The 288,358-nt window shown below is 37.3% G+C and overlaps 1 protein-coding gene and 1 non-coding gene across 2 annotated transcripts; one reads left to right on the top strand and one right to left on the bottom strand.

The window, feature by feature from the left end:
- Nucleotides 1–88,357: 88,357 nt before the first annotated feature.
- Nucleotides 88,358–223,371, bottom strand: LOC149078298 (uncharacterized). Its single transcript, XM_089241937.1, has 6 exons — nt 222,909–223,371; nt 149,266–149,341; nt 103,235–103,706; nt 101,544–101,724; nt 95,950–98,020; nt 88,358–92,104 (listed from the first exon to the last, which is right to left on the bottom strand). Exons 3-6 carry the CDS (start codon nt 103,536–103,538, stop codon nt 91,388–91,390), a joined length of 3,273 nt encoding a protein of 1,090 aa, XP_089098063.1. The 5' UTR covers nt 103,539–103,706; nt 149,266–149,341; nt 222,909–223,371; the 3' UTR covers nt 88,358–91,387.
- A 1,398-nt stretch (nt 223,372–224,769) lies between these two features.
- On the top strand, nt 224,770–224,842 carry TRNAK-CUU (transfer RNA lysine (anticodon CUU)). The gene has a single exon. It is a non-coding gene; the product is annotated as a tRNA-Lys (tRNA).
- Nucleotides 224,843–288,358: the final 63,516 nt, after the last annotated feature.

Here is a 288,358-nt window from a genome sequence, read left to right as displayed (position 1 = left end):
TGTAAATTGTTATGTATATATACAATGCGATATTATACAATGTGTATAATGCGATATTATACAATGTGTATAATGCGATATTATACAATGTGTATAATATCGATATTATGCATATATATACAATATATATGTATAATATCGACGTATATATGTATAATATGTATAACTAGCTACAATACCCGGCGCTGCCCGGGTTTTCTTCAATGAGGCTTTTTGGATCATGCGATATCTCCCTCTTTCTTTGAGGGACATGCAAACCGTGTCTAAGTTAACCAATATGGCGACGTCCTGCGCGACTCATGAAAGAAACAAATCTAAATTTAAAGAAACGTAGAAATGAATAGTCCCCCCCCTTTTTTTTATGGGTGTTAGGTACTTCGATTCCCTCCCCCTGAACTTCAAGTTATCTATTTCTGCCTGTTTGTGCTTCCAAAAATGCTTAATTAAAGCTGTGGAATTTTTTCGATGCATTTTACGGGGCCCAAAACTAATTTTAAAAACATCCTAAACTATATGAATTTATGCAAATAAATATCAAAAGACAATACGGAGACATTAATTTTCATGCTTGAGAAGATATAAAAAGTTTGAATCAATGTTATTACATGGATATCCAACTCAAAAGTAGATCCGGCAAATTATTCATATTTTTAATTTTCTGGGCTTCGTATCTCCAAGTGAATTCAATATTTCAAAAATCGAGAATTCAATTTAATTTTTAAAATTATTGATGTGGCAGGAAATCCCCCCCCCCCACTAAATTTCCGTATTTATGCAGTTAAATCGGCAATTTTAATACTGATTTCTATGAGGATCACCCTTTTCCTGACCATCAAAGCGATGATGATGATTATAACGTCTATTCAAAAAGCCTCATTACTGAGAGTATTGAAAATGTGGCAAACCATTATAAAGGCATAAACTATTATACATAACTGGCAGCATTAAAGAAGTGACAAACCATTGTAAAGACATAAACACGTCTGAAACTCATCGCTAGGGAACCACGGTAATCAAAGTAAACGTTCGGAAAGTGATTGTTGAGGCCCAAAAACCATTGTTGCCGGACAGTTTTTCGCCCATTTGGGGCATTTGCCCTGGGCTGACGAAATTTTAAAGTAGCCTATCGTTCAAGTCGGGTCCCATTTGGTATATATGCAAAATTTGGCGACGATCGATCTAAAATTGTAGATTTGTATAGAGAACATACACACACACACACACAGAAAATCAATTTTATATATATAGATATCGACGTATATATGTATAATATGTATAATATCGACGTATATATGTATAGTATGTATAATATCGACGTATATATACACACACACAAAATTAATGAAACAAATTTAATCAAATCAGTTGTTTGAACCATGTTGGATTAAATTATGAGAAACGATTTCAATATTTTAGCAATACGACATTAAAACGTAGTGATTCTGTTGACATTAAAGTGATAAGTAGGTTTCGATGAAAAAATAAAATTTTTGAAGAATAAAATTGTTCACATTTTTCAGGCATTGCCATATTCAACATTGTCGTGCCAACGCAATATAACGTGCTTGAGATCCACATTGAATTCACACAACCTGATAAATGAAAAACAATTTCATAGATCTTCAATTTCCCAATTTTTGAATGATCCGTAATTTTTTCACTGGATAACATATTTTTCTTCTAAGTCATGCAAAAAAAGGGCAGTTAGTTCTTTATGACCTATTATCACATTTTAGAAATAAAATCAAATTTATCTAATAGATATTTGATAGTCCATACTGAATTTTTCAAACCGTTAAGAGATAAGTTTAAGAAAAATAAGTGCGTAAAATCGAATCGTTGAAGATTGAATATCCACGTCTTACAAGAAAACATTTATATTGATAGAAAGGAATAGAAGGGAAAAAAACGATTTTACTCAAGCTCTAATTCCTGGTAAATAAATTAACGGAATTCTTTTCAACACTTGCAAGGATTCGCTGAACGTCTTTAATTCCACTCCTAAGAAAACTTTCTTCGCAGGTGAGAAGTGGTCAAAACCAACCAAACACCCTCTCTTTTTCTTAAGAATCACTTCTCAGTGTCTAAATCCTTGCCGACGTAATCACTCTTCTATTCCTTAAAAAAAAAAAAAAATACGGAGAAAGAGAGAGAGAAAACGAGATGTGCCAGGGAAGAGAGGAGGTGAATGAAATTTTCACACATTATTGAGAATATCTCGACGTCAATCTGTTTTAATTACCTTAAGAAAAACTGACTTTACGAAGCTATCAAGAAACATTCATTAATTTGAAAGCTTCGAACTCAGTCCCATGAGAAGATGAATGAGTATAACGGCGGCTCTAGAAAACTCCTCTTTCTCCTTTTTTTTTTCTCTCCTCCTTCTCTCATCAAATTCAGAAAATCTATCCAAGTAATCAGTCTTTTTTTTTATTTATTTTAAGAATCCGAGAAGCCAAAGATAATCTTTTTCGAATTTGCCAGAAGACCATTAAAAAAACAAAAAAAGCGCCGCGAAAAAGAAGTAAAACGAGAAAGTTTTATTGCTTGGAAAACATTCCCACATTTTGATGAAACTCGATCTGATGTTTTGAACCTTTCATTTGAAATTCGATTCTGGACGTTTTCTTCTTTTTTTTCTTCTGATGTGGTTATTGATTATTTTGTTGAGTCATTATCAGAGATATTTGGAATTTAAAAGTGGCTAACTATCTTGGAATTTTGAAAATGTTGTTTCTTTTTTTCTTAACCTTATCGAAAAATCAATTGAGATATTTCAAGTCGGTAAATTATCGAATTCAAATGAAAGATCTTTACCGTATGAAATAAGAGTAATCAATTTAAGTATGAAAGTGATCATCATTATTGTTATTGCGAATTCTTTCTATCGTTAAATTTTTAAGTTTTCTATTTTTGTTTCATGTTTATGAATGTTTCAAGATTACTGTGAAAATGTTTCGTAGCATCAAAAGTAATTTTATATATTCAATAATAAAAGCTATTTTATGCACAAGATGGCTATGTCCTTCTGTACAATATAAGAAAGCTGCATTGAACACTATAGTGTATTTATGAAAATACACTGAACTTTTAAGAGGGGTTTAAGCACAATCTCAACATTGTGATTTCACACCAGCGCACACTACCACTTGACCGTAAAATGCAGGTCGTAAACCTTTCACTGGGAATTTCTATCAAATCGGAGTATGCAGGAACAAGTTGTGCATGTATATGCGTGACTCCAACGTAATTATGTTGCCAGAGTTATACACGTGCTGACATCGAGCTTACATATTCTGTGAAGTGCTAAAGATTAAATACATGGATTTTTGATGTTATGTAAGTATTGCGTTGAATGTCCGCCTGGTCTCTGTGAAGAGACACCAGTTCAGACTCTTCTCCGAGAAACCTTTCAAACGAAAGAAATCAGGCTATAGAGGTATGAAAACGTCTACAGACGCTACTGCTTTACCAAATACCACCTCTAGCCTATCGCTGTATTGCAATTTACTGCCATTAATGAGTTGGGTTTGAAACAAAGGCACCATCTATCGGTGGCCGCCTCAAATTCATTAGGAAAATATCTATATTCTCTCCTGTTTGAACCTGGGACCGTGACGGCAACCTTCACGGTGGAAGACGAGCATCTTACCACCACGCCACTCGGACTGTCTAAAGACGCTATGGCAAAGATCCTTTTAAGGCCATACGAAAGGTGAATAACTGCTTTGAGAGCAGTGTAAAAATTGTATAATAATTTATTTTATTATTATTTACCAAGGTTGAGTAAACCTATGACACGTTTTCTTATACGGTATGAAGGTTTCGAAATCTCAACTGCAATATAGCATTTCTCCAATGACATTGGACTTTGAAAGAACCCTGCGAAATTGGATCCGTTCCATTTGGACAAACGAACGAGCTGTTTTGGCGTCATACCATTCTGTCACGAAGTCTTTTAAGATTTCAGTACCTTGTATATGTTCAATTACCGAAGACGCCAAAACAGCACTAAAAACATTTAACGACAACTGAAATGCATAGTCACAGATAGAAGCGCTGATTAATTTTTTAAGACCGCTTTACCTAAAACCGTCTAACAGGGGTGTTACGATACGAGAGACAACTCCTGCGTATTCTGTCAGACACGAGATGCAAAATCGGAATATTATCCTATTAGAATGCACAAATACAACTGTCTCTACACTAGACATGTATAGACATTCTAGAGATACAGAGTGTCAAGAAGTTGAGCAACTAATAGCAGAAATGTTAGGAAAAACAAATCAATCCATTCAGAGTGTTGGTATCAAGAAATGCCCCTAAACATTTACATTTACAAATGGCTTCACATGTATTTAATTTTAAAAAACGAAGATACGTATTTATATCTTGAATTTATGCATTTGTACATTTTTTTAGAATATTGTTTTGATTCAAAATGCCAGAGTGGACTTCAGTTTCCATTGCAATTACAATCTCAAGATTATGATGTCTGGGATTATGGTTGCGATGACAGGCTCCGGTAATTCCGTGTTTCTTCGGTCGGAGCTGATACGATTTATGGATTACCTGAAACTGACGCGATCAAAATAGTCCAACATCACTTACGTAATTAACTTCAGTTTCGTTACAGAAGTCTTTCTACGGTGTTATATCTAGATCTCAGTTTCTAAGACTTGAGAATTCATGAATCAAAGTTGATAAAAATCAAAGACTTTCGAGCGTCTACTCTATCAGACGCGACCCACAATCGCATTGTTATTATGCCAGAATAAAATAAAAGACACTTTTGTCCTTTTCACTTATGATTCCCTATTCAAGTCTTGAAATAGCTTTTCCAGATGCCTTATTTAATAAATATGTAGAGGATAAATTACTGAAACGACCCTTTTCATATTCCGTACCACTTCATGAGCTTGTGAATCGCTTTGTATATCCCCTCTTCATCATCAATAGAATCATCGGAGGACGTCCTTTACAGAAGGAAACTCTCAATATACTTTCGACCCTTGAAGTACATAGTTTCCTCAAACGGAACAACCCCCCCCCCCGCGCCTCCTTATATGCGTTCGGTATTCATTGCCAATAGGAAGCGTCATTTGTGAATAAATATCAGCAATCTTCAAACTGGTTTACTTTTATGATTCAGTTTAGAATTTCAAGTGCTTGGGAACAGCTCCGAGAATATTATAATGTAGTGCGTTCTTATCTGTATAGATGGCGCGCCCTCCTCACGCTCCTGGTGATTGTAAAAAAAAAGAAAAATGCCAGTTGGAATTATACCACCGATTTGTATACACGTGTCATCCTCCTCGTTATGTTTCTTTCGTATATTAAATCGTTAAGTTTTCATTACGTTTTATGTCGTCACTACAAGCATCGGATCACTGGTGACCTATAGGACGCATCTGATTTTGGACATTGAAGTTAATTTCTCCATCGTTTAAATTTCGTTTTCGCGCCTTGTGCTTTCCGTTCGTACGCTCTTCAAAGATGAAACTTGTCTAATCTCCTAGTCTTTTGGATATACTATATATTTTTTTTTTTTTTCAAGCCAAGTCTACTCGTTTCTACCCAATATAGAGACGTTCCTGGAAATTCAAGGTGAGGAATAAACTTTCTACTCTTGATTTGCCGGTCTCCATACTTGCATTTGTCATGGCTCAACCTATTGCATCAGCTGAAGTTTCACGTGTTGCCTTTCGAGCCCCTCCGTTCTGGGAAGCAAATCCAGAGATTTTGTTTCTTCAAATTGAGTCACAATTCAAAACGGCAGGCATAACCGCCGATGAAACTAAATTTCACGCCGTTGTAGGAGCTCTTGATTGCAAAGTTTTGAACTATGTTTCTAATATCGTTCGCAATCCTCCCCAACAGCACATGTACGAGACTCTCAAAACTCGCGTGCTGGAGCAGTTTCAACAATCAGAATCTTCCAAATTGCGAATGTTACTCCAGGAGCTTCAACTAGGCGACAAACGCCCGTCCCAGCTTTTGCACGAAATGCAAACGTTAGCTGAGGGTAAAATGGAAAGTGCCATTTTGAGAAATCTCTGGATGCAGAGATTACCTTTGCACTCCCAACAAATATTACAAGCTTCTAGTGAACCGTTAATTGGGTTAGCGAAAATAGCCGACAAAATATGTGAGGTTTCTAATGTGTCATCTAATACTTCAGCTGTGTCTCACACTTCAGAGTTTGATGATTTGAAAAACGAAATTGCTTCGCTACGGCAATCATTTGAAAGGCTTTCGCGATCTCCTAGACCATCTCGCGGTTATCGCAAACGATCTCAATCTCGTAGCCGAAATAAATTCGGCGATGCTTTGAAAAACGGAAGGCTTTGCTGGTACCATGAGCAGTTTGGAGAAAAAGCTCATAAATGTATTCCTCCATGTCAGTTTCAGGAAAACTAGTGGGCTCGTCTGTTTCGGCGACAGCTGACGAAAGCCTTCTCCATAGTCGCTTATTTGTCATCGACGTTAATACGGGTTTCCGATTTCTAATTGACACTGGCGCATCAATCAGTTGTTTTCCGAAACGCCTGACTAACTTGACAAAACCTCACAAACTCTCACTGTATGCTGCAAATGGATCCGAAATCCAAACGTTTGGCAACAAAAATCTAGTTCTGAATCTTGGACTAAGGAGGGACTTTCCTTTCGTTTTCACTGTGGCAGATGTTTCACATCCCATTATTGGAGCCGACTTTTTGGAAAGATTTGGTTTGCTTATAGATGTTAAAAATTCTCGTTTGATCGATAATGAAACATCGCTATCAGTGAATGGTTTAGAATCCCAAAACGGCTCTTTTGGTTTAACGCCGATCTCTGGTGATTCTCCATACCACCGCATATTAGCCAAATTTCCTCAGCTTACCAGCTCAGTTCTAAATGCAGTTCCAAAGAAACACTCTGTCATGCACTTCATCGAGACTACGGGACCACCGGTTTTCGCAAAAGCTAGAAGATTGTCTTCTGAAAAACTTGCAGCTGTTAAAAAACAATTCAATGAACTGTTGCAACAAGGTATAATTCGGCCCTCAAAAAGCCCTTGGTCGAGTCCCATCCATCTTGTACCCAAAAAAAGCAACGAATGGAGAATTTGTGGGGACTTCCGCGGACTCAATGCAATAACCATCCCAGATAGATACCCGCTTCCAAATATACAGGATTTTTCCATCAACTTGAGTGGTAAAAAGATTTTTTCAAAAATCGATTTAATAAAAGCATATCACCAAATACCAATCAATCCTAAAGACATTCCCAAAACCGCCATAATTACGCCCATTGGGCTATACGAATATGTTTATATGTGCTTCGGCCTGAAAAATGCAGCTCAAACGTTTCAGCGTTTTATTGACGAAGCATTTCGTGACTTAGATTGTTGTTACGCATATCTCGATGATTTGTTAATCGCTTCCATTGACGAAAAATCTCATGAAGCTGACTTAAAACGTGTTTTTCAAAGACTAAATGACTATGGTATCGTGATCAATCCATCTAAATGTGTATTCGGTCAACGTCAAATTAATTTTCTGGGTTTTCTTGTTTCTCCCGATGGGATTGCACCTTTACCAGATCGAGTACAAACATTGCTCGATTATCCATTGCCATCAACAGTGACTGAATTGAAGCGTTTTTTGGCAATTGTAAATTTCTATCACAGATTCCTTAAAGATGCCGCCAGGGTGCAAGCTCCTTTGCATGAATTAGCAAAAAGCAAGATAAAAAAAGATAAAACTGAAATAGTTTGGTCTGAGGAGGCCAAGTCCGCTTTTTTGTCATGCAAGCAATCAATTGCCAACGCTGCACTTCTCGCCCATCCTGTTCCGAATGCAAAATTGTTTTTGACTGCTGATGCTTCCGACACTTCATTGGGTGCAGTCCTTCAACAGCAAATAGGAAACAAAACCCAACCATTGTCATTTTTTTCACGCAAGCTCAGTTCGACTGAAAAAAAGTACAGTACATATGACAGAGAGCTCTTAGCAATATATTCGGCTGTTAAGCATTTCAAGCACATTTTGGAGGGACGCAACTTCATAATTTTCAGTGATCATCGTCCTCTCACGTATGCCTTCAAACAACGTAACGATAAATGTTCTCCCCGGCAACTTAGACATCTTGAATATATTAGTCAGTTTTCGACAGATTTACGATATTTGCCTGGGGATAGTAACGTCATAGCTGATGCTTTCTCAAGAATTTGTGAAATCCACACTCCTTGTACAATCGATTATGCAGAATTGGCACGGGCGCAGGCAGATGATGATGAATTGCATACCTTGCTTCAAAGTGAAACTGGGCTTCAGCTAAAACGCTTCGATATCTCCGGTGTTAATATCTACTGCGATGTGTCTACTGACGATATACGCCCGTATGTACCCGTTTCAATGCGACGTCTAGCGTTCGACTCTGTGCATAATCTGTCCCATCCTGGGATAAAAGCCACTCTAGGTATGGTACGCAAACGATTTATTTGGAAATCGATTGCGAGAGACTGCAAAGATTGGTGTCGTACTTGCATCGCTTGCCAGAAGTCGAAGGTTATCAAACATACCAAGTCTCCTTTAGGCTCTTTCCAGGTTCCTGATTCTCGTTTTGCACACGTTCATCTGGACATTGTCGGACCCTTGCCTCCCTCTAAAGGATACACGTATCTCTTGACGTGCGTTGATCGGTACACACGGTGGCCCGAAGCGGTACCAATGTCTAACCAAACCGCTGAAACTACAGCTGAGACATTCTTTTCTACCTGGGTGTGTCGGTTTGGCGTTCCTGAAAAGTTGACCACAGATCAAGGTCGTCAGTTTGAGAGTGATCTATTTCGCTCTCTTGCACGGCTGTGCGGCATCGAAAAATCCCGCACCACTGCCTACAATCCAAAGTGTAACGGCCAGGTTGAGAGATTCCACCGCGATCTCAAAGCCTCTCTGATGTGTGTCCTCAAAGGTAACGAGCACTGGACAGAGGTTCTACCTACAGTCCTGTTGGGGTTACGTTCCAGCATCAAAGAAGACCTCCAAGTATCAACCGCTGAGTTGGTATACGGCACAGCCCTACGCCTTCCCGGTGAACTCTTTCGGCACTCGAATGAGCGAGACGTCCTACCTCGATATGACTTCTTGCAGAGACTGAGAGACCATTTCTCCCGTGTGAGACCAGTACCAACCTCTCATCACAATTCGTCTAAGCCCTTCGTCTCGACAGACTTGCTAACTTCTCCATCAGTATTCGTTCGACAAGACTGTGTACGCAAACCTCTACAACAACCATACACCGGACCATTTGAAGTTATTTCAAGAACTGATAAGTATTTTATGTTGAACATTAATGGCAATCATAAAAATGTATCCATAGATCGCCTTAAGCCATGTTTTATGTTAAATAATAATTTATGTGACACGTTCAAAAATCAGTACATTTCCAGGTCTGGCCGAAGAGTGCGATTTCGTATTGACCCTTCGAAATTAGCTATATGATTCGTAATTATGTATGGTGTATATATATATATATTGCAATTTTTTCTATTATTTGTATGATTATTATTCAAATTGTCTTCTCTTAAATGTTTCGTCTTCGACTGGAGGGGGAGTGCTGTAGTGCGTTCTTATCTGTATAGATGGCGCGCCCTCCTCACGCTCCTGGTGATTGTAAAAAAAAAGAAAAATGCCAGTTGGAATTATACCACCGATTTGTATACACGTGTCATCCTCCTCGTTATGTTTCTTTCGTATATTAAATCGTTAAGTTTTCATTACGTTTTATGTCGTCACTACAAGCATCGGATCAATAATAAATATCTGCCCTCAAAAGATTCAAGTGGTCGTCTGAAGAGCTTTTTTTTAAGCTCGTATATGAACGGACAGGCTCAATGGAATAGAACCGAATACCGACCACTTGAGAAGTCCTTATTTTTACTCGTTATAGATTTGTTTGTGAGGAATTCGGGCGGAAAAACGAATCATCGAATGATTACAGTTTCATGGAAATGAGGCGAAACCGGCAAGATTTTTCTTTTCAAATGTCCGTTCGATGTTTGAGAGTCTTATTGCTGCCAGGAAAGGCTCTCCAATCCTTTTCTCTCAACTCTGGAAGACTACTGTAGTGATGTAAAATAGAGGTACCCTTAGGAAAGTGGGGTGGAGACCTTATGATGACTAACCGAAAGCACTCACAAGAATGAATGGGGAAGGAAGAAGAGGTTTATTAAAAATGATGATTCAATTATTTTATTTATAAGCTGCCGCTACGAGTGAAATCTGTTTTTCTGGAATTGAATGGTACTCCTTTTTTTTGTACTTCCCATATTGTCTTCCGGGTACTCAGGGAAATAATAATCATACATAATTATCATCGAACAAAATGCTAGCTGGATGATGTAAAAATCACATTTTACTTAATGCTGCAGACTTGTATTAAGTGTATTTTTTTAAGGTAATGGTTCAAGATTTTACTTGAGGATATTTATGTATATACGTATATATATATATATATATTTTAAGATTCACAATAAATAATATTTGAAAATAATTGAAGGGGGATAGAAACTAACTTTGGATTTGAAGTATAGAATCCAAATATCCATGCTGCAGATGAATGATCTACTTCACCGCACGCCAACTTCGGTCATATGGTCTAAGTGAAGGAAGTGTGGGTGTGTGTGTGCGGGAGGGGTCCTGGTTGGCTTGTGGCTGTCTGGCCTGGTGCGGGTTGTTTGACGGTCTTGGATGTCGTTGGAGTTTTACGCCGCGGCTCACGTCTCCTGAGACGAACCAGCTTATATGCCCTAGGGGGCCAGAGCGGGAGTCATACGGCAATTTCTACCCAGTGGAGTTGAGTGGAAAATTAAGGCGCCATCTATCGGTAGGTCAAATGGGTAGGAAAAAATTTCTTTTTGATGTCCTTTCCCCGATAGTAATCAATGGACCTTGAGGGCAACATTTATGGTGGAAGACCAGCATGCACCAATCAGGAGCAAGATGAATGGTATGGTATCTCTGGGTAATGATTCTGGTATTCTCAATAGAAATCCACAATATTGATCGATCTCCTCTGAGTATTGCTCGAAAAGCACCTAAGAATCGAGATAGGACCACTTCCAAACTTCGTCTGAGTTCGATAGAGTTCTATTTCCACACTACAGCAAGTATATCCCCTTCTCAAGTTCACACGGGAGCAGCTGAAACACCAACCATATATCCTCCCAATCAGACAAATGAGTCAAACATTCACTTTGGTTTCCCGCTCATCATCTTGAAAATGCCGTTCCCCAACCCTATACTTTGCTACTTACTTAACTGCACATGTACCTCGTATAAACATTAGTCTGGGGTATTTCTAACGAACTCGTAGATGTCTGAACGTGTGTTGTGGTATGACTCTATGTATGACTCTAACGGAGTTATGTTGTCAGAGTTGTACGTGTTTCGTTTTCTAGATGTGCTGCCATCTGTCTCCCATATTTTGAACTGAAAAATGAAGATGCCCGAATTTCCGCGCTATGTAAGTATCGTATTTTAAAGGTCTGCATACTTCTTAACGAGAGACTTTTTGAAATGTCAAACAGCTCGCATTTTCACAGTTGGAAAACCGCAGAAAAACAATTTCAGCCGATCACAAACGACAACTGTACCGTCAACGGCGTTCGAAACTTGATCTTCGTGATGAGAATCCAGCACGCGCGGTACCAAAATTATCCAATAGCCAGCCGGGACACTAGGAAACTGCCGTGTATTTAGGACTTAAGATTACTTAATTAGCCAGACCTCGGACTGACCGTATACAAAATATTTTAATGGAGAGATTTTAAAATACAGTATTGTGGTTTCCTTGATTTGTATTCGGTGGATGAATTCGGTGAATGGGGTTTCATTTCAGCTGCTATTATTTGAATTTGAGGGGGTGCAGTGTGGTGTGTGTATAACGAGCGTTTTCATGGATAAGAACATCATTCGTGTTTTTTTTTGTATCGGCAGTGACCGTGGAATCAGCTTTGTTGAGAAAGCCATAGAAGACCTCGTGATAAAATATGGTAAATTCCTAAATCGAAATGGCATTCAAGTAGAAGCGTAGCGGAGTACACCTATAATTTGTTTGCAATCAGTTCATATATTCATTTCAATTTTACAATCCACTTACCCGAAAGTTGAAAAAAAAAGCCTAACCAATAGCTTTCCAAAAAAATAAGGATCTCGAAACTTACGACGCCTAGAAAGTTCGCATTTTCCTACACGCGAAAGGAGATTCCCCAAGCAGTCTCCGAGAACCAATAAAACACGCAGACATTTTCCAGAACAGAGATAAATAACGGATAGACCACAGTAGAATAAGTAGTATATACGCACGATACATAGAAATAAAAAAAAAAGCAACATATGGTGTCTGAAAAATCCAATTATAAGTGTAAACTTCCATAAACTGCAACCTCTTCATCATATTCGCGAACTGAAGACAAGAAAAGTTTCCCATCTTTTGCCTTTTTGCCTTCAAGTTCTTCGTTGCCTTATTAATATTAATGAGAGAAAAGCACTGCTACCCGATATGAATTCCGTTTATGTTTCTTTTTTTTGTATATATACATATTTTTTTCTTGCATATAACGTTTTTTTTTTATTTTTCATATTCTGCGTCCCTCCCGTGAGCTTCGAGTTTGACGTTTGTGCGTTTCGCTCTTTTCTGCATGCATAATGAAGGGCTAGAGGAATGCAAAAAAGAAGATATCATATATATATATATCTTTTCCTTGGGTATTAAATCTTGAAGAATAACGCCTTCCATCTTAAGCTTTTGCGGCAACAAGAAAAATTATAATAATAACAAGAAAAAAATATTTTAGATATGTATGTATATTTTTTTCCAGTTATCACTGGTTTTCTAGAAAATTCTACTTTTGGTCGCATATAAAATGTAAAAGAAAAAAAGAAGATTGAAGAAGATAACATTTATGTCTTTATAAATTCAACACTCGAATCTCTTGACAATACAATACATCTTTTGTGAAATGTTCTTCCTTTCTTTTTTTTTTTTTGGATGTTTCTCGAAGGAATGTCGAGTTTGTGATTTCCATTTTAAGAGATTGAGGAGTTGTCGGTTTATTTATACTGCCCATTAAGTCGATTTACAAGAGCGAGTATCAAAGGGAATAAAATACGTATCGACTTAGTTTTTTTAATGCAATTATACTCATGTTTTTAATGGAGGGTATCTCACCTTATATATTTCGAATTGCGAGAGAGAGAGAGAGAGAGAGAGTGAACGCTGTTATCTGATTCATAAACCAAAAGAAAACTATGCAAATAATTTCCGGTTTTTTCTTCTTTCGGATAGTAATCGGTAGAATACACAATATTCTAAATTCTTCGTAATATCCAATGCAATGATTACTGAGTTATGAAGTTTCGAAAAAAGAACTCGCTCTCTTGATCTTATCGTTAATTATTTATTTCGAATTGCTTATGATACGTGAAGAAATTTAAGCGATTAAGAAAATGAGGAAGATTTGATTTTAGTTTTCTTGTTGAGTCTTGAGTTCAAGATTTTTTGATCAGATGTATTTTTTTTTTTCAATTGGTAAAAATGAATGTGTATTTTGGCTTCTATTAGGCGATGCACTGGAGTGGTTGGTACTCTCAAGCGTTTCCTATATCGCAAGGCTGTGGTTGGAGACTGAAAGCTGGCAGCCGCGGATATTTTCGGCCTTGAATTGGTGGGAGCAGGAGCTGGTTTGGTGATGTGAAGTGAACCGAGCTCCTTGCTGGTGGTGCACATCAGTATGGGTCGCCTCCTCGGAGGAATATTTACGAGGAACATGCACGATTGAGTAGTAGCGTGGGACACTGCTCCTCTGTGGTCGTAGAGCATCGTGGTGGATTCGTATCTCTCGGACCCTGCTGGTAGCGCAGTGGTGATTACCTGAAGATTGTTTTCTGTGGTTTTCGAACTGTGAGACAGGAATGGAAGCTAGTTTCCCAATTTGCTAAAGTGTTTTTTGCATAGAAACAGGCAGAAGTTTCTAACCCCCCACCAGTGTCACAATGGTGGTCATCTGAAGCAGTTCTTCTGTGGTTTTATCTTTCAACTTTGAGAAGCGAATGCGAGCTGATCTCCCAGCTAAAAAGTCCCAACAGATACCCTTTACGTTAGAGGTTCCGTAAGGAATATTAACGTGGGTATCTGTCTGGTAGTTGAAGTTCAAGTTAAAAAGTCTCGTCACAGAGAGCTACAAGCCAACGCCTCCTATCCTCCTTGAACCTCCTAAGTTCACATTCGTCTCGTAGGCGTTGCTTGACTCGCAAATGAAATATTTCGTAACATCCATACAAATTGATTAGGAAGTTTAGCTTGCCACATAAGGACAATCCCAAGTTTGCAAAGTGCATGCATGATAAGTTGTAGCGAGATAGTGTGGATCGTCGTAGCTTCCAATTTTTTCAACTCCGTAGCAGTAATCTACTATACAGTCACAAACCGGTATTGAAACGGTGTTTTGATTCGAATGCTATGAGGAATGACGCACTTCTTACACTATATTTAAAGTGAACCAGCTAAAGTGAATCAGGATGTCTATCACCTACCTGCTAAGGATCATTGATTATTAAATATGGCCGCCATAAGCGAAGTTTATCATGAAGTATATCACGGACTCTCTTGAACAGCCCCATTTGGTCAAATTTCGCTCTAACTTATGGCATTCGTACTATGCTTTTCGAAACTCTGGCCATTAGTCTTTACCTGTCGGGCTGTTCCAAGTGTAACTGAAGGACAAGGATGGATTCAATTGAAATGATCATCTTTAATCATCGCTGTAAACATAACATTTCTGAGCAACGTGGAGCAATATGCAAGTACAAAATCAGAGGCCGCAACACGAATATTGCTCAACAAATTGGATAGGGAAAAAAATAGTGCGGTAAAAGAAAAGCAAAAAATAAGAAAAACATACATAAAAACAAAGAAATAAGAAAAATCTATATAATATTGGGAAAAGCCCAAAATTAGGTTGTCATAGTCTATACACAACAACCAAATAGCAATAAATTGAAAAAACAAAAATAAACTGCTTGTCATTCATTTACGTATGTGGGTAGGTTCTCGATTAATCCCACCCAGCTTATCATATTTCCTCTCGAACGTGTTTATCATGGGGAGAATTCACGACAACCAAAGGTAAGCTATTCCATGCGTTTACAACACTATTAGAAAAATATCTTAATGCGACACAACAACCTGGAATTATCCCTAATCAACCGAAACTGGTGCCTCCGAGTCGACGGTGTTGAATGACGGCGCAACAATATTTTATGATCCATCACATCGATTCCCACACTGAAAATCTTGAATACTTCGATCATATCTCCACGATGCGACGCCTACATTGTACCAAAGTAAACATTTTCAATAAATCAAGTCCTTGACCGCAGCAAAAAATTGCTACCGCAGGGAGTCCCCCCATCGAGAGGCTATCGCACCAACCTCTCGATGAGTATAAAAAAACAAGCCTGCCGTTCGGAATCGGCGATAAATTGTAGGTCCCGGTCTAATTAGCCCTCGCGTGCAGAAAATGACCGTGGTGCGACAAAAATGATCAAATGATCAAATAAATCAAGTCTCTCTTCATAACACAAACCATGCATATCCTCTTGTATTCTAGTGGCTCTTCTTCGCGCCACCTTCAACCAAGTATATATCTTTCTGTAGGTATAGTCTCCAAAATCGTACGACATTCTCTAGGCCAGGACGAACTAAGCCTCGAAAGAAAAGACGGTTGACTCTTGGAGAACGCGAAGACAACCTATAAAGAATCGAATCGAGCATTCTATTCGATTTTTTGACCCGTGGAACAATGTTCAGAAAACCTGAGCCGCTCGTGAATGTGAAAATTACAAAATCAGTGAGCTCAGATGCATTCGAAAAATAGTTGTACCATTCAGCTCGTAAAGCTCATATTGCTGATTAATTTTCCGGAGTGAAATGTTTCTGAAATATTCTACTTTGTCCGCTTCCGCTCAGTAAAAATTCAACCGGAAATATTTTTACAGAATGGCAAAACCGCTATTACCGCTGGAGGATATAAGGATTGTTACAGCATGACATAAATCTTCTCTCTGGTTATATTGAATATAACAAAATCGGAAGACGGGCGATAAGATCGTCTCGGGAAAAATCTCAGTTCGAACTATTGTATTTGCAGACGTCTACAGAAATATCGGTATAGTGAAAACATTCCCGTGTTTTGCTTGCGGCAAACTTCCCGCAAAAGAGAAGAGGAGGGAAAATAGCGCAAGATATCACGAATGATATTTTTCCTATAAGAACTCGGAAAGAAAAATTCTATATATATGGTCATTCTTTTGGATACATACATACTACTGTATATTGGAATGCGATTTTTTTTTTGTTATTTCTTTGTACAAAAATCTGTTCACAAAAAATGCAGGTATATTGCAGGGATTTTCGAACATTTTTCTTTAACGTCTGAATCAAGCTCCAAAAAATTTGCACACGCTTATCTTTTAAGATTCTCAAATCTACATGCGCTTTTTTTCTTGCGTTTTAAAAAGTTTCACCAACTTTCTCTACGCCTTCGATATATATTTTTTACGGGGCTCGTACATGCTTTCGAAGCTCCTGGTTCTATTTACAGTGAAGGACGCTCACCAAATGGGAGCGTAAAAACTTGCACGTGCCTAACGGGATTTCCCAAATCCTTAACGGTCCTTCTTTACCACAATTTTCCCGTGACTTCAAATTCTTCTGCCGTCAACTGGGGTGACTTCGCCCAGTTTTAAAATTGAAATTAGAAATTTCCTTCAACTTGGAAGTCGATAGTAAATTTTTTTTTTGGTTCATGGTTTGTAGATAATATTTCCGTAATTTTTATTGCATTGTGGTCACCCGATCCTTTTTTATTACAAAATAAAAACAAAATGGGCAAAGTCACCCGGTATATAATGGGGTGACACTCTGTAAATAACAAGGATCTGAGTAAATTCAAGTGGGGCACCGGACTGTTAGTACTTCCCCGCAGGACACATCTGTGTGCATTATTTTGTAAATTAATTAAACAAACGTAGATTAGTTTTGTGATTTAAAATTTATCATGAGCATTGTAATTAATATTATCTTTCGTTGTAAACCTTTTGAAATACCTCGCAGATTTCTGTATATGATTTTTTGAAGTAAAAACTTTTTGTCAAATTTTGCCCTTTTCCTTGCGTGCATGATTGCATGAGTAATATTCTACTTGGAATGCTAATTCTTATTTTGTTTTGCTTACTATAAATCCGTTATTGGAATGAACCTCAGGTTTCGCAAACAATTTTGAGGCAAAGGATGTTTTATTTCAAATTTAAAATTCTAAATTTTGAATTTTCACAGTATTTTCAAAATTTCAAATTTGCAACCGAATTCCAAGATTGAGGGTTCAACCCTGTTAGGTTAATAAGTGTGCAAAATTTCGTAAGGATTGGTTGAGCCAGATTTCAGAAATCATTGTTTATTTGTCAAAACACTTTATTTGAGCGAAATCGCCAATCAACTCTAGCGTTTGGCGATAAGTTGTCAATCAAAACACACGTTCAACGTCCAACACTGCAGCGTCAAAATTGAGGTACTAAAATGTTCATGATGATCTGTAATATTTCAAAAAAAAGAAAGAAGTTTTTTTATTCCATCAACAGTCCTGCGCACCCTTAAGGCAATGTAACCAACAACGGGGTGTTAAGAGAAATGACAAAAATACCATAAAAAACGCTAAATACACCAATGCAATGAAATTTTATCTTTAAACACGACTCTTTCTCCAAGTGGGTCCACGAAATATTACGACAAATCAGGAAAAACACACGTTCAAGTGAAAATTCGGTAAGTTATACACATTAAAAATTCATTTGCTATTATAATTTCTATGAAAAGTGAAATTCAAAATTGAATTTCGAGGAGAATTTACGGAAGGGAAAAAACACACACAACCGAACCATTGGTTTCACTGTAATATAAGCTAACACACACACAGGATACAACTTAACATAGTTTCAACAAACACAAGCTTCAAGCAAGTATTATCTTTAGAAAATACGTTAAATCTAATACTGAAAGAGTTGAAAAAAATAAATTCGGAATCGAAAGGAAAATACACGAGTTAAGACACTAAAACTTACAGGTCTCTCTCAGAAATTTCATGAGTTCACCCTGGAGCAAATGGTGAATAAAGTCAAGCTATTTTCTTTGTACATCTGTGAATCTTGTTTAAAATATACTTCTGTTGTTGTTGTTTTTTTTTTCAAGCTGTTGAATAGTTTCAATTCATTTATACGTTATGGGATATTTCATTCATTTACACTTCTTAAGTTTGTACTCCTGAGACAAAATGACAATTAGGAAGTGGGAAAAGTGACCCTGAATTTCCTATGAAACATGAGAGAGAGAGAGAGAGAGAGAGAGAGAGAGAGAGATGGCTCACTAAAATAAAAATCTTCCGGTGATGTACAAAACCAAAACTCTAATTGCTTTACAGTCTTCATTACATCTACAACTTCTAATAACAATAACTGACAAACTAACCTGGTTACCAAAAAGGCTGCACAAATGAAAGAAAAAACTTGCGAATGAATGAAACTGGAAAAATACAGTCATTAAAGCTCATAGGTTACATTCAAGTAATGTAACCCATAATCTTACTAATAGAATTTTTCAAATTTTATAAAATAATTTTTATAGTGTAATCTCTCAGCCTTACATGTAAAGTGAATGACTATATAAGTTTTACACCACCAGGAAATTTTTTTTTTAAACTGGGAAAAATCACCCTAGTTGACGGTGATCCAAAATCACTAACGTACTAACTCAGAATTTGCACATGAGAATTGCTGTTCTGCGAATTCCAAAATTTGCACGCGACCAGCTACTCTGCTAACCAAAACTTCACATGAATTGCCACCGCTGTTTAGATACGTATATCAAGTGCTAACGAACGCAAAGCCATCACGATAACTACACAACTGTACAGAGGCTAATGGTACCCGCGAGGGAATGACCAACATTCGCTTTCGTGAAACGGGTAAAAAATAACTGTTCGTCATACCATTAAACAAGGTAGTAAAACGGATAACAGGGGTCTGTGCTTTTAAGGAGTTCGAGAAGAAATACGATATATATATGGTAATAAAGTAATTTTTGAGCGACCGCCAAGCAAAGTTACGCCGATCTGAAAAGTAACAAGAGGAACGCACCCACATATTGGTCTGATACGAAAGCGAAAGTTATTTTATGTTGTCAACCGCAATTCTGTCGTTGATTGTTTTTGCCTTCCATTATAGTTATTGTTCGTTTATCGGATATACTTTGATAGGTTTTTCTTCATGTGAGAAAGGTAACGCTAACACTGATATTCTAACCACGGTCGCGTTCTGTCTTGGACAATCACCATAAAATTTGCTAGAAAACGATTATCTGCGTGTTCGGACCTCAGTCATAATATGATGCTCGTAGAATTCGGTCGCAGTAATGTTCTTTCTGTACACATTCCCTTATGAGACTTTTCCAATCACTTCTGCTATGAGAACGCATCAAGAAGCATGTACATATTAACGTAGATGGTGCGGATATTTCACCTAAAATAAATTTACTGGTACACCATCCAATCATGTATACTATTATCCACATGGGTGATCCATTTTTTTATCCGTTATACCACTGTCTTAACTTTGATCAGAATTTTGAGGATCCTGGGGTGGGATCATAATCTAGGGGGAAAGTAGAAAACCTGCTCTTAGAAAAAACTCGACTTTATCGGTTCAGGGCTTCTCGTACTAAGAATGAATAATGAAAATGTTTCAGCGAAATTTTAATTGACTTACGAACAGTTCCTAACTCGCGACCAAATAGATTTTCAGTCCTTTTCCAACTTCGAAATGCAACTGCAAGCCTGAATCTTGTTAAAATACGATCTTAGCAATTAAGTCTGAAACAGAAAATAAGTGTAAAAGCAGAAAGGCTTCCAAGAGCCCCCTGAAAGCTAAATAACTCTTCACGATGGTAACGTCAAAGTTGAATAATTTCCCCGAGGAACACATCAAGACTGAATTAATATTCGAGTACCATATAGAAGCTGAATAACTTTATGGAGGAGTTCATCTATATTATAGATATATAGATATAGATATATCTATAAATATATATATATATATATATATATATAGATATATCTATAAATATATATATATATATATATATATAGATAGATAGATAGAAATATAGATATAGAGATATATCTCTATATATATATTATATATTATAGATGAACCCCTTAGAGATTTTATAAAAAAGATACATATAAAATATGAACAACTTCTTGGAGAGTAGAGTGGAATCTGTGTAATTTCTTTTAGATCAGAGTGAAAACTCGATGACTTCTTCGAGAGCAGCGTAAAATCTGAATAAGTTCTTCGAGGTCGGTATGAAAGATGAACGCTTTTTTTAACAACTGAGTTACTTTTTTGAGGGTGAAAAAAAGTGTCACTTTATTAAAGTGAAATCAATTATGAGGGAAGCGTAAGAGCTGAATAACTTTTTTAAGGACCGTAGGAAGGGTATATAACGTTTATGGAACTCCAAACAAAAACGATATAAACCCTGATCAAATCAAAATCACAAATCAGTTGAGATTCAAGTCGGATTGATTTAGAGCATGCTCTAGATTGGTGGTGCGCAAACGTTTTTTGGAACGCGACTCCCCTTTTGACCAAAAAATTTTATCCTTAGATAGGCTGACCATATGGCCCGGAAGCACTTTTCGGAACGCTTGCTTCGATTTTAAATAGGCGATATTGACTTCCAAAGATATTCAATTTTTTTTTAATATCATATAAATATTTACTTTGATTTTGATGTCCTTGGGGGTCCCTTACGCAAGATGGAGGTGTAGCGAGGTGTATGGTCCTTGATTTTCGTATACAGGGTGATTAAGAAAGAATCATGCGATTTAGAAATGGCTCTACACTTGAAATCGAACCATTAACACAAATTGTCCATAAAACATTTTCCCCATTATATTCGCATATTACTACTGATAATTCTATATTATGTGTTTTTAATTTTTAAGAAACATACAATTTTGAAACGGGGGACTCTCTCTAAATCACCCTGTAAAAGTACTGACCGTCCGCCGCAAGCCAGAAGCCCGAATGTACAAATTTTCCTTTTCTTTTTTTAATCAGCTGTGTGGACACGTTGTATTGCTGTCTAAGTTGTGCCTGAAACGCGTATGTTTATCCTCCATTGAAACACACGTTACAAGACATTTTATAAAAATAACTTCCATAGAGTAAATGGGTAGAATAAACATTAAAACGTCATTTTCTACATTCTCGTTTTTTCTGCAAAGACTGCGCATTCGTGATTCCGGCATGACGGAGCCGATATAATGATTATTGTACAAGTAGAATTTGATAAAAATTACATTGTATGATACATGATAATTAGCTCAGCTGAATAAAGAAAGCTTTGACGCATTTTTAAATAAAAATGAATTTCTTATTTCGAAATTTTCATTTTGGAGAATCTCTCGTGACCCCCCCCCCCTCCCCCAACCAGTTCATTAACGTTACCCCCCAGGGAGTTGTGACCCATGGTTTTGTGCACCACTGCTCTAGATCAGTAATATGCAAATACAGCCCGCTTAGAGGTTGTATGCAGTGTGCCGCAGGTTTTGATATGATAGTATATAATAGTAATAAATAGAGTATTAATATCCATGAATATTAGGCCCACCAAAATTTTTTCTTCTCTTTTGGTCCGCTTCTAAAAAAGTCTGTCCATCACTGCTCCAGATGGTACAAGGATTCATTTACTTCAGACCTCATCTTTCCAAGGTCATTTCAAGAAACCATTTTATTTATGATAGATAGATGGATAGAACCGCTCACAACCCCGGACTGATGCAAAGCACCTTACTTCCGTTACCTCAAAAGAGGCAGAAGTGCGTCAGAAAGGTTAGCAAAGATTTATAGTGGTGGCTCCCCTTGTCCCGTGCTCGCAAGTATCGAATCACTCGCGTCGTTCTCCCCATGAAGACAGCCATCAATTCGATGCAACGTACAAGCCATTTGTTTAAAATGTATAGCTGAATCCAATGACTAGGGAGAAAAACTTGATTCATGAACTAGAAAAATGACACTACGTTCAAATAAACTTTATTTGTATTTTTTTTTCGTGATTTTGCGATAGACTCTCGATAACCCGGCCCACATTTCGCTAGTCCGGCTCGTTAAGTAAATCGACATTTTTTTTCCAGCCTCCCCTTAGCAGACAGACAGACAGACAGACATGACCGCTGACCGCCCAGAGAAACCATGCTTGCGTTCTTTACCAAAGAGATGGACGGTCTCGGAGAGCAAATCCCCCCATAGCAGAGGAAAACTTGTCACCGCATGTTTTTGCGTAGAATTTCACATCATTTAACATTTAAATGGACTTTTTCAACTAACTTCCAGTAATCCGATGATTTCAGTAATCTGGCACACTGTGGTCTAATATGTACCAGATTAGCGAGAGCATACTGTGTGTATTTACATTACGGCAAAAATACTCTATTAAGTTTTCTCAAGTCCACTTCTACATTGCATATATCACATAATTCTACCACAATTATTTCAGTCGTAGTATGTATATAAACGCAACAACAGCTGGAACAACCGTATACTTCATTAAAGCGTATGAATTTAGATCAATGAAGGCTCCCTCCAGAACAAACTGGACGCCACGCGCGGGAAAATTTTAATTCAATTTCCATACATTTGTGTGTATAAAATTATCAGTACGTGTCCTCGTCGTCGTTTGAGCGATGCGTGATCGTGTTCGGTCCATGGCCGTGATGAACCTCATCCGAGAGAGGGGAAGGAAATGTACTTGTATGTATACACACACACACAGACATAAGTTTGTGCAGTGGCGTCCGTCCATCGCCCGGGGAGATGAGGTGTTTGTAGCAAACGCTGACAGCCAATTTCTAATTGATCGCGAGGGAATAACTGTTTCCGGTGATCGAGAGATGGGGAGGAGAATGGGAAATGTGCCCCGAATATATCTCTAACGAGGCACGCAGTTTGAAATGTACAGCGGGGATAGGACAGGAGGATACCAAACTGATTCCGTGATCATCATCGACTGTGCCGAGTAACTTGCTGCCATGAATTCCTATCTATACAAATGCCGAAACCTTCACCCATACATATGTTGGTTAGATATTGAACATTTTATTCAATTTCTTGCATATATACGGCCATATCTCAATTATCATTTTCTATATATCCATTGGGAAATTTAATTTCCAAATTTTTAATCGTATTTAATTCAATTTCGTAAAATGACAGAGTTTTACCGAAACACTGAATGTAACTGCTCATGAGCGAGAGATTCCTGACTGTCCATAAATTAATGTTGCGAGATAGCTCCTAAAATGAAGCTAACATTGCCATTTCTAATAGATCCACAGGCGTATTAGATATTGCTATCTAGCATTATTATACTCTTTATTAATCCATACAAATATTTTTGTTGTACTGAACAGCAAAAACTGAGCCATTTATTTGCATATACGAGTGGCAGATAACCACACTTTTTACATCAAAGTTCATCCTTTTTACAGATGGGGGCCGGAAGGCCCAGATCCAGGACGATCTGTCTTGATAGGGCGAATTGTGTAACTTCTTTGAATCATCCCGTATTTTATGGGACAGACAAATTTTCTCTCATGTTATTCAGCTCTTGGAGAGGGCGATCATTCCGATCTCACTCCCACTGGTTCACACCTAACAGAAGGTAGACATCTTCAGCTAGAGATAAAGTGGAGGCAGGCGTTTTGTTCTGCGAATCAAATCTAGGTATATATATTTAGCTGAGAATGAGGCCTAGGCAGATATCTTCAGCTGCGAATGAAGTGCAGGCTGACATCTTCAGCAGCGAATGAAGTGCAGGCTGACATCTTCAGCTGCGAATGAAGTGCAGGCTGACATCTTCAGCTGCGAATGATGCCTAGACAGATACCTTCAGCTGTAAATGAAGCAGAGGCAGGGGAATCCAGGGCGTTGTGTTGGAGAACTGACTTATTGTTTAGGTACAGTGGATCATCCTGTATGTTACGGGACGAAAAATTTACCCTATATTATTTGCACTTCCCCTCCCCCCCGGACCTATGCTTGCGGGCTGATGAAGTAACAGAAAAATTTTTGCGATCTGGCGAAAACGAATAAATATGAGAACTAAATTGCGGAAATTCAAAAAATAAATAAAATAGGGAAATAATTTACGAACCGACAAAAAAAATGAGAATAATAATTTGAGGAACGTAAAAAATAAATAAATAGTAGAACTAATTTGCGGTCCGGTAAAAAAAACCAATCGAGGTAGAAGAAATAATTTAAGGGCTGGAAAAAAAAGTTCCGTAAATGCGAGAAATAATTAGTGGACAAGCTAAAAGAAAGGTAAATTGGAAACAATTATTCGCGAACCTGCTGACGACTGAGACAGAAATAAAAACACACATACTCAAAATATACAGGCGGTGTAGTATTTAAGTGGGTGTGAGTGTGTGTATACTTAACGGTCAGAGTGTGTTACATGAAGATTTTTAGTGCTGCCATGTATGTCAGGTGAGTGAAGAGGACTGGATTTCCACTAAAGAGAGAGATGAGCGTCGGTCGCTGGTTAACATTTATGTATTACACATAATTATATAAGATTATTATTATCCGCAACTATAGATTATTATTTGAACTGAAACGGAAAGCTTAAGAAATTTTAGACGGAGTTCGTACGGAGGTAATCCTTCTCCATTACAATACACAGCAAGACTCCCGCGTAACAGTCTTTCTTATCGCCTGTGGCACTTTTTCTTTTCTCTCTGAGCCCACGCATTTTTGCACAGGGCGCGTCTTCAGTTATCAATCAGTGGGCCGCCCAGTACCGTTGTAGGCCTGTTGCTCCCCGTGGCGAGACTTTTTAACGGGGAGGTCGACTCACAATCACGCCTTGAAGTCGCCAACCTGGCTTAGAGAACCAACTTCAGCCGACCACCCCTTGCGGCACAACCAGGTTCCTCACGACGTGAGTCCGTTACACAGACCCCTCGATGACCAGAGCGGCCGGTTGTAGAACACTGCTATAGATGATTCTTTGGAATTGCTGAAGATGGATGGTAAAGCACATGATGGTCAAGCCTTTTCTGTCTCATCGACCTCTTCTTCAGAAATTTTTTTTCTCCCATCACCCCCCAACGCAATCTTATTCATAGATTTCTATGTTATACAGTTAGCTTCTACCTCCCCCCTGAAACATTCGATCGCCCACGTTGAGATTCACTGGTCAAGCAGGTGATTTCACAAAACCATCATCTAAACAAATCACGCGTCACGGAATTAAATCCGAATAAGCACGTAGATGTGATTGGAATATCATCTATGTACGTAAGGATTAAATCCCGATGTAGAACATATACGGGGTTTATCCTTCAAGTAAATCCATTTGAAATGGCGACGCCGTCGCCTTTTAATGACTTCTCACACACACTTCATCTCTCCGATGGGAATGCTTTGAGAGTAGGATTGACTAAAAAATGAGAGAGAGAGATCTTCTACCATAATCTCCTTCACGGTGTAGCCAAATATTAAACTAGCTTATTTATAACCGAGGGAGTCTGGCATCTCGTCTAGACATTTTATTAGGAGATTCAAGTGGGGGAAGGATTAGTGTTTCTTTAGCGACGAGTTTTGATACAACGAGATTCCGTTTGTATGTCGGACCCGACGTAATTACGCTGAGTATGCTTATTTTTGTTGGGGACTTTTCAAACGAATATCCTTCAAGATATCTAGACATTTATGTTGCGAATGATTGAAATTTGTTGAAACCACCATCTTGAAAATGTTGTTAGTATATTTCCGATCAAGGAATTTTTGATGGAAATACTTTTCAATGAATACATTGAATACATATATATATTGTATTAAAGTAAAATAAAATGATTTTTTTTAAATGAAAGAGTAAATTCAATTATACACGTATGTATACGTGTTATTTGGTAAGTGAGAAATTTTTCCCATTTTATTTCAGGGTGATTTGATAATTCCCCTCGCCGTATTTTACTGGTGAACCGTAGATCATAGAGAGCCATACTTCCAAAAAAAAAAAAAAAAATCCAAATAACGTGTAAAATTCAGGTACGTCATTCATGTTGCAAGGGGTTGTATAGTTATTGAAATATAAAACAACAAAAAATTTTCTAATTGGACTTCTAATAACAGGTGTCCCTTTAAAGAGTAAATTTACATATTTTTAATAACTATACGCCTTTTTGCAACATGAATGACGTACTACATTGAAGAGTTAGCGCACCAACCTGCGGTAGAAATCTTTTTCTGTTGTCACGTCACCGTTTCTGTTGTACCGCTGTGTCAGGAAAGTTCCTTACAAAGACGAACCTGGTGTCGAACTTGCGACACCTCTAAACATCCTTTAGTACTTTAGGCGAGTACCTTATCGACTTGGGTTCCGCACTCTTTGTGCAGGAATAAGTTTTCGTTAAGACTAAACTGTCATTAAACCAGTTTTCTCCGAAATTGCCATCTGGAAAGGCATTGGAAATGCAGAGAGAGAGAGAGAGTCATATCTTAAATTATATTAACATTATAATATAATCTCATAATTTCAAGAACTTTAAAACATCTAATGGTGATTCAAATCTTCAAAATATGATACAGCAATCAGCTTCATACACTGTCTATAAGCAAAGAGCAGGGCAGCTGTAGGGCTGTGTTCCACGTCCGACCGCACGCAACTCCGCCATGGAAGGAATGCCTGTGGCTTTTGATACGCAAAGGATGGGACTTGAAAATCTGTGAATTTTCCGGGTTATTTTAAATATGTGGATTTTACACCGTAAGGGTGCCGAAAAGATGCCTCGCACCGGTGAAAATTTTGATTAGCTTATTAGGCACTACATTTGAATCGAAATCAATCACTAATGAGAACGAGAAGGTCATTATAAGTTCTACGTTATGTCTTGCGCTGAGTTTTGTGTTGTTTAGTTTGCTTATCATTTTTCAAGTATCTTCCAAAACTAACGATGTGAGAGAATAACGATGAATAAGCAAAAGGATCAACCCAATGAACTCGGCTCGCAATATTTTGAAAGCAGTGTGACGCTGCTGGATTGAAATTCCCTATCAAAGACGTAAAAGAAGTGTGAAGTCCCAAAACAGATGATTGCTTTGTCCATTATCACATTTATAATACTGTAGTATTAAAAATTTGGATTCTCTTATACGGGCATTATTGAGCTGGGCAATCGGAAAACGCCTCGCATATGAAGCTTTAAGCTCTTTTTTTTCAGAGCTCAATGCTTTTTCAAAACGCAAAAGACTCGTACTCAAGAAGACGTATACGTTCCGAAAGTTTTTGGCAAAAGGAAGGAGTAAAAAGAATCCCGGGGAATCTCCCATAAGAGGCAAAAGAATAACACAGCGATCAATCTCGGATTCTGAACTCGGTACAGCCGACTGTGCCTGATGCAGAGTCTCGTACTCTCTCGTATCCGTCCAACACTTTTTTCTTTATTTTGCTTTCCCCCCCCCCCAAAAACTAAACGTTTATGCGTAGGATAGACACACATACATACATACACACCACACACACATCGTGTGGGAATTTCAAAACTTTCTACTGAAATGACAGTTGAGGGTTTCGAATGTTTTATGTCAGAAAGCTGAACGTTAGCACTTTCTTTCGTCCACAGTATACACTTTTACGCGGCCTGCAGAAAAAGAATAATATGAAATAAAAAAAAAAAGGCTCGAACTCTCCCTTCTTTGCATAAAAGATGAGGCAATTTGGTTTTCTGGTATGTTTACTGCTCGGAATCCTGCATGATGTATGATGCAATAAAATATTTCTGTGTTTCTTCCTTCTACTTGCCGAAGAAAGGAAGGGGGTTAGTGAGCGGGGGCTTTGGCACCAAAACTGCATCAATTTCACTAAAGTACCTTCTTCAAGATGAAAATCCTAAGAAAAACGTAGAAAAGAAGAAGGAAATACTTCTCACTTCATTTTTAAAAGAACTTCATGATAGTCCCTGGATCGTAGTGTGATGTGTTATTGGTCTCATGAAGAATCTTGTAGAGCTGCGTAATCATTCTTCGGGACGTTCTCGTCAGATCTATTTGAAATCAACTCATATTTAATTCTTAGTCTGCGACTAGCGCTTCTCTATTTCAAAGATACAATCATTATTTCAGTGGGAGCGTGAGTAAAAGCTGCAGCTCACGTAAATGCAAACTTGAAAAGCATAAATGCTCAATCTTTTTTGTACAAGCGTGTTTTGAGTGTCTGTAGGAGAATTTGCGTAAGTATTATGATAGTAAAGTAGAAGCGGCGTGGGGATTAAATTAATTTTGATTTGTGGATTTCGATGGCGCATTGGTTGGTTGAGGGTCATGGTGAGTAAGTATCCATGACAAAAACCGGAAGGTGGGAAATTGAAAGAGATAACACTTTTCTCTCGAACCTGGCGTTTGATTCTGGGACTTGTCCCGTTTCGCCCTGCAAATTATTCGCGCTGAACTGGATGTTGCGTCAGATTCACTATTTAACCCATATAAGCTATGGGCTAATCCATGGGCCAAATGTGGCCCTCGGAGTCCATCTAATGTGGCTCGCGACAAATAACAAAACCACTCAAGTGGCCCACGAAAGATTATCAAATCACGCAAGTGGTTCGCGGCGCATTTCAAGATCATTTAAGCTGCCAACGGTGCATATGCAGATCACTTAAGGGACCCTAAGCACATTCCCAAATCATTTGAGTGTCCGCAGCACACCTCCAGTTCCCTGAAGTGGGACGTGGTACATTTGCAGATTGTTTGATTATCTGGCCGGCATATTTCCATATCACTTTGGGGCTCACAGCACACTTGCAATTCACTTAAGCGCATTTTTATAGATGACATACGTGGCTAGTGGTTCTTGTCACGTTACCAGGAATTTAAATTGCCCGCGGTATATTTCTAGATGACTTAAGAGGCCCGTAACACATTTTCATATAATCTGAGTTTCAGTCACTCATATATTATCTGATTATCAATTGCTTGTATAAGCAAAACTGAAGATGTTTACCATGCAAGTAGCTTGTTCAAGTCTTCTCTGTTTAGTGAGTTGTTGATATTTTTGTTTGGCATTTTTCCGTCTCAGTTGTTGGCGCTTTTCTTCCGTTCACAAGGCAAATGAATTCAAAATGAGTACGTCATCACCCAGCTCAATATATTTCAAGTATAAACAGGTTCCTGTGCAAGCATATTTATACCTTATGGTGTCGAAATGAAAATTGTACAAGCCTGATCAAAAAGATCGAATATGAATGCTTGTCAATTTTGCAGTTACGTATGTAGGCGACTTGACGTAATTTTTTTTGCATGAAAGGTGTCGTTGGGCTTTTTGATCCTAACGACCGCAAAGTGCCCGTCGGCTAGTGGCATTCTGTGATTTCTCAGCTTCGAAACGGTGAGTGCAAGCCAGATTCACGGTTGGAAAAAATATCTCCACATCATCATCCCCCGATACAAGTATCTTCCATGGAGACTAAGTGGATCATCCCCTGAGCAATACCAGAGCCTCGGCTGGCAACGGCTTCCAGATAGGCGTAATGGAGACTTTTGCCTGTTAATACATACATACATTAATACATATAAATCAAAACACGATGGGTGTATATTTTATACAGGCTCTGCGCCGTATAAGTCAGCATTCCCCACAATAAAACACCAATATGCATTCACAACAGCAGTCTGAATAAAAATGGCAGGTCGCATTAATTATATTCAATTAATTTATTAACATTTTTTACTCAAAGAATTGACTAAGAAATCCATATAACGGCTCACTGAAGATCCTGGACTAGACGTCCCGCTCAACGATGTGGGGGAAGGGGACCATATCATATTATGGGGTACCCCGAAATCATGCACCCAGCTTGCAACGACCTTTCAACAAGGTCTTCCACTGCGCACGACCCACGATTGCATTTAGGTTTGTTTACACATTATTATGCATATATAATACAGCACATGAATATAAAACATATTTTAAAAAAAAAAGGTATATACAGATTTCAAAAAAATTCCGATTATAAAAGTTTATGGCTCTGAGCTCTTATCATGTCTTTGTAGCTCTATTGAGTATTTTGTTGTTTTCTGCGGCCAGGCCCTGAACCACGCCTTCCCTCCTAGGCTTATTGGTACGGGTGAGTCCTCTTCGTTTTTCCTCCTAGGCTTGGTGCCGTGGCTAGGCCAGGTCCTGGACCACGTCTTTCTACCTAGGTTTGTTGGAGCGGGTGAGCCCTTCCTGTCACACTGGCAGCGCAAATGCTGGGTCATTTCCTTTCAGCATGGAGTCTTCGATTAGTACAGGAGCCCCGGTTTTGGTTGGGTACTTAAAATATAAGCACACATCCTACATATGAGTTCAATTTTTTCCAGTTTTTAAACGCAGATCTTGAATTTTGTTCCCGTAAATTTTGGCCTTTTATGGTGTCAGGTGAACACAAGGTGTCACCAACATATTGAACTTATTTAGTCACGCCACATTGCACTACTTCTCGTAAAATCGGCAGGATGATAATGGAGAGGGTTTAACCAGTAGTTAAACCCCCCGTTTCACTCGTTGGAACCTCAGTATTACTAATCAGAGGTTTCAGGTTTTCACCAAGTCTTTGATAAAATAAATAAAATATTTAGTAAAATATCGTAAATATTTTACTTCAAAATAATTCTTTTATAATAACGATAATAATAAATTTATGATAATAATCTAAAAAAAAAAAAATCGTTGAGAAATTTACCGACTTTTTCGTTTTAAGTGTATTTTCGATTTTCTTTTTATATATTGAACATATTTACTGATCTTTTTATCGACCAATAAAAATGGATGAAAAAAAAAATTCCTTCCCTTCAAAGAAGAATATCTTGAGTTTTAGGACCACATAAAAAACGTTTGATAACCACCTTTCGGCTAAACCAATAAAAACCAGAAGCTTCAAGAAATGATCACCCGTATATAAATAATACTTTTCGAAGTTCTCTTCAAATATATTATTTATATAATAAATATGTAGCGTACTGGTTAAATTTCCTATGTGAGCATTTCTTTTAAGAAAATGGTTTTTCCCTACTGATATTTTATTTATATCTTATTTAACAATGGATAGAATACACTTCAATTAATATTTATTTAGGTCATTTTATATCTGATTTGTTTTTCTTATATTATACTTTGTAATTTTTCCGAATAATTTAGTATACAGCAGGTGTTCACCCCTTCAGACATTGCGGGCCAAATTGGAACTTTACACGAATCCCGCGGGCCATCAACTTATATTAAATCCAAATGGGATTAACGTAATGCACGGTGGTATCTTAGTATAAGGGTGATGCCCCCCCCCCCCCAGGACTTTTGTGTATTCTGAAATTATTTTTCAATTTTTTTAAAATTTTGAATAATTCTTTAATTATTTCTTTCACCAACTGAAATAGTTTTTGATTAATTATTTCTCTTATTTATCCTGGAATTACTTTAAATGATTCTCAAATTATTTCTTTCGGTAAAATAAAATTATTTTAAAAGGGGGTTATTATTTAAAATTCTATCTCCTTATGATCCTATTCTTCTCAAATTATTTCTTTCATACATTTTGACATCATTTTTTCATGGATTACGAAATCATTTATTCATTGGTTGTCAATTATTGTTATTAATTATTAAATATGTTTTCATTTTTATTATTAATGCTTATCAATTCATAATAATTCTGAAACCATTCATTTCATCACTGAACTTTTTCATTTCTGCACATTATGAAAATATATGAACTTTTTTCTGATGTCGACATTTCAGGAGAGAAATGTCGACATCAGAAAATGAACCCTTTAAATCAGGGGCCTTCAAAAAGTGTTTGTCCCCCCCCCCATACTTATTGTGATATTGATTTAACAAACGTGCAACTGATAATCAGTAAAACACCTCACATAGAGCTTCATCTCGGATTATTTTTTATAATTTAATCGTCTGCCAACATTTTTGGCTATTTTCTGAAAATGATCCGTGGGCCACGGCAAAAAGTTCTAATGGCCACATATGGACCATCGACCATGCGTTGAAGACCGGTGGTAAACAAGATGGTCCTAAATTGGTGATGATCTCTTTCAGAGTATAAAAAGAACATAAAAACAAAACAAATAGCTTGCAATGTATGATGTGAATCATATTCACACAGATTTTTTTCTTGTATACCACACATTGTATTTCCTAATTTATCCTGTAATTATAAAAAAAAATTTCCGGATGATTTTAGAATGTATAGTGGGACACTGTCAAATTGTACCTTCGAAAAGTCTCCCATTTTTCTATGTTGTTTGCGAGACGCACTGATGTAATATTCTAAATGCATTTCTCTGATGAAAAATTAAATTACCGTGTTCCACTAAAGGTGAGTCAGGAAAATACCATTAGTACGATACTATACTCGTCATGTTCGGAGAAGATAGTGAAAGAGTTTGTAGTTTGTACAAGGGGAGTCAAAATTTGCATACGCGGTGATGCAGACCCACTTATAATCACTGCTTGAAATAATTGCCGAACATGCAAGGAAGAGGGTGGTTGGCAGTTCTCCGAAAAGTTGCAACACTTGAACACTAATTGGCAAAACGAATATACGATACGTTAATTGGATGTACACACTCAGACTTTGTACTAATTAGCTAAATTTACTAGCTTGCATTAGCTCGGATTTGGGACATAAACTAACGCTGTTTGTTGCATTTTTATTTCTTGTGTGTGTGTGTGTGTGTGTGGGTGTTTTTTTTTATTCCTGAGGTAACAGACATTATGGTGCAAAAGGTACATACAGTATAGCGTTAGGCCAAAAAGAATAGGCTATTTTCTCTCCTCGTAAAAAGTTTTTAATTAGCATCTTTTTATTTCCTTTCTTTCCACTTTTTATTTCACATGCGTGTATTGTGAAACATTGTGTAAGAAATCATATTTTTAGTTTTATTTGCATTGGTATTTCATGGCATTTAATTAGGGGTTTATATAGATTTGAAATTGGTATTGCACATGTTGTATTGTTATTTGTATTCTATAATTTAATTATTTTATTTTTCTACCGCTATGGGATCATTCGGGGGGGGGGGGGTTGAATAATGCTTACGTCATCAACCACCCTTTATAAAAACATGAAATATTAATAATGACATCCTGAACTGTGGTGTTTGCGGTCACCTGAACTATCAATCTACCTATTGATGAGTCTCCTAGAGAGTCACTTTAGTGATCTCTAAATGTTTCGTGGATCCTTCAAGTGATCTAGAAATGTGTTTGGTCCGCTCAAGTACTCTCCAACTGTGCCACGTATCATTCAAGTGATCCGTAGTTATGCCGCGGATAACTTAAGTGATCTAGGAATGTGCCGGGGGTAACTTGAGTGATGTAGAGCCGCACTGGGAGTCACTCTTTAGTGCTCTAAAACTGCCAACTGTCACTCAAGGGATTTCTAAATGTGCCCCGGATAGCTTAAGTGCTCTGTAACTGTGCCGCGGGTCACTTAAGTGATCTGTGAATGTGCCACAGGCCTATTTGTGTGATCTGAAAAATGTGCAACAGGCCTACTTGAGTGATCTGAAAATGTGCCACAGGCCGCCTAAATGTCCTGGAATTGTGCCATGGGTCACCTAAGCGATCTGTAAATGTACCGCTTAGTTCATTTTTACAAAATTAAGTTTGAGGGGACAGGTCACATCAGATAAACCCCGGATCACATTTGGTTCACGGGCTAAATATTTATCATCATATGGCTTAGAGGGTGGGTCACAATGAATTCCTTAAAAGGAAATTTTGAGTTCTTAGCCTTCGAATAGCATTAAAATTAACAGAAATTGAACTTTTATTAAAAAAAATATTTTTTGAGTTTAAATAGTTAGTTTTTTGCCAAAATGTGGCAAAAAAAGTTTGCCACATTTTGAAACACGGCATCCTATTTCGTTTCTTGTTATTTTAGCGTAGAATCTTCCTGGTTGGCTTACATATTCTGCATAGTGATTGGACGTGGGTCATAGAAATCGCCAATTCTGTGGCCCGATAATTTCTTTTCCTCACAACGATGATATTGGCACGAGCAGGGAATTTTTCCCCCCTGAATATTCTGAGGGAAAATGGACTACTTACTGATGTCACAAGCAGACTGTGGTGGCCTTCTATCTCTACTGGCACTGGTCTAAAACTGTAGATTTGTATAAAGAACAGACATACATACAGATATACTTTCACATTTATGTATAAGATTCTCGTTAAAAAGAAATTCGCGCTGCCCAAAATGATATTAAGCGAAGTAAAAATCCTAAAATGAATGGGTAAATATCAACAAAATATTGGTTTGTAAGTTATTTTGGTTAACCGCAAATCTTTAGGGAAAATAATCTTTGGTAGGAAAAGAAATTAAAAAAAAATCCAAAATAAATAAAACGGAACTACTTTCCCAAGATAGAAGCCGCTTGAAAGTAAATTCGTTCATTATCAATCAGTTCATATTTTTGTAACTTGGTTAACGTTACAGCACCGGTCGCAGCAATTTGAAGAATTATTAATGAAAATTTATATGTATGTGTGTTTAGAGGGGAAAAAAATAGTAATCATTTAATTAGATAAAACTTACGTTTCCCTGAAACAACTAATTCGCTGAAGTGAATCTTATTAAACATGTGAAAGCATAAGAAAAATGCGAAATAAAAAATATTAATAATAAGTAATTCAATTTTTTTTTCATGAAAGAAGCAAGATGAAAAAGAAAATAATAATTCGAAATTTTTCATCTTTTTACCTTGATAAATGAATTAACTTTCATTCTAATCAATATTCAGCCTCAGTAACTAAGCCAAATAATGCAAATGAAGCTGAAAAATCGGAAACTAAGAAATATACACATATTTTTAGGAAATTTATATATTTCCTTTGGTGACTAGATGAACGGAAATGGCATTAAATGCATTTTTTTTTTTTGCAATGTATGCTTGTAAAAAGCAATTCATGAAAAAAAATCTGGATAAATGGTCTGAAAAAAAACAAAACAAATCATAGTCATTGAAGAAATTTAAAGAGATTTAATTGTATCGTCCAATGTGATTGTAAAGGTGATATGGTAGTAGGCATGGTAGAGCATGTATGTGTTACGGAAAATCCTGGTGATAAATCCGGTTATTATACGTAATAAACCTGATGTTACGCATAATCATCGAGCATTTTGGTAAGTTTGTAACAAATTTCCTTAAATGTATCAGTTTTACCGGCGGCGATTATGCATAAGGGGTCATTCAAGTATTACGTCAGTATCTATGATGGGTTCCGATTTGCTGACTTTTGATGACAAGGGGGGGGGGTTTGGATGATGCTTACGCCATCAACAACCCTTTATGAAAATATGAAATATTCTTAATGGCATCTTACTCTTTGCGCCAAATGCGAGAAAAAAACCTTTCGATGGTTCGTGGGTAACTGAGCTAACATCCCCCCTATTGATACGTCCCCCACATAGCCACTTCAGTGATCTCTATACGTTTCGCACATCTAAGTGAACTCGAACCGCTTAAGTGCGCTGGAACTGCGTCACTCTTCATTCCGTAATTATGCCAAGGATCACGTAAATAATATGGGAATGGGCTGCGGGTAACTTGAGTGATGTAGAACCGCAGTAGGTGCCGCTTAAGTGCTCTAAAACTATGTCACATGTCACTCAAGGGATCAATGTGCCACGGATTGCTTAAATGTTCTGAACTGTGTCACGGGACACTTAAGTAATCTGTGAATGTGTCACGGGCCGCTTAAATGCTCTGGAATTGTGCGATGGGTAACTTAAGCGATCTGTAATTGTGCCGCTTAGTTAAGTTTCACAGAATTAGGTTAGAGGGAGCAGGCCACATCAGATAACCGTCAGGGCCGTATTTGGTCCGCGGGCCAAGGGTTTATCATATACGTAGGATATGAGAGGGTGGGTCGCAATGAATTTCGTGAAAATAAATTTTGAGCTCTTCAAATAACATTGAAATTAATTGAAAATTAATTTGAAATTATTTAATTTGAATAATTAATTGAAAATTAAATTTGACGCAGAAATTGATTATAATAGCATATAACGGTATTTTTCCGAAATTTTAATTAAAAAAATATTTTTGCATTAAAAAAATAAATTTTTGATTATCGGAGGGGGCTCATGCCCCCCCCCCACCCCCGCGTACGTCTCTCATCCCACAAATATGCGTTAGAAGGCAGGGGCCCATGGCGAAATTTTGCTGACACGAGGGGAGGGGGTCAGATGTTTGCTGACAAGGGGGCAGGTAGTCAAAATGGCTAAAAATTTGCTGACATAATACTTGAACCAGGCTTCTAATAATCAAACGTTGCGTTGCTTTTAAACACGATAAATTGTACCATATGATGTGCTTTACATGATAAACCATATATGTATTGCATCATTAAAATCGGAATACGATCGTAAAATTTGTTTTCGTTATATTGGAGGTCCGACTATATCCATCACACATATTGTACCAGATTCACTGGAATCACCAATTACAACAGCTAATTATGCATAATCACAGGTAAAGGCGATAAATTTCAAGTATTTATAAAATTCACCAACGACACTTCCTTATTATGCGTAATTGCCGGTAAAAGTGATAATGTTTTCAATATTTTTCAAATTTACTAAAGACGCTCTGGGGTGTTATGCATAATCACTGGTAAAAGTGGTATTTTTTAAATTATTATTTATCAAATTTTCCAACGAGTCACTTCGCTATTATTTATAATCGCCGCTGATAAATTTATCAAAATTACCAAAACGATTGGTTAGTATGCATAATAGTCAGTTATTATGTATAATAACTAATTTATCACATTTACCATAATATATGCAATAGACAGGACAGAGATGATAATCCGAGGTAATCGATACAGACTCAGATTAAGTGGAGATTTATGAGATACTTGCATGAGTGGTCGGAGAGAATTTGAAATCCCACATAAAATCGTTTCTGATAATAAATGGAATAGTATTGAAGAGTAATAAAATGGAAATTCTCTGAATTTTCGAAGAAGATAAACAATTTTTTTTTTTTAAATTCCAAGAACGAATTAGTTATATTATTTTTTAATGATAATAAGACTCGTATTTTATTATTGAAATGAATTCAGGGTAAAACTCATTATTAGAGAGATGCGCAATATTTCTATTCAATACACACAGCATGCATATATTATTCTCTTACTTCAATTAGCGAGCAAAAGATTTCTTCAGATAAATAAAAGAAATAACTTCGACAATTTATTTTCGATTAGATATTACACATTAGGAAACATGAATTCAATTTCTATTGTAATTATTCCTTCGTATATTAATCAGTAACCAAACAGGTATCATCTTGATGTGGAGCATTAAAAGAGAAACTAGTAATTGCAAAGAGATAAACATGTGCTTGCATTGTTAGGAAAATTATTATAACTATATTATACATTATATAGAAGTTACTGCTAAAGTCAAAAACTTATTGTTGGGTATTTTCTGATGATGTAATGACATTTTCTTTATAAGGCAGTTGAAAGATACCTCGGCAAACGGAATTAATTCGTTCTGGAATCACGTTCATTAGCCGAAACGTGATTTCCCATAGGTTTCTAAGCAAAATCGTTTAATTCGTTCCTGGCACTGCCCCCAAAACTTGAAGATAAGTTTGTTTTTGCATATAGAAATGTCCTCTCCATTCGTTAATACAAGATTCATTGAAAGACTGGTTATTTGTGAAGATGAGAAGATTAGAAGGAAGAAATGTCACTGCCCCCACGGGGACTCGAACGCCGCTTCCTCGCTTGGCGGACGAGTGCTCTACCATCTAAGCTATGGAAGCTACTGCCCGTAGGAGCAGTGATGAATTTTCTTCTTTGTAATCTTCATCTCCACAAATAACCAGTCAATGCTTCTTGTATTAACAAGTGGAGAGGACATGTCTATATGCATGTGGCCATCTGGTGGCGTATGTCATTCACGAGCTATTAGTTGATTGCTGCCACCGTCCATGTACGGAGCATTTCAACATATATATATACGCTCCAATGTTGAAATATTCTTTCTGCTTCCATTGCTTACATCAGTGTTTCCCCAAAGTGGGCAATATCGCCCCCTGGTGGGCGATGGAAGGGGCCAGGGGATCGATAGAAGTTACGGATTTAACATAGGATGCTATGAGTTCCGTTGAGTTGGGGGCGATGAGAAAAAAAAATTCTGAAGAAGGGGACGATGGAACGAAAAGTTTAGGAAACTATGGCTTAGATGGTAGAGCACTCATCCGGAAAGCGAGAGACCGGCGTTCGAGTCCCCGTTGGGACCAGTGGAGCGCTCTAGGAAAGACAAAAACTGACTTAAGACTAACATGAACAACTTCTAAATTCGATAAATGAAAATTTACAAAATTCAATTCCTATGATCTCTTCATCTCACGCTACGTACACAATTAAGTCTTTAGTCTAGTAAAGCTAGTGATAACACTGCCCAATCGAGTATGTAGATAACCCACACATTTGTGATTTGGTCAGCTCATTTCCGTGTCTGATGCATGCAGATGGAAAACACAAGCTTCTAGGATGTCCAGATCGTTCATTTTGATGCCAACAGTCTTGTACCAAAAGAACACATACTCTGAAATCGTAGGTTTAGGTTCCTTTCTTTTCTGTTAGCTGTTCATTTTACACGAAATGGTTCAAAAACATTCAGAAAGAGAAGTGGGTGTATATCTGCAAAAAAGATTCCGAGGGAAACATGAAGTAATTGAGCTCGAGGTGACAGTAATTCTGATTGTGATTGGTGTGAAAATTCTGCTCACGGCACTGCTATTTTATGGACCCATATCAACGTGCACCTATATCGACGTTCAGTCGAACCCTGATGTAATGTCACCATTTGTCTCGTAGGTTTCTGACGCTATAACGAGTTTGGCATTATATCGCATCGCAAATTAATGTATGTAATCCCTATTTATCGAAGATTTGTTTACTAAAAATTTTGGCGCTATTACAACGGTGTTTAACTGTAAATGTTCGTTAGGTGAATCCCGTGTTCGCTGGCCGAGACAGAAAAATCACGGAGAAAATGCCGAAGGCTGAGGTATCAAATACAAATACAACGCCACAACAGGCAAAATGCCCAACGAGGTGGCTGAGAAAAAGATGGCTTATCACTGCACATAAATAACCTCTCTTTGGAAATTATCATGTTGCGATAAAAATGATTAACCCTCTACACACGGGCAACGCGAATATCGCGTTTCACGTATTATATAAAATTTGCGAGATACGCTATTATCGCGTTATACATATATACACATATACTGTGTATGTATATATTCTGTATATAGTTGATAAAATACCCTTCGATTTTGTACAGAAAAATCCAAAAACCACTCGCGGCTGGAGGTTAAATTAAGGTGATTGGAAAATACCTATAGGAGACTCGTCTTGCATTTTATGTTCGAAAAACTAGTTTTCTGTTAAAAGTGACGTCCAACTGTTAAAACAAGAAAGAAGAAGAAAATTCACAGGGAACAGCTATTGGCTGTACCGATAATCTTGACGTCACATTTTGTACAAAGATGACGGATAAGTCAGACTGTGTGATTCCCACATCTACAGATTAAACGAATGTTAGAAGAAATAAATTTCTCTACTTGGAGAGAAATAAATTTCAACATAAAATTTCATTTGCTATAAATTAGTATCTGATGCGCTTTATTAATTATATAGAAATGCGTAAAAAGATCATTATTTTTTAGTTTTCGCTCTTTCGGAACAATTATTTATTAGAACCGCGGTTTTTTTAATTTTATGAAATATTTGTTATTCTTCAGTGTTCATTCAGATTAAGACATTGATTATTATTTTAGTTCCTACAGATAACGAGTGGTGGTTAATTTCTGAATTATATCATAAATACTATAACTTCAGCATCGAGAAGTGTATCTCTTATCTGGAAATCTTAAATCCTCTTGGCCTTGGAGTTTTATTGGAGTTTTATTACAGTTTTATTACAGTTAAAGGTCTCCAGAGCCCGTTTAAATGTGTTGGTGTTTCACATTTCCACGGAGTTTCTTTTTCTTTTCCCCGTCCACAATAACCACATGTTACAGAAAACGTCGGTTTCTTCTCCAGACAGAAGCAGCTTACGAACATTTCTTCGAAACGTTTTATGGTGAATAAAACGAACCAAAATTTTTGTCCTTCAGGAAAAGTTTTCTGATATGTCTGTTGAACTACATACTTGAAAATACACAGCACTAGATGCTGTACAAGAATTCTCACCAAGCTCGGAATAGACATTTGATCATTTTTGTCGTACCACGGGCATTTTCTGTACACTAGGACTGGTTAGTTAGGGACCTACAATTTACTGCCGTTTCCGGAGTGCAGCGTTTTTCTTTATACTCACCGAAAGGTGGATGCACTAACCCCTCGATGTAGGTTTCCCTACTTTTCTCTGTAGTCATGTGTCACCGTTATTGTACCTGTATGTTAAGAAAATTTCTAGCAATGACGAACAGGGTATGAAACTCACGACACCTCCAAACATCCTTTGGTACTTTAGACGAGTTTCTTATCGACCTGGGCTACCGCTTCCTCGGAATAGACAATAGGGGGAAAAAACAGCTTAAAATGCGGGTGAGACGGTTTTCTCGCATTGAGAGCTATGTGTGTGTTTCCCCCCTCTCCAACTTTCCTCCGTTTTTCGAATTTGAATGTCTCAGTGAATATTGCATTCAGAAACATGGAATGTTTTTGTTGGCATAAGGAGAGACAGTGCAACAATTTTCTAATTGGGTTTTGCGGCCCACGGGACTGTATAAAAAGTTGATTTTTTTATTTTGATAACTATACAACCCCTTGAAGCACGAATGGCATATCTGAGTACTACACGTTATTTGGAAACTGTTGCTAATTAGAAGTATACCTTTAGGATATACGGTTCGCCAGTAAAATGTCATACCCCTGTTTGCTTTGACACTGTATATATATATATATTTAAAAAAAAGAGGAAAAGTTGGGAGAAGTGGGGCGAACACACACAGTATAAACTAACGGAGTCCGCTTTTCCCTTCGTTTATGCTGTTCTTTCCCAGCTTTTCTCCATTTTTTGAATTGAAATATGTCAGCAAATATTGCACTTGAAACCATGGAATTTTTTTGTTGACCTCAGGAAAAATTGGGCAACAACTTTCTAATTGTACGTTAGAGGAATGAGGGGATCGTATAAAAATTTAAATTTTTTCACTTTATGACACTATATTTTCACTCTCGAAACTGGTACAAAGTGAATATTTGAACGAATTTTATTTGTTTATTTATTTATTAATTCAATACTGCTTGGCCGAGGCCTATACAAGGGAATGCGGTGGCGAAGTTTGACAGAGACGATTGATGTTACGAAGGAAATTATACAAATACAAATACAACGCCACAACAGGCAAATTGCCCAACGAGGTGGCTGACTAAGAACATCATGGATCCCCGAGCCCCTACCTAACCACACATGCACCTTCCCCCCCCCCCCCCGCGGAACCCCCCAACGAATCGGTACATGCGGGAATGTGCGTGTACGTGTAGTGCAACCTGACGTAAAGTTTGTTCCTGTGTAATGCTTGTTATGTGTAGTGCTGTCATCTGTCCCCAGTTTTACTAACTATGAGTGAAGTGTTATGGTTGAATGATTTACCGTTGTAGGACTGTTGCTCTCTGTGGCGAGACTTTTTAACGGGGAGATCGGCTCGCATTTGCGCCTTGAAGTTGGGAACCACAGAAAACCAACTTCAGCCGACCACCACTGTGGGGTTCGAACCCGGATCTTCGCATCACGAGTCCGGCACTATAACCACTCGACCACCACAGCGGCAGAAACTGTAGAAACTGTTGTACAATAAATAATGTTTGACTGGAGGTTGTTCCAATCGGTTATTGTTCGAGGGAAAGAAACTAAACTCGAAACAATCTGTGGATGCAAAGATGGGTTTCAATTTTTGTGAATGGTTAATTCTTTTTGAAAAGTATGAAGCTGGAGTTAGAAAATTCGAAGTGTCAATATGAAAATCACCATGAAAGATTTTGAAAAAGAAAGTTAATCGAGAGATATATCTACGGGTGAAAAGCGGTTGCATATTGAGTTGGCGCTTGAGCTCAGTGACAGAGGCAGAGGGTGAGCAACAGTTAAGAATGAAGCTGGCGGATTTATTTTGAATAGATTCTAATTTGTCTATATTGGAGAGAGTATAGGGGTCCCATATTTTGCAGGCATATGAGAGTAGAGGAAGGATGTAGGTTTGGAAGCAGAGATGTCTGAGGTGACGGGTGGAGTTTTTGAGGTTCCGACGAAGAAAAAAAGAGTTTTTGGAGACACTTATGAAATAAGTAATCAACATGGAGATTCCAACGGAGGTCGGCAGAAATAATTACACCCAGATATTTATAATTAGAAACATCGGTGATTAATTAGTTATTGATAGCGTGAGAAGAATCGAGGTGATAGCAACTGGTCTTTTGCGAGTAATTTTCATAAAAAACTGTTTTTGAAGAATTAAGGGGTAATTGCCAGGACGAGCACCATTCAGAGACAATGTTGAGGTTATTTTGGAGAGATGAGTGGTCAGATTGTGCACTGTTTGGTAGGTGACGCAATCATCTGCAAAGAGTCTAATAAATGACAATTGATGAAATTTGGGAGATTGTTAATATAAATCACAAACAATAATGGAGCGAGGACCGAACCCTGGGGCGTGCCAGACTTAACTTGGAGAAATAGGGAGTTCTGGCCCTTGAAGGAGACAAACTGACAACGGTTGGTAAGGAAGTCCTCCACCCATTTAAGCATTTGAACACATAGACCAAGGTTATGGAGTTTAAGTAGAAGTTTGCTCTGGGGCACCCTGTCAAAAGCTTCAGAGAAATCCAAGAAAATTACATCAGTTTGGACGTTTTTGTCGATAATGCTTGATAAATCGTGTATGAAAAGAGCTAATTGGGTAGTTACTGATAAAGATGGTGTCGAAAGCCGCGTTGATATGAGAAAAAGAAGTTTATTAAATCAAGGTGTGAGAGGATTTCCTTGGCACCTATGTGCTCAAAAAGCTTGCAGCAGGTAGAGGTGATAGCAACTGGTAAGGGGATTAGAAAGAGAACCTGATTTATGTAAATTGGGATGATCTTATTAATTTTCCAGTCAGATGGCAAGATTAATGAGTTTAACGAGATGTTGAAGATAATTAAAAGATAATTAGAAATGTCATCAGCGCAAAATATGAGAATATGATTTGGGATCCCATCGGGGCCAGTGGAGTGGGGTTTCAGTTTTTTAAAAGGTTCAGGAGTACTGAGAGGAAATGAGGTCAAAAGAGCAAACTGGCGAAAAAACCTGATTAAATTCTGTGGCGATAAAGAGGTGAGAAGTAAGCTCGATATTATCAATTTTAATGGAAAATGGGCTAGCTGATTTAGGGCGAAGGAAATTTCAAAATTTTGAGGGGTTAGTTCTAAGGAAGTGATTCCCAACGTGAGCGTTAACGCCCCCGGGAGGTGATTGAATGTTCCAGGGGGGCGGTAGAAGCTACGGGTATAACATAGGATCCTATGGGTTAGATTTCGTTGGGGGAGCCATAGGAAAAAAAAATTCTGAAGAAGGGGGCGATGGGACAAAATAGGTTGGGAAACTATGTTCTTAGGTATTGAGGAATTTAAATTAGAACCATGTTAGGAGCATTTCTAAATTGGAACCATACCTCTACGATTAACGGTTGATGAGATAAAGGTCAAATTATAACCTACAGGATACCCTGTTTAGAAGCTTCAGGCCTGAAAGTGGCAGAACTGCCGCGGACTGAAAATGTTGCGTACCTCCTCCTCAACGTCGAAATCACGCTTTGCAATCCTTTCTATCACGGCAAAAAGTTCAACTGTTTCACAGACGGCAATTTTATATACTTATTTTTCGTCCTTCAGCAGAATAAATATCCGAAGAGTTAAAAAAGCTGTATATTTCTCTTTCAAAAAGTAACCGAATTTGCTAAATGTCATTTCTGAATCGTAATAACTGATTGGAATCTAGAAAAATCTCCGTAAAGTAGGCATCTAAATGCAAATGAAAATTGTAAGAATATATTCCAAAAATCCGATCAAAGCTTTGAGATGAGAAAGGAAGGAAGAAAAATAGACAAAAATCCGGAAATTTATATTTTAGTGGATTTTTGATATTCTCATGTTGATACTAAACTCCTTTTTTTTTGCTTCGACAGCAGTTTCATCCTCGAAAGAGTTTGCAAAATAAACTCGCGTGGAGAAAAGTATGCCCTGTTGCTGTTCTTATTGGGTCAGCTGCTGATGCTGCTGCTGCGGATTTTTGGAATTCCCTGCAGCGAATTCACAAACAGAAAAAAAAAAGAGAATTCACCGAATGGCCTTTCTTATCATGTACATTTATTCAACTAGAAATTTCTCGGCACATAAATATGCTTCCGAATATATACGGTCTATAAGAAGCGCGAGGATGTAACGATACAAGATACATGCCGAGCTTAACGTTTAAATTTATATAATGAGGAATAAAAGTGCTTACTCATTTTTTAAATATGTTACATTTTTGAATGGTAATCAACTGAATGAATATGAAACCTGAATGTTATCAGATAATTTACTCGCAAGTTTTCGATAATTTTACTTTTAAATAAGGACGTTCACATATTCTAGAAAATTTGTAATTTTCTCTGCCGTCTTTGGGTAACTTTCTCCATACGTACTATTTAATTTTTTAGTTCCTGGCATGCACTCCATTTTTTAAAATTGTTGATTTTTCCATATTTTAATGAAAAAATTAGTATCTTAAAATGATGCATCTATTGATGACTATTTGAATACATTGCGTATATAAATATAAGGGGGCCATTCAAGTATTACGTAATCAGATTTTTAGCCATTTTTGACCCCCCCCCCCTCTTGTCAGCAAAATTTCGTCAGCAGCTTAGAATATTTAATATCTTTGAAAAGGATAGTTGATGACGTAGGCAACCTTCACACCCCCCCCCCTCGTCATCAAAAGTCAGCAAATCCGAACCCACCCCTCCCCCCCCCCGATGCTGACGTAATACTTGAATGGCTCCTAATCCCATGTCGAAAAAAACTCTATCATCATCTATTTATGTATAATACTTCATATGCAGCGTATTTTGAAATTAATGTTTGATTAATGATAGAAAACACCTTGACAAACATTTTGTGTCATAGAATTGTGTCCGATTGACACAAACGCAGTAGTAATGGTACATCAACGACACACAACAATTGTAATGGCACAGAACGATTCTAAATGACGCATAAATAGCACAGAACGATTTTAAATGACGCATAAATGATACAGACGATTGTAAATAACACAGACCGATTCTAAATGACACAGTGATTTTAATGATACATCAACGACGCAAAATGACTCTAATGACACCAACGAAACACAACAATTATAATTACACATCAACGACATACAGTGATCATAAGCGGATACAAGGCTCTTGAACGGGGGTGGGGTAAATCACCGAAAGCATGCAATAGTGAATGGGGTGAAGGGGGGGGGCGAATGTCTATCTCCGATCTTCTCCTACCTAGGTCAATAATACAATTTTTTTTCAATAAACGGAGGGGGGGGGGGCGATGCGATCACAATGCATCGCTCCCTCTCTGTACCTGCCTATCAAAGCATCAAAGCGATTCTAATGACACATCAACAACACACAATGATTCTAATGACCTTGACCAGAGAAGTTTCAATGTGAGTCAGTTCAACACCATCTTATGAGTATGGTGTTGGCCGTGTACACCACTGGTTCTTGGTGGTTCTACATACGTCCCCCCCCTCCCCCCCCCCCCCCGGTATTGATACATTTCATAGAGGCCGAGATTCGCTAGTAGGATTTTCGATTCAGTAATAAATAACTAACGTGCTACTTACAGTAGAATGAAGTTGAAAAGGCTCGGAATAGAACCAGGGCAAGAGGGAAGCGCACTAACAGCTCTCACTCAGGGGTGCTCGGAGACAGATCTTATCTATGGAACTCATTTTTTCCGTTATAAACGTATTTTGAAAAATTTCGAACGTGTAGAAAGGGTCTTACTCCTGGATGAAACTGGGGGACCCTCGACATGGTCTAAAGCCGGGATGGGGGTGGGCATGGGCGAAAAAACGAAAGAAACACTAATGTACACAATGCCCTTCAGGGTGGCCCAACAAAAAAAGATCGAAAGAAGACAGTTCCGAAGATTGGGGGGGGGGGGAAGTAAAGAATGCATGCGTTGGGTATTATGTGTCCCATCTATAGGAGCCGTTGATTATGGCAGATGGTCGTGTACAAAGATGGCAGCTCCAGCACAACACAGAACAAGAGCATAATTTCAACGACATAAATACGTTAGAGACACGCATATACTCAGAACACACAATCTTTCATGTACCGAGGCTCCACGTATTCGTTAGAAATTTCGCAGAAGAATGCGTATGATGTGCAGGTAAGGTGAAGTAAGTAGCATTAATTCTGTCAAAAAAACATAGTACTGTGTGTCCCTAGCGAAATATACAGTATATGATACAGATAGACACTTCTTGAGATAAAAATAAATATATTAATTCTAAAATACTTTTTATAATAGCCTATAATATCGACGCGATAACATCTGCACTCAAGAGTAATTCAAGTAAGAAACTATAAGATGAAACATATATCTCCTAATAGTTACTGTGCGTCGTCACGTAATAACACTCCGGTTTTAATTCCGGTTTTCGTGGGAAACTATACGCGTTTCTCCGTCTTGTATCGATTCATTCATAATGGATGACTGTATGGTATTCTGCGCGTCAGTCATTTTGAGATATGGAATGCGTTCGCTAATTTCTCATGGAGCAGCCAACTCTAATTGATCACTCGGGAATTCCTCTTCCCTTGCCCCTTCTCACTTCGTTTTCAACTCATCCCTCCTATCCAGGATGATCGGCAGCAATAATGGTAGTTGTAGTAGTAACGGTAGTTGCCTATAACAACATCGAAGACCATCAGCATGAATATTAAACAACACTCAAAGTGTTTCGAAATGCTCTTCATTTTACTTATTCGGAACTGTTCAGTGTTAAGAGAGAGAGAGAGAGAGAGTAAGTAAACATAAGTTTAATGGATGTATATATCATGGATATATTTATCATTAATATATTTATCATTAATATTTATTTCCATTACTTAAAACAGATAATAATCCCGATTTCTTTTCAGGGAGATCGGAAGCACCAGTAAGAATACGAACGAGCACGACTCTGGCAACATGAATACCGTCAAAAGGGCTGCACACGCAGAACACATTCCGATATGCACTGATTCGTTAGAAATTCCGCAGAGGAATATCTACGAAGTGCGTGTGTGTACGGTTACGTAGAAAAAAACTACTTCTCTCGTGAAAACGACGCATGTCATAGACTGTGAGTGGCCATTAAAGACTGTCTGATTCTATGAGAGCCACTGGCAGTCATTTTGAAAAATGATCGATGAAATACACAAAGATGTATCCACATTATGCAGAAAATAAACAAAAATATTTTTTACAAACACAACTTGTACGCAATTCATTCCACAAGTAGTAACGTTATTTATGGTACGGTAACGTATACTGAATTTTAATAAAGTAACGTATATATCCCAGAGACGTCATGTATGAAAAGCGATTTTATGCCGCATAAATTCGGGGGTATAAATCTGGATGAATTAATGGAATGACGTAAATAGAAGTAAAAGAACAGTTCTCGTGTTTGTTTTTGCATGGATATGTTACATTCCTATACCAATTTCACTAAGGGTCTTGCTTAGTTTAAATGTATTCAGTTCGGCGCCATAGTTTCAGTGGAAGTTGAAATATTTTTATTGGGCGCTATACATCACTCATTTTTATTTTTACTTCTTGCGGTAAATATCTCAGAAAGTTACTTCATCTTTTATGCAAAAACACGGAGAGATTTCTTTGGAAAACAAGATGTGTTTTGACATTTTATTTGGTTTTTCCCCTTCTCTCTCTCTCTCTCATCTTCCGTGTAACCCCCCCCCCGCCCACTTCTCCCATGCATTTCTTAATTTTTTTTCCCTTAGCATATGTTGACATGTAAATATGGATAATAAAAACAGACTTTAAAACGCCGATATAAAATATTTAGAATTACATACATAAGTATATTATGCAAAAGATGTTCTATTTGATTGCAATAGGTATACGATAACAATGAATTTTTTGAGGACACTATCTAGAATATTCATGGCATTAAATGTGGAAAACGTCATGGTAAACATGGATAAAAACTGCAAAAGATGCACAAATGTTTTCAACTAGTCCATGTTCATTTACAATCATTCCTTAAAGAAATAAATTAATAGACAATTATATGGCTCTTCAAGAAGTGATTTAGTTTTCATGCAGCTTTTGGACAAGTAATTCACCATTTTGATGCTACTGAAAGAAGCAGTTCACCTTCTGTACAGCTTTCCAAACTAGGATTTTTATTTCGTACAGTTTCCATACGATAATTCACTTCTTTTTTGTTCAGCTTCCTAAGACGTAATTCATCTTTTTTGTACAACTTTTCAAGCTGGGATTCAGATTTTGGACAGTTTTCCCGAAGCGTTAATTCCCCAATTTGACAGCTTCCCGAGAAGTAATTCTGCTTTTGCACAGATTTCCCAAAACGTAATTCACCTATTGTACAACCTCCGAAGAAGTAACTCCCCTTTTGTACAGCTTCCGAACATAGAATTATACTTTTACTAAGCTTTCAATGCCGGGATCCAAATTTCGTACAGCTTTCCCAAAACGTAATTCACCAATTTGACAGCTTCCCAAGAAGTAATTCACCTCTTGTACAGCTTTTCCAGTCAGGATTGAGATTCGGTACAGATTTGTCAAATGTAATTCATCTTTGTAGCTTTTTCCAAGACGTAATTCTCATTTTTTACAGCTTCCCAAGACGCGATTCACCTTTTGTACAGCTTTCCATTTGATCATTTTTGTCGCACTACAGTAATTTTCTGCACACGAGGGCTAATTATTATTACAATTTATTGCCGTTTCTGAACGCAGGCTTGTTTTTTATACTCGTCGAGGGGTTGGTGCGCTAACCCCACGATGGGGATTCTCTGCGGTAGCAATTTTTTCTGTGGTCATGTCGCCGTTTCTGTTGTACCCCTGTGTCAGGAAAGTTTTCTGACAAGGACGAACAGGGTATCGAACTCGCGACACCTCTAAACATCCTTTAGTACTTTGAGTGAGTATCTTATCGACCTGGGCTACCGCTATAGCTTTCCAAGACAAAATTATTCTTTTACTCCCCTTTCAAAGCCCGGATCGAGATTTGGTAGTTTTCCCCACCTATTGTACAGCTGCCCATGACGTAAATGGACAGCTTTTCTCGCCGTGATTCAGAATTGGTACAGCTTTTCGAACCGAAACATAATTTAGTTTTCACTCGTCGTGACGACCATGCGTTACAGCGACCACTCCGTTTTAACGACAGGTACGATGAAAACCCCCAATTTTCTTTCGTATTCAACCCATTATATTTGTAATACAATATATAGCTACCTACAAATACCACACCATCCAATGTAACGTCCGAAGTCAGCTCTGCCCCCCCCCCCCCCACCCGCCTCTTTTTTTGCAGATAAATGTAGAAAATCCATGTTTTTTGTTTGAGAAAATTGTGTTTGACCTAGACCAGTGATTCCCAACGTGGGCGTTATACCTCCCTTGGGGGCGATTGAATGTTCCAGGGGGCGGTAAAAGCTACTGGTATAACATAGTATTCTATGGGATAGATATTGTGTTCGGGAGGGGGCGATGGGAGAAAAAAATTCCTGAAGAAGAGGGCGATGGGACAATAAAGGTTGGGAAACTACGACCTATACCCTTGATATTGGAGTATTCGGTATGTACATTCGGTGCGTGCATGTAATTAAGTTTTGCACAATTTTACTATTATTATCTAAATCAGTGTATTTTTTTTATACCCGAGCTGCTTGAATTATATGAATAACATATTTTGTATTCTGTCAGAGAGTATGAATTCTCTTAAAAAGCCATTTCTGTTTTCAAACGTTCAATTTAATTAGATCCCTATATTCGATTTCGTGGAGCGAAGGTTGTAACGAACGTTGACTGTATAAAATAATTAATAAAGCATCGTTTTTTAATCATAAATAACTTCACTATTTTATAGTAAATACCGAACAATTTTTCATTCGAGTGAATTCAAGAAACTAAAGGTTTATATAATAATTATATAAACTTTTAGTTCCTCGAAAATTTTCTGTTAACTATGCAAACTAAAGAAACTGACCGGTTAAAAAAACGTTTCTCGTGCCTTTGAAATCATAGAAGGGGGTGGGTGGGTGGGGGAGGGGAGACAACAATCGGCGTTTAATGTGCCATTGTCGTTTCAGCTCACGTCCGACGTTAATTTATGTATCTCTGTGATAACCTGCTCATTACACGGCGCGATTCCGAAGAACGCTTGTTAAAATAAAACGGCAGCCAGTTTTACGAACGTGTTCGAATCACCCCCTAATTATCGCTAACAATGTCTTTCAGTACCGAGATAATAATAATTAACGCTAGGGAGGGAATATGTGTAGTAGTATCGGGTTGTTCCAGTAAGGACTTAATTTGCTCACAAACATTTTGCTCATAATTACTAAGCTCCAGCTGCTGGGGGGAGCTTAATTAAACACTAACGTATGCATTTATGGAAGGGACGGAATTTCCAATGCTTCTCCCCTATACGCGTAACAGACACACACACACACGCGAGTATATGTATTCGGTTGTGTCGGTGATGGGTTCGTAAAAGTGCAATATGTCCCTATTATGCTGGGGAAATATTTTTCATTGGAAGCGCTCATCAATGCATCTTATAATGAACTCGCCGGAGATAAAAGTGCTCCGAGCGGAAAAATTTCCGGCTGTTGTTCGGGTCGTAACAATGAATAATGGTTCGAATACGAGAAAAAAAAAATTTAATACTTAGTTTTAATATGCATATTTCGTGCAATTTGATACGTGTTCTGGTTTCTATTGATACAGTACATTTATAAAAATTTAAGAGAAGTAGATAGAAGAGAAAAACATAAAATGTTTCCCCCCCCCCCAAATTTTTCGATAGGAAAATTAATAATTCAGGATTAATAATTATCATCAGGAGATAATTCAGGATTTTTATTGAAAAACCTGATTTAATCAAGTTTCTGAAGAATATTTTCTGTGAGCATGCCTGAAGAAAAATTTGCGAGAAAATTTTGTTTTTGAAGTTTTACTTCTCTAATTACTGAGCTCCAAGATGGAGGGCAATGAGTCCACCCGTCGCTGTAGGCGCTTTTGCCAATCACCATCCTGCTTTTTTTTCCCAACGATTTCCGAGATATCACCGGGAGCGACAAACGTGTTATTGGCTCAAAGATGGACGGTGAGTCCGCTTTCCTTTATAAGGGCCTAATTATTACCAAGTAAAATAACATATTATATTCATTGCCACGCAAAATAACTGAAACTCTCAGAAAGTATCTGAATCTCAGATTTTCATCGAGTAGTAGCTTTTTGGTGTTCACACCAGGCATTTCAAATTTAAGTTTAATTATGTTGAGTAACACAGGTCTGCGATGGAAAAGCTTTCTTAAAAATAATTTGTGTTTTTTATTGTTTTTTGTGTACTAATCACTAGAAAAGTAATTAAAAAATTCCATCACATCTATTTTTTTAGGTAAAATGGAAATTAAATTTTTCTCAGTAGTAATGCATAGTCAGCGTAGAAATCATATTAAGACTGTGCGCTACAAACAAATGTAGTGAATCATTTCCAAAGATATTTCAGCGACTTTAGAATGATTTTAGAACGTTGATTGCGACCCTGGTATTGGTTTCGTCATTATAGGTTTGACTTTTTGAGGAAAAAGTGAAAGTTAAATTTTAAAAATTACACCAGCGGTTCTCAAACTGCTCAGCATGGCACTCTAGTGGGTCTCCAACCTTTGTCAGTGGTGCCGCTCCACGGCAAAGGTTTTCGAAGAGATTCTATGTTAAACTGCTCTAGGAAACCGCGGATAATCGTTGATTAGGGAAAGGAGCACCGGGGGTGGAAAAGTTTTGAGTTCTCCCAAGTTATACCATAATCAACATACGAATCACATTGATACTATGCACTATAAACAAATATAGCGAATCATTTCCAAAGATAATTCAGTGATTTTAGAATAATTTTGAGAAGTTGATCCCGAATTTGTTGAATTGGTTTTGTTATGCTAGTTCTATTTTCTGAGAAAGAGCGAAAATAAAATTCCAATGGTAACGTAAGCATTATACAAAACACATCGACTCTGTGCGTTATGAATAAATATATTAAATCATTGCCAAAGATATTTCAATGATTTTAGGACCTGTCATTACAATGACAGAACTAGGATATAAACGTGAAGTATGTATTTATAAGTTTATGAAATAAAAATTCCATCCTATTTTTGGATTTGTGTTCCCCCCCCCCAAAATATGGAACCCTTTCGCAGGAACGTCATTTCAACTTTTTCCGGGGGGGGGGGGCAAAGAACATGTACTCAATGTATGTGTATATATATATATACACTGCTCAAAACAATTAGGGGAGCAAGCAAAAAAGTGAAGAAAACCGTGCGAGACAGCCACGTATTGGCATACAATGGATAGTACACGCGTATCAATGCGCAATACAGAAAAAAGATGTAAACAAATTTGGAATTAAGCTTTAATTCTTTGAAAATATGGAAAAAAACATGAAAAGATGATTTAGGGCAGCAATTTGGTTACATGTAAACGATAAAAAAAAGTACTGTTTAGACATGATGCATGAGTTTTAATAGGGCGTGTGGTCTCCTCGAACAGCCAAGACTGCTGCACACCTGTTTGCCATGTATGCGATGAGGTTATCGATCAGACATTGGGGAATACTGTTTCACTCCTCAAGAAGTGCAATCTGCAAGTCTCGGACAGTAACAGGCGACCTTGGTCGCGCAGCAATGCGTCGTCCGAGCATGTCCGATTGGATTCAGGTCAGGAGAGCACGCTGGCCATTCCATACGCTGTATTGTTTCAGCTTCAAGCATGTTCTCCACCAGACGAGCTCTATGCGGTCGGGCATTATCATCCTGGAAAACAAAGGAATCTCCAATGGCTCCAGCGTAAGGGATGACATGAGGTCGCAGTATCTCGTCTGCATACCTTCGGGCCGTCAGAGTGCCATTCCGAATCATATGCAGGTCCGTACGTCCGCCTATGCTGATTCCACCCCATACCATCCAACCAGCTCGTCTGTATTGTGACCTTTCACGAACGAATGCGGGGTTATTTCGAGTGCCCCTGTCCCTCCATACCATAACACGTCGGGTGTCACACTCCAGACTGAATCGGGACTCGTCTGTAAACAGCACTTGGCTCCAATCATGTTGCTCCCAATCTCGATGTTCAGCAGCCCATCTTCTTCGGGCCGCACGGTGGCGTGGGGTCAACGGAATGCAAACCATTGGCCTACGTGCATAGAGCCCTCCCTCATGAAGCCGATTACGTACTGTTTGGCTGGACACCCTTCGTCTTGTTGCCAAGAGCAACCGTCTTTGCGGGCTGCGAAGCATTCTCTGCTCTGTTTCGACGGGCTGTTAACCGTATATACTGGTCATCAGTTGCTGTAGTGGCGTGTGGCCGACCTTGCCCTGGTCGACGTCTAACATTTCTTGGAATCGATTCCACAGCCTTGCAACAACACTTCTGGCGACTCCAACAGCGTCCGCGACACTACGTTGTGTTTGCCCGGATTCCAGTCTGCCTATAACACGCCATGCCATGGATTCCGGTAAATCACGTTGTTGAGACATCCTCAAGTCACCTTGTCTCAAAAAAAAAATAATATTGCGCAATCGAATTTCACAGTCACGGCAGTAAAACAGACGCTTCTGCAACATCCCGATTTCTGCCCTTATCTCCTTTTTCTGGTTTTTGACGTCATGAACTTTGATTTGCATATGAAGTTTTCTTCTTCCGTTTCCTGCTAGGCTTTAAATTATGGATGATTCATTTTATGTTACTTATCGGTATACATCTTTGCGTAATTTTGTTAAAACCATGTGCTCCCCTAATTGTTTTGAGCAGTGTATATATATCCCATTTTTAGTGTCCCTCCTGAACCCCCAAATGACGGCCCTGCTCCTTTTTGAAAAAAAGCCTTACATGATAGAATGAAATGGATTGCATATTTAGAATCAACGCTGAAAATACTATAAAAATCACTTATCAGAACTAAAAAAACTTTCAAAAAATATTTTTTGTAGCCCTGTGTAATTCTTATTTGAGAAGTTTTATCTTACTAGCAGGAGTATAAGTTAGCATATATGCGATTGATCACAGCAAGTTCGGACTTCCTCAACGTCATTTCAAGACCGCCAAAGGCGGACACGAAACTAGAAAACTTTCAAGATAATCCTTTCCCCACCTCAATTCTCAAAAATCCATCAACAAAACTAAAATCGGCTCCAATTCGTTTAGAAATCAATGATTGAAACGTCAAGGTCCGAAGAATTGATGGTGTTCTGATACCTGCCAGGAACACAGCCATTAATTTTTGAATTCTTCGAAGAAATCCCCCCTTAGCAACTTTTGCTCGATTGATTATAGCTCGAACGTGGGAAAAGGAATATTTTAAACTGTCCAAGGGAGAGAGAGAGAGAGTGTTCAAAAAATTTACCTCAGGAACAATCTCGGCTCCGAAACAAGTTGCAGCAGTGAGATTAAGTAGATCCGAACTGCGGTGGTGCTTTACTCAACACTCGATCAAATTTTTGTTTTCCAACAAACCGTTGATGAGTTTAGTGAACGAGATGGTATTGATTTTTTGAGAACTCGCGCTCACTTTGATAATGAAGCCCTAATTAGAACCGTGGAGAGAGAGAGAGAGAGAAGCGCCCGAATACCTAATCAATCCAAAAGAATCCCACCACCTCTCCCTCTCTCTAGCTACTTACCTTTTCTACGGCAGTGAATGAAACTTTCGTGGTTAATTAGGTGACCATAGACGGTACTAATAAAGTTTCTCAAAACTTTTTCACTTCTTCACGCGAGACGTTGACAACTTTTCTTGTGGGAACTGAACTTTTCATTAATATATGCAAAATAAAGTGAGTTTTTTTTTTAATCTAAAAATTTTAACAGGTAAATACACCAGTGGCGTATTTTTCAGATTAATATAAGAAAAAAAATGACCATGTATAAATTAACTTAATTCGTGAATAAAGTAGATATTATAAACCAGTGATTAAATATAGTGAATGGGACTTTTATAATCATTTCATGATAGAAGTTACAATTTTGTGCAATACATAGTATACAGGGTGTCCTGTAAGTGCTAATGCGGCCATTATCTCACCAACCCTCCGTCGTATAGGTATGGTTATAATTTTGAAAATGCTCAAGGCCGAAATTAGCCAGTTCACGAACTGACAAATTTCGTTGTAAATTGACATAGCCAATATCCGGATTTCGGGCTTTGACCAGCTAGTTCGAGATGTCCCTGGCCGAAAAGAAAACGGATGATTCGGGTCCATTGCGAAGAGTTGAAACATTTTCTGCTTATTACATCCACGTTAGCAATGGCAACCCATCATATCGTAGCCACGATGCGGTAACCATTCCCCCCCTTTTTTTTTGAAAGTGACGGAAAAAAAAACTGTCTATATCAGTGTTTCCCAAAGTGGGCAATGTCGCCCTAGTGAGCGATGGAATCGTCCTGGGGGGGTTGAAACTTAGGGCTTAGCATGGGATGCTGTCGGTTGACTTGAGTTGGGGGCGATGAGAAGAAAAAATTTTTGAAGAAGGCGGATAGAACAAAAAGTTTGGGAAACACAAGGTCTATATCATTTCATAATGATATTATACACATTGTGTTTTTTCCTCTTAAATTTCTCTTTTTATTTTCCTTCGTCATATGGAGCTAATCCAATACAGATACCACTACTACTCGTGCCAGCAACAACCCTGGCCTATCCCTTGGGCGATAGACTGCATGCTACCTCCGAAGGGGTTGGTTAAAGCGGAAACTCTATCTTTGGTAACAACCACCTCTCGCTGCCACAAGAGTGACCCGGTACCAAGTCCCTCTTCCCATATCCCCACGGCGGACCCGCCCGAGGGCGGCCGCCACCAGGGGACTGGCCACCGCATGCCCCGAAAGCGGGCTCGTTTCACACATTCCAAGCAGCGCCTACCACCGCACATACATTATTACAATCGCCCCCATACACCAATACAAACACTACAGCCACGTATGGCCATCGCCACGTTGGCGATGAAAAAGAATGGCTTGTCGCCTACCGGACCGTCTTAGATTAGTACATCGAAGTTTGGCCAGGGATCTCCGGTGACGAATTGGCTGGCCAAAGCCCGAAGTATCACTAGTCATTTCTGAAAATCGGACTTCGGTCAAAATTCTCGACCGCACTTCGGACCGTAACACATGCAATGAGATACTTAATTCACCTATCCAATAATTATCATTATCAAATCCATACGATGTGTATATGTACCATAATTGCGACGTCTTTCCTAACCCCATGTGCTATAAAATATATATATATATAGTGATATTTTGATGAAATTTATCATTGTCAGTGATGCCAATATGTATTCTTTCCCTGTTCATATATATTTTTTGTATCCAAAGTATATACTTCAGATTCAATGTTAAATAATATCCTGTTTGAGTTTTGCTACACTGCTTTGATGGGCTGAGCGCAATTGCTGATTGAATTATTGATTGAATTTTACTGATATTATTGATTGCATTGTCGATTGAATTTTAATTTTTGTTTGATTGAATTGTTGACTAAATTTTTATTATTGAATCATGTTTAGTTTGCAGATGTTGTCCTATAAGCATAATTAAGTCTTATCTCATTTCATGTATATTTACTATGCATGTTAGGTTACTATGCAGTTTATACAGAATATACTATACAATGTTTACATCATATCATCATGTACGTTATATATCTTACATTTCGTGGCATCGCTTTTTGTCTAGATCATTCCCAGAGCCCATCTGTTATAAAAACTCTGACGTTGTACCCGGATACTTGCTTATAATCACATTATATATACTTTCTCAACTGCTATGAAACGCCATAATTTTTGTTATTCATCAATATATTCATGTGTTCCAATGCATACCACCGGTGAATCCACTAGTGCGCAACTGAACTTTGTATGTTCAAGTGAACTTTGTAATTTCTTCGGACTTGATCTCATCATTAGGACTATAATATCCAAATCTAAATATGTCTCTAACTAGCAATGAAAAGTCCCCCCGGCTCCTTCAGTCTTGTGATATTATTAATACCAGCAATTGATCTATATCGATAATTCCCACTTACATATTTATAGTTCATTGGACCTGAATTTGTACATGTATCCTGTTTTTCATGTTCTATTTTCAGATTCAGACCTATGAAAAAACCCTTCCAACAGAAGACAAGATTAGTGAAGTTGGTGTTGCAGATTGGCTGATGGTTGGGGACAGAGTACAGTGATGAAGGCGGATGGCTCGAGATGTTTTCGTTGGCCTCTTGCGGGCGATTCGCCCGGGCTCCTTGGCAGGGGTTTCCGGGGACTTTGGGGGTGGGATTGCCGTGAGTCGGAGGCGATGGGGGCCTCGGCGGGATTGGGTCCTGTGGCTTACGGGCCGGGGATGCCTGCCGGGCCCGGACATCAAGAGAGTTTTTCCAGCATGGCCCAGCAGCTAGGTAATCTGCCTCAGAGCTGGGCCATGTTTGGTGTTAGTGTCTGTAGTCCTTTCCGTGGGTTGGAGGTCGGACAGTGGTCTTGGTGGCTAGCGGGGCATTTTCTTTTTTCCAGCATGGCCCAGCCGCAAGGTAGCCTGCTTATATCCCACAAGGGACAGAGCGGGGGCCATGTTTGGTGTTTGCATACGATGTGTACATTGCACTGTAGTTATAGCGGAATTATCTCTCGGTAATAGATGGTGTGGAAAAGAACTTGATTTTTTTTTTGTTTTAATTGCAACGCCTTCAGCAGAATAATTGCCCAAGAGTTCAAAGATTCGGGGTAATGTCTCACTAACCAATTATAAGGATTCTCTCGGCAGATTTATAACATCGTAAGAAGATTGTATAGAAGTTAGAAGATTACTTCGGCTCAAGGATTACTTGAAAAACAAAAATATATATATATATATTAGAGAAGACATACTCGGTAAATTGGTTTACTTGTGTTCCTTTATAACAAGGAGACATCAAAATGAGAGGATTAGTTCGCGAGACCAGAAACATTCTGACATTGAGCTTAAGGAACTTCTTTGTGTGCTCTAAAGTAACGCAACAATTTTTCCTCAAGAATAACACCCCCCTAACGCCTTTGGTGGTTATCACAAGAAGATGAATAAGATATACATACTGTATTTTATTACTTGAAAAATTATCATAACTGTCGTATAATATAATGATTAGCATAACAATGATATTGTACATAGCCGTAGAAAATACTGTGTGGTTATCACAGAAGAAATGAATCGGGGAATCATGGCGTTTGTGTGATACACAATTTTTATTCAATTATAATCCATGCCAAAAATTAATTAACCCGTATTTACTATTCATAACTATTACCATACTTCTGTATAGTGTCGATTTTCTAATAAGATCGATTTTCTTTTTCAGGTCTGGAATTTTTCCTACGCGTGGGTTCTCTTCTGTGGAGGAATCGTCTCTCCGGTGAGGAGAGTGACTTCCTTAGCGAGATATTCCTGTGTATATGTTTATATGACGTTAACCAGAGTGTCCAGTGGAATATCCTAGAGCAGCGTTTCTCAACATATAGTCCGCGATAATGGCATAGGTGGTTGGCAATATAAATTTAATTGTAACTGAATGAAAAATTACTAGACCGTGTGGCTTCAAATAAGAATTACACCTTTAATACGAAGATTCACCATACATCATCGAGGTAAATACTATCCTTAATACGCGGTATCACTAAATTTTTCCAAAAAATGCAATGTATTGTCTAAAATGGAATTCGGTAATTACTATTGCTAAAATTCCTGAAAAGGGGGTGGAAGAAATAAAGACTGCCACAAGTGCGAGTGCAGTTCATGAAATGCTGTCCCCCATTTGAAAAAAAAATTATCTTCTTAGAGAGAAAGCAGACCTTCAACATGAACTTACATAGCATAAAGATTCAAGAATTTAACATCTTCACTTCAAGAAACGGAAGACAGATGGCAGCAGCTGCAAAGGACACGAAACAAGCACAACTCTGAAAACATAAATACTTTAGGGCCACGCATATACACACAATACAATACGTTACACAATATACAATGCACCACGCATATGCAATACGTTATACAATATACGCGGAGGCAAGTATTCAGGTGGGCTTGAAAACGAATCTGCAAAACAAGTTATGTTCAACCCCTTTGCGTTGAAGAGGACAATCTTTCACAACAATACAGAGATAGAAATAGTAGAAAACTATGTATACCTACCTGGGACAAGAAATTACCATTGACAACGGAATTATTAATGAAATAAACAGAAGGATCAGGATTGGATGGAGCACTTTTGGCAAAAACTGTGTAATTCTGAAGAGCCATATGCCATTTTGCCTGAAAAGTATTTAACCTGTGCGTGCTACCAGCACTGACTTATGGAGCTCAAACTTGGACACTCACAGGCAAGAAGATACAAAGGCTACAGTCAACAACACAAAGGAGCATGGAAAGATGTATTGCTAGGCATCTCAAGGAGATTTGGATTGTAATTCAACTATGAATACTATTTTTTTTTTCATAATAGCTGGATGATATTCGCATAGGTTTTTGTTTACAATATGTGTCACCATAACCTCTCGACGAGATTAGCGTCTGGTACCATCATCAGATATCCCGAAACCATCGAAGTATTAATGAAACATGATGACCACATGGCAGGTTTCTTATAGAACCCTTTTTCCTTCATTTTGAAATAATGTCTTCAACAGATGGAACCAGAAAGTGGAGACATCATAAGACATAAATATAATGTCAGTAAATAAATTGAAAAAAAAAAAAAAAACATTATTTCAAAATAACGATGTAATAGATGTCCCTGTCTCTCAGTATACAGAAATCGATGCCCGGAAAACAATAGAACCAGGGTACCGCCGTGCGGTCATGTGCATCGTGCTGGACTCTCATCGTGAGGATCCAGGTTCGAACCCCTGTTGACGGTGAAGTGGTGTTCGGCTGAATTTTTACAACTGTTTTTTACAACTTAGAGGCATGAATGCAAGCCGGTTTCCCATACAAAAAGGTCTCTCAACAGAGAGCAGGCAGATCTACAACACAATACTTCAGAACATGAAAACAAGAACTAACAAGAACGATTCCGACAGCGCTCAGAACAAGCATTCCGGCATGCACCGATTCGTTAGAAATTCCGTAAAGGAATTTATACGTGGGACATATACGGGAAAGTAGTAGTAGTACACAGATGTCTCTGTAAGCGATATAACATGTATGCATAGTTGAATGTAACGTATCCCAGAAATGAAATCAGGTAAACTACAAACTTTGATTGGTATTCATGTATCTCTCTCTGTCCCAGTCAAAAGTACATATTCAAATTGATTGCATCGGGATTGCGTTAATATTTATCCTCGGAAAATCATTCAACGCGTGCAGAATATTTCCGGAGGGATATGATGACCCTCAAGCAGATAAATTTCCACGCTCATGATCTAGATTTTTCTACACGTGTACACTTTGTATGCAGCATAGTAATGCAAATTACCTCATAACGGTGAAGAGAAGGGACATTACAATCAGGTAGATAACACTAACAGTATTTATTGGACGATCGAATTTCAAATTCAGATCGAGTATCTGTCCGAACACTTACTGATAATTTGAAGACCACGTATTGATTTTCCTGCTTACAAACAGTGAAATCGAAGAGGTGACACAGAAAGAGGTTGTTCTCTTTTATATATATATATATTTCTTTTCTATGTATAAGGGGAGGGGGAGGGTGAGGCAAAGAGGGCAAAAGGGAAAGTCCAAACAGCATGTTTCTTCCCTTAAACCTAAATGTGTATTCCAAGCAGATTCCAGAAAAGAGGCATCTAAATGCAAATGCAAGTTTTCGTCTTCTTCGAGTCCCAATGGGCTCAGTGATAAAAGCAAAGGAAGAAACAAGAATAATAAACAAAAAAAATTGGAAGAGGATTTACTTCTAGGCTACGACGAATATCAGATAGAAAAAACAAGAAAGAAAAAGCGCTTTTATATATATATATATAACACTACGTCGATTTGTAGCCATTGCTCTCGTTGCGTCTTCTTCACATGCCAAATTCCTTTCTAGGACTTTCCTATTCATCCTTGTGACTTTCGCAAGCTCACGGAATGCGGCTCAGGGACAATAAATGAAAATTATATTATTATTTTGATAAATTTCCCTTCCATTTTTCATTTATCAGGGCAAAGTTAATATGACGCTTTTTTAACAGCCGGTTGATGCGAAGATGAATTCGGGAAAGAAAGAAAGTTCAACTGTTTGCCCTTGCTGCGAATCTAACCCATGTCCTGTCACTTGCCGGGTGAGCACACTAGACTATGTCGGCAACGAATTTGAGTCTTTCCCTAAAGATCGTGTGCACCGAACGGGCCGTACATGAACGGTCGGCCTAACTCGGGCCAAGCTCACAATTGCTGACACCTACACCAGATGACGACGTATCCAAGGATGATTTCAGTCTCTGCTTTCCATGCGAAGGTTATTAACGGCTGGTTGATGCGGAGTTGAATTTATTACCGTCCAGTGCAGGCTCTAAGGAAAGATTCAAGTTCGTTGCCTTTGTAGTCGTCTAGTGCGCTCACCTGGCAAATGAGAGGACGTGGGTTTGATTCCCCGATAATGCAGTAGAATTTTTCTTACATTCCTAAATTCATCTTTGCATCAACCAGCATAAACCTATGCATAAACCTTCGCATAGAAACCGGAGAGTGACATCATTATTGGACAAAGTTAATATATTCAGGTTTGAGCGAAGAAAAAAGACGTTATTTTAAAAACTATACACTAGGGGTGCACGACGTTTGATGCCTTTAAAGGTTCCATCCATTCCCCCCCCCCCCGATAGGTGTTACGGTAGAAAAGTATATATTCACACAACAAGATAAATGTCATATTTAAAGAAAAAAAATCGGGATTCATACGGGATATCACCAATAATCACAAAAGGATTGTCAAATGCGAGTAAAGTAACGAATTACAGCCAAGAAAATTGCCAGAAGCAGCTGGAATAGTCAAATACAGTCAAAATGTTTCCGAAAGTAAGTTAAATTGCAAGAAACTGTCGCTGTTGGTGAGACAGAAAGCTACTGAAAGTTGCAATGGGTTTAAAATATTATTCCCAAAAAAAAGAAAACATATATTTTCAACACATATGTGACACAAATTATATGATTATAATTAATTATAATATAGAGTTGAAATACTCATGATATAATTTACAAGAAAATTATCTTAATTTTTGATATCAAAAATTCTGTTAAGACTCGGAAACAAGAAAAAAACGGAACATCACATGAAAAAAGTTGAGACGCTGCCAAAATTACGGGGATGTCCAGTAAAATATAGGTCATATGGTCTGGTCACCCTCTATGTACACAAGTTTCTGGCCAGCGAGCGGCGCAAATAGCGCATATCTGGCCCGCGACTAAAACGGTTGTCGTCTCTGATATACACCAATAGATGATACGTCCCTGTGAAGTAAGTTTATAGACCGAATTAAGATGTTACTTCACAATATACATATATTCGAATCAAGTTGAAATTACCTATGATTTAAAACCAATAAAATAAATTGTTTGTATAACACGATTTTTTCTCTGATTTTTCTGATTTGTGAGTACAGGATGGTTCAAAACTTCATCTAAAAATTTTGAAGGCTAAAACTTCCCAACTGGAAATGACATGAAAAGGTGAATGCAAGCCCGTTGCGCTAGTAATCCACGGGTGGGTTGGCTACGTGGTCATTGAAACTTCTTTTTCGGAAGGGACTGTCTAACAAATCCCAGTGTTTACTGAAGTCAACAGTGATGCACTGATGCGTGTCACTAGCGGTGCAATTAACACATTACGGGATGATGGTGATGCATTGTGTAACACCTGAGATGCAGTGATGCATTGTGTAACACCTGAGATGCAGTGATGCATTGTGTAACACCTGAGATGCAGTGATGCATTGTGTAACACCTGAGATGCAGTGATGCATTGTGTAACACCTGAGATGCAGTGATGCATCACGAAAAAAATCGGCCATGAATTGCAAGAAAACACCGTTGATGCAGTACTATACAGAAAATTCAAGAATTTATCATCTTCACCATAAAATATGGAAGTTGGATCAGAGGAGCACTAGCAAATCATGAACAAGTATAAATCGGACAACATAAATACGTTAGGGCCACGCATATACGCACACAAAACGTTCCTGCAGAAACCAATTCGTTAAAAATTCCACAGAGGAATGTGGAATGTTTACATATAAGGTTAAGTAATATTGATGCATTACAAGATTCCGGTGATGCAATGATGCATTAAAAGATTCCCACGATACAGTGATTTGCGTAACTCATTAAAAGAGACCCACGATGCACAGGGATCTGCGCAACACAGAGATACAGTGATTCTTATCGCCGTATCACAATGCAATCATACATTATATAGGTGGTACTTTGTTTCCTTTTGCCTGCTTTTCATTCGAGTGTAGTGACGCATTGCGTAATACCAGTAATGCAGCGATATAGGGGTGTGCACATTTTTTTTCGTTCTTGACCGCTTTCCCCTCTCTCTCTCTCGAGAGAGAGATGCAGTGATGCATTTCGCTATACTGGTATTGCAATGATGCATATACAGGCGGCCCTTTCCTTTCTTTCTTATTGCTTTTCTTTCGGTGTACCAATGCATCGCATGGTGTACTGGTGGTGCAATCATGCATTTGACGTCCTTTTCTTTTCTTTCCGACTGCTTTCCCTTCGATGCATTGCCTGATGCTGGTGATGCAAGGATGCATTACACGGTAATGGTGATCCGCGTGATACCCGAAGTGATAGCAGTTCTTGAGGTTCATTTACGATGCAACGATTATAATTGTTTGTAAGTTTTTTCAGCGTACCGGCGCTTCTTACTAGTCATTTATATAAGTGTAAATATTATTCATTTTCATGCTCTTCTATCTCACATCAAAACTTACGTGAATATAGGAACAATATAGTAAAAAGATTATTCCGAGCATATATTTACATGCTATAAATAATTTTCGATAAAGTCAACATATGTACATACATTAATACTTATAATTCGTATTAAAGGGTAGGAAACATGATCCGAATATCATTTCCATACAAGTGGTAGGTGTTTGGATACGTGCTGCATCATAGAATAAACCACAAGAAATGAAACGGACATATGTGTTTTTTGTCGTATAATTTATAGCCAGTGTCTTATACAGAAAACGATCGAGCTATCGTGTACAGACATTTTTTGCCAGACCGCAGTCTAAATATTGCCAGAAGAAAAAGAAAAGCGTATTTTGCGGACTGGATATATACGTTTTTCTCTTATATATTTGTATTTTTGCCTATATCCTTATGCTCGACTACATATAACTCTCTTTATTCATTTTGCTCCCTCTCGAAGATTGATGTCGGAGTCCCGAACACTCCCATTCTTTACTCTTTCTTATTTCTTTATTCGTCAACTGCATCCGAACTTTCAACCAAGATTTCATGGTGGTCCAGACGGATGCGAAGGCCAATTTATTTCGGATGAATAAAAAATAAAATGCAAGGAAAAATATAAAATATAGAAGCAAAAAAAAAATGTTTTTACTCGAAGTTATTGTGTGCGTGAAACGTTTTATTTGTTTTGCTTGAGATACGTCTTCCGAAACGTATCAGATACATCAAAGTAGAAGATAGACGAGGTATGGAGTAGATATTGAAATCCAGAAGCATGTCTTTCCTCGATATCTTTGTTGCCTGTCAGCGGAACAAAGTTCGACAAATAATTTTAGAATTTTAAAATTTGCAGTCGGCTCCCCCTTGATCTGATATCACCGCTTCCAGCACCCAATATCCGAGTATGCGGGGAGCAATTAAATTGCTATTTTACAACATTAGTGTAGTTTGTATAATTAAAAAATGATGAGGATCAATATTAATTAAACTTCTTGAATAAATCATGGTAACTCCTGGGGTATGCACTGACGAGGTTTGACTGTAGTTGTGAACCAGTTCTCGGTTAAAAAATTGTTTTCTAGCCATTTTAAATCAGGAAGACAAATTCGTAATACAGGTCACAAAATGTGATTGGGACCACCAAATATAGTGGCCGCCCAGTTAATGCGTCGGTACAAGGGAGCACGAAAAAAAAGGACGTATAAGTAAGAAAGGCGTATAAGTGATTAACATTATTTACCTAATTAATTTTTGATCGGGTGTACAGAATATCGTCTTATAACTGAGAGAAACGTATAAGTGAGAGGGTGTATATGTGTGAGAGATTACTGTAAAATATGGTACGGTGAATATGATAAATCCAGTTATTGTACATGATGACCGTCAAACCGAGCGATGGCCATGCAATATCACCATATAGCAATACATATATGCTTGTGTTATATGTTATTATTTATTGTTTACATAATAACCATAAACATAAAAGCCGGTTATTATACATAATCACCGAGCATTTTGATAAGTTTGACATACTTCCCCAAATTCATCACTCTTATCAGCGATTATGCATAATACCCAAGCATCACATCGTTGGTAAACATGATAAATCGTACTTACATGATAATTACGTAAATGTATTATATCATTTTACCGGGGTATGATCGTAAATTTGTTATCATTTTGTCTGATTATATTCCTCAAAGATACTCTAGACTCATAAGCAATTTTTTTTCCATATTTATCACACACAAATTCACCAACGGTATTATACATAATCACAGATAAAGGCGATAAATTTCAAGCATTTATCAAATTTACAATTGACCCTTGGTTATTATGCATATTCGCTGGTAAAAGTGATAAATTTATCAAACTTACCTAGATAAATGGTAAGCATGCCTAATAACCGGCTTACTACATTTGCTGTAATTTGCTGTAACATTATATGCAGTTTCTTGGCTATCAAGCCAGGGTCCAAGAAATTAAATTAACTTGTTAACGTTTCAACCACATCCGTTACATAAATCTTCCAAAAATGAAGTAATGCATAGATCTTTGAGAGGAGTAAGAAAGGCGTTGTGCATCTGATCCCACCGAGTTGTTCCCCCATATATAAATGTCTGGGGTGAAAAAGAGTTGCGCAAGTTTAGCTATATGTGTCGGATCCTGATTTAATTACCACGTATTACATCACCAACTCGTACGGCTGTTGGCATTATCGCCGTATCACGCTATTTTGTGTGTGCGTGTTCCGAGCAAAGCCGAGTAAAAGAATGAGAAGATAATACAACTTTCGACCATGTTATCTGGAAAAAGAAAACAAAAACCCATTCTATACCCTCAACTAAAAGCTTATTTCGAAAGTTTTAAATGTAATACAGTTTGAGAGTGTGAATGAAAAATGTTAACAGTTATTGACACAACAAAATCTCGTATATTAGTTGGAATAAGAAATCGTACTCCGCCAACATACGTATGCAGAATCTTTATTGGGAATAACGTAAGTGAAAAAAGGGAAAATAAGAAAGAGTATACACAGGTGAAAACATACATCAACGACTATGTATTAAGTTGGTTTCTTCTTTTCATGTACAGAGAGAGAGAGTCGCCTGTGCTGATCGCATCAAAAATGCTTAAGAGGATTACAACACGTGCCCCGTTCATGTAAACCTATTCAGCGTAAGAGGATTAACCCCCAACGACAGCACCAGCAGATACGAACGATACACCAATGAGCGAGAAATGCGGATTTCAGCAAGAAAGTCACACACAAAAGAGAGAAAGGCTAAAGTCGCTAATTCAGAAAAGGAAATAAATAATAGAGAAGCTTTTCCCCCAGAATTATTTATCCCCTAAGTAATTCCCAAAACCCGAAAACTTATCAGGTTGATTAGAAACCTGTAGGTTTCAAAAGGGAATCTCTATTTTTATTTCTCTGTCTTATTTCTCTTGGATATAGCTTTTAAATGATTCAACAGCAGGGATTCACAAGAGGGGATTCAAAATTATCGTTGTAATTTCTCTTTTAGCTTTAGTTACTGTGTATTAGTTTCCAAAAACAAATCTCGCTTATTTTCAGATGGAAATCTGGAGTTAAATTAACGAGTTTGTTTAAATGCCTTCACAAGTTGTTTCTGCTAACGTCTACATTGTATATTTCGAATATTATTGTCTTGTATTCTTTGTTGTCTTTATAGTTTAGCAATTATTACCATTTGTGTCAGAGAACTAGAAAGATATTTACTCTGTGCTTCAAAGAGGATTATAGTAACAAGAAAATTTTTCTGAAAACATGTTTTCAACGTATATATCAATGCTTAATTTTTAGAGAAGCAATTAAAAAATAATAAACACATATTTGTTCATAATTTATGAAATAAACCAAGTGATAATTAAAAGCGCACATAATTCATGAATAAATAAAATATAAATTACTATTACATGTTATAAACAGCCTAAGGAGCGAGGAAAACGTGAATAAAGTGATGATAATAACTGAATTAGACATTTTCAGAAATTATATAAATATCATAAAAAAACATGTTATGTTCTTTTAAAAAAAAATAGCATACATAATTAAATGCTGATTAATTGCGAAAAAATTATTTGCAAGTGTATTTTTCAAGATGATATAACATCATTAAGTTTGTTGAATTGTTGTACAGTATTTTGGTCATTAATTCCAGTCGAACTCTGTTATAATGTGTTTTAGTCATGTCACCTCCGATAATAAGGTTATAAAGTGGCGATGCTGGTCGATTTCGGTAATTCTAGTCTTATTCTTTTTACCTTATGTGGTATATCTTTTGGTAAGGCTTTTAAATGATTCAAAGTCAGGGATTCACAAAACGGATTCCAAATTATCGTTGCAATTTCTCTTTTAGCTTTAGTTATCTCATATATTAGTTTCCCAAAACAAATCTCACTTATTTCCAAATGGAAATCTAGAAATTCACGAGTTTGTTTGAAATCATTTCACAAGTTCGAACATCTATATCATAAGTTCCGAATATCATTGCCATGTCTTGCATACTCCATTGCCTTTATATTTTTTATAGTTGTTATGGTCATTTATGTCTTATAACTAGAAAGATATTCACTCTGTACTTCAAAGAGGATTGTACTAACAAGAAAATGGTTCTGAAAGCACATTTTCGACATTTATATCAACGTTTAATAATTATTTATTCTTTCCGAATCTTCGAATGTATTAAATGGTAGTTAAAAAATACACATAATTGATGAATAAATAAAATATTAATTAATATAAGATGTCTATATAAACAGCCCAAAGAAGGAGGAAGAAAATGCAAATAAAGTGATGATAATAAATAAATAATAATTGATTAATAACATAATTAGACACTTTCGGAAGTAATGTTATAATGTCAATATCATTAAAGAACAAAAAAGTTCTCGAAGTTCTTTCTTTTTAATAAATTATGTTTCATATGTGAATAAATTCTAACAATATATAATCCGCGGATGACGCCACTTTCCGCTGTTCATAAAAAGGTTTCTAACAGCTGGCTGATGCGAATTTAGGAAAGAATGAAAATTCAACTGTCCTTGCAGGGAATCGAACACACGCCAGGGCACTCACCCGGCAAGTGAGAGGCCGTGGGTTCGATTCCTGGCAAACGCGGTTGAATTTTTTCTCTTTCCGAAATTCATCTCCGCCTCAGCCAGCTGTTGAGAATCTTTGCATAATTTAATGCTGATTAATGGTAAGAAAAGGTTAATTTATGTGTACGAGTGTATTTTTAAAAATCAAAACGAGTTGTTCATTTGGATTGTTAATTACAGTCAAACTCGGTTATGATGGCCTCGGTCATCAGTCATCATGACATCTCCAATATAACTTCAATAAGCAGCGATGCCGGTTGATTTTGATAACGAATCACGTTCATGAACATCTTTTTTTTACGTCAGTGAAATGAATTGAATATAACGTAACGATTTTTAGCACTTTGATTTTTGTTTTCCCGATGTTTTTCGAAGAAACTTTTAGAATTTCAGCAAGAAACAATTAGGAAATGCATTGATCCACTCCTTCTACAGGTAACAGACAGAAACAGGATTCATAACCATGGAAGAAGGGGTTGGACGCCAAGTGTGTATAGTGAATGGGAGGTGAACGAATGTCACCCCCACTTACGCCAACGAAACTATTTTTTTAGTGAACGGGGGGGGGGAAGGTTGATTGTCACCATCCCCCGAGCGACCAAGTTCGGTCATTAACTTTATCGTGAAAACGGTCGCTCACTAGGTTACTCATACGGACATTAACTTGGTCACTCGGGCAGTCACTCATTTGGTGACTCCTATGGTCACGGACTCACTAACTTGGCCACCCATACAATCACTCACCTATTTACTTGGTCACTCGTCCAATCATACGATCACTCACCCATTTACTTTGTCACTCGTCCAATCATACGATCACTCACCCCTTTACTTGGTCACTCGTCGACTCACTTGACCACTCAGCCACTTACATGATCCCTCATACTACAGTCACTCGTCCACTCACTTGGCCACTCAGCCACTTACATGATCACTCATACAGTCACTTACTTAGTCTCACTCAAACGGCGAAATTTCAGGGGCGAGAAATGTACCGGGGCTGACACTTGCCAAGGGCGAAATGTCAGAGAAACGTAGCGAAATGTCCGTAAACCACATGATTCGCATAAGCTTCCTAGATGACTCGTACTAGAGCCTCTAGAATATCCTTCAAAGTCGCCTTAACTCCTACGAATAAACTTACAGTCTGTTATAAATGCACTCATTGCGTCACTCTGGTTTTACTAATTTCGAAGAATAAACATTCCCTTGGATCGCAAAGCTCATTTTGTTATTGGTTTTGGGTCCCGGGTGAAAAAAGTTAAGAACCCCTGCTCACATCAATCGATAACATTTATAGGCCATCAGCAATTCAAAATATACACACATCGACTTGTATATTTAAGACTAGATTCACTTGGTTATAGTGACGGACTCGCGATGCGAGGATCCGGGTTCGAACCCCACAGTGGTGGTCGGCTGAAGTTGGTTTTCTGTGGTTCCCAACTTCAAGGCGCAAATGCGAGTCGATCTCCCCGTTAAAATGTCTCGCCGCAGAGAGCAACAGTGCTAAAACGATAAGTCATTCAATCATAACACTTCACTCATAGTTAGAAAAACTGGTGGCAGATGGCAGCACTACACAAAACAAGCATTACAGAGAAACAAAAAAAACATCACGTCAGGTTTCACTACACGCACACGCACATTCCCACATGTACCGATTCGTTGGGGGTTCCGCGGGGTAGGGGGGGTGTGGGCGGGCTGCATGTGTGGTGTAGCAGTACTAGGTAGGGCCTCCAAAAAATGGCTCGGGGATCCACGATGTTCTTAAGTCAGCCACCTCGTTGGGCAATTTGCCTGTTGTGGCGTTGTATTTGTATTTGTATTTGTATTTATTTGTATTTAGTTTTTAATCATATACAGGGTGTTCTGTTATTCGACCGACAAACTCAGAGGGTTGAGGGTTGAGCGTTAGTAGGCATCAAGAGGAACAAAAATTGCAATGGAACATGGTATCGCAAACCACGTTCAGAGGGTGAAAATCACGGAAAACGCATGCAGGTTGTCGAGTCCAGAAGAGACGAAAGGTCAGTTGGTCACTGACTGCGTTCGTGGGTTCGCTCACCATATCTGACGTAAGCAGCGTCGCAAAACGCTGGTCACCTTAAACCATTCGTTTATGCGACGCCCGTGAACACACGGGAGGATCTCATTGCACAGATTGTCGACGCTGCGGCAGACATCAAAAGCATACGAGGTATTTTCGATCCCGTCCGGGAATAATTTTTACGTCGTTGTAGACTGTGCAATTACGTGAGCGGCCACCACTTCCAACAACTCTTGTAATAATTAATCAAATAAATCTATTTGTTGTTATTATTGTACTTTCTGTCGTTCCAGCGTGACGTCGAAACCTGCATGCGTTTTTCTCGATTTTCACCCTCTCAACGTGTTTTGCGACACCTCGTTCCATTGAAATTTTTGTTCCTCTTGATGTCTACTAACAACCCTCTGGGTTTGTCGGTTCATTAACAGAACACCCTGTATATCTTCATAGTTATATATTAACTGCCCATACCTGTCGATGATTTTGTCGCACGTTTTATCAATACAGAAAAACAATTCCTCCAAGATCAATAATACCAAAATTTAAACGAAAAAATAAAAGAAGAGATAATGACCTAAAAGATTCGATATTGCTTTTCTTTTTCTGAGTCAATGTAAAACATGGGAAAAAATTGCTCGTTAAAAGAAAAGAGAGAGAGGATAGAAAAAAAAAAGATAAATGAAGGACTAAAGAATGATGTCAAACGCCTTTTAAAAAGAAAGCGACAAAAGAATAGCAAATAAATAAAGAATAATAGTTATTTCTTGGAAAGGAACAAACAATTAAAAGAGCTTTAGCGCAATTATTCATGTCGTGACATTCAAAATTGCTCACATTACGATAACTAAACTTACTGATGCGAGTTATAAGGAGAAAACAACAACAACAAAAAATGATATTGTTTTTGTGCTTTTGTTTTATAATGAACGAAAAATAAAAATCGCCATTTGTTCTCATTCAGCGGACTTAAGCGAGTGTCTTGAGATTATAGTTGGTGGTCGAATTGGGAAACAAAGTCCCCGAGAAATAATTTAAAGACAGAAAGAAAAATAAAATGTATATTTTTTTTGTATGTAAAGAAAAGCGCATCTCTAAGGATGAAAACTGAATAATTTTTTTTTTCTTTCTGGTTTTAATTTATTTTAAAACGAACGTAAATCTCACGATTATTTTCGTGCCAGAGGCAGCTTTGAATACAATTAGTTTGATCTTTTTTTCTCCGTGGATTTCTTTGATGTCAGGGGGAAAAAATTACAAATAACGAACAAATGAAGAATATGTACATGTCTATAGAAACTATAAAGAAAATTCAAGTGAAAAACATCGATGAGAGATTGAAGAAAATTAGAATGGACTGCATTCTTGAGGGAAGCGTGATCGGAAACCCACGCCGCTCAATGTGATCACAACGGGACTTTGGGTTTCTGATAACAATAACAGAACGAAAGCAATAGCCGAAAAGAGACCCGTTTGCAAGTGACCATACATACCGTTTGGTTGAACGGGAGGTATTACAAACAGTATTAGTAAAACGGGACAATTCTGTTTTTGTTTCCGACATAATTGGTTAATAAATGTTCAATCATTCCATTTTTTTTTCCAAAAATCTATTCAAAAACGGGAACTTTTTCCTTTGAACTAAAATTCTAGATTTTTGTTATTAACCATTGTGAGTTTTTAGAATTCGATTGTCTAATATACATCTTGAATTAGGATTTTTTTTAACATACAATGCGCTTCATAGATGAGCTTGCGCTCTCTTGAGCAAGTCCCTCGGGAAAAGGAATTTGAATCAGGTCAACTGAATGAAACTGACCAAGAACTGAAGAAAATAACTTGTTTTTTTTTCGTGATACATATTCCTTCACTATAGGAAGGCCATTGCAAAAGCAGCTCCGCACACACATGGATCGCCAACGCCATCCATAGCTAGAGTTATAGCTGTAGTTATAGGAGGTGTTGGAGAGTACTACTGACCGATTTCGACATTAAGTACGGAAATGTTTGTCAGCAGTCAAAAATGGGGAAGGAGATGGGACAACACACACTATCTACCCTGCTATATAGTCTTGTAGCTTGATAACGATAACTTACAGGAAAAAATGTTTAGTTAAATCTTAGCTTCAAAATCAGCAAAAGTACTTTCGACGGGGTGGAAAAAAAGTCCCGATAACTTTTCTTCCGTTCTTTCCGTTCATTCCGTTCCTTTCAAAAGTGATTACAATACCCAGATGATAACATTATCCTTGATTCTAATAAGCGTTGTCCACTGCATGAACTAAAAAGGATTTAAGGCGATGTCCATCACTGGTGTCGTGGGAAGAGTAAAAAAAAAATGAAGCAAATTATATTGATATAGAAGAAAGAATGACCAGAAGATGCTGTTTGCTGGATCTCGAGGAAGCGAGTTGGGATTCAAAGTGACATTTGGCTTGGAATATTCTACTTATAAATTCTGAAAATACGTCAAATTATGCTTACTTGCTTTGATCGTATAAGTACACATGCCGGAATTTTCCTCTTTTTTTTTAAAAATACAATCCTTCCCCCCCCCCTCCCCCAGCGCACAAACAGGTTGCGATCGAAGGGCCATTTTAATCTATTACAGTATTAATAAGCGCCAAAGCATTTACTGTACAAAATCCAAGAAGCACAATTCGAGTCTCTTTCAATCGTCCGTGGGCAATTTGAAGTTTGACGTTCATCTAGTGCACGTTTCTTTGCTTACAGTGAAATATTTCCGTACACACTAATAAGATATTTCAGCAAACCACGAATTTAAACGAATTTGTGGATGTAGATAGACGCACCTACATACCTTTTACAGTCGATGCTCGTTATAACGACCCACGTTATAGTGACCATTCCATGAGAACGACTGGTAGAAAAAGTCCCAAATGTTTCCATAGACCGAATATCGATGTAACGACTCTCCCAATATAACGTTCTTTTTCGACGGGACGAAGGGGGTCATTATATCGCGCGTCGACTGTTTAAATCAGCTCAAAGTTTTTCCTCTTGCTCAAATGTTAGAAAGTATCACTCGGTGACAGTTCCTTGTTTGTTGAAATTAGGTGGAAAGCATTGATATTACTACAACTATGCAAATAATTGAAATAATGTTGTGATCAAGAAAATTAAATTATAAAACAAGTGGGAAAAGTTCATCTTATTCAACAAAATTCTAAATAATAAGTTTTTCAGTTATTTAATATTTTCAGATTTTAAAATTTATACTTGCGTAAATAATAACAAAAGCTATTTATGACATGAATGTCGCTCCCCACTTGTTAATACAAGATATACAGAAGACTGGATGTTGTGAAGATATTTATTATTTGAAATGTTAATTTTTTTGAGGAAGGAAAAACTCATCTCTGCCTCTACAGGGAGTCGAACCCGGGTCCCTCGATTGCCGGACCAGTGCTCTGACCACTAAGCTACAGAGGAGATTGAGATTTTTCTTCGCTAGAGCGTATATATGTGCCGAATGGAACCGTGCAATGGACGGTGAAAGAGCGACATTCATGTCATATATATAGCTATCTGGTGGCTCGTCGTCCATGAGCTATTGGCTGATCAGTTCACCGTCCATTGCAAGGTTCCGTTCGGAACATATATACAAGTACAAATACAACGCCACAACAGGCAAATTGCCCAACGAGGTGGCTGACTTAAGAACATCATGGATCCCCGAGCCATTTTTTGGAGGCTCTACCTACTACTGCACCCCGCCCACACCCCCACACCCCGCGGAACCCCCAACGAATCGGTACATGCGGGAATGTGCGTGTACGTGTACGTGTAGTGAAACCTGACGTGAAGTTTTTTGTTTCTCTGTAATGCTTGTTATGTGTAGTGCTGCCATCCTCCACCAGTTTTTCTAATTATGAGTGAAGTGGTATAATTGAATGATTTATCATTGTAGGACTGTTGCTCTCTGTGGTGAGACTTTTTAACGGGGAGATCGGCTCGCATTTGCGCCTTGAAGTTGGGAACTACAGAAAACCAACTTCAGCCGACCACCACTGTGGGGTTCGAACCCGGATCCTCGCATCGCGAGTCCGTCACTATAACCACTCGACCACCACAGCTCTAGCGAAGGATAATCTCTATCTAATCTGTAGCTTAGTGGTCAGAGCACTCGTTCGGCAATCGAGGGATCCGGGTTCGACTCTCGGTAGAGGCAGAGATGAGTTTTTCCTTCCTCAAAAAAATTAACATCTCAAATAATAAATATCTTCACAACATCCAGTCTTCCGTATATCTTGTAAAACCTATTTACATACTCCAAAGATTACACAATTTGTAAAAAAAAAAAAATAATGCAATTATTTTTCAAGACTTTTTTTACAAAGCGTAAAAAAGGATTTTTCTTTCACGCAAATGGATTGTTAGGCTGTTTTATGCGTCTTGATGAAAACAATTTTTTGTGTCAATTTTGCTAAAATAATTCTCAAAATATTCCCCTAACTTATTAATCAAAACCAAAGAAAAAAATGTATAAATATAAATAAATAATTTTTTCATTCGAATACAGTATTACATCTTTTTCTAAGTCACATTGTCTGATTCATTAAACGAACCGATATTTGACGTAATTTGCGATTTTCTTCTACGAAAGTAAACTTAATAACATGTAGTTGTTGTTTTTTCTTGAGAATGTAACTTAATTTTTTTTCTAGCAAAATACGAATCTATTACAGTATTTTTTGCATGTATGTTTCATTTTTCCCATAGGATTTGGGAAAAAAATTTTCCTACTTAATGATAATTAGGAGGAAAAATATAAATAAAATAATTTATAAACTAACGAATGCGTGATACGATGCGAAAAAAACTTAACGAGGCATGTGTTACTAGTATTTCCTCATAGATATCAAAGCTTGTTTATTTACAGGAAGAAAAGAAATTAATAATTCGTCTCATTAGAACTGGAAAAGTTAATAAAGATAGGTAGGTGTAAAATAGCTTCGATTAAGATTTATATACGTTCTGCGGAAGAATATTTAATACAAAAGAAATCTAATAATTGCAAATGAAAATGGAACTATCCTTGTTATGAATTATTCGATTGAAATGAAACTAACGATGAGAAGCGAAACATTTCCGTTTGCGTCGTAGTTAGAATCTATTATTTTCGATATTAAATTAAATATTGTTATTAAAAACTTATGAATAGAGCAAAAAAGTTAGTTCGATTTGAAATTTAAATTTGCGATTTTACATAATTTATGAGTTTTTGGAAAAAGTCAATTATTAATTTTTGGAATGAAGTGATTATTTTATAAATTTTCTAAATAAGTTGATTTTCCTCATTAAATTCAGAACAATTTATGGAAAAAAGGACATTTTTTAAATTTATAAATTTCTTGAATAAAGTCATTTATTTTAAACTTATTAATGTTTGAAATACTATGATTTATTTTATTACCTATTAATTTCCAAACAATATATACTTTAAACAGAATATACGAAATTCTGGAATGTTGATTTTTCTATAATTTAATAACTACGAAAAATGTAGATCTCTATAATTTTAGTTACTCGCTAGTTTTTGAAATGAGATTATTATTTGTAGTTAATTAATTTCGTAAATATAAGGTGAGTTATTTAAATTTATTAATTTTTTAATGAAGAATTGTCTTAGATGTATTGATTTTTCAAAGACGACGAAATTTTTTAATTATTTACTAAAAAAGTAAGACGGGTTTTCTTAATTCATAAATTTTTCAAAAAATATTATTTTTCAATTCATTAATTTTTCAAATGAGATTGTTTTTATTTATTTATTTACTTTTCAAATAGTATGATTTTATACAATTTAGCAATGTCTGTAATCAGGGTTTCTTTCCCTTTTAGATTGATAATATTGATCAGAGACGTCATTTCATAAATATCAATCCATATTCCGGTTGCTTACGATTCATAAATTTTCATAATCATAATTTTTCACAAATTATTACTCATAAAAAAATTAATGCGGTTTCTCACAATTCAAATTACTTACTCCTTAGTTTCTGAAATGACTATTAGTTATAGTGTATGAATTTTAAAAATATGTTTTTTTTATTTATTAATTTATGAATGTTAGGAATAAGGATTTCATTCAAATTATCTATCCATTTCATACATGGGTTGTCATTGTATTACTGGTGATCTTAAACAATGGCCGTTATTTAAATACCAGTCAATGCCGGGTGCTGTAAGTTTATTTATAGGGACTTATTTATAAATTTTCAGACTAGTAATTTTTATAACCTATAAATAATCGAAAAATGTTCTTTTCCACAATTTAAGCTATTGTCATTTAATCAATTTTTCAAATAAGATTATTTACAGTTTAATTATTCTATAAATAATGTGGTTTTTAAATTAATTACTTTATCGAAAAATTATATTTTAAAATGTATTAATTTCAAAAATAAGATGATTTTCCATTATTTATCAATATCCGAAATACGGTTGTCTTTGAATAATCTATCCATTTTGTTATTTATAATCTTGAGCAGAGTGGTCATTATATAAATAAGAATAAATATTTCGGTTGCTTATTTCATTTTCCATTCAGTTCATTTATACTGCTACCATTCCTCTGATTCAATTCATTGCTAATAAAATATTAATACGTTTTATTTCGTTCATTCTTTTCCACAATCATTTTAAAATCAAAATCAATTTCGGATTTTATATTATGATTTATGTAGAATAGTCTCCTCGTTCATAATTTTCTGAAGAAAAATAAAATTAAGTTCGCTTCTTTAAAAAAATTGCAGTCGGAGCACTTTATTATGGATTCGTTCCATTATAACAAATAGCTATGAAAAGTGAATTCGATACATTGACTGCATTTGCATACTTGCAGCGTCATTACTTTTTATTTATTCTTCATGTCGATAGAGTCTTTTTTTTTACGTTTTGGTGCTAAATAAATAAATATGGATGAAAAAAGAGTTTTCAGTGTATATTTTCGTTTGGGAAATGTTGTTTTTTTTGGCAAGTTTGTATTGAGAGACGGGGAAAAGGATAAATATGGGTAACAGAGAGGAGATTGAAAATACTTTGTTTTTCCTATGCATGTCATTTCAGGTCGAAAGCGAAAGCATTTTACGACACTATTTCCCCCTGCAGGCTCTTCCACAAGTCCCTAAACATTCTAGTCTTTTGCAATTTAAATCAGCTATTCGACTTTTCTCTCGTGAAAGCATGGATGGCATCGGTTGAAAATAAAATAGCAAAAAAAAAAATTGTGGAAGAAGGAGAAAGATGGCAACCAGAAAGGAAATGTGTTCATAAATATTGAAAGATGCAGCATGAATTAAGTAAGATGCGACATTACGTTTTTTCGGACGATCCACTGATGGAATTTCCGGCAGGATTTCTAGCAACATTTTACATTTTCCCCCATCTTTTTTCCTACTTACACATACACACCCATAAATTACATTGTATTGCGAGGACATTTTTTTTTTCGTTGTTCTTTTTCAGGGATTTGAAACGATGTTACATGGTTGAATGAAAAGTGTATGTGAAAAATGAATTTCAAATTTTCTAGATGAAATCCCTTAAAATATTTTGAATTTTTTTTAAGGAACTTGTGTCATGAAGATGAAGTTGAAAAAAAAAAAGAGATGTTTTGTTTCATCATAACTGAATTATGTAAATTAGATTTAATGAATTTCTTGGCTATTATGCATTTCGTTTAAGCGAAAATAGATGAGATGAATCGTATAAATGCATTTTCCTGGACGAAATACAGCAAATCATTTCTAAGATGATTTCTGCAGCATTTTTTTTTTTTTGGAGATCCGAAGCAACTAAAAGATTTTTTTGAACGGTCATTGTTTCCAAAAGCATTTTTGTCGAAACCATTGTTGCCAGAATCACACTCTAGGTGGCCTTATTGCAGAAGCTATTCTTTCCAGGGGCATTGTTTCAGAAGCCTTTGTTGCCAAAATGAGATTTTAGATGATCTTCAATTTATTTATTTATTGTTTAACTTATCAATTATTTATAATTATCTATTGTTTCCAATAGCATTGTTTCAGAAGTCACTGTTCCTTTGACAATTGTTTCAGAAGCCCCTGTTCCCTTGACAATTGTAGCAGAAGCCACTGTTCACTTGACAATTGTTTCAGAAGCCACTGTTCCCTTAACAATTGTTTCAGGAGCCAGTTTCCCAGACCATTGATTCACAAGCCATTATTTTCAAAACCCTTTTTTGAGATGTCTTTTTTTAGGGCAATTTTTGAACGGCAATTGTTTCTAAGATTATTTTTTGAGTTTCAGAAGCTATTGTTTCCAAAAAAATCATTTTCTTCAGCAACCTGAATTTCCAAGTAAGCATTTTATATAATAGTCATTATTTCCAAAAGTATGATTGTATTTTCTCAATGGTCATTGTTTCTGAAAGAAATTTTTGAATGGTCATTGCATTCAGAAACATTTTTGAATGGTCATTGCATTCAGAAACATTTTTGAATGGCTATGATAATAATGTCTCTAATTTTTAATGGACATTGTTTCTTAGACCCTTTTTTCTCAATGAATTTCTTAATTATTATTATCATGGACGAAATATAGCATGCACGATTATTTCTAAAATGTTTTAAACAAACAAAAGCATTTTTTGAACGGTCATTGCTTCCAAGAGAATTTTTTGAATTCTCATTGTCTGCGAGAGAAATTCTTGAATAGCTAATCATTAGGCACTCGAATTCTTATAGGAAAATGTGCTAAAATCACCTTGTGTTATAGAGTTCTGGTGTCTTTCGGCCATTGTTTCCAAGAAATCATTATTAAGAAGAACATTGTTTCAGAAGCCACTGGTTCCAAGAGAGAATTGTTTCAGAAGCCACTGTTTCCAAGAGAGAATTGTTTCAGAAGCCATTGTTTCCAAGAGAGAACTGTTTCAGAAGAAATTGTTCCGATAGCATTTTTTTGATAGTCATTGTTTCCAAGAGGGAATTGTTTCAGAAGAAATTGTTCCGATAGCATTTTTTTGATAGTCATTGTTTCCAAGAGGGAATTGTTTCAGAAGCCATTGTTTCCAAGAGGGAATTGTTTCAAAAGCAATTGTATCCAAGAGGGAATTGTTTCAGAAGCCATTGTTCGGAAAGCATTTTTTTGATAGTCATTGTTTCCATAAACATTACTTTGAATAGTCATTGTTTCCATAAATATTACTTTGAATAGTCATTGTTTCCATAAACATTACTTTGAATAGTCATTGTTTCCATACATATTTTTCGAATAGTGATTTTTCCTTGACCCTTTCCATACAATGGAGGTAACCAGCTATATAGCGAGAGTTGGGGATTGCGTTTGATGTTTTGATTTTTTGCTCATTGTTTCCAAACCTGTGGACATCTAACGTATAAAATCATATATATGGGGTTCTTGAAGGGCAAAACGACGGCAAATTTAGCGATTACTTTATTTCGTTTCCGATGTGAGGCTTAGTAAAGTCAACGTCATCATCAGTGCTATCGTGGTTATTACAGCAGGGTATTTTGTAATGTCAGATCCAAAGATTAATTAATTTTACCGATAATTACGAATGACAATCAAAGTGATGTCAGAGTAATTATTTTTTCAAACTCACTAAGTACATGTCATGTTCATGATAAGCTCTATCGTGTAGGAAAATCTAATAATTTCTTATCCATTCTTTTCATTCTGTACATCCAAATGTATGTTTGAGGAGGACAAAGACATGTTTAACCGATATGTTGGGTGTTTTTTTTTTTTTTTTTGTGTGCTTTTCTTTTCTAGTGTACGAGGTCGATGTGTTCTTTGAAATGTTCCCCAGCAGAAACTGAATTACTTTCTGAATGCGACGTGAAAAGAGAGGAGTTTCTTGCAGGCAGAGTCTCTTGGTGATTAAGGGAGCTAAATGGAGGGAAACTCATGTTCCAGGAGCTTAACGACTTTCTGAAAGCATATTTCTTCCTTCTACGTGGAAAGTCATTTCGGCCTCGTTTATTTCTTTGGCTTCCTTTTCTTTTTTTTTTTTCTAACTGTGCTGTCTATCGTGCCAGTAACTCGGGTGTTTTGTCTTCACTATATTCACCTTCAGACCAGCTTCTTCTAAATCCCAAAACCGTCATTAGGACACTCCGAGTGATCTGGAAGAGGTTTCTATCCGAGGACGTTATCAGCGAACAATAAGCGAGCCGGATAAAAGCTCCGCTGTAGTCGCACTCTCTGCCACTACTACTTTCTACCATTAAAGTGTTTTCAAAGCGGTTGTACTATTCAGTACTGTACAAGAACCCCTTTTTTTTTAAAGAAGTAACGTCGGTAAACAGTTCAGTCCCCCTGAGACATTCTGAAGAATAGACTATAGTGAGACAATAAGGATAGCACAATGCGGGAAAGAGTTTTCAGTTAACTAGAGATATTCTGAGAAAAAAAAACTTGATTTCGCAGCAATAGTTTTCCCTTGTAACTACCATGGTGTTAAGTTTTTCCTTCTCATTTCATGCTTGAAATAGAGCAAACGTTTCTGAAAACAACATTTTTCAAACCGAAACTCTAATCCATAGCCAACTGTTGGTATAATACTTATCTAAGCATACATAGAGTAGTATACAGAGGTGGCCCTACATAGAAAATGAACAAGGCACTGTCTTGGGCTTCGTATTTTCAGTGGGCAGATAAATAAGTTACAAAAATTTCCTTTTTTTTAATTTTCAGCAGCGTGACAGATTTTTTTTCAGTATTTTTTGGTGTTGTAGTTTGACCTTACTTTTTTTATGATGACCTTATGTCGATGGTAAATATTTTCTGAAACTCTCCGAAGCAGAGCTCTGCTGATGACAGAATACGAAAACGATTGTCTGCAAAATCACAGCAAGGGAAGAGTTAAAGTGAAGAATTCAATCGAATGTGCAACTTTTACGAAAGTACACTTTTCACCAATCGCCATTTTAGGGTCCTCGTAAAACATGTTGCTGGGTCCTCGCAAATCCCACAGCCCAAATGTGTTCGTGCCTGTAGAGGGTGCGGGGGAAGAAACTCCAGTCAAATTCACTTGACGAGAGCATCGAACAGAAAAGTTTGAAAAAAAAACTGGTTCTGAAGAAGAATATTTAGCTTTCATTCATTTCTATTTGGTGCGTCAGTCTCTCGTAAGTGTTGAGGAAAGTCTCTAAACTCTTCGTGCGTCATTTTCTTTTAATACATGAGCCTCTGTTATTCAACGGTCACCCTTCTTTAATGCAGACTTGAAAGAACTTGGCTCGAAACCTTTTTTTTTCTATCTTAAACTCGTTTTGAACCAGTGTCACGGATTCTGCTGGTGTTTGTCCTGGAAAAGGAACACAACTTGTGACGCAAACTTGCAAAAATCACATCGGTTTTTATAGACCTTAAGAACGCTCCGTTGCCAAGTTATGCGGAAGGAAGTTGAATTCTCGTAACAAGTAAGAGAAAGTAAAAGTAATGTCTTCTCTTCCCTCCATAAAAAATGCTGATTGTAATACGTGCCTAAGCATCATTATTCATACTTCAACGAACAAAAAGCATACGCAAAAGCATATAAGCATTTTCTCATTGTCATTTAAAAATCAAAAATAAATCATACACACAAATGCAGCTCAAAACATTATACGTCAGTATGTTGTTTAACCGTACGCACGTATTTTTGCATTTATCTCACTTCTAATTAGTTATAATTAGCAAGACTTACTACTATATCAAAAAGCCATTTTTTGAGATATGTTCTGACCAAACACCACAGAATTGTTGTGCATACGTCTAGAGTTCGAGAACGAATTACTGATGTGACTCAGGTATTACTGATGTGACTGCAATATGAATAGTTTTCTAGTGTGGATAACAATGCACTACAATTGAATCCCGTTATAACGAACTTCAAGGGACCGTAGAAATCACTTCGTTATAGCGAAATTTCGCTATAAAGGAATCCCAGGTTATTTGAAAATGTCCCTACGTAAACTTATCAGGAGGATTAGAAAAATGTTCGTTAAAACGATATTTTCGCTATAACGGTATTCGTTAAAACGAGATTCGACTGTATTTCAGTTTTTGCATAAATAGCTGTTTAAATGCAATAAATAGTGCGAGAAAGATCAGGATTCATGGAAAAAATGATATGAATTCAAAAGCTAATAGAGTTAGTTGCATACAAGAAAATGTCACGAATGACTAAAGTTGCTTTCTCAGTTGATAGCCAGAAACTGCGTGCACAAGACAAACGTTAAGGGGAAGCATATAGAACACAGTAGGGAATAGAAAACTGCAAATAAACATTTCCATCTGAATGAAGATGGGGAAATGGTGTTTACTTTGTCAAGAGGAACTATCCGTAATAGATGAAGATGCAGGGTAGCTCTGTCCTACTAGATTAGGATTCCTCTAGTATTTATGAGATAATATCTCAGCGTCCCGCCGGCTAATAGCAAACGTCGCCTTTCATTTGCTATTTACATCTTCGGCCACAAAAAACGGACGGAGCCCCTTGTGTGTCAATGTTTATTTCGTCTAATCAAGCAAACATTTTCTGCCCACCCCCCAAATCTAAGGCAAATATTAGAGAAAACAAATGGCTGCCTGCATTTCGGCTAATTAATAATCGGGTGATCATGCAAAATTATTATGCGTATAATTATAAAAGAACATATTTCCTGAATTTATATACAGAAATATGGAATTTTATTATTTTTTTAGAGACGGTGGATTGAAGTTCTAGTCTAAACATACAGAGATTTCAAACATTTTACTGTAGTCACTTCCTGAACATTTAAAAACTTTCCGTAAGTTTCCAAAATTTCTAGACGCCTCCCCGTGTTCCAACGTCATTGAGATAAAGCAAGGAAAAAACAGTTATGAATGAATCATAAAAATTTGGAAGTTTGTGTGCCTTTCTTATGAAACTTCTATGCCTTTTCATTAAGGCGAGCATAACTGTTAGGTAACTACCAAAATATAATATAGTATTTTCTATGTGAAAACAAAGCTGAAATAAACAAGTTTCACGGATATCATTCAATAAAGTATCCAAAGTGGTGAACTTTGTAATTAGAAAAATCTTGTTTAGCTCGAATTCCAACATTTGACTTCAGGATAAACGAAAGTTAATCTGTAATTATATCATTCCTGGTAACTTTAATGAAAACCACGCTATCTACAGAAATATTCAATTTGTAATGACCTTCAAAGAGCGGAATTCGATCCCTTAAACGCCTTGAACCTCTCTCATCAAAGTAGTGAGACTGGATTTGCTGTTTGAAATGGGATTATACTCTTTTTTAGAACGTTAAATTACTATTGGGGCCTGAATGCAGTACAGCCCCCGTTACACACACAGAAATTTTCCAAGCAAAGCTATGAAAGTAGTCAGACACGTACGGAAGAGTAGGGCATGGGGCGCTCACACCCTCCCTCCCCATTCCCAAGCCGACCAAAAATCACGAAAAAATAATACAAGTTGGGAGAAAACAGTTCTAAATGCACAGGACCTATTTTTCCTCATCAACAGCTGTTTCCCCCCCCCCCCAATTTCCTACGTTTTTCGAATTAAAATATCTCAGTGAATATTGCAGCACTTAGAAACATGATATTTTTTTGGTATCAGGAGAGACAGAACAAAAACTTTCTAATTGGGTTTTGGAGTACACGGGGATTTCATAAAAGTTATTTTTCTATTTTAATTACTGCACAACCCCTTGGAACAAGAATGCCATATCTGAGTACTACAGAATATTTGACAATTTTTTCTAACTCAAAGTATGCCTCTAGGATCAATGGTTGGACAGTAAAATGCCATACCCCTGTTTGCTATGCACCCAGTAGTGTGTGTGAGCTATTTTAGATCAATCGTCGCCACATTCTGCATATGCATCAAACAAGACTCGACTTGAACGATAGGCTACTTTAAAAGTTCGCCAGAGCCGGGCAAATGCCCGAAATGGGCAAAAAAGCTGTCGGGACAACAATGGTGGACAACAATTCTGGTCCTGAACAACCTCTTTCGGAATGTTTACTTTGATTATCGCGGTTCCCTAGCAATGCGCTTCAGACATACAAATTGTATATGCCTTTACAATGGTTTGCTACTTCTTCAATATTGCCAATAGTAGCCTATGTATAACTTTATAATGGTTTTTCACTTTTCCATTCCTCTCACAGCAGTTGAAGGGAACCCGGGGATTATAGCTAGTATCTTTATAAAATTTCGAGTAAGTAATATTGCAAGTGCATAATGTCTTCTAACATCTCTTTCACACGTACAGATTGCATTTTAAATTACATCAGTAATACAAATACAAATACAGGGTGATTATAAAAAACTATCCTGACATATGGGCCCCTAACTATCATACCATTCACAGAAACTGAATGAAATTTTGGCATAAGGTATTTTGATGTATGCGCTCAAGAATGATATGGAAAACAACAGTGTCATTTTAACAGTTACGGTTACAGTGAGAAAATTTCGAAAATATCAAATGACAACACCAAGTTTTTTGTATTGGAATGTGATCTCCATTGTGAAAAACCCTAAACAGCGTTCGAACGGCAACTGTAGCATGAAAATCACCGGCGGTAGATAGGCTAAAAGTGAGGACAACCAATAAGGACAGAGAAGCAGCATAAAATAAAGCATTTTATTGTGTTTTCCACATGACCTTGTGGAGGACTAATCAGGCCTTGTGGGATCTCAGCCGAAGAAACGGTGTGACGAATGAAACGAACATTAATGCTCTGGTGCACGGCAAAGTCCTTTTTAATTTTTCCTTGCCTAGCTCCGGGGATTTTCGTGCAACAGGTGCCATTCCAACGCTATTTAGTGTTTTTCAGTATGGAGATCGCATTCCAATACAAAAAACTTGGTGTTGCCATTTGATATTTTCGAAATTTTCTCACTGTAACTGTAACTGTTAGAGTGACACTGATGTTTTCCATATCATTCTTGAGCGCATACCTCAAAATACCTTATGCCAAAATTCCATTCAGTTTCTGTGAATGGTATGATAGTTAGGGGCCCATATGTCGGGATAGTTTTTTTATAATCATCCCGTACAAAAACAACGCCACAACAGGCAAAACGCCCAACGAGGTAGCTGAGGAAAAGATGCCCATAAAAGTATGGGAATAGTATGGGAATTTTATGTGATAAAAGACCAAAATTTCAGAACGACAGGGAAGGACGCTAGATTACCGTTTTTTTTAAATGTATGGTCGGAATTAAAGTAGAATGGAAGAAGAGAGAATGCATATATTGCGGTAAATGTGATAAAAAAACTGGTTGTTATGCATAATAAACCAAGCTAAGTATGTATAATAAACCACGCTAAGTATGCCTAATAAACCAAGCTAAGTATGCATAATAAACCAAGCTAAGTATGCATAGTAACTGGTTATTATGCGTACTTAGCTTGGGTACTACACATAGTCGCCTGTAAAAGTGATACCAATTGAGATAATATATTAGCGATAATTTATCACGTCAAAAAGTCACGATTCCACAATTTCATTTACCATCCGTAGATGAACTATGTAAGTTACGCGCCTACACTTCAGTTATATGGCCCGTCGGTCACTGGTTTCCATAGATGTCTGTGCTACTTGTCTAAGACTTATTTGGAGAAACACCAGAAGTCATTATATCTTCCTGTATAGGACTATTAAGTAACGTATAACAACAAAGACGGGCCGGCATTGCAGAAAGACGATTATTTATACACGTCTTGTATACCCCAGGACTTCCTGGAGTATAAAGGAATACTCCAGGATCATCCACCATCTCGGTGAGATTTTACGAACCAACGGACTCTTCAGGAATGTACCTCAACAAGGCTATGACCACTGTGTCAAGGGACGCTGTTTAGAGCGCATGGACGCTAGATTATGATGTAGATTTTATATATATATTATATATTGTATTAACAAGGTGAAGAGCGACATTCATGTCATATATATATATATATATATAATAAAAAAAATTTTCAGACGCACCCATCCTCCGGTATTGCTTCGATAACTCAATGAGATGGGAAGGTTTTAAAGGTCAATAAATTTATCAAACTTTCCAAATGCTCGGTGATTATGCATAACCAGATTTATCAGATTTACCGTAACATATATGTCTGACGTAATGCACCTGAAAAGTAAAAAAGTAAAGCAGACTCGTCCTCCATCTTTGAACGAAAAACAGGTTTGCTGCTTTAAGTGATGACTCGGAAAGAAAAAGAAAAGCAGGGTGGGGAATATAACGATTGTGTGCCTATTACACCGGTAATAGTAACGTCACACTTTCGCTCAAAGATGATGGATAAGTCAGCCTGGTGTTTCAAACAGCTTCCATTCTAGCTATAACCAAGACTGTAGGCGATTACAGGCCCATCCGAGGGTAACGCGTTCTGCTGACCCTCCTTTGACAGTCTCACTCACTTTGTCAACACTCGGAGAGAGAGAAATTCGATTTTCATAAACTTCAAAAATCTGATGATTTATGTTGGTGCCATTTTTATCGAAGCCGGGAACTCGATGTTGGACTAGATTTCTGGAGTGGCACGAAACACACTTATACCGTAGAGGTAAGCGTTTCGTGTCACGCCATTTTGAATTGGATCCGGAAATTCAGCCTCCGACATTTCATCCCCGGTACATTTCGCACCTGACATTTCACCTACTCTGACCGTCTCACTGACTGTGTGAGGGACCAAGTGATTATGTGAGTGACCATATAAGTGTTGAGTAAACTAGTGACTGTATGGGTGAGTGAGTGACCAGAGGAATGACTAGTTGAGTGACAGTATGAATAAACAAGTGATAGACGCGTGAGTATATGAGTGTGAGTGATTTATGGTTGAGTAAATGACCATGTGAATAACCAAGTGAATGGCATAACTCACATAATATTTGCACAAGTGGCGAAATCTCGTGTGTGAAATATCCAGGGCTGAATACCCTGAATGCAAACAGTAACTCGCTCATACACTCAGAGCAGCCGAAATATCTGGTATGAAATGACAGTGGCAAAGTTTCCGTAAAACCAGTTTGAATTACTTCTATGGCATAGATATAATTCAAACAAGCGTCTGCGTGTCTGTGCAAAAGATTCCTGAAAACACTGCGCATGCGCGAAATCAAGAATCATTCGATTTCACAATGTTAATTTGACAAAAAACAACACACATCACAGAGCATAACAACATAATTTTTATTTCCAAATATGTGGTGATTTTCATCATTTGTTATTATTTATTAATTTCACGTATAAATCCATACAAATTAAAACATTCTCTCTCTTTAATGTTTTTTTCCTTTTATTAATCATCTTAATTTTTTTCGAAACATACTCTTCCTCTCTCATTCTTCCGTACATAGTCCAATATCATCGTCATCATCATCAGTAGTAATACCATGCACGAGTCTATTAAGTGCAAACAACAACATTCATGTATACAATATACACAGAGATATTTTTTGCATTTTTTTTCTTAATTTTTTGCGTAAAAAATACCATCAAAACACGAAAACCAATCTTAATGCAAAACTAATACATTTTTTTTTTTCAAACCGGTGATACACCATAGAAATTATTAATGATTATATTCAAGGGAGAAGTAAAGGATGGCGAAATTTTTTTTTTGGCATCGACAAATCAAGAAATTCTCGATGCCACCCTATAGTAATTAAAATAGAAAGTATTGATTCCCTACTCTTGCTTGAACGATATCCAATACAGAAATGTCAAATAATATTGAAAGACCGTGCAATAACAGACATATATCACATCCATTTCATTGGAGGATTTCATATGGTTTCTATATAACCAAACGGTGTAATATTTTCAATCGAAATAAAAAGGAAATCGTTGATTTTTGAAAAAAAGAAAATGTAAAATAAAAACAAAACACACCATTGACGAGATAATGTACACCAAAAGAGCAGCAGTTCCAGAGGCACTTGGAAACATTACACGCACACACACCAGTTTTTAAATTACATAGTAATTCAATTGTGGCAACCCGAGTGTAGATGGAGTCTCGCCAAGGAAGCTTAGTGGTATACGTCGCAATTCCCGTATTTATCAGTAATTTCAGTGTTTGTTCTATTAGTGGTGATCGGCTCCGAGACGAATCTCCATTTACAAACTGAGAAAACAAGACAAGTGTTTTTCAGACCGGACAGACTCGTTTCGAAATAAAAATTATTCTTTCAACATATAATGTCAAAGAATGTGCACCTTCATGTTTTAGGATTTTGAGCGCCTAAGCACCCTTAGATTAGCATTACCTCCCTGGGGCGCCAGTGGCAAGAAGCTCGTCTATCACCACGGAGGCGACTATCAGGTACACGGGCTCGATACCAGGGAACGGCAACGAAAACTTCTTTCCCTGTCAGACCTGAGTAGAACACCGATAGATGGTGCCTCAATATATCCATGCCGAAAGTCACCTCCGTCCAAGAGGTGGATGGAAGTATAACACGACTTTCTCTAGAGCGAACCGACTAAATATGTAGTGAATAGTCGCATGGTGATATGAGCAGTGGGAATAAACCATTACCCTCCTTGCAAACAGGAATAAGCGTGTGCCTAGAAACGTTTCAACGGCCCAGGTGAGGTTGAAGTGACCCAATAAAATCCCATCATTCAATAGTCAATTGTTTGGTTTCACAGCGGGTGTATAACAACTTCTAATATTTTCATAAATGGCAAATTGCGGAAAAACGGTAATGGGTGGCCTGTTCACGAGCCGTTGTTGTGAAAACTTTAAAAGTGGTGTACAGATGGAGGTTCGACAGACTGGAGTCGTTGATTCTTCATTCCGTGAGGAATCGATACTCTGGAGTAGAGTTCTTGGAAACCTCAGAGACTTGCTTATCCGCCATATTTGTGAGAAGCATGACGTCAGTAGTATTGGTACAGCTTATAACTGTTCCATAAGTCGCTTTTTTCTACGATCAGACGTTCCATCGAACAGAAAATGGGATTTTCCTCTCTAAGATGGAGGACGATGATTCCGCTTAAGATGTGCCTTACTCCAGGTTAGCAGCTGGTTTTATTCATTGTCCGCAGCGCGAAAAAATTGCAAAGAGCTAGAACAGGAGTGACCATAAGGGTGGATTCACATCTACAGATATTCACCGTGTCGTGTCAGACACAGCAAACATACTTTGACATAAAACCAATGAACGTATTCATATCTATCGTATCGTGGAGACAGACATATTTTATCTTAAAGAGTATATGCCGTGTCTGACACAGCAAGGTGAGTGCCGTAGATGTAAGCCCGTAGATGTGAATTCATCCTTATAATGCATCGCAGCACGCTATGCGGCGAGATCTTCTAGCGGGGCGGCCTTCCAAATAGGCGGATAATGGGGGGGGGGGACTTGCCTGTGTCTGTAAAATAAGGGGAGGATTCTACGAACCTAGATTAGTCACCTGTCCCTGAAATACAAATGACAGCACTGAAGAATCAGACAAAAAACTAAATAAGCACTTAAACTGTTAGTTACACACAGTCCCTTCTCACTCGGTAGTAAATTGTCCATAGTGATAGGATCAGAGTTGTGCTCGGTTTGAAAGAGAGAAAATCGTCTCTCCCGAGACATCACCCTGGACACGCACTTTTACGTTTATCGATCTGTATCCTAGATAAGAACAACGTACTAGATTGGTCAAAATTTACGTGTTATGTTCCATGCCCGTGATTAGGGATTTTGCCTTGACCAGCCTCCTTAAAGGGGTAATTTGCCATACATTATCTTAAGACGATATGCGCCTGGGTTCAGGTCAGTCGTTGTTTAGTTGTTCCCGTTTCCAACTCCAGCGTTTTCGCGAAATGACCAGTAACTGGTCGGTCATTTCACTAGACTTCGGACGCTCTTAAGTGTAACTAGGGTACTTTTATCAATCATAATATCACTGTTCAGGTGCCCGACAGTGCGACATTCTCGAATAATATAAATTTTGTATTAAATTGAAAGGCAGCTGAGAAGTAAAGAATTTTCTACCATTGGGGTAACTAAAAAACTATATTCTCCCCTGTTTGGGTGCAAGAAGAAAGAGATTGGCTCCATGCCAAATATAATATGATACTGTAATCCTGACTCTAAAAATTATGGTAAAGTCAGTATTTGAATGTAAAAAGATTGGTCTGCCCAGTCAAGAAGTGTTTCCACCAGTCTTGAATCCTCCTGGCCACATGAATCATTTACAAATATCACACATGAGGGCTATCCATGGGGAAATCTTCAGTAGGTACCGGCCGAGACTCTTTGAACTTTACTGTCCTCCGGCATCGTCTCGTTATGAAGATGGTCACCGTAACCAAGACCACAAAGCCACCAGCTGCTCCACCTGCGACGTAGGTGACCGGGAATTTTTCGCAATGGTTCGGAGACTCGTCGTAACCCGACGGGCAATGCTTCGTTCCATCACACCACAGCTCCGGACTTATACAAGCGTTGAGTTCCGGGCACTCGAACAGGCAATTGATATTCCTCAGTGTCTGTCCGTTTTGAGTCCTCAAAAAAGGCCTCATCACTTCGATCCAGCGGAATCGGACAGTACCGGCCTGGTTCGCGAGGATTTCTATGTAGACGTGGTCTCTGAGGTGCTGATTGCCGAAAGTCTCGTTATACCAGAAGTTCGAAAACACGTCGAAGTCCTGGTCTTTCGGCAGCGCAGCCGCGGATGCTATCTCCGCACCTGGGATGTTTTCGAAAGTCTGGTGTCCCTCCGATAAGCAGATTACAGTGATCGGTTGCATGTTTGTGCCAGCGTAGACGATGATCCTGTTTCCAGAACGGCAACCGACGGAACCATTGGATCCTTTGAACTTCAGATATAGGTATTTATAGGGAGCAGCTTCTAATAGCCAGCGACACCTTAGAGGCATTGGACGACCTTCAACAGTTGACGGGATATTGAATACTACCTGAAAGGTAAAAAAATAAATCCCATATCAAATATACAGTACCATTTTAAAAAAATGTATTGAGTGTGATCAAATATGAAAAACTGGCAAAGGGTATACAAGTAAAAGCACCGCGGATTTCACAAAAAAAAACAATTGCTACGTGCTAAATAAAAATTGTACGTACAGGCCATATAAACATGGCATGCGTTTCGGAGAAGCTGTCGGATTCAGATTGATATTTATCTTCGATAACCAATGACTGCTGCTGATTGAGTTTCCTAGACACTAATCTACAGCAGCCAGGCGTGCTGTGAGATGTTACAACTTATGTGTCTTTCTGTAAGAAACGAACGTCATGGAACGTTGGGGAGGCAGGTTTTGGGGTTATTCGCTCGATCATGCCAGCGAACCAGGGATGGGCAAATATATTGCCCGATACGCTTGGGGCATGAAAAAAAATTGAACCGGCACCTTTTTCTTTGATCACATGCCCAACGTGATCATATAAAATAAAATAAAAAAAAACTTTATTTATTCAATTTTTTTGACGATTACACAAGTGTTCCTACACACATACATGGAATTCTACAGAAGTTCTTCCTTTGGCAGCCATGATTAGAATGTGTAGTCAACGTATTTTGATTCCTTTTCACTGTCCTGATATTTAGCAGCCCAGTGCGGTCACACGGGTCGTCATATACTGCAACTTAGCTACGTGTTCTAGAAAACGAAAATAAATCTCACTCTCAGCGAAGTAATATATCCTAACGGTATTCGCGGAAGAAGAGGGAAAAGACTCCTTAGTTTGCGTAAAAACTTAAAAATATAAATTTAAAAAAATTATATATTATATTGCCCCATTATACAGTATATAAAGGGTCCGAAAGAGATAGAAATTCTGCGATCTATTTTAAAAATTGTAGAAATATTTATGCCACATTTCGAAACAAAAAATATGGGATAGAATATCCATCACGAAAATATTGGGCTTCTGCTGCCATCTACAGAATAAAAAGCAAACTATCTGTTATAACTTTTTCAAGCAAAAGTTAGTTGTTGGTTTCAAACTGATGCAGCGTATGAATGAACAAAACGTCTTGTGGTATTATTAGTTGTACATCAGTATAAATATTATGTTTTTTTGTTTGCCGCTAACTAATTTATTTTAACATTAAAAACATAGTGATCGATAATTTGGCACATGAAATTTACACTGATATGCAAAATAAATTCCGAAATATATAATTTTATATCACAAGTTAATCATGTTCATTCTGTACATCGGTTTAAAATTAACAATCATTTTAATTTCAGCATTATGAAAGATGGTTTTGATTTTATTCAATAGGTGACAGTAAGGATCATATCTCGAAGCAGTTTCTCATATTTATCATGAAGTATGGAAACATGAAACATAATAAGTCAGAAAGTTAGGAAAATTTCCTCCTAAAATTTATTTTTCACCGGTCCGAAAATCATTTCTCCCATTTATGCCGGTTCGCAACAACTTTTCGATCAATTTCATCGGTCGTGAATGAAAAATAGCTTGAAGAACACTTAACTAAAAGCCATACAATAGGTAATTCCATCAATTGTCTTACGATTGGAAACAAAAATGCCTTCTGAAATTTTTTGTTCTAGATGCCCAGTTTCTATCAAGGTTTTTGTCGATTTCTCAGCCGTATGGACGGGTCACCATATCTTGGGCCCGTACCTGCCCCAGTCCGGTCCCGTACCGTAAATAGACTGTAGCGAATAAAATTGTTGTATTGCGCCTATTATTTTAATTTGATTAGATTACCGGCCATGGAAGGGCATGCAAAATTTTACAGATTTGTCCAGCCCTGCATCACTCTTCTGACCAAAATTCAGTGAGAATTAATAATTCGACACCCACCTTACAGTTTCGACCTGTCGCAGACAGACTCGGTCGGTCACTGCTGGCGCATAGTGATGATCGGCTCTCTGAAGTTGGTTTTCTGGGGTTTTCCTCTAACATCAATGTATAAATACGCGTGACGGTTTCATATTTAAAAAAAAAATCACCGTGAGGATCATGCGCGATAGAATTGGAATTTATAGGGTTCATACGACTAGATTCACCTCAATTAAATTTAATTTTAATCACTTAAAATTGAATTTAGAAATTTTAAATTTAATTTTAAATAAGATTTATCTTGATGACCCCTTATCTTTCTTAAACCCTCCCCCCTCCAAACTTGACCTACTTGATCTAATTGATCCCAAGACACCATCCGCCTCGTGGAATTCCAACGAGTTTGTGTCACATGTAATAATAATTCAACCAGCCTATGTGTGACAGATTTTTTCATCAAAAAGTTTTGGTGTTAATCAGGGTTGGCTCAAAATCAGAGGGAGGGGGGGGGGCGGCTTTACTACAGGAGTGAAGAGTAAGAAGAAGGAAAAAAAAGGTGAAGCGCTCTGGAGGTATTCTGCGTTATGACCGCGTAGCCAATTAGGAGCTGGCACTGTGACGTCGCAAAACTTGAGTTCTCATGTGCCTAAGGGATGTGGCGTTATGGGGGGGGATAGGGAAATTTAATAATCTTTCTTTGTCCGACACGAACGCCCCAAAGCAAACGCCCCACCCAACTTCATTTTTTACACGACCGAATGCCTTTAAAAAAAACTTCCCGCGCCACCTTCACAACCCATCTACTTCTCGGAACTTTATCAAAACAATCATTTATTCGACGGACCGGGTTTTGAAGAAAAAGAAAGCGTTTCACTTTTTGGAGATCCCTCACAAAAATTCACTTCCTTGGCTAAAGTAGTTTCACTTCTGCAGAATGCAGACAGACTTTTAACACGATGCTCACATAAACTCGAAAATTCACGCACCTGCCAAGTTCATTTTCAATATGGAGGAGAGAGACGGAAGTGCTTCTCGAACACAATCATCCCTGACAATATGGATAAGTGCGGGTCATGCATACCTAAACACAACTCATTCCAGTATGCACTAATTAATTAGGATTCCCCCAGGATATTCACGAGGTGTAATAGTAGTCCCGACGTGTCACTCTTGTTTATTTGTAGTGACATCATACTCTTACAGTTCAAGGGTTTTTTTCCCGTAAACTAACTCTCGTGGCTTTTAGATGATGACCTTAGCGGCCTGCTCAATCTCTTCCTGATGATTTTAATAATAGTAATAACGTGATCTTCACGTATTCCCAAGGGATCAGCATGATCCGTCCAGGGAATTTGTTAGTGTTAGTAAACATCCATGCCCGAACCGGGATTCGAACTCAGACCTGCACAGCGAGAAGCTAGTTCCCTAACCACTCGACTGCCAGGCGGCAAAGTCAGTGCAGCATAATCGGCGAAGCATAATCAGTGATATTGTACGAAATTCTCAAAATGCGTATAGATGGCTATGTAATTTATCATTATTATTATTTTCTTATTTCCGTGATAGGCTTGTTTGTACTCTGTATTCCTCTCACTCTTTTCTTAGATTTTATTTGATCTATGCGGATTCTGCATTTGAGTGTCATCTAAAAATAATTGATGAATCCCAAACTGTTATTGGGGGGGGGGATTATCTTGCACAGAGAGAAGCATATACCCAAGAATTTGAGCAGCTGAACGGTAAAAAAAAACCCATATATACTGTATTGTTACAAAACAACGGGACCTCAAGCTCCATGACCAAAGAGGGGGAGAGGAGAAATTATAAATAGGGGGGAGGGCGTAAATTTTTTATTACACAGACTCTCACCAGTTATTACCCTTTATGTTAATTAACCCTCATTATTACTGTGCAAATGAATGACATACGTGTTTTGAACAAATCAGACCCATGTACACTTTTACAAATAAAGTGAATCGTTCATTACCTCTCCTTCTGTAGAGCCGTTCTTCTTCTGTATCCCTGCATCACACGTTGAAAGAGGGAGGAATTCGTAGACCGCTTCGAAGCCGAAATGATTGAAGTCTTCGAAAGACGACATCTTACTGGCTTCGAACGATAGTATCACGTTGCTTGTCACAGACTCCACGATCACAGGACGTCGAGGATCAGATATTATGTTACAAAAACAACCTAGAGTAGAATAAGTGTTGCCGTTGGTCTTTTCTTTTATCTCGACGCTAGCCTCGGGACCGATGCCGTGCGAATCTATCCTAAACTTGCATTTGTGCTGCTGCAGTACCGGATCATAATGATGTTCGCAAAACGGCGATTTCAATCTGATGTCGGTGAAGGTCAAAACTACCCTCTCGGTCGATAACCCGGCGAACATGTAGGTACAGGAAACGTTCTCGCTTCCACCCCTACCAAAGAGGAAAACATTCCTCGGTGACGAGACCGTTCCGATGTGGTTCATCCTACTGTCGAACCGCCTGTCGCAAGTCTGATTAATGGTATGATAGTCGTTCTCGACTCTGTGACTTGTCTGTTGGCTAGAATCAGGTGGATTCAAGGGAATACCGTGCTGCCTCATGTCCACGAACTCGTACCTCATTTCGAACGTACTGCTCGATATCGTCAGTTCCGGTGTAGTGTATATGTTGTGTTTAACGATTAGACTAGGGCCTCTGGACAAATAGCTTTCTTCTTGCAAAACACATGGACGGACCGGGACATAGTCTGGATGGTCGGCGGCCCTCGCGCAGACTTTCGGAGATGTCTTCTCGCAGAATCTGTAGGTCGGTTCTTCGAACCTCCCACCGTTCAAGCCTTCTTCCGAGCCCTCTGCCGCAGAAGAGGACTGCAGGGCAGCAGCATCACGTTTACGGATGCTGTTCGACTCGAAGATCTCCAATTTCCCGACTTCGCAAGTCTCTTTCCTTGACCATTGGTGTTTATCCTCTACAAAATACGATAAAAAATAGAACCATATCCTGTCGTGAACGCTGGAACCCTGCAATCTGAACGTGCACGTAGTATTTCTTGGCACCGTGTGTCGAGGGCTGTAGATAACACCACTCTGTCGCTTGGCGCTGTCTATGAAGAATTCACATTTGCCGCTGTGAACGCGGTAGTCGGAAGCGTCACTGAACCTCACTTCGACTTCTAACTCGGCCCTCGAATTGTGCAGTACTTGAATAGGGGAACTGTACAGCTTGACCAAAACTTCCGGGCCACTCGATATCACTTTCGGTAACGTCCCCGCGCCACAAAACTCTATGAGCAACGGGGCATTAGTGGTAGATCCATCATAGATGCGGAGAACATCGCTATAGCAGTCTTCCGTTAGGGATACGTGTGGATAAGAGAGGGGACTGGACCGTCCAGTGTAAAGCGATATCTTGTACTCATTGTTCTGCGACAGCACGATGTTGGCATTTTTACCACGTGGCACGTGGTCTTGACGTACCCAGTAGTGGCAAGTTATGTTTCTCAGATAGAAACCTGGAAAGTTTGGTGAACGTACCGCACATCGTTTACGATCACAATTTACCAGAACCCTGTCGCAATAAGTGTTCATCAGCCGCGTTCCGTAATAATAGCTGTTCGTTCCACCATTTCCTTCGATCACCTGTGGCGTCCTCTGCTGTAGATTAGGTACTTGCGGGATGAACTGCTGTTCTTTCTGTATCCTCGGTTCGGTAGGTGCCGACAAGGCTGTCGTGGCGGTGGTGTCTCTGGGCAAAAACTTGTACGTCAGGTAGACAGTGAACGAGAACGGGTGCATCGCAACTCTTCCTGGCACTATGGCGTGCAGGGTGACGTTGTTGCCCTCGGTGTAGAACGTGGCGCTCTTGCCGATCATATCACCGCAGATCCTGCCGAACTCGGGCTCGCCTCTGGCCACATCGAACAGCGTTGATAGCGTTTTCGACGGCTCTTTGAAAGCTGATATTAGCTGATTGAATCCACGTGTTTGCTGACTTCTTAGAGCTTGGGTTAACGCTGGTGGCTCAACTATGCGGAGATAACCTTTTGGGCACGAAGACTTCTGATTCCTGCAGGGAAGACATTTATACTCATTAATAGAGGCAACGATGCAAAATATCTTACGACTGCTTTTACTGCTTAATAATCATAAAAAAAATCTTAAAATTATTTGATGTGACATTAAAAAAAAATTCCATTTTCCCCAAAGTTCCAAAAACCCCACGAATAACTTTGTTTTGAAGTTTACACTCATATTTTCTAGATTTTTCTCACCCCACGTACACCATCCAACTGATGCGATAGAAAGTGTTTATAAGCACGGTGTGAGGCAATAAATTTCCGGGTGATTTCTATAAAAGCCAGAAACTCTTCTCGACAACACAGAATATGTTTGGCCTAGTGCCAGCTGGCTTATTTGGATCACAAGTGAGTTCCATAACGGCGGGGTAAAAAGTACTGTTTTTTATTCTTCAAAGTTTTAATATACCTTCGAATACATTTTACCCTCATTTTTGCGTGAATGGGCTAAACATTCACAAGCAATATCATACGGTGGAATTCCATTCCAAACATCATTCCAAATATCATAATCAAATAACTGGACTACGCGTTTGTTTTGTTCACGCGGAACCCGTCACGGTTACATTACGAGAAGTGCTCCATGTGAAACCCAAACGACATAAATATTTCTCGCACACGTAGATACACTTTTATTGTAACTTAAATTAATATTTTCACAGACTACAGAATTCCAGAAAATATACCACGTGGCACCATGGGGTTTCACGGAATATCGACTAGAAATATTCTGGCTCTCAATTGCATTCAAGCTCTATTAGAAGAATGCTTATGTGAGTGTTCGGATGATTCCTAGTGATTTTCCAATCAATTTTCACAGTTTGAGTTCAATGATCTCCACTCAAGAAATGAAACTTCCCATGAAGCCTGAGGGCTAACAAACTCATGTAATTTACGGGTGACACTTTAATAGAAAGGGCGTTAAACGGGGACAAAAATGACACTAGTCTACAAGGTTTTACTAACATGGGGAAATTTAGCTATTCTTAGTTATTTTTTAAGAGCTCATTCCAAATCTGACCTTTTAAAAATGGCCATTATGTCCAGTAATTCTGTTATATTTTATTTAATATTTGAATGTCTTCCAAAATTTACATGTACATACTATAGGCTAATAAAGTGTGAAATGGTTCTAGATAACCATGTTTCTATTTTTTGGCATTTAAAACTTGGGAATGGCAACACTGATGTTATTTCTAATTGCACCCGGATTCTCGGATTTTTTAATTGAAAGAAAAACGCGCTTTATGCTTATACACAAGCTTTTAGTCAAAAAATAGAGCTAAGTCAATGTAGCTGAGGCATTAATGTTCCAAATAAGTTTTGGTAAATGTTTTGCTGCCACCACGTCACAGTAAACTGGAGCTGTTCAGAGGTGTACGCAAGGGGGCATGGGGTGCTTATGTCCTCACCAAGATGATCAAAAATTAAAAATGCTTTCTAATATTTTTGTAAAAAATAAAATATCAAAAGACTAATAAAATACCTTTATATATAAGCAAGTTTAATGACTTTCTGTTGACTAAAATGTTTTTGAAGGTTAATGGCTAAAATTTTATCAGGAAGGAAATCATTGTGAACCCCTCCCATCAAAACCTCTTGTGATCCCTTAATCGTGCGTATGCCCCAAGGCCCTGGGGCTGATTGTGAAGGCTATTTACAAATCTGGCCAAGGTTTCTCGCACCAAAAAGATTTTTTTTTTCGAAATTAAATGATACAAAAGACGGCGTATTTTTAAGTCTTCAAATAAAGATGATTTTTAAGTCTTCAAATAGGGATTTTGTTTTCACGTAGACCTAGCTGCATAACAATCATTATTCACATCTGCAATGAAGGTGTTTTTAAGGAATCAAAGCATGTGGGACCCGTCAATGATGAGTGATAACTGTTGGTTTTTGCAGAAAGAAGACAACATGATACATAACAGAAAGAAATTATTATTATTTTTTTTTAAATAATGGAAAAATTAGTATAAATTTATTTCTGTGCATACGCATGTGGTATACCCATTATTTTAATTTTGAAGATTGTAACTTTTTCATGGTATATATATGTACAGTCGGCCCCCGTATTCGAGGGGGTTACGTTCCGGGGGTGGCCGCGAATAACCGAAACCATGGTTTTTTTTTGTATATCTCGTTTATTGAACGCAGGGTGACGCATAGGGTACAAGGGAATGTAAAAGAGGGTGCAAGGATTGTTAGCGATATTTTCCATCATGCATTCAAAGAAAACTCTACGTGATGGAAATTTTTTTACATTCATATTCGAATTCAGCACTGCAAGATTAGTCTAAAAAATTATTTCACTCATGTTAAAAATTTTTGACCAGTGTAATTGAAGGCTTCTGAAATTATTTCTTTTACTTATTATATAAACAGATTATTTCTGAAAAACCTTTTGGTTAATTAATTACTGATTAAATTAGTTAATTATGAGATTAATTTTAATCTGAAATCACTTTAAATTATTTAGTAGTTATTTATTTCGCGTGATTGTGAACCTAAATTCCTTCTCAAAATACTTTGAAAACACACTTCTTCTAATAATTATTCAATTATTATTTTATTGATTGATAAATATTTTTTTTCGATTACAGAAATTACGAGATTAATCATTTCTCTCATTGATTTATAAGTTATTTTTTTCACTAATTCTGAAATTATTTGTTTCAAAAATTCAGTACTTTTGCATTTTCATCAACTCTAGAATTATTTCTTTCATTCTTTTATTATTGTATCATTACTTCTTTTATTATTTATTCATTTTTTTTAATTCCGAAATTATTTTCATTTATATTCTAGAATTATTTATTTCATTAATTCAGTGCCGTCTTAACGCCTAGGCCCACACGTGCACGACCCGAGGGCCTCACAAAAATGGCGCCTCATAAAGCTTACTTGGCCCGGGGGGGCCTCCATGATGCTCTTAAAACGGCCCTAAATGAATTCCGAAATTATTTCTTTCATTCATTCTAGAATTAATCGTTTTTGAATGTTTTAAACTATTTTTAAATGATCTGCGAACCACGTCTACGTACCCCGTATCTCTCCTCAAAGCAACAGAAAAATTCATTCCATGTTTCTAAGTGTAGTATTCGTTAAGATATATTTAAATTCAAGAATTGGAGCAAAGTTATGAAAGAACAGCAAACATACAACGCTCCTTTCTCTCCGGTTTTCGAATTTTAATATTTCAATGAATATTGCACTTTAAAATGTGGATTTTTTTTTCATTGACCTCAGGAGAGGCAGGGCAACAATTTTCTAATTAGGGTTCTGGTGACACGGTGTCCATATGGGAAGTAGGATTATTTTATTTTGTAGCACATCTATTTTGACTGTCAAAACTAATGAAGGGTGATTTTCGAACTCACTTTAGAACACTTTTATTTGAAATAGAAACATTTCTCTAGGATGAAATAAAGACCGCATTAGCGCTTACATGACACCCAGTTTTATGTTTAAGGAATGATGATCAAAATAAGTACTAGAGAAAAAAAAGAAGCTTACTGGTCAACCTCGAGGGTCCCCAACTGGAAGGAGAGAAACGTCAGCTGCACGACATCTCCGAATTCTCCTCCAGCTGCTACAAAGTTAATACTGCAGATGTAAGGTAGTTGCCTCTGGAAAGGTGCCGTTATCCTCAGAGAGTGCTTTATGTTGGCCTCGGCATAGAATGTGCGATTGCAGTCTGTCAAAAATGATGAGCGATATCATAGTTAATTTTTTTTTTACAATAACGAGACCAATATCGGTTATATAATCAACAGATTGACAATCAGTGCGGAGTTTTATATACAGGGTGTCCTACAAAACTCACCGCCAAAATGAGAGGGTTGATTTACTTGTACAGACACGAGACAAAAATTTTTTGCAATGGAACCAAGGCTTTCAATCCAATGCATCCCGATTTCACGTGTGTGTGTGTGTGGGGGGGGGGGGGGTTCATGCAATGCCCCACTTCTGAAGTCGCAAGAATGTAGCAACCTTTCTCAACCATGAAGAGGGATGCGGAAATTTCACACATACAGGGAGAAACGTTTTTTCCTCCTACCAGTCAGACGCAATTACAGAGGGGAAAGAATATTGTCCCTTTTTCTATCTAACGGTATTATCCTCTCTCACTCAGAGGTATATTTTAGGAACTTTTTTTAGCGCTGATGATTTAATTGCATAGTAGAATGAGCTAAATGAAATTAAGCACTTGCGGCTCTACAGTTTCAATCCAAAAAGTGTTTCAGGTATCTGGTTCGATTTGCCGTAGAGCCATGCGAAATTTCTTTCTGAAATTTCATTTCCGCTTGGTATCCAATCTTCCGTACTGTGTATGGACAGCAGAGAGCGACATCTTTTCTATATATATGTCGCCATCTGGGGGGCCTATTGTTGTTTGGGGGTCATTCAAGTATTACGTCAGCATTGAGGGGGGAGGGGGTTTCGAATTTGCTGACTTTTGATGACAAGGAGGTAGGGGGGTTTGAAGGTTGCTTACGTCATCAACCCCCCCCCCTTTTTGAAGGTATGAAATATTCTAAGCTGCTGACGAAATTTTGCTGACAGGGGGCGGGGAGGGTCAAAAATGGCTAAAAATCAGCTTACGTAATACTTGAACGGCCCATTGAAAGCCATTGGCTGAGCTAGAAGGCTGCCCCTGCATAGTTCCATTTAGTCTTCGTATACACTTTGAGGGGGTCCAAGGGAAGGAAATGTCAGTCCTGTGTAGCTAAACGGTAGAACATTCGCAAGGACTTAGAGAGCTTGGTGGTTTGATTCCCCGCAGAGGCACACATGAGTTTTCTTTCCAAACTTAATCTCCGACTGGTACCATCCAGTCTTTCCTACGTACTGTGTATGGACAGCGGAGTGTGACGTAGTTTCAGTTTAAAAGTTGTTTGTTTTGACATGGTACTGTTATCCCTCTCATTTTGGCAGTCATGGGACATTAATTAGTCCTGGGGGCACTGTGTGTAATCAAATATTATCACATAATAGAATATTATCACATTCAGAACATAAAATAATACGCAAACTGATGCTGAATTATACACACTCTTGTCCGAAGTACGGATCCCCCCCCCCCGTTTGAAATTATTTTTTATTCTTGATATTCGGTGTTTCTGTGGTTATATTCATTGTTTCCAGATGTAGTAAATCTCACTAATTCACTTCGCGAGAGTGAAGAGATAAATGGATGTACTCACTTGTGCAACCGATGGATTCGTCGCTACCGTCGCCACAGTCGTCGTTTCCGTCGCAGAACCTGCTCGAGGCTACGCACTGGCCATTGGCACAAGAGAATTCCGATATGCGACAAAGGGTTGAAGAAGGGGGAGGGGCCGGAGGGGCGGCGGAAGAGGACAGGGTCAGGAGAGAAGAACAGCAGCAGCAGTAAAAGAAGAACAGCAATAGGGAAGGCGGTGGTTGCGACCGTCTTGAGGTCTTCTGAGACACCAACAACGTCAGCGACTTTTCGAGTATGACCGATGGTGAGGGAGGCCATCCCATCGTACCTCAACGCTCAGCCGCCGTTAGACCACATCATTCGTTCATGCCATCACGCCGGCAGGCCGCCAGTTCCTCGCTTTCCGCTTCTCTTTCTGCCCATGTCTTCTGGGGGGGAGGACTTTCGGTTAGTCTCTGTTGATACTCACAGCTTGAACATCTTGTGGGTACCTGAAACACAAATGAATTACATCTATTCATTCATCTCATCACTACGTCTACATAGCAGTATTTCGTCGAGATCTGCGAATGAATCTTGATAAGCATAATAGTATCAGCCATGGAATTGAAACTATTAAAATTATATATATATAATAGATACTATTATATTTGTCAAGATTCATATAATATATATAGATATAGATCACACATCTCTCGTATAAATAATATTTTATTTCGAGCAAAAAACATGCCTGGAACGCAAATTTCTGTCATTAAAGTGGATTGCACTTGATTCGACGCCTCTCTGCCTACGAAATTCAGGCATCGGCATTTTTCACTGCAAAATATGAATTACAGATGGCAGCACGACTAGAACACAAAACATGCACAACTCGGACGACATAAATACGTTAAAAGGTCACACATACACTGAAAACACATATTCCGACATGCAACGGTTTGCCAGAAATTCCCCAGAATTTTTATGAGATGCACGTGCAGTTAAGTAGTAACAGTGCAGTGGAACCTCCCTTTTAACGGACATTTTACTGATCCCCGGTCTTGTGGAATAGGGCTTTAATGTATTTTACTCCCCGTTAACGGACGGTAAAATGCAGTAGACTAATTTTTTTTCCAAATTCTAATTTAATAATTTTTGGTCATTAACCGAGAATTTACCATATTCAACTAAGATTATGTGTAATCCAAGCTCGTGTTGGTAAATATGAGATAAATTATGAATTAATTACTTAATTAATGGAACATAACTATGGCCCGTGATGGTGAATTCCAATGGTAATGTGTTAGTTTTGTTTGTTGATATGTGTGAAGAAAGCCAACATTACAAGACTGATAATGCTGTTATGAATGTTGTTATTTTCGTCACACTTAATTTAAATTGTATTGCAAAATACGTGTAGTGCAAGTATCATGAACGGAAAAAATGAATTAATTGGTTTAATAAAGAGAAGAAAGGTTATAAATTTGTCCATATTTATCAGATTTTCCAATTTTATTTGGGAATTATGCATAATCGCCGATAAATATGATAGAAATGTAGGGAAATTCACTACATTTATCACTTTTTATTTTTACAATTTATAACATTCATACATTTTTAATCAAACTTTCTTCATCGAGACGATGGTGATTATGCATAATAACCGATGTGTCATTTTTACAGTAACGTATAACCAAGTAACTAATACACTGACAGAAACCAATTGCGACCAAAACCAAACATCGTATAAATGTGAAAGTAGTATATACGAGGTTCCATTGTATATCGTACCTCCCATTAGCGGACAAAATGTTTGGCTGTATGGGTGTATGTTATTGAGAGGTTTTACTGTACTAGTAGTATCTATCGATGAACGGTCGAATGGATTGAAAATAGTATTGTGTATGATTCCCGAAACCCTTGATGTAGATGGTCCTCAAAAGTTACTATCAGAATGTCTTTATGAAAGTCACCAGCTAATCCTTGTTAAAAAAGAACTTCGTGAACCATATTTGGCATTAAGGGTCCCATGAAAAGGGTTCCATGAACATATATGAGACTGATGTTTTGTGCCACTGCAAAAAATCACCGAATGTTTCTGATGTAACGCATAGATCATGACGAGCCACATACGTCCTCTGTGCACTGTCGTGTTCAAACGCGTGTAACTGTTACGATATTTGCTGCAAACGTTATTACCACAGGCATAGATACATAACAAACTTTTATATTCAACTCTTATCACATGACAGCTGTACAAGAAAATAAAAGTCAAAAGTTATTGGAGGACTCAATGCTTGAAACCTTCTTAGACAAAATTCATTCCCCACACAACATGAGTCTGTGTTACTCAGGTTTTCTATAAGTATATATATATCCCGGCATTAATTTCCCTTTGAAGAATTTCATAAATATTCTATAACCCAGTGTTCTTCAATATTTTTACACCTGCGCACCGGTGCAAATATTTAAAAAGGTTCACTAATTGGTGTAAATGAAAGGAATAGCTTGTAGACCGGCAAAAATTTATGTGCAAAATAGTTTGCGGACATACATAAAATAAATGAGTAGGAATATGGGAGAAATAATTTTGGGCCGGATAAAAACAACAATACATAGGAAAAATATATGACGGACCAGCAAAACGTAAATAAACAGGGGAAAAAGTATTTAGCTTTGACCTGAGTTAGTTCCGACCGTCCACGTACGGTCCCGTTCAGTGCACACGACCTCCAAAGAAATATTGACATATTCGTTTCCTTTGTAGGCTAGTGATCTAGGGCGTTGGTTCGATTCCCCGTACAAGCAGTTGAATTTTCTCTCTTTCTTAAATATATCTTCGCATCAGCCAGCTGTTAAAAACCTTTGTATGGATAGCGGAGAGTGACATCATTCTCTAAAAAAGTATTTGCAGACCAGCCGATGGCCAAACAGAAATGAAAGGAAATTAGACGGTATTTCTCTCATTTTTTTTTTAAATATGGAGTACCTAGAAATTTTTCGCGAACCAGAGATATAAGAACACTTCTATAACCTACACTTAGGTTGTGATCTCTAGTTTTTTATTAATCCGAAAATTGCCATCATGGTATCATTAATTACACAACGATCACGACTAAAGTATTCTTGGACAACGTACTTGAATAACTCTTCATAATTTACCAGTGGAAGGAAAAAAAAAACTTCTATAATAATCTTAAAGAAATTAAATCTCAGGGTGTGGTACTCAAATCTCATCACTTCAACGACATGATTAACTATTGAAATTAATTATTGATCAGATTGATAGACGGTATCATAACTAAGAACTTCCTATTACTCTGTTCATACTTTCTCTCATGTACGTACAGTTTTGCCAATTGGTATATCTTCGAGACAAGAGCGCCTTACTGAATAGTTGTTATTTTTCGTCAAATTTCATTTTCTTTGTTTCAGATGCTAAGGAATGCCAAGATACTAAGTAAAGCCTCGCGCATAACGAAAAGAACTCCAAATTTCGAAGTATACGTTCGAAAGAAGCTTTTCAAGAGACGTCCGTATTCTTTAATAAAATATTTTCGATATTATATAAAATTCTTTAGAAAAGAATTTCTTCCTTCATCCCCTCTAGACGTCTTTTTATTGCGAATTCTTAGCATTCGGAAACGAAAGCTGGTCCGGAGATCTGATTTTATTTCTCATTTTTTTCGACAAAAACAAATTTTTCTCGCTCTTACAAACAACATTATAATTCTAAAAAAGGGAACAAAATTCTCGTGAAAGATTCCTCATATGCTGGTCAGATTCACTCCAATATATATATATATATATAGAAGTCCCAGAAAAGAATTATTTCCTTTCGGTTGGAGATAGGAATGCTCTACTGGTTTTTTTCACAGTTAGATGGAACCAGTACTACAGCAGCGGCATCAGAAAGCAAACGAACATATGGTAAAGGAAACACAAGAAAAATAAATGTTAGTCTATACATATGGGAAAGCACAGCTAGACCCGCATTTTGTGAAATTTCCAATTTTAAAGCCGAACGGACAAAGACGTGAACTTTAGCCATAGGTTTTTTTTTTTTTTTTTCATTTTCTTTTGTCCAATGTTTCCAGATACAATATTGCAATGGAGGGAAAATAAACAGATTTCACAGACTATGTAAGAAAAGAAAAATCTAAAGAAAGAAAAAAAAACAGAATGTATAGATATAGTGAGTCCTTTGAGACCAGCAGATTCGGCTAGAGTAAAGACCGAAGTTACGGAACCAAAAAGGAGAAAATACTAAACATTTTACTCCAAAAACAAAAATAAATATAAAAGAAGAAAAGTATGGTACAGACTTATATATTTATTTTCTTTAGTTTTCTTGGGAAAAGCGTCATGGGAAAAATCGAACAGCTTACATGTGGAGTGAATACCTGCTGCCAAGAAAAGTAAATTCCTAAGGGGAACGCGTAGAAGTTTTATATTTTATATATTGTATATATATATATATTTTTTTTTTTTTTGTCTTGTCATTTTACCTTTGTTTTCTTCATTTTATCTTTTATTGTTTTAAATCTATTTTCCCTCGAAAATACTGTAGTTTCTTTTTAAACAATATCCTATCATTTATTATAAGGAAAAACTTATGCTTTGTATTTTTTATGAATACACATGGGAAGCGTGCGGTTTAATTTTTTTGTTTTAAAATGATATTGAATAGATAAAAACCTCACTTAAATATATGGAAATGCTACTTTAATTTAATGATAAATTAATATTTGTGGGATGATGTGTGTGGGAGGAATAAATATGAATGTGTATAAATAACTGTAATTATGATTTTCTTTTTATATTTGGTGATAGAAATTTAGTGATGGAAACAGTTTTGCTATTAAATTAAAAAAAAAACAATTATTCTGTAAGTACGATTCATATTAGTAATTCGAATGTTTCTTCCAGTTCTTGCATAAAACTATGTTTCCACAAAAATTACTTTCCCAAGTTTTACCCTTAAAAATATAACTATTTTATATATTTTACATTCGCTATAACGACATTAATAGTTCCATGGGAAAACGGAGGTTATATTTAGCGGTCGTTATACCGAAAGTTTAGTTTTTTCTTTTAGAGAAAGCTATATTGGGAAGAGAATAAAAATAAAATTATTCAATTTATACACTGAGTGGGCACTTTATTATGACCACCTGAAAGTTTTAAGCAAATGAAAAATGACATCACACTGTTCTGCAATTTCGGGCATGTATACATAACATAAACATAATACAGAACTTTATTTTCTAGCGCAAAGTCGATCACAATTGTTTATAAGGTACCCACAAAAAATTTAAAAAAGGAAAACATGTTTTCAATCACCAATTTGTACCATAGAAAAATGCGAATGACTTGTATCTTTCAAAAAATATTTTACTCGCATTGTGGGATACTTGTATGCACTTTCATAAAAACAGCACTCATATTTTGAAAATATAAACGTTTCTTACAAAAAAAATTTTCATCGAACGTTTTTTGCTTATAAAAAGAGTTTCCAACCAATTTTTAAAACTACCGTATTTTCATCCGTATAATACGTTGATTATCTGTTAAAATGGTGGTTAAACAAGAAAAATGCGGATTATGTGCCGCTGCTGACTATCTGCAGAAAATGATGTTGTCAGCCTCATGAGCATTCTGATGAGTCTCAATTTGAATGTTTTTGATTGACCGCAAATTTTGTTTTGTGTGTAAATAATGCTATTGTTTTGTTAATAAATTTTATCAATTAGCATACCAATGCGTTAGTTATTGAAACACGCAAGATAAGTTTTTATTATTATTATTTTTTAATTCTGAGGATAATACCCACCGCGGATTATACGTTGTTTTTTTTTCTCTCTTGAAATTTTGCATGCGGATTATTCGCCACCGCAGATAATACGCAAGAAAATACGGTAACAGAAAATTTAACACTATACATGAGACATATCGTAAATAAAGCAAGAATGCAACAATTTAGGATTTGATGACAGATAACCATTTTAATTAGATGATTTGTTATAACGCATGCGCAAGAAATATTATTTTTAATTTTAACAATCATAATTTGGTTGTCTTAATACAGTGCAAATTACATAAAAATTCCACAGTTGGATGTTACAAAAATTCAGAAAGATGTCGCCGATACAGTGAACTGTAATTTAAGTTACTAGTTGAAAGTAGCTGGCTGATAAGATGATAAGTGGGGAATCCCCTTATCATCAAGCTACTTTCAGCAAGTAAATTTTTACTTTTTTTATACATATTGTTTTACTTTATGGGGCTCGATCCATAATGAATAAAAAAAGGCAAGATGACTATTAAATGCGTACATGAGAATAAATTAATTTTATTGACATAATGGAATTTATCGATTTTATTAATTGGAGAACCTAAAGAGATGAAGCAGGAAAACTATTACTCTTTTATATGAAAATCACTGTTGATGCTATTGATTCCATTAAAAATATAAAAATATAACTTAAAGCCTTTACGATGAAAACAACCGACTTAGACATGTTCTACTCTAACGCAGAAAAACTGCACAAAAGATATTTCTTTCCATTATTTCTTCCGCCAAATGCTCTTGCTCTATTTATTCTTTTTTCACCAAGACTAACACGTGAGAAATCAAAATTGATGTCACATTCCATGTTACTAATACGCGTGTTTCGAAGTGATAACCGTATAACAAAGGAGGAGAGGGAGGGAAGGAGAAAAATCCTATTCTTATCCTTATTTTAGGGATATACGTCATGGAATTCCGAATTTTGGAGTTTCTCTGCGGATTCTTGAGGGGGGGGGGGATAGATTTCGTGAGGCATCTACTAACTCCACCAATTTCGAAAGAATAGATATTTTCTTCTAAATCATGTCAGCTTCTCCATTTTCACACTGATAGATGTAAGCTATTTTTCAGCTTTTCCTTGTGGCAAGTTTCTTGTTACATTTCCTTTTCTATTCTATTTTATCTTTAGAACCCCACAGTTATTCATACGAAATCCATTTAAATAATCCCATTATAGGAGGCTTGAAAAATATATGTTACGGTAAATGTGATGAATCCGGTTATTATGCATAATCCAAGAGCATTTTGGTAAGATTGGTAAATTTCCCTAAATTTATCACTTTTACCGGCAATAATGCATAGTACCCAAGCCACGATGGTAAATTTAATAAGCACACTGAAAAAAAGTAACACTTTTACCGGCGAGTATGTATAATATCCAAGCGTCGCGTCATTGGCAATCATGATAAATCGTATACACGATAATTCATGCATGTATTGTATCATTTATCGGGATCTTATTGTATCATTTATCGGGATCGTATTGTATCATTTATCGGGATCGTATTGTATCATTTATCGGGATCGTATTGTATCATTTATCGGGATCGTATTGTATCATTTATCGGGATCGTATTGTATCATTTATCGGGATCGTATTGTATCATTGATGGGATAGCAAAATTTGTTATCATTATATCGGGGTCCGACTATATTCATCCCACACTTAGAATTTATTTCATATTTATCAAATTCACAAATTACACTAGGGTATTATGAATAATCACAGGTAAAGGCAACGAATTTGATGAAGTATAAATCAAATTTACCAATGGCACATGGTTATTACGCATAATCGCTAGTAAAAATGGTAATGTTTTCAGAATTTATCAAATTCACCAACAACACTAGGGTATCACGCGTGATCTCCGGTAAAAGTCATGAACTTATCAAACTTAACAAGATCTTTGGTGAGTATGTATAATAACCGTTATTATGTATAATAAACCGATTTATCAGTATTAATGGATAGTATAGAACGCATTGGGGGCATTCGACGTAATCCAAAAAAAGTTTCCGTTTACGGGGAGGTTCGACTGTGAGAGAGGAGTGAATTTTCGTGAGGGAAAGGAAATTTTGTGAAATTCATCACAAAAAATAAACGCATTTTTTTTTTCTAAACCGGTTCCGTAAAATAACTAATTGCGTGATGAAGTACCAAGAAGCAGATGGATTGTGGTAATGGTGCACGGGGGGGACGGGGTGTCAATACACATTCCAACATGGAAAAAAAATAAAGTTTCGATTTGGTTGGACGGTTTGTTTCGGAGATAGACAGTTCATTACCTTCCGCCTCCCTCGTGACAATGCACTCCCCCCGGCCACACGAGAGTATATCTAACACGCGAACGCAAGTTTTGTGGCGTCACAGTACCAGCCTTTAATTGGCAGCGCTTTCATAGCGCAGAATACATTTTTCTTTTTCTTCTTACTCTTCACTCCTGCACTAAAGCCCCCGCCCCACTCTGATTTAGAGCCGACCCCGATTATGGCTAGAAAGTTTGAGTGAACAAATCTGCCACACATGGGATTTACAGAGGGTTCAATTATGATTCCATATGACTACCAAACTCATTAGAATTCCACAGTGCGGATGGTGACTTGGGGTTTAATTGGTTAATAAGATCAAGTAAGTCAAGTTTGGGAGGGGGGGGAGAAGGTTTAATATAAAGACAATGGATCAACAAGATCAATATTATTTAAAATTGAGTTATATTTAAAATAACCAAAATCAAATTTAATTACTGAATCTAGTCATGTCAAACCTAGACGTTTCACTTCTATCGGGAGGGAGATTTCTCACGTCGATTTTTTTTTAAATAAACTGATTGTCTCAATAATTCAATAAGGCAAAAATATGGGCGCTTAATAAGACAAAAATGTAGAAATGGTAGTTGAAACTGTGCCGTTGCGAAATACATACACTAACATTCCGACATGTGGCAGAAGCTAAGAAGTTTAGGTAGTCCAACTTAATAAATCCACTCGAAAACATCAAACCTTACAGGTAATGAAATCGATAATAATATCGCGAAGCCGGTAATGAGGCAATACCCATCACCAGTAAAAATAACACAATATTATACCTCCACGACATGGGAAAATAAAGTTTTGTCAATTCATGGTTCAATATAAAATTTGAAAATAAATCGCAAATTTTTTACAAAACTGTACAGGGACAACCCCTTAATAACCTCCGACTTTCAAGCATTAAAAATAACTTTTAATACATTCCAAATGCAAAGAAACGAGCACTGATTACTGCACTAAATAAAATTAATCTTATAATACGTCTATGCATTTATTATTCACTTACATACATAGGAATGAAGAAGCACGAATCGAAGACTTCGTTTTGAGAAATCGAATCGATCTAGTCATCACAAAAGAACTATTCTTCACTGTTTTATATGCGATAGTGTTTGTGCGTTGCGAGCGTGTGTTTAATTAGGTTCTCTCATGAATTATTCCTGTGACACACACAGTTAATTTTTAATTAAAACCATCGGCTTATTGCAGGGAATGAATCTTATCTGTCTTGGAAAATTTTCCCGTGCCTTCTCTTACTTCATTTTCTGATAACTCCAGGAAACATAACTTTGAATGGCTGCAAGATTGCAGCAAAGGGGAATGGCAAGAAGAATCAGATTATCGACGATATAAACGCTTTCGAATCCAATGATACGCATATCCCATTCATATACATCAACCGAGATAATTCAATAAGACTTGCTAAAAACTGTCTCTGTCGCCAGAGTTAATTCCGGCGGCATTTCTGTCGGAAAGCATCGTGTTTAATGGATATGCCTCTGGCTATTCATTGACCTCACCAAGTTGGCTGTTTACATGTGGAAATAACACAACGCATCGGCATCTCGTTGATATGTTACGGTAGAGTTGCTCCGTCATCTCTAAAACTACTTTCAATGTCACGAAATTCCGAGGATAATGTTTCAAAATTTAAATCTTAATTGAAAATATAATATTTGAATATCGCATCGAATAATATATTGTTTCTTCATATATAAATATTTTAATCCTTTTACCAGCGTGTAAATTTCCATTAATTACTGAACGCGCTAGTTTATAAATTTCATTAATTTCAGACTCGATGGATACTTTAGAAGTCTTGTGCAATGAGTGAAAGAATCGACGTAAATAGATACAAAGCTGTTTCATAGTCTTTCAATTGTGCCATATGTAAATATTTTGCACTCCCTGTATATGTATTTCGCAATTTATTCCACTTCCTTCTATCGAGTAGAGCAAATGTTTTCATTTTAAATCAATTGAAGGGTCGGGGGTGGGAAAATGATTTCAGTCCATAAAACAAAATTTTTCAGGAGACGAAAAACGAAGATTTTCTTTAAAATTCTGGAATGATTACAATGTTAGAAACTTTATTTTAATTGTATATCATGGTTATGTAAAACTCAAAACAAGCAATTTTGAGGGGGATTCTGAAACCGAACACACACATTGCATAAAATTTGAATAGTTATGATTTTTGAGATCATTGTATGATGAATTAAGTTAAAAGTAGATAAAAAAATTATTGGTGGTTGGTGCAGAAAAATATTCAGTGAAAAAAAAAAGTTTATTATCTTTAGTCACCTTATGTTATGTTATTTACATACTCCAAGTATACGTCATCATGCTTCCCATCACTTTCACGTGATCCCGTATTAAGCTAATGTAAAATATCTTAAAGATTGCGGGTTATTGTACGAAAGATTGTGATTGGTACCTCATACAAAACTTTCAATTCTTAGATGTTGATGGTCCTTTCTCCTTTTTTTGCTTGTTTTTAACAGTAACTTCGTGGTTGGTGTGACTACCTGAGAAACTGGAACGGCGGTACACTAAACGTGGTGTAGAACTATGTACATGAAGGCATCTGATTGGCCGTGTCGGCAGTCATCATTTCTTCTAGTACACAGGGTTCAAAAACATCTGTTCAAGCTTTAAAAAATTTCTTGTTTACAGTCAACCGCTATGAAAGGAGATGGTTTCTTATAACTTCCATCCATTCCTCTGGAATCTCGACGTAGGGCATAACATAAATCTATAGTCAGTGATAGTTTTTGGCACACGAACTAACCTCAAATTCATAAACACAAGGCACGAACAATTAGTAAAACAAAACAAATACGATCATACTCAAATATAGATTTCTGCGCATGTAATGGACTCTGAGCGATTTTCCGCGCTGTGACTATAATCATTGTTACCCCCTTATGCCGTATCTTTCTTCCTTTATTATAGCGGCATTTTTGCTTCTGGTGTTTCAGGTGACTGAAATAAACGACACGGAGCTAAACAAAACCACGAAGAAAAAATTAATATCGATTCTGTCGGACTGAAACCGTTTTTCACCCCCAACTCCTCAATTGAAGTCGGCCCCACATAATAATTTCACGTACAAGCATTTGGCGAGAAATTTGAATTATCTCTATTTGACGAATCGGTGATATATCTGGTAACCTCGTCCTAACCTAACCACACGTTAGAAAAGGAAGGAGAAAGGAATAAATGTATAAAAAAATAGAATAAGTATAATAGATAGAGAGTTCTGTGCTAGAGTCTCTTTTCCCCCTCATTCTACGTGATCTCTTTTCTTTTGCTCTTTGCATGTATAAAGTAGAAGTATACATTATGTGTGGGTAAAAAAAAATTACTGTCGAGAGTGTAGAAAGAACGGGGAGGAAAAACAAATTTATAGGGTTAGAATAAAGTTCCACGATGTGAGAAGAGAGAAGAAAGAAAGCATACAGAACATGTTTGAATTTATTTCACTGGCGTTAGACGCAATATTGATAATACAAATACAAGGCTACAACAAGCAAAATCCCAACGAGGTGGCTGAGCTGTAACAGATATGGATGCCATATATTTCTAAAATACAGCAACCCAATTAAAAATGCAATTATAGAAACTGAGGACTGTGTATACATGATAAAATATAATATAATACGTCCGTGATCGTAAAGAGGTTAGTCGGGTACCTACCTACACGATTCCAGTAACAACACAATATCCGATTATGCAGGGCAAGGTGTAGCGAAGGGGGGGGGGGGACTCTGGGGACCATGTCCCCCCCGAAATGTGAGAAAGTGACCGGAAAAAGGGCCAAATCTATTGTTCTATCACTTTAGTCCCCCTCCCCTCCGAAATGAAAGTGGTTCCCTCTCCCCGAACAAAATTTCTGGCTACGCTCCTGTTGAGAATATTATTATTTTCGAAAGCTCTTATTTGAATTTTTTTTGCATGGGATATAAATAATCTAGTTTCTAGATTATGCAACTGAACTAGATTATGTATCTATGTAATTGCATTACAAGATTATGCATCTAGATATCATTATATTGCTGTTGAATGAAGCCATATCGTTTGCGCAGAAATAGTTAAAAGTTTACTTTCCGTTAGCCGCCCTCTAGGGGCAAAGATTACGAAAACAGAAAAACACTGGCAAATCAAAGCAGAAGCGTAAAAGATTACCAGAACAATAATTGGTCTATCGGGATCCCAAATACCGCTATAATAGCAGCCCATAGCCCTTTCATCTGCATGCGAATGTCACATAAAGCCATGGAGTTTGTGCAGATTTAGTTGAATTTTTACTTTTCGTCAAAAAAAAAGTTAACGCCCTCTAGGGGTAAGGATTTCTCCGATACATACACTCATGTGTTCTCATCATCAAACCACAAAAAATCAGTTAACCACTACCGAGAGCTGAAAAAAATAAAATGAGATTTTACCAAGATGGAGACAAAAGAAAATTGTCTGGGAATAGATCAGACCTTTCACAACCAGGAGAAAAACTTCAATTAAACTAATCCTCCTTGAAAATAATAATCCTTCCACTGAGAAAAAAAAGGAAAAGAGAAAAGACCTTTCGAGATCGGTTTTGGGTTCTACCAATAACGAGATAATTTTTAAGTCATTTCTCATCAAGAATTGTTAGGTCTCGAAGAAGAACAAAAGTCAAGTAGAGAGAGTGATTGTTTGATGGCATGCACCGAACAACTCCAGATTAAGAAGTAAGAAGATTAGGCAGAGAGAAGAGGGGGAAAAAAATCGTATAATCTTCAGCTCTTATGCATTCTTCATGAAATGTTACTCTTATTTTGATCAGCCCCCCATGAAAGAGGCTATTGAATTCTCTGAGAACTCGCGCTGATTCTTATTTTTTATGTTAATTCTGTTAGAATATGAATTTTATTGCAAATAAAGATATATTTTAGTGTTAGAAATATTTAGTTTTCTTTTTTTTATGGGTTTTTATTTTATTTATTTTTCTCGAAAATTGTCTGGGTTCTTTCCATTGAGAAAAATTTCAATGAAATTATCTGAACTATTCTTTTGTTTATTTTCAGTTACAAATTCCCGAATGAATAGAACTTTAGCGGAAACAACTGTTGCACATATTCTAATACACAAAAAAAAAAATTCTCTCATTGATACCGTTTTTGATTCGCGACACTGCGTCTTACGGTAGTGCTGCCATCTATAAAGAGATTTTAAAAAAAACTTTGAACTTTTTTCTTTGTTTTTATTTATCAAAGATTATACGTATTATGTCGAATAGCTTCAAAAATGCAGTCACCACCGCTTATTATAACCACGAATAATGTTATCATTTGGGTATTGTTATCACTTTTGTAAAGAACGAGACAGGCCAATATCATAATCCGAGAATGTTGTCACACTCTCCGCTATCCATACAAAGGATCTTAACAGCTGGCTGATGCGAAGATATTATGGAAAAAGAGAAAAATTCAACTGCTCCTGCGGTGAGAATCGAACCCCCGTACTTTCCGGGTGAACGCCTTAGACCACTAGACTACAAAGGAAACGAATATCTCAATCTTTCCTTAGAGCTCGTGTGCACTGAACGGGACCGTACATGGACGGTCGGACCTAACTCAGGCCAAAGCTCACAACTGCTGACAATGCCACCAGATTGCGACTTATCCGAGGATGATGTCACTCTCCGCTATCCATACAAAGGTTTTCTAACAGCTGTATCATAATATATATGGGGAGGAATTCATTTATAATTTTGAGGATTGCGGATATTGTTATCATTTCCCCTCGACCCTGAAAAGTTTTTTTTTTGCGCATTCTGAAGATAAGGTTTAGCGAAAGTTATTTTTCCCCTGTAAATTGTCATTATCAGGCTGCAAGACTATGTAGGAGGATAGCAGGTTACTTCCTTCACCGCACCCCCCCCCCCTCCCACTTTGTTGACTAACATTTCCGTATTTGATGTCGTAATCTGCGTGTGATATGTGGGATATGTGTGGAGGTTATTTTGCAATGGCCTTTCCGTAGTGAAGGCAAAAATGTAAGGCAAAAAAAAAGTTTTTTTCCTTCAGTTCTTGGCCAGTTTCTTTCAGTTGATCACATTCAAATTTCTTTTTCCGAGAGACTTTCCTCGAAGGAAGGTATGGAACTTATCTTATAAAAAATATCGTGATTCGTAATACACATCAGGCAGTTTCTTTCCAACATCTCATAACGGCCGAATAAAAAAAAAATGCAGCATTTTAGCTTAATGGCAAAAAAGACGATTGAACATATTGCAGCCAAGTAAGTGTGTGTGGAAAGAAAAACAATGGTACCGTTTTATCAATACCGGTTAATCATACATCCCGTTTGGTCGAACGTAATGTATGGTCACCGTACGTGCAAACGGTTCATATGTGGTTCTGATACAGTTATCATTCGATAATTATTATCAGTAATCCTGAGTCCAGATGTGATTGCATTAAGCGGTGTGGATTGAATGAATTTTTCAAATTGTGTCATTCATTTGGGCAAACCCTGTATATTCTGAGAGTAGTTAGTCACATTTCACTCTGTATAATATTTATTCCTCTTTCTTATTAATTTTTATTTTCTACTTCAGACTTACGGGTTATCGACAACGTATCATACAAAAGATGAAATTAAGCACACTATGGCGTTCTCAAACACTTCTCAGCTTCATTCGAGTCATCGAGTCAGTACCCAAACAAACAAATATCTTCCGAGTCATTGTTTCGGATGTCATTCAGGAGAAGATGGCGACATAATTGTGTGCATCATCGTCGTTATTACGCACAGAAGAATGACAAGATTATTTAATTTCGACGAGGACACACACACATATATATAAGAGGGGGAATATGAGTCATTAAATGGAGCACCCCCCGCAGAAACAGGAGCTCATTGGCCCGGAATCACAAAGCACGAGCACTATTAATGCCATTCTTGTAGAATACGGATGTTGCATCTCCTCTTTTCATAATACATTTACTACTGGAAACTACAAACGCGCTTCACAAGCCTTTTCATTGTAAAAGGGGCGGCCGCCAGTCTCTCAAGATGTATGGCCGCCATTAAGACTTTCGTCGACACAAAAGCCCTTTCGTCAGTAATAAAGACAAAATAAAACATGGGAATTAGAAAAAAAGAAAGAAAAGGGACTACTAAACCCTTTCCGGGTCGGTGGGAGAGAGAGATAGAACTTGAACAAATATTGGGCTTTGAGAACAAGGCATCTGAGAAATTAGCAGAGCCGCTAATCGAAATTAACGCTAATTATGTAGGCAGTGCTTTCTCGCCTTGTGAAAATAAGTTGGGTTTTTTTTCTCTCTCTAATTCCCTTAATAGCATTCTTGTCGGAGTGGAACGTTCCAAGTTTTACACCAGGGTTGAAGGGACTGGAAATCACGAACATTAACGCATCGATTTCGGATAATTATCGGAGTTATTTTCTCACGATTATTCTAATGCTTCAGAAAAATTGCACGTATGATGATAAATTGTTGGCAACAATCAAAATGTTCGTGTTCTGAATGAATCAGAAATCATCAAATCCGCGAAATTTATGTTTATTGTATAGACGAATGATTTGAGAACAAACTGCAGTTTCTGTATCTGGTTTTTCTATGTTACGGCCAAAGTTCGAATTGCGGCCAGTTTGCGTAGTGGCCGAGATTTTTTGCCAAAGTCCGATTTTCAGAAATGACTGGTGAATTTTTCGGGATTTGTCCGGCCAATTTGCGAAGTGGCTTGAAATCCTTGGCCAAAATTCGACATGCTGATGTGAGACGGTGACGGTCCGGTAGGCACCAAATCCATTTATTTCATCGCCAACGTGTAATACCGTTTCTATTATTGTAGCTGAATTGAATTAGATCCATGTGGCGAGAGAGAAAAGAAAATTGAGAGAGTGAGAAAAAACTATTTTTTAACAATATAGATATATGTTTTTCTGTCAAATTTTAAGAAGAAATTATTACCGCATCGTGACGGTCACATAATGGGTTGCCATGACTATACCAAGTGGACATACTGTATTATCACGAAAAACTTGGAGAAAACGCCGAGAATCATGCCTTTTTATTTAGAACTTTGGCAGGGATCTCCAGCCGCTTCTCGAACTGTTTGGCCAAAGCCCGAAATTTGGACATTGACTGGGCCAATTTAAAACGAAATCGGCCAATACGTGAACTTGCCAGTAATTTCATGAACAGGTTTTGGGCTTTGACCCTAACATATACGCAAGCCAATGAAATGAAAGCCGCTCGAGTGTATTTATTAATTAGAACAAGTTACGAGTTACAACAGGCATTCAGACAGCCATCTATTTCCTCGAGACGATGAGACATTGAGCAAGCTGCATAGTCATATTGTGACCAAGTGACCTAGCATACTTTTCTGAGCGGTGATTTTGTTGCCCGGTCGTGCTAATACTCACGTTGCAATTACTGCACACAGATAGCATTAGCGCAAATATCGTTGGAGGATTTTCACAATTCATCCGACATCTCGCGAACTGTCCGAATCCGGAAAACAGATGGTAGAACTCGACAAGCAACATGCAACAAGCATTCCACAGAAAAACTTCACGCATGTTAGGTTCACAACACATACACTCACATTCTGACATGTACCCATTCGTTAGAAGTTACGTAGAGGAATATGGAATAGCATACCTAGGGCACCTGAAATAGTCTTAAAAAACCTTCCATCCAGCTTGGTTTTCTGCTCAAAGTAACGATTAATCGTTTTAAAAAAAACACACGAGGAACAGCAATTGGCTGTAGCGATAACATTGATGTCACACTTCGCACATGGTCGATGAGTGAGCATGGAGTTTCCAGTAGCCCTAAGCTTGCCCAACGTGCAATTTTACCGGAACAACTAATCAAAGTTTTCATTCGAAGAAGGATTCCCCACTCCCCCTGTAAGGAGGATGACTCGAGAAGAGATGAATAAAGCAAGAAAGGGAACAGGATAAAGCAACCACGCTCATGTCCAGCTTGGTCCAATATTCATTCAGAAATATTTGTATGCAATGTTTGCCTCCCCCTTGCACCAATGGCATAGACTGACTACTCACTGGCCCAATGTTGTATGCAATGTTTGCCTCCTCACTGCACCAGTGGCATAGCCTAACTACTCACTGGCCCAATGTTGTATGCAATGTTTGCCTCCTCACTGCACCAGTGGCATAGGCTAACTACTCACTGGTCCAATGTTTCACTGCGAATATTTGCTTCCAGAACACTCTGCGTGTGTTCACTTTTCTCATTACACGACCAATGAATGTGTGACTAGATGAATTGAATAAGGATCGGGAAAGAATGTGACTCCTTTGGCCTGGGGAGCGGGCTGGAAGGCCCCGGACGTTCTCTTCGACAAGGCTTCCAATACCTTCCACCATCCAACATTTTACGATCATTGCTAATGGTGGAGCGGACACACCCATGACCAACTTTGGAACGTACTGGACCAGAATGGACAATGGGTGGCCTTGGCGTTGTATGAATTCTTCTAACGAGCTTGAAGTTATTCTGGCCATATGAAAGATTTACCTTTCAGTGCATCTTAATATATCGACTCGAATGCATCTAACCTTGTGGATAATGAAATCGGTATTGATATCATGAAGCTGGCAACGAGACAATACCGATCATCAGTAAAAATCACACAATATTATATCTCTACGGTATGAGACAGACAATATATTTTTGTCAATTCATGCTTCAATAGAAAACTAAATGTGCATAAAAATGACGTTTATTCAAATTGAACTGTCAGTCTAAAAGGATCTCGCATCGAAGCCTATTTTACAAAATTAATCGAACGTGACAATTACAGAAATCATTATCACCATTCACATCGTCGACTACAAAACAAAGATAGAGGAGAAATATCTCCGAGTTCTCGAATGAGCTGCGAATACCCCCAAAGTGCCAAAAAAATAATATATTTAATAAAAGAAATACTACTTTTTCCCTAAAAATTTCAGAGTACTTTTTATCAAGCTCATTTCATTTGTCGTTACTGTATATTTGAAGGGGATACGCGTACGTCCCAGTGAAGATAAGCAGAGAATGTGTCATCGGGGTAAAAAAAAAGAATAAAATCGAGAGAAAATTGGAAGTAATAAGCAACGATATTCGTCTTCTTCTTATTATTATTTTTTTTGAGAAATCGGAAAAGCAATAATGCACTGGAAACTAGAGATGAAAGTAATAAGGATCTTGCTGGGACTCTGCTGCCATATTGGAGAAGAGAGACAGAGAAAAAATGAAGAATTAATTTATTTCACAGAAAAAAGGAAATGTTTTCGATATGTGAGGCTAAAGAAATAAAAATAGAATAATTTTTTATATATAACAGAATGAAAAAGAGAGATTGTATCGAACTTCTCAGTCACCTGCTTTTGACATCTTCAATTATACCATTCAGCTTCCTTTTTTCGGAATCCCTTTCCTCTGACAATCATAATTTTTTTTCCCCTATTTATTTTATATATTTAATTTTTTTTTAGTATAAGATTAATTTAATAATTTTTTTGCGCCCTCTACCAGCCGATTAATTACTTTCTCTCTGAATAATAGATGCACGCGACCAATTTGAATAAGGGAAATACGAAGAAGAAAAAAAATTCTTAATATCTGTCTTGAAATTCGATTTCTAAAGATTTTGTGGAGGGAAAAACATTTTTTGTCCAATTTTTTCCCCCCTTTATTTTCTTAATTGATTTTCTTTGTTAATTGGTGTTTGATATCTGATCGGTTCAGAAATTATCTGTCCTTTAAATATTTGCGTTTTGTCAATGTTGAGAGATTTCTATTCCATTTACCCGCTATTAATTATGCTACTCCACTTAATGTCATTCATTTTGATATTAAAATGTCTTCTTTATCCTTTGTTTAACGTATTTAATGTTCTCGGGGAACTTAATTTACAGCTTTTTAAGTTTCGGGGCAAAAAAATGGGACAAATTGCGTATTTTATCCTTCGAATGTTTGCTAATAGATATTTCGCCGAAGTTATGGTGGAAATGTTACGAAAATTCAAATTTTTACGTCTGTTTAAAGCACGTAGCTATCATTAACATTTCGGATTTTTAAGAATAATTTGGATGAAGATGTTAAAATGAATTTCAAATTTTTGGATTTCCTTTTCCAGTTAAAATGAGAAAATTTTAGAACTATTGTATTAACGATTAAACTAATTAAATTTTTAATTTGAACTACTTAAATTTTCCCACTATTCTGATGAGAAAATAGTCCATAAACATGTATGAAGTAGAACTCTCCTGGTGCGAACACAGTTAATACGAAATCGTGGCTAAAAAAATAATGTAGAAATATACAAATAACCTGTAATTCATAATCAAATTGCATTAAAAAGATCACGCGTTTTACGAATGTTCAAATAAACATTTGCTGCCACCACGGAAAAATTGTTTGGGCATATCCGTGTGAATAAATGTTCTTTGTAAAACTTAGCAAGTAAAAAAAACTCTGTTACAAAAAACTGTCAGTTTTTCATTCAGTGTGGTTTTGTATTTGAAAAATATACTGGGTGGTTATAAATAAACTGATACTGCACAGACGTGTGTAGCACTCACTCTGACGGAAGTATTTTGGATGAAACATGGTGAAACATTTTTTGTCGTACAGGATATAAAGAAAATGGGAAAAAACAAATTCAATAAGAAAAGTTCAATTTTTGACCATCAGGTGAAAAAGTGGTGCTTTTTATCACAGTTATCATTTTCCCATGGTCCAAATAACGTATATACAAATACAAATACAAATACAACGCCACAACAGGCAAAATGCCCAACGAGGTGGCTGATAAAAAGATGCCCATAAAAATATGGTTGTCATATGTTTAAAAAATACAGCAACCCAATTAAAAATGCAATTAACACAAATTAACAAACAATATATACACAATTATATACTAAGTTTCAATGAAATAAGTCCAACACAACGGGCACTATATAGGTCGGAGTAATGTCAGTATTATTAAGCTGAGTAGTGTCAGGTTTAGAAGAATGTAATGATCGCCCCCCCCCCCCCAAAGTATTCAATTCGAAGTTAACATGTTCCTACGTTCTATCCCACGCTGGAAATCGCTGCGTATTCATTTTATTTATGTTGGATATAACTTGCTCGGATTCATAAGCAACATTATATAATATACGAAAGCGTAATCATGACATGAAGTCGTCATGCCATAACCTGCCTTGTTTTACACAATATCTCTGGAATGAGAGAAAGACTGCGACCTTTCCATCTTATGGATCATTGCTACTACTCAGATCTGGATTTAACCAGCTCGAAAACAAAACACCTTTTTTCCTTTATTCTTTGTTTCTTAACCTGTGATGAGGGCAAAGGCGTCAATCAGATTGGTTGTTCTCACGAACAAACAAACCAAAAGTCAACCTTCTCGATAGCCTTGCAAAAAAAGAGAGAATTCACTCGCATCGGGACCATGTAAGATAGTAGATCGTAGATCAGGGTGCCAAAGCAGATCGGGATTTTCCCTAAACTAAAGGCATTCCACGTTTAAGGAAGAGGTAATAAGGAGGCTAAGAAAATAACGCGTGAATCTCAGGATTCAAAGAGCCACGAGAAAGTGAAGTTTAAATCGTGAGCGCCAAAGGTGCTTTAAATATGTATCGTACGAGTGATCTCCTGAGAGATATACATAATGTGAGGCACCGTAAATACCCAAGGAGATCGTGATGGTGAATGGCCAGATATTTTTATTATTGACAATTGATTGCATGTGAGTGAGTGCTATAAGTATTGACAGAAAATATATATGAGGAATTAATTATTCGGGGTTAAGGAATAATTGTCTATGGTCAGAAGTATCTAATTAATTAAACAAGTAAATAAAACAATATTGCGGCTCGCAAAGAGTCACCAGAAATTTTGTTTTGTGTATATCTAGTGTTCTTTTAATATTCAATATGTTTGCTATTTACGGCCTCGCGACAAGAGTGATGTGTTCAGGTTTCTTCATAAAACTGAGTATGGTTCGACCATAGCTTTAAAAGGTGCAAAAAAAATCCAAAAGAAAAAATTGACAACATAAGTCCTGATAACGAAAAAACTATTTTTTCCCATGTTATGAAATTGGTCTGTTCTGTACTTGGCGAAAGTGATATCAATACACAAATGATAACAATATCCGTGATTTTAATAAGCGGCTTCTACTGCATTACGTAACGCCTCTCGCGCTTGATATCTACACGCACCCAAACGAGCAACACCTATTAAAGTTGCCAGTGCTAAGCCTAAGCTTAAAGTTTCAAGCTTGATTAGCATTCAGGAATGAACATCACATTAAAACAGAACGGTCTGATCGATCCTAATTCAAATAAAAGCGTTTTACGTTAATGCCGAACGAAGGAGAGTAAAGAAAAGTGAGAAAGTGGATGAAAGCAAATGTTCCGAAAAGTTTATCTAGTGTACTTTTCCGTGTACTTTTCCCCTCTTCCTACAAAAAGAGAAGAGAAGAGAAACAAAATTGACTTTTCAACTTTTAAAGTAAAAATAATTTCCAGGCTAGTACATGCTCGACATGCAAGTCATCACCCCGCGACTCACTCAAAACCCTCTGTAAACTTTCGGTGTGTTTTCTCCTTTCTGATAAAAGCTTTGTTTCTACAGTTTTTAAAAGTTTCCCCCCCCCTTCCTCTCTTCGCCTATGTTAGAAAGCTTCCGTTAATGAGCTGCATAATTATTCCTTCGGCATGTTAACTAAGTTCATCTACTACTACCGCTAACTAAGAAAAGAAATACCGTGGTGGTGGATGTAGGTAATACGACCGCTCTCGTGTATGTGTTCTCTCTCTCTCTCTCTTGCTCAGCCTAATTACTTACTGCAAGCGTCTCACTCTCACACAATGGCTTCATATTCCTACACATCCTTCCTTCCTAAACCCTACTCTCAACCCTTTCTCCTTTTGGCAGTGGAGTATCTTATAAGAGAAATGGTGATTTCTCGTGCTTTGACAAGCGTTGAAGTGAATCAGTTTGTCGTTATTCAAATTTGTTTTGTCCTCTGTCTCGCTCTCTTTCTCTATAGTGTTTCATCGCTGGGGTGCTGCCTTTTCTATTCAAAAAGACGGGGGCGTTTTAGTTTTCTTCAAATCCCATTATATCCACGAGAAATCCTGTTTTCTTTAAGTAGAAATGACTTTTCACAATAATTCATTTTTTTAATGAAATCCGGAGGAATTTCAAAGTTCATTAGCGAACACTAGCTAAATATCTAATAAAATTTGTTGTTTTGAAAAGCTCATTTTCTGTAATAAGAATACATCATTATAGAACTCTGTTTTCGATGGGAAATTCTGGGGGAAAAGTTTATAATGGGAACATATTGAAATTCAAATTTCGGGATCGAATTCTCTCAAAATTCCATTAATGAACTATGCGTGCCATTAATATGTATCACATTACAATGTACGTATATAGCGAATGTCTTGAAGATTGTGTCTTTTGAAATGAAAATTAATGTAGGCAGTGTAGGTACAGCAAGCCCTACAAAAGTATTATTATTTTTTAAAACGTATGCGCCAAAACGGATAAGATGAATAATATATGCAATAAAAAATAAGATGAAAATCAGAATAATGTCGGGAAAAAAACCATATATATGCATTATCGTATTACAGAATTAGTATTCGTGATATATAAATATTTACCAATCTAAATTTATCCATTCCAAGTAATTTTGAAATACCTCTTTGTTTTTATACTGGTCACATATCTACGATTGACTTTTGTTAAGTTTAGCAAGATTTCCATACTGTGATCCCGATATCATGTCTTAACAATATTTTCAAAAATCCGAAAAATGTGAAAACTTACTTCTTTGGTTGCAAAAATATATTTACATTACATTACGACATGTATGAATACATACATATTCAGAATTCACAAATATCATTATTTCATACGTATAGCCCATATGTGACCTTTAAATTCATCAATAATGAAATCTTAGGGGATGTTAGGGTTCTTTGTCACATATTTGTAGAAAAAAATGGCGATTTTCTACTGGTATCAATACGAAATCTGCGAATCTTAAAAACTATTTCTGATATATCAATTCTGAAAATGTGCAATTCAAATACGTTGGAAAAAATAAAGCTGCAGGTATGCAAGATAAAGCAACTCATAATCCGCACAAAGGAATTCTCAAGCTCTAACTTGCAATCCGCGAATTACCGCATATACTATAGAGCTTACGCACGAGTTACCGCATATACTCGCGCATAAGCTGACGCCCCCCCCCCTTCAGAACCCCCCAAATCGCAATAAATGAAATCCCGTGTTTAAGCCGAGCCCCACAAATCAGCGCGTTTTAGGGGGAGGGGATGGAACAGTCCATCGCGTTACTGATACAACACTTTTCAAAGAATTTGATGAGAATTTCAGTGGAAACGGAATTCCAAGAATCGTGAACGCTTGGCCAATGTCGGTTTCGTTAAATCACCGCTTTCTGTTGTTTCTTCATCGTCGGAACTCATCCATTCGATCCACAGAAATTCCTTAAATAATCTTTAAAATACTTGTTGATGCTCATGTCTCAAGGCTGTAAAATCGATGTTAGTCCACCGGGTATCAAAGCCAACGAGAATTTTTGATTTTTATTGCGTTAGTAGGTGCTGATTAAGTTACCTTAAAAAGCAGACTTAATCAGAATCTCCTAGAGGTAGAAGGTCTCCCCCCCCCCCCCCCGCACGCTGCTTGTGACGTCAGTAAGTAGTCCATTCTGCCTCAGAATGTTCAGGGAAAATAATTCCCTGCTCGTTCCAGTATCATCGTTGTGAGGAAAAGAAAAAATCGGCCTCAGAATTAGCGATTTCTATGTTCCACATCCAATCACTATGCAGTATTTGTGAGCCAATCAGAAAGATTCTACGCCAAAATAAGAAGCGAGATAGGATGCTGTGTTTGATGTGGAATGTGTCAAAGTTGCTAGATAGTCTGTATGACGTTTATGGCAACCCGTGTGGAGGCCTTCTATCTCTAGGAGGTGTTCACTTAATACCTTTAACATGGGGAAACACACTATGCTCTAATAGAAATATCATTTAAAATGGTATTCAATGATTGATTTATTTTAAATACTTTACACATGTTTTTGGTTGTATTTGCCATCCTATGCGGGTAAAAAGTTTTATACATCTTGTATGCTTAAGTTCTTGTAAAGTTTCAAAAAAAAAGCATTAAAAACAGCTTTCACGCATAGTATTTTTGAATAAAATACCATGATATCAATGTAATTGAATAGAAATTGATTCACACACAAAATAGAGAAAAGTGTTAAGTTCTTGAAATGAAGCAAAATTTTGAGGTTTTATAACTTAATCTTATTTTAAATTTAATTTTAAATTTCAAAAAAGAAATTGAATTAAATTTTAAATGTGATCGGGTCAATAAAATCTCAAACTTTTGGTTCATTTCAAGAACTGAACAATTTCTTTTTGAATCAATATTTATTCAATTACATTGATATGGTATTTTACTCTGCATGCAAGCTGTTTTCAATGCAGTTTTATTATTAAAAATTTACAAAAAAATTAAGTATTTAAGATATGTAAAATTTTTTACGAACACAGGATAGCAAATACAACCAAAAGCATGTGTATAATATTTGAAATAAATCAGTGATTAAATATTTTTTAATGATATTTCTATGTTAGAGCATTAGTGTTTCACCATGTTAAAGGCATCAAGCCCCTTTAACATCATCTGCAATGTGGGGTTTGAATATAGCAACGAAAATTACTCTAGTGATCAGTTACGTCATGTAAAATAGCCCAATGACGTCGGCAAGCTAGCCGTGTGGAGGCCATGTAGCTGTATGATTGGTAAAATGGGAATCGATATTTTTCTCCCCACATATAAGCCGACCCCTCCCCAAATTAAGAAACAAATTTTTCGACAAAGAAACTTGACTTATACACGAGTATTCATGGTATGCGCAATAAAATACAGTAATCTAAGTTTCGTAGATAAATTTTAAATTCTCGGAGTGATAATCACATTTGAACTTTTCAAAATCGGTTCTATAAATTATCAATTATTTTTTTACAAATATATGTACGCAGGATATAAAAACACATTAGTTGCATGAATATGGGTAAAAGTACCAGCAAAGATGCTAACTAAATTCTTTTCAGGCGAATCCAAGTGAGTTATGTATAGTCAAAACCCCGTTATAACGAGCTTCAGGGTCTGAAAATTCTTTTCCTATGCAATAAGAGACCGTTATATGGGTCGGAATGGAGAGTTTTGTTAATTTTAGTCCGTGTTCACTGTAGTGCTGTATAATTGTACCTCATATATTACGCATACCATGAAAGTAGGTTGTGCGTACTCTCCAACGAGAATGAATGTATATAAATTTGTCAGGTTTTTTCTTTGCAATAATGCTAATTATACAGTGAAGCCGCATTGCCGGAATTTTCAAGCTTAGCTGAACAGCAATGAATTATTCCCCCTCCAAAGCAACGTGCTTGAGGATTTCTTCTTAGTGTTTATGGAGTTTCAAATTTTAAGACCCGTTACCGTAAAACCTTAGTTGCTATGTAATTGAATATTACAATCAACTAGAAACATTATCATCCACCAAACGAACAGTTTGTTTTATGAATATGACACTTACGCAAAGAAATTCAGTTTACTCAAAAAATCGTCAACGAATAAGGCAAATACTAGTTTGTATACTTATTTGCTTGGTATTTGCCTTATTCGTTGACGATCTTTTGAGTATTAGTTGGCAAAGTCATCTACTCTTCCGCAAATACAGTTTACAAAGAAACCTCGTTATAATGAACCATCCCATCAAAGGACCAAAATTTGATTTTAATTCGTTATAGCCCGCGTGTGTGTGTGATACGGGATCCGAAAAATTCACCTCCGAAATTTTTCCCTCGGAAATTTTAGCCTTTAGCACATTTATTTCACCAACGGGCACATTTTAAACAGGATATTCCACACTTGACATTTCACTCCAGGCGGGGCCACGTGAATGGTCGAGTGACTTACCGAGTAGATGGGTGAGTGACCGCATAAGTGAGTGTGTGATCAAGTGGGTAAGTGACCATATGAGTCATCAAGTGGCTGACCGTATTAGTGAACGAGTAAGTGACCATATGAGTGACCTAATAGATTAATGACCGCACAAGTGACGGTGTGAGCAACCGAGTGGGTGACCTACCACATGAGTGACCATACAATTGATCAAGTGAGTGGGTGAATAATCGTATAAAGTACAGTGCGTGAGTGATCGTATGAGTGGGTGAGTGACAGTGCGATTCTGAGTTAGTGATCGTTTCAATAAAAATATGAATGAACGTATAAGGGATAAAGTGAATGGGTAAGTGAGCTAATGAGTCTTTCTTACGGGCACTGTTTCAATCGGTACTCACCTATTCACTTGGTCATTCAAGTGGTCACTAATACGGTCAATAACCAACTCACATGTCCTCATCCTTGAAAAATTTCGGAAACAAAAGAGAGAGATAGACGGTTTTTTCTTTCAACCCAAAATATCAAGGACATGGATATGTTCTGGATATTATGCCGAGGTGGACTCGTAAAGAAAAGTCATCTGGTCTCCACCGGGACTCGAACCCACTCACTATTGCAAATCGGGCAAGCATGCTACCATCTACACCACTGGAGACATGACCCTGCCTTCCTTGGCAACATGCTTGCCCACATTGCAAGAGGGCCTTGATTCGAGCCCCTTCTGAGACCGGGCTTTTCTTTCCGAGTTCACCTCGGCATAATATCCAGAAAATATTTGTCCCCTGGATGTTGGAAGCAATGTTTCCGTATATCCAATAATGCAGTGAAAACGACTGTTGCTGAAATCATTAGGCTTAATATAGGACAAAAAAATCATTTCTTTTCTGGAACAACGTGCTTGAGAATTGGATATCTCTTATGGTTCGTCTGTAAAATTAATTATCACAATTAACTAAATGCCCCAGACTGTGCTGGAGGATTAACGCGACTACGATATTTATAAGAATAATTTCATCAGTTTTTCTCGCCATTTTCATTGAAATATTTCATTCTCTCAGCTGTGATGAAAGAAAAAACAAACTTTTCTTTTCAGAAAAAAAAACGCGAGTACGTAAGTAAATGCAATATACCCTGGTAAGGATTGGCTTGGCGTATCCTCCTAGTGAAACTACGAATAATCTCGTGGATGCTTTTAGTGAAAGTAGTAAGTCAGCCGGAAACAATATGCGGAACCGGCGACCAGTAATATCCTTAAGCAAACAAATCTCGTCGAGTCAATGGAGCGCAGACAAAACAGATAAATCAAAAGTGCGCGGAATTTCCCGGCCAATCTGACAGCACCAGATTGGCTGCCAAAACTCACCAAAGAAGATATATTTCTTACATTTATGCTTCGCCGCATTATCGACGATGTATGCGCCTCATATATATAAGCCAAGGCGAGAGGGAGAGAACGTTGATCTGCATTATCGGGATTCCCCCATTCCGCAGGCGTTTTCCTTAATTTTGAGTGATTCCATCGCATCGTCAAATCAGACCGAGTGCTTAAATCATTGTCATCAAAGCGTGATTGATAATCCGATTCCCCCCCCCCTTCCGAAATCCTAAAATTATGCATTACTATCCATAGATTTGCCACAAAGCTTTGCTTAGGCATTTTATATGATTAACACAGGGATTTAGGAACAATTATTACGCCATTTAATTACATACCGTTTCCGAGTTGTTATGCTATGGTCTAAGAAATTCAATTCCCAACGTTTCGCCTACATCTGTGGCAGCCACATTTAGAGGTTTAAGCACGAATAGTTTTCTAGAATGAAACACGAGCCATAAATGGTGGTTATGAGGTGCCATCTGTTCTGCAACAAGCGAGAAAAAAGTTGTTTCTTATAATAGACGTCTGAGGCTTCATCCGCCCACAGAAGAATTGACTGGCTCTGACTGACTGTGTGTGGCAATTGGCTGTCTAGGTCATTTCCTTCTCTGGTGCACGGTTGAGAGCTGAGATGTGCCCCCTCGACGAGAACCAGAGAAGAAATGACCTCGACACAGACAATCAGAGCTCTCAGACGACACAGTTGGCTGAAGTTGGTTTTCTGTGGTTAGCAACTTCGAGGCGTGAATTCGAGATGATCTCCCCATTAAAGAGTCTCGCCACAGAGAGCGTCAGGCTTAATACAAGCAAATATTCAACCAAGCAAAATCACTCACAATTTGAAGTAAGATGCCAACACTAAAAATTTGAACGTAATACTAGATACGCAATCAGCTTTTCAGATACCCACGTTCCTCCCCACCCCCACACACACTTTAGTCACAACTCCATCGGCAGTAAATTACATATGAACTCGGTTTGAAAGAAAGAAAGCCAATTAGGAATCGAGTACACGTCTCAGCCAATTGGAGACGTTCAGGTCAACATCAAAACGTTGCCCGACCGGGCTTCTTCACAGCGCGAAGCTTATAATAATAATACTAATCACGTAAGGCAGTGGCGGAATTTTACCATCGTTAAAATTATTAATCGTGAAGCCAAGAACCATTTAATGACTTTTTCCCGATTGTGACAAAAAAAAAAAAACCTTCCAGCGTCTCACATGCACATACACATTTACACATACATTACTCCCTTGTCTTTTTCTTCATCGGGGGGACGCAAGGGCCCCCAGCCTGTGATAGATGGCCCGCTTTAAGGGCCAGGCATCACCGCAAAATTCTAATTCCGGTTCTGGCATTCATTTTTGGAGTTTTAAAAGTGTTTTTTTTAATTTTTGATCCCCCAAAAAAATTCATTAAAAATATAAAAATGTCAGCAATCTCCATTTTTGCAATCTTTTTTTCTTCAAATTTGTCAATTTTTTTAATCTTCTGTGTGAAGTAATAATTCATTTCGTTTTTGCAGTCAAAGTGATGCAGGGTATATTTCATCTTCATATACAATTTTTTCCAGAAATTTATTGCTAAATTTTATGTAGTAGATCACATTCTTCCTGGAGGCACTTGCTCCTGAAAGACATCATAAAAACCCCCTGAAATTTTTAAATTTTCTGTGCTGCCCTCTATGGGAAGCCATTGAAGTTCATAATCTTCATATTTCTAACCGAAAATTTACATAATCCTATAAAGTCAGGTCTCAGCTCCCTGAGGTCAAAAGCAGAATAACAGTGAGAAAAAGTAACCCCCACCAGGGTTTGAATGGGATGAGGAACAACTTCACGGGCCTTTCTCGCTTGTCGTCGAGACCTACGCTTGTTTATGCCTCTGAGGTTGCCTGCTATAGATGTAGGCAAAAACGTTAGCAAATGAATTCCTAGAACCATTGCTTAACAACCCTCCATTGAACGCCGGCCATGAAAGCCTCTCAGACAAAATATTACTCCAATTCCAAAGAAAACCGGTACTAGCTTTTATGAAACTTTCAATCTCACCTCGAGTCAACGTTTGCAAGAATCTATAGTCCGATAGCGAAATGAAAAAAAGTCTATTCTCAGCGCTATATCCGGCAAGAGCTCAAGAAATATCGTATCAAGTCAAGCGTAAGTCAAGGCTTAGAAACTTCCGAACTTACGCAATAACATAAACGTAGCAGCACTCTGGGATTATGCGAAAAATAGCCGTACGTATGTGTTTGTTTCGTCAGTTTGGACTTTCTTATACTGCTTGGTGTATATTGCGTTTCTTTGTGGCAACTCGGATTCCAACGTTTATGAAAGATATATGTGAGTCTGGGGGGAAAAACAGCTTTCGGGTATGTATGGATGTGAAGAAAAACGAAAGTTCCTAGGAGGCTTTGGGAAAACATATAGAGCCACGATATCACTACAGTCTAGTACACAACAATTTTTTTATAAGCTTCATTGTGAATTTAAAGTACAAGTGAATTGTGTGTCAGAGATGCCATCCAAAAATAGCGTTCATTCTTTGCTAGTGAAACACAACGTTCAGCAACATTCATAGCAAAGGTATTCGACCTTTTGCAGACTATAGGCCATCAGGAGTGATTTCATACCGTGCAGCGAGCCACAATAACATTACACGGATCGTAAGTTTGGATTTTTTTACATTTACAATTAGAAATTTCGGATTTAATATTTGCTTCTAATTTTCATTTTAAACATTTAACACCTCCACCTAAAGGAGGAAAATACTTTCTTGTGAGTGGTGTTAATTCGGAAAGATAACGTGAAATGGTCTTTCAAGGTTCATAAAATTTGGCAAAAAAAAACTGTATAAAAAAACAAAAACAGGAAAGAAACAACAGCATCTTCTTATATAAATTGCCATGTCTATACATTGTAGCCTATCAAAAGTCCTTGAAGTCTCCTTTGAAACAATAAGATATACTATTATAGTGGAACCTCCCCTAATGGTCACTCTCCGTAAATAGACACTGGAATACTGCTTTAATGTATTTTACCCCACGTTAGCGTACACTCTTGATAGCCGACAATAGAATCAGACAAACTAATTTTTTTCCCAAAAATCTGATTTTTTTTTCATATAAATGAAGAATTTATTATATTCAACGGTGATTACGTATAATCCGTAGCTCGTATTAGTAAATATGATTATCTGGCAATCAATTAATTGATTAGCTGAACCAGCAGTTATGGTCCAGGATGGTGATTCCGAATAGTAATGCTAGTTTTGTTTGCGTTCGTTTTGTTGATACGTGTGAACATTGTTACGGATGTTTTTAACTTCTTTCATCTTATTTTAATTTAATTCAATTTTTATTGCAAAATACGCGTAGCGCACGTATCATGCACAGGGAAAAAATAATCTAATTGGTTTAATGAAGACAAGAAAGGTTGTAAACATTTATCAAACTTTACATTTTATTTGAAAATTATGCATAATCGCAGGTGGTGATAGTGAATTTTTCTTTTTTTTTAGAGAAAAAAAATCAAACTTTATCTATTGGGACAATTGGTAGTTATGTGTAATCACCGTGCCGGTGTTCACTTTTGCACACACATACACACGTGGTAACATTCATTTTAACATAAACATTCATAGGAACTGATTGCCACCAAATATAAACGTCGTATAAATGTAAAAGTCGTATAAACGATGTTTCAATGTGCACCATACCACCGCATAGCGGACAAATTGTAAAACTATTACTTAACTTCTGCAACAAAAAAAAAGAATTGGTGGTAGCATGAATGAAATATGAAAGGAAAACTTTTTGGGAAGAAATATTAAATTGAAAATAATGATAATACACTAGCAATAATAACCGGGTGCTGCCCGGGTTTTCTTAAAAACAAACTAAAATTATACTATGATTTAGTGACAAACTAAATTATAAAGGAATAAACTATTTATACAGGGTGATTCAGAAAAGTCGGGAAAAACTGTCAGAGGTGATAGCACACACCAATACCAACAATTGTCATCAAAGAATGCATGGTCTAACATGAAACGCAAACGCGTTTCGAAACGGCCGCTCCGCAAACGTCAAATCCAGCGTGTAACCGTTCTAACAATAGTAATGTACGGTATAATGGCGAACTTTAGTAATACTGAAAAAACAGACATGCATTTTATTTACAGAGCTGAAAACGGAAGTACCACAGAGGAAGCACGAATGCACGGTGAGCGTTTTCCTCACAGGTGGTTGCTCAATGCGAAAACGTTTGCGTGCTTGCATCGGCAGATGTGCGAACGAGATCCTTTCCTGCTTCCCGGTATCATGCAGGTCGTGCAAGGACTGCCAGAATAGCAGGTGTGGAAGACCAGATTTTGGAGATGGCGGCAGATCTACCAACTACAAGCATACGAGCTGTGAGCTGTAGCCGTTGTGTGCCACAATCCACTACATGGAAGGTGCTAAAGAGTAAGAGGTTGCACTCATACCATTTTGAAGAAAATTATGCTCGGGGCGTAGACTTCGCTCTCTGGATCCTTCAGCAGAGTGCAGCATGCCCAGGTTTTGCGGCAACTGTTATTTTCTCCGATGGTGCACTTTCGCACGAGATGGTGCATGTAATACCCACAATATGTATGGGCGTGTGTGAATCCACATGAGCATCAGCGACGCTTCCTCATCAATGGGCAGGAATCATCGGTAGCCACCTGATAGGATTGTATCTTCTGTCGGAACGCCTTGACGAGGGCAAATACCGGAGGTTTCTGCAAGAGGTGCTGCTAGACTTGCTGAAGAATGTTCCAACGGCCCTCCAGTGGCGTATGTGGTTAGAGCAGGAGGGAGATTCAGCCCACACATTTTGGGCGAGAGGTATGCCACTATCTGGACGTTACTTTTCCAAACCGATAGATCGGTGCTGTAGCTTGGCCACCACGATCGCCCGATCTGCCATGTCTTACTTTCTTTCTCTGGGGACAGCTGAAGAGTCTGAGACTGGTTCGCGAACTGTTAGGCATCACACTTCTGGCATAGCTCATTGCGTAGTAAATTGCTCCATGGTGATAAACCATAGTTGAGTTCGGTTCGAATGAAAGGAAGGTCAAGCCATAGTTGTAGTAGTAGAGCTTTATGGCAATGGTGCTAATAATGCAGTGAAACCGAAATTTTCTGACATGGCTGGGTAACAACAAAAATTACTTTTTAGAAATAAAAATCTACAGAATGTTCGTATAAATTTTAATGCTTATACACTGTAGCTTCTCAAAAATCAGTGCAGGTTCATATGTTGAGGGGAGAAAACTTCTTCTAGTCTCCTACATAGCCTTGCAGCATGATAACGATAACTTGCAGGTAACAAAAATAAGTTTGGTTAAACCTTAGCTTCAGAATGCACAAAAACAAAACTTTCGACGGGAAAAAATGATAATATTATCCGAAATCCGGTAAATTTAAACGGTTTTTTTCCCCATATTATGATATTGATAGTTCCGTTTTTTTGGAAAAGTAATAACAATACCCAAGTGATAGCAATATCACTAATTTTAATAAGCGGCCTCGACTGTATTTGAATTAGTGATATTTATGCGAGAAGACCTATGCACTAATTAAAAAGAGCGTGAATCGATTCTTACAGCCATATTTAGCTGTGGGATATGTGATTGAGCTCTTATATACGGCTGGCAAAACTTTAAAATGCGCAAAAAAAGAAATTTCGACGTCAAAATTATCCGTCAAATAATCCGAAGTCCCGATAACTATAAACGAATTTTTCCCACGTTGGTCCGTTCTTTGATTTGGGTGTTGTTATCAAAAGTGATAACACCACCCAAATGATAACATTATCCATGATTCTAATAAGCGACGTTAACTGCATTCTAAAGTGTCTGAATGTGCACTTTTTACAGAAAATCTAACTCCGAAATCGCACGACTCGGTGTAGTAGCTTTAGTCGGGATATTACTGTATTTTCAGACTATACGTAAGTCTCAAATATAAATTTTTAACCCACTGGTATCATAAGAATAAACCAAAAATATTCTTTGTCCATTGATTTCGGCCACATGCTATATATACGTTATACACGCGAATCCTTATAAATCTGATTCCATTCTAGAGAATTTTTATAACTTTTTGTGGAGGCGGAGGAGAGCGAGAGCTTCAACAAGAAATCAAATGCCTGGAGGAGAACCAAAACAAAAAAGAGCTTTTCTATTCGCGGCATTTTCTGGCAACTTCCCGCGTAGTCCAGAGAAGGGTTCAAGAATAAGAAGAAACACTTGGACCACACCGCAAAACACTAAATCCCAAAGCCGATAAGAAGAGGCACCCGATCAATGGCGTGTCATGTTTCCGTTTACAAAAGCTGACAGTTTTTCGCATTCGAGTGGGTGGACGGGTTGCTGCTGCTTTTTGTTTCCATCAAGAATATATCTATACTGGTTTGTTTGTTTTTTTTATTCAATATTATATTATTTATTCTATTCTTCTCGTGTGCGCTTACTGTGATGCTGTGGTGCATAATATCTATAATCAATACTTAGGAATACTTGTTCTTTAGCTGTCACATGAGATGGGTTGGCATTATTCCATACACGTCGCTCCTTCCGCGTGGGAAACAAACAACGAACTGTCTTTTCCTTTCTCATTCTTTGAGAGATAAATTTAAAGAAAAGGACGTAAATATCGAGGAAATTCCGAGGGAATGTCGACGCTAGTTGGGATTGTGCTTGGCATTCCAAGTGATACCTGTGTGAAGTGCGTATCTATGAAATATTTTGAGAATAATTATTACACAATTATTATTACGGAACTGTTTCTCAACTTTTTTTGAGCCTGTGACCTCCTTTGTACCATGTTTGTTTACTCGCGGCCCCTTATCGTGTTTGCCTCGATATTTTAATAGTTGCTGTTTGTGTGTTGCAAATGAACTTTTGTGAAATCCGTAATGTATAATCCTCTTCAGCTTTTTCTAAGTGTAATGGAAAAGCTAAGGACGGCTACATTTTGCGGGTTTTACTAATGTTATTTCACAACACAAAAAATAACTTAAAACTTAAGAGTATAAACTGCATGATACAAATGATATTTATTACTTATATAAAAAATATTCTATATCATTTTTTTTTATTTATTTTTGGTGCAGCACATTCATCAAAAACCAATCATCGATTTCAAACGAAGAATTACAACAATTGTATTTTTTATTTGACAGATGGCACTAGGAGTTTTAGTTTGATGATGTTTATTTACATGTAATACAGGGTGGGCAAAAACCGTAAAAACTTTAAAAATGAATAACCGAAATGAAACACGGTTTGCAGGGTTAGCATCTCTAGGTCACGGGGATTTTTTAAGAGTGAAAAAGCAATAACTAAAAAAACAGCCGATATGTGGCGCTGGTACGAGCGACTTCAGTGGATATATGCAAATGGCACGGTTATAAGTACTAGAGCTCCTAATGCACAACCATTTCACCGTTGTAAACCGTGTATGTGGACCTGCTGCACTCTACCGTTACTGAATTTGTGACTCGCCTGCAATGTGTTATCCCCTATGGTGGTGGTAACGTGGAACACATACAGCTACAATAAACGATCTGGAGGCATTCTGTTCGTTATTTGCGTATATTTTCTTTGAATTGTGTACGTCAGCGCCACCCATCGGCTGTTTTTATTTATTTTTCCTGTCCCGTGACCTAGCGATGCTAACCCTGCAAAGCATTTATTATTTTGGTTATTTTTCCAGTTTTTTATGAATTTTTAAAGTTTCTACGGACTTTTTGCCCACCCTGTATAATACGCTCTGAATGGATGTTTTCAATTATTATCTATAGTTCGTTTCAAGTTAACTTTGCAGTGAAAGGGAAGCTACGAGGGAACCGCATCACACGTTGCTATGACAACGAAAGCCTTTCAACCAATGTATCGATGCGCGATCATGGTAAGGTATACCTAGGCTGACCATATTTCCTCGAAAGGAATACGGGACATTCGGATTCCAAATACGGGGAAATACGGGACATCGCCAATTATCGCCAAGAACAACGCCAAAAGTGAACAATGTTGCCAAATATTGCTGAAATTACGGAAAAATCGCAATGGCGGGAAACGAAGCATTACTGCTAATTGCTGTGGATTCCACAAAATAAAACGTTCGCAAAACCAAATATGGGAGAATAATGTTATTTGTAGTTGTAATTATCATAATATAATTTATGAGTTCAAAAATTTCTTCAATCTTTGACTTCAATAAAGAATAAAACTCCAAGTAGGCGTCATGTAAAAAACCGGAGAAACCGGCACACTTTTGTCAAAAAGTCGGGACGGCTAGAAAAAGGAAAAAAAACCGGGACTGTCCCGGGAAATACGGGACGTATGGTCACCCTATGTGTACCTGATTCTCGCCAATCTCACTGAGAAAAATCTTTTTTTCTACGTATAATGTTGACCTAATTTAAAATTCTTAAACGAATAAAGATCGATTCAGAACAATATTTTTTCAATATTTTTTTTCAATCATTCAAAAAATTTAAATATTCTGCATAAATTCCCGTAATTCCCGATCATCGTAAGCCTCCGATATATGGGAACTATATTTTGTGGCGAAGGAATACACTCTACCTTTCTCTGCACTGCAAAGTTAACCTGAAACGGACTATAGAAGGCATATTTTCACAGAAACCTGTAAATTTTCTTTCAAAAACAACATCCCCCTCATAGCATCCAGTCTTCTGTATTTAGCATTAATTGTTTTACCCGTGGTGTAGAACGAAAACCATACTTATTGAAAGCTTTTTTCCCTGAATGTATAGAGCGCAGTGGCGTGCAAACTTTTCATTCCGCGGGACAGGTATGCGGTATTTCTGCCGCTCTTGGGCCAGGAACGTGCATTTATAGTGTAACCATATGACAGTGTTTTAAGGGACATTTCCATAACTTTGATCGTGGAAAGTTTTTTTTAAAAAATTTTGCATATTTTCTCTCTTATTTTTAATCAGGTTTATTTGCAATTTTAAAATTAAGAATTAAAATTGTTTCTTTTTTTCATGGTTTAGCCATAATTACCATTCCATATAAAAATATTCATCTCACATATTGGTCGTACATGTGATTAGTTTTGTTTGATGAATTGTAAATTTTCACCAAATTGGTCTTCAAAAAGCTCCCTATTTCCCACCGTTGGCGGATCTTCAGCTATAACTGGCAATTTAATTTGACTGATAATTTTTTGGTGGTAATTTATGATATCCCGTATGGATCCCAATTTTATTTTCCCCGTTATTTTTGAAGGAAATATAGTCAGCCTAGATATTTATCGTGTTTTGTGTATTGATACTTTTCAGTAAAACGTTTGGCGGGCCGTATCTTGCGCATCACTAGTAAAGAGCGCGCTAATGTTATCGCTCTTGGAGTGGATTTACCGAAAATTCACCGATCACAATTTACCTCCACGCAATTTACCAATATGACTTCCGCTGGGAAAATTCACGGACAAACGAATCACTGCCGGAAAAATCACCACTGGAAAGATTCATCGACTACAGTTTATCCCCAGTGTGTGACTGACCTAGTGATTGGGTGATTGAATGAACAATTGAATGAATATGTGAATGAGCAAGCGACAGAATGAGTTGTTGAATGGACTCAAGAAAAAGTTTGTGTGTGACCGTATGAGTAAATAAGTGATAGAGTGAGTGATCAAGTAATTTAGTGGGTCGCCAAGTAACGGAGTAACCGTCTTAGTGATCGAATGAGTGGGTGAGCTACCAACTGCGTGAGATATTGATTGAATGACAGAGTGAGAGGGGGTAAGTAAGCAATTGAAGAGTGATTCAGTGACCATATGAGTTACTTAGTGAGTGAGTGATTGAAAAGGTCAGTGACCAATGGAGTGGGTGAATGACAGAGTGCATGCAAGTGACTGATTGAGTGATTGAGTGAGTCAGTGATCATGTGCGCTTAGGTGAGTGAGTGAGTGAGTAACAGAGTGAGTGACCGTATGTGTGACTAACTCGCTCATTTGCTTACTCGCTCGCTCATTTCCTCATCTGCTCATTCACTAATTCATTCGCTTACTCACCAGCCCCCTGATTCACTTGATCAATCATTCACTTTCTCATCATCTGTTCATCTACTTACTCACCATGTTCCTATGTCGATGTATATTTTGTCGGTGAAATTTCATACCGATGAATTGCCTTATCGGTGAATTTCGTGGCGGTTAATTGTTGACAGTGGGTTTTCCGCACGCGCTTGGAGTGCGCACAGTTGGAGAAATACCAATGCCTTCATCATTTGTTGTTGCGTCTGAATTTCCAGCGACACTCAAAGCCGTTCCCTCGTTCCCATAGCTTCGCATGTTAGACGTTTGGCTTCTCGAACGAAGTGTAAAAACTCGATTACCGTTAAACAGGTGCAAATACCTTCCCCGAGGATTCAGATAAAATAAACTGAGCTTTAGAGTGAACTAAAAAATACCTCAGCATCATTTGATTTATTTTCTGGTTCCACGGAAATAATAAATAATACTTTAGGGGAGATTTCACCTCTTTTGGTTGAGGGTCTCACAAAGTACAAGAGCTCACTCTATTTTTTAAGTTTCTCTTCTTTTTACGTTTTTTTTGAGGGATTCCTGGCTCGTCCTTCACTCGGTGAATAGGCGGTACAAGAGGATATCGATGAGTAGAAGACGGATCTCGGATTTAGTTTCCACGGCTATCGGGATTTGATGTAGAATAGAATGTTCCAGAATTCCTTTCGCTTTATCTACAGGAAAGAAGAAGAGTGAATAAGAAGACAGAAAGAAAAGAATCAGCAAGAAGAAGAAAAGACCAGAAAAATATAAGGATTGAAGAATGAGAAGAAAGAGAATCGAGATAAGAACGGGAAGAACAATTCGTCCTTGGATCACGCACAGCTATTGGATTCTGATGATGCGGATTCTCGTGTCCCCCCCCCCCCTCATTCCTCTGAAATTCTCCCCCCCCCCTCCATCCTTCGGTTCTTCTTTTGTTATGTGAAATTTACTTTTTGAAGGAATAAAAAATAGTGTGAATTTGAATTACAAAATCCTAAAGAAAAAGTCCGAGATCTTTAAGAAATATATCTCGAGTAGAGCCGGAAAGAAGAGAAGAGCGTCACCTACATCATCTCTGATGCTCGAAATGCACTCGAAACATTTTGGATATAAAAAATGTTTTTGAAGACAAAATTGCATTTACTGCAAAAATACGTGATTTATCAACCATGTGTAATGAAAATAAATCACAATTTCTGTGACATTTGTGATCCCTTATTATATTTAATATACACAGATTACAATAAAAATTACAGCCCCATGAAGGAATACAAAAAAATAGGATGAAATTTGGGATATAGATGCAATGCTATAATTCTCAGGATCAAATGCGCGGTATGATCAGGAAAATTCTGAAAAGATAAATACAAGGCCACAACAGGCAAAATGCCCAACGAGGTGGCTGATAAATAGATGCCCATAACAAGTATGCATGTCATATATTTCTAAAATACAGCAACCCCTAAATTAAAAATGCAATTGCAAACAATATATATACATGATAAAATATTACATAATACCCATAAAGAATACTTATGGTTGTCTTATTCTAAGTATGGATAGTTTCTCGATTTTCTCCCACATGTTTATCTTATCTCTTTTTGAACTTATCAATTGTGTTAAAATTTACTACCTCCGGGGGTAAGCTATTCCACTTATTAACAACCCTATTAGAGAAAAATTCCCAGCGATAACATAACCTAGAATTGTCCTTTATCAAACAATACTGGTAAGGGACAATAAATTACGCAGTGTTGTGTTAAGTAATAAAACTGGAATCTGTGTCTTAACAATGAGAATCACTGAATTAGAGTATGAAGATGCGCTGTAATTCGAGCAGGTCCTAGCACCAATCAGCATCGGCAGTGCCGTCTTAACGCATGGGCCCACCCGGGCACGGCCCGGGGGCCTCAAGAGAAGAGGGGCCTCACAAAAATGAAATCCAGTTCAAATTTTATAGGATTTACCAGATAGGGCCTCCGAAAACCCACTTGGCGCGGGGGCCCATGATACTCTTAAGACGGCCCTGAGCATCGGTACCGATCACTTTTCAACGGATAAGCCGTGCATTTGAAAGTATGTCGTTCCGTTGATGGCGTGTTACGGCATGTCCCTACACAATATCCAGAGAGCGTGTCAAAAGTATTACCAATATATTCCGGCACGTTAATATACGGAGACTTTATAGTAAATATTGAAAGGTAGGCTATATGAACGTTGTCATTGTTGGAATAATATCATTTTCCACGTTTTACTGTGTGTATTCATGTTCTTTCCCATTATACGTAACGTTTCCCCTCTTTTGGGGACTTTCTTTTTTCCCTCCACTTGACCGCTGTTGTATGACAGAAACCTTGGTTGTATGATAGTTATTCTCTTTACTTGTATTAAATGTCGTTCGTCTGACTAGACGTGTGTTTCGTTTCTCTCTCGCCACCGTCTCTTTCCCTTTCACACTCTGCCCGCCCACAGTCACCTCTTCTATGACCAGCACCTTACCCTATTCGGATATCTTCAGAAGAAAATTGTTATTGAATGAGTGTTCTCTTCACTGCCCGGAATATGAGAACGAACTTAAAAACTCTCGCCCCAGACATACCTGAATATCATAATGCAATGCGATGTTCATTCAACACATCGCAAGGTTTTGATTTGTCCTGCATTTTCGGACAATCTATGATCGTATATATGATTATGAAATAAAGATCGCATACTCCAGACGTATATATATTCATGCCATTCATTCCTTTTTCAACATGAAGGAAATCAGCATACGTTGATTAGTCGCTACAAGTGACGAAAGTAGCAATACATCACGAGAGTAGATTTTAAGATGAAATAGAGCATTGGTTCCCAACCGGGGGTAATACGTGAGAGGTATTTAGGGGGTAGGCCTAAGTGAAAAGAAAATGGTAATGGCGGCCATCCATCTAAAAAAAAGAACAAAATAATTCAAAAAAATTAAAAACAATTTTAAAAAGTAGATAGAGGTTTTGCTAATATTGTCAGATGTAATATTAGACCTCCCTACGAATAAAATCTTCTAATAAGGGGGGGGGAGGGAGTTGCGTCCGCTGGTAGGCTCGTTTAGAATGAAAAAAAATGAGACATTTCATTAAAAATTTGGTACGACAAAAATTACGGGAGTGTCCCGTAAAATACGGGTCATATGGTCACTTTATGTACACGAGCTTCTGGCCCACGAGTGGCAGAACTTCCACATCTAACGGAATGAAAAGGTTATGCACCCCCTAACATATAATGATCTGAGGTTTTACGGTTTCCAAAACAAAATCAAATAAACACCAATGAGATACGAGTAAATGTGATTGAACGATGCTTTCAAAAGAATAGCAATGGAAGTCTCCCATTGAGTTCAATATACTCCAGCGATGTTTAATCATTTGCAGGTTTCTAAAGAGCATCGATGATCCGTAAGAAGAAGAGGAATTCACGGCAATCCTCATCTGACCACAATTTAGTATTCTAATCACGACAGTCGAAGAATTTCGATGGCTCTGCACCGAAAACAGTTTGCGTGGCGCTTTGAATTAGAATGAGGTATTGGAGGGGGGGGGCGGTGATTCCCCACTCACTCCCCCCCCCACCCTCCTATCGTTAATTGCTCGGTTGTGTGCATGTACGTGTATGTGTGTGTGTGTGGGAAACTTAGTATGTGCATCACGAAATCTTTCTAACAGTGTAGCTGATTGTCGCACCCGCCTTCTTAAGTACGCAGGGGGGGAGGATAAGACTTGATAACCGCTGTCGAGAATGTGGCAAAAGACAATGATGTGTAAAAGACCATAATCTACATTTAAAAAAAAAATCCTAATTGCCACGGAGAACTTTTCGGGAATGAGCAATGAAGGGCACCTGCTTTTATGCGTAGAAGCTTCATGTGCTCTACAATCTCTGTCGTACACGGATGGAGATATCTTTTGAGGTGGCTTTTCCTCGGGGATCTCGAATCGAGTCTCGCGGAATCTGTTAATATTCGTTCAGCGTTCAATGTACTGCGCTCCAAAGATAACACTGTATGTCCTTTTCTATATTCCAGGGAAATTCGGTATCAGGTTCGTCCACTCCTGATACCGTGCATAATTTTAAAAATGATTCCATGATCTCCTAGCACCTTTGGTGCCATGATTCGCAACATAGGGCTTACGCCTCGGGTGGGGGGGAGGGAGCAATACGATTTTTAAGAGGGGTAGTTTGATTGTTTTTAAGTGAGCAATATATTTATTGATTTACGAAAATTCGTATTTGATTAAAAAATTATTGCTGAGAATTAATGAAAAATTCATATTTAGTGGAAAAATAATTTTAGAATTAATAAAAAGTCATGTTTAATGAAGATGAAATGAGGAAATGATTTCAGAATTAATGAAAATTCATTTTCAATGCAAACATTATTTCCGAATTGAAGAAATTCATATCTAATGAAGAAAATAATTCTGAAATCAATGAAAATTCATACGTAATGACGAAATAATTTAAGTATCAAAGAAAATTCATATTTAATGAAAAAATTATCTCGGAATAAATAAAATTCTTTAATAATGTGGGGCTTCCTGTTTGCCTTGAAACCCTGGGGCCCGTTGGGTTTATCTGTTCACAGCCTACTATTAAGATACCACAGTATGGCTAATATTGGCCACTGGGCTTCATGGATTTTTTTGTTTGGCCTGCACTGTCTTAAAAGGTGAAAACGCATGCCTTTTTTTTAGACCAGGTTAAGGAGCTTTCTAGGTTTTGAGTTTCCTCCGCGTTTATTCTGGGGGGGGGGGGATACAGACAAATGTAAGATTTCAGAAGACCACAGAGAGAATCTCTCCAAAGAAGAATTTCGAGTTTATAACTTTCAAAAAAATTCATATTCACAGAAATAGACTGAAACAGCATTTAAAGAACATTTCCAACTTTTTTTACGATTTTTAATTTTCTAGAGCTGCATGCAGGAAATTTTAGAATCTTAAATGCAATAAATTGTTAAATGTTGGGATCTAAAATACAAAACAATACGGGAAATTCGAATCTCAATTACAGCAGTTGCAGAAATTGGGAGACATGGAAAATTACGAAGGTTTCCAACAGGTAGCTAATGTGAAGATGAACTTGGGAAAGAGAGAAAATTCCTGAATTGACAAAGAGAGACCTGATCCTGGGATATGTCACCATCTGGTGTTTTACAATTTATATTGATGAATTAGAACAGTGTAGCTCCTTTCTGCTGCAAGTGAGAGAGTAGTGAGGTGGGCTATTTTTTATAAGGATATTGAAAAGATTTTGAACCCGTGGGTCCTTGGCTTGTGGAAGACTGGTTTTTTTGGACAAGTGACGCAATAAGTGCATTTGCAACAGGATTGTGAGTAGGTTTATACCACGGGTGCCGGAACCCTGAGGCTGAGGCTATTTAAGCCTCCTCCACTAAATTCAGTGAAGGGACTCAGTCCACCCCCTAAAATAACTAATGAATGTACAGTGCAACGGACCATTCCACCTTATGCATAGGGGCTTGAGTGCTGTATATACGGAACGAATGGCAATTTTCAGCCCCAGCAATGGTCAGCGCTTCTGATTTATACGACCCATCTCAGAATCCCCCTGCGAATCAAGGTTGGATCTTGACAAATAGAGCAAAAATCCCGAGCTGGAAGTGGATCTGCATAGCCCATTTCGGAAGCACCACGTGAATCAAGTTTGAGTCAAGACCCATTTCTCAAGAGTCCCTGGCTGTCACTGGATTTGTACATTCTATTTCGGAAGCCTCTGGGTCGCGAAACAGGTTAACTCTTTGAACGGCAGACATTTTTTCCAAAACTCATAGAAAAGCATGAGAAAAAGGTGGGACACCATCTGTTCCACCACCCTCGTACAGTGTTTTAAAAAGCCCTGGTCTAAATCAACTTCTACTGAAGAGAACAAGAATTTGCATTTTACTTTTTTTTGCTTTTTAAGAAAATTACTGTTGCGGAAAGATATATATATATATATATATTATGCGCCTCTCGATTTGGTATTTACTTTGGTTTCTTCAATACGCACTTATGAAAACTTAATTAGCCAGGACATTACAGAGCGTTAGTGCCAGACGGGTTGGAAGAAACGAGTTGTGCGAGAGTATTCTATAGGGCCTGTATATGTAACAGAAGGATTCGGAAAACAAATCTTCAACCGTTACGGAACTTCAAATACCGATACGCTCGAAATAGGCGTTCGTAAGAAAGAACTCTTCAGCCAGACAGATAATGCGCTGAATACCGAATGAGCTCGCGCTTGTCATTACGAGTGCCGAGCGGAGGCCCTCACGAGTGTTATCGGTGTATCGGAGAACGCCGAAATCGATTCCGAAGATATTTCTGAAAGTCCTGGAACTGATTATCGCAATTAAAGCTCGGGTAATGTGCGATACTCGTGGGAAATGCACAACCTTCCACTTTTGCTCGAGGTTCATTTACACTGCGACGACGTCGTGCTAACGACTCTTCGTCTCCGGGTGAATATCGGATCTCCACCCATCAGAAACGGACTGAGAGATTATCTATCTTTAAGGAGATATTTTTCTTTTCCAGACGAAAAACAGCATTTATTCCGTTTTGGAATTATTCTGGTAATTACAAATGACGTTATAAATGCCTATTAATCTTTCCGGCATGGGAAAAGATCATAAAAAAATTGCTGTATATCAATATGAATTCCAAATACAAAGGCCACAACAGGGATGTTGCCGAACGAGGGAGCTGAAAAAAAGATGTCTATAATAAATATGGATGTCAAATGTAACCAAAATACAGCAACCCAATATAAAAACATATCTCACGAAAGAAGAAACAAATAATAATATTAATACAAATACAAATACAACGCCACAACATGCAAAATGCCCAATGAGGTGGCTGAGAAAAAGATGCCCATAACAAATATGGATGTCATATATTTCAAAAATATAATATACACTGCACATAAAAAGATTTAGGCTAATCTAAGTATAGATAACTTCCCGATTTATACAAATACAAATACAACGCCACAAAAGGCAAATTGCCCAACGAGGTGGCTGACTTAAGAACATCATGGATCCCCGAGTCATTTTTTGGAGGCCCTACCTACTACTGCTACACCCCAAATGCACCCTCCCCCCACGGAACCCCCCAACGAATCGGTACATGCGGGAATGTGCGTGTACGTGTAGTGCAAAAGTTTGTTTCTGTGTAATGTTTGTTATGTGTAGTGCTGCCATCTGCCACCAGTTTTTTTCTAACGATGAGTGAAGTGTTATGATTGAATGATTTATCGTTGTAGGACTGTTGCTCTCTGTGGCGAGACTTTTTAACAGGGAGATCGGCTCGCATTTGCGCCTTGAAGTTGGGAACCACAGGAAACCAACTTCAGCCGACCACCACTGTGGGATTCAAACCCGGATCCTCGCATCGCGAGTCCGTCACTATAACCACTCGACCACCACAGCGGCAAATCTACAGAGTATCCCACTTATCCCACTATGTTTATCGTATTTCTTTTTGAACTTGTCAATTGTGATAAAATTCACGACCCCTGGACGTAAGCCATTTCATTTATTTACAACCCTATTAGGGGAAAACTCGCTGCGACACCATAACCCGGAATTGCACCTTACCAAAGCCTTCTAAGTACTACTAGCATCTAGGAGGCTTTGCTTTATTAAACGGTACTGGTGCTCCCCCCCCCCTTCTCAAAGCATTTGATTGACGGTGTAATAATAGTTCATGGTGCATCCTATCCGTCTAGTGGAAAATTTTAAACGCTTCGGTTATATCCCCGACACCTGCGTTCTGCTAATGCAAACATATTCAAGAAATCAAGTATTTCTTCTTAGCTCAAGATTTGTGTGCCAACAAGAACACGCGTAGCTCTTCTCTGCATCCCTCTCAGCAAAGTCCATGTACCTCTGTAGGTATGGTCTCCGTAATATTATGGCGTACTCCAGTGCAGGACGAGCTAAGCCTCGCATTAGCAGAAGAATGACTTTAGGAGAACACGAAGACACCTTATTAAGAATGAAACTAAACATTCTATTCGATTTTTTGACCACCGTTAAACAATGTTCAGAATACCTATGCTGCTAGTCAACGAGAATTCCCAAATTGGTGACCTTAGTTGCATAGTGATACCATTCAACTCGTAAATGAAACATGGGTTGTTCCAACCAAAATGAGTGACCGTGCACTTGTCAGCAAAGTAAAGGTGATGTTCCATTCTATAGCTCTGCAGCAATCATATTCAAGTTCGTCTCGAGCATATCCCTATCGTTTGGTTTCCCGACTACCCCCCATTAGCTTTACGCCATTCACTAACAATCCGAAAAAAATAGCAAATGAGACTGAGTAATATAGTATTGAGAAAGGTCATAATATCTCCCTCACCTTGATAAGCAAGTTACGGTTCCTGCTCCAGAATATAGAAATTGTCAATTCAGGAGGCTTCTGTGTTTCAGCATAACTAGAAAGAAAAGTAGATCGATGTTAATTTTCGAATCGGTCGATATTATAATTTTCAACATAGTTAATTATACGACTCAAATATTTTATATCGGTATTGATTATTCGATTACCTTGAAAATTATCAAGACATATTATAATCATTGTTCTTAGAACCCTGAACGAGTGCACACGGTGCCTGCACACGTAACTGAAATCTGGACAAGCGTGCATGTGCAATATTTTTTTACAAGCATGCTTGAGCGTTTTTATGAGAATTTTGCGCAACCATCGTGATTGAACAAGAGAGTGAATTTGATAATGCATCCTTGTTCAAGCCTCACATTTGCACAAGCATGCGTATCATACTTCACCGCTTCAATCAGCTCTGCTTGTGAGTGAGTGAATGAGCAAGTTAATAGCCAAGTGAGCAAAATTAGTGACTTAACGAGCAATTAAACAATTCAATGAGCAAATTAGAAAATACATGAGCAATTGAGAATGTCAGTGAGCAAGTGATAGAGTGAATGAGCAATTGAGAATGTCAGTGAGCAAGTGATAGAGTGAATGAGCAATTGAGAATGTCAGTGAGAAAGTGATAGAGTGAATGAGCAATTGAGAATGTCAGTGAGCAAGTGATAGAGTGAATGAGCAATTGAGAATGTCAGTGAGCAAGTGATAGAGTGAATGAGCAATTGAGAATGTCAGTGAGCAAGTGATAGAGTGAATGAGCAATTGAGAATGTCAGTGAGCAAATGATAGAGTGAATGAGCAATTGAGAATGTCAGTGAGCAAATGATAGAGTGAATGAGCAATTGTTCAAATGAGTGATCGAGCATTTGCGCAAATGAATGAATGCGCAAGTAGGTCACTCATTTGGCCACTTGGACGCCCATATGGTCGGTCACTTGATCAATCATTTGCTCATTCACACTCACTCGCTGATTTGCTTATTCACTTTCTCATTCGTTCACTCATGTTTTCCACTCCCGGACCCCTGCTTCGGTCAAGCGGTCACTCACTTGTGCTGGACTGTTTTGTCGATACATTTTCCATAAATTGCTTTAGCGAAAAAAACTGGTGCTTATGCAAGCATGCTGGTACCGTATGGAGGCGAAAGAGAAGTTGTGCATGCCTGCGCAAAAAGCTGCTGCATGTTTGTCAAGTTTGCATTTACGTGTGTAAGCACCATTACACGCATCGAGATACCGAATGTACAGGGTCAGATGTAAATAAGGAAGCGTCTTGGTGAACTTTGAATCCGTTATTCGTATCCAATTGCGCATGGCGCTAAGGATGCCGATGGTGCTCCAAACAAAACTGTTACGCACGACGAATTGAGCAACATTGGCAAATAGTGACATTAACTGCTGCTGTGCGATCCTGTGAGCATCATGCTGGACTCTCATCGCGAAGATCTAGGTTCGGACATCGTTGGAAGGACAATGATAGTCAGATGAAGTTTCTTTTCTGTGGTTTTCCAACTTGAAGGCGCGAATGTTTTGTCTCCCATTCGAAAAATTTTCTCCGCAGATACCTTTCAACATGATATTTACGTAACATAAAAATTCAAGCATTTCCCGTTTTCAACATATTGATATGAAACTGATGGCAGCACCAGTATAACACAAGAAACAACCGTAAAGCTGACATAATAAATATGGTCGTACTTTATCGACCACCGAAAGATGGCACCTCAGTATTTCCCTCGCAAAAAAAGTCCCTTTCATTCAAGACAAGGATGGAAGTAATTAAGTAAATTTTCATTTTTCTGACAAGTGTGCACAAAGGCATTTCTGCACGCATCTGCGCATTTTGTGTACCGGCATTTACTAAGTAATGCTTGTGAGCTTGAACAAATTAGCGGTTCGTTCCATCAAAAACGATCCCGTGCGCTTTATTTTCTGGAATATACATATTACGTAGCAGAGCAAGTAAAAGCGATTTTTTTTCCCTTTTAGCAATAGCGAAAATACCGGATACAGTCATAAGTATCAGTACTGCGAGTGAGTGATGTCGCTGCGAATATACGTTCAACTAAAAGTTTTCCGGGATGTTCGGCTGTTACATGAATGCCGACGGATTGCATGGTTAACGGTCGAACGAAAGAAAGAGGCACCATCTGCGTATTGGGAAATCCATTAGCCTCGCTACCAGCGCGAATGAAAGTGAATGCGTGCGTGCATGTGTGTGTACGAACACACATACACAGAACACACAATTTTCTTTCACTATACAGTACTTCTTTCTGGTACCGCAGACACAGACAAAATGAAAAAAGAAAAACCAACATATATTACGGAAACGTTTTTCCTCGCAACTGTTCTGCACTATAGTTGGGAATACAGTATCCAACAGATACAAGTCTTCATCAGGGACGACATCGACCGACGCTTTCTGCTATTAGATCACGAAAATGACAAAAGAGAGAATCCCTGGGAAAATGGAAGGATATATCGATATATTGAGTAGTCGTGTGTTTTCACTTGATGAGGTCAACGACATCGCAGTGTTTACGGCAGACATGTTAGAAAAACACTAATTCGGTAACTTTTATTGAGTAAGAGTGATGTTTTGAAGCTTGAAAGTGTCTATTGGTTGTGTCTCGAAGCTCAAAAATGCGATGTTCACCTTGAGAAACTGGAGAAACAGCTCACAAGACACCCAGATTCTGCCGCAAGAAGGAACGTAAGCGTTTCATCCCCCAAGGAGACATGGACATCTCCGAACAGTGCAATGTCTGACCTGATTAGGAACAGGATAGAACATGGTGAACATATTTGATATGATAAAACACATGTGGATATTATTCCAAAGATTCCTCAGAACCAGAAGTTCAAATACGAAAAATATATCGAGAGTATGGAACATGGTGTGGTGCTGCAAAACTTCCCATATAATACCTAGTTCATTTAAGCAAAGGGGACGGTCAGCATTATATTATAAATCCATGAATGTGTGCGCATAATTGGGGAAAGATATGGCTCAAACCCTCACTAAATTCATTGTTGGAACGGAGCTAAAGTACCCTTTGGTGTGAGGTTCCAGTTCTTGTGTCTAGAACATCAATGTCACTAAGAGAATAGTGTTTCCAAGAATGGGCTAAATCCCTTCTTGGGGGGGGGGGGGACTGACTGGAGGGTTCATGATCATTGCAAGGTAGAAGTCCCTTGTAATGATTAGCATGGATCATTGTGGTCATTAGGCTGGTAAGGCCTTGCATTATGGTAATATTGGCTTAGCATGGAGGGAGGGATGATAGGGAAAAATGTGTGGAAAAAAGAGGATGATGGATGAAAGAGGAAATAAGTTTAGAAGACTGACTTTGACCCCAAAGCTTTTCCCAGAACATACATACCACTTCTTAACAGTGCATGCACCTCGTAAATATCCCGGTGAGAAATTTCTAACGTATTGGTAAAAGCCGGGAACGCGTTCTCTAAGCGTATGTGTGATTCTAACGTATGTTGTCGAGTTCCTTTCGCTTCATGTTTTAGTGGGTGCTGCCATCTGCCTTCATGTATTGAAGTGAAAATGGCCGACGTGAATTTTCGTGTTATGAAAGTTTCGGGATGAAGATCAGCCTGCTCTCTGTGCGGGAGACTGCTTTACCTAGAATATACTACTACTTAATCGTTCATGCACACCCCTTTGCAAAATTTCTAACGAATTGGTGCAAGCAGGAAGGAATGTATTGTGTGAGTGTGAATATGCGTGCACTAACGTATTATCATATTGTCAGAGTTATGCTTGCTTTGTGTTATACTGGTGCTATCATCTAACTTTGATATTTGAAAGTATATAGAACATTCCGGTATGGAATTCCGATGGTTCTACAGAATGCGTATAGATCAACATAGATTTCATTTCATAGAATCTGCAATTATATAGTGTGTAGGAGAGTGAGCTTTTTTAAACCCAATAATTTCTGTCTAGGACATTAGGTTCTATCTCGAACCAAGTTCTAATCGCTTTCTCAATTCCTCTGGTGATTTTTGGAGAAACTTGATACAGAGGAAACGCTGCTCTATTTGATGAACAGCCATTAAAATTATGAAATACTGTAATCATCATTCTTCTTGATTATTGCTCGGGAAATTAATATTGCAGTTCTCTTTCTTGAATCACGAATATTTATTTTTTACGATTCTCATCACGAATTCTCTTGAATTCAATCGATCGAATGATTATTTCTTTCATTGCAACAGCATAAATAGAGCTGAAAAACACATCAATTGATGTGGTATTAATACGATATAAGAGAGGCAATGCGAAGGAAGTTGTAAACGTTTGTCCCCCGGGTAGGTGTGTTTCCAAAAGAGAATTCCTACGGGGTTGGAAACTTGACTGCAAAGAAGAAGTCACAGACAGTGCCATTGGAGCGTGTTATTGGCTATTCGACCAGAAATGAAACAAGGGAGGAGTCGCAACCTGTTCCAGAGACAACTAAATCGCCGTAACGTGCGAAACAAGTTCCTGAAACGACTCCTTTTTATCAATTTTTGTTTTGTGTGTGTTATATAGTGCTTTTATTTCCTACATTTCCTCTTTAGGGGAAAAAAGAGGTTAGTTTTATTTATTTTTTTCCTCATATATATTAGCACGATGAAAAAAAATAGAAGAAACCTGAACCACACACGCGAGAAAAAAGAACTGATGCGACGCATCTAAAAAATAAGGCGGAAAAAACCGGAGCGATTCCCATGAATGAGAAATAAGGCGCAATATTTCAAGCATTAAGCGGAATGAATGTGGCTGTTGCTGTTTTATGGGTCGGAAAAAAGCGCTGAGAGATAAATTTACGATATTTGTCGCAGTTCGTCTCTATCTCTTTCTTATTGGTTTCGTTTCTTTTTTTTTTGTTACCCTTGAGATGGCTTTTGATCCTCTTGTTACTTCTGTACACCCCCTGTTTAACCCTATGGAGACGTTACTACTTGTTCTTGTTTCTACGCGGGACCATCCTAAAACTGAGAATAAATAGCATGACAGTAATGTTGTATTTCTTGTATCATAGGTGCGTGAAGGAATCCAGAAATTCAACTCAGACTTTTCGCCCTGTCCATTTTCATCCCCGGACGTTTCACCCTCCGAAATTTGGCCCTGACATTTCGCCCGGGACGGGATAAAGTAAGTGGGTGAGTGACTAGGCGAGTGGATGAATGAGCTGGTGAGTGAGTCTTTCGTGCATGCACTCATTCGATCGGTAACTCACCCACGAACTTGGAAACATGTAATTATCGTTCCCACATCAATCCCATACTCACTCGATCGCTCATATGGCCAACCACCCACTCACATAGTTTCCCTACATGGAGAAAATGGGCAAAGTTGAATGTCGAAGCAAAGTATTTGTAATTTGTAAACCCATGCGCAAACATTTCGGCTTGAAGAGATACGTTTCACCAAAGATTTCTTCGCTGACCGTAACAGATATCAATCACGTATTTTACAACTTAATAGGAGTGAATATGATTCCTGCATAGTTATCATTAATTTATATACACATTAAGTTCAAATTGACAATATGCATTGCATTATGAGATAATGATATTTATAATTGATTTGCAAGCAATTATAAAAATACCTTTTGCCTTAGATTCATTTCACGAACGTGATCAATGGGTTTCATTAATGTTTGTAATTTTCTAACAAGGAACGGGTCCCAAAGTACTGTTTTCAAAAAATTATGGAGAAATTTGAGTACGTTTATCTCACCCGGGAACACAACACAAGAAAGAAAAATTAGCGGTGGAGGGCAGTTACTAAAACCGTAAAACATTATTAAAAATGGCAACGGATGGCTACTCATCGCCTTATCGCAATATCTATAAAAATTTCTTCTTACTCTCTTTACACACGCTAGCCACCACCACCTGTAGCAGAAAACTTCCACGTGAAGCTCGTGGCGTCACTGAAGTAGGCCATTCCTTTCCTTCAAGCCGATCGCAACGGTCTATCGCCATCTATGGGCTCACTACCTAGTGAGTTGTGCCGGAAGTGTAAGTGTACCTAACTGCCTGAGTGAGTATTTTGTGTTGTGTCTTAAATATAAATACAAATACAAATACAACGCCACAACAGACAAAATGCCCAACGAGGTGGCTGAGAAAAACATGGCCATAAAAATATGAATGCAATATATTTCAAAAATATAGCAACCCAATTAAAAATGCAATTAACAAAAATTGTAAACAATTTTTTCAGTGATGCTATAATATATTTCAGGAATAAAGTGAGTGAAGTGTAATGATGGAATATTTCTACTATTTGCAGGCCTGTTGCTCTCTGCGGCGAGACTTATTAACGGGGAGATCGGCTCGCATATGCGCCTCGAAGTTGGGAACCACAGAAAACGAACTTCAGCCAACCACCACTGTGGTAACGGTGGAGCTCGAACCCGTGCGAGCCGTCATTATGACCAATCGACCGCCAAAGCGGCGTAGCTCATTTCACCTAGTAGTCATTGGATATACTACAACTACGTAACCGAACATGCACCTCGTACACATTCCTCTACAAAATTTCTAATGAATTGACACATGCCGGAATGTGTGTTCTGAGTCGAGTTGCGCTGGTTTCGTGTTCATGTTGCCATCTAGCTTTCATTTCCTGAAGCAATGACGGGATGCTTGAATTTTCATGTTTTGTCAGTATCGTGTTGTAGAACTGCCTGCTCTCTGCAGAGAGATTTTTATGAATATGAGACCGGCTCACATTCGTTCCTTGAAGCTGGAAAACCGCAGAAAACTCATCTTCAGCATCCGACCACTGTGCCGTCAAAGGAATTTTTACCTAAACATGGGATATACTGCAAAAAAATAATAATAAATAAAAATATCACATGTGCACATCGGCCTGCTATATCCAATGGCTGCAGGCGAAAGGACCTACTTCAGTGACGTCATGAGTTTCGCGGGGAGGCCTGCTATCGGTGGTGTTGCTCTCTTTAGCTATCTTTTTTTTATCCTGTGCTTTACCTGATTATGTGTTGCTTGAGTGACGTCACTCAAGGTTGGCGGGAAATTTATATTCATTCTTGGCCTCTACTCTATTTGGTGTTAGAATATTACTATTGACATCCCCCCCCCCTCATCTTTTTTTTTGAATGATCAATATACTATATTCCACCGGATTTTTGTATGCATTTGTGTAAATTTAAATATGAGGAGAACCAGTGGCAATTTTTTCTCAAAGGTTTTTGAACTTTGGGATCCTTTATTGCATGCAAGTTTCTAGTTTTGAAAATATACATTTCTATTCCAACCTCTCAGAAACAAAAATATTCAGAGAGAGATACATAGACAGCTTAACGTATAAAATCCGTAGATTACACGCCGGAAAATACGGTATTGATTTCCAGCGACATTTTCGCGTTATATTTATTCATCATTCAACTTCTAATAAATCCTAATTATATGTATTATTTTCAAAATATACATTACTGTAGAAAAGGGGCGAGCCTACACACACACACACACTATAGATTCAATCGAATACGCGAACTCGATTTAATACAATGTAGTCTGAATCGAAATTAATCTGATTTATAACGATTGGGGGCGAGTAAGATTTTATATCCGAACAAGTTTGAAAGATGTAAATTGGTTGTTGGAAGCAGCTTTTGAATGGAAAGAGGTGAATCAAATCCCTCTGGATTAATCTCTTTCACAATTGCGCGGCGCAAAAGACGCTTCTTAGTAAATTTTGACTTCTCGAATTAAATATGTAAAGCGGGATTAGAGAAATACAAGTTAGTATTTTCTTTCGGCAGAATATCGTCAAACCCTGTTTCTGTACATGTTTTAGAGAAACTTCGCTGCAGTGTAACACCGTGGTCATAAAATAATTCTGCCGATATACGAGCCCCCTAGGGGCAGCTAAAATCAGTGTATCCAAATGAAATTCCAGATATATAGGCGTTTCGCGTTCGAAAATAAAAAGGATAAACGAAATCCTAGCTCTCACGGTTACGGCCACAGCAACAACACATTTCATGACAACAGTACCCAATTAAGTCTCCGGGGAAAATATGATGTAAAAATTTTGTATGTTTTTTTTTTTGACACAAAATAAAGTGTTCCAGACTCTGCCACGAAGCCGGGCTGGAAGAGATCTCGGCAACGGGATAAGTCCAGCGGCAAAGTTCTAGAGTTCATTCATTCAGCATCAACATTTCGAAAAATTGAAACAGCAACACTCCCCCCTTTTTGCTAAGTAATCGGAGCAGTGAAAAACCACTAATGGCCATGAAGAAGTACTTGTAGCACCATAAACGCCTGCGCAAAACGCAGAAAAAGAAAGATGGTCTCAATAAGGTGTTAGTGCGCTAACCTCTCGGTGGAAAAGACTTCCTGTGGCAGAAATATGATCTGTATTCGTTGTGTTGTTTCCAAATGTTCCTTCGTCTTCCTACAGCACTGGCGGTTATCACGCTGCAGGTACCACTGCAATGCCATTCATGTTTTTCTTTTTTTTACTGCACTGATTACTTTGCAATGCATATAAACAGATTGTTGTCGTTCGAATTTTTCGAACTTTTGTTGCTGTAACTAACCATACCCGCGTGTGCTATGTTTTTTGTTTCTGTTCTCATTTTTGAGTGCGTACTCTGAAACACCTATACCTCAAATTTCATTCACATTCGTTGTTTTTTGCGGGCACTAGGGGCTCCTGTACAAGAGAGATATTCATTACGATCATTTACATCATTTCGTGAGGAATATTTTAATACGGATTACTGGTATAACACAAAATAAGCATATATACTTAACAATATAAATACGTTATGGACACGCATATACACGCACTCACCCCCCGTTCCGGCGTGTACAAATTGCGTTTTAAATTCTCTAGAAGAAGTTTTATGAGATGCACGCACGGTTCACAGTAAGAGCATTTAACTTCCGATGTTTAACAATGATTGAAATGCATTTTTCTCAGCCCACAGAGACTGCAGATATTGATACCGAGACGAACTTCGGGAATATAACAACAGTACCGAAAATCAAATCCTTGACCACTTGCAATGTGAGCAAGTGCACTAATCAATGTGCTACGGAAACACACCATTTTATTTCTTATAACACGCACAGCAGCGTGATGCAATGATTAAAGACATTGCAACCGCCCTCAACTTTTTTACTCTGCTCAGCGTGCTATTGTGCGTGCCATGAAAGTGGTGTCTCTGTGCTATTTGTTCGATTGCCCAGATTTTAATAAAACCAGGGTCATTTTAAAAATTATCTCCGCAGAGAGCAGGCAGGCCTTCAACATGATACTAACATAACAGGAAAATTCACGCATTTACCATCTGTACTTCAAAATATTCGATTCTTGCTCATCGTGAACACGAAACAAGCACAACTCCGGCAACATAAATACGTTAGTGCTAGAATACACTAAGAGCACATATTTCGGCATGTACCGATTCATTAGAAATTCCGCAGAGGAATGTGTACGAGATGCAAGAACGGTCAAGTAGTAGTAGAACCAGGGCATTTCCAACTCCGACATAAAAACACGAGATAGCCGCTCATTTGAAAAAGTTTTCTCACTGAGAGCAGAGAAACCTTCCACACGAAACTTACATAAACACGAGCAAACAGGCATCTGCAACTTTCACTTCCAAAATCAAGGATAGATGCCAGCAACATAGAGAACAAGAAACAAGCACAACTCTGGTAGCATAAATACGTTTCGGTTCACATGCATACCTATCACACACATATTGGGGCACGTACCGATTCGATAGGAATTCAGCAGAGAAAATGTGTACGGGGTGCAAGTGCGGTTTATATAGTAGTAGTAGTAGTAGAACAATTGTTTGATCCCCAGTGGGAACTGCCAACTTTTCTTTACTTCCTCTCCTTGGAATTACATCCATAAAGGTTCTTTCCAAAATGATTATTGCTAATGGAATATTTCTTTTATCACATTACGTAATAATGTATTCTAATCCACTTTTCATCAGCTCTAGATGCTTTCTTCCACACATCAGCCAAACTATCCATCTCTCTTAAGGTGCCTACGGACAACGGATCAAGATATGAGACGGCCCCTCTATTTTTTTTTTTCTGGCGCAAAGAATACAAATGCGTTTGTCGACAGCGGTTTCAAGATAATTGAAATTTATTCCTTATCTTTCTGCTTCTCGACCGCCGCCATTTTCCAAAACGACAGCCAGATAACGGCGATGTAAAACAAACCCAGAAGTATGCTGAAAGAGATATTTTACAACGCCCTTCTGCATCCACCGTGTCACAGAGAGGGACGAGAAGGAGGCAATAGCAACAAACAACAACTTAAATTAATGGCCGGATTCTCTCTCTGCACCCACTCTTCTTGTATAAGTAAATGGGAAATGTTTTGGTCGGTCGGTACATTAGGTTTAGTGGCATCAAGACAAAATACCACTAATTGGAACTTCTTGTTTCGCGCCGCGATGCGTTTCCTTGATCTGGGAAAATCTTTGGAATGGATATCGATTACGATACATAAGAAAAGATGAACAACAAACGCGAATCGTAAAACATTCGTAAAATAATGCAATAAGTCGATTATTTTATTTATTGGATATACAATATTAAGATATGAATTCGACATAAGATATTTCTTTCCTTTGATATAACCGAGCTCATCCATTCTCAACCCATGGCCGGCGAAGCGAATATGGCCCTCGGAGTCAAGTATTGTTCAGTTAAAAACAATGGTTTTATCACACACTTTGTGGCTTTTTTGATATGGATCCAAGTTCCAGATCACTTGCAGAGCTCCCGAGTGGCTTGGTGGTGAGATGACCGTTCACCAGGTTGCCGTCTGGTCTCAGGTTCTATCCGAGATGAAGAATATAGATAACGAAATATTTTCCCACAATGAGCTTGAGGTAACAACCGAGAGATGGAGCTTTCTTTTCCAACCAAACTTTATAATGGCGGTAAATTGCAGTGTATTAATGTGACAAGAATTGATTTGTGGTCAAGTAGTAGTTTTTCACATCACTTAATCAGACAACTGCTTATTTATAGCTCATTTGTAAGACATGCGGCACATGTGTAGATCACGCAAGTGACTCGCATTACAATGCTGCATCACTTTAGTGAACAGCGGAACAATTACAGGTTACTTCAGTGTCAGATCACATTACCGACCCATGGCACATTCACACATCATTTAACATACCTGCAGTCCATTTATAGATCACTTCACTGACACGCGGCACATTTACAAATCACTTTACTGAAACGCGGCACATTTAAAGATCACTTAAGTGACCCACGGCCAGTTCACTTTGACACCCGGTGGTACACGTTCCAGTTCACTTTGAAACCCGGTGGTACACGTTCCAGTTCACTTTGAAACCCGGTGGTACACGTTCCAGTTCACTTTCACATCCCGTGGTACAGGTTCATATCACTTGAGTCACCCACGCCATGTTACCAAACCAATGAAGTGGCCCCGCACTCTCCAAAAGTATGTGAGCACCCTTGATCTAGTTTTTGTATTTTTTTTCTCCAACTTCTCCCGATGAGACTCTTGCTTGCGTGATATTGCTCAAGAAGTATGTCAGGGGTTGCCGAAAACTCTAAGGTGCGCTCTTAGAAGAGAATCAAAGTTTCCCATGGAAAAGCTCGAGATTATTTGAGAATTTTTTTAAATAAAAATTAGTTATAAGTTTGCTTTATACATAGTTCTGACATCAGCGAGATTAAATTTTACTTGGCAATTCATAGAGATTGAAGGTTTCCAATCTCTCCTGAGTGATTTGAATTAGTTCATGCCTCTTCCTGAGCATCGCAAATATGAACATCGTCTCTGTCCTCTATCGTCACTCAAACGCTCCGACTAATCAGGTAGTGAATGTAAACGGCATTATCCAAGTATCGATTTTAGAGAAATAATTACAAATAGTCGATGTTGTGACCATCTCGGCACACTTAGAGAGCCACACGACATAAACACTACGTAGAACGGGATTTCGACCAGTGTGGGCTATGTATTTTAAAACATGGTTTGACTGAAATGAGGAAATGTGTAGATGTTTTGGAATAATACTTAAAGAAAGTGGGAAATGAATCAATCTGACATGATGAAATATTTCAAATACAAATACAACGCCACAACAGGCAAATTGCCCAACGAGGTGGCTGACTTAAGAACATCATGGATCCCCGAGCCATTTTTTTGGAGGCCCTACCTACTACTGCTACACCACACATGCACCCCCATGAAGGACAAAGTTTTTTTGTGTCAGAACAACAAAGGTTGTTTCAGCTATTTTTGTGCAGCGTGTATTTAGGAATTGGTGACTGAAAAAAAGAATGGTCGAGTCAATTTCAGTCGCTATGTTTTACGGCATTGCTGCCATCTATTGAGTGATGTTGGAAAAAAAAACGTTCAATATTTTTCTTTATTTTTACGTATCACAGAATATATTATGCGTAATGGGTTTGAAAATTTAATTTTTTTTAAATCGTGTCATTCATTTTTGCAAACCTGTATAGCACATATTCAATAAGGAATGGTTTCATCTTCAAATGACTCATGAAGAATCAAATTTTCCTTTGATAAAAGAATTCATTCCGTGGCACAACAACAGAAGTGGGACTAATCAAATCTACGAGGAAAGAAAACACATTCATTATAATATCTCTTAATGACATCGTTCCGAGGGTGACCATACGTCCCGTATTTCCCGGGACAGTCCCGGTATTTTCTGGTTTTTGTTGGTTGTCATGACTAATTGGTGAAAGTGTCCCGGTTTGTCCCGTATTTTACACGAAGCCTACTTGAGAATTTTTATTCTTTATTGAAATCAAAATTTACATTATTTTTCAATTCAAATTATTTTATGATAGTTACAACTATAAATGAGAATATTGATCTCCCAAATTGTTTTTTTTTTTTTTCGTGGAATTCATTTTAATCCACTGCAATTTTCAGTAATGGTTCATTTCCCGCAATTGTGATTTTTCCGAATTTCAACGATATTTGGCAAGTTAGTTTGGTTTTGGCGTCATTTTTGGCAACAATTGGCGATGTCCCGTATTTTCCCGTATTTGGAATCCCAATTTTCCGTATTTCTGTCGAGGAAATATGGTCAGCTTAATCATTCCTCACTCATAGAATTACGTACGGTTACATTATGACAGTTTCAGAATCTTGGAAGCGAAAGCGAAGAGAAGAGAGTGTGTGTGTGTGTGTGTGTGTGTGTGTGTGTGTGTGTGTGTGTGTGTGTGTGTGTGTGTGAATGAATGTTTGGAGCATTCGAACTGCATTTGTAAAATCAAATACAGAAAGAATCAATAAGGGAGCAGCATTATGACATTCCGCGTTGGGCTTAAGCCACGCTCCTGTAAAAACGCCTCGTTCTTTCAGTCACTGTTATGATCACTTCCATGATTGCACATTTTCGTTGTCATGTTTTGGTCACTGTTCTCGTCGTTCACTGACTTGATGGCCACATGCTTGCTCGTTTTTTTTTGGTCGCTCATATGCATGCACTCTTTCTTAAGCTTTTTTTCTTAATCGCTATTTTGATCGTTCACTGACCTGGAACCTCCCTGAGTCACTCATTTGGTCATACGCATGCTCGCACGCTGTTTTGACTACTCTCATGCTTGTACACTGTTTTGGTAATTGCCATGCTTGCACACATCCTAGGTCACTCTTTTCGTCAAGCACATGTATCCACACTTCATCTTGGTCATTTTTTTTTTAATATTTATTTTGGCCGTCCAAGAACCTGGTCCCTCACTCCCCTGGTCCCTCTTTTGGTTATTCATATGATAAAACGCTGTTTTTGACACTAACGTGTTTGATCACCGTTTTTATCACTCAAATGCTTGCACACCCTAGGTCACTCTTATCGTCACGCATTCTTTCACACTTTCTTGTTCACTTTTTTGATAACTCTTCTGGTAGTCCATTCTCCTGGTTCCTCACTCTCTAGGTCACTCACATGACTGCGACGGTTTTCGTCGCTTACGTGATTGCACGCTGTTTTGCTTGCTTAAGTGCCTGCACACTCTCTAGGACACTCGTTTGGTCACTTTTGGCCTAGTCCCTCATTTTCTAGTCAAAGGTGTATTCATGGTTTTACTGTCTGTGAACTGTAAATATTTTCTACCCTTCTCCCATATTCTACAAATTTTTTTGACCACTCATTCCGCAAATTTTCCGCCCTGATCTGGAGTCCGCTAATTCCCCTGCTCCCGTAAGTACACTTATACTTGTAGTATTTTATCCCAAAAAGAAAAATAATTCATTCCGTAACTCAAAAACAGAAGTGGGACTAAACAAGATGTCGAGGATACGAAAAAAAAAAACCTATATTATAATATATTTTTATCAAGTCATTCTCTTTACTCAAAGTAATATGGCAGTTTCAGAAACTTCGAAGTGAAAATGGAGAGAGAGAGAGAGAGAGAGAGAGAAAGAGAGAGAGAGAGAGAGAGAGAGAGAGTGTTTGGGCATTATTTGGAAAATCAAATAGCGGAAGACAGTGGCAGAGAGAATCAATAAGAGAGCATTCTCTGGCATTTTATGCGATACACTTCCATTTTATCAGTTCAACAAATGCGGCAAAAGAGAGAGAGAGAGAGAAAATACAGTTTTCTGGAATTATCGTCAAGAGTTTTCCACTAGTTACGTGTGGTGTGTACAGGAGGAGAAGGAGGCTGAGCAAAGCAAGGGAGGAGGGGCTCCTCAATACTCCAGGGGGGCCTGGCTGTCTCTTTTCTTGCACAACCTCTCTCTCTCTCGCACTCTACCATGCCATCTAGAATCTTCCTTTTGTGCATCCTTTTCCTCTGTCTCTGGGAAAGGTTATGTCGTTTGCTGGCAGATCGATTTGATTCTCTCTCTCTCTCTGTTCTCGGGGCTGCTTGTTCACAAAGTGCCGGGCGACAAAGAGATTTCAATTACACGTGCAATTTACCAGTAGATCTCGTGAAAATGATTGCTTGGGGAGGGGTTTTTGGGATAGAAAGTTGGATGCATTAAGGCAGTATTAAAGTTATCTGTTCTGCTCAAGTACTTCCCTTTACCGTCCCTTCTGGGATTGCCTCTCTTCCGGAAGATTTCTCCTCACATTCCCTTCTTTCGTTGAAAGTAGGTTTTTACCTTTTCGGTTCTCTCTCTCTTCCGCTTACTTTTTACACTCTCAATGAGATCCGTACCATTATCCATCAGGATTTTCTCAGTGTCTATAACTTAGTCTGCGTTAATTGACCTTCCTGCCACACCCCGGCAGCAACTGGCTCTTCCAACTCCAAACGGCGAAGAGATACGTTTGCTGTATTGACATAGACTTGTTATAGCGCAATCTTCGACCAAATGGTTGTGAGTTTAGTTATGCTCTGTCGTTTCCTTTACAGTAAATGTTTTTGCTTCAGAAAGTTGAGCTCTAAACTGTTGTAAATGCTATTTATACAAAGAACCAACAAAGCTTTATACACCATTGAATGAGACTGGGATTTACAGAGTTTATCACCTGGTAATTAGAATTTACTCTCGATGAGGTGTAGCACTTGTATGATAGTTTGTTTGAAAAACTGTAAGTTCAAGGTCTCAGAAGTCTGTAGTTCTGACCAGTAATAAACCTAAGATTTTCAAACAAAAGAAGTTTGTCGCTCGGAAGTGAGAATGGGTGTATTACTGGATTACTGGCCAACAGAGTCAAAGGTGACCGTGCCTGGTAAAATCGTGCAAAAAATGAAGAAGCTCATCATCCAGTGATAACATTCCATTTCCCATTCTTTACATTCTTTAGTCCTTCATAGAACGAGAAATCCTGATACCCACGTCAATGTAATAAACGTGTTGAGCAAGAGAAGAATAAAAATAAAATCCATAGAAATCCAATAACAATTAACATACATATTATATTGTTACACACACACATACATACATATATATATATATATATACATATATATTAAGAGAAAAATGCAATATAAATTTCACGGTATCCCTCGAAAGGAAAGTGCACTTTTTAGTGGTACGAAATTAATACTGAAAATAGCAAATGCCCTGTAAAACGTCTGTTTCAATAAATATATTTCTAAGACAAATCACTCTTCTTTCAGAAAACTTTGTAATCATATCACTATACAATCTGTACAGCAGTCATTTTAACCGCAAATCGTCGTTATAAAGAGAATTTCGTTATACCTCTTAATTTAAAAATGTAGAACATTCATTTTCTATATAAGAATTATGCTTAAAAAACATAAGAATCGGGTGTTGTAACTGTTGGCGTTCTTTGACCAATGTGCGGCCAGACGGATTGGAAAATCAGGAAGGGAGGCGGCTCCTTTGACTTCGGGTGGAAGCTGGAATGTTCAGGGCGTTTTCATTGACCAACATTCCAATACCTTCCAGCCTGTAAACAATGGTGGAGCGGCCACATTACTCGCCCATGACCAACCTTGCAACGTATTGGGCCAGGCTGGGCCCGAGTGTCGCCTCGACGTATGCAGATTACCCAATATGACACTGTAGCAATAAAAAGAAAGTTCTTTTTCACGGACAGTATCCGCCTATCCGCCTGAGATGTTCGATGCGTGTCCACATTGGTTTTTTCCCACCATATATGTAGAGAAAGACGTCCTTTCCTTTGTTAATACAATACATACGGGAAAATTGATTGCATTAAAAGATATTGATGTTTGAATTAGGAAAATTCATATCTGCCCTCACGGGGACTCGAACCCCTGTCTCTCATATGAAGAACCAAATCAATATCTCTTCATGCAGTGCAACTTCCCCGTATGTATTGTTTTAACAAAAGAGGGGACGTCTTTGTCAACATATGCGTCACCATCTGATGGCCTTGATGACACAAATACAAATACAACGCCACAACAGGCAAATTGCCCAACGAGGTGGCTGACTTAAGCTCATCATGGATCCCCGAGCCATTTTTTGGAGGCCCTACCTACTACGCCCCCCCCGCGGAACCCCCAACGAATCGGTACATGCGGGAATGTGCGTGTACGTGTAGTGCAAAAGTTTGTTTCTGTGTAATGCTTGTTATGTGTAGTGCTGCCATCTGCCACCAGTTTTTTTTTCTAACTATGAATGAAGTGTTACGATTGAATGATTTATCGTTGTAGGACTGTTGCTCTCTGTGGCGAGACTTTTTAACGGGGAGATCGGCTCGCATTTGCGCCTTGAAGTTGGGAACCACAGAAAACCAACTTCAGCCGACCACCACTGTGAGGTTCGAACCCGGATCCTCGCATCGCGAGTCCGTCACTATAACCACTCGACCACCACAGCGGCTTGTGAGACCACCACAGACACTTGTGAGTTATGAGTAGAATGTTGCCGTCGTCCATCACACGGTGTCATTCAGCATATATATATATATATATACGCTCTAAGAGAGAAATAGTCCATCTGCTTTCATAGCTCAGAGGCATACCACTCACCCGGCATGAGAGATCGGAGGTTCGAGTCCCCGTGAGGAGAGAGATGAATTTCCCTTCCCTAAACATCAATACCTCTTCAAGCAGCCAAGTTTTCTTGTATATATTTCACTCATACCGTGGATTGCTTTATTTAGTTCTGACACACAATCAGATCCCCCCACCCTGTCTCCGCCTTGATAAATTCACTTTTACTGAATCAGTTTTCGTTAGTTCGACTCTCATATCAATAGCAATTTTTATCCTATGTGCTATCAACTGTTTTCAACCGAAATTACCCGTAAACTGATGATCTGTTTGCGTATAATTTCCAACAAATATTTCAACCACGGAAAACAAGAACTGAAATCGAGACGAGACATATCCCGACTTCAAAGTGTCTCTCGTCGCAATTATTCCTCAAATTTTCACACGCTCCTTCATACAGAAAGAGAGAGAGGGAGAGAAAACGCGCGCACATACAAATCTGTAATTAAATGTCTTGAGAAGCGAAGGGAGGGTGTATAAAATTAGCTATAATTTTCGAGTTTGAAGTTAATTATAAAGACCGGAAAACATTCCTCTTGACTGAAAGGACTTCAAAGTGAAATAACGGTAATTTTCTCGAGCACCCCCCCCCCCCATCCTTTCTTCACATACACACACAACCTAAAGCACTTTTAATGCTCAGTCCCGCATTAGATGAGAGTCGACATCACTTTGAAGATTATACACGAATCTTTCGCGGCTTGTGTGTGTGTGTGTGTGGTATTCCTTAACTTCCTCTCCGACAAAGACGAGGGCCTGCAAATGAAGATAGAATAGTTTTGTTTCATAAGATAAAGTTGAATGCGAGCGAGCCTTAGTATATTAGACCCGCGTTGCGTGGCTTTAAGGGCAATTAGCGAATGGTTAAGATTTCTTAGTGGGTTGGAGAGAGAAAATAAGAACGTTTCCGACTCGGATCTGTTCTGGTGGACCACACATTGTGCAAGAACACGCGCTCGAACCACAAATAGCCGCCCGTGCGAAGTCAATTTGTAAGTTGTGGGCACATATAGGAAGCTTCTTTTAATGAGAAAACTTGGAACACAAGCGGGGATTAAATCAGGGGTGTTTTCTTGAAATCCCTGTACGGGGTATTAAAACACTTGATACATTTTTGTTATAACCCGTGTAATTTCCTGAAAGTGATGTAATTTCTCTCCAGAAGTTCCCGTACAGTTAACTCACTTGTTCTACTCGTAATATTGTATGTACGTGCATTTAATTATATTTGAAATATTTTTCGAAGTACAATAGCCACTTGTCATTTCAATTAGCTATACACATACCTTTTTCTTTAAGTTGTTTGTAACAATTCGGTTTTTACGTCAGTAATTGGCTATATTGACTGTTTCCCGTATTGTGTGGTGAGCTTTGCTTATAACGTCTATGAAAACGCATCGACTTCGGACGTAACGACACCTATCCGATGCTTTTGCTTCCATTTTAACGGTGTTTTACCAAGAAATTATCTAAACAAAAGCTCAGCACATTCATCAGCACATCTGTACAGTGGTTAGAGCGTGAGGCGTGAAAAGCGGAGGTTGTGGGTTCGAGTGCCACGATCTCTGTTGAGGTTTTTCTCCTCGCCAGCTTCGTTTTTTAATGTGTGTGTGATTTTGAATTTATTTTGTATTTCACTAAAATTTAATTTTCTTTTAAACCGTTGGACAGTTTAAATGGGAAATTTCCATCACCATCACCCCATTTCCATCACCAATCGCCACATGCATTCCGGTTGTGGTGAAAACAGAGTTGATATTTTCAGTCAGCGGGCCAGGGACCCCCTTTAGCAGCCGGAGGAGGAGAAGCGACGTCCGAGCGTAGAGAGGCGGCCAACGTTTGGGTGTATTTAGTAATAAAGTAGTTGAAAATATAGCGAGCGTTTGGTGATAAGTTTCCAAGCGTTACAGCTAGAGACACGCTCGCGCATGCGCGTTCTGTTGCACAGCGATGCAGCGACACTCGTGTCTTTCAATTTTCCAATCCCCCCCATGATACGTTTATAAATAAACGGTAATGAAAGTCCTGCAAGGCATTCAAAAAAATAGAAGATTGAGAGTTTTGTGATACGCTATATGGGTGGAAGAGGGGAGGTAAATAAAATGATCAGAGGAAACACTACCATGCACTTGTTGAGTGTTTTTGACCGATTATGAATCGAGTCACGAGATCGTGAAAAATATCGAGATCAATAAGAGATGAGTGACCGAGCGATAAAAATATAGAATGAATAGTAACAAGAAAAGAAGCACGTGGCCAACATCATATTCTGGCACAGAAGCTATTCTGTCAGCCGTACCACGCGAGCGGGTCGGTCGCGCTCATTAGTATGCACCACGGTCTGTATCACGTAATGTCGGAACGATGATCATTACTTTTTTTTTTAGATATTAAGAAGAGACATGCATTTCATTTATGAATGCGTGTCAGCGAGGTTTTCAAATATTAAGCAATATTCACTCGCTTATCACTAAGAGACTGAGCGTGTTTACGTAAAATTGTACCTATAGTATATTATTCATACTGAATTAATGGCTGCGTGTTTTTGATGCTCATTCCATGAAACTTCTACATTATCGTCCCCCCCCCCCGAAATAATGTTGCAATCATGAATAGCATATTAGTTTGCAATCAGTATACGCACACGTGAGTGTATGATATCATGTAAAGATCATTATTTTCTCTTGGAAAATACAGAAATATTTCAATTTATGGGTGTGAAATGGAGTGGTATTTTGGTAAGGTTATCACTAGAGCCCGGATTATATGCAAATGCATATTTGCATATAACATTTGCATATTTTGGCCTTTTTTGGTATTAATGTATATAAATGCATAAAATCAAAGAATTTTCAGTATAAGTTAATATTTTTGAAGGGTTATTTAAGCTCACTCAATTTTTTTAATAATTTTACAAATAAATATTGTTCATAATATTTTCATAACATCGATTTTTTTTCCCCGCATGTGAAATTTAGTGAATTAATACATATTTATAAATTATTTTACGACTACTAACTGTTTTATTTGTAAGGCTATGAGGTCTAGAGATGTGTCAAAATGTTGTGTGTCGAAAATAGTGTGCAAATTCTTTTCGTACTGCTATTTTCGTTATTGAGCAGCTACAACAAACTGAAAACTGAAAAGTTCCTGAATAAAAAATACGTAGATGTTATTTGAATATGCGGTATATGAGGGGATATTTTTTTGAAAATGAAATACATATGCACTAATAAACATTATGGATTATTTTAATGCATATTTTCTCTTTTTTTATATATATTTCGGAATTTTTGACTTTTTCGAGATTTCTAATGCATGTTCTGGGGTGTTTAATGCACATTTTGAAATTTTCAGTGCACATTTTGTATTTTAAGTGCGTATTTTGTATTTTAAGTGCACATCCTGAATTTTAAGTGCTTATTTTTGCATTTATAAGGGCATATTTTTGCATTTTTAAGTGCATATTTTTACATTTTTTGATGCATGTTTTAGAGCATATTTTTGCATTTTTAAGTGCATATTTTTACATTTTTAAGTGCAGATTTTTACATTTTTTAATGCATATTTTTAGAGCATATTTTTGCATTTTCAAGTGCATATTTTTACATTTTTAAGTGCATATTTTTACATTTTTTAATGCATATTTTTACATTTTTTAATGCATATTTTTACATTTTTTAATGCATATTTTTACATTTTTAATGCATATTTTTAGAGCATATTTTTAGAGCATATTTTTGCATTTTCAAGTGCATATTTTTACATTTTTAAATGCATATTTTTAGAGCATTTTTAAGTGTATATTTTTACATATTTAAATGCATATTTTTACATATTTAAGTGCATATTTGCATATTTTTAGTGCATATTTGCATATTTTTAGCATATTTGCATATTTTCAGCATATTTTGCCACTTTTAATATGTGCATATAATCCGGGCTCTAGTTATCACCTAGGTTTGAGAGTTTTGAGTCATTTTGAATGTTTGCGTACGCATTTGTGTTCCATCTGTGAGGATTGATTAGTCAAAAGTGTTGAATGTCCATGACAGCAAAATACACGTAGGACTAGCAATTCGAAAAAAAAATTGTCTCTGGCTTGTAGGCAGGGTTGTTTCGCAAGTTGATGTAATCTAATCTCAAAGATGACCATCGGATTGGACATCAAACAGTGCTCCATAATATTCTTCTCGGTGCCAGAAGCTCATCTTTGCTATTTCAGATTTTTACGAGGAAGGGGGGGGGGGACAAACAAATTTTAGTAATAGAGTTACAATTAGGGGCTTCCGAGCGATAGACTCGCGGACCCTGGTTCGAACCCCACCGTCACCACGGTGGTGGTCAGCTGAAGTTGGTTTTCTGTGGTACCTAACTTCGAGAAGTGAAGGCGAGCCAATCTCCTTATTAAAAGTCTCCTCACAGAGAGTAACATGCCCAAAACAGCACAAATATTCGATCATCACACTTCACTTTTGAAATAAACTGAAGAGCCAAAAAAACTGGTACAGGCATGCGTATGCAAATAAAGAGATATGGAACCAATTAGAGTACTGCGCTGCGGTCAGCAACACCTATATAACACAACAAATGTCTGGCATAGTTGTTAGATCGGTTACTGCTGCTACTATGGCAGGTTATCGAGATTTAAGTGAGTTTGAACGTGGTGTTATAGTCGGCGCACGAGAGATAGGACATAGCATCTCCGAGGTAGCGATGAAATTTGGATTTTCACGTACGACCATTTCACGAGTGTACCGTGAATATCGGGAATTCGGTAAAAAATTAAATCTACGACATCATTGCGGAAAAAGATCATGCAAGAACGGGACTGACGAGAATCATTAAACGTGACAGACATGCAACCCTTCCGCAAATTGCTGCAGATTTCAATGCTGGACCATCAACAAGTGTCCATGTGCGAACCATTCAACGAAACATCATCGATATGGGCTTTCGGAGCCGAAGGCCCACTCGTGCACCCTTGATGACTGCACGACACAAAGCTTTACGCCTCGCCTGGGCCCGACAACACCGACATTGGACTGTTGAGGACTGGAAACACGTTGCCTGGTCTGACTAGTCTCGGTTCCAATTGATTCGAGCTGATGGACGTGTACGGGTATGGAGACAACCTCATGAATCCATTGACCCTACATGTCAACAGGTGACTGTTCAAGCTGGTGGAGACTCTGTGATGGTATGGGGCATGTGCAGTTGGCGTGATATGGGACCCCTGATACGTCTAGATACGACTCTGACAGGTGACAGGTACGTAAGCATCCTGTCTGATCACTTGCACCCATTCATATCCACTGTGCATTCCGACGGACTTGGAAAATTTCTGCAGGACAATGCGACACCCCACACGTCCAGAATTGCTACAAAGTGGCTCCAGAAACACTCTTCTGACTTTAGACACTTCCGCTGGCCACCTAAATCCCCAGATATGAACACTATTGAACATATCTGGGATGCCTTGCAACGTGCTGTTCAGAAGAGGTCTCCATCCCCTCTTACTCCTACGGATTTATGGACAGCCCTGCAGGACTGATGGTGTCAATTACCTCCAGCACTACTTCAGACATTAGTCGAGTCCACGCCAGCATAGATGGCAGCACTTAAAAATCAAACACAACCCTAGATACGCATTCTTTTAGGTACACACACTTATACTTCTGGCACAACTCACTCGGTAGTAAATTGCCCATGGGGCGATAGACCGGAGTTATGCTCGGTTTGAAATGAAAGAAAGTTAGGGGACTGTCTTTTGCCTGTGAGCGATCGCATGGTCATAGTAACGGACTCCAATCCGGGTTCAAACCCCACCGGCAGCACAGTCGGTGGTCGGCTGAAGTTGGTTTTCTATGATTCCCATCTTCAAGGCGCGAATGCGAGCCGATATCTCCATTAAAAGTAGAGCGCGCACACACACATTATTATTTAAAAATTCACGCATGCCACGCCAAGCAAAACCAGCCAAGTAGTCTGCTTTCGAATTCCGAATGGCACACTCTATCTGAATACATTCCTAAAAACCAGACTTCACGTTAGGCTCACAACACGTATACACACATTCTGATATGTACTCATTTCGTTAAATGAGTACATATCAGAATGTGTGTATACGTGTTGTGAGCCTAACGTGACATGGGCAGGTGCGTGTGTGGTTTAGTAGTGGTAGTAGTCTTTGCCTGAGTAGTTATTCGCTGAGAGACACATGTTGCACATTGCAAAAAACACACAACTCTTACATTAACAAATCCAGCAAGTCTGTTCTTTATATATGGAAGGATTTATTGAACGAAAAGATATTTCTCAGCCCTCAACATATGAATGAAATTAATGCGGACAAGGATTCGGAGAGAAAAGTCTGCCAGTTTCCGCTGAGAATCGAACCACGTTTCGCATGTCAGGGCAAGTGTGCTAACAAATACGCTGCGGGTGATACGAATTTGCTTTCATTACAACAAGCGAAATAGTGCGACGCACTAAACTGACTTGGCAGCTTTCCTCAATTTAAGCAAAATGACCCCCAGGTGGCTGTAGTAGATAGAGAGTTGGTTATGCTCAGCTCACAATATAAAGAAGATGCTTTCCTCGTATTAATGTCAGATAGAGTTACGGATTGCAAGGGGTTCGATTCCCGGTGAAGACCAGTAGACTTTTCTTTCGAGTTCCATTCGGCAATATTACCCAAAAATCTTTTTCCCTTGATACATTTTGTTACTTTCGATCTTGCGGTAAACCTGACTGTTGAAGATGGTTCCTTGTTTGAGGACCTGAGTGAAGCAGCGTAATTTGTCATCGAATAATATGACCAAGCTGAATCTACGAGAGTGAACTGGACACCCATACTGGTCTCGTATTACTGGTAAACCACACACACATGCACCTCGTCCATATTCCTCTGCGGAACCTCTAACGAATTGGTACATGCGGGAATGTGCGTGTGGTGAAAACTAAAGTAAAGATTGTTTCTGTGTAATGCTTGTTATGTGTAGTGCTGCCATCTGCCACCAGTTTTTCTAACTATGAGTGAAGTGCAATGATTGAATAATTTATCGTTTAGGCATGTTGCTGTCTGTGGCGAGACTTTTTTATGGGGAGATCGGCTCGCATTTGCGCCTCGAAGTTGGGAACCACAGGAAACCAACTTCAGCCGACCACCACTGCGATGGGGTTCGAACCCGGATCCTCGCAAGTCATTATGACCACTCGACCATGACAGCGGCTGGTCTCGTATTGCTACTTAACAAGGAATCCTCTCCTCGGACGCACGTAATGTCACGCTGGTGTTAGTCACACGTAAAGTCCTTCTCCCATATACATCATTCTTCAGTTACATTTTCATACAGGCCCGTCATTTAGGGCTTTCGAAAATACACTAGGAATGGTATATATATATATATATATATATACACAAATATATGTACATACATTGAGTACATGTGCTTTGCCTTTGCCGCCCCCCCCCCCGGAAGAAGTTGAAATGACGGCCCTGTGTTTTCATACCTTACATATCCGCCCAATATATACTTCATATCTTCTAAATTTAAATTAGGTATTTTCCAGGAACATAATTTGCAAATACTTTTATTCGACTTTGCTTAGTCGATCCGCACCCCCTATGGTTAGAACCTTGAAAAACATATCTATGCATATGTATAAATTACCATAGCAACGAGGTATTTTCCCTCCATCCGTGCAAACATCTTTAGAACTACATTCTCATTTTCATCTCGTGTTTACGGATCACAATGTAAACATCATTATATTGCGTAACTTGGGGGAAAAAAATTCTTGTTTGCGTATTTGCGTATCGCGAGCAGATCTAATGCAGAAAACTAACACAGTCCAGAGCTTCCATCAAATTCATTATTGGGAAATTTCGAAAGGGACATACTACGTTTTCGTATTTCATCAGATGAAATATCTGTGATGTCCCATCGTTGTTTTTTTCTATCGTCCCGGAAGGAAATCTAGCTTGCGTGATATCCTGCTCAGTTTTACTTAGGGCAGGCATTTATGGATCAGAATTTGTTAAGAATGTTTTCAACTATACCTCCCATCGAAAGAAGCTGCATTTGGAAATTACAGGAAACGTTTGATTGGCGTCAGCAGATCACATGACATTGTTCGTGAGACCATAGGGGTATACAAAGGGAGGATGGGGGAAGCGCCCCCCCCCCCACACGTTCCGCAAAATATTAATTTCACTACCATAGGCGGAATGGTGGAGGTCGAAAATCCGGCCCCTCGTTCGAAGCGCCTGTATTCGCTTATTGCCTGACCCTGCTCAGGTTAACTTCCGTTTCTTTACCCAGGGAAGTCCTGATAACTCGATAAATGCTGGCATTGCATAATATATGCTATTTCGCCGCTTGAAATAACACGAAGGGCTTTCGCTGTTGCCACTTCTGCGAATAGAAATACATCCTGCTTAGAATTATGTAGGATGCAAAATTAATTTTGAAAACACCCTTCACGTTTGGGACGGTTGATTCTTGAATATGCAGGGTTTTTGTAATTAAACTCACACTACTCAGGGTCATCTGTAGTCCTATCAAACAACTAATGATACCAAACTGTGTAGGTAGATCAATGACGACACGTCGGAAAAAAAGAGATTTCACGAAAAGGAAAATATATATTACCAAACGTCACCGATAGGAAACAAATAGTGGCGGTCTGCAGTGTAAAATGAAGTTAAAAAAAACCAAATAAGTAAAATAAAAAAGACGAAATTGTAGTGAGATACGTCAAACTAATCCTCACATTCACCTCCACGGTGAAGAGGAAGTCGACCACATTCAATGTAACCACTGTTCTCGTGGACTATATTTTACATTGTCTGCACAACATCCCCAACCATTGCCACTTACCAGCAATCGTCTTCAGTGTGCGAATGACGATCGTAATCGCACATCTGTGAATATTGTACGTGCTGTCACGGGTTTCCGTCCTCCGCCATGCTGAACTGTAAGCGAGCCTGTTTCTTCGAACTTCTGAATCATGCTTTTCAAAGCATTAACTGATACAGGGAGTTTACTTAGGATGTGACTTGTGCTGAAGAGACTGACCGTCGCTCAATTGGTTACAAATACGGTCAGGGCAGTTGAAATGCATCGGGGAGGAAACGTCGGAGGCGAAATATCGGGGGCAATGTTTCCGTAAATTTTTAGGTACAGTTTTTTAGGTCAACTCAAGTTTCAATCTTATATACGATGGCAAAGAATGCAAAAATGAAAAAAAAAAAAAAACACATTAGATACTTATACATTTTTACATGTGATTTTCCTAGAGCCTCGTTACCAGGATCACGCGACTGAAAAAAAAATACCTACTTGTAATTTACGAGATAACTTAGGATTTTCTCTCACCAAAAATTTCCTACGCCATCACATTTCGAAAACCTATTTCGTCTCTTATTGTATCTAGAGTGTGTGCGCTTTCAGTACTCACTTTTCGAGATCCTTTGAATCGAGTAGATGGCATCCAAAGTAGGAGAGTACGAAACGGGCAAGAACAGGAGCAAAAAAAACAGAGGGGGGAAACAAGAAAATGCAGTTTCTCGCAAAACAAATGTTTTTCGAGAAAGATCGATGGATTCTTTTCAGGAATCCTACTCTAACCCTTTAGCAGCGAACGCTTTGTTAGCGAGAAGAAAAAATATATACGTATACTCGTACATTCGCGCTTTTACTACGAGAAAATCTTTGGAGAGAGAGGCTCAAACATTTCAAATAAATATATATATATATATATATATAAACTCCTTGCACTTGAAAACATTGCTATCTATTTTATCACGCTCTTAAACTTTTTATAAATAAAATAAGAAGAAAACGAAACTCTTTTTACGATTATTTGCGACTCGCTAGATAAAAATCTGAACATTTTCTCTCTTCTCAAGTCGTTCATCGGCGCGGCAAACGTTTTTTTCTCTTCTTCTTCTTCTGTGCTTTATATATTATATGTGTACGATGCCGTGTATCGGTTCTTATTTTCTTTTATAACGTTTGATGGGGGAGTGAAAACGGTTTTGAATTTCTTTTTTTTGTTGTTGTTGTTGTTGACTCAGCTTGATGGCTACGATTACGAAGTTATATATCGCTCTTCTATCATTCATCTTTGCCTATGAAGAGTTACGTTACCCGAATTCAATCTTCGTTACAATTTATTTTTTCACTTCTCCTCTGACTCTTTCGATTCATGTTCGTGAATAGTGGTAGATGGCAGCACTACACATAACAAGCATTACAAGGAAACAACAAAACTTCACGTCAGGTTTCACTACACGTACACGCACATTCCCGCATGTACCGATTCGTTGGGGGGGGTTCCGGGGGGGGGGTGTGGGCGGGACGCATGTGTGGTGTAGTAGTAGTAGGTAGGGCCTCCAAAAAAATGGCTCGGGGATCCATGATGTTCTTAAGTCAGCCACCTCGTTGGGCAATTTGCCTGTTGTGGCGTTGTATTTGTATTTGTATTTGATAGTTCTGTGTTTTTAAGATATTCTCACAAATACACTTGCGTAAAATTATTAATTGAAACATGTTGATGTGTTAATTGATTATATCTGCAAGGGCCCACGGAATTCCCCCCTCCCCTCCATGCTTTCCTATGGGAAGAATGTTATACCGCTAAACGACACAATTATTTTCTCTCTTTTATACGCTTAGTTATTTCAATAACTTCAACTTTCTTAAAATTTGAATTTATTAAATACTTTAGTAAATGGTGGGCAAAAAGTCGAACTATATTGCCAAATTTTATTTTGTATCATAAATATTATAGATAATGTTGTTTGTTCCCTTTCGCAATTTTGTCTCAGCATAAATTCCAAGTAAGTAAGATAAGAGATAAGTCTCTTTTCTCGATATGTTTTTTGCCGGTAGAGAAAAAACATATCTCTCAATAATGCTTTTGTTCGAAAGTTATTTGTTTTTAAATTTGTGTTTTTGTCTTTTATTAGAACCCACCTAAAACATTTTAAGAAATTAATTACTTTAGGTGCTCTCAATTTTTCTCCTGTACCAAAAAGTGAAAATTCACTGCACATTTATGACTTGAATAGAATGGATATGTTTGAAGAGAAATGCACCTGTAAAAACAGGTTTGACTACAACAATTATTATCAAGAGGAGAAGCCAATATTGCAGATACCAAAAGTTAGAATGAAATCTATGTATTTGTCATCACAAAATTGGAATTATTCAAGGACTTTCCAGATTCTCTTTATGTCATATTGCATAAATATTTCAATATCAGAAAAATACAAATTCCCTCTTGAAACTTGTTTTGTCTCGATGCATTTTATGTCAGGAAACCTGAACTTGTACTTTAAAACACTAAGATTACCGAGGAAAGCATTCTGCATTGATTTGAGATCCCTTAATACGTTTGAAATTATCTTGAAATGAATATTATACCTTCACAATAAAAGCAAAATTGCATTGATCGATCATTGATCATTTTTGTAACACCACTGTCATTCTCCATTTTCTGCACACTAGGGGTAATTAGACCGGGGCCTACAATGTATAGCCGATTCTGAACGGCAGCATCTTTTATACTCACCGAGTGGTTGATGCACTAACCACTCGGTGTGAGACTCCCTGTGGTAGAAATATTTTTCTGGGATCATATCGCCGTTTCTATTGTACCTCCACGTCAGGAAAGTTCTGACAAGGACGAACCGGGTATCGAGCTCGCAACACCTATCTTTTGGTACTTTAGGCGAGTATCTTTTCGATCAGGAATACCGCGCTCCAGCAAAATTGCAAATCTCTCAAATACAAATTCATATTTTCAAAACAAATCTGTGTTACCAATACGGTGTGTCGTTGAATTTAGAAACTTTCACTATAGAATAATAAAATATCTCATTCTGTCCTAAATACTAGAATATTGATGATGCAGATTTGAAGATCACTATCAGCATAAATATGTCTATGAAATTTAACCGAACGTTCTCATTATTTTTGTTTTAGGCTCTTTCGTCATATTCTGAATAAGCTCTTCTTCCGAAGGTTTGGTCCGACATACGAGATCAGAATAGAAGCCTTGCAAGGAGGCACAAAATTCACAACAAAGGTCGCGGCAGACATTGAAATATACTCTTCTTCCCTGATGCTGTTAATACTGCGGCGCCGTCTAGTCGGCTAATTATGTGCAAGGGATGTAATTATTCATGCGATAATAAAGACGTGAGCTTTTATATGGCTGCATTATGCGCAAGTTGCGCATACGAAAAATGAGCCTCAGTCGTGACACGGAGTCCCAGAACAATACGTAAGACATTCAGAGGATACGAATGCCAGCCTGACACACAGAATCAGTTATAACATCGCCCCTCCTACTCCTCCTTAAACTCTGAATCTTTTCACGGATGACGTTATTAAACATATTTGTTTGTCGTATCATGTCAAAACATATCTTGAGCTGAATCAAAATTAAAGGACGTTAAGATTCGCTTTCACGGCGCGCACGCGAATATGTTACGCTTACTTTCTTAGGTCTGGAGGGAAGCTTGTGAACAAATTTTCTTCAACAAGATGTGCAAGACCGAGCACTAAGAAATATGTAACACCAAAGTGACAGAATAAGGGGAGGGACAGGAAGAAAATTCTTGAGGAAAATTCTTCACCTTCATCCTTTTTGATATTCATTGAGTGTGGCTCTTTGCTTTAAAATATAACTCCAGGACGAGAAAACTTCGGTTCTAATGAAAGAAGAAATTTATCAACTTTTAGTTTCGAACAAGATTCAGTACCGACTGCGGAATTTATTATGACATTTTCCACCATCAACATGTATATATCAGCTCCGAGTAATATCCACGGAGAGAGAGAGAGAGAGAAACACGTATTTCTTCATTTCCTCCCTTTCTGAAAGGTAAAATTCAATATTTGGGGGATTGAGAACGAACCGAATTTAATAAGTTTTGGTTGCAGATTGATTAAGAAGCATCAAGAAGTGACATTCAGCTCCTCAAGCCTGTATATTATATGCTTATCTTTTATTCGTTCATTTAGAAAGTGAAATTACCTTTTCCGTTCATGTTGTTTATGTCTTGGTAAATACACATTTCGAAAGAACTGACATTTATGGCAACATATTGCGTAAACGTTATATCCGGATGCTGATCTCGGTATGAGAATTTTAAGAAAGAATCAGATCAGTTCGAATAATTTGAATCTCAGTAAAAACTTGCAATTATGCTCCACAGAAAGTGAAAACTTTGGAATGAATTGAAAAAAAATTGAAAAATATCACCGTTTTCTGAATGATTGTCATTGAAACGGGAAAGAAAAATTATTTGCAGGAAAAAAAAACCCCAAAATTTCAGCATCAGCACTGCTGCTGATGGTCGTAAAGCTCGAGGTATTTTTAAGAATGTTCGACAATCCATGCACAATGCATCACTAGTACGCGTCATTTTCGACACTTAATCGTGACTGCTATAGAACAGTGTGTAGATAGCTCTATCGTTGGAATGCAATAACTTCATCGATAGCATCTAGCCTGTATGGCTGCAACGGTGGCATGTTCCTTGTATCACTGCATCGGTGGCGATGGCATCTTGTCTGCATCACTGATTTAATGCAAGCGTCACTGCATCGATGACATCTTGGTTGTATAAGTACATCGGTGGCATCGTGTCTGTATCACTGCATCGGTGGCAATAGCATCTTGTCTGCATCACTGATTTAATGCAAGCGTCACTACATCGACGGTATCTTGGTTGTATAACTACATCGGTGGTGTCTTGCATGCATCTTAACATCTGTGGCGTCTAGCTAAAATCACTGTCTCAGTGACGTCCAGCTTTCAAAACGTCATCTGTGGCTTCACCGCGTCGGTAACATCTCAATTGTAGCACTGCATCGTTGGTGTCTTGCTTGCAACGGTGGCATCGTGCTTGCATCGCCGATTGGTGGCATCTTACTTGCATTACTGCATCGGTGGCACAAAGTTTCTATTTAGTTTAATAAACCCCTTACACATATTAATAAATATTGGTTAGTTAGCTTACAGCATTTGTTGTGTTTACATAAAATAAATACAAAGATAATTTCATCTCAATGTATATACTTAGCGGAAAAAAAAGAGGCAAAAACTAAGGCGTTAAAATTCCATCCAAAAAATTATGTGAAGCAATAATCAATCGAAATAATCAAATAAATGATGCTATCATAGTGATTGCATTCGAGAATATTTCTTTTGATCAAAAAACAAAAACGTATGCACAAGAAAAAGAGAAACACGCTGTTTCACATTAACCATGTTATCATTTTTTTACCAATTGAATTTTTTATTAATATTGCCATCTAGCGGGGGGAAAATTGACATTTGAATTTAAAAAAAAAAAATCCTTCAAGATAACACGATAAAAAGATTACGGTGTTGTGTGAAAGAACATTTTTCTTCCTTTTGCTATCATTATAATGTATTTCTTTTTTGGTTTTATCAGTTTTCGCAAAGCATTTCAATTCTTAATGTGTATCGACAAGAACGGCGACGCTCCACTCGTAATAACTTATGAAAAATGACTTTTAATGACCCAGTTTTGATTCAATTTCTTTTTTTCCATTGTAAATTATTATATTATATACATATTTCTTTTTCTCTCATCTGCTTTTAGGTTGACAAATTATCATCGTCGTACTTTATTTTCATTTGTTAGAAGGAGTGGGGGGGGGGGGCAGAAAAAGAAACACAACCGGAGGAAGACTAACGCGTAGTAAATCGCAATTCTTATCGGTTTTCGATAAAGCGCTTGCGTATAAAATTCGCATTGTGGTGCAATAAACTTCGGATATTCTCTCCCGAGTTTTTATCGTCTTGTTATTATGATTTGAAGAAAAAAAATATTTTCCCCCCATATATAAACAAAAAGCTATTTGGAGATTCCATGTCTTTATGATCCCGTGACTAGCCTTGCATTAATAATGTTATATATTCTGAATATCGATGCAGTCTACTTACTTATACATGAAAAGTGCCTTTTTTTCCCCATAGCGTGTTTACCGTTATAAACAAGATATATCTCATTTTCTTGCAGAAGATATGCAAATTTTGTTTCGAATTATTGTTCTCACAATAGAAATTAGAATGAAATTAAATTGAGTTACAGACTGCTTTAAGTTATTGAATTCAAATTGTTCATCCTCGCGTCCCAAAATTTAGCTCTCGATCAACAATTCTGCGTTAGTATCCTGTACAAATCACGTACCTGATCATAATTTTAAAGTTATTATTAGTACAGTGAAACCTGGTTAGCGGGTCACCCGAATAAAGCGTCACTCTGCTTTCTCGGTCATTTTTGTTAAAATTCCGATTGTTATCTATGGCGTTCTCATGTTATTTAAACTCCTGATTATGCATCTCCATACACCGCTCAAGGAGTTACTTTTGTGAAAATACGCTTTCAAATATTTTCATAGAAAGCGAAAACTCTTCATATAATGTATGCGATAAACATAACGCTCAATTAAGGAAACAGCTATTCCCTAAATATTATGTTGAGATTAACTAGCAAAGAAAAGTCATCAGTTCTCCACCGGGATTCGAACCTAGGCCCTCTTGCAAACCGGGCAATCATGCTACCATCTTGTGGACGCACGAAACTGAGGAAAGCAGGGTCGTGTCTCCAGTGGTGTAGATGGTAGCATGCTTACCAGGTTTGCAAAAAGATCTGAGTTCGAGTCCCGGTGGGTGGAAAACTGATGCCTTTCCTTTCCGAGTTCACCTTGGCATAAAATCCAGAAACCATCTATTTCCTTGATATATTGGGCTGAGGAAAAAAACCGTCCAAAATAGTCCATCTCTATAATGTTCAATAGCTGGTGTTTTTCCTGCAATTCGACAGAGCATAGACCCGCCCACATGAAGGAGGCTGATTCTAAGATAGAAAGAAAGCCCTGAGACACAGCGTTCTAATTTTTATATTCTTCATCCATCCCAGTAAACTGTAATTGCCAGTAACTTACAATAATATATAATGTAATAATCACACACACACACACACACACACACACACACACACACACACACACACACAGCGTATAACTTATAAGCTTATACGCTGTGTTGTAAAATTAAACTTTTTTTCCTTTCAATTTTGGTCTCATTAATACGAGACTCGTATTTGAACCTGGGACCTCCAGGGAATCCATGCCCAGGTGGGCTCATTGCGTTAAAACAAAAAATTAGTTTCGACATTCATACTATAATACCCGGCGCTGCCCGGGTTTTCCTCAATTACTGGGAGGATCGAAAAGTGACAAACCATTATAAAGCATATACATGTCTGAAACGCATTGGTAGGGAACCACGGAAACCAAAGTAAACATTCCGAATGTGATTGTTGAGGCCGAGAAACCATTGTTGCCCGAGAGTTTCTCACCCATTTAGGGCATTTGTCTAGCTTTGACGAACTTTTAAAGTAGCCTATCGTTCAAGTCGGATCCCATTTGGTATATATGCAAAATTTGTGATGACGATCGATCTAAAATTATAGATTTGTACAGAGACCACACACACACAGAAAATCAATTTTATATATATATAGATTTTTTGCCACAGAGCATACGCTAATGCTACTCATGCCCCGTTGAAATGTTGTATACTAACAAATATTATATTATGAAATATTACATTGGAAATAGAAAAAAAAACTACTAGCTTAAAAGTGGAATTGAAACATTCAGTTATTTAAAAGTGGATATTCATTTTACTAACTATTTAAAGAACTAAATTTATGAGCCAGTTTCCACAAAAGATTGAAATTCGCTAATAGTTTACAAATTTCATAAAAAAACTTCAAAAGGATTCATAAACAACAAGAATAAAACGTTATTAAAAGGCAAAGAATAACCCTATAAAGTTTCATTTTGCTGAATTATAACGGTATTTAAAATAAATTGAGAGTTTGTATGAACTTTAACTGAGTCCAATCATGTACATTCAGTCAAAGGGAAAAAATACGTCTTCCTCAAGCAGAGTTTCTACGACAACGACTCAATTACGAATCGGTGAAGAACTATTGAATAAAAATGTTCAAAGATCTATGGAAGTATTTTATATAATTTGTAGAACATGGAAGAAAAATCAACATTTCGAAAAATTGTCATTGAATTGAATTAAAGGTCGAAGAGACTACAAAACTAGCTTAGAATAACGAATAATATATAACAGATGGATTCATACAAGTAATATTTATATAAAAGTTTTCCAGAGTTTTCCAACAAGTTTTCCAGTCCACCGAAATTGTTCGATAGCATACGTGTCATTTGTTTATTCATTAAAAGTGAGGCATTCGAATAATATTGTTCCGCTATTATTTTTTCCCTAAACAACACAGGCTTAAGAATGTCTTCCGAAAAATGACAAATAGCGAGACATCAGACTCAATTTTTTTTCAAAGCAAAAAAAAAACTGTCTCGATCTCGATCGTTTTTACGGTCTTTAGACGTTTTTTTTTTTTCCTTCAGTAAAACCACCGAAAAAAAGGCATCAAAATCATCTTCGAGAACCACCCATTTCTACCCTCCTTTTTTTCTAACGGATATATCTTAAGTTTAGTTCATGGAGAAGAGAATTTCGTTGCAAGAGTTTTTTTTCCTTGCGTAAAAATATAAAAGAGTGCTAAGACAGCGCCTTGCGGGAGGCCGTGGAAAATGGTTTTCCGATATGCATCTTCTGTTATCGACTTTTAAAGCGGACCACTTTTCTCTCGCTAAGCAATTTCTAGCTCTTTTTTCCCGACCGTCATTTCTATTTTAACGACCTTTGGTTGTTATATGTGTAAATATATATTCTTTTGAAGGACTATTTCGAAAACTTGTCCATAACGGCTCTCGACGTTTATTTTTCATTATTCTTATAGCTCTTGGATACTAATGAATTTATGAGTGTCATTGCTATTATGATTTTACACTTATAACATGCCGTCCAGAACACAAAGCCGAAGTGAATATTGTTGAAGAACGTTTCAGTTATTCAAAAGCCATTCGGAAATACGTTCAAAGTAATATTTAATCTCGCGAAATAAATGGAGCAGTTAAAAAGAAAGACTTTACATAATGGAATATTAATCATGATTTATACACTATTTACACACCCGGGATGATAATAACATTCATCATCGCAGTGGAAAATTTTTATTCATCGCCTAGCATTCGTATTCAACATCGTACTATAAATCATACTTCATACACGCCATTTTTTTATGCGGGATGTAAAATGCATGACAGTTCATGATCCCGATGATATATCGTCTAGATTATGGATGTATTGTGGATATATTCCTGAGGAAATGACACTCCTTTTTGAAAGAAATGTCATTATGGATAAAGATAAGTGTAGATTGGAAATAGGGAGAGCATGTAAGAAACATGTATGAAATATAATTAAGAATTATAAAGTACCATTGAATTACCTGAAGAATACTTATTACAACCAAAAATAACAGCTACAATGGGATTTTATATTGGTGATTTAATATGCGTAACCATGATATAACCGTTAATAAACGCGTAATATGCGGTTGATATAAACTGATATGATATTTGTGAATGTTTTGTGAATTTTTGTAAATTTTTTGCAATGATTATGAACGTTTTTCCAAGATACAAGCATCTTAGTTCAGCATGTTTAATACCGGTATATCTGTGTCCTCGTAAATCCACGTATACGTCATTCATGTCCAAAATTAAGTCACAAATAAGCACTTAGGAATCCACGGATGATGGAAAATAAGGCCGTGAATAAGAAATTAAACCAAATCATTTGGTTGAGGGGGATTTGTTGCAACTATTATTTTTAGCTGGAAAATTCTTTTTCAAAAACAGACTAAATAGGCCACTAGAGCCTAAACCCGTCACTTTCGTCCACGCAATGCTTATAAAAAAATTACCTTGCTCTGTCACCCATTAAAGTATGTACATGCGTATTAGAACCACTATAGCACTTGAAGGTGTACTCTCAAAAATATTTTCGTTTTTTTATTGCAGAAATTCTGTATCATATATTCCACTGTTCAAGTCCGAATTCTGAGAATTTCATGAGCATTTCAATGTCCGAACTTTCTGAAGTGCCGAGACCTCAGACATTTTGCATAAAATGTATATAACTCTATCAAAATATTTCCTCTTAAAACCATCTCATCATTAGCAAATACCAAACTAAAATCATATCTCACCATTTTGATTGAAAAAATATAGTTAATTATTAACAAAAATGTCATGTTTTCGAAATCGTAAACACTTTCTCGATAATTACTTATTCAAATGAACAGGCTAGGAATTAATAAATATACTACGATTGGTTATATATATAATTTTTGTTTAATAATAAATTCTCTTCAACCATATCTATCGGCATAAGTAACTCATTTGTTAATCTATTCTTCTAAAAAAGGATATCCAATTAAACAGCTAAAAAACATTATGGAAACCGCAATTATTTTCAATGTTTTCTATTTCACGTGGAAAATTAAATGAATAGAATCAATCATGTTTGTGTGTGTGTGTGTGTGAATATTATTTTCTATAATAATGTTTACTCGATTGCTTCGAGCTTACTTTTCCATTTGTAACGCAGGGCTGATATTCATTAGAACAAAACGTTAATGATTCGAAATTAATTTTCAGAACCTTCGAATTATAAAGAGATAAGTTTTGTTTTCACTTCTGATTAATATTGAATTGTTTCTCGCGTCTGTGATACTATATATTAACATTTTTCTCAATTCCTTTCAATCAAATTGATTAAATTTGTTGTTAGTCAGAATAATAGATGCCATTATTCATTAATAAATGCTAAGCGAAAACTTAATTCATGAATTTTATTGGAGAATAATAAACTTTTCATTCAGGTACATATTTGATGCTTTACGCTATAATTAAACTAAACTGTTCTTATTTTTTTCTCCATTCCGGTTGCATATTTTAATTACAAAAGGAAAAAAATATTAGGTTTACTATTTCTCTTGATATTTCTTTCTTTGAACAATTATAAAAATAATGGCACGCGCGGCACTAATTTATGGTGACGTTCATTCGAATTTATTTCCAGATTTGCTTAATAGCTTCAGAAGCGAGGAAATTATTTTCTAATTAGTTCGCCTGTTGTTTTTTGGGCTAGAACCTTCATTAATTTTCAAGCTTCGGAAAAAAATGTTATAAATATATTTTGGGACAAGTGTATCCTTAATGATTTTCGTATGTTCGGACGCGGAATTTCGTAGGAAAGCTTTTCTTCTTTTAAAACTTTGATTCACATAATTTTCATTGTATAGCACTATTTATTTTTTTGAAAAATCCTTGCTTCAGTTTCAAAAAAAAGAGCTGTAATGAATTGCATTACTTTCAGAAATAATGAATTTATACACCGTGAATGCTTAAGATGTGTATAAACTGACGTTACTCGAAGGCGTATGCAAGTAGTTGATGCAAATAAAATTTTGTATGCGTGATGGGATAGTAGAATTTTACTACTACTTTACCAAACACCAAGTCTGGCCATATCGCTATTTACTGCCATTAGTGAGATGGGCTGGAAGCGAAGGCGGTGTCTATCGGTGGTCACCTCGAGTTCGTTAGGGGAAACATCTTTTCGATATCCTCCCGTGGGTTCGAACCCGGGACCCTGACAACAACCTTCACGATGGTAGACGAACATCTTACCCACCATGCCACTCGGGCACAGTAGAATTATACTGGAGATAGTGGTTAAATACGTGAAATAATCCCAATTTTCACTATCATTTGTAAATGTGGCACTGTAATAATGATTATAACACGCGATCCTTTGAAGAACATCCTCTGTTACTGTAGTCGAGAATCACGGATCCCCCTCAAGTTTCACAGCAAATGCCTGTAAGATAGTTTTCTTAGCAATAAATCCTATCTTGAAAAGAAGCCAACGCTGAATTGCTGATATTTTCGAATTTGAAACTGAAAATATCAAATATCAGAGACGTATTTACAGAGAGGTTCAGCCCAGGGTACAGCAAGTTCGAAGAGGCGGCAATGACTGATCAAGAAAATTAGTAAAATTGACGGTAAATTTTGCATAGCTCACAGGTGGTTAAATAATGAATTCGCCTCTGCTAAAGAACGAGGAACAAGGTCAATGAGTGGCCAAAAGAACGACTAAAAGAGTTTGCGGGTCAATGTGAGTGACCTGGAGAGCAAGACACTAGGTGAGTGAGTGACCGAAAGAGTGACCTAGAGCATGTACAAGCATGTGAGCAACCAAAAAGTATGCAAACATGTCAATGACCGGAGAGTAACCTACAACGTCTGCAAGCGTGTGGCCTAGTAGGTGACGGACCAGGTCAGTGAGAGACCAAAAGAATAAATTAGACAGTGTTTTAGCGTGGGAAAGAGATTAAAAGAGTGGCTCAGGGTGGTTAACCATAGAGGTGACTAAAGAAGTGACCAAATAAGTGACCAAGAAAGTGTGAAAAAATATGTGATGCGTATTTACAGTGGGGGTCGAGCGGGCTATTTCCCAAGGCGGAAAACTCGAAAAATGAGCGGTTAAGAAAAACTAGACTAGAGTATCAAAAGGGCGATAAAATTTGTGTGGCCCACACAAGCAGCAAAATCATAAATCCGTCTCTGAACTCATTATGGTATGATCTAAATCCACAAAACACACACATACAACTATGACTGTGTTTTAACAGCATGCTATGCCTGGAAGCCGAACATAATAACATGAGATGACTCATGAACCGGAAGAAAAAACTTTTATTGAATAATTTTCATCAAGAGCTAAAAATGTCTAGGAAAAGAGCTATCGTCGATATGAGTTCATTTTCTTCTAGATGTTTTTTCCCGTCAAAGTGATTGACGTCACCATTAGATGTTTAAGTTAAAACTCCATTCATTTTTATATAACGTGGCAGGATATACGTTAATACCGACAAAAAATGCTCGCATTTGTGTCAGCATAATGTGAAAGTTCATACCGTCCACTTAGTCGATAGTCCGACAGGATAAGAACATCGCTTCTGACTCAGCTGTTTTGGTGATAGACCAAAATTGTGCGCCGAAAAGGGAAAAAACTATTATTTAATTTATCAACAATATTTGATACATACATGCAGGATAAATATGGGAAATATTCCTCGTCACCTTACAAAATTTCTCGATGTTATAATTTGATATGCTTCATTTATTACAATCACACACACATATACACACACAGTGATATTTCCATAGATTAAGAAACTTTACTCCATCTTTACTTTTTATATTCAATTAGAATGCGTAAGCTCTTCCAGGATTTTCTGTCAAATCTCAATTAAGGTTTGATTAATTAAATGAGACGAAATTAATAATATGATTATGTAACAATATTTGGCATTCTCCTTCGTTTAATTTTCGTTAACCTGCGACAGTCTCTGAAGGGATAGAATTCCAGAAATTCGGTATATTGATTCGAATTTAATTACGGAAAACGTAACCAAAAATAACCAAACTTAGAAATTCGTAAATGCATAACTCGTGAACAATTGTGAGGAAATAAAATGCACAGAAATTTCAGCTTCACTATTCGATAAATTATATTAAGTTAATACAGTATAACAGTTACCAATACAAAACTATTCATTAATGAAATTTACATAACTCCTGTACCAAGAGGAATTTCTTCTAATCGAAAATACTCATGTACTGATATAACTGCAATATGCTCCTCAGTTAAATTGAAACAAGTTTATTTTCACAACTATTACACTATTAGTTTCTCAGTATATAAAATATAAGATTAACAATCCTCTCGTTTATACGTATAACATTTTGGAATTAAATCTTAAATATTCTTTCTTTCACCGATGAAAATATTGCGCAATGTTTCAGAGTAATGTTATAAATATCTTGCATGTATGTAATGCATCACGAATCCCTTCGGATATTTTTCAACAAGAATAATTCAACAACCATTCGTATCTCGGAATATAAATTACTTATGTATTAACTATTCTGATAGCTTTGAGTTTCACCCCTGAATTAACATTATTTTTAAATTTATTTTTCCCCAAAGAAAACGAAAAAACCAGATCCCTGTACATCTTCGCCATGTTTGTAAAAGAGTAGAAGAAATTTATCCTTTTGTTGAAATATGAGTTTTCGGCACAATGCTTAACAAAATAAAAAATAAATTAGAAAAAGCAACAAAAAAGAAACAAAAAATACTACAATAATAAGAAGGGTACTTGACTAATGTTAGTGGGGAGTGGAACTTGCATAAAATGTTCCAAAAAGCCAAGACATTTTTCCATTGTTTTGTTATCTTAAGGGTGAATAACTCTTAAAAGAGTGACGAAAAAAAAAATTAGAGAGTCACATACATAAAAAGAATGGTACAAATATGTCTGGACAGAAAAATGTTGCGTCTGTGGCTCACGAAAAATTAGAACACGCGAAGTAAAGGATAGGAAACAACAGAAAAAATACACGAAAAGAAAAATGAAATTTTCCTGTTATTTATCTTCATTTTTCAAGCAGCACCAAAGTCTGTTTTCCTTGTTGTAACATTCTTTCCGCGTTCTCTCCCTCTTTTTTTTCTTTTTTTCCAAGTTTTCCTACTTTTTAAGATAATTTTCTTACATAACATGGAAGAAATTCAGTTCTTAACGTTGAACTTTTTTTCAAATTCCTATTTAGTGAGATAAAACAGATATTCACTTACGTATTTTGTAGTATTTTTTCGTGAGTTATCACTGAAAAAATGTTTCGAATTAATTTTATTAATTCATGCATTGAATTTTTCATTATCTTCTATGTCGTCGACGAAAAAACATCTAGCAACTTTTATCCTGCGCCTAAGCTGTACAATGTGCAGTAAAACTTCATGAAAAATAGTTATCGCATAAACTAATACTGTATTTGAAAAGAATATAAAAAGAGTTACACGAATTACTCGGTTTTGTAAATTGGAAATTTCTCAACAAAAGATCGTTTTGATGGTTTTTATCAATAAAAATAAAATCAGCTTTTTCGATTAAAAATAATTTAGATTAAGTTTTAACATGAACGTCTTTCAAATCCTGGTTTTAATATAGAATGAATGTGAAGAAACTTAAAGTCGAATATTGATTCAACGCATCGTTTATTTCTCAGAATTCTGGTGCTATAATGAGTTTCGCTTTATATCGGATTACGGTTTAACACTTGTAAAGCCTAGAAATTGAAGGTTTTTTCATTGAGAATTTATCGCGGGGCTATAACGGGGGTTTGATTGCACTTTTCTATTCAGAATCTCTAAGTGAATTCAATCTCATATGGGATTTGAAAGTCATAACTAGAAATTGGGTATTATTTTAAACTGAATTGTGTGATTACAGAAATATTGTGTCTTAAGCGAAATTTCCGATAAATTTAAATAATTAATCTAGGATTCGTCATATTTCTCCAACATGATTAGTTATACATAATCACAGTTCCGTGACACATGATAGACGATATATACAATCCAGTCTAATGATTTGTGGTCTGGGATTCAATAATAAACTGTGCGTGCATAAATCATAATATGTTAATTAACCATCTATTAATCTACCGATGGCACTTTCAAGTACCGTGCTAGATAATTTGTTAATTTGTTTATTCGAAAGCAGTATTTTTAATTTTTAGGGGGGGATTTTTTTGTTTTGAACTAAGAATTAAAAATAAAATCACTTATCAAATAATATGCATAATAATTACTTATTATTGTCATCTTTATATATATATATATATATAACGGCATTTTCTGACTGACTGACTGATTCATTATCGCCAAGCGAAAACCACTGAAGTTATGAATATGAAATTAGGTCAGTAGTTCCATTTTATGGAGTAAAGGTCTACTAAGAAAGGGTTTTTCGAAATTCGGCCCCTAAGGGGGCCATAAGAGGGTTCAAATGTTATATAGAGAAATCACGCTGAGCGGAAACCGCTGAATAATTCAGTAATTGTGAAATGCAGAGACTCACGCACGCACGCGCGCGCGCACACACACACACTAAAAAGGATAGTTAGATGTTGAATTTTGAAATATATCACTAAAAAGGGATATTTCGAAATTCAACATCTAAGGGGGTCAAATGGGAAGGCGGGTTTCAAACGTTACATGGCGCAATCATCGCTGAGTCCGAACAGCAAAAGATATAAATATGAAATTTGGTGATTATTACATTTTATGATACAGAGAATCACTATACGACGGGATTTCTGAAAATTTGACTCCCAACTGGGTGACGGGGGGGGGCAAATTATATAAGGGAGAAATCATTGTCAAAAATTTTTCACATGACCAAATCCACGCGAGCGAAGCCGCGGGTTACAACTAGTTAGTTATCTATATCTTTATTGCGTATTGTTATGGTTGTGTGTATACTAATGAATCGTGTATAATTATACTGTACCTTTGCATGTGACTGGGATCCCATATGCAAATAAAGAATTATTATTATTCACATTTATTATCATTTTCTTCTTATTCTTTCATAATGCGGCAGACAAAAAAATGAAAAAAGTGATCAAAAAAGGCTGAATACGCATTATATGAAGGGATAAAATCTCAAATGCGTGTGAAATTGAGCGTACATTTGAAACAGTATGATTGAAAATATTCTATCTCACCATAGCTTCGGTGATTTTTTTTTTATTCTGAATATTTTGAAACTACCAGCCGCTACAATTTCACAAGTGATTGAGGACTTGTAATTGAATCAGGAAAAGTATATGAAATTGCTACTAATATATTTTTATAGATGATATCTATGTGAAATAGAACAAATATTTTTTACCAAATATTTACAATTCATTGCCAATTTTGAGTTTTGAAATTTTCTAGCAACGCCATCTGCTGTTGAGTGAATATGTTAAATTTTCCTTTTAATCACACATATTCATTGAAATAATTACAGTTTTTCTCCGCTGTTAATTAAGAACATTTCTGTAAATCGAGTATTGTCATGACTTTTGCAAAAAAAATTGTTAAGCGATGGTTTTTTTCTTTTTTTTTGTCTTTTTTGAACATTTTTCTTGAATTTCTATTTTTTTTTTCTTCAAAACTGGGATAGAATCGAAAAAAGTTTCAGTCCAGTTCTTTTCATTAATTATCATTATCAAATGGGAATATTAGTCTTTTTTCCCACACCTCGTTGAAAAGTTGTTGATTCAGTTAGAGTTCAGCAATGGAAGAATCGCCAATATTTCCGTTGAGTAATTAAAAACCAATATTAATATTATTAAAGTGTTTTAAATATTGTTGGTTGCTTATATATATATTTACTTGTTTAAAAATTTGTAAATATTTATTCAAAAAACATGGAAACTATGGTTTTATTATGGAAAAAATTGATTGGTTATATCTCTCCAAGTTTTGCATTTTTGAGAACTACTTTATCAATGGTATTCATTTTTTCAGACAAATTACTGGCATTCCGTATGGGAACTAGTTTTTCCAGCGCCTTTACTAATATTTTTCTGCAATATTATTAAGATTCTATTTGTGGAAAAATTTGTGGTTATCGATATAGAGATGACCTAATTATCTTCAATTTTCAGAATTTTCATCAAATCTGTAATAAAATATATCCGAACACATTCCATCTAAATAAAACCAACGATGACCATATTTCAGCGAATTTTTTGAACTTCAAAATCAAAATTCACAACAACACAGTTGACATTGGTATTTATGACAAAAGGATTGACATCAAATTCAGAGTCAATTTTTTGACTAATTTTAATTCTAAAACATATAATTTTCTCTCAACTCAGCAGAATGAAATTCATTTGTAATAATACTGGGGATTATTTTGATATAATAGACAACAACAACAAGAAATCCATAGTTGGCAACAGCTACCCGTCTTCACTTTCAAATATTTTCCACGGAGATAGCACCACGTGAGTTTTTTCATCAACTAACAAGAATAATTTTTGCTGTTTTAAACAGGTGCTATTTTAACGAACTTTTCTTTTGTGCTTCTTTACAGAGAGTGGTCACTCTATCGAGCCACCAGGTGAAAAGCACGCACAGCTGGCTCATAGCTCAATAATTTAATTACACTGAAAATCGATTGACTATTTTCTTAAAAACTACCAAAGCGTTATACCTAAAGAACCATTACCAGGGCGCTAAAATTGCTCCTTGACCATTTTATGTAGGGGTGCACAACCTCTGACCCGCTGACCAAATGCGGCCCACCAAAGTGTTCCCGTTGAAAAGTATCAATACTTTACAACGTATCTGAACATACTACGATAAATAGCTGGCCATATTTTCTTCTTAAAGTAAGAGATATTTCTTCTGAGAAATGGGATCCCAACGAGAAGTCGTAAATTACAGCCAAAAAATTCCCAGAGGCAAGTGAAGTTGCCAATTATGGCCTAAAAACATTGTCAAAGGAAAGTCAAGTTATCAGTTATAATCAGAATATTGTCGAAGGCAAGTAGAACTGCTAACAACAACCAAACAAATTATCAAACATTTGTAAAGGTGTTAACTATCGCAAATATTGTTGAAAAAATAGCCAATGACGGGAAATAGAGAGGCTACTTACTGCAAGTCGCAATGGATAAAAATGTAATTCACCAAAGAAACGTTCTACATGTTTGTAGTACGACAATAATTAATTTGAGTCATAAAATATATCATATTACATCATAAGTATATCATTATATCATAATATAATCTATAAGTCATGAAAATAATCTTAATTATTGATTTCAGTAAGGAATAAAAATTCAAGCAAGCGTCTCAATACGGAAAAAAAACATTATAGAAATCTTCAGGTGGACAAAATTTACGAGAACATCCCGTAAAATACGGGTTTTATGGTTACCCCTCATGTATAGAAGTTTCTGGCTAGTGAGCGGCAGAAATACGGTAGAAATCTGGCCCGTGGACTGAAAGGGTCGTGGACCCCTGTTTTAATGTTTAAAGCCATCAGTGGACATACACCTTCTACGCTGTCACTAACAAGCTAATCGGTTTAATTGAGTTTTTTTGCTCTTAGCTAAAGGACGAAAAAAAAAACTTTAATGGCTTTACGGACCCGTCATATCATGGAACAAAGCAATGTAAAACAATGAACGAAAAAAATGTAAGGATGAAGAGGTGATACTCTCTCTCTCTCTGTTTTGGAATGAAAACATTCATCGGACACTTCATCAAAATCATTCCGTCACACTTTATTATGCACCAAACATATAAAAATAAGTGCTGTAGTTGAACAAAAGTCATCAAGAGGGAAAATTGGGCAATTTTACGAAGAAAATTGAGAAAACAATTTCCAAGGTATTCAGACATTCTTGTAAGAAAAAAAAAAGGAACATCGAAGTGTGAAAATAAAATTTCCCTCCCAATAATACTCATGGATGTTATAGAGATGGACAGATATTTCCGAAGGGAAAAAAATAGTGAGAGATTTTTTTTTGCTGTAAAGTCTTTATCATCTTGACGTTGGCTCTTCAAAAGCTTTTTCTGCAAATAGAAAAGAAAACGCCACGATGTGTCAAAAAACTGCGAGGATTTTCTCTCTTTCTCTAGGCGAAAAATAAAGAATAAAAGAAAAAATCAAATAAAATAATAATAATAATAATAACACTAAAAAAAAATGCATAGAAGGGAGGGAAGAGGGTCATAATCTATTTTTCTGTCCCGAATACGACCATATTTCAAGAGTCACACAGTGGTAAAAGTATTCGAATGCCATGGGAGGAGCAGAGAAAGCTATGGGTGGGGTTATGTCTACAAGAATCTCACCAAGAAAAAGAACCAAGGAAGATAAGGAAGAAAGCGAAGAGAAGCAAAAAAAAAGAGATAAAGAATAAGAAAAAAAAAGATAAAGGAGAGAAGAAAGAAGGAAGACGTTATCAATCAAAATGGACGAGAAGAATAAGAGGAGAAGGATGGTAAAAGAAAAAAAAATTTCTTCGGCTTGGTGCATATGTAGTTTGGCAATGTACAGAAGCAAATAATGATGATAAGTATTCTTTCTTCTGCTTTCCTTTTTTTCCCCCCTTACAGTGTACTGAGCGGAAAAATCCAAGAAAAAAAAATTTTCTTAAAGAGAAACAGCTATTTGCGATCCTTAAATAAAGAAAGCACGAGACGTGGAAAGAAAATCTTAGTAAAACCGGATAACTTAACAAAAAATAGATGAATGTTATACACATAAATAGATATGTTTTAATCTAATATTCAAGTGCATATATATTTTATTTTTTTGTGTGTGTTATCTACATATTTTGGAGGTTATTGCCGGATTCTTCTTTTGGTTCGTGTCCAAAATGGTTTTTGTTTCCCATGGAAATGTCGATTCCGTCTCTGTGCAATAGGGAAATGGGATTTTCCCGAATGTAAGGATGTTCGATCATAAAACAAAATTGAGAGTCCATATTGAATTTTTTATGATGTTCTATTGTTATTGTCTTATATACATACACTGTCAGTACAAAGAATTCCCACTCGAGGTCAAAATAGACGGTGATACATTTTTAAGCGCGTAGCTGGTGCAACACGTCCTGGTGATAGTGATAGGAACCGAGAGACACCCAGGCTCTGTCACACTCAGTGATATAAGCACATTGTCCCTGGGGACTCGGGTGCCTCCGGGGAAACCTAACCATTTATTGATCTTGAGAAAGATATGTTACATACATGGGCAGGTGCCATTACGCACCTCGCCAGTAAACAAGTATAAAATTTGTAATCGCAAAATGGTGATTCTGTAAATAAATCACAATTGTAAATCACAGGTTATAAATCACATAATAATCGTCATAATCGAGAATAGTTCTTGATAAAATTTGATCTGCTTCTCTTCAGGGATTTTCATTGGATCAGTAACTATCACATCAATGAAAGCTGTCAATCTACTGCTGGGTTGATCTAATCGCTGCACCGTGTAGTTTGATTTGGTTCAAAGACATTCGTCAGTAATTGCTGCCTGTATCCAGCTTTTCGATAAGCCAGCGTGGATCAAACTATTCTCGACTACTCAGGCTCCTCTTCTCTAAACAGATGTACGAGATCGCTGTCTGGGTCTAGTTGACGTCGTAGTCTAGTGGATCTCCTAACTATCATAGGTGGCTCTCTATCTGGAACACGTCCTGGTGGAGCTCTTGATTTCCAAGTTCCGCGAAATATCATCTGAGGTTCCACAAAATTAAAAGTTCTGAAGTTTTGCCACTGGATGTGCAATAAATATATCTATGCAGGGTGGTAGCTGAAATATGTTCTAATGTATTTAGGACTGTGAGACACACTCCAGATTCAATAATAATGCTGTGCATTTGATGCATTAAAAGGGCTGTCGTAACGAATTCGGGGGGGGGGGGGAAGTTGGGCAAAACAGTTTTTGGGGCCTGATTTCATATAGACTGCATATTTAAAGAGACCGAATCGCATCCAAAATGTATACATAATTACAGAATTTATAGAAATGCTAAAAAACACGTTATTGAAAAAAATAATTTCATAATTGATGAAAATATATAGTTAATGAAAAAAATATTTACAGATTTACTGAAAGAAATAATTTCAGAATTATTAGGAATATTTTAGGAACATTTAGGAGTTATTCATGAAAAAAGTGAAGTTCTTGAAGCGAAAATGAAGTTATTCATGAAAAAATAATTTCATAGTCAATGAAAATTTATAACTGATGAAAAAAATAATTTCAGAATTATCGCGCAAATTTTAGATTTAATAAAAGAAAGAATTGATGTGAATTAATTAATTAATGAAAGGAAGTTATTTGAAAATGAATGAAAATTTAAATTTTCATTAAATGAATATATACATATTTGAAAGAATACATATTTTGAAAGAAATTCAGAGTAAATAAAAGTTTCCCATGAATCTTGAGAACCCTGTTTAATGACCAAGAGTACCGCGGTGTGACTTGGTGGCCCGCAGGACTTCATAGAAGATTTAATTTGGCCCGCAATGTCTGAGAGGTTGAAGACCCTTCGCCTAGAAGATACTTCATAGCATTCAACGCGATCTATGGCAAATTTATGCAGATTCCACTACACACCAACTCCAGGTATATCGCATTACAGCAATTCAGTACCGATCGAGTCTGGTCTGAAATGAAGGCGTCATCTATCGGTGGTCGCCTCAGGTGTTTGGTTGGTAAAGAACTTGTGTCATCTATGTACTTCCCCTGCTGGCAACCTTGGTGGTTTCAGAGCATCTTGCCACTCGGGCGCGCAACCCTGGAAATTTCGGGAAGTTTTCGTATGTGTAACTGCCAAAGCCTGAAGTGCGCCCACTTCGTGGTGGGACCGGTCACGTCGCAAATTGGCCAAGAGTTTTGGCAAAAGTCCGAATTGCAGAAATGATTCGGAATTAGATCGGCCACAAGATACATGGCCAAAGCTCGATGTGCTTATGTAAGACGACCCGGTGGGAGCCAAATGAATTTTTTTTTCAATCGCCAACGTGTGATACATATCTATATATAGCAACTGTATTGGAGTAGCTCCGTGTGAAGAGACAAAAAAAAAAGCGAAATTTGAGAGAACAACAATAAAAACAATCATATAAACAAATAGTTATTTTGTGCCAAATTTTGGAGACAAAAAATGATTACCGCATAGTGATTGCGCTTTGATGGGTCGTCATAACTAACGTGGACATAATTATCAGGAAAAAATACCCCAAGTTGACGATAATCCCGAATCATGTCTTTTGTTATCGGATTTTAGACAGGGATCACCGTTCGAATATAATTGAGGTCAATATTTAAAGAAATTGGCGCCGTCGCGAATCGGCCAATTTTGGGCTTTCTCAGTAACATGAGGAACTATAAATACAATTTAATACAATCGACGCCACTTATTAGTATGACGGATAATGTTATCATATAGGTATTGTTATCACTTTTGCAAGGAACGGAACGGATTTTTAAAAGTCGAAACGGATATTGGGAAAAGGTTCATTCATAGTTATTCGGGACTTCCAATAATGTAATCTTTTTTTACCGTCGAAAATTTTCTGCGCATTCTGAAACTGAAGTTTAGTCAAACTTATTTTTTTCTTCTGTAATTTGTCGTTGTCAGGCTGCAAGACTATGTAGGAGGCTAGAAGACTTCCCCCCTTCCTTATTGACGAGCATTTCCGTACTTAATGTCGTAATCAACCCGTAGTATTCGCTATTCGCTGTGATCCATAGAGCTGCTTTTGGGGTGGCCTTCCTATAGTGAAGGCAAATGCATGGCGAAAAAAAAAATTTCCTTCAGTTCTTGATCAGTTTCTTTCAGTGGACCAGGTTCAGATTTTTTTTTCCCCCGAGAGACTTTCGTCAAGAGATCAATGAAACGTATTGTGTACACATTGAAAAAAAAAGTAATTAGTGATATACATTACACGTTCCATTCTAACACCTCGAAATGGTTGAAAAATAAAAATGCAGAAGTTTAGCTTAAAGAAATAGAGAGATCCCATTTTAAATTACAATGAAAATAAATTGAACGATTGAATATTTTGCAACTAATTATGTGAGGAAGAAAAACACTTATTTTGTTTTACCAATACAAATTTACCACGCTTACCGTTCAACCAAATGGATGTACGGTAATCGAAATTGCCATTTTCGGATATAGTAATCATATGGTTATTGTTATAAGGAAAAACGATGCGATTACAATAACCGGAGTGGGCCGTACCTGAATTCTTCCAATCAAGAAACTTCTGCGTGTTTTTCTCTCCCCGCATTTACGATTAATATCGTAATTTCGAAAGTTCGTTCTCAAAATTCGAAAATTTTGGGAAATTCGTTGACCGTATCATATCAATCTGGAGCCAGTTTCTTCTTGCGAATTTCGAGGAGGTTTTGCTCAGGTTCTCATTTTCTATGAAAAATAAGCGAGCCGTTGTGAGCCTGTAATATATACACTTTATCCCTTTTATGACGACGGCAATATATTTCAGAACCATCCTTTTCTCATCCTCGTGTTCTCCCGGAGGAAAAATGTCCATCTTGCGCGAGATATCGTCGTAAGTGGATTCTTCTCCGTGTATAAGATGATGAGGAGGAATAAGAATAAGAAGTTAAAAAGAGAAAAAAAAAAGAGAAAGGACTTATACTTTCATAGGAATAACACGAGGCCGAGGGTTCATTAAGAACGACGTTCAGCAGCGAGAGATGGTGGTTTTAAATATGCATCGCAACCTTAGCGCAGTCGTTTACGCCGTAATGAGCGACCGTATATCACTCTACTGAATGTGACGTCACTCAGATTATTGTTCAGACGTAGGATGATTGGGTTGTTTTTTTTTTGTCTCTCATCTTTTCCTCTGCTTCTTCAAGAAAATTTGAGTCAGGTATCTGGTCCTGTATAAGTTTACAAGACCGAACGAAATCTAAATGAGACGAGAGCATATGGGAAATGAGTCTTTACGACTCGTTTCGATTTCTTTCATGTGGATTCAGTTTAGTTTTTTTTCATTTTCGTGATTAATTATACGCTGTTTGATATGCCGGTATATCAAGGTGACGTGCGGCAAAAGAATGTTTAACATTTTGGAGAGTGCGGGCCACTTCACTGGTTTGAAAACTTGTCGCGGGGCACTTAAGTGATTCGTAAATGTGCCGCGGATCAGTCAAGTGATTTGTAAATATATCACGGGCCTAGGGCTCGGATTTTTATGCCCCTAAAAATGAAACATCGTTGCTGATCGGTAAATCCAGGTTTGTTAACGTATCGGCAACGACGTTTCATCTTTAGGGCATAAAAATCCGAGCCCTACGTGGGCCTATTAAGTGCTCTGTGAATATACCGCGGTTCACTTGAACGATCCGGGACTGTGCCACGGGTCAACTGAGTTATCTGTTAATGTGTCGTGAGTCACTTAAATAATCTGGGAATGTGGCGAGAGCCACTTAAGTGATGTGGAATTGTTTCCACAGTTCAATTATGTGTGTGTGATCTATAAACATACCAGGGATCATTCAAGTGAACTTTGAACATGCCGTGTTTCAATTAAATGATCTGTAAATATGATGCGGATCACTTCTAAGGGATCTGAAACTGCACCGCAGGACACTTAAGTGATACATAAACATGTCGCGGCTCACTTACGTTGTGTGAAATGTGATGTGGGCCGCTTGAGTAATGCGAAGCTGTGCCGCTCGCTGCTTAAGTGCTCTGGAACTATGTCGCAGGTCACGTGTGCTATCCGTAAATGTGCCACGCGGGCCAATTAAATAATCTGTAAAATGTGCCGTCTTGTTCTTTTTCCTATAAAATTAGGTTTAAGGTTACGAGCCATCGGTTTGGCTCGTATGACGTATGAATCAATGGATGGTATGACGTACATGATTAACCAAAAATCACTGAATTCACAAAAATTGGAAAAAGAAGTTGTCGTTTGAGTATCATTATTTGCACCAAAATCGATGTCGTTAATTTGGATTTTATTTAAAAACTAAAAATTAATTGCAGTTCAGAACAACATCGAGAACATAAAAATTATTCAATTGTTGGTTCAACTTCATGTTCATAGAAGTTTGAGATTATTTCTTGTTCAAAATGTCATTTCGAGTGGTGAACACATTGAACGATTGATATTGAGGAACTGTCTGATGAAGCAATTTCACTCAACTTTTGAGCAAGACTCTTCTCGTTAGATTCCATCCGAAGATTATGATCACAAATTGCACAACCTGTCAGCGAAGAGTTTCCAACAAATGTTTTTCAATCTAAAAATTTGTTCGAACTGCTGTTCGAATCAGTTTTTCTATGAATTTTCTAAATCTTGCGAAAGGCTACGACCGATTAGCAGACCAATTAAAAAAAAGAAGTGAAGAAGTGCCGCCTCACTCGCCAGCCAAACAGTCGACGACCACAAGACTTCAACTCCTAAGTTAAGGGAACGATGAGTGATTGAAGAATTGTGAAGTAGGCCTATAGTCCATAATTGTTTATTTTACATCATTGCAGTGTTGGTGGTGTTGCATTGTGCGGAATTATGACGTCGCAATTGAAAATAGTAATTTCTTAATACAGTGGCTCAAACCTTTGTCACCCACGGCTCCCTTGCCCAAACAATGTTCGTCTCCCACTTCAAAGCATAGATACACACACAAACCAATATCTCCAGCTCGCCGCGACACCCCCTTACAAAGGTTGGTGACACTCCTAGGAGCCACGACACACACTTTGAGAATTACCTTCCGAATACGGAAGGTAAACTAGGTGGGCCAAATTCGACTGACTCAAGGCTGCATTTTCTCAGGGCGTACTGTACCGAGTCTCTATAGATTAGTATAAGACCATAAGCTTCTCTGTTCGATACTGCTTCGTACGAGCTGGATGAAGAAGATAACATTTTTTTTGTATGTGTTTGTTGGGTGTGTGAGTGTACGTGTATAAGAGGTGTGTCAATAAAAGATAAACAATTTATACAACCAATGCTGTACTGAGAGAGTCGGTATATATCAAATCAATTGAAATCATTTTAGAAAATAGAAAATATGAATTCGATAAATTGGGGCTTACTTATCATAGAAATTCGGAAGTTGTACAGCTAAGCTAAGTTCGAAGGAGGTGAAGTATCAAAATTCAAGAACGCATAAATAAGTCAACTCAGTGAATTTCATTAGCTAAGCCCATGATTTTCATATGTAATAACAAGCTAACTGTCAAGTATCTGAGCTAATAATTGACAAATACATGTGTGGAACTCTCCACCTAATGGTTACAACAGGGCATATATATGCGTTCGTTCCAATGTATTGCATGATTAAATACGATGTATGTGATTATATGTGGATACAAGATTAAATGCGATATATACGGGTAGTAGAGTTCAGCATGTAGGCAACACGATATCTTCAATTAATGAAGAGATAGAACTATTTACGTAGTCATTGTATGGTTTCAAATCCTTCATTATGTCAAGATTTTTAATATGCCATTGTGTCCCGGTATATCGCCGAAGTATTTTATTTTGTTGCACTTGTGTAATTGTTTGATAACAGAGAGTTTTGCTGTGGAAAAGCATGGTGCTGCATAGCACATAATTGGTCTGACGACTGACTTGTATATAGTAGTTTAGTTTTTGAGGCTAAGTGCAGAGCGTGTAACAGACTCTGGAAGAACTGCAGCCTTATCGGCTCGAATTTTTGCCCAATGACACAGGGCCGTCATTTCAACTTTTTCCGGGGGGGGGGGGCAAAGCACATGTACTCAATGTATATTATATATGGTGTATATATATATATATATATATATATATTTTTTTTTTTTGTATATATATATATACACAGTTTTTAGTGTATTATCAAAAGCCAAGCCCCCCCCCCCTAAATGACGGGCCTACCTAATGAATGTGAACTTTGAAATTCAGATTTTTATCCAAAATAACACCTACATAATTTGTCTGAGACTTAGGTTGTAGTATGGTGTGCCCCACTGTGATAGTGGTGTTTGGCAGGAGTTGTCTCTTTGCGAAGCAGATGAAGTTACATTTGCTCTCTTTTAAGACCACTGCATGTAGCCGGCACCAGTTTCCGACCTTTCGGACGATTTCTTGCTTACTATTTCTCTAGTTCCTCAGAGCTTGCTAAGGGTCACTGGAGAACAAAAATCCTGGCCTCAAGGATCACCGGATGAAAACTTGACTTGTTTGCAAGACCCCCTTATTTGATGAAGCGAAGTGCATAATTTCGATCTAAGAAAAAAAACTTTTATATACCAAATGCTGAAAAACACTTGAACGGAAAAATTCCATATGGATGTGTTATATGCCACGGAAGAGAGCCACGTGGAAGTTATCTAACTTTATTTGTATGAGTATTGGAATGTATGAGTGGAACTCTACGATTAGGTAATAATTTTCTCCGCCATTTTATTTATTTGAAAGTTATGGGGCAATGAAACCTTTACAATAACTTATAAACACCGTGCGTATCTACGGCTTCTTTATAAATATTATGTGTAAAAGTTTAAATCGGTCCAACGGAGTAAGCAAACAGCAATATCCTCAGTTCGACGCAATGTCCCCGGGTGTTTCCGACGCACACCTTGAGAAACTTTGCCGAAGTTGAACAAAATGGCACCACAAAAAAAAGGAATCTTTGAAATTTGATAAGACGGAAACACAGTAATATATATTATGAACAAGAGATGTGTTGTCTGTAATAAAATACTATATATAGCTACAATGGCAGTGGTCATCACTTTGGGGGAGGGGGAATAATATTCGTATTTTAACAATAAACATAAAATTCAAAACTTACCTCGCAAGGCTTGTACAAGGTGACTCATAAATTCGTAAATGGTTAAAAAGTTCATAAAAATTGGAAGAATTGGTATATTTGAATCAGGTTTTTGCGAAAAGTTATTATTGTTATTCATTGATTTGTTTGGTACTGATAAAAAATTATTGAAATTTGCTACGGTAGAGGATACTGCAAGTCAGTCCGGCAGGTGTGTGATTGGGCCTGAACCCTTCTCCAATCTCTACTGTGTGCGGAACGTCCGTAAAACCTCAGCCGGTGATTGGTGGATGAGGCAAAACTACTTCACCAATAATACTATTTATAACGCTAATTGCAGGAAAATTCAGAAATGAGCTGCTAATCGTATATCTACATTTTATGCGACTCCGCTTTTCAATTTCCAGTGATTTGCTTTTATGTACCGCCTTCTATCGACAAGAATTGAAACAATTTTTCTTTTCCAAAAACAAAAAAATTCCTCTTCGTGAGAATAACTTTTTCGTATAAACCACATTCTAATATACCTGTTCCCTCAAATTTTATGCATTTTTAAGCAATTTAGGAAAATTCATGGGACAACCCACGTATATTACCTCGCAGAACAAAAAACTGAACATCTCTGATTCGATATAATTCAGAATAAAATTGCAACATGCCCTATAATGTCTGTAGATTATTATAGATAGTATCACTGAAGAGGCATCTGTAGACAGATATTATTATTATTAATGTTGTTTCCATCAGTGATATGAGATAAAAACGGTACAACCTCTTGGAAGGATCCAAATATTTTCTTTTACGTTAATCAACATGGTATGAGACACATTTCTTTTTTTCCCTTCTCTCTCTCTCTCGTAGATAAGGGCGAAATGGAGATTAGGTGCTTTAGTGTAATCAAGATGAAATGGTTGCAGAAACAACTCGTAGTCATCAGCGGATGATCTCTCTTCGTGGTCGACGGCGTAACGAAATCTACGGGAGTTACTGACAGTGGAGCATCTATCTCTTTTCGGTCTTGGGATGGCTCTCTCTTTTCTTTTTCCCCCCTTGTTTATTTTATTTGTATTATTATTTCTTTGCCCCCGTCTTGTAGTTGTAGTCGCCATCCGAAAATGATTCTTCGTCCGATAAAAGCGACTTTTGTAATTCCATTATCTCGTCCTTCTTTGACTTGTTCTACCGTCTTTCGACCCATCACCAACTTTTCCGTAATTTTTTTTTATTTGTTTTTTGTTTTTCCCGGCCGTTCAGAAACATTATTTAATTTAATGGTGCAGATTGGATTTCGTTGAAGACCCCTGTGTCACATCCACCTATTCGTTTCATCTTGTTATGACTAAGCAAATAAAGATTCCATTACATTAATGGTGCCGTTCAAACCTTTCGGGTGAAAATGCGTTTAACCTCATCAAAGCGTTTTTCTTTCTTTCTTTAAAGCCTCCTCTTTTTCTCGAATTTCCCCCATCAATTTCGAATCATTTTCTCGTTTGCTTCGAGGCAAATTCATTTACTATTGGAAACACATCCGGTGATCAAAAGTCACGGGAAGGTCAACTTTTAATAGGATCAACATGTCTAGCTAACACAGAGCTTAGATCTCATCACACTTTCGTATATAAATTTACGGATATATCCTCGTCCTTTAGGTTAGTCTTCGACATGTTGGATTATGGCAATAAGTACGGACTTTGCACAATATACGAGGATTAATCAAATTAAAAACTGATGAGCGTTCCTGACAATAAAATTTCAAGTACCGACTGCTTTGAGGCTGAAGGTGGAGGTCGCGTTATTTCTCTAGCCGATGTGTATATATGTGTTTGGCAAATAAATCCCTGTGTGAGGTAAACCTCCGTTGATCGTTTTGGTCCCGATTATGCATGCACGTATGAAGAGATTTATTTGTTTGAAAGATAAATCTAATTTGCGGGTAGAAATACCAGCATAAAGACTCTGCAGAATCTAGGAGTGTTGATCAGTAACTAACTGACAATTGTTGGGGGTTTGTTTTCCTCGAAATTCATCTAGAGGTTTTTATTTACCCCACCAAACTGAGTGATTGTTATTGGGCTCATGTGTTTGGAGAATGCTGATGTTGTAATGGCCGTGTTGACTCTTTGCAAAGAGCTTACTGAAAATTTAATTGTCTCTTTTTCCCGGACTCTATAATATTCTTTCCCCCCCTCTTTTTCTTCTTACATACACACTTCTCTACTCACAATGTTTTCCCTTCACAGCCGTTTACTGGCACTTCCTAAGCGTGGTAATGGAGTCTTCTTCGGTGCCACCGAAAAACCGTGATATTCAGATTTTGGTCCCGAAGGAGACAAAAAGGGATCCGATTCCCCTAGATAAGGCTATGTGTGAGTGCCCACCCTACTCTTTTCGTTCCGTAACAAGGATACCTCACAACGAACGCGTAATTCTATGTAAATAGACGAAACATGAACCAAATCGCGGTTGAATACATGGCATTGGGCTACCGAAAAATTTGGTATTTTTTCTACAGCCCGCGTCACCTTCTCATTTGATTACATCTAATACAGTAGACGCCACTTATTAGAATCATGGATATTGTTATTGGTTCGTGTATTGTTATCAATTTCGCAAATTAAAGAAAATAAATTTATTATAACATGGGAAATGTTTTTTACAGTTAACGACCAGTTGGCCTAAATTCCACAGAATTTCGGACATTAGCCGAAAGCGGTTGGAGATCCCTATAATATCTACAAGGTGGACAAAAAGTCTGTAAAAACTTTAAAAATGAATAAAAACCAGAAAAATAACCAAAATAAAAAACAGTTTGCAGGGTTAGCATCACTAGGTTACGGAAATTTTATTTGACAGAAAAAACCTAAAAAAACAGCCGATAGGAGGCACTGCTAAGAGCGACTTCGGTGGAAATATGCAAATAAGATGGTTATAAGAACTTGCGCTCCTAATCCACAACCACTTCACCGTTGTAAACCGTGTATGTGGACCTGCTGCACTCTGCCATTGCTGGATTTGTGACTCGCCGGCAATGTGTTTTCCTCTGTGGTGGTGGTGGTCATGTGGAACACATGCTGCTGTAATAAACGATTTGGAGGCATTCTGTTCATTATTTGCGTAACTTTTCTTTGACTTGTGTGTGTCAGCGCCACCTATCGGCTATTTTTTATTTATTTTTCCTGCCCCATGCTATGTCACTGCAAACCGTTTTTTATTTCGGTTATTTTTCCGGTTTTTATGAATTTTTAAAGTTTCTACGGACTTTTTGCCACCCTGTATATCAATACCCTAAGAAAGTGGTTTTCAAACTTTTGTCACCCACGGATCCCTTACCCAATTCGTGATTCATCTGCGGCTCCCCAGATTACTTTTGTAGATATTTTCCCATGTAGAAGAACCACTTCAAAACATAAATAGGTGTACGATTCAATATCTCCAACTTTCCGCGACGCCCATCACAAAGATCGGTGACGCCCCTAGGAGCCACGACGCACACCTTCAGAAACACTGCCCTAAGATATCGATAATCCCCGATTCCTTAGTCGTTAGGGTTGCCATAGCTAACTGTAATTATAATGACCATAATTATCTTTCACAATTTAAAATTATCTTTCACAATTTAAAATTATCTCTCTCAAAAAAAAAAAACAACAACTTTGCGATGACCCCAAATTACGTCTTTGGTTTGGCCAGGAATCTCCGGCCACTGCGCTAACTGATTGGCTAAAGCCTGAAAATCGAACACTAGCTGGGTCAACTGGCCGGTCAGTTCGATTTCGGGCTTTTGCCGCAACATATATATCCTTAAATAAAAATATTTACAATCGTGTGCGTAAATGAACTCTTTTTCCCACCTTCAAATTTAACACCAACCGGAGGCAACGCTTACCCATCCCCACGTCCCGTCCCGTCATCATCTCTAGAACCTTCTTAAACGTTCTCATAGCCATAACTGGAAACGATTTAACGTAAATGCTTTCATGCTTTTCCTGTAGATAACTGGCTATTCATCTTATCAACTTCTCCAAATCGTTTCAATGGGAAGAAAAAAAGAAAGAAGGCGTGCATTTCTCGTGTGAAAAATTGATGTTAGATGACTGCTTTCACAACGATGAAGTTGTCAATGTGTTGTGTGGGTTGTTCTTATTTTTTTCTACTGCTTTCAATGTGTTATGAATTGGAAGCCAGAGTAAAGATAAGAGGAAAGTTTTCTTTGCAACCATACATACAGATGTAAACTCTTTTTTCGCTTTCTCTCTCTATATACAAGAACCTTTCCAAACTTCTTAATAGAGCTGACTTCTCCTCCTACTCCAGTTTTTTTCTTTTTTTTAGTACACAGAGACCTCCACGTTCCTGAGAAACGACAGTATATTTCCTTGCAAATCTGAAAGATGGAATCTTTTGGGGAATCTCCCGTCAGATGTGGCACCATTAATCAGCGCAAACGGTGTAAGGCGGCGGAATGGTGTCCAGCAAATGGGAGCACAGACTTTTTTTTACCCTAGAGAAAGAAGTACAGGGAGGAATAAAAAGAACAACTACGGGAAAGAAATAGTGATGTTTTCCCCCCCGTATCCCCCCCCCCTCTCCAAGAGACAGAAATGGCCCACGAGATTGAATAGAGTCCAACAAGATTGAGATGCTTATCAATGGTTAGTAAATCCTCTTACGATATTCTTTCAGACCTTCTTCTCGTACAAGCGGGCTGAGACAAGGGGAAAAAAAGAGCCCATTGGACTTGATGACATTCATTGAAATAGCAATGAAAGTTCCTGGAAACCAACTGAGCCCAGGCGAGTTGCGGGACACGAATCTCATTAACCTTGAAGGGATTTAGATCACGCTCTCGCGAAAGCATTCGCCTCGAATCCCTCTAGTTATTTAGACCGAGGATTAATTAAGGCGTCCATTGAAATTGAGGATTCTCCATTGCGAACAAACGTGATGATCGACCCTCGTGTAGAGCTCAGTCACAAACAGGAGAGGATATTTATGGTTTTGCCACCGTTTAACCAATTTTAGTCCAATTTTCTTGACCACTCATTCCTCAAATTTGCCACCTTGGGCTTGGGCTATATAGCCGGTTCAGCCCTCCTCCTCTTCCCCCCCCCCGTAAGTACTTTCCTGTCTCAATCATTCTTTTGATTGTCACGTGCACACTCACTAGGTCAACGGGGGCACATCCCACACGGCCCTCCGAAAAATTCTATCCGGTCCGCGAAAAATGTTCCGGTAGAAAATTATCATTACTACAACGTGGTAACTATGCTGACCAAATTTTCTTTATACAAATACGGATTACCAATTATTGCAAAAAAAAAATTGTCAAAAGCAAGTAAAGTTTCCATTTACAGCCAACAAAAAAATTGTCAAAGGTGACAATTTATGTCATGAAAATAATGTTGAAAATCATTGTTGATTAAAAAAAAAATCAAATAAGCTTTGTTGAAAATAAGGGGGAAACAACACATTTCACGGAAAGATTGTGACGCCAAAATTACGGGAATATTTCGCAAATTGCACGTCATATAGTCACCCTATATAAACAAGTAACTGGCGCGCAAGCAGCAGAATTTCCGCATATCTGGCCTGAAAATATTGTGCAACGCAGCTCCGCGAAAGAGAAAAGGTCTCTCTTTTCATCCTTCGCTCACTCGGCAACTTTATTGGTCACTCACATGTTTGCACTCTCTCTAGTTCACTCTTTTGGTCACTTACTGACCTATCCTTTGCTCTATAGCCAAAGGCGGATTTTTGGTGTTGCCACCCTTTTACCATTCTACCCATTCTACTCTAATTAATTTTCTTGACTATTCAAATTTGCCCCGCATTGCGCTATATCCCATGTAGCAAGCACCCGTTCTCTCCCTCCCTCCCTCCTACACACTTAAATTGGCTTCATGCCCCTCCTGCCCGTGCAAAGTGTTCATCAGGGGCCCTATTTAGTTAGAAGCTTCAAACACTCACTCTCGAAAATCATAGTGCTGTACCAGATCTCATCGTGTAAGTTTCCTATGGGCTCTGGGCATGATGCCCTGGCCATGCCAGGATGGGGACATGCGATATTGTGAACCTGGTTCTATGGACAGTTTTAATGGGTATTTTTAATGAACTAACATTTTTCCATCATATTTCATTAAAAACTTCGTTTCTTTTCTGATATTTTTCACGTAAATACGATTTTTCAATCACCTGATGATACTGGAGAGCATTCGCAAAAAGTTGTGTAATGAAAAAATTCTTTAAACGCTCATATGTCTCAATGAAATCAAAAAGCGATGGTATCGTCAGATGCACATGGGCACCCGGTATGGAGCCCTGTAAGCCTCAATCTTAGAGGGTGGGGGCCATGAAGCTAGTATCAACCACGCGAGGCTGGGGACAAAAACGTATTGATGTCAGATCTGGCTGCCGTGTGTATGACACAGCCTACCCTATTTTCGTCACATCTCTCTGTGACCTAAACCAACGATTATGGCTCCCCTCCTTCCACTTGATTATCGTAGAATAACTCAGGACCGGGGAGGGGTTACATAGCCCCAGGTTGAGAACCACTGATATTCAGTACCCGAAATTTCAAAAGAACAGACAACAAACCGTAAAACATGAGATTGAAATGCAGTTCTTATAAAAATGTGGTTGCCCTTTGAGAATGAATGACATGTTTATTTTCATTGCAATGAATATATTTTTCAATAGTATATTTTGATGCATGGTTTCATATGCAAGTCATTGGTACATTTCTATAATAAATACTGCACGAAAACAATTGAGATATTGTCTTCTCCTAAATAATCGACACCACGTGTATAATAATCTTGGGTAATTCTCTGATTTCATTTCAGCTTGGAGAGAATGAAGCCCTTGATCAATCAAGATCTGATATCACAAGTAACTTTCTTAACCGTGTTTCGAGTGACTTCGTAATCCGACCTAATAATTTTGCAGTCTAATCAATAGCGGGTGTCTTTCCGGTGGTCTTTACGTGAGATGGAATTCTCATCTTACTCTCACAATCCGCTTTATGTCATTAATCATTCATCACGCTTTCGTACAATTACATAGGTTTGCCTTCTGAAACAGCAGCATTTGTTAATCACCGCTTTCAGTCGTCATTTCCAGGGTTGGAAAATTCCATTGGTATGTCTATAGCAGAGGTTTCGAATGTTTCTGTTCACACGGTGCGGCTAGGACGGAAGGATGAGAATTTTCCACAGTACCTAAACCGCATGAATTTTCCTCCAACATTGGTACAGTCATATTCCGATTTTCTGTGAAAAATGTCCTGTTCTTAAATTTTGCACAATCATGGGATTAGTAAAATTATAGGACTATGAGATTATAGGTGAGATGGACACAATATTTCCATTATGATGAAATAATTAATATTAATAGAAATCAGGTAGGAATATCCATCCAATCAGGACACCACATGTGTAGAGATACAAAATTTTGCCAATAAAAATTCCAAATTCCACCAAAAGAAATTTCCAAATCGGAAATTTCGAGTAAATTCAAAACAATGAAAGTTAAAAATTTTGTATTCATTCACAAAAAATGCACGAAAATATTTTCAGATCGAAAATTTTGCATTCATTCACAAGAATTTTTCTCAAATCAAAAAATCGCATGCATTCGCAAAAAAAAAAAAAATCCAATCTATATTCTGCAAAAATAAAGTTTGTGAAGTTTCTGAAGACATTTACGCAAACTCAGCATATATATTTGCAAAAAACAGAAAAAATGCTATGAGGTAACACCAATTACAGTGAAATATCTGGTTTTAATGGCGAGCTACAAGCGCTGAAACATCGCCACAGTTCGAATTTTCCACCATCGAATTTTCGCCAAAACTTTTAATCGCCACTTCTGCAAACACCCTTCTAGCTAAAATCGGTGAAATTTGTCAAAAGCTTGTCCATTCCATCAGCTTCAGAGAAATAGCTTGCAATAAACCATATCAGTTTTCTCGTTCAGGAGAAATTCAGCCTTTTATTCGTAATGCATGACTGAAATCAGCGTTTATCGAAGTTGATATCCGACAAAAATTCGGAATTGGTGGTTATTATTTTGGCGACAATTTTATTTTGCACAAAAAATCCTATAAGGTGAAACTACCCCTATCTTCAGGATATCCGTATTTAATGTCGAGCTACAAGCGTTGAGAGACTCATGAAGTGAAAAATCGTATTGTTGCCAAAACCTCTACTAAAATTACTTCGGCGAACGTAAAGATTTCAGTGATGTATTGCAAACAAACGACAAAATTTCTCCTGAACTAGACACACACACACACACACAGATTTTGTTTATTCTAAGTTCTTTCTAAAGCTAGTGGAATGACGAGTGTTTGGCAAATTCGACCGATTTTAGCTAGAAGGTTGTTTGCGGATTTGACAATTAAAAATTTTGACGACAATTCGATTTTGAACATTGCCAATCTTTCAGCGCTTGTAGCTTGCGATTAAAAATAAATATTTGAATGTAATTGATGTCACCGTATAGAATTTTTTCTGGTCTTTCTAAATTTGTACTTAGTTTGCGTATAATTTCTTCAAAAACTTCACAAAATCTGGTTTTTTCAGACTTGACGCATTTTTTTAAATAATCGATTATCTACCATAACTCGAAAACGGTTCGAAATAGGAGAGGATTGTTGGACTCTTTCAAGCTCCCCTTGGGTCTATCACGCCCTTTCGTTTGGAAGAATAGGTCGGATTCACACTGTATACTTAAGCGGAAACACAGCGAATAATTATGCGAAGAAAAATAATATTATTAATACTAAAAAAATAATACCACATTTATACACATGACTAGATTATTCAGGTCTCTGACGAATCGGTTTTAATTTTCATATGGATCGGCGTAGAAAAGACGATGTCTCATATAGCAGTTAAGAAAAAAAATAATAAATATGTTTGATTTTGGAGCTATTCGCACTTAGTACTTGATTAAAGTTGCAAATTAGCAAATAATTATCCCGAAAAGTTCTGTAAATTAAGAACTAGAAAAATACGTGTTTGTGGGTGTTGTCAAGTTTCACTCCTACGCAGATTACAAAAAGAGCAAGTATCGAGAGGCTCAACTATGAAATATTTGTTTCCAAGTCTAATAGAGCAAACAACAATGTATATTCGGATGGGGGTGTCTTTATCGAGTTGGATAGGGGCGATAGAGTTGATTTATTTAGTCGTTCAATAATTTCAATAATGTACAATGAAAACAAACTCGGGCTCAACGTTTGTCCCTGTAAAAGACCCTTTGAACATGAGTGGGATCCGTCAAACCAGATTCGGTTCTCAAGAGTAACTTGGTTTTTTATAAACATCTTTAATTAGCTTGACAAAGTAGGTACTCAGACTGAACCTCGAAAGCGCATATGAACGAAGACATGATAATTTAAACCACCAAAAGCGTTTTCGAAATCTACTTGAAAATAAACGACCATGAGGTTTTCAAAAGTTTCTCCTGGATCAAATAGTTGAATCTGATCGAACAAATTTTTCATTCATCCGCAAAACCATTTCTCAAATCAAAAAAAATTTCCATTCATCCGCAAAACTGTTTCCCAAATGGAAAAAAATTCCATTCATCCGCTTGAAAAATATTTTTCAAGTGAAAAAATTAGCATTCACATTCACAAAAACGAACTGGAGAAACGACATAATTTTTGTATTGTATCAAAATGAGTAAATTATCAAGATTTGAAATTTTCGCATTTTTTCATAAAATATGGAAGTTACCAATTTATTTATTGAATCTATTTCGTGAATACGAAAGTTACGTATTCCTGCCATGTTGCGAAGATAAATTCTTAAGTTCTAAAAGTATAAACCGGAGAAACAGCCGAAGTACGTCTTCCCTCACATTGGACATGATGTCTTTAAACAAATAGTGTTCAAGCATATCGTTTTCTTTTCCGAATTTGTCAATAGGCATAAAATCTCATTTTAAAAAAAAAACATTTTTGATTTTGGTAATTATATAAATAATCTTACATTTAAAATATGTGCGCAGAATTGCTTTAAATGAAAAAATTATAATAAAATTTTTAATTAATATTTTCTTTGGCATTGGGTCAGATCGTGGGTATTGTCTGCAGTAAAAACATAAAAATCTTCCCTTGAAGATATATGTGCTGTGCGTTTTCGTTTCCTTAGAGCATACATACTGAACCTATATCCCGCTTGCAAAACGTGGCCCTCGAAGTCATCTGGTGTAGCCCGTGACCCCAAATCTAAATTCGTAAATATATAAATATAAAATATATAAATTAAGCTATACATTTCCAGATCGCGCAAATGATATGCGTTGCACATACACATCACTTAATTTGCCCGCGGAACATCCTCAAATTCCTTGTGCGACATGTGGCATGTTTACAGATCGCGCAAATGACCTGCGTCGCACATACACATCACTTAATTAACCCGCGGCACATTCTCAAATTCCTTGTGCGACATGTGACATATTTACAGATCGTGCAAATGACTTGCGTCGCACATACACATCACTTAATTAACCCGCGGCACATTCTCAAATTCCTTGTGCGACATGTGGCATGTTTATAAATAGCATGCGTGACCCGAGGCAGACTGATGGTGTCGTTTTAGATCACTTAATTGCGCCGCAGCTCATTTACAGATCTTTTAAGGGATCCGCGACATATTTACAGATGACTCAAGTGACCCACGGCACAGTGCCAGATCACTCAAGCAATCCGCGGCACATTTATAGATCATTCAAAAGACCTAGTGACACAGTTCTAGATGACTTAGGTGGTTCGCGGTACATTCCCAGATAATTAAAGTGACCCGCAGCACATACCCACAGCATTAATGGGAGCCACGATATCGTTCTAGATCACACAAGCGGCCCGCGGCATATTTACCAATCACGTAAGTAACCTTCAGAGCTGTTCCAGATCACTTAATCAAATGACCCGTCACACATTTTAATATCAATGAAGCGACTCGCACTATCCTGAAAGTTGAACGCCCTTGCCTTAGAATAATGTTTTATGAAATAATCACGCACAAATATTTTTCACATACATTTGACCACCCCCTTCTTAATTATGCGACGCTATTAAGTAATTTCGAATGGAAACCCTCCAAAAACAATGTGTATATATATATATAATTGACCATAGAGAAGAAAATTATCTGAAATTAAATTTTATTCCCATAACTACATTTCATTCATATTAAAAACATCATAATGAAAATGGTCCCAATTTATTTTCTTCTTGTAATATTTGTTTTCATAAGTTTTTCCCGAGCAATTACGAAAGCAAAAGAAACGAATATAATATGTGGGGAATGACGAAATAACAATTAAAAGTCCGACTGTAAATTAGTTTGCGCTCTGGAATGCGTTTCTATTATAAACTAACGGATAACCATTAGAGAACGAAGAGATAATAAAAATTTAGCACCTCTAGATCGAAAAAATAAGGGAATATTCATTTCTTTATAACCATCTATTTTTTTCATAATTTATCCAATGATGCTTTTTTTTATATATTTTATTTCTATGGCTTCCAGGTTTATGCTTCTTTTGAATTACTTTTATATTTTGGCTTGGAATATACAAAAATAAAAACAGCGTTTTCTTGATAAAAAGCTGCGGCAAAAAAGAAAAAAGAAAAGATTAAATGGAAAACGAATAAAGAGCGGGCCATAGAGCCAGTAACGATATTTCTATGACCTTCCGTCAACTAAATAGAAAAGAGAGGTAAAAAGAAAAAAAAAATTGAAAAATAATAAATTACGCCGAACGAGAGAAAAATTTCTGCATGAGATTGCTTTGAGGAGAGAGAGAGAAAAAAAAAAAAGTTTCTTGAAAGTTTTATCGTTTTCCTGGAGCCATGTTTGTTTGGTTGCAACAACAACAACGCTAATCTTTGCTACTGAATACACTCGTACTACACCCACGCACGTGCGGTTAGTGACTCTTGTACTCTCCCTACATACACACGGAAAAATTACTTTTGAAGTATTCGGTATTAAAAAATGTAAAGAGAGATATTTTTGTAAACATGTTGCGAATCGAACATTATTTAAAAGGTATTTCACCGGCTCAATTTTTATAGGTTTGTAAAGACTAAAAGAAACATTTGAATGAAAGTTCTCCTGCCCTTTAAGAATCACAGCAGAAGTCACTAAACCTCTACTTCAAAATTTCATGTATTTTTTACTGAAGTAGGCTTTCTTCTCTGATTGTCAGCAGGTGCAAGCTAAGGAGTGCAGAGGAAAATTGTTCCGTTGTGAAATCAACTTTACGAAATGCCAGCCATTGTCAATGCCAAAATGAGAAGCTTTTAAGGAGGCGAGATATTTAGTCAATACAGCTTTAAGGGTTCAGCTCTACATCTGAGCAACCTAAAAAATTCCATTGTGTAGCTTTTTAGTTCCGTTGTTAATTATTATCGTTTATTTTTTGCCGTGGCAATTCTTTGATTTGAGCAAAGTGTTGTACCATCGAATTTTGTTTCAAAATGGAGATTTTCCTACCATAAAGTGCAACTTGATAAGGTTAGACTTTGGAATTGACTTTGTATCTTGTGCATCTACTTTTTTTAGTAGCATCGGCACCCAAAGATGTAAGTGGGGGAGCCCAATCCAATCAAAAATTTGGGACAGAAATTAATATTTCTTTCGATATTTATATAAGAAATATCGAAAATAACCCTTTTGGGACCCCTCTCTAAAGGTCGATAACGTACGTACGTCCCGTCGGCAACTCTAACTAGTCCACTAAAGAAGTGGATCAAGGGAGGGACATCCAACTATAAGGATCATGAAAAAGCTAAAGAAATTCGCAGTAATTCCACCTAGAATCGGCATCTAGCTACTAGACGAATAGATGAATTGTCCCTCACAGCTTCACACTATGACATATGTATAAATTACTTAACATCCCTTAGTTTATAAGTTTTTATATATCTTTTTTTTAATGAAATACTTTCGTAGATTTTCATTTCTGCAGAGTAAGAGGTATGGTAAAAAATGTGTTCTATTAAGCAATAACGTTACAAACTGTCGGGACTTGAAAGAGTAAAAGACGCTTTGCCTGATATAGTTACAATTGTAAAAACGACGATATAGTGAGATACACGAAAAAATACGAAATTACTAATGCGTTTTGACCACTATGTGCATCGTCTTACTATAACTATAACTATATTCCCACTTGGATTGGTTACCAATCTTAAATCCCGGCCTGCTCAGCGGAAAATATACAGTCTGCTCAAGTCAAGCGTCGTGGTCAGAATGAAACTGAGCGCCTGCATGTAAGTCTAATACAAATACAAATGCAAAGTAACATATTTCCATTAATTCAAACGTTTCAAATACAAATACAACGCCACAACAGGCAAATTGCCCAACGAGGTGGCTGACTTAAGAACATCATGGATCCCCGAGCCATTTTTTGGAGGCCCTACCTACTACTGCTACACCACCCCCCCCCGCGGAACCCCCTAACGAATCGGTACATGCGGGAATGTGCGTGTACGTGTAGTGAAACCTGACGTGAAGTTTCGTTGTTTCTCTGTAATGCTTGTTATGTGTAGTGCTGCCATCTGCCACAAGTTTTTCTAACTATGAGTGAAGTGTTATGATTGAATGATTTATCGTTGTAGGACTGTTGCTCTCTGTGGCGAGACTTTTTAACGGGAAGATCGGCTCGCATTTGCGCCTTGAAGTTGGGAACCACAGAAAACCAACTTCAGCCGACCAACGTTCTTGTTGATTGCTTAAAAAATTGAGCTATATGATTGGTTTATTCCAGTTTTCTGACAATTCCCGCTCGTGAGGAGCCTAAGCCACGGCACCTAAGCAAATCTGGACTCGCCAATGATAGAATTTGGGTCTTTTATGAAGCTAGTTATCTCGTCAATGCCGCTTAGAGGGTTCGCCAGAATCCGGTTTTCAATGACTAGTCGATGCACACAACTACCATAGTTCACAGGCTAAAACAATGCCGTTGACAAAGTTTCGTCCCGAATCGCGAATTTTTTTTTCTGGATTGACTTGCAGTAGTCTCTCAAGTAAAAGATGAAGCTTACGAAACAAAATAATTTTGGGTTTAAACAGTTATGATACCGACCCTTCGAGAGAGATACTTGTAACTTACTAAGAATGATAAAAAATAAAAAGAAAATATATGTAACCTATAGTTTCTCTCTCGGAAAAATATCTGCTAATACACAATGAACGGAAACTGGACAGCAAATGATCAGCAATCGTGCAACGTATACTGTTAAACACTACAAAAACTAAAGCAAAATTGTTGGTACATTTAATGCCATATCTGGAATCATTGCATTTTCCTTGAAGTTCGCGTAAGAAGTAAACTTCTAACCTACTTCCTCTTAAATACTCCTTTGGGAATTGCGTATCATACTATAAGAGTTTGGGCTTGCCATTATATGAATCAAATATATTTAATAAAGTGAAAATTGTTTAATTTATTGCTATTCTCAAAACAATAATAAATTAGAGAAATGGGAAATCCAAAAGAAGAAAAAAAGATCCATGAAAGGGTTAACATGGAGTTAATTAGCATATCTGTTGGAAGTGGTCGGTATAATAACGTGCAAACGTTATAGTAATGTCATAGAAGAATGAATATACAACTCTATAACGTTACTATATCGCCATAGAGATGCCGTTACAGTGTTACAGATTGACTGATTAAATTACAATCTTCAAATGAAATTATTGTAAGGAATTCAAATGAAAAATACAGTACTCGTGATGGATCAGTGGGAACCAGTCGCAGTCTTTAGTCACCATTATAAGACTTCAAAGACAAATTTTCGGGAATGTAATTATGTTCTTTTCCTCAGAGACACGAGGTGTGAGTCTCGAAATCGTAAATGTCAGACACAAGAAACCATTTACAAGGCTCCAATTCTCCTTTGACGACAACTCATAGTCAGATGTTACATTCTGCAAAATCGGGTAAACTTCTCTCTCTCAGTCTCTTCCGAAAGTAACTCACAACTCACGTCAAAATAACTCCTGTGCTGAGTTCATTACATATCTGTAAAAATTCATATGTTATTCCTCGTATATATCACCATGCGTTAACACGACAACGCAACAGAAGTTTATTCTGCAACACTCCATAAACGCCACGTCCTCCGTAAACATCGAGTATTTTCCGTGGGGGGGGGGGGAGAAAGATCAAAACTGAGAAAAGTGCATGATGAAGTGGAGTAACAACGTATAAGTTAATGTACAGCACGCATTAATATATAATAAAAACTTCATCTTTTTGTCGTTTTTTTGTTTCGTTCTCCGTGGAAATAGAATCAACGAAATACGGGAAAATAAGAAGTGTTTCCTTCGAAGTCATGCCATAGTTAGTTATGATATAACGAAATGCCATTTTTTATCCGCCTCGTTATCTCCTTTGGACGTGAGAAGACTTCCATCCTGATTCGCGCTAAGTTTCCTCCGCCATGTTAGAGTCGGGGAAATGTTGTTATTGTACTGACCAGTAGCTTACTTTTCTCACTGCATGCTCTACCGTATTTTTTTGCGTAAACACCCAATGGGAAAAAAATTGTTCTATATATACAGGGAGATTATAATTAAAGTTCTGGCGCACTCTGAGTAGTTTTACTCAAAAACTGCTCATCCGAATGCAACCAAAATTTTGTTATATCTTAATGAGACCCTGGGAGAGAGATTCATGAAATAAAAAATATAGTTTGATTTCGAACACAAGGTGAAAAAGTGAAGCTTTTTTAATGAATTTTTCATTTTCCCATGGGCCATAACGCGTACATGCCAAGTTTCAATAGAATACGTCCCCCAGAACTGGCGCTACATAGGTCGGAGTCACAGAGTAAGAATAATATCTTTAGTCTATGGTCGGAGTAGTTTCAGTATATACTGACGAGTGCTACATTGTAACACCCTCAGTATACTCAAACTACTATGTAGCGCCCGTTCTGATGGAGGCATTCCATCGAATCCGAACTTGATATATACGCTATACGGACCATTGTAAAATGTAAAATGCAATAAAAAGCACAGTTTTTTCATCTGGTGGTCGAGAATTGAACTTTTTTATGTTTCAGAAATTTCTCCTTCATGGCCTCATTAATATATCCCAAAAATTTGGCTGCATTCGAATGAGCAGTGTTTGAGAAAAACTACTCAGAGTGCACCGGAACTTTAATTACAATCAAATTCAATCAATTCATTAAATTAATGTTTTAATGTATGATAATGCTCATAGTTCTTATCTCTTGGAAATTTCTATTTTTATAAATAAAGGTGTAAGTGCCGCTTATAATTAGTGAGCACAGCGACGGATAAGTTGAGATACACGGCGATACATATCTTTCGGTACATATCTTTTTCCTTTGGAAACATAAAAATATATATCCTACTAAAAACAATACAAAAGATACGGTACATCACATTCATATACTAACTTCCACGTTTTCAAAAATGTCATTTGTGGCTAGAGTTTTAGAAAGTTAGATAAAATCATGAATATCATATTCATTAACAGATGCACTAGAGACAAACTGAGAGAATAAAAAAATACAATTTTATATTATAATCTAAGTTATTTAAATGCAGCTTTGATTTATTTCAAGAAAAATTTGAGTGAGAAACGTAGATACTGATTTAGAAAGCGAAATAATCTACATCGTCTAGCATAGTGATTCACAAGTGGTGTGCCTATGAAGTGTGGTTGTTCATGGGTACCACGAGATATTTTTGGGGATAAAATTATATTCAACATAGCTATTGATTTCCAACCTAGCGCATTGATTTCCAACCAATGCGCCATGATACATTAAGGATATGTCGAAGTGCTTCGAAATAGATCAGGGATGCCACGAGATGTTTGAAATTCTAATCTAATTCCAAAAGTACCGCGAACATATGAAGTTTGGTAATCCGGAATCCCTGACCAATGATGCGAATTCATCTACGTACCCAGCGTTTTATAGATAATGTGATGAATCTTTGTGGTCTCATAAAACCAGTCAGAAAACCGGCTATCCCAGTAAGTCGAAATTAATTCGTTTTCAGAAGTTACTCTGTCTGGAAAAACTCGCACCTCGGAGCTAACATTCCCACTCAGAATTGTAAGGGTCTTTTTGACTCCTACCACATCACCACAATATTAATTTCTCGTATAATAATAAATTATCAGTTTTTTTTTGTTTTTTACAGTATTGTACCGCAAGAGCTAAAATCAGATTGACATGTACATAATAAAATCCCAAATGCTTTATGAACGACGCTGTACATTCAGAAAAGCACTTCAAGGTATGATATAACAGATTATACGAAATCATCCGTTCGAGTAATTTCAATTTAAGTTGTAAGTACTGAACTAACTTGCTAAAAAACAAGTACGTTTCTACATCCACACGCGCAATCGACAAATATATTTCAATTGTGAAAAATGAAAAATCTTTGATAAAGAAAGTCATTTTTAAGAAATGTTTAATCAAAGACATACGCATCTGACGGTCTTATTCTCATCAGCAAAGTCATTTTTATAGCCATCTTTATGCGTGAAACTCATTCGATAAATCTTATACTTAAATATGATTGAATATTTTCCGGGGCAGTGTAACAAAAGCATCGTTTAGCAAAATTCCTGTTTTCTACTTAAATCGGCAAATTCGTTATCTGAATTAAAGCTATTTCTTGTATTTCCGTAATAAAGAGTAATTTAACCTACCAAAATATTGGAATAGTCAATCTGGATAATTTGCGAACTATTAAGAGTACGCATTCATCGGTGTATTGCAAACATATTAATGACATTACATTTATTAGCGAAAGAACGAAACATTTCAAGCACCAACTCTAAATTTGTCAACTCGCAAATTTCTGGAAATATTTCGTTTCGATAAAATTCTGAAATATAAATTTCTTCTAACACAATATCTTTTAATATATTTAAAAATAAAAACATCATTCTAATTTTATATAAAATCTTTTAATAATTTTTTGTTATTATTTTGATATAGATGAAATCTAAATTTTATGCCACAAAAATATAAAACAAGATCAAAACGAAACCCCATAAAAACTGGAAAAAAAATGCAGGTTTAAGAATGCAAAACGCAATCTATGTCCAACATGGTGAAATAAATAATCCTCAAATACCAATCGTCAAATCAATTTACCAACATAATCAGATAGCGCCAATCATCACTAGATGCTGAATGCGAAGCGCAATTACAATGTTTTATCTTGTTTCTTATCTTCTAACGGAGTGCGAAAAAAATCAAGATCAAGCTGTGTTTGATGTATTTTTAAATATAATATTTCAGTAGTCACTATCGGGAAATTTTCCATAATAATATTTTGAAAAATATTAGTTGGCGGAATTTTTTTACGATTCATTGTTTGATTTATTGTTCATGTCTATTAGTTTCATTTCATTTTTTTTAATTTCAATATACTTCAATATTTACCAAATCTTATCTATACTCGCACACAGATTAAAAACAAAACGGAATGCCATGAAACTGCAAAACGATATTTACATTTACAAATGCTATACGCTATTTATATTCGACGTAATTGAAATGAATGATAACAATTTCTTCAATAATGATTGGCCGATCGACAATCAATTAATCAATATAATCAGATAGCAACGATCATCATTAGATTCTGAATGCGAAGCGTAATTATAATGCGTTATGTTATTCGTTACTTTCTGAAGGAGCCTTAAAAGCCACAAAATATCGATGCAAACTTTCAAGATATTTCAAAATATAATATTAATATCCAAAAATTGTTTTCTATTTCAATGACTATTTCGTTCGAAAGAACTCTTAATTTATTGCTGTTGTAGGAATAAGCGGTGATTTATCTTACCTTTGATAAACGGCAAATGTTTCCCCACAGCAATGATTTTTCAAAATAATTCACTACCAGAATGTTTAATTCTTTTGTGTTCGAGTCTCGAAGAAGAAGAAACAAATCACTGTTTAAGTTAATGATAACACACACAGATGTTTTCAGAAGACGGAAGTGTTCGAGTTCATCTCAAATATTCGTGATCTATCTTCTCTGAAGAAGAAGAAGAAGAAAAGGATGAGGAAAAATTGTTTGGAGAGAAAAGAAGATGCTCCAGATGCGTGGGATCTGATTCTCGTACTGTTTTCCTGTGTATTGATCTTTTCTTTTCAGGGCACCAGCCAAAACTCACTCCAAAATTTCTGTGCCACGAGGTATAAAAGACGGGGGGGAATGTGGGGGTTGTGTTTTTATGCCTTTTACTTGCCTTGCTGTTCGCCGATCTGCTGCTTCATCCAAACTGAAGGGAAATTTCTGCAGTTCTGGGGGCCCTTCCTAATGTTTTTCCTGAAAATGACGTCACGGGAAAAGAGAGAAAGAGAGAGACATATCGGGGGAATCGAAAGCGCCACCTACCGAGGTCAGCTAAAACGCCTTAACGACCCAAAAAGTTTTCGGTTCTACTTTCGTTTTTACCCTTTATTTTCTTTTAGATTCCAGAGAAATTGAAAAATGATCTGAGAAATGAAATGCTTTTTAAATAGATTTTGTGATGATGTTCAACTGGTTTTCGGAATAAATCGTAGGATGATTTCACACTATTTACATTAATCTAACATAATTTTGCGAGATTTATGTAAATTGCATAAATGAAAGAAGCGAATGCACTTCTATGTAAATAATAATTACAGTCCACGCTCGTTTTTACGAACCCTGACGCGGACTTGATTAGTTCGCAAGTTATTAGAAAATTCGGAAAACAAAAAAAAATCTGAGTCATTTATCTCTTTATTGATGATTTCCATAAAATCCCTTATTTTTATCTACTTCATCGCAACATTTTAGTAAATATAAGATTCCTTAAAATTGATGGAGGATAACATTTCACACTAATCTTTCTTCTCTGAAATATTTTCAGGTTGGGGAAACGCCGCTAGAACCACCTTCCGTAAAAACGACTTATTGCTGGTCTTTGATTTAGAGGATGTAATTTTTTTGATTCCCGTACTTTTTGGCAATTTATATGTGTTTGTAAGAGTTCGCGCATTAATTCCTTTCTCAAAATGTTTTCTTTTTTTTCATCTACTGCCAAGCATCGGTTTTGTTGACATTGCGAAGAGGAAAATAGACGAACGGCAATTGAGACGAAATAGAACTCCGTCGACTGTCGACTTGGAAATGATCTATCAATAACCTAATGTACCATACCGTTTCTGAAACCGCCAGTTTATCCAATCACATTGCACAGAGTGAATTACGTTGTAAAAGCTTCTTGAATTCGTGGTCAAACCTGCCAATAAACGAACCCTCCCACCTGTCGTGTGTTCACAGAAAAACTGTAGGCTGGTGATAACACATTAGCGAACACTTTTCTACCTCCCCTCTCTTCCTCTGTTTTCTCTTAAGACACGTAGAACGTCCGAATTGAAGTTTACTTTTGATTACGACGAACTCGAGGGCACCAGGAGTGCAATAACCGAAAAAAATAAATAGCGGAAGAAATACGCGGAAGAAGTTCGTAAAATAGAGCAGACTTTAACATTAGCTCTATATATTACTGTTCGAGACAGAGGACCAGTTCGTAATAAAGAATGTGTTCGTAAATTGGAGGTGCGTAAAATCTCGTGCGTGGACTGTAATAATATTTCTCTTTACAAATGGGAACAGGGCCATACTACTCGTGCACCATCTCAACCACGCACAGGCCATGCACTATGTAGCTGCCATAATTCAGTGGTAAGAGCGCTGGTCTCTTGAACCAGGGGTCGCGAGTTCGAATCTCACTGGTGGCTCTTCTAGCTTGTGTGTTTTCACAAGGGGAGAGAAATATATATATATATTTTAAATTGTGTTTGTATCTCCGATGATTCCACGCGCGCGTTACCGATACATATCTCTAGACGGAGGTAAAGGGCATCGCACAAAGGAAATTTTACAGGCGAGACTATTAAAGATTTCTTATTATTATTATTATGCCGTTCTATGGAACTCGCTTGTTTTGTTTCTTTTTGCACTCGTAATGTGTGGATTGATATTTATTTTGGTAACGTCTTTGGAAAAACTGCTGTGCCAATGCATGGGTTTACCAAAATCATATCCTGGGGTCTCGTGTCACATGAGTGGAGCCTTTGATGCTTTTGCAAAGCAATCAATATCAATTGTGTCCAACTTGTTCGGGTCTCAGTGCTATGATCGGCCCGGGAGTCCCAAATGATGCAGTTATGATAGCTCTTTCTTTTTTCTTTCTTTCCAACTTAAGAAATGTCTCTAATTTGCCGCCAGCCGATGATCGACCAATCAGAAAACAATAGCGTAGGCCAAGCCACTCGAAAGTATAAATATAACATCAAACTCCCCCCCCCCCCCGGAAAAATTGATGGATTAAGGTCTGGTATTAAGTTGTATTTTTTGATTAATATGGATGGATGCTGCGATGGAATGAGGGATAGTTATGGCCGGACTTGTGACTTCGTCTCTGATTCCTTTTCCTTATTTCCCGAAGTCTCTATTCTTTTATCAGCAGTACTCATTAAGAACACTGTAATGTCATTTGCAAAGATCAATGTAGAATAATTGAATACCCAATACATACAGAGAAAGATTCTTAGAATCCGCGGCTCTCTGCCAAAGATCCACGTTCAGTTGGTTTTGTTTCAGTAATATCATTTCTCCTGAAAATGGCGACCACTAGTATTGAAGAAACGTTGAAACACAAACAAACGACGGCCTGCAAGTCGGATTAGCCAATTGCCATCACCAAAGATGGCTCTGTTTCGTGCGCCAGGTGCAACCCACTTTTTGGGCCGGAATCAACAAGTGTGGTTGAATTTCTTCCCCTCAGAAAACGACCCGTTTATAAGCCGACCCTCGAATTTCAGAAGAAATATTCGAACACAAAAAATCTCTGCTTATGCACGAGTATATACGGTAAATCTGTCCCGTTTAAATACAAATCATATGCCGACTCAATACTTGCCTACAACAAAATGGTCTGATTGAACATTTTAAAGCCCAGCACTTTTTTCCATCGTGACCGTTGAAAACGGAAACTAGTTAATAAGTAGTTAGTTGTGAGGATAATTCAAGTACTGCCATCAGAGAGGGTTCATCACGTTCGTGTAGTGAGCGTCATGTCCAGAGAATGCCTGGTACAAAGCGGAACCGTCCAGGGATCAGTTGTAGACCCGATCTTATTTAGTTTGTACACCTACGGTATCACAATATCACAGGGATGGCGATCACCCATCATTGATTGGGCACCACTCAATTGCATTTCGCTAATGACGTAAAGTTACTCTCTCCTGTAGAAGGGCCTAAACATTGCATGTCAACAACTTTTGCAGTTTATTTGTCATCAAAAGCGGGTCAAATACATTTGCAGATGCACCGGCCCTGAATATTCCGAATTAGGTAACGACACTTTGCAGCAATTAGATACGTGCATGGATTTGGGTATTGCAATGAGCCGCATCCTGGATTTTACTGAACATTATCATGGCATAGTTTGCAAAGTTAATGGAATTTCATACAAGTTATACACGGCGTATCACAAATGTGATGCGCATGCGTTGTCGTATGCTTTCCGCCGACTCTGGAGTTCTGTTCACAAGTATAGAGTTTTTACAAAATTAACGACATAAAGCTCCTAGAAAAGCCACAGCAATGGCTTTAGCAAATGAATAGCTGCCATAAGTAGCTAATCTCATTACGAGAGGGTTGGATTCCTGAATTTTCACTCTCTGAAATGGAGTAGAATCGCTGCAGCTCTGAGATATAACGGAAGTAAGGTACTTTGCATCAATCCGGGGTTGTGAGCGGTTCTATCTATCTATCTGAAGATATGCTACAAATTGTCCACCAAATGGTTCATCTACCATCGGGAGAACATTTCTTCGAGATCATGGCCAGACTAGCCAAAATATTTAGTCATCACTTCCAACTAAGAATACCAACAGCCAGAAGGGATTGCTTTATCCACAGGTACAGATTCCGTGCGAGGATAGGATATGAAACAGTGCCATCAGAACTTGTATGCACCTTCTAAGCTGGATTTGCTTCCGTTATTGAAGATTTCGACCTGGCTCCGTATGCGAAGTTATGCTTACCCTTCTGACTATATATATATATATGTAGCATATAAAGTATATATATATATTTATTTATTTATTTATTTATTTATTTATTTACAATAACCCCAGAAGGCATGAAATGCACTTATACTGGAAGAAAGAAGAAAAAATAATAGTCAGTACGGGAAGCACTTCGCATACGGAGCCAGGTCGAAATCCCCAATAGTGGAAGCAAATCTTGCGTAGGAGGCACATACAAGTTCTGATGGAAGACTGTTCCATATTCTTGCCACACGGCATCTATATCCGTGGAAAAAGCAATCTCTTCTAGCCATTGGTATTCTTATTTGGAAGCGATGCCTACGTAGGTTAACTCGCCTGTCTATGATCTCAAAGAAAGACTCTCTCGATGGTAGATAAACAATTTGGTGGACTAGTTTGTAGCACATCTTCAGACCTGCAGCGATTCTACGCCATTCCAGTGAGTGTAAACCCAGAAATTGAAGTCTCTGGCAATAAGATAGACCGCTCATGCCAGGTATTCGTTTAGTAAACGACCTCTGTGGCTTTTCGAGGAGCTGTATGTCCTTGATTTTGTAAGGGCTCCATACTTGCGAACAGAACTCCAGAGTCGGGCGAACGTACACACAGAAAGCATATGACAACGTATGCGCATCACACTTACGGTATGCCGTACGTAACATATATGAAATTCTATAGTTTCCTATTATTTTTCCAGTATAAAGTGAATTTCATACCTCTGGAGTTGTAAATAATTTTTTTTTTTAAATTTTGCATCTGAAATACATAGTTATGATACTTTTGCATATCGAAGAACGTTATACAGTCGAATCCCGTTTTAACGAATACCGATAAAGCGAAAATCTCGTTTTAACGAACACTTTTCTAATTCCCCAGATAAGCTTGTATAAGAATAATGCATAAACCTGGAATTCTTTTGAACGACATTTCGTTATAGCAAAGCGATTTCTCCGGTCTCTCGGAGGTCGTTATAACGGGATTAGACTGTATATCTATAATTATAAAAATGATTTCTGTGCCTGCGTGCGTGTTTGTTCTTTATACAAACCTACAATTTTAGACCTATCGTTATCAAATTTTGCATGTATACCAAACGGGACGTGACTTGAACGATAGGCCACTTCAAACGTTTGTCAAAGATGGGCAAATGTCCAAAATGGGCAAAAACTGTCAGGCAACAATGGTTTCTGAGCTTCAACAATCACTTTCGGAATATTTACTTTGGTTACCGTTGTTCCCTAGCAATGGGTTTCAATGCAAACCCATGACTATGTCTCAACAATGGTTTGTCACTTCTTTTAAATGATACCATTATTATGCATAATAGTTTGTTATAATGGTCAATCCTCCCAGTAATTGAAGAAAACCCGTTCAAGTGACGGATATTACAGCTAGCACAATATAAAAATATCACTTAGTATACAAGGCATATATTTCTTCTTCCAAGGGATTAAATTTTGATGCTATTTGCATCAGCAATAGCGGATTTTCGCCGAAAAAGTCTTGCGAGAGTAAAAATCTTGGCATTCTCCGATCAACAAACACCATCTTTTGGGACCTTATTACAGCGGCTCATAAAACCCCCCGTGAATCTGGAACACACTTGGGACTTCACTTAACGATAGAGATGAGAGCAAAAGCAGAATATACGCATGTACAACACAACCACACCGCACTAAAGAATCTCTCTTCCTACCAAACTTATAATGATTGAAGTTTTATGAGCTCGTTCCACTCTTGTTTTTGTTTCCATATTTACCGCCGTTTGAAGTATGTAGAGGGAGAAAATGATGAGATGAGAGAGAAGGGGTTAGCGAGTGAGTTGAAAGATGAATGATAGATGCACTAATATCAGCAACAAGACACGTTTAATGGCGTGGAAATTCCGCGTTCTAATGCATTATCTCTAGACAATGTATTAGTTGGGGAAGGGCTGGCTGCTCCCGAATCGAAGATGGTTACAGGCGATGTGCGGTTGAGCACTTGATGCCCGAAGAGTGGGTACTTAATGTTTTAGTATATTGTGACAGCGTCATCAATCACTGAACTCTCTCTCTCTCTCTCTCACACACACACACACACACATGAGCACTCATTCACTCCCTTTTCTTGCTATATCTATCTATGAGAAAATTTCATGTTTTGTCTTCGATGGAAATTTCGCAGTCTCGCTCTCGATCGCGAGGTACCTCCCGTGATATCATGCATATCGTATGAGCCAGGACATCTGATGAATTTGAATCTTCATGACAAGAAGACAACCAAAACAATTAAAAATTTATTTTGTTCTTATATAGGGGGTGGGAATATAGTAGAACCTCTCTTAAACGCTCCTTATTTTGTTGGTTATCCTCACTGCGCACTCTGTCCGGATACTCTCGAGCTTCGATTTTGTTGAGGATTATATATTCACAGTATGTGGAATAATTCATAGTATCATACTAAGTGCACAGGGTGCATACATATCCCATATCCTGGAATAACTCATGAACCATTCATCCTAGAAGTATACTTCTAATTAGAAAAAGTATTCAAATGATATGAGAACCTCATATAAGTCATTCATATTGCAACGGGGTGTACAGTTATTTAAATAAAAAAAGATTTATTCATTCACCCTGTCCTAAAAAGCCCAATTAGGAAGTTATTGCCCTATCTCTCCGAAATGCCTCGTTTCTCAGTGTTAATATTCACCGAGATATTATAATTCGAAAAATCGCTGAAAATGAAAGCAGAGACCGCTTAAAGTAATGTACACGCTCAGTCTACGCTTCGCATGCTGCTCTTTTTCTTCATTATCAGCGAGTTTTGAATTCGAACATCTCTACGAATACGTTATGTGTATATATTTTTTACAATTTTTGTTAATTGCATTTTTAATTGGGTTGCTATATTTTTGAAATATATGACATCCATATTTTTATGGGCATCTTTTTCTCAGCCACCTCGTTGGGCATTTTGCCTGTTGTGGCGTTGTATTTGTATTTGCACTTAACACGGAATGTTTATTGTTGTTCTCAGGAGAGACGGAAACAACAACTTTCTAAGGGTTTTTTGGGACATTGTGATGAAATATAATGTTGAATTTTTTTTTCAGTATGCAGCAGCCTCTTGCAATATGAATGCCGTATCTGAGATCTACACGTTATTATTTCGATACTTTTTCGCAGTTGAAAGTATGCTTTTAGGATCAACGGTTCACGTGTTATTACAGGATAAAGGGACTTTCCTATACACCCTCTATAATTCTCTTAGCATGTATTAGCTGTAAACATAATCCATTTTTTTTCAGAGGCAATTAACAAACCTAATCAGAGGGCTGAGGATTTTTGCAGTGACACGCCGACAAAATTATCACATAGTTACAAAATTTATGGGAATTCTTAAAAAAAAAAAACAATGAAGAAATTTATTCCACAATTAGTGAAAGAAGTGATTTCAAAATTATTTTTGAGACCATTTCAGAGCTAGTAAGAGAAATAATTTCAGAATTATAAAAAAAAATACCTCAGAATTAATGAGAAAACTAGTTTAAGAATTAATGACAGAGAAATGATCTCTTAGTTGTTAAAATAAATAAATTTGAAATTAATAAAAAAAACTTAAAAATTGGTAAGAGAACAGATTTCGCAATTGTGTAGTGGCAAAAATTATTTCGCAATTCATGAAACTTCATAATCAATGAAAAATATTGTCAGAATTATCAGAAGAAACATTTTAGAATTAATGAAAAATATTTCTGGAATCGTTGTGAGAAATATTTTCAGCATTAGTGAGAATTCATCTTAATGAAAAAATAATTAGAGACACGCAATAGATATTTCATAAAAACATTATTTTAGAATTAATAAAAATGAATATTTGACGAAAAACAATCTCAGAATACATTGAAATTCCCCAGTAATATAAAGTCCCACGTTTGACTCAGACCCCCTGTGGGGTTGGACCCACCCATTTAGGAGCCACTGTGTGAAACTAGGTGCCGCAGTATGACTTGCTGGTTCTCAGGTTTAATGATTTTTTTTTCTGACTCATAATGCCTGAGAGGTTGAAGACTATTATACAAATACAAATACAAATACAAATACAACGCCACAACAGGCAAAATGCCCAACGAGGTGGCTGATAAAAAGATGCCCATAAAAATATGGATGTCATATGTTTCAAAAATACAGCAACCCCATTAAAAATGCAATTAACACAAATTATAAACAATATATACACATGATAAAATATTATACAATGCCCATAAAGAATACTTATGGTTGTCTTATTCTAAGAATGGATAGCTTCTCGATTTACCCCAACATGTTTATCGTATTTCTTTTTAAACGTGTCAATTGTGTTACAATTTACTACCTCCGGGGGTAAGCTATTCCATTTATTAACAACCCTATTAGAGAAAAATTCCCTGCGACACCATAACCTTGCATTGTCCCTCACCAATCGATACTGGTGTCCCCTTGTAAAAGCAGTTGATTGGCGGTGTACTAAAAGTTCATGGTCCATCCTATCCATCCCATTGAAAATTTTGAACACTTCGATCATATCTCCTCGACACCTGCGTTCATCCAATGTAAACATATTCAAAAAATGAAGTCTCTCTTCATAACTCAAGCCCTGTGTGCCAATAAGGACACGCGTAGCTCTTCTCTGCACCCCTTCAATCAAGTCTATGTCCCTCTGTAGGTATGGTCTCCAAAACCTTACCGCATACTCCAGTCCAGGACGAACTAAGCCTCGAAAAAGCGGAAGAATGACTTTAGGAGAACGCGAAGAGACCTTTTTGAAAATGAGACCAAGCATTCTATTCGATTTTTTGACAACCGCTGAACAATGTTCAGAAAACTTAAGTCGCTCGTCAATGAGAATTCCCAAATCGGTGACTCTAGTTGCATCCGGGATAGTGACACCATTCAACTCGTAAGAGAACCGTGGGTTGTTCGAACCAAAATGAGCGACCATGCACTTATCTACGCTAAACGTCATGCTCCATTCATTTGCCCATGCAGCAATCTTGTCTAAGTTGGTCTGGAGCAACTCCCTATCGCTTTCATTCCCGATTACCCCCATTAGCTTCACATCATCTGCGAATTTGCTAGTAATTCCATCGATACCCTGATCGAGTTTGTTGATAAAAAGTGAAAAAAGTATGGGGCCAACGAAACTTCCCTGAGGAACTCCACTTGTGACGTCTGTCCAACCAGAGAATTCCCCGTTCACCATAACTCGTTGCGACCTATCTGTTAACCACGATTCTATCCAATTCAGCAAGTTGCCCCCTATTCCAATCTCGTGTAAACGCTTTAAGAGTTTGCCATGTTGTACCCGATCGAATGCCTTCTGGAAATCAAGGTAAACAACGTCGACATTTTTGCTCTTACCCAAAGCCTTAGTCACGTAATCATAGAAGCAAAGGAGGTTAGTTACACATGACTGCCCCTTCCTGAACCCATGCTGATTATCCGACAATACATTATTCTCGTCTATCCACTTCACAAACTGCCTTTTGATGATAATTTCCAAAATTATCATCTATTGATTTAGATAGTATTTTTGTAACGCAGATGAGGCGATAATATACTCGCCTAAAGTACCAAAGGATGTTTAGAGGTGTCGCGAGTTCGATACTCGATTCGTCCCAGTCAGAAAACTTTCGTGATACAGTGGTACAGTAGCAACGGCAATATGACCACAGAAAAGGATTGCTACCGCATGGAGTTCCACATCCCAGGGGTTAGCGCACCAACCCCTCGGTGACGTGTGTTTTTGAATTCGGCAATGAACCGTAGGCCCTGGTCTCATTAGCAGAAAATTACCGTTGTGCGACAAGAAAATGATCAACGATCGATCAATGTAAAGCGCGTGTCAAACGCAGCAAAGGACCAGTTGAATATCGGACGAAATTCCCCAAGAGCCGGATTCCCACATGGGCGAGTGAGGCACTTTCCCAGGTCTAATGGTTCGAAAATTTTAACCACTCACATTGCTACTGAGATTAACTCAAGAGCCTTAAACCTTTCAGACATTGTAGGTAAAAAAATCACATGAAGCCCGAGAGCCATCTGATCAGACTGTCGTATCTAGATTTACACAATGGCGTAAATTAATTATTGGGTGTTCCCAACCGGATCAAGGCCACGAATCAAACACTGACTCTTATATTATTGGAGAATTTGATTTATCGTTGTTGTCTTGCTTGCTGCATGTGAGAGAGAGAGAGATTACTTTTCCATTAAGTATAGATTTCATGAATTCCTAAATTATTTTTTCATTAAAAATCGATCTTCAATTCTGGAAATATTTTACTTCAATTCCGAAAAAATTTTGTGGCAACCCCTGCTGAATATTTCAATAATTCTGAAAATATTTCAATAATTCTGAAAAATAATTTTCTCATTAATAGTAAAATTATTTCATTACTCTTAAAATTATTTCTATCATCAATCATAAAATTTTTTCTCTCATCAATAATGAAATTATTTCTGATTTCTTCTGAAAATGTTCTCCAAAATAAATTTTAAAACTACATGTTTAATAAATTCTGGAACACCATTCTTTATTAAGCTCTTTTCTCTGCTACTCCTATAAATCCCGTAACTATGTAAGTTTTTTCGTCTACGGGCCACTGAAAAACATCTTTGAGGGCTACAAGTGGCCCACAGACCATGCGTTGACGAGACAACCCCTGGACTAACCAACCATATTCGACCGACCCTAATTTCGAAGCCTCCAATTCAGGCTTTACTCAATGCCCCTTCACATCAAACCCGGACCCTGGTTCAGTTTTAATTCCCGATAGTGCGATGCTAACAAATAGCTGAAAAATACAAAAATACGAATAAATATATTTTACTCCGAAAGTTCTATTTTCCATCCAAGCATTCAAGCAGAAATATTATCACATACTTGATTCCATCAAAAGAAACTTCAAAGAGTTTTTTTAACTTATCAACAACAATTTTCTTCTCTTTGAGTAAAAATAAATAACAATTTGATGGAATAAATTCTTCGTGGTATGCGAGTGGAAATTTTTGTTGCCATTTTTTTATGCAAGTTTTTTTATTCATTTTTTTTTTACTCCCCGTGAGAACAACGTACAGCTGTGGCTAACCAGCTAACATTCCAGACACAAAAATCTCGAAATAAATCTCCATTCTGTACGCTTAATTTGCGCGATGGAATTTCAAAAAAAAGAAAATAATAGAAAAAGAAATCAAAAGGGGAAAAAAAGGAAAACTAAATAAACTAGAGTGCTCCGGTTTTCATTAACTTCTATGCTTGGAAGGTGCTGATGCAACAAATTGCTTGTTCTTTCTTTCTTATTGCATTTCTTTTTTTTTAATTTCCGAGCGGTAAACAAATATTTCCAGAAATTTCTAGAAACAAAGAGAAGAAGGAGAAAAAAACGTATTTTTTTCCCCCAATCTTCACGTCTTTTAATTAACGTTCATTCGTTGAGATAAGCCTCGTAGTCATCAGGCTTGAAAATAATTTTATTTTCATTTTCTTTTTTTTTTTTATTAGCGATGCAACCACTTCAGAGATAAGCGTTCGTTCATTCTCACCGCGACACAAAAGCACGTCTTCTACAATATGAAGCTTTTTTTTTAAACGTAGTTTGAAAACAAGAAATGACGAGAAACTTGAGATCAAAGTGCAGCGAAGTTCTCAGTGGAGTAAAAAGAAAATCAGAGATAGATAGATAGGTCGTGTTTATAGAAAAACAGAAAATACTGTATTATATAAGTCAGTGTTTCTCAACCTATGGTCCGCGACGATGGTGTAGGTGGTCCGCAGGCAGACTTGACAATTCTACTCTAACTGGATGTAGAATTATTCAAGTGTTGTAATATTGATATCATAAAGTAATATCCATATGGATTACAAATAAATATTGTACAACCTTCGTACTTAAGTTCATCAAGGAAAATGCGGGAAATTGTGATCATGAATACGGAATAGCACTAATTTGCGGCCCAATAATGCAATTTATGACAAATTTGCTGAAAAGGGGGTAAAGGGTGGTTTGGTGAGCATGGCAGAAAATAATCCATCCATAATAAAAAGTCCATCTTTAAATAATATAAACAAGAAATATTTTCTTCATCGGAACGGAACTTGACTCTGATTGAGATCAGAGACCACACACTGGCTGATCACTTCACCCTGCAGCAGCTGATCCAATGTCTACAATGCCTGTGGTTCGCCCATGCCTTTGAACTGATAGATTTCTGTTGCATTTGTCTCAGTGAGATGTATCAATATGTACCCACTATGTCTATATCTGAGATCGTTGAAGATACTCCTGCATAATGGCATCATGAATTATTGACCCAAACCATATGCTGTATACTTTATTTTCTGTAGACTCAGGCTAGCACATTAAATTTCTCCTTAACGAATTTGTCTCTTCATAATCTGATAGCAATTATTGAAGAGCTTCGACGTTGTATATTTTGGAACTGGACTAGGTGTCTATAGCTTAAAGCTCTTTCACAATATCGTTTGATCTGTCTTAACGAGATTCGTTCCAAGATAGCTCATCTGTATGTTTTCCCTCGCGATTGATGACTTAGACATAAATCACATGAATTAGATATTAGAAATTTTTATAATAAAAAGAAAGATCTTTAATCCCTTGTTGTGTCACTCTTACCTTCACAATGACTTGGGTATCTGGGGGTTGGTCTCAGCAACAAATATTCTTTGACACCCATTTTGTCCATTTCTGTTTGTGAATTTCGGTGGATTAGGAATTACTTCAAGTTTGGGTGTTTCATTGATTATTTTTGTCGCACCACGGTTATTTTCAGCACACGAGAAAAAGTTTGACCAGGACCTTTCTTTCTTTCAAACCGAGCACAACTCAGGTCTATCAGCAGTCCCACGTCGAGGGATTAGGGCGCCAACATCTCAGTGAATATAAAAAACAGACTGCCGTTCTGAATCAGTAATAAATTGTAGAAAAGGACCTACAATTTATTGCTGATTCAGAACGGCAGCCTGTTTTTTTATACTCACCGAGAGGTTCGTGCGCTAACCCATCGATGTAGGTAGGTAGCCCATCCTGTGGTAGTAACATTTTTCTGTGGTTATGTCACCGTTTCTGTTGTACCCCTGCGTCAAAAAAGTTTCTGACAAGGACGAACGAGGTATCGAACTCGCGACACCTCATGTTTTCCAATCAACATTTCTTTGGAACTTTAGGCGTGTATCTTATTGACCTGGGCTACCGCACCCTTTAGGGGTTTTTTGCTCTTAAATAATTTCAAACTATGCACAATATTATTCTCTTGATTTCAACCTTATTGAACAGAAATGTTTCTAAGAAATTCTGCAGAAAAGTTTTAGAAAAATTTAATGCATTAAAAAATTTAACAAAAAATTCATAGCAATTTTTTATAAATTTATTAAAAATTTAACAAAAAAATTATGTAAAGTTTTATAAGCAATTTAGTGGGAAGCTTAATAGGAATTTCATAGAAAATTTTATTAGAAATTTCATAGAAAATTTTATAAGAAATTTCACAAAAATTTAATAAAAAATTTTGTGTATAATATAAGAAATTAAAAAGAAAATTTATGGAAAAAATTATGTAAAATTTTATGAAAGATCTGATCGAAAATGTAAAAGAAATTTTATGGAAAATATTGTAAGGAATTCAACAAAAAAATTCATAAAAAATTTATAAGAAATTTGAAGAAAAATTTAATCTTTTATTTTTATAATAGTGTGTAACACTAGCGGTCGCGAATGAATATACTAATCATGTTTTTCCAAGTACAGTGGAACTTCGATTAACGCGATTAATTCGTTCCGCCAACGTGCTCGTTAGGGGCCGTTCAAGTATTAAGTCATCATCGATGGGGGGGGAGGGGGTTTCCGATTTGCTGACTTTTGATGACAAGGGGGGAGGGGGGTTTGGATAATGCTTACGTCATCAACCACCCTTTATGAAAATATGAATGAGAGCTGATGACGAAATTTTGCTGACAAGGGGGGGAGGGGGTCAAAAATGGCTAAAACTTTGCTTACGTAATACTTAAACGGCCCCTTATCCGAAACAAACTTCCTCATAGGAAATAATGAAAACTTCGATAATTCATTCCACAATTACTCATTCACATGAAAATGACTAATAAAAACGTCATTCATTCATTAATGTAGCACAATAATAATATAAGCAATAATAGAATGAAATATTTGAAATATAATAATGTCATAAACGAACATCAATACGATAATGTTCACAAATTAACATACTCTAAACGACCAGAGAGACATGAGCTCGTCTGTGGATATGACGTGTTACTCCACTAGTTTTGAATGTCGGGCTAACGACATTTATCCCAAAGACACAATCTCTTCAGAACTGGTGGCTCTTGTTCATGAGCTAGTCCCTCAAAGTCGCGTTCAATAATGCAATCGGACCACAGTTTCCTCCAAGCAGAATTAAAAAAAAAAACTTCGTGCGTACATAAGCATGGTCACTACATCCAGTTTCGTATCATAAGCAGTCACGTTCAACGGGTGCAAATTTTTCGAGTTAGGAACGCTGATCGAAGACTGTAGGCAAGAATATTACCCACAATATACATCACATGTGTGGACGAAATCGAAAAACCAGCAGCTGAGTTGTGATAACGATGAAATAAATGAACAAAGCGCAAAATTTTTGCTAGTAATGCGAATCATCGCTCGTTAATCGAATCAAAATTTTTGCTTGTTATGCGAATTGCTCGTTAACTGAAGTTCCACTGAGCATATTTCATTGGCCGTATGAAACCAACACCCTCAGAGGGAGACATTGTCTTTTGTTCTTTTTCAACACCCCCCCCCCCACTTTACAATGTGCTGATAGAACCTATTTCGGGCTGCTTTATGCCCATAGGCCGAACTTGATACACCCTAGGTCCGAAGGGTATTCATAACAAATTTTGCCTATTACGTGCCCACTTGCGGTTCTGAATTTACGAACGAAATCACATAAAACAAATATACAGGAGCAATTATTTTATTCTCACAGTAGGATTTAATTCCAATAACGAAAACCACGAAAGTGCCCCATTTCCAAAATCATTTAGATTTGATTTATTTACTAAGATTATGTATTTGATTAAAGTATTTTTAGTAAAATAAATTAATAGCCTGACACAAAGAAACGAAATTTATTAATGGTTGTTGTTTTTTCACCCCCGATCAATGGATCTATTTCTAGAGAGAGGGGCAGGAATACATTCCTACTGGCTTTCCAAGTGATTCTCGTCGATCTCGTGGGAACGATATCGTTTATTTTGTTAACTGCCACACCGTAAGACAGCCGAGGTAATTAAGAACAGAAATTGGTTACTGATGTCCCCTAAATTTCCAAACAGAAACAGTTCTTGGGTTTGTTGTTTAACGTTTAAGTACATTGCTAAAGGATGATTGTAGTGTTTTTGTGTTCATAAGATGCATAATGGGATCGTGGATCACGCTTCTAGGCCCCTCGAATAAAAACCAAAACACTTTCGCGTTTTTCTTTTAATTTGTACAGATACAGATTCCTAATTAAAAACACCGATAATTGTTTTGGTACGACGATGATCATCATAACGAAATGGGGTTATTGCATACAAGTTTACTGATATTGGAAAAAGCATAATTGATAGTCCATCGTTCTTCAATCCCAAAACCATTGAAGCAAAATCGATTCAAGTAATTATTCGAACGTTCTATAAGCCAGTCAAACCTTTGTTAAGCCGTAACGTAGCTACGTTAGTCACCTTCCAGTGGGATGAAGAATAATCTATGTAGCATGGTAATTATATAAATAAAACGACACCACTCAGACAGTGGCCCATTCTGATGGAGGTAGTGTGATGAAACTTGGTATATACTGTAGAATGTATGAATCACGGGGAAAAGAAAGATTTAATAAAAAAAAATATTCAATTTTTGACCACCAGGTTAAAAAGAGGCGCTTTTTTTATCGCATTATGTTTTTCCCGTGCTCCGAATAACATATAACAATGTTATACGTTTTTTAACTCCAAATAACATATGTTCACCACACTACATAGGTCAGAGTAGTGTCAGCATAATTCAAATGACACTACTCAGCTTGTGAAAAAAGCACCACTTTGGTGGTAAAAAAATTATTAAAAAGCACTATTATTTTCTTTATTGAATCTTTCTTCTCCCCATGTTGCATATATACCAAGCTCACTTCAGTAGAAAAATTGTTTTTGTTAAACTGTGAATAAATTTATAAATAAATTGCCATGAATTTTTTGTTAAATTTTTTCAATGCATTAAATTTTTCTGCCAATTTTCTGCTAAATTGCTTAGAAGCATTTCAATGAGATTGAAATCAAGAGACATTAATATTGTGCATAGTTTGGAATTATTTAATAGCAAAAACACCCCTAAAGGGTGCATAAAGTTTTATGCTAGCGTTGTTTTCATTGCTGCTAGTCATTTTCATTGCTGCTAGTCATTGGAGCGCCACCAATCGTAGTTTTTCCCCTCTCCCAACCCGTTGTACGCTCAGCCCTAGTCCGTGGGTGGCATTGGTAAGTTGCTCGTCTAATACCATAATGGTGACCGTGTGGTCCACGGGATCGATGTGGCAGGGATCCGCACCGCTCACGATAAGAACGTAAGTATAACATCACTCTGGAAAAAAAGATTTCCGAACGACGTTCGATCGGCAATAAATTTCCATATGACGACATGACTGGTGACCGGGGGAAAGGTATGCGTACCCCCACGGGTCTATTAAAATATTTGAAAAAATTCCGATCTAGTTAATCCCATTCGTGAATGTGGAAGACGTTCGTGTTGGCCATTTGGATTTTTTTTTCTCAATACTTTGAATCATCAAAAGGATTGAATTGTTCTAAGTAATATAGTTTCTCATAAAAGAGAGCTTGTGATCCTCTACCCCGATGATACGAGGCGGTCCATCTATGTTTATGCAAACAATATTCAGCGTAAATGAATTTGCAGCACCAGAGGGGGGGGGGGTAAATAACGAGCTAAATAACAACTATAAATGACTAATAATAACTATATTTGACAGTAACATATGGGTACTTACGGTATCGATATGTTACTGCCAAAGTCTGAAATTGTCCAATTTCTTTGTGAATTGCCTCTGCGAATGTCCAAAGTTTGGGCTTTGACAAGCTAGTTCGCGAAGTGGCCGGAGATTCCTGATCCAATTCCGATAACAAAAGATGTGATTCGACGCCATCGAAAAGTTGGAAACAATTTTCCGTGATAATAATGTCCACGTTAGCTATGGCATCTCGTCAAACCATAGCAACCTCGTCATTTGGGGGTCAGGGGAGGCCGATATATGCATACATTGAGTACATGTTCTTTGCCCCCCCCCCCCATCCGGAAAAAGTTGAAATGGCGGCCCTGAGAGAGAAAGAGAGAGAGGGAAAGAGAACCGTAGAGTGACGATTCCGTAATCATTTTCCTTTTTCAAAATTTGACAGAGGAACTTTATGTGTATAAAAATTATTATATATAAATAGTTTCTTCTCTCAATTTTCTCTTTTTTCTTTCTTGTCACATGGAGTACTATATACACCCATGTATGAGTACTATATACAGCTACAGCTATGTATCACAAGTTGGCAATGAAAAAAATGGATTTGACACCTATCGGACCGTCTTGCAACAGCACATCGAGCTTTGACCAAAGATCTCCGATGACTTCACGAACTGGCCGGACAAAGCCAGAATCATTTCTGAAAATCGGACTTTGGTCAAAACTCTTAGCCAATTCGCAATCAAGGCCACCCTTCGGGCTTTGGCAGTAACATATACATTTCCAAAGAATATTTGAAGCACGAAAGGTTGGAAACCAATGCTTTTGAAAATAATTTCAAATTTTACTTACACATTTCACCTCCAGAACTCTGAGATTAGACGTGTCCCGTTGCAGAGATCGTTTGAAGTCTGTCTTTAAATGTGGTCGTTGCAGCTAGTTTTCTGCGATTTTTCAATTCCGGACTCTCATTTGAAGAATTCTCTCTGCAGAGAGCAAGCGGATCTTCAATACAATACTTACATAACATGAAAATTTAGACATTTGCCGTTTTGAATTCAAAATATATGATAGGTGGCAACAACAGTAGAACACGAATCACCCTAAGAACATAAATATACGCTATGGTCACACATACAATACTTTCCGGCATGTTTTCCCCAATTCCTTAAAAATTCTTCGGAGGAATGTGTACGAGGGGCATTCACGGTCAAGTACTAGTAGTAATAATGACATCGGTGCATGACAATAATTTTTTTGGCAACTTTGCTTTTAACTCTTTCTTTTCTTCTTTTTTTTATTCACAATTCAAGCTTACCACATCGATGAGGCCGATTGACTTGCGCCTGATGATTCCATTGATGATTATACAAATACAAAGAACATGCAAATTGCCAAAGGAGGTGTCTGAAAAAAGAAAATGATAAAAATAGCATTAGTTGCACGATTGTGATTCATTTTATAGTTTCCATTCCGAGTGACGTGGTGGTAAGATGCTCGTCTACCACTGTGAAGGTTGTTGTCACGGTCCTGGGTTCGAACCCCAGGGAGAATACAGATAAGATATTTTCCCTAACGAATTTGGGGCGACTACCGATAGACAGCGACTTCACTTCCAACCCATCTCATCAATGGCAGTAAATTGCGATATAGCGATATGACCAGAGTTGGTGTTTGATGAAGTAGTTTTCCCATCCAGAAACTCAGACACAACATTATATACGCACTCAGACTGTTAGCTACATGCACTCGTACTTATGGCACAACTCACTCAGTAGTAAATTTCACATGGCGAAAGACCGGGGTTGTGCTCGGTTTGAAGAAAAGAAAAACAAAGTTTCCATCCTTTTGCACATTAAGTTCTTCACCCATTATATGCCTGAACTCATATTTTTTCACCTTTTCAAAAAAAAAATTGCATTAATATGATAACATGAATGAAATATGAAAGGAAAACTGCTTATAAGAAAAAAGTTTTATAAAATTAGAAATATGAATTAATTAATTAAAATTTTTTAAATATTTTTATTAAGTTTCTAACAGTTAGTTTAACATTTAGGTACAACAATTAGAATTAAAAGTTCCATTATTGTAATTATTTCACTCAGAATTAAAGTTTTCTACGATCAACGGTTATCACTTTGATCCTGATAACTTTGTGAAAAATACAATATAAATAATAAGCAGATAAGTAATTAGAAACCATGTAATTATTTTATTTTACAAAATGCAGTAGAATCTGAACTATCCGGCCTAATGTGGTGGAAGGCCAGATATACCGGAGCTCTATAAATGCTCACTTCTCTTCCCTATACCCCATACAAAAACACCCTTTCTATACCAAAAAACACCCTCCTATTCATATTTTCCCACCTCTAAATACAGGCGAGTATTTAATAAATGTTTGTTATGTACTGAACTAACGCTTTAAAAATTTATTAAAGATTATTATTCTTATATGTGTATCTTGATTGCAGGAAACATAAAATCATGCACACACACTGTATGAACACATAACGTACACTTTTAACAAATAAACACAAAACGTTAACGTAAGTTTAATTCTTGCGAAAAGTATTTAAACCTATTTCGCTCTTCACTGATAAATGATACTGCATATGTCAGAAGGTAAGTTCTATACGAAAGAGTCAAAACTGGCAGTTTCTACTTTTAAAAAAGATTCCTCGATGTAGAGTTGACTGAGGGCTTCTCCCTTTTGCCCTTGCTCCGTGACTGATGTTCCTCCACTAACGCCCTAACCCTCCCAAAAAAAATAGTCCGGTTTTGAGGTGGGGCGAAAACAGAGTGGAAGATTTTAATGGTCGATTTTTCATAGCCACATTGCAAAACCGGTTTTTGTGTAGCTTGGAATCATGGAGTAGAATGTATTAGTTTTTAACTAGGTCGGATAGTCGAGAGTCTGCTGCACTGTAATGTTACTTGTGTAAATAAACCGTACATCCATATTTACAGCGTTTTCTACGTAAAAAAAAAGTTTGACATAAAAATTGAATATCTACAACATAAAAATAAATCAGTGACTTTCGATCTTTCTAAACAATTTTTTTATCTATTTTACGTGAAAAATATATATTTTTCGTACAGCATTAAATAGGAAATAAAGAACTCATATATATATATATATATAGAGAGAGTATAGATACTTTGATCCCATTCACTATAAGAAAATAAAAACTTTCCATATTTATTTCTAAAAGATATATTCAAGAAAATATGTAGTGAATGGGATTTATGTTCCGCATTTGCTTTGTTTGGTGAAAAATATACAAGTTTCTTACATGTTTCTCTTGATTTATAGTTAACCGGTAAAGATCTAAATCATTGCTCTGCTGAAACGGCGAGCGGATCTCTAGAAAACACACACACAGCACACTTTCTGTTCCTCACTATTTATACTATATATTACGTGACTGTGCCTCGGAAAACGTCACGAAAATACATTTTTTTGTTAATACTTTTTCGGCAGTGGCGGCGGCAGCAGCAGCAACAAAACGAATTGAAGTGAACGCCCGCAATTTCACTTTCAGTTTTATAACGTATACTTTGACGGACATGTTAGGTAATGGTCGGATTCCTATGCGGGTCAAGCACGCGAAGCAGTTTATGGATTTTGGCTGGTTCGCGCACGCCATCGCCTGGTCCGATCTGTTGGAGATCCTTTAGAACATTATATACATAGATTGTTCTGTACATATCCGGAACCACACTTCCTACGACGTTTCCTATTCTTCTAATGACAGATTTAGAGAAAATCGAGGGCAATCATGCGCAATTATCGGTGAAGATGGCCCGTTGTTCCGATAGATAATCTCTCTTTTTCGTCTCTCTTACTCTCTGTTTTCAGACCTGAAAATGTCATGACATATCGCTTAGAAGATATATTTCGATGATGATGAGGCAAATACCTCTCACTTATATATATATATATAATTCATTTTTTTAAACCTTTCACTTCCATTTTATAGAAAATAAAGCCATTAGAGTTTCTAATAGAAGGTGAATCCATGATATATATTATATCATGCTAACAGTCTATGGAGAGATTGCCCATATATACTGGCTTCTCCTCAGTGTTTCCAAATACCAATATGTACTTATAGGACCCCATAGGAAAAAGTGACATTGATTGAGATCCGGCGAACGTGGAGGCCAAGCAACGCTCATTTACTCATTGAAACAGACAACTAACTGCTACGCGTACTTACTACCGCAATAGCCAGGCCCGTCATTTAAGGGGGGGGGGCAGGACTTTGAAAATACATTAAAAATGATATACATATATACAAATATATATGTATACATACATTGAGTACATGTGCTTTGTCCCCCCTCCCTGGACAAAGTTGAAATGACGCCCCTCGGGGGCAATAGCGCTAATTTACGTCGTCCGCAGCGCTTGATCCTACCCCAGCGTATGCGTTTCGCGACGCTGCTTACGTCAAATATGGTGAGCGAACCCACGTACGCATTCAACAATCAACTGACATCTACCTTTCGTCTCCTCTGGACTCAGAGCCTGCATGCGTTTTTCGCGACTTTCACCCTCCCAACGTGGTTTGCGACACCATGTTCCATTGCAATTTTTGTTCCTCTTGATGCCTACTAACAACCGTCTGAGTTTGTCAGTCCATTAACAGAACACCCTGTATAAACATAAGCAAGGGAAAAATACAATAGTAATATTTTTTTCCTCCTTTCTTTTAAATATTATTTGTCGCTCAGCCGCCAGTTGAACCAAGTATATTACATGTTATTAGATTTTCTATTTACACATAAGTACTGAAATAAAATTGATTAATAGATATAAAATATAGGCTATTGTAAAATTTTATAATTTTAAAAATTTCACAAAAATTAATTCCTGTTTTATATATTATATGTGATTCAGTGTGCATAAAATACGCTATGTGTAGTGCCACGGTATGTGAAAAGAAAAGGAACTATGCTTATTATAATAATAAATGAATTCATTAATAATAATATATGAGCATACTGCTTTTGTTTCATATAATACTAATAAAACATAATTTTCGTTATTTTAGACATTTTCCCGTATTGAAATATTTCATGCTTTTTGTGAGTGTTGTTATTTGTTTGACGCTCTGATTTGAAAGAGTTCGTTATTTTAAGTGCATTGAAGGATATACTTTTTTGTAAAAAAAAAGATGTCTGTCAGTTTATGATATTTGATATTCGTGTTTGAATCTTATCGCAGTTCTATTTGTTTTTCACTGTAACCATTCATTGGTTTTCGTTCATTCTATAAATATATAAATGCCTGATGATTTATTTTATTATGGTTTTTGCAGTTTGTATCCATTGTGATAAGTCGTATTTTATTATATCTACTGCAATGTATGCACATGCCTCACACATGAACTGTTCAAGCTGATGCCGCGTTTGAGGACTTTTGCTGCAATGATCTTCAAATGGCCTAACAGAAAGAAGTCGTGAAATAAAACTATTGTGGCACCATCTGTTAGTTAAAATTGTAATTAATCCTGCGAATCGTCGTATTCATAATTCCAGGCCTACCCATCAAACGTTTCACACTTTTTCCATATTTTTATTCATCTCTGATTTGAAGTTATGTCATTTTAATGCCAGGAAATCCACCCTGAAATACCTCGTGCATAAATGCACTTTCGGCGCATAAATGCAGAGCTACATTCGACAAAAAATTCATTTTCTCACAACTTCAGATTCGAAACCAAAGTAAATTCAATATATAAGGGAAACCATCGCACGGAGCCATTCAGCATATAGATATACGCTCCAAGGAGGGAATATTCTGTCTGCTTTTATAGCCTAGAGATACAGCCCTTATACGCATAGAAAAGACTGGAGTTCCAGTCCCCGTGAAGGCAAAGATGAATTTTCCTAAACCTTCGATATCTCTTCACACAGCCAGTTTTCTGTATACAGTAAAACCTGTCTTTAACGATACTGTAGGGACATAGAAAAATATTGTTATAGACAGGTTACCGTTGTAGACAGTTTGAGAGCATTCGTTCTATTTCCTATTAAATAGGAATTCCGCCGGGACCAAAGAAAATATTGTTAAGGAAATATAGAAAATGGCTATCGCTATATACACAGCATCGTTATATGCAGTGGAACTTTTTAACGAACGTTAACGAGCTTAATTCGTTCTACAAACGTGCTCATTATGCGAATAGCTCGTTATTCGAGTCAAACACCCCCCCCCCCATAGGAAATGGAAACTCGAATAATTCGTTCCACAATTATTAATTAACATAAAAATGACTAATAAAAGCTGCATTCAATCAATAATTAAACACAATAATAATCTATATATATAAAATTGATTTTCTGTGTGTGTGTCTGTGTGTGTGTGTGTATGTTCTCTATACAAATCTACAATTTCAGATCGATCGTCACCAAATTTTGCATATATACCAAATGGGACCCGACTTGAACGATAGGCTACTTTAAAATTTCGTCAGACCAGGGCAAATGCCCCAAATGGGCAAAAAACTGTCCGGCAACAATGGTTTTTGGGCCTCAACAATCACTTTCCGAACGTTTACTTTGGTTACCGTGGTTCCCTAGCAATGCGTTTCAGACGTGTATATGCCTTTACAACGGTTTGTCACTTCTTTAATCCTGTTAGTATATGTATAATAGTTTATGGCTTTATAATGGTTTTCCACATTTTCAATATACTCTCAGTAATGAGGCTTTTTGAATAGACGTCATAATCATCGCTTTGAGGGTCTGGACAAGGGTGATCCTCATAGAAATCAGTATTAAAATTGCCGATTTAACTGCATAAATACGGAAATTTAGTGGGGGGGGGGGGTGGGTTCCCTGCCACATCAATAATTTTAAAAATTAAATTGAATTCTAGATTTTTGAAATATTGAATTCACTTGGAGGTACGAAGCCCAGAAAATTAAGTATGAAGTAATTTGCCGGATCTACTTTTGAGTTGGATATTCATACAATAACATTGATTTCAAATTTTTATTTATATCTTCTCAAGCATGAAAATTAATGTCTCCGTATTGTCTTTTGATATTTATTTGCGTAAATCCATATAGTTTAGGATGTTTTTAAAATTAGTTTTGGGCCCCGTAAAGTGCATCGAAAAAATTCCACAGCTTTAATTAAGCATTTTTGGAAGCTGAAACTGGCAGATGGATAACTTGAAGTTCAGGGGGAGGGAATCGAAATATTTAACACCCATAAAAAAAGGGCGGGGGGGGGGCTATTCATTTCTACGTTTCTTTAAATTTAGATTTGTTTATTTCATGAGTCGCGCAGGACGTCGCCATATTTGTTAACTTAGACACGGTTTGCATGTCCCTCAAAGAAAGAGGGAGATATCACGTGTTTCTAACAGCCTCATTGAAGAAAACCCGGGCAGCGCCGGGTATTGTAGCTAGTAATAATATATAATACAAAAAATATACATAATATAAATAACGCCATAAAGAAACATCCAATACGAAAATGTTTACAAATGAACTTGGTCCTCCTCGCCCACGTCGAGCATCGTTTAGGACGATTTACGGACTCACTGGTTTTTGCATACATATTCTTTTTTTTTGTGTAACTTTCAAAAATAACCTTATTCAATGGTACTTGCTTCTGCTTCCTTTTCTGGATTTCTGGGAAATTACAGTGTTCGTTGGACAGATTCATTGCTCGCATACTGCTGCAGCTTTATTTAAGGTGTGATTTTTATCTACAGAGTTTTGCACAGATAAACACATTTTACACATCTCTCTAATCTCATTTGAAGTGAGGGACTTCTCCTTACTTCTCTCTTTCTCAGATGAGACACCATCCATATACTCTTACGTGTGCGTGCAAAAGACATCCATCATTTCATCTATCGTCAACTACTAGACATTTTGCACCACTAGTTCTCGAATGCCATCCTCATGCACCCCCAGTCCATGGCCTTCCCCCAAGCACACAATCTCATCGACAAGTAGTGGCGTGTGTTCATTTTCCGAGTAAGGCACACTTACCGGAGACTTTAGGGGAGAATATTACCCACAATTCCATAACAAGTGTGTGGGGGAAAGCAAAAAACCTTCAGCTCAGTTGTGATAACGTCAAAATAAATAAACAACGCTGAAAATTTTCGCTCGCAATGCGAAACATCGCTCGTTAAGCGGGTAAAAATTTGTTCAAAATTTTCGCTCGTTATACGTTATTTATTGCTCGTTAACTGAAGTTCCACTATATATTGTACTAAAAGAAAGGAGAGGACGTCTTTTTTCTCTGCGTAGAGCGAATTCCCTCTAGGGCTGTATACTAGTGTTGCGTACGGTTAGAAAAATTGAAATTAAGATCAGCGTAACACCTTATTGCATTATATTTATATCTGAACGCTATTCAATACATTACAAAGACAAATTTAATTGTTTCATGGCGACAAAACATCACAGAGGACAAAACAATTTTACAAAAAAACAAGAAAAAACACAGCATAGAAAAATTCATTTTCTTGCGGTTTTTTTTCTTCTTCTTTGCCACTTAGCAAAGAAAACTTTCTATTCAGTGCCCTTTATCTGCCCCACGAATTGACAATGGAGGCGAATTCTTTTCTTTCAAAAAATGACAAAAACTAAATTTGTTTTCTTTTTTAATTCACTCCACTTTTCCCCCCTAAAGAACCAGGATCACAGAAACCAATGGCATCAGATCCAACACCGAAATTCCATGCTTTTTTTCTTTTTCCTAGTCTTTTTTCATTCTTAGCTAAAAACCAAAGAAAATAAATAACTTTTAAAATAGAATGAAAAAAAAACGATTTTTTTTTTAACTTGGAAGATCTTTTTCGATTATTGAGCACACAGAGTCCAGATTTATCGAGCCTCTACCCTCTCTTTCTCTCTCTCTCTCTCTCTCTCTCTTACACCCATTAATTTGATTTAGTGAACTTAGTTTTAGGAGTTAACGTTTGCGCTCGCGAGCAGAAATTTATGGCCTGGAGAAAAATAAAATTAATTATAAATTGAATTCTCAATGAAGTTAAATCCGTTAGATAAAATAATTTGCCGCCGCTACTCCCGAATATTCTTCCATCTCTCTTTTATTTCTTGATGCCGGTGGAATGGCCAAATTGTCAATTACAGCTTCTTTCTTCTATAAGGTTGTGATCACTGGCGATTTGCCCGAGGTAATTTATGAAATTTTATGAGGCATCGCTATACTCTTTTCCGCTTAATGTTTTTATTTTTCTTTCCCCCTTACTTTACATATCTTATCAAAGATATATTCAATTTTATTGTCGGCTTATGGGAAGAGAAATAGTTTATGATGGTATTTTCTTCTCGCTAACGCCGGGGAAAAATAAAAAAATGAATTTAAATTCTTCATTGATTTATCAATACATAGAGAGAAAGAGGGAGGGGGGAATGTGTATGTAATTCCGGTACAGACCACGGGATATTTTTTTTCACTACGATAACCGATTAATTTTAAATTGCATCAGAATTCGCTAGCGAGACTATAATTTGGTATACAATTACTTATTTTCTCAGCAATTATTATTCAAAGCACCGTGAACTTCTGGATAAAAGTGCCTTATATTTCAGGGAAATTTAAGTGGAAAGAGTAGAACATTTTAGAGAAAATCGAAGCTTAATTTTCATCTTTTTATGTAGATTGAATATATGTACTTCAATCATTGCGGGAAATTCCATTTTCTGGTTTTATTTGAAGGAAAAATGATAGGAAATTTGAATTTTTATTTTACCTGAATTGGATTTCTCAAAAAAAAAAAAAAAGAACCGATATTATACAACATATTTCTCAACTACTGTACATAGGACCTGTTCCTCATAAGCTCGGACGTCGGGCACATTTGAATTTTCGGGACCTCTTACATGTAATCTTCTTTGAGGCACTGGCGTACACAGGGTAAGGGGTGAACTGCTCCTAAAACACAAAAAGCAGCCAATTTTGGGTCCCCGGAAATTGGTGGGCTCGGGGAACGTGACCTGTTTTCCCATGCAGGGAAAAACCCTTGATGTATATATATTTTTGGAAACGCAACAGGTTTTTAACACCGTGTTGTAATTTTCCCATTTACTGAATATCGTACCATATTTTTCAACAGATTGCATGAAATAAAAAATTCACGAATTTGAATAAAGTAAAATTATTTGAACATGAAAATAATTTAATAAAAAAATGAATGAATGGTGAATAAATATTAGTATGAAATAAATATATAAAACTCACCTTGATGTATGTATTCTGTCCCTGGCGTAAAGTTTCCCTTGAAGAATGTCTGTTATTTGTTTCAGGTAGTGCTGCTATCTGTCTTCCGAGTTCGGAAGGAAACAACGCAGCAGGTTATTTTGCTTGTTGTATTATGCGTGAAATATTATTGGCGCGAATTCCCTCTGTGTGTAGAGAGATTTTTATTTATTTTTTTCAAATGGGAGATCGGCTCTCGTACGCGCCTTTATGTTAATTGTCATTTTGCTTCCTTCGCGTACCCTGTCTTCTTAATTTATATGAAGTGCTCAAAGCATAATGTGCATATATTTTGTATTTATGTGTGCGTAAGTGCCGTGTTCTCTGAATGTTTTTATGCGAAATGTCTATATACACTTTTGTGTCCCGTGTTCCCTCAATTTATGCGAGATGTTCAAAGCGTAATGTGATCTAACCACCCTTCCTCCCCGCGAAACTTTCTGGAGTTCTCGTTCCACTTTAACTCAATTCTAAATTAATTCATGTTATTGAAAAATTTTATGCACGAGGTTCATCTGCAAAAACTCCGGTCAGTCTCGTCTTGAGTATTCGTAAAGAAATATTAAACAATAATGAAATGGGAAAATGTTTCATATCCTTTCATTGGCATAAATTTTTATGAAATCCGTTTCTGCCCGATTCGAAAACTCTAATTGCTTTTTTCAACCACATTCCACTCACATGCTCTACCCCAGCGGGCTTTTTTTTCTCCGCGTTCTATAGCGTTTAATTTATCTACCAGATTTCCCTTTCACTTTATTTCTATTATACACATGGCTGCCCTGGATTATCAAAGGCCTGCAAGCAGGCCCGTCATTTGGGGTGTTCCGGGAAGGGGGGCTGGCTTTTGAAAATACACTAAAAATGGTATATATATATATATGACGGCCCTGCCTGCAAGGATTCATACGTCCCCGTACGGACCAATACGGACATTTTCCGATGAGAATATGTGCCACTAATTTTTCTACTGTCTAATAATTTTTTATTATTAGGCCGGTATTACACTATAAAAGTTTGATAAAATCCCTTTTTTAAAACTTGAAAAATCTAACCAATAAGGTCATTGGCTATATTCTAGAAAATGCCACCGGTGACCTTATTGGCTGCATTTTTCAAGTTTTATAAAAGGACTTTTATAGTGTAATACCGGCCTTAGACATAATTTTTTATTCGACAGTTACTCAACTTACATTTGTTACATAAATATATAGAAAATTTTAATTAAACTTAGTCGTCACAAACGCTTCATATAATATCGAGATTCGGATACGTTTTAATCTTCACTGCTGCGCCATCTAACGAATTTGATAAAAAACATACTTAGTGATATTTGACATAAAATATCATAAAAATATCTCTATCTCGATAAATATCTGATAAAATATTAAATACATTTATAACAATATTATAACAGTAATCTATGAAGTTATTGTTTTTAATTTAAGATATTATGTGATAGATTTAAATTTTTTTTTTTTTTCTGGTATTTACCTATGGTAAAGCAGTAATAGTATCGTTGATGAGAATGTTCCGTTTCCAAATATGGTGCATTTCGTCGGAAAGTGGGGGGTTGGGGATCGGTATAAATGGATGGTACTGAAGACGCAATTTACGATGAGAGTGACTCTGATGATATATAATGACGAACAGTTGATTGCGATGTATCAGATGAAGAATTTAACTCCTTCGCTTTCAAGTGATTGGCAAGATAATCGAATGCTCTCTATTTGAGGAATCAGCGATAAATATGTTAACCTTGTCCTAACAGCACGTTAGAAAAAGGTAGACGAAAAAACAGGTGAAAGTGCAAAACAGTATAATAGATAAGGTGATAAGAATGTAGGTACAAAGTTTGGATTTCTCTATTTTTACCCTCATCCTGTCCTCTTTTACTCTTATAAAAACGATGCATCATATGTGGGCAAAAAATCACTATCACGGTACGCAAAATACCAAGGAGAAAAAAAATATGTGGTTGCAACAAAGCTTCACGATGATGAAGAGAGAGGAAAGAAAACAGAGAACTTGTTTGAAATAATTCCACTGGCGTTTAGATGCAGTATTATGTCCTTGATCGTAAACTGGTTAATGCGGTTTCTATGATAAATTATAATTTGATTGCTTATAGAATAAAAAATTTTAAGCCCAAAAAAACCCAAGACGTTCCTTATGCACATTAAAATTTGGTAATTACTTTTCCCCACCACATTTCACTTACATGCTTGGCAGCTGGGTATTTTCCCTCAACTTTCTGTAGCCCCCACTAAATCATTTATCATGGCTCTCCTTTTACTTTACAGCAACGTGTGGCCGCACTGGAATATCCCAAGCCCATAAAGACCCATGTGTCCCGGTTGGGAGATAACGATATAACACAGTTAAAAAATTTCTTTCCGTGAGAATATGTCATTAATTTTTCTACCGTCAAACAATTATGTTTAACATTTACGAAACTTACATTTGTTATATATATACTATACAACCTGTGATTACAGGGTGATTCAGAAAAGATGGGAAAATTTTTAAGATGTGGTAATACTCACAAAATTAAACAATTTTATCGAATAATGCATGGTCTAAAATGAAATGCAAACGTGCTACAGGGTGCAACATGTCATGGATTGTGCCACACCAAGGCTACGGCCCACAGCTCGTGTGCTTGTAGTAGGCTGATCAGCCATCATCTCCAAAATGAAATGTGATCTGCCGTTGTATATCCACATTTTGTATGTGTACCATGGATTGCGTCCTGTGTGGGATCAGTTTCGAACATTGAGTTTCGATGTGAAACCAGCGCTATATTCCTCCAAAAATTAAAATAGACTTGGGCAATTCTAATGAATCTATCAATCATACCCATAAGCAATGGTGCATTGAATCATGCATTCAATGATGTAGACTGAACACCTCACTTATAAAGTTTTAGTAAAACGTTTCTCAAAAAAAACCATGATGAAAATGGCCACCCCCTGATCATCGAATCATAAATTTGCACACAGAATATTTGATCGCATCTGATTAAATTTTTCGTGTTGACAATGCCAACCTCAGATATAACGACAAAACTTCGTGGAATTTTCGATGTCGTTTTGCCTAGTTTGAGTATTTTTAGAAATTAAATGGAATTATTTTGAAATTTTATGGTTTACTTTTATTTTCCAGTTAACGTGAAAAATTCAGATGAAATCATGGTATTATAGGAAAAAAGAACAATGAAATCGAAGTGGAAAATATAAAAAAAAAAGATTTTCCGAAAAAGAAAAAACGTTTTTCGTACTTTATGTAATTTAAAATGTCCTTGAATGATTCAGATCATAATAATTAATGAATGGAGATTCTCCATAATCTCTATCAATCTAAGCTTTTAAAAATGATAGTATTTATTACTTTTTTCAATATTATTTTGTAAATTAACTAAATGATATGTATTAAAAATCTGAGTTCAATTACAGGTTAATTTTCGTAAATGAGTAAATGGGTACATAAAATGATTTTCAAATGGAAGTTGGTTAGAAAAATAATTGGATTTTCTTAAAAGCATTACTCAATAATGCGAACAATAGGGGGGGGGGTGAATGGTTTGAAAAAATCTTAATTATTCAGTGTGGTGTGTGAATTAAATTATAAATTTTTACCTTGAATGCACGAAATCTAATATTCTATATTCTCAGATTAATTTTTAAACTGATTACATTCCGCCTGATAGAATAAAGGTTAATTGGATATAATTGAATATAAATTAAAGTTTAACTGGGATCAAATTGATTTTAGTATGCGTCAAATCATTTGTGAAATAACTAAAATAACGAATAAGGGCAGAAATAAAGGATATAGAGAAGAAAAATGCAGTTTATATATTCAAGGTACTGTACGATTTTCTATAGATTTGTTCGCACACACTATCGGCCACTATCTGTAGGCCTAACGCATATTGTCAAAACCACTTATAACGACATTCAATCGACCTCAAAATGCTGTCGTCGATACCGACGTTAAGTTGCTTTATGAAATTTTATGGGGCATATACAGTATGCACTTACTTGATTCCAAATGGCATCCAGGATACAAAAAAAATCATTTTTTATGAATCGAATAGCCATTAAAACCAATTCAGGAGTCTGTGATTCAGCATGGAATCAGGTGCTATTATGATATGGTGCATCCTAATATTAAAAAAGCAAAACCTTGTATGACTACAAGATTAGGTCTTCGGAAGGAACTATACAGAAAGGCAGAAGAATCGAAGGAAGTTCTGAAGTGAATCCAAGAACTCACATCAAAGAAAAGAGTTAAATAGATAGATAATGCTTGTGTGTACGAGGTATGAACAGAATTATCTATCCCGAAGCTTCGGATGTTTCCATGCATGAATGTCTCATACATGGAAGTTTCTAAAAATCAGGATCCATCCATTAGAAAGGTACTTGTACTACTACTACTACCAACAATAACCATACATGCAATTCGTGCACATTTCTCTGCGGAACCACTGACGAATTGGCACATGTTGGAATGTGCGTGTACGTGTTGTGAACTTGACGTGAAGCTTTTTTTTCTCTGTAATGGTTGTTACGTGTAGTGTCGCCATCTGCCATCAGTTTTTATAACTATGAGTGAAGTGCAATGATTCAATAACTGTACCGTTCTAGGCCTGTTGCTCTTTATGGCGAGACTTTTTTAACGGGGAGACTTTTTATCTTTTTAACCCGCATTTGGGTCTCACATTTGCGGACCAGAAAAGTACTTGAAGTCCCATGTGGGTAAACTAAACTAACTAAACTTTCGTTACACGTAAATAGGTATACACGATGTTCTACGGGATGTTTCAAAACGAGATCCTTAACTTTGGGATGAAGTAACTACGAAACACTGATAGATGGAAAGATGAAACAAGTAGTGCGCTTGATGGGCAGGCCAGTAAATTCAAATACACTGCTGTACAAAATTAATCACAATTTTAACTAATAGATAGTGCCACAGTGCTTTTATTTCAAGACTTCTTTCTTTTTTTGGGCCATTTGTAGGTCATTGTTTACAGCAGCGGTTCCCAAATACTTTTAGTTGGGGAGCTCTCGGAAATCCTGGTGTCTGGCACGGACCCACATTTATAGCAACAGAAACTACAACCCTCGGCGAGAATGTTCTCGAACAACGGAAGACAATATATTTTGTACTAGCAAATGTGGTACGAGATAGCAATGTCTTCTACTTAACTGCAAAACAACTAAAACAAAGTTTCATACTCGTATCGAGAGATGTCACCAAAAATTCAATTTTTTTGTCAAATAATAATATCACTACTGCAGTCTGCCAACGTTTTAGCGGTGCTTTTGCACATAAATTTAATTAAAACTGCTTTAAGGATTTTTTTTTTTCAACATAACATTATTATTTTTTATAATTCGAAAATTGGGCCTCGGACCCCGAATAAAAACTCTGGCCCATTGGGGTTCCAGGTACTTCTAATCAGGAACCGTTGGTTTACAGCAAGAGTTCTCAAACGCTGTATTAGCTTGAACAATTCATCTGTTGGTAATACGTATCCACTGCAGGAGAGACTGCAGGAAAGTGGCTTCAAACTCCACTATTCACTCTTGTCATGTCATTGCTAAGCGGGCGACCATTTTGGATCCAACGATTTGTGACCTAAACCAGTTTGAGGGACAATATCATCCACTGTTTAAACGATATTACGCCGAGACTGTTACATTTATTAGCCGAAGTTGTAATTAATTTTACAAACAGATGTAGTTGAAATTCCAGGCCCGCCCAATTCTATTAATGATAGAATTTGACTGGGCAAAGACGGAAAAATAAATTCTGAAGCGTATTGTTTGCACGGACGTTAGAGATGTAATTTCAAACTGCAAACTCCAGCAGAGACTCATTCGCATATACTTCCCATGCGTCATCGTGTTTAGGGGACAGCTTCCAGTTGACCATGGTCCATCAATCAAATAGTTTTTTTTTTATATAACTCTATAGAAGTCTAGAAAGATAAACTCTAATAATAAATTCATTATTAGAGAATCTGTGATCCTTCACCCATTTCTCCTTTTGTGTGTGTGTGTGTGTGTGTGTGTGTGTGTGTGTGTGTGTGTGTGTGTGTGTGTGTTCTCATGCGCGCGCATGAAGAAAATAACCTGCATTTCTTGATGTTTCCAAAAGCAAAATCAGATAGCAGAACCGAACGCATAATAACATACGATATTGTCACACGTACACACACATAAAGAAACCATTAATTTTCAAAACGTTATTAGAACATCATTAAAACATGATTTAAATTTCATTTCTCTTCTGTGGGTAGAACATCTGCTAAATTAAACTATTCCGAAATATATGGCTTTCGAGCGCTAAACCATCAACGGCAGCTTTTACATTTAGATTAAGGATATGGAAGGCTATTCTTCCCAGGAAGACATTTAAATTCATCTTCTATGCATAAGTAAACGAAATTTTCGCTCGGGTGCCGAGATGGAATTTCGCTGTAAGCAGATTTATATTCAATTCTTGGTCTCCCTTCTAAATATATCTCGGACCTCACAGCTAAGCCTAACTCCAAACGCTTCTTCTTCTCTATTTTTATATATATTATTCTTTTCTCTATAATCCTATTACAACCCATCCTACGAAAGCCGTTCTATGATACTCAGTAATGCATTTTCTGGCCGAAAATGGTTGCTGGTAGATGGAAGGTTTTTTTTGCAATGAAAAAAAAAAGTGAAAGAAAATGAATAAGTGCTGTTGGACTTTTGGTAAAGAAAAGAGTGTTGTGAGGAAAGAGAAGAAATCTGATGCTTTTGTGAACAGATTGCGGAACAATGGAATCTTCTATTTTGTTTTCTTTCTTTCTTTTTTGATTTATGGTAATGTAAGATCTCGCGCGCCTTGGTTTTCGCGGCTAGCGTTCGTGTGCTATCAAAGAAGCCGAGATTAAAAACGAATATTTGTTCTCTTGACTTCAACAGAGAAAAGAAAGCACAAAGCGAAAGGAATTTATCTCCCCTTTCCCTTCGATTTTCTCCCATGTGCTTCGTCAGTTGCAGCAAGATGAATTTTTCGGAAGTCATGATACGTTTTCCTATTTCTTTTCCTCTTTGAAACGATACACGCTTTCCTTTTGTATCTTATCACGTGATTTTCCTTTGCCTTGTATAAGTGTATTTCGATTTCATGCTCGTTTGTCACGTTGAATCTTCCGTTCTCTGACTCTAGAACTCAGCTTGGTCTTTAAAGATGGGCCCGCACTGCGCGTGCCCGTGTACCTCTAGGGGTGAAAAATAAATACCATTGGCTCTCCTGCTTCTCCCTTTCTTTCTGTACGCTGTACGACTCAGCGACCGTACCGCTACGGCTCTCCATTGTATAGATCAGTGTTCTCCAACCTGTGGTCCGTTGACTCCCTGGAGGTTCGTGAGTACTTTGTAAAAGATTACCGATATCAGTTTCATTCACTACCCTTGCATGAATGACACATTTAGTGCTGTGAAATCATAGTTTTTCATCAGTTTTAAACAATACATTTTCGATTTTATGGTTGGAGGGTGTGCTCCAAATTGACTTTCACTGCAAAGGATCCGCAATGCACTGAGTTTCGCTGAACGAAGTTATCGTCATCAAAAAGGTTGGGGGACACTGATAAATATTTGGAGAAGCGTGGATGCATCGTAAAAGCAATGGATCCAAACGAGTAGGCGTGTGGTTGCTTGACTCGTGAATCACTGTAACCTGCCATCCCACCAGCAAAACGCATAGTCTGAACCCAACTATAATAGCGTCAAACGATCGATATCATTCCCAATGTAACTTTCTTGAAATATGAACTATTATAATTGTGCAGTTTTGCATTGGATGCGATATTGATTTCTTAGTGATTATCCAATGACTTCGAAGGTAGGTGTTGGTGTTTGGCATCCTGGTGTTTCATCGTATAAACTCCTGATAAGCTTGGTTATAACCTCATAAGTTGGTAGAAATTTGCAAAAGTTGGATGAAAATTCACAAAACTTAAATAAAACGCACTGAAATGTGGTTGAAATACGAGTTTACACGATGCAAAACCAGTAGGACAACGCCGACTGCCGTCGATACAGGATTGAAAACTCCAAGTTAAAGAAGAAAAAGTCTATCTGCAGAGAGCAGGCTGACCATCAAAACGAACCTCACATAATACGAAAATTAAGACATTTGACATTTTTCATCTGAAGATATGAAAAACAGACAACACCTGCATAAACACGAAAAAGACATAAATCTTCCAACATAAATACGTTAGAGCTACACGTACAACACACGCTCCTGCATTCTAACCACACACACACACAATTCGTTAGAAAATCCCCAGAGGAATTTTTACGAGGTTCACATGCATGGTTTAGTGCTAACTAGTAGTGCAAAGAAAAAAGCTTAAGTACTGAAGTGCTATAAACTAAACGAATTTTATGTTATTTATACATAACAAAAATAAGAGGACTGATGCGTGTGTGTGTGTTTTTATTTTGCGTGTTAATATTAATAAATGAAAATTTTTGTAATTGGTTAAGAAAGAAAATCAATATTCCTTTCCAAATGATAACATTGCTGAGAGAAATTGGAATTGTTTTCTTTTTTTTAAGGGTATCACGGCTCCTGAAGTCGATTTTCCAAAAAAATAGTTTCTAAATATTACATTAAATTGCAAATCGAATGCATAAAATTTCGTGTCAATCGGTTGATTTGTTTGTCCCTTCAAAATAAAATAAATAATGAATTTTCATTATTAAAAGAATAATGAATTTTAGTGTGGCCTAAATGTATACAAAAAAAAACACGTTGAACGCGGTTTTCTCAGGTTACAGTTTTTCAACTCATCCCTAAGATTAAAAAAAAAAGAACTACTGCATCCAAAATACTGAAATTTTGCAGAAATACTTTACTTATTTGCTATATGTCAGTAACATGAACCCAAATTTTGCAAATGATCCATGGTTAGTATTTAAAAAAAATGTTGATTTCAGATTTTTGAAATTTATATATTTTTTTAAACTTCAAAAATCCACAAACTTCTAACGAATAATCAGATACCCAAGTTCTCGAGGTTCATTTTACTTACGCATATCGAATAGAAATTTCTGAAAAATTTCAAAAATTTTGGTGCATTAGGTTTTTTTTTATCTTACGAATGATCACACAAAAATTGCAACCTGAGAAAATCGCGTTCAAAGTGTTTTTTCTTGCATACATTTAGACTAAACTAAAATTCATTATTCTTTTAATAATGCAAATTCATTATTCTTTTAATAATGCAAATTCATTATTCTTATAATAATGCAAATTCATTATTCTTTTAATAATGCAATAATGAAATAATTTTTAAACTATTGGTTGAACAATCGGCTTCAAGGGTCGTGATACCCTTGAAGTTCCTCGCACTTTTATTTCTGTACCTAAGAATAATTATTTACATATCAATTTAAAAAATAGCAATAATACGAGAGACGATAATACTCTGAATAATTGATGAACTGTTAAGTAGTGTCTAAGCAAGAGAAGTATCGAATTTCTCAAGGTTTGGATCCAATTATTTATACAGACGAAATATTGTGTAGTTTTTATAGGATTTAATAATGAGAAATTTTTGATTATTATCGAAAATAAATCTTTAAATGTTATGAATCTGTTCATTTAAATTTTAACTGTTGTTCTGAAACGATAGTAATACTTCTTGTCACGTACAGTTTTCATCAAAAAGCCGTGGCCGTTATTTCAAATATCATGCATGCTTGATGCGGAAGAAGACCAAAAATATGCCTACCAGCTGCGTAACAACAATAATAATATACGTCGAGCTCAAAGAAAATCACCTGAAATCGCATGCGAAAGCGTTGCCTTCCTAACATTTAGTTTTGAATCGGAATAAGAGCCAGCAGTTCAGTCGAAAGGCTTACTCCAATCGCAAACTTCAGCTGTTACAGTTAGGGGTTTTTGAGAGGCGCATCAATGTCATATCGAGAAGCTCTTTTCGTAAGTCCCGAGGAAAAAATGATAAGAGTATTCGTGGTATTAGCATACATATGACACTGCCTCCATTTTCTCCGAAAGTTTAAACTTTGCCTCCATGTTTTATGGGATTTCTTTTCCCGAATACAAAGATATAAGTGTTTCATTCGAATAGAATATAAAATACATGCTTTAATTCCTTTTCTTTTTTCTATATTTATAAGGCCTTTGAATTAACATTAGAAAGTTTCCAAATTGGGGATTTACAGCTGTTCTCAAATGCTTTTGACCGAATAATCACCCCTTCTCTCCCACCCAGAAATTTTGTGTATCTACCAACGATTCCTGCATTTGGTTGTGGATCACCGGAACTCGTGATGTCTGTCTATAGTCATCTATCCGTCAGAATGCTCTCGAACTATTTATAATAATCGATCTTGGTGTGAATGCACCAAGTATACACCTTTGCGCCCTATATTGAAATTTTATGAATGTGTTCTTATTTAAATTGTAACTATTGTTCTGAAACTGTGGTAATACTTCTTGTCACGTACAGTTTTCATCAAAAAACCGTAGCCGTTATTTCAAGTGACATTTTGTTTTCTGAAAGGCTGGGATAGAAATGGATATTTCTTAGAAATTAATTGGCAAAAATTATTTTTAATGATTCATGTATGGCAGATCTACGTCAATATAGTCACATCAACATATTTTACACAAAAAAGTGACAGGTAACCTTTTTAATACCTGAAGATTTAATTATAGATGAACGATGTTTCAACATTATACGCTGCTGTGGACTACACGGTGGCATTCTTTTTTTTCAGAGCAGCAGCATTCATATCAGTGGCTTATGCGCAGGAAATTACGCGCGGTACTATGTAAAATAACAAATGATGGTAGACTGCACTGCGTATGATAATTGCGTGTAAGGATAGAATTTGCATTACTCGTTCGGTTTTTTTGCCCTCCCCACTACTTGAAAAGCCATCCCAAAATGTTGTCGTTACTCAAGCTATGAAATTAATTTTCTGTAGAATGACGATACGTACGTATTGTACGTTTCCAAACTGCAATAATGAAAATCATATTCTGCTATTTATGAATAATGTTTCATTACCATTCCAATGCCGTATTGCGTAACTTTTCACATTTCATATCCACCCTGATCGATCATTATTGAACTTATTTTTGCAAAAAAATCGCTTTCCCATTGCCTAAAATGCAAGAAAAATTAATGATGCTTCCACGACACGAAATAAAAAACTTCGATTAGCTATTTTTCGTTTTCGCAATTCAAAGGCAATCTTAACACAATTTAAAGGAAAATATAGTACATTTCTTTCATATTGGTTAACGCGTTTCGGCCCTGCAATGAAAAGTCGTCTTCAGAACAACAATCTTTGGTTTGTGGTTTCAGATAACGTTGTTCTGAAGATTCACCATTGCTGGGCCGGAACCCGTCAAAGAAAAAATTGCATTCATAAATGATAAAATATTAATTTTTGTACTTTTTAGTTTTAATTTTTTTTAAATGTTTATTTAAATTATATTTATTTAATTCCTTTTTTTAAATCACATCGTCTGCAAAAGTATGAAACTTTCCCCGTCGTTAATATGAGAGAGAAAAAGTATTAAAAAGAATCTCCGTCTTCTTTTAAAAATGCATCGAATGCAACACACATTTATTTTCATATTTTTCATTTCGTAAGGTTTGCGAAGAAAAAACAGAAACCGTCGAATATATAGGTAAAGAAGAATTTGAATTCGGAAAAGTATGAAATAGGATTCTCGGATTTTTCGAATTTTTTCTTTTTCATATAATTTTGTTTCCTTTTTTTTTCCATCAGGGAAAAAAATTCTTTTTGAATTTTGAATAAACATATTTTCGGGAATTTTTCCATTTCTTATGAAAAGAATAATTTTAAAACGGTACGTTCTTTTGTGAAAACTTGGAACGATTCCTCACACATTGACGCGCGATATCAGTTTTACCCAACAATACATCCTTTTCAAGATGTTGTTGTGGAAACAGTGGATCCTTAGATTATCCTCCACGGTAAAGTAATTGTTACATTCACCATCATTTTGAATTCACTGTTCTCTATTTTCGTCATCATCGAAAAACCACCGGTATGTTTGTCATGACTGTAAAATCATTATTATGTTTGTAATGACTGATAAGCCATTTTTATATTTGTCATGATTGAAAAACCATTATTATGTCTGTAATGATCGAAACACCATTGCTATGTTTATCATGATTTAAAAGTCATTTTCATCTTTATTATGGTTGGAAAGCCAATCTCGACGCATTACCTTATCATGTTTAAAAAGTCATTATTATCTTAACCATAAGGACATGGATGATTACGATAAGGACATGGATGATTACGATAAGGACATGGATGATTACGATAAGGACATGGATGATTACGATAAGGACATGGATGATTACGATAAGGACATTATCGTTATCATTTTAGAAAGTCATTACCCTCTTAATCATGTTGAAAGTCGTTATTATCTTAATCATGTTGAAAGTCATTATTATCTTAATGATGGAAAAAGTCATTATTATCTTAATCATGTCATAAACACATTATTTTAATCATGTCGTAAAAATTTTTTTTTCATGTTGTAAAAATCATTGTGAGCAATTCGGGTGTTGTGGCTATAGATTTTGTATTTTGATTTTTATCACAATCATATTAAAAATTTATTCTAATCTTAATCATTAAAAATCCATTCTAATGCTAATCTTAATAATGTTAAAAAGTGTTATCTCTATCACGTTGAAAAGACATTCCAACAAATCATGTTCGAAAGTTATCATTATCCTAATCGAGCTGGGAAGTTATTGTTTTTCTAATCAATTATCGAAAAGTCACGAATATCCATCATCGTCATAGTCGAAAATTCACTCACAATTTCATTTAAAATAAACCTCTATTATCGTCGAAATATTGTTGCCTCCCTTCTGTCAAAAAAATCTTTTGACAGTATGGCAATTGCCAAAAATCAATGCCGGCATATTTGTAGAGCCTACTGATATTGATCATGAATTTAAAATCTTTGTAGAATTATTGCATATCATTTTCAGATTCAAAGTAAGAAAAGTCGTGAATGACGTAGAGAAATTTTTGGAAACATTTTTTTTCCCTGTACCACCCAAAAAAAAGCAAAAGGACTAAAAAACACGACGTGAAATTTAATATTCAATATAAAACATAAGATAAAAACAAATATTCTCGTAAATTTTTCAAAAAATAAATTTTATATTCAGCGAAAAAAACACAAACATACTAAACACAGATTCATTTTACTTACATAACGCGTAGAACTTTTCGGCACAAACATGCTATTTAAAAAAAAAAGGAAATTATTTTTTATATTTAATGTACCAGGATTTAGTGGGTTCATCCACGTCATCATTCAATATTTTTTTTGCATTTCTTTAAAATTTCTACATCAGAATAATTTTTTTTATTGGCTTCCGCTTTATTGTACCCAACAGTAATTATGTTTTTTTCCCCTCTAGTTTTTTATTTTGCATATCTCTTTGATCCCTTAAAGCAAATTTAATTAAAATAAGGAGGTGAAGGCGACGAGTAAATGTATAAAAAAAAAAATGTTAAACGTATCAAAAAAGATAACGTTATTCTAGAGGAAAAATGAGAGACGCGTATATGTACCGAATTAAGGAGAGATACACGCTCACAGGAGGAAAAAGGTCATGAAATGAATATATGAAGCTTCAGAGATATCCTAATCATGCCACCTGAAGACTTCAGACGAATCCATTAAACAAGGATTAAGAATTAGAGTAAATCTTAATTGAAAAACTTCCGCTTTTTTAGTATTGTTTGAAACAAAAACTCATTATACACAAGTATACTCGGTGTTTTTTATGAGGGCAAATATTTATTGGACCTCTTTTTTGTTTTTTATCTGTATTACATAATCCGATGTGTGTTCTCTTTCAAATTAGCGTCTGGTGTGTTCGTGATTACGTATCTTCTAGAAATAAATTCGAAGCGGTAGAGATGACATTTTAAAAGAATATGCTTCTTTAGAAGTTTGTCGGATATTCTCAGTTTAAGGGAGTTTACCCTAGAAATTTAATTTTGTAGAGAAGAGGGGGAAGAGAAAATACTCGGCAAAATTCGATGAAATAAAACGTAAATTTTAAAATTATTGATTTAAAAAGAAATCATTTTGGTGTAATATTTAAAGAGTTGCTTGAGTTCTGCAGAACAGTCTCATAATGATGAAGGGTTCCGCAAGAACTTTTAAGTTGGAAATCCCTGACTTGGGCGCCGGTGTGGGGGAGGGGGGGGGGAGGACAATTAAGCGAGCTATAGTGCAGAGTGGCTAATTTGGACGAAAGAGGAGTCGAGAAAACTAGACTAGGCAAATTCCTAATCGGAAGGCCCTTATGTGGCTTTTGTCAACTGCTCGAACTTTCAGGTGTCAAAATGAGGCATTTGCCCAAGTGGCACCTACTACTTATCATAGCACCTGATCCCGTTATCGGAGAGTATCCTTATGCACTCGAGAAGTGTTCTCCCCCCTCCCCGGACCGTGACTGGCAGGGCCGTGCGTTTGGACAGTAAGAATTGTTAAAGAATCAGGTGATCTGTTCCTTCTTCAATTGAGAAACAAACAAAATGGGTGAAACAACACTCAATGCCCGATGATTAGTAAATACCCTGCGTTGAAAAGCACCGTTTAAATTGTACACATTGAAAGTGGTTCTTTTTTGGTTGGATAAGACACCAACGAATAAGGCAAATACACGAAAATACAAAAAATTCTAATTGCATTTCAACGCCAATGGGTGTTGTCTTCAGAGGAAAAATATTTAACCACTAGTCACGCTGACTATTGGGGACTTTCCCACTTGGGTTGAATACCAAGTCTTAACGCTCGGTTGCTCAGCGGAAAAAGTACGGCTGTTCACTTCAAACGTCGAAGTGCATTAGGATTTTTTTGTATTTTTGTGTATTTGCCTTATTCGCTGGTGTCTTCTTAATATTCTTGGGCAAAGTTGATCAACCCTTCCACGAATAACAAGTGTCATTCATTTTTGGTGTAGTGGCACCTTTTGTTGTAAGAACATGTTAGGATCATAGCCGAAGGTGATTGAGCATGCATCCTCATGTCCACGTTTAGGAATATCTTGTAACCCTACTTCAATGCTTTCCGTGTGATATTGAGTAAATAACGTAAATAACAAATGATATCGTTTGGTTCGAAGTTCGCTAAGTATCATTAAGTTCGCTCAAATGTAGCCGATACGCTTATTGGTTGCATTTTTCATCGACCTAAAATGTATCATTATATCCGAGGTCATTGTGTTTTCATCCGTTCACGAAAACTTTGCCCCCAGGCATCTCGTCCCTAGCACGTTTCGTCCCAGTACATTTGGCCCCGGAAATTTCGCCCCTGACATTTCGCCTGCCCTGACCATATGAACGACCCAGTGAGTAACCATATGAGTGGCCCTATCAGTGATGAAGTGAGTTGGACATTTACTTACTGACATTTCGCCTGCCCTGACCATATGAACGACCCAGTGAGTAACCATATGAGTGGCCCTATCAGTGATGAAGTGAGTTGGGCATTTACTTACTGACATTTCGATTGCCCTGACCGTATGAGTAAACATATGAATGATGTTACGAGTGACCAAGTGAGTGACCACATGAGTCATCAAGCGAGTTGGACATTTACCCGTGACATTTTGCCTACCCTGACCACATGAGTGATCAAGTGAGTAACCCTATGAGTGATAAAATGAGTTGGACAGTTACTCGCTGACGTTTAACCTGCCTTGACCGTATACAAACGACCTTATGAATGACCGTATGAGTGAACATATGAATGATGCGGTCGGGAATGAAAGCGATAGGGAGTTGCTCCAGACCAACTTAAACAGGATTGCAGCATGGGCAATTGAATGGAGCATGACGTTTATCGTTGATAAGTGCATGGTCGCTCATTTTGGTTGGAACAACCCACGGTTCTCTTACGAGTTGAATGGTGTCACTATCCCGGATGCAACTAGGGTCACCGATTTGGGAATTCTTATTGACGAGCGACTTAGGTTTTCTGAGCATTGTTCAGCGGTTGTCAAAAAATCGAATAGAATGCCTGGTCTCATTTTCAAAAAGGTCTCTTCGCGTTCTTCTAAAGTCATTCTTCCGCTTTTTCGAGGCTTAGTTCGTCCTGGACTGGAGTATGCTGTAAGGTTTTGGAGACCATACCTACAGAGGGACATAGACTTGATTGAAGGGGTGCAGAGAAGAGCTACGCGTGTCCTTATTGGCACACAGGGCTTGAGTTATGAAGAAAGACTTCATTTTTTGAATATGTTTACATTGGATGAACGCAGGTGTCGAGGAGATATGATCGAAGTGTTCAAAATTTTCAATGGGATGGATAGGATGGACCATGAACTTTTAGTACACCGCCAATCGACTGCTTTTACAAGGGGACACCAGTATCGATTGGTGAGGGACAATGCAAGGTTATGGTGTCGCAGGGAATTTTTCTCTAATAGGGTTGTTAATAAATGGAATAGCTTACCCCCGGAGGTAGTAAATTGTAACACAATTGACACGTTTAAAAAGAAATACGATAAACATGTTGGGGTAAATCGAGAAGCTATCCATTCTTAGAATAAGACAGCCATAAGTATTCTTTATGGGCGTTGTATAATATTTTATAATGTGTATATATTGTTTATAATTTGTGTTAATTGTATTTTTAATTGGGTTGCTGTATTTTTGAAATATATGACATCCATTTTTTTATGGGCATCTTTTTATCAGCCACCTCGTTGGGCATTTTGCCTGTTGTGGCGTTGTATTCGTATTTGTATTTGTATTTGATGGTATGAGTGAACATATGAATGATGGTATGAGTGAACATATGAATGATGGTATGAGTGAACATATGAATGATGGTATGAGTGAACATATGAATGATGGTATGAGTGACCAAGGGAGTGACCGTATGTTTGATCAAGTAAGCTGGACATATACCCCCAGCTTTTTAAGAACTTTTACAAAACTTTTCTAGTGTATTTGTGGTTTTTGAGTTCATTTGAATCTCTACAGAAAGCAGAGAACACTACCAAACCTGTAAATTTCTGAAACACCAAAATATCCATTAAGAAGGAAAAAAAAGAACACGCACGTTTCTTTATTTTTAAAATTCGATTTTTTTTTTTTTTTTTTTTTAGCATAAGCTGCAGAAATGCATGAATATCACGTTTCAATTCATCAGGACATAATAAGTTGTAAAAAGGATGTTTTTGAAAATTTTTCATCCACTAGAACTGAGGATTCTTGAATTACAGAATTTATGTGTATTAGACGACCTCTCAAGGGTGATATCCCTTCCCGACGATTAAACACTTTTAATATTGGAGGGATCTCCAATTAATGTACAAAACCCATGGAGCCTAATGAAAACGACCTTATTTCACGGCACACTTAAAAAGCACCACATTCCATGACGGGGAAGCCACATTCCAATTCACGACTTTTTTCCTCTCACCTAACGCATAAACAAAACACAGCACGTTATGTGGTATAAAGGCCACAAAGAGTTAATAAAATGTCCATACGGAAATAAAATAGATTCGTTGCACGAGTTCTTTACGAGACACCTAGGGTCATCTAAACACGAATCCCACCCGGGCAAGGCACAGAGACCCATGGCTTCCATATTCAATCATTTTATCTTTTTTTATTCCATTCTAAAACAGGACTTTTTTCTTTCGAGATAAAATTGTGTTTTTTTGTTGTTCAGCCATTGTGAGGCGTTATCGTGGAACTGTCTATGATGTATATCACGAATTATGATTTTTTTTTTAATGCGTAATATGTTCCATTGTTCCATGTATCCCTTTAGAAAGTCTCTCCGAAAAAAATAATAAATATGAACCTGGTCAACTAAAAAAAACTGAAGGAAAGGGCTTCTTTTTTTCGTCATACATTTTCGTTCGCTATTGAAAGGTCATTTAAAAGCAACTCCACAAGCGCATAGATCACAGCGACTACTACGGGCTGATTACGACATTAAGTACGGAAATGTTCGTCAACAAGGAAGTGGGAGAAGAGAGAGACCTCCTTCTAGCCTCCTACCTAGTCTTGCAGCCTGATAACGACAACTTACATGGAAAAAAATAAGTTGGTCAAACCATAGCTTCAGAATTCGTAAAAACAAAACTTTCGACGTAAAAAGATTGACAACATTATCTAAATTAAGAAGACACCAACGAACGTACGTTCTACAGGCGTACTTTTTCCGCTGAGCAACCGAGCGTCAAGATTTGGTATTCAACCCAAGTGGGAAACTCTGAAGACGACACCCATTGGTGTCGAAATGCATTAGTATTTTTTGTATATTTTCCTTCTTCGCTGGTGTCTTCTTAATATTCTTAGGCAAAGTTGATCAACTCTTCCATTATCTGAAGTCCTGCTGACGAAAAGGGATTTTGTCCCCATGTTAAGATATTGGCCCGTTCCGTTCTTTGCAAAAGTGATAACAGTACACAAATGATAACATCATCCGTGATTCTAATAAGCAGTATCGATTGTATTAGGTTTGGTGTATTTCTTCGTGTTCCGAAATTCCGAGGTTCCACATTGTGAGTTTGCATATACTTCGAAAAAGTGTCGTCACATTGAGCAGAGCAGCAAGTACAGACGTTGCTCAGAAAACATTCAGCTACAAATACAGAGGCCACACAGGCAACTTGCCCAATGAAGTGATGCAAAAACTAGAAAACAAGTTCCCATAGCAAACTTTATAAGCAGTTCGAAAAGGCAGTTTGGTGAGGACATAAATAAGCACATGGTATACTTTTTCCGTGTTTAGAAGTAATGTATACAAGTAGTTTGTTATCAGTTGGTTTTTTTAATTAGGTTTCCGTACGGTGTAAGGTGCGTAAATTGCGCAAGCGACAGAGCCCTGCCGTTTCGGTAAGTAAGTTAGTTAGGACCCAAATAGCTCAAATAATGATCACAAATTTAATTTAATCACAGTATTTTCGCAGCCCGCGGACCATCTGTTGGTCACCTCTGATTTATCTCATTAATCCTGAAACTATTTACCTCGTTAATTCTCCAATTGTGTATTCCATTAATTCTGAAATTATTTATCTCATTAATTCTGAAATTATTTATCTCATTAATTCTGAAATTATTTATCTCATTAATTCTGAAATTATTTATCTCATTAATTCTGAAATTATTTATCTCATTAATTCTGAAATTATTTATCTCATTAATTCTGAAATTATTTATCTCATTAATTCTGAAATTATTTATCTCATTAATTCTGAAATTATTTATCTCATTAATTCTGAAATTATTTATCTCATTAATTCTGAAATTATTTATCTCATTAATTCTGAAACTATTTACCTCGTTAATTCTCCAATTGTGTATTCCATTAATTCTCCAATTGTGTATTCCATTAATTCTGAAATTATTTATCTCATTAATTCTGAAATTATTTATCTCATTAATTCTGAAATTATTTATCTCATTAATTCTGAAATTATTTATCTCATTAATTCTGAAATTATTTATCTCATTAATTCTGAAATTATTTATCTCATTAATTCTGAAATTATTTATCTCATTAATTCTGAAATTATTTATCTCATTAATTCTGAAATTATTTATCTCATTAATTCTGAAATTATTTATCTCATTAATTCTGAAATTATTTATCTCATTAATTCTGAAATTTTTCATCGTTTCCGTTATTATGTAGGCTTGCCTGCAAACTTCAGAACAAAACTTCAAAGGCCAAATGTGACGAGCAGACCAAGGGCAAAGACGTACGCAGGATTGTCTGTGGTTTCAGCCTTTCATTTGAAGGCTTGAATAAAAAGCAGGAGGGAATTTATATGGCAATAGAGCTGATTCAAACGCTAAATCCCTATCATCAGCAATTTACTTGCGTGATCACTTCCCAACAGAAGAGCCGATGAACACGTTGTTGTAGTGAAACGTTCATTAGCATTGTTTACTCGTGTAACAATGATTCGGAATCGAACATAAATGTTTCCTCCGCATTGTTCAGGCCCATAGTATCACCTGATATACGATTGTGATACAGCGACATAAGCGTTCTTGTGAGAGATTTTTATTGCTTGGTGGAATTGCGAGTATTTTTGAGAACATGTTTTGTTTGACGGTTTTGAGGTGTCTATTTGCGTGTCGAGGCGGAGAGACGGAACCCTCGGAGGAGAAGGTAGAAGAAGAAGAGCGGGCTCGTGAGGCCGATATCGAAGCAACGACCGGCGTACCGCCGACGAAGAAGCAGCCCCTGGACTGGGCATGGGTATCCAGTGAAGATCTCGACGCAGAAGCCTCCGGAGATCGGGCAGCGTCTCCAGCAACACCACCATCACCGTTGCCAGTGGAAAAGTCTCCTGTGATTACGAAGCTGGCCCCACCTCCATTCAACCCAAGGAAGGGAGCCAGGGATAGGGCTCGGAGACGCAGGGAGGTGGGTGAGGCCAGCGAACTGCCCGAGCTCGTACGGGAACTCATAGTCCAAGTCGTGGAGAGCGAGCGCATCAGAAGAGAAGCCATCCTGTCTCAAGAGGATCGGGACTTCCTGACCATCGAGTCCCTGCTCGCAGAAATGGTGGACAAGGTGGTGGCGGACGTTGTTGGTCCGTGATTTTTTCATTTTATTTTTCCATTTCTTTTATATTTATTTGTTTTCATTTTTTTTGGTCTGTTTAGGCCCAGAAAATGGCGGTCGGAATTAGCTGAGGCCCCATTTTCTATTGAAAAAAAAAAAAAAAAAACATTTTTCCTCCTCTTGATGTCTCGCCTTGCCGTGGCGGGGAGGCTTGCGTGCACCAGTGGCCGTTAGATCTGTGTTCCGATCATTTATTAAATGGCCGAATACAGATCGAACGGTAGGTGCCAGACTAAGCAGACATCGGATCTACCGATAGTACAATCATAAAATTGTGTATCAAAAAAACTATGCATTGCAGAAACTTGTGAATTAAACAAGAATATTCAGAAAATACGCAAACAGTTGCTTATAATCGCACATGTGTGAAATTCTCGTAAGATTACTTTAACAAAAAAATGTATTGCATCTTGATATTCATTTCTAACTGGGGAAGAAAAATAGGTCATGGTGATAGCCCAGTCATCTCTCTTCAACCCGTTGCTCGCGAGCACCACCGAGCTCCCTGAGTACCCATAGTGCTCGATGCTCGTGTCCGACTTCGTGCTCAGGAGCACTTAATGAACGTTCCTATTAAACACCTTCTAAGAATTGCATCATGTTCAAGGATTGAAATCGTCATTTTATGCATGTTCGTATGTTGAACTTGCCGTAAGGGTACTCTTTTTTTGATGATGAGTACAGACAGTGCTCGCGACTGGAAGAAGGTTGAAGACCTCTGTGCTAGACCATAGTTCTCCAAACTATTCGTTCCATCGCCACCTTCTTCAGAAGAATAATTTTTTTTCTCATCGCCCATCGACTCAAGCGAACCCTTAGGATCGTATGTTATACTCGTAGCTTCTACCGAACCCCCCCGGACAATTTCATCGCCCACCGGGGGCGATATTTCCCACTTTGGGAAACACTGTGCTCTCGTCGTGAGGACCTAGATTCGAACCCCGTTGGCGGCACAGTGGCGGTCGACTGAAGTTGGTTTTCAGTGGTTCGGGTCGCAAATCCGAATTGGCCCTCTCCTATTCGAGAAAGTCTCTCTGCACAGAGCAGGCAGACCATCAACACGATACTTATATAATATGAAAATACGATCATTTTACCACCATCTTTACTTCAAGATGTGGAAGGCAGATGACAGCACCTGCAAGTACAAGGAACAAGCACAACTTTGACAACATAAATCCGTTAGGGCTAACACACTTGCGCAACACTTTCTGACGTGTACCATTAATACATCGTCAATCAACTGTTACGACAAGAGGACACCGATATTGATTGGAGCGGGGTATGTTTGGTCTTCAAAGTATCAATTGGTAAGGGAAAATCCTAGGTTGTGGTGCCGCGGGGAGTTTCTCCTCTAATAGCGGTGTTAACAAACGCAATAGCTTTCCTCCAGCGATGAAGAGATCGTTTAGACGGGTCCTACTCACTTGATCATTAGGGCCACTTTACTCATACCATCACTTGGTCACTCTTGATCATACTTGGCCACTCATTCATATGTTCACTCATACGGTCATTGATACGGTCAGGGCGGGTGAAATGTGAAGGGAGTAAATTTGAAATTCACTTGATCACCAAAGGATCACTCACACGATCAAGGCAGGCAAAATATCAGGGTGTATTTGTCCAGCTTACTTGATCATTCATACGGTCACTCCCTTGGTCACTCATACCATCATTCATATGTTCTCTCATACGGACATTTATATGGTCGTTCATACGGTTAGGGCAGGTTAAATGTCAGAGAGTAAATGTCCAACTCACTCTATCACTCATAGGTGATCATTTGAGTCACTCTCACTTGATCATTCATGCTGTCAGGGTAGGCAAAATGTCACTGCTAAATGTCCAACTCGCTTGATCACTCACACGGTCACTCGATTGGTCACTCGTATCATCATTCATATGTTCACTCATACGGTCAGGGCAGGCGAAATATCAGGAAGTAAGCGTCCAACTCACTTCATCACTGATAGGGTCACTCACTGAGGTCGTTCATATGGTCCAAGCAGGCGAGATGTTGGGGGCAAAGTTTCCGTGAACTGATGAAAACATAATGACCTCGGATATAGCGACACATTTTTGATTGTTTTTGCTTCTATTTTTTAGGCAGTTTTCTGAAGAAATTCGTAGACACACTAAAAGCTTATTTTCGGAATCAGAGCTCAGAAATACGGAATCTTCGTGTGTTTTATTCCATTTTTACCTAACGACGGATTTTCAAGAATAGGTTATATGACACCCGTAAACGGGACATTCCCGTAATTTTGCCCTTCCTCACTGTTATTATGGAAAATGTCCAGTATTTTATTTGTTTATTCAACGAAGCTTGTTTTTATTTATAAGTGAATGTAATAGTTTTTAGTATTTGCAATATTTATTAAAATTGGAAACACAACTGGCTAACCAGATTATTTGCATTATATAGAAATTATATTATAGTACGTCCATGACTTGATATGACTTTATATAAATATGAATATTTATCATAAAACATGTATACTGGGTTCAACCAGCACATCCTAGAGATAGAAGGCCTCCGCACTCTGCTTGTGACGTCAGTATAGTCCATTTTCCCTCAGAATATTCAGAGAAAAAAATTCCTGCTCGTGCCAGTATCATTGTTGTGACGAAAAGAAACGATCGGGCTCAGAATTGGCGATTTCTATGCCTCCACATCCAATTACTATGCGGTATTTGTGAGCCAATCACACGTACTTAAACATATTTTGGTGTAACTTACGAAGATATCAGTTTTGTTTGGTTCATAACTTGCAACATTACTAGCTAAATGCACTGTAAAAATCACAAAGCATTTCATTGATAAAACTTTTTGCAATCGTGTTTCGAATATCACATGAATTTTGCCTAAAATTTGACATAAAAACGACTTTTTCATTGAAAATATAATAGATAGACCAAAATTTGTCACTGTTTTCACCATTTCGAGACACTTTCTATCAAAAAATGTATTTAAATTTCACTCCAGAACCATTTTAAAGAAAAGTGACAAGAAAGATAGTCGGATACCTTAAGCATTACATGGGCATATATTCAGACAGAATTTAATTTTTTTGTATCATGTGTGTCGTCTTTTTTCGAGTCATTAGAAACCCAAAAAATGTTTCAGTACTTCCGGTTTGATATCGAATTTCAGAACAGAATGAATCAATGTGATTGCTTTCCTTTCAAATATAAAAAAATACTTTGTTATATTTCACGAGTAAATCTTTCCCCGCAATAATTCTTTCCAATGTATGATTCAAAAATTAGAAACCTTCTCTCCGCATGGTACGGCGATCTTCCATGGGAATCGCAATTGATGGACCGAAAATCAGATGGAGGGAAGAAGAAGGAGGAGGACGAATCAATGGGCAAACTTCTGATCAGTGTGCCAAAGAATGATCAAGCGAAAAGTTGGACGTTCCATGGAGTAGAGGAGCCTCAGTTGATCAATTGTCTTTCGGAGGTGGCGAGACACCCGTAAAAGTCTCACACACACACGCTCCCTACCCCTCTCTCTCCATCTCCTCGAATTCTCCAATTCCGAGGACAACGGCCGAAAGTTCAGTTAAATCACCGGAAAACGAATTATCGTCTTTTAAATTAAAACAGTCAAGCCGAAACTAATGTGATTGAGGAGCTGTTACTTTGCTGTGAGAGGCGGAGTAAAATAAATAGAGGAGAGAGAGAGAGAACCCGCGTGGACGGAAAGTCATTGTAGGTGTCGCAAGTGAATCTGAAGGGATAGATACCAAATGAGGACATGGAATTCCAAGCGTAATCAAAATGAAACTAAATTCTGAAAATATATAATTTTTATAGACGCCGATTCCCGGAAGTCAAGCTTGATTAATAATGATGGAGATTAGGACTCCATTGCCCTATTTGTTCTCCCAGCGCAGGGATGAAGCTGAAAAGTTAATTTATTCAATCCTGACGAGAGAGATTTCATCGTTTTCCCATATCTAAATAGAGCATTTTATTATTATTATTTTTTAATTAACCCTTCAACTGCATGAAAAATTTCATTGTTTTTCATTCTCATTATTTTTCCTATTGAGGAATCAATGCTCTGCGGATCGCTCTATGCAACTTTTGAAGTAGTCTGTAAGTTTCTACTGAATATTGTTTTTCTCCTTCCAGAAACGGCCAAAAATTTCATAAATACACCGAGGAACGCTATAGAAACGACAAATACTGACCGAATACTAAATTGAACAGCTTCAGAATCGGTTAAATGAAAATTTACAGGAAGAAGAGATACTGAAGATTTTCCTATTTTATTTTACACACTATGTACAGAATCAACAATGCTTTAGTAGACTAAAGCTGGTGTTGACACAACCCAGTGAAGGTCTCGCTATCCATTTGTGATTTGGTCAGCCCATATCTGTGCCTTATACATGCAGGTGGAAACGATTAGCTCGTAGAATATCCAGGCCAGAGCTTTGGTCCAGACTGTTTAGTTTGGTGGTATAAATTCTGAACGAACGCGGGGCGTGCTCTGAAGAAAAGGCTCTTTTTTCAATACACTTTCTCGAAGCCGAATCTTCCATTTTACATGAAATGAGTCAAAAACTTTCAGAAAAGAAAGGGGGGGAAGATCTGGAAACAGATTCTGGGGTGGACGTGAGTCAATCAGGCTCGAGTGACAGTAATTATGATGGCGCTAAAATTCATTTCACGAAGCGGCTGCTTTATGTTAGCGTGTGCATTCATATCAACCAAAATGTTCGTTAAGTCGATTAAATATCTCTATTTAAAAAAGTTACTTAAAATTTGAAGGAGTACTTTCACTCTTTTGGACACTCTTTTTTCACTCTTTTTCACTCTTTTTTCACGAAATTTGGAGGAGTAAAATTGAATTTTGATGCGTGAGTCAGGCATCTAGATGCGTATTTTGGCGAACACTCTTTCTGATGATGGTGCCATTCACTGGTGTGCGGAGAAACCTCGACGCGATATTCTGTCACGAAAACTCCTTAGTCCGATAGAATCTCTTCACGAGAAGGTCTTCGTCCGGGAAATAGCATAAAAATGGTTATTATAGAATGAATTATTATAGTAGTTTCGTATCAGTTTTCTTTGTATAATTAATAACTATCAATAGTTTACAGAATTCAACTTTAAACTTACGCCTCGATATTGGAAATGATGATTCCAGGAATTTTCGAATATTGAAGTGGAATTGTATCAAGATACTACACGCTATACTCAAAAGTTAAGCTATACTCTTGCTACACGTAAAATTAACTTTTTTTTACGTTTAAAAAACCCTAATGAGAAAAGATTGTTTTTCGTCATTAATCAAATATGATGAATGTGAGGCGATGGTTTTGCCTCGCGAAGCATTTAGCTTTGTAGGGAAAACCAGGAATGTGAATAACAATTAATCTTTGTCCGGCAAATCGTAAATCTGAGAACGAGAAATATTATCTTCGCTGAAAATCGGCGATTTCAAGCCAACGCCCAGTTTATATTAATGATAGAATTTGACTGGACAAAGACGGAAAAATAAATTCTGAAGCGTATTGTTTGCACGGGCGTTAGAGATGTAATTTCAAACTGCAAACTCCAGCAGAGACTCATTTGCATATATTTCCCATGCGTCATCGTGTTTAGAGGACAGCTTCCAGTTGACCATGATCCATCAATCAAATAGTTGGTTTTTTTATAATACTCCTTTACAAAAACTACTCTTTTTGAGTGTCTTGAATTGAGCAACGGCAATTATAAATTCCGACAGTTATAAGCGGTCAAACCAAGGCAAAATGTATCATGTCTGTCGTCTTTAAAAAAAAGAAAGGGAAAAACATCGGTACTATAGAAGTCTAGAAATATAAACTCTAATAATAAATCCATTATTAGAGAATCTGTGTGTTCCTTCACCCATTTCTCCTTAAATAGAAATTGAAATTCATAATAGCAAGCTGTAAAAGTAGAACATTCATGATCAGTTTTCAACATCAGTATTCCCATACAGAAAGCCAATTTTGAAAGAAAAAAACTAAGTAGTTTTAGTTGACTGCAAAGAATTGTTTAGTCTATCTATGCATGGAGAAAAGCTGAAGGTCGTGCATCCACAGCATTGTTAAAAATCCACCTTTGTCGAAAACCATTATTGAAAATTTAATTTCATCCAGTAACATTGTTGAAAATTCTACTAGTAGCGTAATCTTCGCAGTAGCAGGCATGCCGTGTGGTGAGGTACGTTCCCAGCGTGCGAAAAAGCGAGGTTTGATAAGTACCCCAACGTGCACTTAGCGAATTTAATGAATATTTAGAATGAGAGAAAATATTTAAGAATTTTCCAGAATCCGTGACTCAATTATCTCGACGTATTGGAAGATACGGGTATTCCCGGATACTGGTCTTCCTCATTGTTTCCCAGGCCCGTCATTTAGGGGGGACAGAGGGGAACGGGCACGCCCCCTGGCTTTTGAAAATACACTAAAAATGGTATATATATATATATATATAAATACATTGAGTACATGTGTTTTGCACCCGCCCCCCCCCCCGGAAAAAGTTGAAATGACGGCCTTGCTGTCTCCTGGCATGCCGGCTAATGTGGGGAATACGGCATGTCTTGAAAATTCACCTTCATCCGGAAACATTGAAAATTTTTTATTGTGCATGCTTTGTGCGTGGAAACTTGATTATATCTAGAGATTGTTTGGAAATCCTACTATATCCAGAACGTCATTAGAAATTCATCTGTATCCAGAACATTGTAAGAAATTCAGCGGTTTTCAGAACACCATTTAGAAATTCAACTACAGTCGAATCCCGTTATAACGAACTCCAAGAGACCGGAGAAATGTCTTCGTTATAACGAAATTTCGTTATAAAGGAATTTCGGGTTGTTTGTATTGTTCCTATGTAAACTTATTTGAGGTATTAGAAAAGTGTTCGTTTTAAAACGAGATTTTCGCTATAACGGTATTCGTTAAAGAGGGATTCGACTGTATATCCACGACACAGAAAATCAACTACATCAACGTTCACGAAAAATATCAACCTTATTATATCCGGATCTTTATTAGAAATTCACCTAAATCTAGCCGCATAGTTGAAAATTGAACTAAATCCAGCATATTGTTGGAAATTTAACTACATCCAGAGAGATTTCTCGAATATTCTACTCATTCAGAGAGTTGCTGATGTGCATTGGGTGTACTGCATCCAAAACGGGAGCAAGATGGAGAAGTAAGAATAATTCTTGCATGTGTTTAGAGACTGCGATATCTCAGTACGAAGCTTTTAACAAAATTCTCACTGCGCGATTCGAATCCAAATAACTACCACAACCATATAAATATCCCATACCAAGTTTATTATTATCATCATCATCAGTGTCATTCACAAAATCTTGAACTGCGACGTCGAGCTAGAGCTGGTAGCGTTCCAGACTTCACTACCGGCGTTGAAATAATTTAATTTTAATGTAAATATTCATATAAACATAGCAGTAAGACACACACACGTGACGGTTTCTTCCGCATCCGAGGGCTACGATCGTAAATGCACGAGTAATTATAATTTCCGGAGCTGGAATTTAGCGGTCGTTAACCACCACTGGGCGAGCGCCCATCATGATTTAACCTCGTTTTCCAACACCGTGCATTTATGCGAGCTTTAAATAGTATATTCAAATCTCTCATTTATTCATGATTCCTTAAAGAGAATATTATGAGCAATGCGCTGTTAATGAGTCGTTTTTTGCCAAACCCGCGCACAAAAGTATCCCGAGGAAACATTAAACACAGGCCAAACATAATTGTCCACAGATTACCCTATTTTTATTCCTTTCGAATTTTTCATCCAAGGGCAGGAGAAAAAAATTAACCAATGAACTACAGCAATTACAGATAAATTATTATGTGTCGACTATTTATATGTGAATAAAAACTTTTTTCTTTTACTATATACACGGTATCCCATAAATTCGTATAAACTGTTTAGAAATTCATAAAAATTGGAAAGAATATTGGTATATTTAAATAGTTTACGGAAAATTCACCGACAACAATTCACCGCCATGCAATTCACCGCTAGGAAAATTCACCGCCGGAAAATTAACCGCTCAATCACTTAATCACTGGTCACTCGTTCAATCCTTTAATCACTGGTCACTCGTTCAATCACTTAATCACTGGTCACTCGTTCAATCACTTAATCACTGGTCACTCGTTCAATCACTTAATCACTGGTCACTCACTCACTCTCTCACATACTCACTAGATCACTCACATACTCACTAGATCACTCACATACTCACTAGATCACTCACTGGATCACTTACTCACTAGATCACTCACTCTCTCACATACTCACTAGATCACTCACTCTCTCACATACTCACTAGATCACTCACTCTCTCACATACTCACTATGTCACTCACTGGATCACTTACTCACTAGATCACTCACTCACTCAATTACTAGGAAACTCACTCACTCACTCAATTACTAGGTCACTCACTCACTCACTCAATTACTAGGTCACTCACTCATTTACTAGGTCACTCACTCACTCACATACTCACTGGGTCACTCACTCACATACTCGGCCACTCATCCACTCCTCTCTCACTGACTCAGTAACTCAATCGCTAACTGACTCACATCGAACTGTTGTCGGTGAATTTTCCAGCGATGAATTTTCCTAGCTGTGAATTTTCCTAGCGGTGAATTGCATGGCGGTTAATTTTCCGGACACGTATTTAAATGCGGTTTGCAGTTATGCCACAAAAATTGATTTTTTTTTTTGTCGGTAGAGAGCGCTACATCAAAGGATATCACTGCAAATATCCAAATCGGAGTCACAAAATGCCGGGTGTATGATTAACAGCTCATTTCTGTATTTTGCCGTACTGGCATGTTTCCATTTTGATGTTGACTAAAGCGCTGTTGGTGAAGTTGTTTTACCTCCGCAACGAGCCGCCGGCTGAAGCTTTAAGAACGTTTCGAACATATAAGAGATTAAAACAAGGCTCTGGTCCATTCACGAATGATTTACTTTCATGTAGCGTCCTCTTTAGAGAAAAATCTGAACAAAAAATTTTTTTCTATGACGCCAAAAAAATAAATAAATCCATTTTTATGAGAATAACTTTTAAGAGAAAAGTTGTCATAAAATTCACATAAACTTGCAATTTATATAATTCTGTGAACTGCTTCCGAGCAATGCTTTCTATTGACAAAAATTTGACTGCAGGCATCTAATTGAGAATAAGAACGTATCGGGTTATTAGGTTTTGGGCTGCTATTTCTTTCGAACGTTTCGCCCATAGCTGTGTGGCGGCCATCTGGTACTACCGAGTGCTGACGACAACAATCTATAATTGTTGACGTGTATACGAGTGAAGCATAAGTAATGTAGTACATGAAGTATACAAGTAAGCAAGTAGCAAGTTGAAGCCGGAAAAGTTGATAAGAAGAAAACTTGATCGGCACTCGATAGTAGATGATGTCCACCACAAGAATATTGGACTCTGAAGATGTCCACCATAGCTGCGGGTGAAGCATCGGAAAAATAAAGCAGCCCAGCCAGCCCTTATTCTCAATTAATTCATTGCTAGATACAGAGTATTATTTTGTGGTCTTCATTATACGGGCACAGTCCGTCTATGGAGTTTACTACTATACAACAACTCCGGTCATATATCGCCAATTTCCAACCAGAGGAATGAAAGCTCCATTCATCGGTGGTCGCCCCAGGCTCGGTAGGTAAAGAACTTGCTTCTAACTCTCTGTGCCCGGATTCGAACCCATGGATCTTGATGGTAACCTTCATAGTGGAAGACGAGCATCTTACCACGGCGGCACTCGGGCACGAGTTGGCTTTACTGGCACAAATTTTCCGTGAAACACAAAATATTAAGCACCCTTAATCAAACAAAAATAAAATAAATAATTCATTAAAAAAATTATGAAAAAATTTGAACTGATACAAAAAGTGAAGGGGGTTCGAGAGGTCCCGAGCTTCCATAGAAAAACTCATATCGCCCCCTTGAAATTCAAATTTCCAACGTGGGGCGTGGACACCACGTTGGGAATCACCGGGCTAGATATAGGAGGTGTTGATCAGACTCCCTATGTATATCTCGAAGGGTTATCCAATCGGCCTTTGTAGGGGGAAGCAACAGGCTTGACAAAAGGTTAGGTCGCAATGAATTTCTTGAAGAGAAACTTTGTGAGTGTTTAGCATTCGAATAGCATTGAAATTAACAGAAACTGGTCGTAACAAAAAAAAATGTTTCTCGATATTTTAATTTTTTTAAATTATTTGTTTACATCAAAATAAATTTTTGATCGTCTGGGAGGAATATGGGATCGTCCTCCTTCCCTATCACCTTTCAAACGTCTCTGAGGTACCAATATGTGTTAGGAGGTGCAGGGGCAGAGCTGACCAAATATTGCTGAAAAGGAGGAGGAGGGGGGGGTCAAAAATAACCAAAAATCTACCGACGTAATACTTGAATGACCCCCTTTAAAACCAAATTCATCTGATCTCCGTTTCATATACAATTGCATTCCGTCGATTGAGATTACATATAAAGTAATTCTCGCCTGAATTTAATAAAAATCATTTCATTTTATTTATTTTTTTCACGCCAGATATAGGAGAAATAAAAACCAAGATTTGAAGGAAAAATAATAATAATATATATAATGGTTTTCTCATCTAAAATGATTTCTTTCCTCCTTTTCAATGAGATTCGAAATTTCTGAATTCATTTGACGTTTCTTAATGCGTTTCGAAATGAAATTCGCTACGTGGTTCTTCATGTCTCCATCATTTTTGTATAATGGATCGAGACGCAACTTTAATTTAAACATCTATATATAACGTATATATTCAGCGAATATTTTTCTCGATTGTCGCATTGTAGATATTCTTCTTATCACTTATTCCAACTTATATTCATTCTGTTATTATTAAACTACTTGAAAAACGCGTTTTTTTCTTTATATTTTGTATTATATCAGTACATTGTTATCACGTCTGAGTTCATATTTCGAGTGAGAGAATTGATTTCTTCGCTTTCGTAAACTTTTGGATATTTTAAGCTTCAATGTACAGATTGGCACTTATTATTGGAGTTTTCACGTAGGCAGACAAAAAAAAAAATATTTCTCTTACAGATATTTGTTTATGCTCTTTAGATTCAGCATTTCAATTAGTTCCGTTTCCCTCATCCAATGCAACACTGAATTACAATTGATATCGTGCATTTCATTGAATTATTTCATTAGTTTTTCTTCAATTTAACGAAACTTTTAAAAAATATACTATAAAATATTTACTAAAACTTCTGAAGTAATTTATTGCAGAATAAATTATACAGGGTGTTCCATATATTCGTAAAACGTTTGAAAATTCATAAAAATTGAAAGAATTCGTATATTTGAATGTATAAAGGGACGTCGTGTAGGAGGTGCGTCTCTTTTCCGGGAGATGGCGGAATAGTTCTAAACCCTTGATATTGGAGGGGTGTCCAATTTAAGCACGAAAATGCGGAACTTAAAGAAGAAGCCTTTATTTCGAAGCACACTCAAAACAGACAACCTTCCAGGACGGAAGCCACATTCCAACTCACGTTCTCTTCTCTTGGAAGATAGATTTTCTCTTCTCAACTTCTTTTAACAACGTATAAACAAACAAAACGCATTAGGTGCTGTAAGGCCACAGAGAGTTAGTAAAAATATCCATACTGGGAAAATAGATTCGTTACAATCTCCCCCTCTGGCTCCGACGACGTCTCGGCGAGGAGCCAGTAACAGCCATCTTTCCTTTGGGAGTAGTTCCTGACGAACAGAACGGGAAGCTCCGGGCAACTGCTGACACTCTTGTCTCAGGTCGAAGTTCAGTTTTCGAGTCACACGGGTTCTGGGGACGTCGACTAGGGTTCGGATGCACTTTTGAAGAACGCCGCTCTTTTCGGGTCCGGGTAACCACGGTTGTGGTCTCAGCATCTCGTAATGGAGTCAACTCCCCTTGGAATCGGTACTGCTTTACGGGATTCAAGACGAGTTCTTGTTTCCTCCCGTTCAGGAAATCTTCAGCTTCCTGAGTAGATCCAACGTTTTCAATGATCTTATCAGAAACATCATTCCCACTTTGGGACTCGCGGAGAGTCCGTGAACTCTTCTCCACTACAATGAAGTTGAACAGCTCACACTGCTTGGCTCCTTTACGAATTGGGCTGCATAGCTTATCAGTGTGGCTGCCTGGACAGTTACGGGCAATATGACCACGATTTTTACACTGATAACACACTATCGGATCCCAACATCTTCGGGCAACGTGTCCACGTCGACCGCAGTTACAGCAAGCATGCCTTCCTCGTGAGGCCGAGTGAGAATTTGAAACACGACACTTTTCGTAGTCTTCTCTAGGGCCACCTTCACAGCGGTATACCATGTCATCACCACTCTTGTTGATCTGGTGCTTGAGAAAAGGTCTTCCTCCCCCTAACTTGGAACATCTATGGGATTCTTCTGAGAAGGAATAAAGTTCTCGCTGCTCGATGAAAGGTATCGGGCCTTCCCCTGGCTTGAAGCATCGCTTGAACTCCGGCGGGAATGAATCAAGTTCTCGTTGCTGAGAAGTAAGGTGGGTACGTTTATCTTCACGACGTCGACACGAGGGTGACTCAGCAGGTAGTGCCAGGAGAGCACTGCTTTCATATGGGCTTTCGACGAACGGATGTCGCTTCTCAGGAGCTTCAGAGAAGTACCACTTTCGTTGCTGAACATCCAGGACGATACCAGCATCACTGAGAAAGTCGGTACCGAGAAGGGTTCGGTTTTCTCTGGCCTGTGGTAGCACCATCATCTCGGTGGGAATCACTTTACCTTGGACGTTAATGTCCACAGTCGTAGTTAGGACTTCGGCTCTAAGAGCATATCCATCGGCTAGTCTCATAACGATAGTCTTGCTGTAAAAGGGCAAACCATGTTCTTGTAGGAGATGATATAGCTTCTTCCCTGCCACCGAATGTGTGGCACCCGTGTCAGCACACACTGCTCCACGCTTATGACAGATCATGACTTCGATAGCATTTCTTTGACGTCTCTCAGTTGAGAAACTGTAAAAGTCCAAATCGTCGACACTAACTTCTGGGGTGTTCGTGGCAGGACTGCACGTTCGACATCGGGACTTGACGACACCAGGTTCTCCGCACCCGTAACATCTTAGGATATGACTGCTACTGGCATCTTTCGATTCCGTATTAGGATGGGATGATAAACTGTATAAGTCCAAAGCGTTGACACTGGGTCCTGGTCTATCCGTTGGAGGATTACACGTTCGGCATCGGGACTTGGTAACACCAGGTTCCCCACAACCATACCATCTTAAGGCAGGATGACGTCCTGCATCTTCCGATTCCGGATTCGCACGTTGATTAGAATGAAAGTCTCTTTGTCGCACTGGGGATCTAGGGGGTTCATGTTGCTTTGACAGCAACTTCTTCCTCTCACATTGGATCTCGCTCTTTTTGTTTCGAAGGTTATCATAAGCATCAAGCTTCTCCACGATCTCTTCAGGGGTAGTCCACTCACTCCAAACATCCAGAAAATGTTCTTTAACTTCAGGTGGGATCCTCTTCTTCATCTGATCCGAAATCATCAAATCTTTCAGCTCGTCAAAGTTTCCAATGTTCAGTTCGGACAGCCAGCCTTCAAAGTAACTTTGGATCTCAAAGTGATAGTCCTTCCAGGTACTTCCAGGTGCTTTTCTGTGAGTAGAAAAGAGCTGCCGGAACCTTTCCGCACTCAGCTTGAAACGGCGTAAGAGAACCTCCCGGATGTGGTCGTAATCATGAGCCTTATCTTCAGGTTCTCGAGCAATGAGTTTAGCAACTTCATTCGGCAAAACTCCCAGCAGATATGCAACCCAGTTCACCTTCTCCACTTTCAAGAATTTTAGCTGTCTTTCAAACAACTTTAGGAATAGCGACATATCATCTTCACTCGGATTGAAATTCGGGATCAACCTCTTCACGTCGAACTTGGGCTGATCGATGAGAGCGACGGATGACTCTTCTGCCGGTTGCGAGAGTCGTTGAAACTCAAGCTGCAACAGCATCTTTTCAAGTCAAACGAACGTTCTAGTGCGATTCGTTCTTTCTCTCTTTCTTCGGCTATTCTAGCTCGTTCTTTTTCTTCGTCGATTCTAGCTCTTTCTTCAGCTATTCTAGCTCGTTCTTCTTCTCTTTCCTAAACTATTCTAGCTCGTTCTTCTTCTCCCTCTCTTTCTCCGATAATAGTAGCCAGCAGGGCTTTCACGAATTCTTCCTCATAACCGGAGGACTTTGTTATTATATGCTTGAGATCTACTACACGCGAATCATTCGGAACTTCCTCTCCTAATTCTAGAGCGAGTAGGATCAAATCACGTTTCTCACCTTTGGCCAAGTACGCCATTTCGATTTTAGAAGCTATCAGGAACCTCACAGTTGAGATCGAATGTCCGTTTCGTACTGCCTTGAGTTCGAGCCACGACGTTGGGCGCCAGTTTTATAAGTGGACGTCGTGTAGGAGGTGCGTCTCTTTTCCGGGAGATGGCGGAATAGTTCTAAACCCTTGATATTGGAGGGGTGTCCAATTTAAGCACGAAAATGCGGAACTTAAAGAAGAAGCCTTTATTTCGAAGCACACTCAAAACAGACAACCTTCCAGGACGGAAGCCACATTCCAACTCACGTTCTCTTCTCTTGGAAGATAGATTTTCTCTTCTCAACTTCTTTTAACAACGTATAAACAAACAAAACGCATTAGGTGCTGTAAGGCCACAGAGAGTTAGTAAAAATATCCATACTGGGAAAATAGATTCGTTACAAATGTGATTTTTGAAGAAAGTTATTCTCACGAAAGGGGATTTTTGGTACAGAAAGAGAATTACTGGAAATATACAAATTAGAGTCCTATAAAATACAGGGTGTACAATTAGTAGCTTTTTTTCTCAGCTTTCCTGTTGCTGCCCCTCACATGATGTTTTCACTGTGATGTTGGCATTGGTTGATAAAGCACTATTTGTGAAATTGTTTTACTTCAGCTGGCTGAAGCTTTACGAACGTTTTGGACATGGAAGAGTTTGAAGAAAACCCCAGGTCCAATTATTCCGGTTGGACTTTCATGCAGAGGTTCCGCGAGAAATAACACAGTAAGATTTAAACAGTTTCGTGGGACCAGCTGAATAGAAATAAATAATTTTCGGACAGACAGAAAATAAATAAATTGGAGAAAGTAATTTACAAGGGCTAGTAAACAAAGTAAACGGGAGACATAAGGTAACTCTAGGAAATGGGACATATCTAACGAGTTGTCCACTACAATCCTTACGCAATCCAGATCATTAGGAAATTTTAAATTCCCTCGATCCGGCATGCCCCAATACCATTTTGAATATCACCATCTACGCCAGTGGTGCACAACATTTTCAGTTCGTGTGCCAGATATGCGGTAGTTCTGCAGCTCGTACGAAAGAAGCTTGTATGAAGCGACCGTATTTTACGTCACATTCACGTGATCTTGGCCATCCAAAATTGTTTATGAAATTTCTCGTTTTTTCCCCTTTATTTTCAAAAAGTTGAGTTTTTTAAATTCAGAATAAAAATTATGTTCATCACTTATAAATTATGTTATAATTATGTGGAAAATTATGAAAATCAATTATATAGATGTACTAGCTATAATACCCGGCGTTGCCCGGGTTTTCTTCAACGAGGCTTTTTGGATCATGCGATATCTCCCCCTTTCTTTGACGGACATGCAAATACACAAATACAAATACAAATACAACGCCACAACAGGCAAAATGCCCAACGAGGTGGCTGATAAAAAGATGCCCATAAAAATATGGATGTCATATGTTTCAAAAATACAGCAACCCCATTAAAAATGCAATTAACACAAGTTATAAACAATATATACACATGATAAAATATTATACAATGCCCATAAAGAATACTTATGGTTGCCTTATTCTAAGAATGGATAGCTTCTCGATTTACCCCAACATGTTTATCGTATTTCTTTTTAAACGTGTCAATTGTGTTACAATTTACTACCTCCGGGGGTAAGCTATTCCATTTATTAACAACCCTATTAGAGAAAAATTCCCTGCGACACCATAACCTTGCATTGTCCCTCACCAATCGATACTGGTGTCCCCTTGTAAAAGCAGTTGATTGGCGGTGTACTAAAAGTTCATGGTCCATCCTATCCATCCCATTGAAAATTTTGAACACTTCGATCATATCTCCTCGACACCTGCGTTCATCCAATGTAAACATATTCAAAAAATGAAGTCTCTCTTCATAACTCAAGCCCTGTGTGCCAATAAGGACACGCGTAGCTCTTCTCTGCACCCCTTCAATCAAGTCTATGTCCCTCTGTAGGTATGGTCTCCAAAACCTTACCGCATACTCCAGTCCAGGACGAACTAAGCCTCGAAAAAGCGGAAGAATGACTTTAGGAGAACGCGAAGAGACCTTTTTGAAAATGAGACCAAGCATTCTATTCGCTTTTTTGACAACCGCTGAACAATGTTCAGAAAACTTAAGTCGCTCGTCAATGAGAATTCCCAAATCGGTGACTCTAGTTGCATCCGGGATAGTGACACCATTCAACTCGTAAGAGAACCGTGGGTTGTTCGAACCAAAATGAGCGACCATGCACTTATCTACGCTAAACGTCATGCTCCATTCATTTGCCCATGCTGCAATCTTGTCTAAGTTGGTCTGGAGCAACTCCCTATCGCTTTCATTCCCGATTACCCCCATTAGCTTCACATCATCTGCGAATTTGCTAGTAATTCCATCGATACCCTGATCGAGTTTGTCGATAAAAAGTGAAAAAAGTATGGGGCCAAGGACACTTCCCTGAGGAACTCCACTTGTGACGTCTGTCCAACCAGAGAATTCCCCGTTCACCATAACTCGTTGCGACCTATCTCTTAACCACGATTCTATCCAATTCAGCAAGTTGCCCCCTATTCCAATCTCGTGTAAACGCTTCAAGAGTTTGCCATGTTGTACCCGATCGAATGCCTTCTGGAAATCAAGGTAAACAACGTCGACATTTTTGCTCTTACCCAAAGCCTTAGTCAGGTAATCATAGAAGCAAAGGAGGTTAGTTACACATGACTTCC

Source organism: Pholcus phalangioides, unplaced genomic scaffold (genome assembly GCF_987345545.1).
Source record: "Pholcus phalangioides strain wild (caught in Gottingen) unplaced genomic scaffold, Ppha-v1.0 ptg000014l_1, whole genome shotgun sequence".
Taxonomy (NCBI): Eukaryota; Metazoa; Arthropoda; class Arachnida; order Araneae; family Pholcidae; genus Pholcus; species Pholcus phalangioides.
Note: the sequence above shows the minus strand (reverse complement) of the source record. Positions and strands in the feature narration are given on the sequence as shown.

Excerpts from the sequence above, each read along its gene's own strand:
- LOC149078298 (XM_089241937.1), bottom strand. The coding sequence starts at position 103,538 with ATGGGATGGCCTCCCTCACCATCGGTCATACTCGAAAAGTCGCTGACG. Across the intron at positions 101,725-103,234 it reads CGAATCCATCGGTTGCACAA|ACTGCAATCGCACATTCTAT; the intron begins GTGAGTACATCC and ends CATTTTTGACAG. Across the intron at positions 92,105-95,949 it reads ACGGCTCTACAGAAGGAGAG|GTAGTATTCAATATCCCGTC; the intron begins GTAATGAACGAT and ends TTTACCTTTCAG.